The sequence below is a fragment of the Plecotus auritus genome (assembly GCF_963455305.1).
Source record: "Plecotus auritus genome assembly, chromosome: 7".
Classification (NCBI taxonomy): domain Eukaryota; kingdom Metazoa; phylum Chordata; class Mammalia; order Chiroptera; family Vespertilionidae; genus Plecotus; species Plecotus auritus.
In genome coordinates, this window is record NC_137774.1 from 39,827,322 (window position 1) to 40,115,679 (window position 288,358).

Here is a 288,358-nt window from a genome sequence, read left to right on the forward strand (position 1 = left end):
ATATTGAAACCAAAACAACAATACAACAGATCCACAAAATCAAGAGCTGGTTCTTTGAAAGGATAAACAAGATTGATGAACCTCTAGCCAGGCTCACCAAGAAGCAAAGAGAGAGGACCCAAATAAACAAAATCAGAAATGAAAGAGGTGAAATAACAACAGACCCCACCGAAATACAAAGGATTGTTAAAAAATACTATGAACAACTCTATTGACAATCTGGAGGAAATGGACATATTCCTAGAAAAATATAACCTTCCAAAACTCAATCAGAAAGAAACTAAACATCTCAATAGGCCAATAACTATGGAAGAAATTGAAGCCGTCAATAAAAAGCTTCCAGCAAACAAAAGCCTGGGGCCAGATGGTTTCACAGGGCAGTTTTACCAAACATTCAAGGAAGAACTAAAACCTATCCTTCTCAGACTATTCCAAAAAATTCAAGAGGAAGGAACACTTCCAAGCTCCTTCTATGAAGCTAGCATCACCCTAATACCAAAACCAGATAAAGACAACACAATGAAAGAGAATTACAGGCCAATATCCCTCATGAACATAGATGCCAAAATGCTCAACGAAATTCTAGCAAATCGGATCCAGCACTACATCAGAAAGATCATACACCATGACCAAGTAGGATTTATCCCAGGATTGCAAGGATGGTACAATATCCGCAAATCAATAAACGTGATACATCACATAAACAAATTGTGAGATAAAAATCACATAGTCATATCAATTGATGCAGAAAAAGCATTTGACAAGATCCAACACCCTTTCTTGATAAAAACTCTCAACAAGGTGGGAATAGAAGGATCATACCTCAACATAATAAAAGCCATATATGATAAACCCACAGCTAACATCATACTCAATGGGCAAAAGCTAAAACCATTTCCCCTAAGAACAGGAATAAGACAGGGATGCCCACTCTCACCACTCCTGTTCGACATAGTACTGGAAGTATTAGCCATTGCAATTAGACAAGAAGAAGAAATAAAAGGCATCCAAATTGGAAAAGAAGAAGTAAAGCTGTCCTTATTTGCAGATGACATGATATTGTACATCAAAAACCCGAAAGACTCCATAAAAAAACTCTTAACAGACTTAATAAATGAATTTGGCAATGTAGCAGGGTACAAAATTAACGCCAAGAAATCTATGGCATTTCTATACACCAATAGTGAACTTACAGAAAGAGAGACTAAAAAAGCAATCCCAATTACCACCACACCAAAAAAATTAAGGTACCTAAGAATAAACTTATCTAAGGAGGTAAAAGACCTATAAGCGGAAAACTACAGGACACTGAAAAAAGCGATAGAGGAAGATGTAAACAGATAGAAGAACATACCATGTTCATGGATTGGGAGAATCAACATCATTAAAATGTCCATACTACCCAAAGCAATGTATTGATTCAATGCACTCCCCATTAAAATACCAATGGAATATTTCACAGACCTTGAAAGAACTCTCCAGAAATTCATCTGGAATAAAAAAAGACCCAGAATAGCTACATCAATCCTGAGAAAGAAGAACAAAGTAGGTGGGATCTCAATACCAGATTTCAAGCTGTATTACAAAGCCACTGTTCTCAAAACTGCCTGATACTGGCAGAAGAACAGACATATAGATCAATGGAATAGAATAGGGAACCCAGAAATCGACCCAAATCACTACGCTCAATTAATATTTGACAAAGGAGGCATGAACATACAATGGAGTCAAGACAGTCTCTTCAATAAATGGTGTTGGGACAATTGGACAGATACATGCAAAAAAATGAAACTAGACCACCAACTTACACCATATACAAAAAGTAACTCAAAATGGATACAGGACATAAACATAAGATGGGAAATCATAAAAATACTAGAGGAATCCACAGGCAGAGAAGTCTCAGACATATGCCAAAGCAATTTCTTCACCAATACAGCCCCTAGGGCAATGGAAGCTAAAGAGAAAATAAACAAATGGGACTACATCAAAATAAAAAGCTTTTGCACAGCAAAGGAGACCATCAATAAAACAACAAGAAACCCCACTGCATGGGAGAACATTTTGCCAATGATATCAACGATAAGGGTTTAATCTCCAACATTTACAGGGAACTCATGCAGCTTAACAAAAAGAAGATAAACAACCCAATCAAAAAATGGGAAACTGATCTAAATAGACACTTTACAAAAGAAGACAGAAGGAGGCCAAGAGACATGAAAACCTGATCAAAGTCACTAATCATCAGAGAGATGCAAATCAAAACAGCAATGCAGTACCATCTCACACCTGTCAGAATGCTTATTATCAACAAATCAACAAATGACAAGTGCTGGCGAGGATGCCGAGAAAAAGTAACTCTTTGCACTGCTGGTGGAATGCACACTGGTGCAGCCACTGTGGAGAACAGTATGGAGTTTCCTCAAAAAACTAAAAATGGAACTCCCATTTGACCCATTGATCCCACCTCTAGGAATACATCCCAAGAAGCTAGAAACACGAATCAGAAAGGATATATGCACCCCTATGTTCATAGCAGCACAATTCACCATAGCTAAGATTTGGAAACAGCCTAAGTGCCCATCAGCAGATGAGTGGATTGAAAAACTGTGGTGCATCTACACAATGGAATACTACGCTGAGGTAAAAAAGAAGGAGTTCTTACCATTTGCAACAACATGGATGGAGATGGAGAGCATTATGCTATGTGAAATAAGCCAGGCAGAGAAAGATAAATATCACATGATCTCACTCATTTTTGGATTATAATGAACAACATAAACTGATGAACAAAAATAGATCCAGAGACAGAGAAACATCAATCAGAATGTCAAACCTCAGGGAAGGTAGGAGAGGGAGGGGGTAAGGGGGAGAGATCAACCAAAGGACTTAAAAGCATACATGTAAGCCTAATCAATGGACACAGACAACAGGGGGGTGGGGGCATGAATGGAGGTGGGGTGTAATGGGGGAATAAGAACACATATGTAATACCTTAATCAATAAAGAAATTAAAAAAAACGCACCCACCAAAGCAACACTATTGAGGACTCAGACGTCTCCACTGTCTAGGTACCCAGAGAGCACTTTCCAGGGAGAACCCTCAAGGAGTCCCTACAATAACCCTATGATGCTGGGCCTCTGTTCTCACCATGTTCAGAGGACCAAACACTCAGAGAAATGAAGTGACCTGAATTCTCACAGCAAGCAGGTGGCTGAGTGGCCACTGAGCTGTGGAGGGGCAGGGCTGACCTGGTACATGGTTGGTCCCACCCACGTTGGTTAGTAGCAAAAGTTCTGTATTAACACAGAAGGGTGGGTGGGGACGAAGGTAGGGATGCTGCCCAGGAAGGTTAGCACTGGGTATTTGATCAATTTGATCAATGCAGTCCTGGGCGGTCTGCATCTTACAGGTCCTTTTTTTGTCTGTGAGGGTCAAGTTTATTTGGAAACCAAGTGAGTGGTGCTGGGGCCACTTTACCCTTTGGCAGCTGAGGCCAAGGGCTGGGCTGACTGGACTCCATGCTCTGCTCAGGATGCCCCCCACAGGAGGCCAGCCCTTGACCTCTGGCCGCCCTGCTGTGAGTCTGGTCACACAGTGGAGCCAGCTCCCCGGGAAAGCAGAGTCCAGGCTCCCAGGAAGGCCACATCAAGAAGGAGAGTGCAGTTCTCACAGGGAGTGTTAGGGATCCTGACGACAAAACACACCTTCCATGATTCTCTAGATCAACACTGCGGCCTGACCTCCCACCACCAGAGAGTTCTGGTTAATCAGCAGAGTAGTTGGGCGCTCCCAGTGGTGGCACCAAGTTAGTTTCCAGGCTGTGAGCACATTCACATTTCAGGCAGTTTTTCTTTGTGTTTCCAGGGTCGGTCTCTGTACTAAACTGAAACATTCACAGAAAAGCAGTTGGGCCCTCCTGTGCTTTGCATCAGCAGGGCCACAGGCAGGGCTGGAAGGTGGACTTGAATGTCTGGAGTTGCAGATGGGGAAGTGCTGGACGTGCGAGGACCCTGGGCTGCCAGCTGGAAGAACTTCAGGTCATTCCACACTACACCTTTGATGAGGACCCACTGCATGTTCTGCTGGTGCTGGCCCTGCAGACCAGGCAGCTTATGCCCTCCAGGCACTGGCTTTTGGATTTTGGACTTCACAACCTTGTCCTTGATTTTCTTGGGCAAAAACAGCACCTTCTTATTCTTCTCCTTGGTGAGCCCTGTCATGGACATGGAGGGTATGGCTGCACAGCCTGCTGACCTGGAGACAGGGGAAGGCGCACTTGAGTGTGTTCAGTGGTAGCCAGGTCTTTCTTCTCCGAGTCTCTCTTCCTGTCTGAGGGCTGGGTTGCCATCCAAAAATCTACCTTAAGCCCCATCAGTTCAGCATCTATACCCTGCCTGGGAGAGGTGGGTGGGGTGGGCAAGGCTTCTTTGTTAATTGCAGAGCTGTATGGTGGGATGGACGAAAGCACACTGAAGCCCAAGGGGACCGCATCATCTGTGTCTCCTGACATGGCCGAGGACAGTTCCACTAATCCAAGTTCTGCCACCCCCACGAAGAGAATGAAGTGGAAGGACTCTTGGTTGGGGTTCCTTGGTGAGCATGTCTTCCTTGAGGAGCACCTGGTGGACACAGTTGGCCCCCTGAATGTACAGTGTGATTCTCAACACCATGCCCTGCGTGTGCTGCATGGCTCTCTGGGCCTCCAGCTTGAGGAACAGGCCCTGCCAGGCCAGGTCATAGAAGAAGTTGTGTAGCGGTAATCAATGGAGGGCAGGTGCCTGGCGATGTGGTGTTAAACCGGTGGGATGATTAGGAAGAATATGGAGCCCTGACAGTCGGGCTTCTCATGTGACAGCAGCTCCATAAAGCCCTACAGCACAGCGTTGAAGTAGTGCTGTGCCCCTGTCACCACAATCTTCAATGGTTTCGGGGGCTGGGAATTGAGGTGACAGTATCTCTGTATCCATGATATGATGGTGCTGAAGGCCACCTGGACCTCAGCCTTGGAGCAAGTGCACACCGCAGGCAGCATGTGTTGCTGCAGGACTCAGAGGGGAACTGCCCCAGCCAGTCGGAGGCGTTGAGGAGGAGGATGTTCTGGAGCAGGTGGCTGTCAGAGATGAGGATGTCGTTCAGCTGGTCATACACCGTCTCCCTGGGGATCTGCAGCTGGCTCAGTGGGTCTGGGCAGTGCATTGTCGTCCAGGCTGTTGTCCTGCTTGTTCCTGGCTGTGCCACCTGCCGCTCCTTCAGGGAAATGCCTGCCTTCTCCCCCTGGGATCTGGTGGAGGGGATGAGGAGAGACTCAATCTTGGTGATAAGCCCACTGGGTGGCAGCTTCTCAGTGAACATGTCCAGGGCAGAGGTCTCTGCCTCTTGATAGTACCAGGGTTGTGCCAGCTGCTCCCGGAGGCGGGTGTGTGATAGACCACCGAGTATGAGACACTGTTCCTTGGTTGCTTGGGGCTCATCTTCTCAGGCACATGGGTTGGACCTGGAGGCCCCTTCTGGCGCTAGCACTGTGGATGCTCTAGCTCTCCATCTGAGAGCTGGGCTGGGATACGTATTCCAAATATGGCCTGAGCCAGGGCTTCAGGGTCCTGAGCACACTCTTATGGGCAACTGTCACTAGGGTTCCCTAGTGAGTCATACAGCAGATCCAGGTCTTCCCCCACCTCGGGGACATTCTCTGAAGACTCCTGCTGCAGGTCCAGGTCTTCCTCCCATTCTTGGACCCAGCGAAGCCACGCCCCAACTTTCTTCTTGGCAGCTATTTGCCTCGTCATGAATGGCGATCTTACTACTCCTTCGAGCTGCTTCTTGGCTTTTCCCACGTCCAGGTCCTCCTGCTCCGCCTGGTCCTGCCCGAGCCCGGGATCATGGCTGGCCTGCTGCTCAGAGATTTCAGGAACCCTGGACTTGGCCTGCTCGGTGCTGTCCCTGGGGTCCATGGGCTGGCTGGACAAGGAGGAGATGCTCACCTCGGCCACGTGGGAGGATGCCTCCCTGCTGGTGGTGTAGAGGCTCAAAACCTGCTCATCTTCAGGGCCTCGCTGCATCACCTCAGCCATGTCGATGGTGCCAACGGCCAGTGTCTGATAACCCAGGATGGTCTGGTTTTTAAGACGCTGCTTCTTCTGCAGCATGATCTGTAGCTTGTTGCCTTCCCTCTTGATGGAGTGGGGGTACTGCAGGGAGAAGGTCAGTGCCAGCTCGGTCTTCACTGGTCCCCTGGGGGGCAGCACAATCTCATCAGACCTCAGGACGCACTTTGAGTCCTTAATCCTTACAGCAATGACTAAGGAGGTGAGCTCCTTGGCAAGCACCTTGAAAATCAGCAGCTTGGTCAAGGTGAGGCTGCATAGCCTGGGCACGCAAGTGGGGCTGGAGTAGTCCTCCTCCGATGTTGCAAAGAGGTTCATGGGCACCTGTGTGTTGCAGGCAGCTGGCATGCTCTCTAGGCCAGCGGGTGGTGATGAAGCTGTAGCTGCAGGCTCCATAGAGGTCTTATTTCTACCCTGTGTTGGGACAGAGTGGGGACATGCCATCAGAGGCATCTCATAAACTTCCAGGTTGGTTGGGGCCTGCAGCTCAGACTGAAACCCCAGGCACTCAGTGATTGGTGGCAAGAGGTGGGGCAGGAGTGACCACAGGGGCCACATGCTAACCTGGCAGCCTTGCAAAGTCAGAGACCACAAAGGATAGTCTGAAATTAAAACTTTTAACTAAATGCGGTTTATCGTGGGCAGTCATAACCTAAGCCTGTGTCTTCCCTGATAAGGGTCAATCTTTACCTTAATTGAGCCTATTGTCTTTTTGCATATAGAATAACATATCCTTGTAATGTCAAAGTAATTTTCCTTTATTCAGACCCCTGAAAGCATAGGCACCACTCTGCTCTCTGCAGAGACCACAAATCCCCACATTGTTATTCGCTTCATTGTTGACTCTTAACTAACCTGCACACACCCAAATGAAAGAAGTACGTGTCACCATTTTACCTTTTATCCAACCTCAGAATTTTCCCCACTTTGCTTTCTCCTGGCTCCCTAGTCTATCACCAATGGATTTCATGGGACCCACGTAGGTCTTCTGTTTGAATTTTAATGTATAAAATAAGGTGCAAAGCTGCCATTCTCCAGAGCATTATCTATATCTGTTGAGATTTTATTTCCCAGCTATTGGTGACACCTTGGCTCAAATAAACTCACAAAAATTCTTCACAGGTTTGAAAATTTCTTACATTGACATGAGAAAAGGTACTTAACAGGAAAAGTAGAATTGTAGGTGAGGAATGATGAAACACATTAGTACCCTAGGGCATTTCTTCGCAGAGGATGGAAAGCACCTCCCTGTATTAACAGCATCAGTCCTGAGATTTCTGACAAAACATATCATTCTAAGATGGGAACACAGAGGCTTTTCCTGGGGTGGGAGGGTCTGGATATTAGGACAAGTGAGGTGATCAGGGCACCACCGCTGACATGGCAACAGGAGGGGATCATATCCAGGTCCCACAGCAGTGAAGGGATGGATCGCCAGCCCTGATAACAGGTCCCCCTCCTGGTATGTTGTGCAGCCCCCGAGGACCCAGCTCCTGACAGGGAGGGACCACGGGGATGTGGTCCTCATGGCAGCAAATGGCAAAGCAACAGACTTGGTACCCTGAGCCCCATGTCCTTTTGGGAAAAGCATCCCTACTAATCACGACGATGTGTAAGAGTGGGAGAAGGTGTGTAAGGATTGTCAGGACAACATGGACACGTGGAGATGGGCATTAAACATGGAAAGTCTGTACAAAAATGCAAAAATACTCATGACTGAGCATAACGTGAAATGGTACAAAGTCTCCCTTCTCATATTCCTAACACTTTGTGGGCAGTGACTTTACATCTCTTCTGAAGGGGATGGACAGTGAGAGTGGGTTGGGAGGAGGAGATGGAAATTGGAATCTGGGAGGGATCTCAAGGGAAAAACAGGGCAGCTTCTGGAACCCAGGGCTCTCTTCAACTACATGGGATCCTGGATTCTGGGTCAACTTAGCACCTGCACTCGCCCTCAGCACCTGCACTCGCCCTCACCACCTCCACTCACCCTGTGGCCATGCTGCACACTGGAGGATGGATGGGGCACCTGCGCCTCCTGCAGGGGCATGGAGTTGAGGACCCCATCTGTCAGCTCCTCTCTGTTCTCCTGTGCTGAGCTCTGTAAAGACAGTTCCCAGTCACCAGGGGGAAAGCCTGAGAGCCCTGTTTTGCCAGTTCTCTGCCCATGTGACCCTCCACACTAGACACACACACACACACACACACACACACACACACACACACACACACAGTGTGATCTGCTCAGACTTCCACTGGAGAGGAAAAGGTGTGACAGCCTGAGGACCTAGGATTTCCCATTGGCATAGATAAAGGACTCCTCTGAAAGCCGATCTACATCTGCCTGCCCTGTCCTGGGTGTGATCATGACAGGACTGCTAGGTTACCGAGACCCAGCAACCTCTTTCTGTCCCGGGGGTATGTGGGTTACACAGGGATGGCTCACAGAGGTGGCCTATTCACGATTGGTCTGACCCAGGCCACCTTGTGTTACCTGAGGCCATATTCTAGAAAATGGCCAGCACCATCGGTGATGAGGGTTGAACCAATATCTGCACCGTCTGGAAAAGCTCTCACTGTGGGGTCTCTGGAAGCAAGACCACCAATCACTGGGAACACAGCAAGAGAACATCTTGCACTGGCAAATGCCTCTTGGCAAGTGAGCTGCCTGTGGGGCTAGATGTCGGTGCCTGGTTAAGGGGGTACCAAGTTCTATTGGTTAGTGATCTCAGTACCTGGGATTGTCTTCCCTGAGTCCCCTCATCTCATAACAGCTTTGCATATAGTCCTGTGCGTGCTGTCTGCAGACCCCTCTTCAACATGAAACACCTTATCTGTACACAGTGGCACCAACACACCCCTCTCCCTAGCACCTTAGAACTTCTGGTTTCAGCCACGATCCAGGATTTGAGGAGACAGATCTTGGCTCAGACTCATCCCCTCATTCTTACCTCTTCTTGATCCTGGATAAGTCATTGTGCCTGTCAGGGCCCATATCTCTCCTGCCTGCACAATGGGTTATTCAGCAAGTGCTTCTTATGGCTGTTCAGGCTCATGTGGGGGTAGCTGGAAATTAGGAGGAGGACCGTCACATGTAGGTAGTGCCTCAACCTCTTTTTCCTTCCTGTTGTCACCTCCACTGAGTCTGCTTTTCATCTAATCCTACCCAAGATCTTAACTGAGAGAAAGAGGGGATTAATTTATACTGGATTACAGAAAAATCCCCCCAAATTTCCAAAGCATGTCACTATATATTTCCCACATACCAGTGCTAATGTGGGGGGAGGATGCTCAGATTAGAGATGTATCCTTCTGTGGTCACTCAGAAACCCAGAGTTCTTCCATCATGGGCCATCTTCATCCCTAGCACCTCACCCCCATGTACTTCTATCAGCCTGAGGGGACAGGTCACAAAGCAGTGCATGCTGGGGAATTGTATCCAACAGGTCTGCCATGGCTTTCATCAGTCCCGGTCCTCTCCCACTGACAACGGCAGCTCACAGGGCAGCAAGGTGGGCTGGGATGTTCCATCCAGCTGTGCACCCCAAGTTGGGAGAATGGATTTGATGAACAACTAAAGTTCTCTGCCGTGAGTAACTCTTAGAATTAAGGTGCTGTTCACGTCTTTACTGAGGGTTCACCGTATGCCAAGCGCTGTGCTAAGAGCTGGAGGGAGATCTGATTGAGCAGCATTTTGGCCTAGAATGAGCTTCTGATCTAAAGAAGGAAGTAAGACACGATGTGCCGGCATTTTAAGGGAAAATAATACAGTGCGTGTGCTCTGGAAGGTTAGTGAATAGTCCACATGTGGAAGCTACCTGGATCTCATAGCAGTTGATCTGCCCTTTCAGAGGCAAACAAGATGTGGTTGGCCAAGAGGTGGGAAGCAAGTCAGTTACGCACGGTGTATCATAGGAGGTGCTATGCAGCCATGCAATCATAGGTCAAAATTATTAAAGTGCAGGGATAATATTCATGTTAAATGAACTGGGAGTGGGAATATAGGGTGACCCCATATTTGGAATAACTTTTTGTTTAAATATAGATGAAAGTTGACAAATAGGTTGAGGGTAGTGTTCTAATCTTCTAAACTGTTTATTGTTTAATCAGAAAGCTTCTATCAACATGCTTTGGTTTATGTACTATTTTTTTCAACCAGACATATGGCACTGTGATGTAGGCCCATTATGCCTAAACTTCCCTGCCCCTGCCCTGGAGTCCAAGGGCTGGGACCTTGTCTGGCTTTTCTGTCCTGGAACCCTGGGCCTGACTCAGGAGCTCAATGCAGGCTCCTTGAAATACCAGACCTGGGACCAAGCCTGTGTCTTCCTAGTGTGAAATGACAGGACAATGACTTCTACTAGAAGGCACCCCAAAATATCGTCTCTGACCGATTTTATTTTGGTCTAAAGGCAAGCCAGGCAATGGCTCAGTTTGGTGTCTGCTTCCATTGCTGACAGAACCATGAGCTCCACACACGTGTGCCATGTCTCACTCGTCCACTGGAGGGCAGTGCATTTGCAGCTTATGACAATGACCTTGACCCATTTCCAACTTTGACAAGTTCGCCTTCTTCAGAAGGTGCTTCATGAACTTCAAGGATTTCTCTAAGGAATATTCATTTGATTTTTTTTCTTCAATTTAATTTGGAAGTTAATGTAAATTCCCTCTAAGTAACAAAAATAAGATGATACACTGCCTGGCAGATGTCACTTGTGACAGAGACATGTAAAATCATGTGTCCCACCTTATGTGTGCACCTCTGTCACTACCTCTCTCCCTCCAGCCATATATAATATCTTTCTCTGTAAAGTGTCTTTGACCTTACATGTGATGTATTAGAGACATCTGTCAATCGTGTACCCCCATCTTGGTGATAGGGGTCTTTGGGCAGCAAGTGGTTCACCCGTAAGAACATGGAACAGACTCAGAAACCTAGGAGACCTGAGGACGGTGACCGGAAGGAGATCTCAGCAGAACCAGGCTGGCTGCTTGCACATCTCTGGTTAGAGGTGTGTGATTGTGGGAGGTCTATAGCCCCTATAAGTGTGACTTCTGAGATAGGAACCTTCAGGTCAGGTTGTTTTTTTTACCGGTGCAACGCCCAAGGCCTTGCAGGGGCACAGCAGGCATCTTAGTATTTATGGGAAGAAAAACTTGTGTGATTGAAGGGGCTTCACCACCAGTCTCAGCAACTGTCTGGTAACTGCATCTGACAGTCATCATCGCCCCGCCCACCCACCCTCAGCTCAGCTCCTGCTCTGTGCACAGAGAAACGAGGAGGCTGTTCGGACTTGGCCCCTCTCTCTCCCTATTGGAACCTGAAATTCTGCTCACTGTCAACTGCTCTGTTTGCCCGTTTCATGACCCAGAGGAACTGGGCCCATTCACCCTGTCACCTTAAGCTTAGATGTGGGGCTGTTCTGAGAAAATGACTTGTCCCATATCTTTGAGGAAAGGGACAAGAGTGAAGACATGTTCAGTGTTCTGAGTTTCTGTCCATGGTGGGGAACAGCCATGGATTGCCATAATCAGAGCCACGGGGCAGCACCCTTTTGGAAAAGCCAGTGAGGCCAGCTCACCCCGTGGCCTCCCGAGACCCCGAGTATCAATAAAGTGTCTCCGCTCCCAGATATGGCCTCTTTGCTGCTTTTCTTTGCCGACATATGCTGTCAAAACTGCCACTTCTTGTTTAATCTAATTGTGGGATTTGCAGCGGGGATTTACCCAGGAAGGTGCCAGCAGGGTACCATCCCTCTGGCCTCCAGCATAAGTGACCCTCTCTCTAAGCAGGACCTTTTGTTCACAGCTGCCCTCGCTCCCTAGTACAGCCAAAGTGCCAGGTCCCAGGGGTGGGCAGGACAAAGCATTCTGCTGGCCCCAGCCATGCTTTTCCTTCTCAAGTCTGGATCCGCATCTGAGAATCAAGGGACTTCAGTGAGTGAGCAGGAGCCCAGGTATCAACACGGCGCCTCACGCCTGCCCCGAACTTCTGCCCCAGCATGACGCGGAGGACAGAGGGGAGAGAGCACCAGTGAAGCAGGGGCTCCGTGGAGGTCACTGGGGACATGTGGGCACTGGGAATGAGACACTCAATTGTGCTGAGAGGCCTGGATCCCTAGTCCTGTGTCCTGGGCTCCTGAGCTGTGTGCTCTCAGTGTGCATCTATGTGTATTTAAGACTGTATGGCTGTCCCTCTGATGGTGAGACAGTCGCCCTGTTAGCTGAGCTGATCCTCACAATGGTTTGTTAAAAACCAGCAGCTGGTGGTCTGGGGAAACCACTTGGTGATGGTGCTCCAGGTGTGAGGAGTAAAGCTAGGCCTGGATTCCAGACAACCTCAGGGTTCCCAGTGAGCAGACAAGACTGAAAGGGTGCAGGGAGGAGAGGGCACTCAGGAAGAGTGGAGAGCTAATGCTGAGCATCCTAAGATCATAAAGGGTGCTTGCAGCTGAGGATATCAGAAACAAGAAGGGCACAGGGGCTACCTGAGCAGCACTGGCTCTCCCCACAGGTGGGGGTGTCTCTGTGGTGTCAGCAGGCCAGTCAGCACTCACCTGTATACACAGGGCCACCTCCAGACATGCTTCAGTTGCTTCAGGAGCCCCCCTCCTTGAGATCCCATCATCCCGGTGGGTCACTCCTACCTCCTGCCACAGTCTCCTACTAACCCCTCAATCAGGCCACATTCTTTAGGGACAAATTAGGCAACTGTCTCCAAAATCTCCTTCTGTTCCACCTGCAGGAAACTCGGTACTTGTCCATGAGGTTGCCTCCTCCACCTCCTACTCTCACCATTTCATTAGCACCTCAGTGCTGAGACCATCACCTCCCTCCACTTCAGGGACATCCTGTCCTCATCATACTCCGCAGCTTGTCATCATTTAGGACATGTCTGACTTCTCCCCGCCTATGCCTCACTCTCCCCTTACTATTGTCCATTCCCTTCCCCTTCTCATTCCACCCACTCTCAAACTCAGGAACATCTGCTTCCCCTCTCTCCTCCTCACCAGGACTGCTCAGGAACTATCATGCCTGGAACCATCATGCCAGGGCTCCCAGAGCTGGTGTCTGACTTGCTCTCTGCTCAGCCATCCCTGTTCCTGTCCTGGGAACCAACCTCCTGATGATCCCAGTAATTGCAACCCCATCCCCACATCCCTGACTGTATCCTGACTCAATTCTGTTTTTCTAATTCTTCCCTCTGCCTGAAATGTCTCTCAATGCCTGGCTTACCTGGTTAATATCCTATATCTCCACAGACTAGAAATGGCAAGTTTTCTTTAGGGACTCTCTTTGGAAGTGGACACACAATACTTCTCCATAAAGAAATGTCCTCTTCCTGTCACCCTAAGCCCACTTGTGCTATGGGAACCACATGGCATCATTGTCCTCATATATCTGTATTCCAATGAGAATGGTGATGGAAAAGACGTTAGCATCACTGGTCTCTAGTACTTAGCAGTTCCAGCACACAGGACTTACTCTAAAACCATTTTATGTTAAAATGTATTTGTGCAAATTCTGGTCCATCCCATCTACTGTTACCAGCAATCCTAAATGTAAAAAGGCCCATGGCCTCTAAGGTAGACCTAGCCTCCCTTTACTTCTCCAGCCTTTGTTTAATCTCACAATGCTTCCCTCAGTTGTCATGGCGCATGAAAAAGCAGGATACAGTAGGTAGACAAATCCTTATTCATCTTCTGATTTGCTTTAGGAATCCCATCCTAAGGAGCCTTGTGTGTGATCCCCAGACGGGCTCGTGTTCTCAATGCTTGTGGTACCAGGTCAACCGTAGGACTCATCACACCCCACTAGAATTTCCTTAATATCCCTGTCAGCCCAGAGAGGTGCTCACCTTGAGGGCATGGACTGTGTGCCTGGTCCAAAGCTTATTCCCATTTGTCCTGAGACATTGCAGCTTTTTCCAGGCAAGGAGCCCAAAAGGGTGTTAGTGCCTTCTCTACATGGTGGTTTGGAGCACTGAAGAGGGTTTGTGTAAAGGGAGAAGCCAGGCTGTCTCCACAACCTTGTTCAGCCTTGGGGCGTGAGAAATAATTGCCGCTGGGCTCTGGTGAGATGCAAGAGCATCAGGAAAAAGCCCAGCTGAACCAGAGCTCAGGGGCTGAGGGCGGAGAGAGGCTCTGACCCCAGAAGAGATTTGGAAGCGGTGCCTGGGGAGTAGATGAGTGTGGACCCCGGGTCCTGGGACATTCCCTGTCGCCTCTTCAGTGTTATGGGCCAACAGAGGAGATGCTCAGAATGTTGTTCAGTGCCAGTGGAGCAGGGTGGAGTTTCTGTCCAGGTGTAGGTTGCAGTCAATGTTCAGGAACAGTTTGCTGCTGGTTAAACCCTAGAGCATTCTGCAACCTGGATGCCAGTGGGCATTTAAGACGAGGCTTTGCCCATGTACCAGTGGGAGATGAAGTCAAACATAATGTGGGTTCCCAGGGGCAGCCCTGACATAAAGGGTCCCTGCCCCAATGCTCATCAGTCAATTTCCCCCAAAGTCCCATTGTCCTGGGCCTCAAGAACGTCACATTTGTAGAGCAGATGGTTCCTGAGAGACTAATTATTCCCAACCTATAAGTCATAGTAACACGCTGGAGGCCCAGAAGAAACAGACTTGCTCAAGGCTATGAAGGTTTATAGAGTTAAATTTTATAGAATTTAAATTAAATTTATGTTTAGGAATATTTCATTACATTTTCATTAAAATAGACTGTAGTTACCGAATAGTATGAGAAAAATACAGTAACATTGTTAGCATATATAAAATAGACACAAATATTTTAAAACTGTATCTATAGTGGTTGTAGGAGCCCCATCTGCCATTGTAGCTGACTTGCCACAGGCCTCCCAGGAGCTGAGGCGAGTTGCCCATAAGGTGCAGGTGGTTCCACATCTGGAAGTTCAGTGACAGCTATGCCTGGAGCCTGCTCTGGCTCTGGAGAGGGCACCAGAGTTGGCGTTTCCTCTTTAGGTGTTTCTTGATCTTGCTCTGAGCTGCTTCTGTAGATCCAGGAAGAGAACATGTTACCACCATGACTGCTTTTTGTGTGCCTTCCAAGGAAGGGAACCTCTCATCTCCATCACTGAAGTCTCAGTTCAAGCCCCCACCCCAGGAAGTCCTCCAGACTGCAGGCCACAGTCCCTGACCTGAGCGACTGTGTGCTACTGCCTAACCCCAGCCTCTGGGAGCTTTACCCTGTGTGGCACAGCCCCATCCCCTCCCCACTCACCCACACTTCCCAATTCCACATGCACAGCTCTCTTTGACTCCCTCCCTTTTTTCTAGCAGAAGCCCTCAGACCGCTGCCATCTTGCAGAAATCCCACCATATGTGGGAACCAGGGTGTTGCCACCTTCTCCAAGTCACAGTCCCCATACTCTCCTTAAGGCTCTGATCCAAAACCCATTCACTTTTTCTGCTGGTCCAGAGATCCACTTTCTGCTTCAAAATATGAGAAGATGCAGCGATACTCCGAGGAAGAAGTCACATTGACTGTCCTATGGACGCTACCTGCCTGTGCAGCCTAGTGTGACTGAGTCACTCCTGACAAGAAGGAAGCACTGGAGTGCAGTCCTGGGGGCAGGGCATTTGCTGAATGAATGAGTCCAAACCAGCCTCATCTCAGATAGCTGGGTGACTCTGGGGTCCCCCTACTCACCCCTGGGATTTCTAATCTGACTTCACCCAGGACAGGGACTCCTAATGGAATCTCCAATCTCTTTATCACAAGAAATAGCTTAGCCTAAGGCCTGAGGAGAATCACAAATAAGGCAGAAACTTCTTTAAGAAGATGAGAAAATGGCCAATTAGAACAACCATAGCTCCTCCAGCACACCTTTCCAGTGTCCAGGCACCCAGAGGGCCTTTTCCCAGGAGGAACCACCCCCCTACCCCCCTGAGTCCCTACAATAACCCTATGAGGCTGGGCCTAGGCTCTCCCCATGTTCAGAGAAACAAACACTCAGAAAGATGTAGTGACTTGAAGACTCACAGCAAGCAGGTGGCTGAGTGGCCACTGTGCTGTGGAGGGGCAGGGCTCACCTGGTACATGGTTGGTCCCACACACGTTGGTTAGTAGCAAATGTACTGTATTAAAACAGAAGGGTGGGTGGGGACGAAGGTGGGGACGATGCCCAGGAAGCTGGGCACCAAGTATTTGATCAGTTTGCCCAGGCTGTTCCTGGGCAGCCTGCACTGTACATCCTTTAATTTTATTTTATTTTTGCCCTGTGAGGGTCAAGTTTCTTTGGGAGCCTGAGTGAGTGGTGTTGGGGTCAACATGAAGGCCCAGGGCTGGGAACACTGGCCTTCATGTTGGGCTCAGGATGCCCCCCAGGGAGGCCAATCCTTGGCCTCTGGCCACCCAGCTCTGAATTTGGGCACAGGTTGGAGCCAGCTCCCTGGGAAGCAAAGTCCTGGCTCCAGGAAGGGCAGGTGGAGAAGGTGAGGACAGTTCTCCCTGCGGGGGTCAGGGTCCAGAAAAACAGACTTGCTCAAAGCTCTGAGGGTTTATAGGGTTAAATTTTATAGAATCTAAATTAAGGTTATGTTTAGGAATATTTCATTAAATGTTCTCTAAATACACTCTATGTTACTAAATATCATAAAAGAATACAGTAATATTGTAAGCATATGTAACATGAACACAAAATGTTTAACAGTGCATCTAAATGGGGGTGGGGGTGCCCTCTCTTCCATGGCCACTGACACTCGCTGTGCCCAGGATCTGGCACCACAGGCCTCGCAGGAACTGGGTGAGTTGCTCAAATGCTGCAGGTGGTTCTTCTGCCTCTTGAAGTTCAGTGAAAGCTGGGCCTGGATCCGGCTCTGGCTCTGGAGAGGCCACTTGGGTGGCGTTGCCTCTTGAGGGTTTTCCTGATGTTGCTCTGGAGCTGGTTCTGTAGATCCAAGAAGAGGACATGTTACCACCCTCACTGCCTTTTGTGTGCCTTCCAAAGGCACACTTACCCACACCATCCCCGGAGGCCTCCTCCTCCTCCTGTCTCGGCCTCAATGGGCTCAGGTGCTCCCGCTGTGACTGGAGGTACTGGGCCTGGTTTGGCAGGTTGAGGACTGGAAAGTTGAGCTCTATGGAGGCCAACAGCATCATCAGGCTGGGAAATTCTGGAGGTGCTGGTCCAGCCAGATGCCCAGCATGCAGGAGACGGCCCTGGGGAGAGAGAGAGGTGGACAGCAGAGTGAGGTGTGCCCTTTCCTTCCACATGGCCCTCCCAGAGGTCCTTTGCCTCCTGCTCCTGCCCATCCAGAAGCCAGACCTACTCCTTGTCCACCTTCAGTCTGGCAGTCCTGGCAGAGACGCGCCTGGTCACCCAGGAGGCGCTGGCAGAAAGCACTCCTAACTGACAGCTCTGGATCAATGAGGGAACCACCTGTCCCTTCTTCAAAGGAACCTGACATGGTCTCTCAGTGTCCCTGTTCCCTCCCATTAAGACTGAGAGGGCTGGTGTCAACCTTGTTCATGTCACTCATTGGCACAGAGTAGGTGCTTCATGAATACTGACCAATGAGCGAACAAACGAACCCCAGGGCCTTCCTATCACCTCAAACTTTGGCTCCTGCTCCTACATGCTGCATAATTCACTAGCTGTGCTGTGTGGTTCTTTGCCTCCCACTGAAACTCAACTCCCACAGGGTGGGGTACACCTGCCAAGCTGCCACTTAGAAGGTTCTACCAGATTAGTGATCAAGGTCCCGGGATAGGGGTGCAGGCAGGGCTGGGATTAGGAGCGGAAGGGTATGAATTTTCTGAGCGTCTGACTCTCTCACTGAGCTCCCACTGCTCGCCCAAACCACCCATATCCACATGCACAGCTCTCTGATTCATGTCCTTTTTCCTAGGAGAAGCCCTCAGAACTCTGCCCTCTTGCAGAATTCCCACCATGTGTGGGATCCAGGGTTCTGCCAGCACCTTGAATTCACAGTCCGCATACTCCCCTCCTGGCTCTGACCCAAAACTGACTCACGTTTTCTGCTGGAACAGAGGTTCACCTTCCTCTTCACAATATGGGAAGATGCAGCCACAGGTAGAGGAGGCCAGGAGGACGTCACTTCGGCTGTCCTGTGGACACTACGAGCCTGTGCAGCTTAGTGTGACTGAATCGCTCCCGACTAGAAGTAAGCTCTGGAGTGCAGGCTTAGGATCTGCTCTGTGCTCTGGATTATGGTCAGTGCCTAGAGATGTGTCTGTACCTGGCTGGGCTTCTAATATTTTTGCTGAATGAATGAGCCCAAACCAGCCCCATCTCAGATAGCTGGGTGACCCTGGGGCCCCACTACTCACCCCTGGCATCTCTGATCTGGATTCACCTGGGACAGGGACCCCTAATGGGATCTCCAATCTCTTTATGAAATGAGAAAAGAGCTTAGCCCAAGGCCCCAAAGACAATCACAAATTTGGCAGAGGCTTCCTGAACAGGAAGAGAAAATGACCAACTGGCTCAATCACAGCCCCTCCAGCAGACCTCTCCACTGTCTAGGCACCCAGATAAAACTTACCTAGAGGACCCCAGCCAGTCCCTACAATAACCCTATGAGCTGGATACCGGGATCACCGAGGGTTCAGAGGAATAAACACTCAGAGAGTACAGTGACCTGAAGGCAAACAGCCAACAGGTGGCCTGGTGACCATGTGCTCTGGAGGGGGAGGGGCTCACCTGGTAAATAATTGGTCCCACAGCTGTTGGGTGGTAGCAAATGTTCTATAGTAACAGACAGGAATGAAGGTGGGTTCCGACCTCGTTGTCTAGCCAGTTTGCCGGGGAGATGTGCACCATACAAGTCTTTTTTTCTCCATGTGAGGCTGAATTTCATTTGGAAGCCCGAGTATTTGGTGCTGGGGCCAGTTGTCTGGTTGGCAGCTGGATCCTAAGTTTGGGCTGACTGGCCTCCATGTTCTGCTCAGATGCCCTCAGTCAGAGACCAGCCCTTGACCTCTTGCCACCCAGCTCTGAGTCTGGGCACAGGCTGGAGCTGGCTCCCAGGGAAGCAGAGTCCTGGCTTCCAGGAAGGGCAGGTCTTCAAGGCCAGAACCTTCTCGCTGGGAATGTTGGGCGTCCTGAGGCCAAAACACATCTCCCATGATTCTCCAGCTCAACACTGCCCTCTTGACTCCACCTGCCAGAGCGTTCTGGTTATTGAACAGAGCAGTGAGGAGAGCCCAGTGAGGGGCAACCCCCTTAGGTTCCAGGCTGTGAGCGCATTCGAACCCAAAAAGGTTTCTCTTTGGTTTCCAGGGTCTGTGTCTGTAGTAAACTGAACTGTTCACAGAAAAGCAGCTGGGTCCTTCTGGGCAAGGCCAAGGCAGGGTGAAGGGCAGGGGCAGGTGCAGGGCTAGAAGTTGGAATTGCAGTGTCCGAAGATGCAGATGGGGAAGTGCTTGACGTGGGAGGACCACTGGGCTGCCAGCTCGAGGAATGTCACGTCGTTCCACTCCACATCTTCGATGATGACTGGCAGCATGTTCTGCTGGTGCTTGGCCTTGCAAACCAGGTGACGGATGCCCTTGATGCACTGGCTTTTGGACTCCACATCCTCGTCCTTGGTTTCCTTGGGCACCTTCTTTTTCTTCTCCTTGGTGACCACTGTCATGGACATGGCGGGTGTTGCTGTGGCCTCACCACTGCTGTGCAGCCTGCTGACCTGGACAGACTGGAAGAAGCACTTGAGTGTGCTTTTGGCGGTAGGCAGGTCTTTCTTCTCCGCGACTCCCTTCGTGTGTATTGGCTGGGCTGCCGTCCAGTAATCCACCTGCAGCTCCATCAGCTCTGCATGGACACTCTGGCTGCGGGAGGACAGGCCCCCACTCATTGACGGGGGGGAGAGTGTGTTGGATGAGGCCTTCCTGGCAGGGGTCGGAAACTCACTGGAGCATGAGGAGGCCGCATCACCTGAGTCTCCTGACATGGCTGAAGATGGTTCCACTCTTCCAACCTTCACTGCCCCCACAAAGGGGATGAACTTCTTTGAGGACTTTTCGTTGGGGCGCTGCTGCTTAGACATGAGCATGGCCTCTGCGATGGGCAGCAGGTAGACACAGTTGGCCCCCGCGACGTATTCTGTGATTCTCAAAACAATGTCCTGTGTGTCCTGCAAGCTGTTCAGAGACTCCAGGTTGTTGAACATGTCCCACCAGTACAGGTCCTGGAAGAAGTTGTTGTAGCGGCAATCCATGGAGCCCAGGTAGCTGGCCAAGGGGTGGGAACCCAGTGGGATGACCAGGAAGCGCATGTAGTCTAGCCATTGGGGTGGCTGGTGGGACAGCTGCTCCACGAAGACCCCCAGCACAGCGCTGAAGTAGGGCTGTGCTCCTGCCACCGCGATCTTCACAGGCGTCAGAGCCTGGGAATTGCAGTTGCAGTATCTCTGCATCCAGGAGACGATGATGCTGAAGGCCTCCTGGACGTCATCTGTGGAGCAAGTGCACACCACGGGCAGCGTGTGCCCCTGCAGGATGTCCGAAAGTAACTGGCCCTGCCATTCTGAGATGTTAACCAGGATGATGTTCTCAGGCAGCTTGTCGTGGGAAATGAGGGTGTTGTTTAGCTGGTCACACACGGGCTTCCTGGGGATCTGCCGCCGGCTCTGTGGTTCTGGGTCCTCGTTGTCTTGTCTGTTGCACCACTCATTCAGGGATGTGCTGCAGCCCCGGTGGCCAGACTGGTTCCTCTTGGACCTCCTGGAGGGGATGACTAGAGACTTGGTGAAGCGCACTATCGATGGCAGCTTCCTGGTGAACCAACCCCGGGCGGAGGACTCTGCCTCCCGGCTGTCCTCCAGCTGTGCCAGCTGCTCCCAGGGGAACGAATTCTATGGGCCATTGAGTCAGAGCCACTATCACTTGACGTGCTGTCAAAGTATCGCCTGAGCTTGGGCTTTGGGGTGCTGGGGACGCTGATATCGTTCTCCATGTCCAGGCTACTCTCGCTTGAGCTCTCCACAATGTCATACCGACGGTCCAGGGCCTTCTCCACTTTGGGGACATGTCTCACAAGGGCCTGTCCTGAGGAAACGACCTCCTTCGACACTTGGGCCATGAGCATAGATGCCATGGCTTTCTGGCGGTAATTCTGTTGCCAGGTCATGCACCTCCTCCTTACTATCAGGTTCCCTTCCTCAAAGTTCTTCTCCTGGGGCTGCCTGTGGGCAGCACTGCAGCTGGCCGCCTGCTGAAAGAATCTCTGAGACTGGCCGGCAGAGTCGTTAGGCGAGGTCTGGGCCAAGGTGCTGGCCTGCCTGGCACTAGCCTCATGATCGATGGGCTGGCTGGACAGGGAGGCCATCCGGATCTTGTCCACCTTAGTGGTGGGTGTGCTGTAGGCCCCAAATTTGGAGTCACTGTGGCTTGGCTGCTTGCCTCCCTTGGAGCACGTGTTCTCAGGCAGGTGTGCCAGACTCAGAGGTTCCTTTCCGATCCTGGCGCTGTGGAGGCCCCACATCTCCATCTGCAAGCTGGAGTCTGACAGGCCTTCGATGCATGGCCTGAGCTTGGGATTGGGGCTGCTGAGGACACTGTGTTTGTCCTTCATGTCTGGGCCGCTACACAGGCCTTTGAAGTATGGCCTGAGCTTAGGTGTGGGGGTGCTGAGGACGCTGTCATCGTCCTCAGTGTCTGGGCCACTGTCACTGGGGTTCTCCAGCATGTCATACAGGAGGTCCAGGTCCTCTTCCACCTCCAGGACATGCTCCCCGTGGTCCTGCTCGGGTTCCAGGACCTCCTCCGACACTTGGACTGTGTGCAGCCATAACAGGACTTTCTGGTGGTAGTTCTGTTGCCCAGTCATGGTCCTCCTTCTGACTGCCAGATTCCCCTCGTTGAAGTCATCCTCCTCCTGATCCTGCCTGTGGCCGTCATTGGAGCTGGCCTCCAGCTTTGAGAAGAAGTCCTCACACTTGCACTCAGAGTAGTTATCCGAGGACTCAGCCTTGGGACTGGCTGCCTGGCGCTGTCCCCGTGGTCGATGGGCGGCCTGGACAGGGAGGCCATCCGGATCTTGTCCACCTTGCTGGTGGGTGTGCTGTAGGCCACAAATGCATTGTCACTCTCACATGGCTGCTTGCCTCCCAGGGCCCACACATTCTCTGGCATTTGGGCCAGACTCAGAGGCTCCGTTTGGGTCGTGTCACTGTGGCTGCCCCACATCTCCGTCTGCGAGCTGGAGTCTGACAGGCCTTCAAAGTATGGCCTGAGCTTGGGCCTGGGGATGCTGAGGACGCTCTCATCATCCTCCATGTATGGGTCACTTTTCCTGGGGTTCCCCTTTGGACCTGTGAAACAGCGCCAGGAATTTTCGCTTCAAGTTTCCTTGTATTGATCGCCGCTGCTTCTTTGGCTTCCCCTTCTCAAAGTCATCCTTGTGCAGGTCCTGTCTGTGCTTTCTACTGCAGCTGGCCTCCCGCTCAGAAAAGGAGCTCTCACCCTGCCCCTCGGTGTAGTTACCTGTGGACTTGGCCTTCGGGCTGGCCTGCATGGCACCATCCTCATGTTCGATGGGCTGACTGCACAGGGAGGAGATCCAGATCTGGGCCACCTTGGTGGAGGACTCCTGAATGCTGCTGTAGAGGCTCAGCATCTGGCCACCCTTGGTGTTTCGCTGCATGACCTCAGCCATGTGGATGGCGCCTGTGGCCAGTGTCTTGTAGCGCACGACGGTCCTGTTTTTATAGCGCTTCCTCTGCTCCAGCATGACATGTAGCTTGTTGCCTTCTCCCTTAAGGAAGTGGGAGTACTGCAGGGAGAAGGTCAGCACCAGGTCGGTCTCCACTGGTCCACTGGGAGGCAGCACAATCTCTTGGGACCTCAGGATGCCCTTGGAGTCCTGCATCTTCACAGAAATCACCACAGAGTTGAGGTCTTTTGCCAGCTCCTTGAAGATCACTAGCTTCTTTAAAGTGAGACTGCACCACCTGGGCACGCAGCCGGGGCTGGAGCAGTCCACCGCCCAGGTGGCGAACAGCTTCTGGGGTACCTGTGTTTTGAGCACAGTGGATGTGCTGGCCGGGCCCACAGTTCGTGAGGAAGCTACAGCTGCTGGCACCCTACGGGTCCTTTTCCTACTCAGGGTTGATGGTTTGACCTGCTGTGGTGGAACAGAGGAGGACATGATTGGTGACAAGAGGTGGGGCATAAGTGATCGAGTGTGGAGACACAAAGAGTGGCCACTCGCTAACCTGTGATTAGGTCAGGGAAGGCCTGGGTGGTGGTCTTTTAAACTCAGAGACCTAAAGTTATCACAAAGGATGTCCTAAAGTTAAAACTTTCTAACTAAAAGCAGTTTATGGTGGGTCGCCGTGTCCTAGGCTGGAATCTTCTCTAAAAAAAGTCATACTTTACCTTCACTGAACATGCCTATTGTCTCTTGGAATCTACAAGAACATAGCTTTGGAATATCAAAGGGATTTTCCTTGTTCTGGACACGCTGTGCTCTGCAGAAACCACAAATCCCCTCATTGTTATTGAGTTCATTGTTGGCTGTTCTATCCTATATCCACCTATGGAAAGAAGTATGTGTCTATCATTTTTCTTTTTATCCAATCTATCACCAATGGATTTCATGCAACCCACATACATCTCCACTTTTGACTATAATATCTAAAATAAGGTGAAAACTGCCATTCTCCAGAGCACTATTTCAATCCACTGAGATTTTGCTTCAAGGCAATTGACAGTTTGCCTCAGATAAAATCTCAACAATCATTCAGAGTTTTGACTGCTTCTTACATTGACGTTTACTTGGCACAATACAGCAGAATCTCAGAAAAGCTCGCCCAGAACCACCCTGCAGACCTACACCTGGTGCTGGGATGCAGCAAAGGGCCCATTGACCCACCAGTTCCCTGCCCGTTGGGTGAACTTGTGTGAGTTGTCTCTTGGATCCAGGACATTCCCTTGCTTGTGCTGCTGACTTTATTTGAGCCATATTTTTGAATACTCTTGGTGGAACTAAGGTTAACGCTTGACAGATCCCAGGCTAAGGAGAGACAAGAGGAAAAATGGGGCTGGTTCTGGCATTTCTATTGGAATTGCCTTTTGAGAGACTGGGGAAAACACCTTGGCTGTATAAATGAGAGCTGATCTGGTTCACCTAGGAAGATAAAGGGGCACATCCTCCCTCCCCCAGGAATCTCAGGTGTTCTTAGACAACTGAGGATCTTTGCGGATGTGTCAGAGGTCATTCCTCACAACATGCCCGAGCCCCGTAGGGAAACTCCCACACAACTGTAACTAAACCAACTCGCTCTTCACGTGGAGCACTAATCAGGTGTGGTCCACCTGCACTGGTAGCCCTTCTGGTTGTTTTACACAGCAGGGAGAGAAACCGAGGCACAGAAGAGGGTTAGATGAAACTCTAGGGGATGAGCATCGTGCAGCTCAACCCACAAAGCAACACACTTCAACCCACTACATCACACCCTCAAAAATGTGCTGAGACTCTGCAGACACCAAACAACAATAAAAATAACAGCAGCAAACAAACCGCTAGTTAACATGGGAAGTTGTGCCTCCACGGCTGGGAACTCCCAGATTCCAGCCCTCATTAATAGCCCTGATAGGGAGCCTTGACTTGCAAGTGCTTTACAGAAATAGGAAGATTTATCTAGAAAATATCAACTGAAAAATGGTCAACATACAATTGTCTTTGGTGCCTAAATTAATTTTTTCCAGACAAAAAAACAAAACAAAACAAACAAACAAACAAACAAAAAAACACCTAGAAAAATGCCCGCCTGAAAAATTAAACTGATTGAATGAATAGGACGCATATCTTGATTTGGAAATTAGAAAATTCTAAGGACAAGCACAGACAAATTCTCTTTAAAAATAGAAATTAATAAGAAATTTCAGAGATTATCTCCAAACTCTCCTGAAGCTAATAAATGCTAACACCCCATCTCCCCCTTCTATAGCACTTCCACTCCATCTTTTGCTCTCTGAGCTTCCTTGTCCAGACGTGTTCCTTCCCTTTCCTTCTTCCTTCCTCTTCTGTCTCCTCTACTACCCCTCCCTACTAACTTAAGGGAAAATGAGAATAGGAATTCTACCAGCTCCCTTTGGAGAAAAGCTGCTCTTAGCCAGAAAGGAACCAGCAATTGTTCTCGATTTTCTCGATGGCCTTGATTGGTTCACAAAGAAATTAACTGTTAGAACATGTAATCCTGGCTATTCTAACCTATCCCAATTAATATACTCCTGGTTTCTGGGAGCAAAAGCAACAGAATTACTAAATAAGGTTGTAAGTAAACTCCTATAGAGAAGTCTGTCCACTTGAAGGATTATAGGAAACTGAAATAGGATTTAGAAAAAGTAAACAAACACAAACAAGCATAGGGTTGCTCCAAGTGTGTTTCACCTTCTCACTGATACTTTGGCAGAATTTTAAATTATCATTAAAAGGGAAGCCACTGCCCTAGCCAGTTTGGCTCAGGAGATAGAGTATCGGCATGCAGACTGAAGGGTCCCAGGTTTGATTCTGGTCAAGGGCACAAGCCCAGGATGCGGGCTGTATCCCCAGTAGGAGGCGTGCAGGAGTCAGCCATTTGATGATTCTCTCTCATCATTGATGTTTCTATCTCTCTCTCCCTCTCCCTTCCTCTCTGAATTCATTAAAAATCTATTTTTAAAAGGGGGTGAGGGAAGAAGTCACCAAGTACCCTGTATATACTAAGGGTGCTTTATTTGTTCTTAACCGCGCCCAATTAATTGCTTTCACCATCAGAATAAAACTTCCCTACAAATGTCTGTTTTTCAATCAAAACCTGTTTCTTCCAACTAGGGAATGCTATGGGAATATATATATATATATATATATATATATATATATATATATATATATATGGGTTGCTTATCAAATCTTCCCCAATTCATCTGTTAAATGAGTGGGTTTTTGTCTTTTTAATGAATCAGTGATGCTTCCATATGCTTTTCCAGAATAGTTACATATACACTTCGACTAAATGAACCAGATACTGAACCAAAAGGGAAATTAAAGATTTTAAAGGAACCTTCCAGGAGGAAACTAACCTTGAGACTGACCGAACGTTTGCTAATCATCTTTTCTTCATTATTATCTTCCACGAGAGCCTGAGAGATGGCTTCACAGGGTCCCCACCCTACTCAGAATGGCCCCAAACAGCCCAAACACCTGCCTGTAACACTTGGCTTGCTCTTATGTCTCTCTATAAATGGGGAACCAGCCCATAGTGACTTGAGAGTCATCTTTTAGGGCACATCTTCACCAAATGGGAAAAACTTGACCCTGAGTCCCTCAAGAAAGAATCCAAACTTCTTTTGTTACACCACCTACCTGGTCCCAATATAAAGTGGGTGATAGAAAGGTTTCACACCATTAATTTCAAGACTACCTTGCAACTAGGACCTGTTTTGCCATTCCCAAGGGAGATGGACAGAGGTTTTATATACCTGAAAGCCTTTATACCTCTCAGAGGTATGTGCTTTCTGGAAACTAGAAAAATGTACCCAAATAGAAAGAAACATTCCAAAAGTGGGTGAATGATTTTGTCCGTCCCTTGCCAACATTCGAGTGGCAACCCAGTCCCTGAGGTATTGAAAATGGCTATCCTTGTTTTACAAATGAAATTTTCAAGGGGCCAGAGGTTTGGCTCCAGAAACAATTGAAAGCCCACCAACTCCTTTTGCCTTCCCCAAACCTCCCCTATTCATTTCAGAGGCTTGTAGATAATTGGCTTTACGCAACCAAAGTCCCAGAACCTTTGAAGGGGAAATACCTGAGTTCAACAAGAACTCTTGTATAGGCCATTTTTAAAAATACAAATCTGTGGAACATATGTCTTATCCCAATAGAAAAAAATACCTTACCCACCTACACAAATCACTTTAGCTTATTTCAACTATTTCTTTCTAACTTAATTTTAATGAAAGTTATTGAATATCTAGATATTTTGAAATAACATGAAATACTGAAACATTGGTTGCTAGACAAGTCTTACGTCCACCTGCTTTTGCGTTTTTATTACAGAAGGTCTGTGAAATGGATTTGGAGCTGCAGATGTAATGTTTTGTGCTTTGTTGAAGGTGTGTTTCTTGAACATGAGAGTGTGGTTAAAATATGTTCATTAACGTCAATGTAAGGAATGCCGGTTGTTCACTTTTGTGGTTATCGTTGGAAATTAAGGCTCCTAAGAGTTAAAAGTTCCAGTTAAGTTGGAAGAAATTATATAGTTGTGATAACAGAAGGCTTGAGGCATGGGGAGTCATATTTGAAGGAAAAGGACAAATGCAAGTTTCTCTAGGGATAGTTATTTCTGAATGGATAAGAAGGTTTGTGAAAGTTGAGGAAAGGTGTTTCAAAGGGGGTGTAGACTATAATCATTTGTGAAAGTTTTATATAATATTATTCTTGTCTTTTCTCTGCAAAAAATAGTAAATTCAAATGATGTGTATAATCTTTATGTGATATGTGTTTATGTGATATGTGTGGTGAATTTTCAGCCTCCAGATGGTGTTATTGGGATATAATCTTTTATTGACCTAAAACGACTAAGTACTTATGTAAATAAAGCAAATTCTGTAGTCTAGACAAAATGTTTAATATTAAAACTGTTTGTAAGTATGATTAATGTCTTTTAGAGTTATTACCATAAGGCTGTGTTTGCTTTACTTAGATTTACAAAATGTACATGGTATAATCTTTTGCATATGTATATTTGACAACCGTGCTAAAGTTCCCATTTTAAGAGACATTTTAAACAAAAGATGACTTTGAGTTAATTCCATTGGGCCCTGGAATACCTCAAGGATTTATTCTCTCTCCTTATTAGAGAAACATCTTTAACTAATTTAGGACTACTTAATACGATTGAAATTACCTGCGAAGCTTTGCCAAATTAAAAAATAAATACGGCTGTGCTATTTGTGTACATATATTGTTATTAAAATGGATGTTCTAAAGATTTCAACCTGCCCTAAGAAGGAACATAGAAAGATTCAAAGAAAAGTTCAAATAGGAAACTCTCAGGTGTAACAGTGTTCTTGGTGTCAGCGACACCAGGCCAGCCAAGAGGGATGGTTCCCTGTGAGGGTTTCTGGCAGTGGGACTACGGGTATTTGAGGTGCAAACATTGGAAGTTGATGAGTTATACCCAATGCTCAATACAAGAAGCCATGGACAATGTTTTAAAGTCTTTCATATTATTTATTCTTTTTATATTGAAATTCTGTATTGAATCCAAATATATACATATACTTATATATTTTCATATTATTCTCTGTCATTTTATAGTAATTATTTTCCAAAAATTATTGCCTTGAAATGTTATAGTTTACAAAAAAGCAATGTATTTTATCAATTGCATTGCAATCAAATCTATAAACACTTTGTTTTGTCATTCATAGTCATTGTTTTACTCTAATGAATTTTCAAATATGTTATATCTTTAGAAAAATCCATGAAAAGGACTCTGACTTACTCTAAATTACAGGTTTTTAAGCAGGGCACATCTTTGAACTGAATGAAGAAGTATAGAATTCTAAGGAATAACTGAATTCATGAAAATACTGGAAATAATCAGGATAAACAAAAAAAAATGGGTATGGAACTAAATGAAGTGAAGATGATTATTGTTGTTATGACTCTGTTTAAAATACTGCTGATTTTTAAATCTTTTTGTTTTCCAAATATAAGGGAAACTAAAAGCAGACATTCTATATTACTATCAATGACTCACTAAGGAGGTTATAGGCCTGATAAATTAGTGACATTCATTCCATAGTACTACCAAGAGACAAAGACTTTAAAGACCAAAACTTACAACCAGGAGATTTTTATTTATTGAAACATTAGTTAAAGACTCTCTCCAACATTGTAAAGAGGGTGTTACCTTATCAGATGCCTAAGCACAAATGGACATCTGTCTCTGACACTGGCCTCCATCCACCATGGAGACTGAAGACTTTTCAAGGGTGAGAAACCACTGGCCATGAGGGCTGACAGCTATCCCAAGAAGTCAACAAGGCCTGGATGCTCACAAATTACTGCTGCTGAAACATTGTTCTGATATCATTCATTGTTATTGATTGAATGTACATCAACTGATTTTATATTGTTATTACTCTCTTTATGGTTTCCTAATGGAAACAATATCTGTCTCCCCAGGCCCCTCCCTTATTACACATGAAAAGTTGAATTTGGATACCTGCTAATTTTTCCCATCTACTAGACAATGACATTCTGATGATCAGTTATGATAACGAAAGAGTAGAGAGTCTTAATTCATCTGGCCAAACATATCATAAGTACAAGTGACAGTGGATGAAGGAGGAAAACATATACTTAGCTTAATGAACCATTATGATAATGCATGCAAAGAGTTTTTTGGTTGGCTGTGATGCTTATTCCCCTCAGTCTAGCACTAGATATTTTCTATTCCTAAATGGTGTTACTGCTTTAATACTGTTGCTACTGTTCTTGGTATGGAAATATTATACTCGATGCAAAATACCAAAACTTAAGACAAGCAGCAAAAGGACCGTGCTCATGGTAGCTCAAAATTTAAAATTGATTCAGAATATTTTGTAATAAGGACATATAGGATCTCATGGCCTCCCATTCACCTGCCTTTTATTTTGAATAATAATAAAAATTCCACCTTGAATGCCATTTAAGGTTATTTAAGGTCTTGCCTCATCCCCAATGATCCATTGTTCAGCAAGAGAAAACACTAATACTGATCATCAATGCATAATGTGTATTGATTTATGAATAAAACGAGGATGTGTGGACGGAAAAAGGGGCCATATGCTAACCTGACTAGCTCAGGGAAGTCCTGTGTGGCGGCCTTGCAAACTCAGAGACCTTAAGTAACTACAAAGCATGGTCTGAAATTAAAACACTAACTCAAAGGAACTCATGGTGGGTAGTCATGTCGTAGTCTGGCATCTTCCCTGACAAAGGTCCATCTTTACCCTAACAGAGTCTATGTACTGCCTTTTTGCATCTATGATAACATGTCTTTGGATTATCAAAGGAATCTTCCTTATTTTGGACAACTCATGCACAGGCACCACTCTGTGCCCTGCGGAGATCACAAATCCCTTCGTTGTTCTCCAGTTCATTGTTGACTTGAAGCTATCCTACATCCACCTATGGAAGTATGTGCCTATCATTGTACCGTTGATCCAATCACAGAAGTTTCCACACTTTGCTTTCTCCTCTCTGCCTAATCTATCACCCATGGATTTCATGTGACCCACATAAGTCTGCACTTTGCTTGTAACTTATAACATAAGGTGCAAAATCGTCATTCTCCCGTGCGTTCTCTCAACCCATTGAGATTTTGCTCTCTGGCAATTATCTACACTTTAGCTCAAATAAACGCACAAAACTTTTTCACAGCTTTGAAAGTTTTTCACATTGATAAGTGAAAAGGTACTTGGCAGGAACAGTAGAATTGGAGGTGAGGAATATGAAACACATTTGTATGTTAGGTCATTTTCTTAGCAGAGGACAGACAGCACATGCTTTATTAACAGTGTCACCCATGTGATTTCTGACAAAACATCCCAATGTAAGATGAGATGTAAGGTCCTTAAAGACCCCCGGTGTGTCCTGTGACAGAACGACGACCCCAAATCAAACGCGGAACTCGAGTCTCGATGCAAAAGCAAGAGGTTTCTTTATTCAAGCGCAGCGCAGGGACTCACAGGCAGCAACTCCAACCAGAGGCTGCTGACTGGAGCCCTGAACCAGGGTTGGTTACAGGCTTTTAAAGGTAAAAAATCACAAGCAGGTGGGGGGTAAGATAGAATGTTGACTTATTCTCACGGGAATGGTATGTTTTATCTCAACAGAAAACTTTGTGAGAACAGAAATTTTAACAGAAACCAGAAGCTAGGACGTTTACTGATAAGCGCTGAGGGGGAGGTCAGCATGCTCTTCTCTGGGAACAGAGCTGTGCCTGCTTTATTTTAACTATTCCTGCGCCTGCTCTGAGAGTGCATTCTTTCATTCCCCCCTTTTCTTTTTGGGGAGTTCCAATCCTGGGACTACAGACCCTCACTTTGGGAAAGCGGTTGGTATCTCTGTTGGAGTACCATTGCCTGGACTGCACTTATTCTATCCCGAATAAAAGCTACCAATCTGTTAAGGATGTAGGGGCCAAAAGTCAGGAGTATCAAAAGAATTACTAGGGGCCCCATTAGGGTGGAAATCAGGGTGGTGAGCCAGGGGGAACGATTATACCAGCCTTCAAACCATCCCTGGTTAGCCTCCCGTTCTCGCCGCCAGGTCTCAAGCCTCTCTCTAAGTTTGGACATTGAGTCTTTTATAATCCCAGAATGGTCTGCATAGAAACAACACTGTTCCCTCAAGGCGGCACAGAGTCCCCCTTCCTTAAGGAACAGGAGGTCTAGTCCCCTCCTATCTTTAGGGCAAACACAGAAAGGAGTCCCTCTTAGCATTTCTCGCGCCCCCCGATAACTGCAATGTACCGAACCTCCAGCCTTCTTTCTACTTATGTTTTCTCTAATTTCTAACCCCGTTTTAGAGGCTTCTACTGAGGTGTCGGGAAGATCCCATTCCCGGACTCCGGCGGCCAGAGCACAGATGTCAGGGGTTAGCTGCGGCCACCAGGTCTAGAGAGGTGCTATCTTGGTCGTCTCCCAAACTATATAACTCGCCAGTTTAGTCTCTTCGGGGCATGGGGGTTGCTACTACTACTTATCAGCAGGCCCAGCAGGAGAAGGAGAACAACGGCAAACACGGATCTTGAGGGGGTTGTCAGTCCTTTCTACTGTCTTCTCATGGTCCTGCGGGGGCGCTCGTTTAGCGTGCGAAGCGTGGATCTAGGTGGCAATGCCGTCTACTTTAACAGCCGTTGGAGTCGTCAGCAGTACTAGGTAGGGTCCCTTCCACCTTGGCTCGAGATTGGCAGCGCGGTGGCGTCGGACGTAGACAAAGTCCCCAACCTGGAACTGGTGTGGCACCTGAAGCTCCCCTGGTTGATAGAGGGCAGCCAAGGGGGTCCATACTTCCTTCTGGACAGTCTCTAGCGCCTTCAACCTGGCAAGTAGGGATTGGGGGGTATGAATACCAGTTTTAACCGACCAGGGGTCTGCGGCCAGGGGCGGAGGGGCCACAAACAAGATCTCGAACGGAGTTATTCCTAGGGGGCCAGGAGTGTTTCGCACGCGAAAAAGGGCAAAGGGAAGGAGGACTGTCCAGTCTGCCACGCCAGTCTCCATGGATAATTTTGTTATGGCCTCTTTTAATGTTCTATTTATCCTTTCTACCTGACCTGAGCTCTGGGGCCTGTACGAACAATGTAATTTCCAATCCGCCCCCAGTATCCTGGCTATTCCCTGACTTACCTGGGCAACGAAGGCTGGTCCGTTGTCTGACCCAATTACCTTTGGTACTCCAAACCGGGGGAAGATGTCCTCTAAGATCTTCTTGGCCACCACGGTTGCGGTCTCCTTCTTAGTGGGGAAGGCCTCTACCCAGCCTGAAAAGGTATCTACAAAGACTAGGAGGTATTTATAGCTATATCGGTCCACCTTTACCTCTGTGAAGTCTACTTCCCAGTAGCTTCCTGGGCGGTCGCCCCTGAGTCTCTGCCCAGATGGGAGTCGGGAAGGGTGTGAGTTCACCAGTTGGCACGCTTTGCACCGGCTGACCACCCTTTCCGTGAGACGAGTGAGTCCTTTGACGAAGTATCCGGAGGCCTGACAGGTAGTGCGGAGGTGCTTTGCTCCCAGATGTGTGAGCTGGTGTAGCTGCTTAAGATAGGCTTTGGCGGCTTCCTCAGGTATTACTATCTTCCCTTCTACCGTCCTCTAAATTCCTTGCTCGTCCCTTATATATTTCTCTGGCCTTTTGACCAGTTTTTCCTCCTCTTCCTGGGAATATTTGGGAAATTCCGGCAGGCTCATTGGGGCCTCAGCTAGAGCTAGAATATTCAGTCCTAGAGCCGCTCGTTTAGCCTCTGTATCCGCCCTCCAGTTTCCTTCTGCTACATCTGAGGTCCCTCTTTGGTGGCCAGGGCAGTGGATAATAGCTACTTCCTGAGGGGCATGTATGGCCTCCAGAAGGGAAAGGATTTCTTGCTTATTCTTAATTTCCTTGCCTGCTGAGGTAAGGAGGCCTCTCTGGCGGTAGATGGCCCCATGAATATGGGCAGTGGCAAAAGCATACCTGCTGTCAGTGTAAATGTTGATTCTTTTTCCTTCTGCCAGTCTGAGGGCCTGAGTTAGAGCTATCAATTCAGCCTTTTGGGCCGAGGTCCCTTCTGGTAAGCTACTAGCCCATACTATCTGATCTTTACTGACCACGGCTGCTCCCGCCACCCTTTTACCTTCGAGGATGTAGCTGCTGCAGTCCGTGAACCAGGTGAGCTGGGCACTGGGTAAAGGTGAATCCCGGAGGTCCCTCCGGGGCCCAGTTTCCTCTGCCAGTATCTCGTGATACGAGTGGAGCACTTCCTCCCCGTCAGGGCTCATCTCAGGCAGTAGAGTCGCTGGATATGGGGCTTAATCCCTTCCCAGGCTGTCCTTGCCATGGGGTATTGCTTTACTGCTATCGGGGTAGCGGAGGACTTGAGCTCTACTACCACTGGAGGCTGCCTATCAGCTAGGCCCATCCCAGTTGTCTCTGCCCATGCTCCCGGGTACTGATGAAGCCATTCGGTTGCCATCCCCCCCGTTTGTAACCCTGTTTCAAAGAGCCGATGTTCATCCTCTAGGCGGAGGGTTAAGAGGGTAGCAGCTTCTGTCTCGCCCTGGGTTACAACAGGGCCTCGGGGAGTGAAGGTGATTTGGGCCCCCATTTTGGTCAATAAGTCTCTTCCCAACAGGGGGGCAGGGCATTCAGGTATCACGAGGAAAGAGTGGGTGACCTTCCCTGACCCCAAGTCTATAGTCCGGGTAGTAGTCCAAGGGTACTGCTTATTACCGGTGGCCCCGATTACCCAGGATGTCTTCTTAGAAATCGGCCCCAGAGGCCCCTTTAAAACTGAATATTGAGCTCCAGTATCTACCAGGAAGTCTACTGGTTTCCCCTCCACTCGAATAGTTACCCTGGGCTCAGGGAGGGGTTCCGAGCCCCGTCCCCTTCAGTCACTGTCCTCATGAAGTGCCAGTACTTGCTTTGCTGCCTTATCTGGTTTCTTAGGGCATTCCCGCTTCTGGTGCCCCTTCTCTTTGCAGTAGGCACACTGATCCTTAACCAACAGCGGTCTGTTGCCCAGGTTTCCTAACTGCCTCCTCTTTTCTCTCGTCAGTGGTCTGCTTTCTCCTACCACTGCGGCCAGGATACGCGTTAAGTTCTTCTCCTGTCTCTTTTCCCTTTTATCCTCTCTCTCTTCCCTTTCTCTTTCTTTCCTCTGTTCCTTCTCCTCTTCTGTTTCCCTCTTATGATAAACCTTTTCTGCTTCCTTAACTAGGTCCTGGAGGGTGTAATCCTGTAACCCTTCAATCCGCTGAAGTTTCTTTTTTATGTCTAGAGCGGACTGACCTATAAAAGCTATAACCACTGAAGCCCTCTGTCCTTCCGATGCAGGGTCAAACGGGGTATATCTCCTGAATGCCTCTATTAACCACTCGAGGAAGACAGAGGGGGGTTCAGCTGGTCCTTGAAGGACCTCTCTTACCTTAGCCAAATTGGTGGGCCGGCGCGCTGCCCCCCGGAGGCCAGCCACTAGAGTCTGGCGGTAGACTGTCAGTCGCTCCCTACCTTCTGCCGTGTTGAAATCCCAGTCTGGTCGGGTAAGGGGAAAGGCAGCATCCATCAGGTGGGGGAGTTGAGTAGGTCGCCCGTCGGGACCAGGTGCATTCTTCCGGGCTTCTAGGAGAATTCTTTCCCTCTCCTCAGTAGTGAAGAGGGTCTGGAGCAGCTGTTGACAATCGTCCCAGGTGGGCTGGTGAGAGAACATAAGGGACTCCACCAGCCCCGTCAACTTCTGGTGATCCTCTGAAAAAGGAGGATGGTTAGTTTTCCAGTTATAGAGGTCAGCAGAGGAGAAAGGCCAATACTGAAGGGGCTGAAACGGTGCCGGTCCCCCATCGTCCGACGGGGGAGGCAGAGTATCGAGAAGGAGGAGGTTGGCCTGAGGGTCGACCAGCGGCTTCTTGGTCGGCTCCTGTGGGGGAGACTGGACAGTTAGAACCCGCGAGGCGGTTCGGGGCAACCAGGGTCGGACCCACGGGGGAGGGTTTTGCACAAGATCCTGCCAGACGACGATGTAGGGCTGTTGGTGGGGGTGCGACCCGGGTCCGGGCTGAAAAACAGTGTCTTTTACTGTAAAAATGAGGGAAAGGTCAAAAGTGCCCTCTGGTGGCCACCCAACATTGAGCCGAGGCCATTCAGAGGAGCAGAAAGTCTGCCAAGGTCCTTTTTTAACATTTACAGAAAGATCAAAACCTCGTCCCCGCACGTCCTTCCAGTTAGTGAGAGTCAGAGACAAAGGAGTACTCTTTCCCTGTCCCATTCCGTCCGTGTCAGGATGAAAAGAGAGAAGCAAACAAAAGGAGACAATAATGAACAAGACACTTAGACAAAGGGCCCAACGAGACTGAAACAATAACCTGATATAACCAGACTGACGGACACCCGTCCTACAGATTGCCCGGCCGGACTTTGACTCGCCCGTCGCCGGACACCCGACGACGACCAATTTTACTTGGTCGTCTCCTGAATCTGGGGCGTCCCCCAGTTTGACAGTTTTTCTGACCGAACCCTAATCGGCCAGAGGAGCCCTCTCCTCACGGAGAGAACAACCTGTCTTTACCAGAACCAGAAATCCTGAAACAGTTAACAGACGAACCAGACAACAGACAACAAGACGAAATCTTTTCGGGGGCCCCCCTTACCTCCAAGGTCGGTTCTGACGCTTGAGGGGTGGTCGCTTCTTCCCGGCCAGCGCACCAAATGTAGGGCCTTGAAGACCCCCGGTGGGTCCTTTGGCAGAGCGACGACCCCAAATCAAACGCCGAACTCGAGTCTCGATGCAAAAGCAAGAGGTTTTTTTATTCAAGCGCAGCGCAGGGATTCACAGGCAACAACTCTAATAAGAGACTGCTGACTGGAGCCCTGAACCAGGGTTGGTTACAGGCTTTTAAAGGCAAAAAATCACACGCAGGTGGGGGGCAAGATAGAATGTTGACTTATTCTCACGGGAATGGTATGTTTTATCTCAACAGAAAACTTTGTGAGAACAGAAATTTTAACAGAAACCAGAAGCTAGGACGTTTACTGATAAGCGCTGAGGGGGTGGTCAGCATGCTCTTCTCTGGGAACAGAGCTGTGCCTGCTTTATTTTAACTATTCCTGTGCCTGCTCTGAGAGTGCATTCTTTCAGAATCTCAGTGGTTTGCAGCAGCAAATGTTAATTTCATAGCCATGTGACTTCAATGATCTGATGGATCTGAAAAGAGTTCCTGTCTTTTGAATTGTTCATCTTTTCTCTTCTTGTAAGGATAAGAGTAAGGACTTCCAAGCTCTTATATGTCAGAGTGGAAACCAGAAGTCAATGTTTTATTTGACAATGGCCTGTGGTGGACATGACTTCTATTTCCCCCTTTCTAATAACTGCCAATATCCGCATCCAGCTCGTTCTGGGGTGTGTGGGTCAGGGCCCCAGAGTGGAAGTATCAGCACATTTCTTTGGCCAGACCACAGTGATGATGGTTGTATGTGGACATGTGACTTCAGTGAGTTTAATAAGATTCTTTATACAAATGACCAGAAGAAAATTCTGGATGTTCTCAATTAAATTAAAGCAGCCAGCGAGTGAGAGAAAGAGACAGAGCTGTTCGCCTGTAATAGTTGGGAGCCCATGGACTGAAGGGTCTTGGGTTTGATTTCAGTCAAGTGTACGTACCTTAGTTGCAGGCTAGATCCTTGCCCTGGTCTGGGCAAGGAAGTAGGCAGCCAATCAATGTCTCTCTTTCTCACATCAATGTTTCTCTCTCTCTGTCTTCCTCCCTCCCTCCCACTCTCTCTAAAAACAAGGGAAACTTATCCTTGGGTGAGAGTTAACTAAAAAAATCTTTAGTGAGAAGAATGGCACTGCCACTTGCATTGAAACCTCAGGCATGTTAGCTGAGTTCATTAAGGCTTATTTTTTTCATGTGCAAGATGAGTTGCAAGAATAAAATTGAGTAATAAAGTGCTTAACATAAAGAGTTGGCATGTGGTGGGCACTCAATATATATTGCCCATTACTATTATAAATACAGTAGAGGCCCGATGTACAAAATTGGTGCAAGGGGCTTGGCCCTTGCAGCTGCTCACAGCCCCAACTTCATCCAGAATGTCGTCCAGACAGTCATTCGGCTGTTCGCTCTAATTAGCCTATAGCTCTTTATATAGGATATGTATGTAAACAATCATCAGGTGGAAATACAAATGTGACATTGACAAAATAATCTAAATTAGTAAGATGTTAACAGGAATTGCCCAGGGCCTTCCAATGCTCTATTTCTCCATTTAATCATAAATGCATGGACTTACTAATTTCTGGATAGAAAGATAAAATATCACAAAGGCACATGTTCTCCTGAATTAGTCTAAAATTTACTTATTTGAAGTAAAAATCATAACAGGATTTTTGGGAAACAAAAAATATTCTCAATTTTATCTAAAAATAAATATGCAAACAAATCAGGAAACAGTTGAAAAGAATATAAGAAGGGGACTTGCTCTGTTAAATAGACAGGCTTCTCAAGCAGTGCGGAATGGCTGCTGGAGTGAGCAGGCCACGGAGATGGGCAGCGACATCCAGAATAGGGCTGAGCACACGTGGGACTGAGTGGATCATTATGGGGGCCCTTTGGCAATAAATAGCACTGGGACATCTGCTCAGTTATTGAGGGGAAAACTTTATTTATTTTTTTTAAATATATTTTATTGATTTTTTACAGAGAGGAGGGGAGAGGGATAGAGAGTTAGAAACATCTATCAGCTGCCTCCTGCACACCCCCTACTGGGGATGTACCTGCAACCAAGGTACACGCCCTTGGCTGGAATCAAACCTGGGACCCTTCAGTCCGCAGGCGGACGCTCTATCCACTGAGCCAAACAATTTAGGGGGTTGAGGGGAAAACTTTAGATCAATATTTCAGATCTTACAGAAAACATTTAAATGTATTTTAAATTAATACATTTTCCTGTGCCTTTTTCCTTTTGAAAATCTAATGCAGTTGGAATGAAAATTTTAAAAATGAAAAATGAGAGAATATAAATAGACTCTATTTAATTCCATGATATAGAGCTAGAGAACACTTTCCACATGTTGATGTCTTTTTTGGGTGAGATGTAAAGGAGAAAAAAGTCAGTCCTATGAAGTCCTGAGCAAAGAGCCTTGCAGACAGAGAGGTGTGTGTGCAAAGGCCTGAGGTGGGGAAGAGCTCACTGGGTTGAAGGAATGAAATAGGGCCAGTGTGGCTGGAGTAAAGAGGAGAGTGTGAGACAGGAAGTTGTGCAGGCCAATGGGGTGCAGTGGCTGCAGAGTCTTGTTCAGGCTGTGAAATGTATTCCAAGTGCAATGAGGCCTTTTAGAGGATTTTAAGTGAAAGACATTTAGCAACTATCTTTCCCTATGTATTTGACAATAGTCCTATATAATAAAAGAGTAATATGCAAATTAACCATCTCTCCGCTACACCCACAAGCCACACCCACAATCCACACCCACCAGCCAATCAGGAGCTAATTAATTATGCAAATATACCCAACCAAGATGGCTATGGCCACAGAGAGCAGGAGGGAGGCTTGGGTTTCCCGGGGAATGGAGAAAGCCAAGCTTCCCACCTGCCCTTGCTGGCCTAGGCCTCCACTCAAGGCTACAAAGTTTCAATGATAGAAGATACATAAACCCAAACAGAAATGGCGGCAGCCACGGAGCTGGAAAGAGCAGGAGGCTAGGGTTGCCCCAGGCGATGGAGGAAGCCAAGCTTTCCGCACACCCTGGCTGGCCCAGGCTTCGCTTAAGGCTACAGAGTTTCAATTATAGAAGATACATAAACCCCCCCAAAAATGGCTGCTGCCACGGAGCAAGCAGAAGGCCTGGCTCCGCTCCAGGCTACTAAGTTTCAATTGTAGAAGATAAATAAACCCCAGATACCAGTGCCTCAGCTTGGGTCAAGAGGGGGCATGGCCAGCCTGCAAACCACCACAGGCCCCTTGCCCAAGCTGCCCCACGCCCCAAGGGAACCCCCACCCTGATCTGGGACACCCTTCAGGGAAAACCAGCTGGCCCCCACCTGTGCACCAGGCCTCTATTCTATCTAATAAAAGAGTAATATGCAGATTGACCATCACTCCAACACACAAGATGGCTGCCCCCATGTGGTCAAAAATCCTGCCTCCATGTGGACACAAGTGGGCCACCACAAGATGGCCAGCAGGGGAGGGCAGTTGGGAGGGACCAGGCCTGAAAGGGAGGGCAGTTGGGGGTGATCAAGCCTGCAGGGGAGGACAGTTAGGGGTGACCAGGCTGGCAGAGGAGGGAAGTTGGGGGCAAAAAGGCCTGCAGGGAAAGGCAGTTGGGGAGCCAGGCCTGCATGGGAGGGCAGTTGGGGGTGACCAGGCCTGCAGAAGAGGGCAGTTAGGGGCAAACAGGCTTGCAGGGGAGCAGTTAGGCATCAATCAGGCTGTCAGGGGAGCGGTTAGGGGGTGATCAGGCTGGCAGGCAGAAGTGGTTAGGGGCAATCAGGAAGGCAGGCAGGCGAGCAGTTGGGAGCCAGCAGTCCGGGATTGTGAGAGGGGTCCCGGATTGGATTGGGTGCAGGCTGGGCTGAGGGACACCTCCCAGCCCTGTTCACGAATTTCATGCAGCAGGCCTCTAGTACTTTAATAATCAGATATGGCTGTTGCATTTTTGATCAGATGCTTTTTCAGTGCCTATCACTTTTTATTAACTTTCATTAAGATATGTTTTTAAATTTTAGTATATTCATTCCTAGGTTTAATTTTCTAAAATACCTACAGCATCTGAGAAATTTACTTTTTTATTTTTAATTTAAGTATAGTTGATATACAATCTTATATGGTTACTAGTGGCCCGGTGCACAAAATTTGTGCACGGTGGTGGTGTGTCCCTCAGCCTGGCCTGCACCCTCTCCAATCTGGAACCCCTCGAGGGATGTTCGACTGCGGGATCAGGCCTATACTGGCAGTCGGACATCCCTCTCACAATCCAGGACTGCTGGCTCCTAACCACTCACCTGCCTGCCTGCTGACTTGCTCGCCCCCAATTCCCCACCCACCAGCCTGATCACCCCCAACTGCACCCCCTTGCCAGCCTGCTCACCTCCAACTGCTCCCCCCCAGCTGGCCTGCTCGCCCCCAACTGCCCTCCCCTCCTGGCCTGATCACCCCTAACCACCTCTGCCTTGGTCCTGCCACCATGGCTTTGTATGGAAGGATGTCTGGAAGGTCTCCTGGAAGGTATCCCAGTCTGATTAGTATATTACCCTTTTATTAGTATAGATACTGTTTCAGGTGTATGATATAGTAATTGGACCATTTTATCACCTCACCAATTCTTATAATGAATCTGTCATCATGCAAACTTATCACAATATTGTTGACTATATTTCCCTTCCCCTTTTCACCGATCCCCCACACCAGGGGTCCTCAAATTTTTTAAATAGGGGGCCAGTTCACTGTCACTCCAACCGTTGGAGGGCCAGACTATAGTTTAAAAAAAAAAACTCTGAACAAATACCTATGCGCACTGCGGGCCCGGGACGAGTTGGCTGCTAAGCAGGATAGGAGGTGGCACCCTGTGGGCCAGATAAATGTCCTCAGCGGGCCGCATGTGGCCCGTGGGCCGTAGTTTGAGGACGCCTGCCCCACACCATCCATTCTGGTAACTCCCTTTTTCTCTCTCTCTCTCTTTTTTTTTTAATGAGTCTGTGTTTTGTTTTGTTTTTAGAGTTCACATATAAATAAAATTCTATGGTAATTGTCTTTTGCTGCCTGAGTTAGTTCATTTAGTATAATACTCTCTAGACCCACCCATGTTGTTGCAAATGGTAAGATTTCCTTCTTCTTTATGGCCCAGTAATATTCTGTTGTACATATGCACCACATCATCTTCATCCATTCATCTGTTGATGGACACCTAGGTTACTTCCGTATCTCGGCTATTGCAAATAATGCTGCAGTGAACATAGGGGTAGAGTTTTTAGAGGCTCTCCTAATATTAAACCATACTTGTGTTCCAGTATAAGCTAAGGAAGTAGATATACTAAAGTTTTATTTAGGCTTTTGTACTTATATTTATTAATAAGTTGGTCCACAGCTGGTTTTTTGTATGTGCCAAACTTACTTTTTATTATGATATCTCTTGCATTAACATCCATATTAAATTTGCTTTCACATATGTTTATTTTCTACTATTTGGATTTTGTTGAATTTTCTTTAATATCCTTAAGTATAAAATGTAAAGGAAGTAAAAATCACTCCAGGTCCTGTTTACATTTTTGTGAGAATTCTTCCAATTTTGTTTTCTTACTAAATTATTTTTATTCACTTACTGTGCTGGTGAACATACTCTGTAAATATCTTCATCATTTTTAATGGATGAATGCTGTTATATTTTATGATTGCATAAGATATATTTTTAATCAATATTGTGATGATAATATTTAGCTTTTTTCCTGTTTTTCCTACTACAGACAATGAATCAGTAAATGTCTCTGTACATCATTTTTGGATATATTTCTAGGTACATTCAAAGGGAAGCACACTTCATTTTTATACATATTGCCAGAGGGTCGCTCTGGAGTGCCTCAGAGCAGCATGCCATTGGGTAAAGCCAGCATCCACTCTATTCTATCCACTGGGATTTTGTCTCTCAGGGCCAGACAGTGAAACAAAGGCACCAACACAGCAAACTCTTTGAACGCCAACTGACAAATGCATTTGCAGAGCATGCCATGTGCTTCTCTGGGCACTTGAAGAAAAATGTCAAGGGAAGTCTCAGGGTCCTTGCTCCCAGTCAAAGATTCAAGGGATCACTTTTGATCCACAGCCATTTATTGATACCTAATGGGTGTCTACTGCTGCCCTGGGCGCCTGGGCACAGGCTACCAGACATGGTAGAAGTTTGGTCCCCAGATCTCCTGGGACCAGGTCATAAACTTGTGCAAAGGCGAAATAACGGGACGTGTTAACCTGGATTATCTCTGATCCCAGAGATAAGACCGGGCTCCATGGAGCCCCCAGGGAAAGGAGAAATGAGGCTGGGAGGGAGCATCAGCAGCACCCACCTGGTCAGGCATGAGACTGCCTCAGTGCAACCATCTGTGTCCTCACTAATGCGGCTCCAGGGAGGTTCTGCCTCCTCCTCCCTCCAGGTTCCTTGACTCAGATGCTGCATTAATCACTAGGAAGGTCTCTGCCATCCAGGTCAACCTGCTTAGTAGGTAAAATTTGGATTATTTGGAAAGTCTCTCAGAAAACCTGTTCCCCCCCACCCCAGTCATGGGTCTCCACAGGGCGAAGGAAAATAATGGGTAGAGAGGAGGGTGGTTGCTGTTTTGATTTTTGTTTTCTTGGTTCAGGGCTCCGTAAATCATATGCCTCAATTCATGACACCTTGTCACCACCATTCCTTGCAAGATATCTTCTTAATATTATTGTCTTTTATTACATCGAATCTCCATTACCTTCTTCTCCCTCCACAAAGGTAGCCACTTAAAAATAGGTATTGCACTTGAATAATCCATGTCTTTGTATGCTTGTGTGTTTTATATACACACAGTGTTGTGCTATAAACCCCATAGTGTTTCTTACTTTCTGAGCTAACACTATAATTTTTATGATCCACTCTGCTTGCTGTGTGGATACTCAAATCCCTGCTTCTTTTATCTTTTTCCAAACCATTCTCTCTATACACAGACGAATTTTCTTAGTCTAAATCAAACCCTATCAATTTCTTGCTCAAAGCATTTAAAGACCTTCCCATTACAATTAAAAATAAAGGAAACTAGCCTATGAGGTCTACTTGTTGGCTCCTACATACATCTCCAACCTCAACCAGTGTCCTTCTCCTTCTTCTGCTCCCCACACTTCAGCCATACTGGCTTTTACTCAGTTTGTGGAATTCACAAAGCTCTTTCATCTCAGAGCCTTTGCCTTCTCCCCCTCCCCCACCTCATCTCTTGGAAGGGCTTCCTCTTTCTCAGCCTTCAAGCCTCTCCTAACTGTGGAACCTGGTGCAGCCCTTTTGGAGAGACCTTGGCAATATTAGTCATCTTGGGCCAGGCTCCCTGGAAGCAGTGACTCCTGGGAACTGGGACAGAGTTTAGTGAAGGAGTGACCTCAGAAGGAGAAGATGGAGGGAGGTGAGCAGAGATGTGGACTCAGCACATTACATTCAGCCTGGTCTTAAGAGGAAATCTGGGACAGGAATGGTACCCATTGAATGAGACCCATTGGAGGTAAGGAGCCAGGCTTGTCTACCCAGTGCCAGTCATTACTGGCCTCTGGCTGAGCCTACATCCCAGGGCAGTGGAGGGGGAGTGCCTACCCCCTCTGGACAGGGAAAGAGCCGTCAGGAGCCATGAGCAGCCAACATCCAAGCAGCTGGGAGGCGAGGATGGCTGACCCAGCCAGTGAAGTTGCACCCACTAGTAAAACCTAAGGTGTGCATGGCCTTCCTGCTAGAAGTTCATTCTTAGCAACATACTCTAGAGAACCTTCATTCACGTGCCCATGAAGGAGACAAGAAAGTCCATTTCAGCATTGTTTATGATGGTGGAAAACTAGAGATAACCTAAATGTCCTTCAACAAGAGAATAAAGTAATCATAGTAAATACCTAGTAAAGCGGTAAAAGTAGTGGACTGGAGCATGTGTAGCAAAGTGGACAAATCTCATAAAGCATGGTTTGAGTGGAAAACCAACACTAAATATAACTTGTGTCTACACAACTTTCGAGTAAAATTATAGAAACCGACTTAAGGACAAGCACAAAGTGGATGATAGTAACTAGCTCTGAGGAAGGAAAAACTGGGATGAAATCAGGAGTTCAACTGTCTCCCAACTGTCACCCTAATGTTCTATTTAAAGACACACAGGAATGGCAGCATTTTAAGATTCAGTAGTAACACAGGTGATCATAATTTATTCTACATATATTTTATTCTTTTACATTTAATCCATAATATTCACACTTTAAAATTATAAAAAATATTTATGTGGCTATATGTACACCTACAGTGATACTTTTTGTTTTTCCTGCGTTATCATTTTACTTACAAATAACAACAGAAAAAAGTACACAGATGATCCATTTTCCTTTTTTAGGCTCCATCACTGTAGGGCCTTGAAGACCCCCGGTGGGTCCTTTGGCAGAGCGACGACCCCAAATCAAACGCCGAACTCGAGTCTTGATGCAAAAGCAAGAGGTTTCTTTATTCAAGCGCGGCGCAGGGACTCACAGGCAACAACTCTAATAAGAGACTGCTGACTGGAGCCCTGAACCAGGGTTGGTTACAGGCTTTTAAAGGCAAAAAATCACACGCAGGTGGGGGGCAAGATAGAATGTTGACTTATTCTCACGGGAATGGTATGTTTTATCTCAACAGAAAACTTTGTGAGAACAGAAATTTTAACAGAAACCAGAAGCTAGGACGTTTACTGATAAGCGCTGAGGGGGAGGTCAGCATGCTCTTCTCTGGGAACAGAGCTGTGCCTGCTTTATTTTAACTATTCCTGTGCCTGCTCTGAGAGTGCATTCTTTCACGTTCTTTCAACACCTTGCTACGTTTCATCATGACACATGAGTTTGTTAGCCATGCTGTTCATATACAATATGATTAACATTGCGGAAGGATGTTTATGTCAGTGGAAAAATACTCATAAAAAGGCTAATGTTTTTGAGAGGGAATTGATAGGATAAGGTTTGGAAACCCACTTATCCAGCTGTCTCTTTGCTATCTATTCTATCAAATATTTCCAGTGGTCCATTCCCACCCAGTGATGCTGATCAGAAGAATCAGGTTCATGCTCTTAGACTCTGAGGGGCTATATTTTGACACAGAAGTCCTGTTTTTCCCCTGTGTCCCAGCCGAGGAAATGTTATTCAAAAAGTGATCAGTTCAAGCTTTAGAATGAGAGGCCTATGTTATAGGTTCTCCTACGGCAGTGGTCAGCAAACCGCGGCTCTCGAGCCACATGCAGCTCTTTGGTCCCTTGAGTGTGGCTCTTCCACAAAATACCACATGCGGGTGTGCATGTACAGTTAGATTGAAACTTCACGGCCTATGCGCAGAAGTCGGTTTTCGGCCTGGGCGAGTCTATTTTGAAGAAGTGGCATTAGAAGAAGTTTAAGTTTAAAAAATTTGGCTCTCAAAAGAAATTTCAATCATTGTACTGTTGATATTTGGCTCTGTTGACTAATGAGTTTGCCGACCACTGTCCTACGGTGATTCTTCATGTTCTTCGGACTTAGCATAATTATATATGTGAATATTCAAATATCTAAGAGCATATTTAATTTTAATTTTGCTAAGTACTTATAGATGGTCCTCCTGGGTGCCTGTACTAGTTTACAGTCCCATCAGTCCACGATGTTTGCACTTGTCCCATCACCTCACCAACACTTGGCATCATCACATTCTAATCGTCATGCAGATTGGTGTAAAGAGCGCCTCATTACTTCTCTGACTACAAGTGCAATTTAACGTCTCTTCATATCTTGTTAACGTTTTGGGTTTCCCTTTATGAAATTCCCTTTTCATATACTCTACCCATTTTTTATGTGACAGACATTTCTTAAAAACTCTAGATATTAATCCCAACAAGGGATTTCAGAGAAAGCTTGCAAGTTTTAAAATGGAGCTCCTATAGGCATTTGTGCTCAGGTTTTTGAGTGGATGAAAGTTTCCATTTCTCTGGGATAAGTGCCCAGGAGTGCAATAGCTGGGTTGTGCGGTAGTTGCATGTTTAGTTTTATAAGAAACGACCAAACTGCTTTCCCCAGTGGCTGTAATAGTCTACATTCCCACCAGACCTGTCTGAGTGACAGTTTCTCCACATCCTCACCAGCATTGATTGTTATCACCGTCTTTTATTTTAGTTAGTCTCCTTGTGGTTTAATTAACCTTTTCCTAATGGCTTATGATGTTGAACTTTTCAAGTGTGCAAGCGACATGTTATAGCCTCTTCAGTGAAGTGTCTGTTCACTTATTCCATTTAATTCTCCAGTGAAACCACCTGGGCCTGGAAGCCCCTCATTAGAATGCTTTAACTATAAATTCAATCCCTTTAATAGACTAGTCAGGGCATAACTTATTCTGAGGAAGGTTGTATAGTTTGTTACTTTACAGGAATTGGTTGGTTTACCTAACTCGTTGGAAGTATGTGCACAGCGCTTTTCTCTGTTTCTTGGTCAAGTCTGGCTAGAAATCTGTTTATTTTACCATTATTTCTAGAGAAGCAGTTGTCCAGTTTGTTGAGGGCTGTTTTGAAATTCTTTGTTTTACTGATTTCTGCCATTATGTTTTCCCCCTTCCTTGTTTCTTCAAGGTCGCTCTGTTGCTCTCTCTAATTTACTATTTGGAGACTTAGATCTCTCTTCACAGCTGTAATTCTTCCCTTAGAAGTCTATTTAAAACTAAAGCTCTCTTCTATGGCTGCTTTGATTGGCAGCTTTTCTTTATTGTTTTTTAGTTGTGAATATTCCATAATTTCAATCATGATTTCCTTTGAACTCAGGGTTTATGTAGAATATACTTCACTTCAGCTTCAGTTATACCTTCTTCAGTGTCCAGATATTTGGCAATTTTAAAACTATCCTTTATTATTAACTTCTTACCTTAGTGCTTTTTGTTAGAGAACATATATGCATCATGCATTACGGTTCATGAACATGTCAATGGAGAACAAACATATATTTCTTCTTTGGAATTTATTGAGACTTCCTATGGTGCATAGTAGATGGTAATGATTTATTTTGTTTAAAAGACTGGGTATTATCTGTTAGTCTGATATAATATGTATAACAAAGCAAACAATTACTTCCATTTGTCAAATTTTCTTCTGATTTTAAAAAATCATTTATTGCTTCTCATTTAATAGGTCCTATTTCTGGAGGCAGGTTTAAAATTAACACATTATATTTTGCAAAACAGGATGCTTTCCATTAACTTAAAACACACTCAGTTAAATGTATCCCTGTGGTTTCCTACACATGTCTATATTTTCCTCAGCAAGACATGCTCTTTAACATGCTCTCCTGTCTTATACTCCCCTATTCTCATCCACTACACAGTGTTGATACTATCTAGTATTTTAGAATTTTTTCACACTTTTTCTGTATTCTTTTAGCCAAGAATAAACTTAGCATAGAGCCGCGTTGCTCACTCCTGGGATTTTTGGTTCTGGCTTCACCCAGGACACGGACCCCTCATAGAATCTCTAATCTCTGTATCTAATAAAAAAGAGCTTACCAGGGGTGGGCAAACTTTTTGAATCGAGGGCCACAATGGGTTCTTAAACTGGACTAGAGGGCCGGAACAAAAGCATGGATGGAGTGTTTGTGTGAACTAATATAAATTCAAAGTAAAAGAGCAGAGGGGAGAGCAAGAGAACCCTCCGCTCTTTCGGCTCCGCGGGCCTGATAGAACAGCCGAACGGGCTAGATCCGGCCCGTGGGCCGTAGTTTGCCCATGGCTGGCTTAGCCCAAGGCCTCGTGGAGAATCACAAATGAGGTAGAGGCTTTGTCACGAGGAAGAGAAAATGGCCAATGAGCTCAACCACAGCCCGTCCAGCAGATCTCTACACTGTCCAGGCACCCAGACAGCACTTTCCAGGGAGGACCCCACTGAGTCTCTACAATAAACCTGTGAGCTTGATCCTAGGCTCCTCCCGTGTTTAAAGGCACAAGCACTCAGAGACACGAAGTGACCTGAAGACTCACAGCAAGCAGGTGGCCAAGTGACCACTGTGCTGTGGAGGGGCAGGGTGCTCACCTGGTAAATAGATGGTCCCACATCTGTTGGGTGGTACAAATGTTCTGTAATAACACAGAATGAAGAGGGCAAAAGCGGAGTTTCTGCTCAGGAAGCGGGCAGCTGGTGTACCACCAGTTTGTCTAGTCAGTGTTCCTGGAGGTCTGCACCACAGAGGTATTATTTTAGGGAACCACGAGTGGGTGGTGCTGGGGCCACTTGGGTGGTTGGCAGCTGGGGCCCAGGGCTGGGCTGACTGGCCTCCGTGTCCTGCTCAGGATGCCCCCATTGGGAGGCCAGCCCTTGGCATCTGACCACCAGCTCTGAGTTCTGTGGGGGCAGAGTCCTGGCTTCCAAGAAGGGCAGGTGGAGAAGGTGAGAGCCCTTCCCGCTGGGAGTGTTAAGGGTCCTGGGGCCAAACTCACCTCCCATGAGTCTCCAGCTCAGCACTGCCCAGCACTGCCCGCCTGACCTCCCACCACCAGAGAGTTCTGGGTAATCAGCAGAGCAGATGGGGGCTCCCACTGGGGGCACCACAATAGTTTCTTGGTTGTGAGCATATTTGTACATAAGAAGGTTTCTCTTTGTATTTCCAGTGTCGGTCTCTGTACTAACCTGAAACGTCCACAGAAAAGCAGTTGGGCCCCCCTGTGTTTTGCATCAGCAGGCCACAGGCAGGGCAGGAAGGTGGAGTCAGAGTGTCAGGAGATGCAGATGGGGAAGTGCTGGACGTAGGAGGACCCTGGGCTGCCAGCTGGAAGAACTTCACGTCATTCCACACCCTTGATGAGGACCCGCAGCATGTTCTGCTGGTGCTGGCCCTACAGACCAGATGGCTTATGCCTTCCAGGAACTGGCTTTTGACTTTTGGACTCCATGACCTTATCCTTGGTTTTCTTTGGCAAAAACAGCACCTTCTTTTTCTTCTCCTTGGTGAGCACTGCAGAGCACTGCAGCTTCTCCCTTGCTGTGCAGCCAGCTGACCTGGAGAGAGTGGAAGGTGCATTTGAGGGGTTTTTTTGGCGGCAGGCAGGTCTTTCTTCTTGAGTCTCTCTTCCTGTCTGTGGGCTGGGCTGCAGTCCAGTAATCCACCTGCCGCTCCATCACCTTGGTGCCATCACCCTGGCTAGAGGAGGACAAGACCCAGTCACTGATGGGGATCAGAGTGGGGTGACAAGGCCTCATTTGCTACCAGAGTTGTGGACAGAGGTATGGACAAAAGCATGCTGCAGCCCAAGGGGCCCCATCACCTGAGTCTCCTGACATGTCTGAGGACTGTTGCACTATCCCAACTTTCACCCCCTCCCCCTAAGGGAATTAACGATAAGACTGCTCATTGGGGCTCTTCTGCTTGTAGGAGAGCAGGGCTTCATCAATGGGCAGATGGTAGGCACAGTTGGCCCCGTGATGTACTGTGTGATTCTCGTCACGATGTCCAGTGTGTTCTGCATGGCGCTCTGGGCCTCCAGCTTGTGGAATAGGCCTCGCTAGGCCAGGTCCTGGAAGGAGCTGTTGTAGAGGTAATGCACGGAGCCCAGGTACCTGGCCACGGGGTGGGAACCTAGCGGGATGACCAGGAAGCACATGTAGCCCAGCCAGTCAAGTATCTTGTAGGACAGCAGCTCCAGGAAGATGCACACCTGGATCTTCGCCGGCTTCGGGGGCTTAGAATTATAGTGACAGTATCTCTGTATCCGCCAGACGATGGAGCTGAAGGCTGCCTGGACGTCAGCCGTGGAGCAGGTGCACAGCAAGGCAGTGTGTGCCCCTGCAGGGTGTCTGACGGGAACTGGCTAAGCCAGTTGGAGGTGTTAACGAGGATGATGTTCTCCGGCAGCTGGTCATCGGAGATGAGGATGTGGTTCAGATGGTTGTACGTGGTCTTCCTGGAGATCTGCAGCTGACTCCCTGTGTCCGGGCAGCACTCGTTGTCTAGGCTGTTGACCTGCATGTTCTGTGGCTGTGCCCTCTGCCGCTCCTTCAGGCACCTGCCAGGCCATGGCGGCTGGGATGCTTCCCCTTGGCCTTGGTGGAGGGGATGATGAGCGCTTCGTTCTTGGTGATGCGCCCACTGGGCAGTAGCTTCTTGGTGAGCATGTACAGGGCTGAGGTCTCTGCCTCCGGGCTGTCCTTGGGCTGTGCTGGCTGCTGCCCTGGGTGGGCATGCTCTGAGGCACTAAGTGGGAGACCCTGTCACTTGGCTATTGCTGCCCGGGCTTGATCTTCTCGGGCACTGCGGCCAGACTAGGAGGCTCCTTTGTTTTGTTAACCTTCACCGGAGGTTATTTTTCCACTGATTTTTTAGAGAGATTTGAAGGGAGGGGGAGAAACAGAGAGGGAGAGAAGCATCAATGTGAGAGAGACACATGGATTGGTTGCCTCCTGTACGTGCCATGACCAGGACTGGGGATCAAGCCTGTAATCGAGACAGGTGTGCCCTTGACCAGAATCGAATCCAGGACCCTTTAGTCCATGGGCCAACACATTAGCACTCAGTGAAACCTGCTAGGGCTCGGAAGCTCGTCCTGGAGCTGGGCACCATGGATGCTCCCCATGTCCATTTTCGAACTGAAATATGACAGGCCTTTGCAGTATGGCCTGAGCTTGGCCTTGATGGTATTGAGAAGACTGTCATCTTCCTCCCTATCTGGGCTACTGTCTCTGGTTCTTCAGCATCTTAGACAGAAGGTGCAGGTCCTCCTCCACTCGCGGACATGATCTGCAAGGTCCTGCTCTGAGTGTAGGACCTCCTCTGACACTTGGGCCCTGCTCAGCCAAGCCACAACTTTCTGATTTAAGTTTGGATGCCTTGTCATGAACATGGTTGGGACATTCAACAGTCGCTGCTTCCTGGGGTCCCCCATGTCAAAATCGTCCTGGTCTGGTTCCTACCCATGGGCGGCATCTTCACTGGCCTCCTACTCTGAGAAGCTGTCATACTGCTCCTTTGAGTAGTGATCTGTGGACTTGGCCTTGGGCCGGCCTGCATGGCACAGTCCTCATGCTAGTCATGGAGAAGGTACAGACCCAGGCGACTTTGGGGTTGGGGGTGCTGTGGGCCACTGTGTTCCAAACACTGTTGATGGGCTGTTTGATGCCTGAGGCTCATGTGTTCTCTCACGCTTTGGCCAGATTTGCAGGCTACTGTTGGCTCCGGGTCCTGTGGATGCTCCCCATCTTTGTCTGTGAGCTGGAGTGTGCCAAGCCTTCAAAGAATAGCCTGAGCTTGGGCTTGGGGGTGCTGAGGGTGCTGTTATCATCCTCCATGTCTGGGTCACTGTCAGTGGAGTTTTCCACTGTGTCAAATAGAAGGTCTAGATCCTCCTCCAACTGGGGACATGCTCGAGTCCACAACCTCCTCTGACACTTTGAACTTGCCCAGCCATGACACGACTTTTTCCTTGATATTTTGTGGCCTGGTAATGGACGTCTTTCCTAATATCCATGGCCTCTGCTTCTTGGGCATCCCCATGTCAATGCCCTCCTCAGCCAGGTCTAACCCATGGGTGGATTTGTTGCTGGCCTGTTGTTCAGAGGAGAAGCTCTGATATACCCCCTTGGAGTAGTTAACCCTTGACTTGGCCTTGCATCTGGCCTGTATAGCACTGTCCTCTTGGAGGATGAGCTGGCTGACAGGCAGCAGATTCAGATCTCAGCCACTTTGGCAGAAGCCTCCTTGATGCTGCTGCAGAGGCACAGCCCCTGGCCACCCTTGAGGGGTCACTGCCTGACCTCGACCATGTGGATGGCACCAACAGGTAGTGTCTTATAGCTCCAGATGATCTGGTTCTTAAACGCTTCCTCCAGTGCACAGGACCTGTAGATTGTTGCCTTTTTTCTTGAGGAAGTGAGGTTCTGCAGTGAGGTCAGCCCCAGGTCTATTTCCACTTGTCCACTGTGGAACAGCATACTCTCATAGGATGTGCTTGTAGTCCTGCATTTTCATGGTGATCACCATTGATATGAGGTTGGAGCCCTGCATCTTCATGGCAATCACCATGGAGATGAGGTCCTTCTCCAGCTCTTTGAAGACCACCATCTTCACTAAGGTCAGGTTGCACAACCTGGGCACGAATCTGAGGCTGGGGCTGTCCAACTCCTCGGTAGCAAACAGGTTCTTGGGCATTGGTGTGTTGAGCCTGGGCACGGGGCTGGGGGTGTAGGGGGTTGTGGAGACCAGGGCTGTCGGCATCAAGGAAGCTGCAGCTGCTTGCCCCATGCAGGTCCTTTCTGTATTCTGGGGTGATGGTTTCTCTTCCTGTGTTGGGACAGAAGAGAGACATTCCATCAGGGGCAGCTCATGACCTGCCAGATGGGTTGGGGGCTGTAGTTCAGACTGAACCCCTAAGCACTCAGTGATTATTGTCAGGAGGTGGGACACAAGTGATCCAAGGACAGTGTGTGTGAAAAGGTACCACATGCTCACTGACTAGCTCAGGGAAGACCTGGTGGTGTTCTTGCAAACTCAGAGACCTAAAGTTATTGCAAAGGATGTTCTGAAATGAAAACTTTTAAACTAAATGCAGTTTGTGGTGGGTAGTCATGTCCTAGGCTGGCATCTTCCCTGACAAAGGTCAATCTTTACCTTAACTGAGCCTGTCTATTGTCTTTTGGCATCTACAATAACATATTTTGGGAATGTCAAAGGAATTTCCCTTTTTCCGGCCCTCTCAAAGCATAGGCAATGCACTGTGGAGACCACAAATGCCCTCATTGGACCCGAGTTAATTGTTGACTTGTAACTCTCCTATATCCACCTATGTAAAAGTATGTCTGTGTCATTTTAATGTTTATCCAGTCACATAGGATTCCCCACTTTGATTTCTCTGGGACCCTAATGTATCACCACTGGATTTCATGTTACCAACATACATCTCCTGATTTGATTGTAATGTTTAAAATAAGATGCACAACCGCCATTCTCCAGAGCATTATCTCAATCCACTGAGATTTTCTTCCCACCAATTGTTGACAGCTGGGCTTAAATAAACTCACAAAAATTCTTTCAAGTCTGAGTGTTTCTTACTTTGACACTTACTTGGCATAGTGGGTCAGGATTCCAAAGAATTGCCCCCACCCCCCCTGCTTCCCGGACCAAACTGTGGACCTGGTGCTAGGATTCAACAAAAGACCCATTGAACCCACTGGTTCCCCACCCATCAGGTGAACCTGGGTGAATTGTGCCTTAGATCTAGGACTTTCCCTTACTGGTGGTAGAGGGTTTGATTTATTTGAGCTGTAATTTTAAATATTCCAGGTGTAAGTAAGATTAAGCGTTGAGGGAACTTAGGCTAAGACAAGACAGAAGTCACAATGGGTGGCTGGTTTTATGTTGTGGCTTTCCAATTGGAATTGCTTTCTGAGAATCTGAGAAAAATTAAGCTTTGCTGTATAAATAAAATTTGAACTCGATCAGCTCCAAAAATACAGGAGCATGTCCTCCCTCCAGCCTGAATATCGAGTATTCTCAGGTGACTAAGAATCTCTGTGGAGGTGTCAGGTCATTCCTCATGATGTGCAGGGGCCCCAAAGCAAAGATTTCAACTGAACTGTAATTGAAGTGACTGGTTCTTGTGGGGGAGCACCCATAAGTTTTGGTCAATTAGTTAACTGAACCCTCTGGTTGTTTTAGACAGGAGGGAGATAAACCGAGGCAAATAAGAGGGTTGAATGTGACTTAAGGGGTGAGAGCCTCATGGTGCTCAATGCATAAGCAACACACGTTGACCAACTACATTATATAACAATCCTAGAAAATTTGCTCAGATTCTGAAGATTTTAGAAAACACACACACACACACACACACACACACACACACACTCCCCTACAAAACAACAACAAAACACACCTAAAATTAACATGGGATTGTGCCTCCAAGCCAGGAGATGCCAGATCCCAGCCCTCATTAATAGTTCTGATAGGAAGCTTTTACTTGCAAGTGCTTTACAGAAATGGGAAGATTTAACTAGAAAATATCCTCCTAAAAATGGCCAAAATGCCGTTTCATTTGTGTGCCTAAATTAATTTTTTGGCATGCAATAAAAATTTGAAAAATGTCAGGCCTAACATTAAACTGAATGAATGAATGGAAGCATATCTTGATTTGTAAATGAGAAGATTCTGAGAAGCACATATAATTCTTTTTAAAAATAATTAAGAAATTAGAAATTTTAGAGACTGTGCTGAACTCTTCTGAAGTTAATAAATGCCATCACCCTATTCTTTTACCTTCTCTAGCTCCACCACTACATCCTTCGCCCTTTCCCTCCCTTCTTCCTTCCCCTTCAGTCCCCTCCACTACCACTCCCCACTGACTTAAGGAATAATTCCTTCTCTATAGGAATTCCAACAGCTTCCTTTGGAGAAAAACTTGTCTCAGCAAGAGAGGAACCAGCAATGAATATAGCTAATGGTTTCTGCCAGCAAATGCAATACAATTTCTAAATAATGTTTGCAAGAAAATTCCTGTAGAGAAGTCTGTCCACTGTTAGAATCATAGGAAACTAAATGAGATGTATAAAAAGGGGGGGGGACCCCACAAAAACAACCATAGGGTTGATCCAAGGGTGTTTCCCCTTCTCACTGATAGTTTGGGAGAAGTTGAAATTATCATAGAAAGAGAAGCCACTAAAACACCTGTAGATACTGGGGCTACTTTATTTGTTCCTAACCACATGCAACTAATTGTCTTCTCCTTCAGAGGAAAGCTTCTGTGCAAATGGCAGGAATATTTAACCAATGTCTGTTTTTAATCAAAACCTGTTTCCAACTAGGAAACTGGGAAATGTTATACCAATATTAGCAAATACATATCTTTGCTAATAAAATCTGCCCCAGTTCAACTGATAGGGAGAAGTGTTTTGTTTGTTGGTTTATTTGTTTTATGAAATCAGTGATACTCACACATGCTTTTTCCAGAAGGGTAATATGTATTTAGAAATAAATGAACAAGATGCCGAACCCAACAGAGCCTCAGATGAATCCAGCGGTGTGTCCTTAAAGTTGGGGTCCTGGCTGCACCCAGGTTTCCTCAGGGGCTCTGGAAAAGGATCTGCTGGTGGAGTCATGCACAGACATGGAGAGGCATGGGGGAGATGGTGAGCATTCAGCAGGCAAGATGGGCATTTGGCCAACATTTGTATGAAAAGGAGCCCAGAGTTGGAACCACATACATGCACCTCTGTCCAGTACCCACCCAGGGTGGAGGGAGCTGGGCCCCTTTGTTCTGAGCTCAGGCTTATGCAGTTCTGCACCCAACCCTCAATGGAAAATGGGGAAACTGATGTCCATAGAGTGGCAGATGTTACCCAATGTCCATGACATTCAGAGCCCATAGTTCAGTAGTGTTCAGACCTTCCAGGCCAAGGATCCCACCTCTCCAACAGAGTTGGTCTGGACATTAGAAATCCTGACATACTGGGAAGCTCCTGCCTATTCTTCTGTATCTAGGGGCTAGGTGGGAGGGAGGGGGTGCTTTGTTCTGGGATCCAGAAAGAGCACTAGCTCTCTCTCTCTCTCTCTCTCTCGCTCTCTCTCTCTCTCTCTCTCCTAAGAGGAATTTTTATTTTATTTTATTTTATTTTATTTTATTTTATTTTATTTTATTTTATTTTATTTTATTTTATTTTATTGTTTAAAGTAGTACGTATGTTTCCTTTTCCCCCCATGGACCCCTCCCCGGCCACTTCCACCCCCCAGCAAATGCCCCCACCCTCTCAGTGTCCGTGTCCATTGGTTCTGCTTATATGCATGCATACAAGTCCTTTGTTTGAACTCTTATTCTCCCCCCACTCTCCCCTGCCTCCCCGCTGAGATTTGAGGATCGGTTCGATGCTTCTGTCTCTGAATCTATTTTTGTTCATCAGTTTATGTTATTCATTATATTCCACAAATGAGTGAGATCATGTGATATTTATCTTTCTCCGACTGGCTTATTTTGCTTACCATAATGCTCTCCATGTCCATCCAAGCTGTTGTGAATGATAAGAGTTCTTTCTTTTTTACAGCAGCATAGTATTCCATTGTGCATATGTGCCACAGTTTTTTATCCACTCATCTGCTGATGGGCACTTAGGCTGTTTCCAAAGCTTAGGTTTTGTGCTGCTATGAACATATGGGTGCATATATGCTTTCTGATTGGTGTTTCTGATTTCTTAGGATATATTCCTGGAAGTGGAATTACTGGGTCAACTAGGAGTTCCATTTTTAATTTTTTAAACAAACTCCATACTGTTTTCCACATGGCTGCACCAGTCTGTGTTCCCACCAGCAGTGCACAAGGGTTCCTTTTCCTCCACATCCTCACCAGCATTTGTCCTTTCTTGATTTGTTGATGATAGCCATTCTGACAGGTGTGAGAGATGGTATCTCATTGTGTTTTTTTAAAATATATTTTTATTGATTTCAGAGAGGAATAGAAACATCAATGATGAGAGAATCATTGATTGGCTGCCTCCTGCATTCCTCCTTTGGGGATCAATCCCCCAACCTCGGCATGTTCCCTTGACTGGAATTGAACCCGGGACCTTACTGTAGTCCGCAGGCTGAAACTCTATCCACTGAGCCAATCGGGCTAGAGCCCTCATTGTTGTTTTGATTTGCATCTCTCGGATGATTACTGATTTTGAGTATGTTTTCATAAGGCCAAGAGACATATACAAACAAAATTCTTTTTCTTGTGACTAATAAAAAAATTTTTATTGAACTCACTGAAGTCACATGTCTACATGCAACCATCATCATTGTGGCCAGGCCTCTTACATGTGCTGATACCTCCACTCTGGGGCCCTGACCCACACTCCCCAGAACCACCTGGATGTGGAAATTGGCAGCTGTTAGAAAGGGGGAAATAAAAGTCATGTCCACCACAGGTCATTGTCAAATAAAACGTCAACTTTTGATTTCAACTCTGACATATAAGAGCTTGGAAGTCCTTACTCTCATCCTTACAAGAAGAAAAAAGATGAACAATCCAAAAGACAGGAACTCTTTTTAGATCCATCAGATCATTGAAGTCACCTGGCTATGAAATTAACCTTTACTGCTTTAAAACACTGAGATTCAGGGCTCTGTTAACAAAATACAACCTAGCACTAGCGCATACACACACACACACACACACACACACACACACACACACACACACACACACTAGATCAAATGATTTTGGGTGGAATTAGAAGAAAAGCAGACACCGAGGAGGTGACAATAGGAAGAAAAAGAGTTTGGAGGCACATTTGCCTGTGACAGTCCTCCTCCTACTTGATAGCTACTCCCCCTCATGAGCCTGAACATCACTAAGAAGCACTTGCTGCAATAACCCATTGTGCAGGCAGGGGAGAGACAGGCCCTGACAGGTACAGTGACTTATCCAGGATTAAGAAGAGGTAAGAATGAGGGGTTGAGTCTGAGCCCAGTCTGTCTCCTCAAATCTGGGACCCTTGCTGTAGCCAGACCTTCTAGGGGCTATGGAGAGGGTTGTGTTGGTGTCACTGTGTACACTGTTGGTATTCCATGGAGAAGGTGGGTGAGCAGTCAGCAGCCCACAGGACTATCTATATCTGTTATTAGGTGAGGGGAGTCAGGGGGGTGGCAATCCTAGGAAGTGAGGTCACTTCCTAATAGAACTTGGAACCCCCGTAACCAGGCACCCACTTTCTAGCAACTGCCCAACCGCCACTCACTTGGCAAGAGACGGTTGACAGTTCAAGATGTTCTCTTGTTGTGTTCCCAGTTATCAGGGCTCTGGTTCCCGGAGACCCTGCAGTGAGAGTTGTTCCAGACTCTGTAGACGGTTCAACACTCGTGCCCGACACCTCTGGCCGTTTTCAAGAAGATCCCGTCAGGTAAGAGAAGGTGGCCTGGGTCAGACCCATTCACGCCAGGCCAGCCTCCTCTGTGGGCCATCCCTGTGCAGCCCACATGCCTTCCCTTCATGTGGTGGGAAGAGCAACCTGAAGGGAGAACCCCGGGACAGGAACAGTTTTGGGGGCAGCGGATCACCTAGAGGTCCTGCTGTGATCACACCCCAGGGCAGGGCAGGGCAGTCAGTTGTAGATCGGCTTCCAGAGGTGTCTCTATCTGTGCCAATGGGAGTCCTAGCCCTCAGGCTGTCACTCCTTTTCCTCACCAGTGGCGGTCTCAGCAGATCACAGTGTGTGTGTGTCTGGAGTGGAGGGTCACAGGGGTCACAGAACCAGCAAAACAGGGCTCTGAGGCTTTCCCCCTGGTGACTGGGAACTGTCTTTACAGAACTCCACACAGGAGAACAGAGAGGATCTGAAAGATGGGGTCCTCAACTCCATGCCCCTGCAGGAGACACAGGTGCCCCATCCATCCTCCAGTGTGCAGCACGGCAGCAGGGTGAGTATAGGTGCTGAGGTGACCCAGACTCCTGAACACCTGGGAGTCAACAAGACCTGGGTTCCAGAAGGCACCCTGCTCCTCCCCTAAGATCCCTCCTAGGGTTTAGTTTCCAAAGGGATCTGGGTCCCTGTATCCTCCAGGTCAGGAGCTGGAACCTCCCTGGGCTGTACATTGTACCAGGACGGAGTCTGTTTATCACGGTGATCCATGTCTTCAGTGCTGTGGGACCTGGACCTTATAACCTTCTGTTGCCATGACAACGGTGCCACCCTGAACACTCCACATGTCCTAATATCCAGACCTTTTACCCCAGGAAAAGTCTCTGTGTCTCATCTTACATTGGGATGTTTTGTCAGAAATCACATGGGTGACACTGTTAATAAAGCATGTGCTGTCTGTACTCTGCTAAGAAAATGACCTAACATACAAATGTGTTTCATATTCCTCACCTCCAATTCTACTGTTCCTGCCAAGAACCTTTTCACTTATCAATGTGAAAAACTTTCAAAGCTGTGAAAAAGTTTTGTGCGTTTATTTGAGCTAAAGTGTAGATAATTGCCAGAGAGCAAAATCTCAATGGGTTGAGAGAACGCACGGGAGAATGACGATTTTGCACCTTATGTTATAAGTTACAAGCAAAGTGCAGACTTATGTGGGTCACATGAAATCCATGGGTGATAGATTAGGCAGAGAGGAGAAAGCAAAGTGTGGAAACTTCTGTGATTGGATCAACGGTACAATGATAGGCACATACTTCCATAGGTGGATGTAGGATAGCTTCAAGTCAACAATGAACTGGAGAACAACGAAGGGATTTGTGATCTCCGCAGGGCACAGAGTGGTGCCTGTGCATGAGTTGTCCAAAATAAGGAAGATTCCTTTGATAATCCAAAGACATGTTATCATAGATGCAAAAAGGCAGTACATAGACTCTGTTAGGGTAAAGATGGACCTTTGTCAGGGAAGATGCCAGACTACGACATGACTACCCACCATGAGTTCCTTTGAGTTAGTGTTTTAATTTCAGACCATGCTTTGTAGTTACTTAAGGTCTCTGAGTTTGCAAGGCCGCCACACAGGACTTCCCTGAGCTAGTCAGGTTAGCATATGGCCCCTTTTTCCGTCCACACATCCTCGTTTTATTCATAAATCAATACACATTATGCATTGATGATCAGTATTAGTGTTTTCTCTTGCTGAACAATGGATCATTGGGGATGAGGCAAGACCTTAAATAACCTTAAATGGCATTCAAGGTGGAATTTTTATTATTATTCAAAATAAAAGGCAGGTGAATGGGAGGCCATGAGATCCTCTATGTCCTTGTTACAAAATATTCTGAATCAATTTTAAATTTTGAGCTACCATGAGCACGGTCCTTTTGCTGCTTGTCTTAAGTTTTGGTATTTTGCATCGAGTATAATATTTCCATACCAAGAACAGTAGCAACAGTATTAAAGCAGTAACACCATTTAGGAATAGAAAATATCTAGTGCTAGACTGAGGGGAATAAGCATCACAGCCAACCAAAACACTCTTTGCATGCATTATCATAATGGTTCATTAAGCTAAGTATATGTTTTCCTCCTTCATCCACTGTCACTTGTACTTATGATATGTTTGGCCAGATGAATTAAGACTCTCTACTCTTTCGTTATCATAACTGATCATCAGAATGTCATTGTCTAGTAGATGGGAAAAATTAGCAGGTATCCAAATTCAACTTTTCATGTGTAATAAGGGAGGGGCCTGGGGAGACAGATATTGTTTCCATTAGGAAACCATAAAGAGAGTAATAACAATATAAAATCAGTTGATGTACATTCAATCAATAACAATGAATGATATCAGAACAATGTTTCAGCAGCAGTAATTTGTGAGCATCCAGGCCTTGTTGACTTCTTGGGATAGCTGTCAGCCCTCATGGCCAGTGGTTTCTCACCCTTGAAAAGTCTTCAGTCTCCATGGTGGATGGAGGCCAGTGTCAGAGACAGATGTCCATTTGTGCTTAGGCATCTGATAAGGTAACACCCTCTTTACAATGTTGGAGAGAGTCTTTAACTAATGTTTCAATAAATAAAAATCTCCTGGTTGTAAGTTTTGGTCTTTAAAGTCTTTGTCTCTTGGTAGTACTATGAAATGAATGTCACTAATTTATCAGGCCTATAACCTCCTTAGTGAGTCATTGATAGTAATATAGAATGTCTGCTTTTAGTTTCCCTTATATTTGGAAAACAAAAAGATTTAAAAATCAGCAGTATTTTAAACAGAGTCATAACAACAATAATCATCTTCACTTCATTTAGTTCCATACCCATTTTTTTTTTGTTTATCCTGATTATTTCCAGTATTTTCATGAATTCAGTTATTCCTTAGAATTCTACACTTCTTCATTCAGTTCAAAGATGTGCCCTGCTTAAAAACCTGTAATTTAGAGTAAGTCAGAGTCCTTTTCATGGATTTTTCTAAAGATATAACATATTTGAAAATTCATTAGAGTAAAACAATGACTATGAATGACAAAACAAAGTGTTTATAGATTTGATTGCCATGCAATTGATAAAATACATTGCTTTTTTGTAAACTATAACATTTCAAGGCAATAATTTTTGGAAAATAATTACTATAAAATGACAGAGAATAATATGAAAATATATAAGTATATGTATATATTTGGATTCAATACAGAATTTCAATATAAAAAGAATAAATAATATGAAAGACTTTAAAACATTGTCCATGGCTTCTTGTATTGAGCATTGGGTATAACTCATCAACTTCCAATGTTTGCACCTCAAATACCCGTAGTCCCACTGCCAGAAACCCTCACAGGGAACCATCCCTCTTGGCTGGCCTGGTGTCGCTGACACCAAGAACACTGTTACACCTGAGAGTTTCCTATTTGAACTTTTCTTTGAATCTTTCTATGTTCCTTCTTAGGGCAGGTTGAAATCTTTAGAACATCCATTTTAATAACAATATATGTACACAAATAGCACAGCCGTATTTATTTTTTAATTTGGCAAAGCTTCGCAGGTAATTTCAATCGTATTAAGTAGTCCTAAATTAGTTAAAGATGTTTCTCTAATAAGGAGAGAGAATAAATCCTTGAGGTATTCCAGGGCCCAATGGAATTAACTCAAAGTCATCTTTTGTTTAAAATGTCTCTTAAAATGGGAACTTTAGCACGGTTGTCAAATATACATATGCAAAAGATTATACCATGTACATTTTGTAAATCTAAGTAAAGCAAACACAGCCTTATGGTAATAACTCTAAAAGACATTAATCATACTTACAAACAGTTTTAATATTAAACATTTTGTCTAGACTACAGAATTTGCTTTATTTACATAAGTACTTAGTCGTTTTAGGTCAATAAAAGATTATATCCCAATAACACCATCTGGAGGCTGAAAATTCACCACACATATCACATAAACACATATCACATAAAGATTATACACATCATTTGAATTTACTATTTTTTGCAGAGAAAAGACAAGAATAATATTATATAAAACTTTCACAAATGATTATAGTCTACACCCCCTTTGAAACACCTTTCCTCAACTTTCACAAACCTTCTTATCCATTCAGAAATAACTATCCCTAGAGAAACTTGCATTTGTCCTTTTCCTTCAAATATGACTCCCCATGCCTCAAGCCTTCTGTTATCACAACTATATAATTTCTTCCAACTTAACTGGAACTTTTAACTCTTAGGAGCCTTAATTTCCAACGATAACCACAAAAGTGAACAACCGGCATTCCTTACATTGACGTTAATGAACATATTTTAACCACACTCTCACGTTCAAGAAACACACCTTCAACAAAGCACAAAACATTACATCTGCAGCTCCAAATCCATTTCACAGACCTTCTGTAATAAAAACGCAAAAGCAGGTGGACTTAAGACTTGTCTAGCAACCAATGTTTCAGTATTTCATGTTATTTCAAAATATCTAGATATTCAATAACTTTCATTAAAATTAAGTTAGAAAGAAATAGTTGAAATAAGCTAAAGTGATTTGTGTAGGTGGGTAAGGTATTTTTTTCTATTGGGATAAGACATATGTTCCACAGATTTGTATTTTTAAAAATGGCCTAGACAAGAGTTCTTGGTGAACTCAGGTATTTCCCCTTCAAAGGTTCTGGGACTTTGGTTGCTTAAAGCCAATTATCTACAAGCCTCTGAAATGAATAGGGGAGGTTTGGGGAAGGCAAAAGGAGTTGGTGGGCTTTCAATTGTTTCTGGAGCCAAACCTCTGGCCCCTTGAAAATTTCATTTGTAAAACAAGGATAGCCATTTTCAATACCTCAGGGACTGGGTTGCCACTCGAATGCTGGCAAGAGACGGACAAAATCATTCACCCACTTTTGGAATGTTTCTTTCTATTTGGGTACATTTTTCTAGTTTCCAGAAAGCACATACCTCTGAGAGGTATAAAGGCTTTCAGGTATATAAAACCTCTGTCCATCTCCCTTGGGAATGGCAAAACAGGTCCTAGTTGCAAGGTAGTCTTGAAATTAATGGTGTGAAACCTTTCTTTTTTTTTTTTTTTTTTTTTTTTTAAATATATTTTATTGATATTTTACAGAGAGGAAGGGAGAGGGATAGAGAGCTAGAAACATCGATGAGAGAGAAACATCGATCAGCTGCCTCCTGCACACCCCCCACTGGGGATGTGCCCGCAACCACAGTACATGCCCTTGACCGGAATCGAACCTGGGACCCCTGAGTCCGCAGGCCGACGCTCTATCCACTGAGCCAAACCGGTTTCGGCTGGTGTGAAACCTTTCTATCACCCACTTTATATTGGGACCAGGTAGGTGGTGTAACAAAAGAAGTTTGGATTCTTTCTTGAGGGACTCAGGGTCAAGTTTTTCCCATTTGGTGAAGATGTGCCCTAAAAGATGACTCTCAAGTCACTATGGGCTGGTTCCCCATTTATAGAGAGACATAAGAGCAAGCCAAGTGTTACAGGCAGGTGTTTGGGCTGTTTGGGGCCATTCTGAGTAGGGTGGGGACCCTGTGAAGCCATCTCTCAGGCTCTCGTGGAAGATAATAATGAAGAAAAGATGATTAGCAAACGTTCGGTCAGTCTCAAGGTTAGTTTCCTCCTGGAAGGTTCCTTTAAAATCTTTAATTTCCCTTTTGGTTCAGTATCTGGTTCATTTAGTCGAAGTGTATATGTAACTATTCTGGAAAAGCATATGGAAGCATCACTGATTCATTAAAAAGACAAAAACCCACTCATTTAACAGATGAATTGGGGAAGATTTGATAAGCAACCCATATATATATATATATATATATATATATATATATATATATATATATATATATATTCCCATAGCATTCCCTAGTTGGAAGAAACAGGTTTTGATTGAAAAACAGACATTTGTAGGGAAGTTTTATTCTGATGGTGAAAGCAATTAATTGGGCGCGGTTAAGAACAAATAAAGCACCCTTAGTATATACAGGGTACTTGGTGACTTCTTCCCTCACCCCCTTTTAAAAATAGATTTTTAATGAATTCAGAGAGGAAGGGAGAGGGAGAGAGAGATAGAAACATCAATGATGAGAGAGAATCATCAAATGGCTGACTCCTGCACGCCTCCTACTGGGGATACAGCCCGCATCCTGGGCTTGTGCCCTTGACCAGAATCAAACCTGGGACCCTTCAGTCTGCATGCCGATACTCTATCTCCTGAGCCAAACTGGCTAGGGCAGTGGCTTCCCTTTTAATGATAATTTAAAATTCTGCCAAAGTATCAGTGAGAAGGTGAAACACACTTGGAGCAACCCTATGCTTGTTTGTGTTTGTTTACTTTTTCTAAATCCTATTTCAGTTTCCTATAATCCTTCAAGTGGACAGACTTCTCTATAGGAGTTTACTTACAACCTTATTTAGTAATTCTGTTGCTTTTGCTCCCAGAAACCAGGAGTATATTAATTGGGATAGGTTAGAATAGCCAGGATTACATGTTCTAACAGTTAATTTCTTTGTGAACCAATCAAGGCCATCGAGAAAATCGAGAACAATTGCTGGTTCCTTTCTGGCTAAGAGCAGCTTTTCTCCAAAGGGAGCTGGTAGAATTCCTATTCTCATTTTCCCTTAAGTTAGTAGGGAGGGGTAGTAGAGGAGACAGAAGAGGAAGGAAGAAGGAAAGGGAAGGAACACGTCTGGACAAGGAAGCTCAGAGAGCAAAAGATGGAGTGGAAGTGCTATAGAAGGGGGAGATGGGGTGTTAGCATTTATTAGCTTCAGGAGAGTTTGGAGATAATCTCTGAAATTTCTTATTAATTTCTATTTTTAAAGAGAATTTGTCTGTGCTTGTCCTTAGAATTTTCTAATTTCCAAATCAAGATATGCGTCCTATTCATTCAATCAGTTTAATTTTTCAGGCGGGCATTTTTCTAGGTGTTTTTTTGTTTGTTTGTTTGTTTGTTTTGTTTTGTTTTTTTGTCTGGAAAAAATTAATTTAGGCACCAAAGACAATTGTATGTTGACCATTTTTCAGTTGATATTTTCTAGATAAATCTTCCTATTTCTGTAAAGCACTTGCAAGTCAAGGCTCCCTATCAGGGCTATTAATGAGGGCTGGAATCTGGGAGTTCCCAGCCGTGGAGGCACAACTTCCCATGTTAACTAGCGGTTTGTTTGCTGCTGTTATTTTTATTGTTGTTTGGTGTCTGCAGAGTCTCAGCACATTTTTGAGGGTGTGATGTAGTGGGTTGAAGTGTGTTGCTTTGTGGGTTGAGCTGCACGATGCTCATCCCCTAGAGTTTCATCTAACCCTCTTCTGTGCCTCGGTTTCTCTCCCTGCTGTGTAAAACAACCAGAAGGGCTACCAGTGCAGGTGGACCACACCTGATTAGTGCTCCACGTGAAGAGCGAGTTGGTTTAGTTACAGTTGTGTGGGAGTTTCCCTACGGGGCTCGGGCATGTTGTGAGGAATGACCTCTGACACATCCGCAAAGATCCTCAGTTGTCTAAGAACACCTGAGATTCCTGGGGGAGGGAGGATGTGCCCCTTTATCTTCCTAGGTGAACCAGATCAGCTCTCATTTATACAGCCAAGGTGTTTTCCCCAGTCTCTCAAAAGGCAATTCCAATAGAAATGCCAGAACCAGCCCCATTTTTCCTCTTGTCTCTCCTTAGCCTGGGATCTGTCAAGCGTTAACCTTAGTTCCACCAAGAGTATTCAAAAATATGGCTCAAATAAAGTCAGCAGCACAAGCAAGGGAATGTCCTGGATCCAAGAGACAACTCACACAAGTTCACCCAACGGGCAGGGAACTGGTGGGTCAATGGGCCCTTTGCTGCATCCCAGCACCAGGTGTAGGTCTGCAGGGTGGTTCTGGGCGAGCTTTTCTGAGATTCTGCTGTATTGTGCCAAGTAAACGTCAATGTAAGAAGCAGTCAAAACTCTGAATGATTGTTGAGATTTTATCTGAGGCAAACTGTCAATTGCCTTGAAGCAAAATCTCAGTGGATTGAAATAGTGCTCTGGAGAATGGCAGTTTTCACCTTATTTTAGATATTACAGTCAAAAGTGGAGATGTATGTGGGTTGCATGAAATCCATTGGTGATAGATTGGATAAAAAGAAAAATGATAGACACATACTTCTTTCCATAGGTGGATATAGGATAGAACAGCCAACAATGAACTCAATAACAATGAGGGGATTTGTGGTTTCTGCAGAGCACAGCGTGTCCAGAACAAGGAAAATCCCTTTGATATTCCAAAGCTATGTTCTTGTAGATTCCAAGAGACAATAGGCATGTTCAGTGAAGGTAAAGTATGACTTTTTTTAGAGAAGATTCCAGCCTAGGACACGGCGACCCACCATAAACTGCTTTTAGTTAGAAAGTTTTAACTTTAGGACATCCTTTGTGATAACTTTAGGTCTCTGAGTTTAAAAGACCACAACCCAGGCCTTCCCTGACCTAATCACAGGTTAGCGAGTGGCCACTCTTTGTGTCTCCACACTCGATCACTTATGCCCCACCTCTTGTCACCAATCATGTCCCTCCTCTGTTCCACCACAGCAGGTCAAACCATCAACCCTGAGTAGGAAAAGGACCCGTAGGGTGCCAGCAGCTGTAGCTTCCTCACGAACTGTGGGCCCGGCCAGCACATCCACTGTGCTCAAAACACAGGTACCCCAGAAGCTGTTCGCCACCTGGGCGGTGGACTGCTCCAGCCCCGGCTGCGTGCCCAGGTGGTGCAGTCTCACTTTAAAGAAGCTAGTGATCTTCAAGGAGCTGGCAAAAGACCTCAACTCTGTGGTGATTTCTGTGAAGATGCAGGACTCCAAGGGCATCCTGAGGTCCCAAGAGATTGTGCTGCCTCCCAGTGGACCAGTGGAGACCGACCTGGCGCTGACCTTCTCCCTGCAGTACTCCCACTTCCTTAAGGGAGAAGGCAACAAGCTACAGGTCATGCTGGAGCAGAGGAAGCGCTATAAAAACAGGACCGTCGTGCGCTACAAGACACTGGCCACGGGCGCCATCCACATGGCTGAGGTCATGCAGCGAAACCCCAAGGGTGGCCAGATGCTGAGCCTCTACAGCAGCATTCAGGAGTCCTCCACCAAGGTGGCCCAGATCTGGATCTCCTCCCTGTGCAGTCAGCCCATCGAACATGAGGACGGTGCCATGCAGGCCAGCCCGAAGGCCAAGTCCACAGGTAACTACACCGAGGGGCAGGGTGAGAGCTCCTTTTCTGAGCGGGAGGCCAGCTGCAGTAGAAAGCACAGACAGGACCTGCACAAGGATGACTTTGAGAAGGGGAAGCCAAAGAAGCAGCGGCGATCAATACGAGGAAACTTGAAGCGAAAATTCCTGGCGCTGTTTCACAGGTCCAAAGTGTCAGAGAGGGACCGTTGGTCTGACATGATGGGGAACCCCAGGAAAAGTGACCCATACATGGAGGATGATGAGAGCGTCCTCAGCATCCCCAGGCCCAAGCTCAGGCCATACTTTGAAGGCCTGTCAGACTCCAGCTCGCAGACGGAGATGTGGGGCAGCCACAGTGACACGACCCAAACGGAGCCTCTGAGTCTGGCCCAAATGCCAGAGAATGCGTGGGCCCTGGGAGGCAAGCAGCCATGTGAGAGTGACAATGCATTTGTGGCCTACAGCACACCCACCAGCAAGGTGGACAAGATCCGGATGGCCTCCCTGTCCAGGCCGCCCATCGACCACGGGGACAGCGCCAGGCAAGCCAGTCCCAAGGCTGAGTCCTCGGATAACTACTCTGAGTGCAAGTGTGAGGACTTCTTCTCAAAGCTGGAGGCCAGCTCCAATGACGGCCACAGGCAGGATCAGGAGGAGGATGACTTCAACGAGGGGAATCTGGCAGTCAGAAGGAGGACCATGACTGGGCAACAGAACTACCACCAGAAAGTCCTGTTATGGCTGCACACAGTCCAAGTGTCGGAGGAGGTCCTGGAACCCGAGCAGGACCACGGGGAGCATGTCCTGGAGGTGGAAGAGGACCTGGACCTCCTGTATGACATGCTGGAGAACCCCAGTGACAGTGGCCCAGACACTGAGGACGATGACAGCGTCCTCAGCACCCCCACACCTAAGCTCAGGCCATACTTCAAAGGCCTGTGTAGCGGCCCAGACATGAAGGACAAACACAGTGTCCTCAGCAGCCCCAATCCCAAGCTCAGGCCATGCATCAAAGGCCTGTCAGACTCCAGCTTGCAGATGGAGATGTGGGGCCTCCACAGCGCCAGGATCGGAAAGGAACCTCTGAGTCTGGCACACCTGCCTGAGAACACGTGCTCCAAGGGAGGCAAGCAGCCAAGCCACAGTGACTCCAAATTTGGGGCCTACAGCACACCCACCACTAAGGTGGACAAGATCCGGATGGCCTCCCTGTCCAGCCAGCCCATCGATCATGAGGCCAGTGCCAGGCAGGCCAGCACCTTGGCCCAGACCTCGCCTAACGACTCTGCCGGCCAGTCTCAGAGATTCTTTGAGCAGGCGGCCAGCTGCAGTGCTGCCCACAGGCAGCCCCAGGAGAAGAACTTTGAGGAAGGGAACCTGATAGTAAGGAGGAGGTGCATGACCTGGCAACAGAATTACCACCAGAAAGCCGTGGCATCTATGCTCATGGCCCAAGTGTCGAAGGAGGTCGTTTCCTCAGAACAGGCCCTTGTGAGACATGTCCCCAAAGTGGAGAAGGCCCTGGACCGTCGGTATGACATTGTGGAGAGCTCAAGCGAGAGTAGCCTGGACATGGAGAACGATATCAGCATCCCCAGCACCCCAAAGCCCAAGCTCAGGCGATACTTTGACAGCACGTCAAGTGATAGTGGCTCTGACTCAATGGCCCATAGAATTCGCTCCCCTGGGGAGCAGCTGGCACAGCTGGAGGACAGCCGGGAGGCAGAGTCCTCCGCCCGGGGTTGGTTCACCAGGAAGCTGCCATCCATAGTGTGCTTCACCAAGTCTCTAGTCATCCCCTCCAGGAGGTCCAAGAGGAAGCAGTCTGGCCACCGGGGCTGCAGCACATCCCTGAATGAGTGGTGCAACAGACAAGACAACGAGGACCCAGAACCACAGAGCCGGCGGCAGATCCCCAGGAAGCCCATGTGTGACCAGCTAAACAACACCCTCATTTCGCACGACAAGCTGCCTGAGAACATCATCCTGGTTAACATCTCAGAATGGCAGGGCCAGTTACTTTCGGACATCCTGCAGGGGCACACGCTGCCCGTGGTGTGCACTTGCTCCACAGATGACGTCCAGGAGGCCTTCAGCATCATCGTCTCCTGGATGCAGAGATACTGCAACTGCAATTCCCAGGCTCTGACGCCTGTGAAGATCGCGGTGGCAGGAGCACAGCCCTACTTCAGCGCTGTGCTGGGGGTCTTCGTGGAGCAGCTGTCCCACCAGCCACCCCAATGGCTAGACTACATGCGCTTCCTGGTCATCCCACTGGGTTCCCACCCCTTGGCCAGCTACCTGGGCTCCATGGATTGCCGCTACAACAACTTCTTCCAGGACCTGTACTGGTGGGACATGTTCAACAACCTGGAGTCTCTGAACACCTTGCAGGACACACAGGACGTTGTGTCGAGAATCACAGAATACGTCGCGGGGGCCAACTGTGTCTACCTGCTGCCCATCGCAGAGGCCATGCTCATGTCTAAGCAGCAGCGCCCCAATGAGAAGTCCTCAAAGAAGTTCATCCCCTTTGTGGGGGCAGTGAAGGTTGGAAAAGTGGAACCATCTTCAGCCATGTCAGGAGACTCAGATGATGCAGCCCCCTCATGCTCCAGTGAGCTTCCGACCCCTGCCAGGAAGGCCTCATCCAACACACTCTCCCCCCCGTCAATGAGTGGGGGCCTGTCCTCCCGCAGCCAGAGTGTCCGTGCAGAGATGGTGAAGCTGCAGGTGGATTACTGGACGGCAGCCCAGCCAATACACACGAAGGGAGTCGCGGAGAAGAAAGACCTGCCTACCGCCAAAAGCACACTCAAGTGCTTCTTCCAGTCTGTCCAGGTCAGCAGGCTGCACAGCAGTGGTGAGGCCACAGCAACACCCGCCATGTCCATGACAGTGGTCACCAAGGAGAAGAAAAAGAAGGTGCCCAAGGAAACCAAGGACGAGGATGTGGAGTCCAAAAGCCAGTGCATCAAGGGCATCCGTCGCCTGGTTTGCAAGGCCAAGCACCAGCAGAACATGCTGCCAGTCATCATCGACGATGTGGAGTGGAACGACGTGACATTCCTCCAGCTGGCAGCCCAGTGGTCCTCCCGCGTCAAGCACTTCCCCATCTGCATCTTCGGACACTGCAATTCCACCTTCTAGCCCTGCCCCTGCCCCTGCCCTTCATCCTGCCTTGGCCTTGCCCAGAAGGACCCAGCTGCTTTTCTGTGAACAGTTCAGTTTACTACAGACACAGACCCTGGAAACCAAAAAGAAACCTTTTTGGGTTCGAAAGCGCTCACAGCCTGGAACCTAAGGGGGATGCCCCTCACTGGGCTCTCCTCACTGCTCTGTTCAATAACCAGAACGCTCTGGCAGGTGGAGTCAAGAGGGCAGTGTTGAGCTGGAGAATCATGGGAGATGTGTTTTGGCCTCAGGACGCCCAACAATCCCAGCGAGAAGGTTCTGGCCTTGAATACCTGCCCTTCCTGGAAGCCAGGACTCTGCTTCGCTGGGAGCCAGCTCCAGCCTGTGCCCAGACAAAGAGCTGGGTGGCAAGAGGTCAAGGGCTGGTATCTGATTGCGGGCATCTGAGCAGAACATGGAGGCCAGTCAGCCCAAACTTAGGATCCAGCTGCCAACCAGACAACTGGCCCCAGCACCAAATACTCGGGATTCCAAATGAAATTCAGCCTCACATGGAGAAAAAAAGACTTGTATGGTGCACATCTCCCCGGCAAACTGGCTAGACAACGAGGTCGGAACCCACCTTCATTCCTGTCTGTTACTATAGAACATTTGCTACCACCCAACAGCTGTGGGACCAATTATTTACCAGGTGAGCCCCTCCCCCTCCAGAGCACATGGTCACCAGGCCACCTGTTGGCTGTTTGCCTTCAGGTCACTGCACTCTCTGAGTGTTTGTTCCTCTGAACTCTCGGTGATCCCGGGAGCCAGCTCATAGGGTTATTGTAGGGACTGGCTGGGGTCCTCTAGGTAAGTTTTATCTGGGTGCCTAGACAGTGGAGAGGTCTGCTGGAGGGGCTGTGATTGAGCCAGTTGGTCATTTTCTCTTCCTGTTGAGGAAGCCTCTGCCAAATTTGTGATTGTCTTTGGGGCCTTGGGCTAAGCTCTTTTCTCATTTCATAAAGAGATTGGAGATCCCATTAGGGGTCCCTGTCCCAGGTGAATCCAGATCAGAGATGCCAGGGGTGAGTAGTGGGGCCCCAGGGTCACCCAGCTATCTGAGATGGGGCTGGTTTGGGCTCATTCATTCAGCAAAAATATTAGAAGCCCAGCCAGGTACAGACACATCTCTAGGCACTGACCATAATCCAGCGCACAGAGCAGATCCTAAGCCTGCACTCCAGAGCTTACTTCTAGTCGGGAGCGATTCAGTCACACTAAGCTGCACAGGCTCGTAGTGTCCACAGGACAGCCGAAGTGACGTCCTCCTGGCCTCCTCTACCTGTGGCTGCATCTTCCCATATTGTGAAGAGGAAGGTGAACCTCTGTTCCAGCAGAAAACGTGAGTCAGTTTTGGGTCAGAGCCAGGAGGGGAGTATGCGGACTGTGAATTCAAGGTGCTGGCAGAACCCTGGATCCCACACATGGTGGGATTTCTGCAAGAGGGCAGAGTTCTGAGGGCTTCTCCTAGGAAAAAGGACATGAATCAGAGAGCTGTGCATGTGGATATGGGTGGTTTGGGCGAGCAGTGGGAGCTCAGTGAGAGAGTCAGACGCTCAGAAAATTCATACCCTTCCGCTCCTAATCCCAGCCCTGCCTGCACCCCTATCCCGGGACCTTGATCACTAATCTGGTAGAACCTTCTAAGTGGCAGCTTGGCAGGTGTACCCCACCCTGTGGGAGTTGAGTTTCAGTGGGAGGCAAAGAACCACACAGCACAGCTAGTGAATTATGCAGCATGTAGGAGCAGGAGCCAAAGTTTGAGGTGATAGGAAGGCCCTGGGGTTCGTTTGTTCGCTCATTGGTCAGTATTCATGAAGCACCTACTCTGTGCCAATGAGTGACATGAACAAGGTGGACACCAGCCCTCTCAGTCTTAATGGGAGGGAACAGGGACACTGAGAGACCATGTCAGGTTCCTTTCAAGAAGGGACAGGTGGTTCCCTCATTGATCCAGAGCTGTCAGTTAGGAGTGCTTTCTGCCAGCGCCTCCTGGGTGACCAGGCGCGTTTCTGCCAGGACTGCCAGACTGAAGGTGGACAAGGAGTAGGTCTGGCTTCTGGATGGGCAGGAGCAGGAGGCAAAGGACCTCTGGGAGGGCCATGTGGAAGGAAAGGGCACACCTCACTCTGCTGTCCACCTCTCTCTCTCCCCAGGGCCATCTCCTGCATGCTGGGCATCTGGCTGGACCAGCACCTCCAGAATTTCCCAGCCTGATGATGCTGTTGGCCTCCATAGAGCTCAACTTTCCAGTCCTCAACCTGCCAAACCAGGCCCAGTACCTCCAGTCACAGCGGGAGCAGCTGAGCCCATTGAGGCCGAGACAGGAGGAGGAGGAGGCCTCCGGGGATGGTGTGGGTAAGTGTGCCTTTGGAAGGCACACAAAAGGCAGTGAGGGTGGTAACATGTCCTCTTCTTGGATCTACAGAACCAGCTCCAGAGCAACATCAGGAAAACCCTCAAGTGGCCTCTCCAGAGCCAGAGCCGGATCCAGGCCCAGCTTTCAATGAACTTCAAGAGGCAGAAGAACCACCTGCAGCATTTGAGCAACTCCCCCAGTTCCTGCGAGGCCTGTGGTGCCAGATCCTGGGCACAGCGAGTGTCAGTGGCCATGGAAGAGAGGGCACCCCACCCCCATTTAGATGCACTGTTAAACATTTTGTGTTCATGTTACATATGCTTACAATATTACTGTATTTTTTTATGATATTTAGTAACATAGAGTGTATAGAGAACATTTAATGAAATACTCCTAAACATAAACTTAATTTAGATTCTATAAAATTTAACCCTATAAACCCTCAGAGCTTTGAGCAAGTCTGTTTTTCTGGACCCTGACCCCCGCAGGGAGAACTGTCCTCACCTTCTCCACCTGCCCTTCCTGGAGCCAGGACTTTGCTTCCCAGGGAGCTGGCTCCAACCTGTGCCCAGATTCAGACCTGGGTGGCCAGAGGCCAAGGATTGGCCTCCCTGGGGGGCATCCTGAGCCCAACATGGAGGCCAGTGATCCCAGCCCTGAGCCTTCATGTTGACCCCAACACCACTCACTCAGGCTCCCAAAGAAACTTGACCCTCACAGGGCAAAAATAAAATAAAATAAAAGGATGTACAGTGCAGGCTGCCCAGGAACAGCCTGGGCAAACTGATCAAATACTTGGTGCCCAGCTTCCTGGGCATCGTCCCCACCTTCGTCCCCACCCACCCTTCTGTTTTAATACAGTACATTTGCTACTAACCAACGTGTGTGGGACCAACCATGTACCAGGTGAGCCCTGCCCCTCCACAGCACAGTGGCCACTCAGCCACCTGCTTGCTGTGAGTCTTCAAGTCACTACATATTTCTGAGTGTTTGTTTCTCCGAACATGGGGAGCGCCTAGGCCCAGCCTCATAGGGTTATTGTAGAGACTCAGGGGGGTAGGGGGGTGGTTCCTCCTGGGAAAAGGCCCTCTGGGTGCCTGGACACTGGAGAGGTGTGCTGGAGGGGCTATGGTTGTTCTAATTGGCCATTTTCTCATCTTCTTAAAGAAGTTTCTGCCTTATTTGTGATTCTCCTCAGGCCTTAGGCTAAGCTATTTCTCTTGTGATAAAGAGATTGGAGATTCCATTAGGCATCCCTGTAGTGAGTCAAGAGGATTAGAAATCCCAGGGGTGAGTAGGAGGACCCCAGGCTCACCCAGCTATCTGAGATGAGGCTGGTTTGGACTCATTCATTCAGCAAATGCCCTGCCCCCAGGACTGCACTCCAGTGCTTCCTTCTTGTCAGGAGTGACTCAGTCACACTAGGCTGCACAGGCAGGTAGTGTCCATAGGACAGTCAATGTGACTTCTTCCTCGGAGTATCGCTGCATCTTCTCATATTTTGAAGCAGAAAGTGGATCTCTGGACCAGCAGAAAAAGTGAATGGGCTTTGGATCAGAGCCTTAAGGAGAGTATGGGGACTGTGACTTGGAGAAGGTGGCAACACCCTGGTTCCCACATATGGTGGGATTTCTGCAAGATGGCAGCGGTGTGAGGGCTTCTCCAGAAAAAAGGGAGGGAGTCAAAGAGAGCTGTGCATGTGGATTTGGGAAGTGTGGGTGAGTGGGGAGGGGATGGGGCTGTGCCACACAGGGTAAAGCTCCCAGAGGCTGTGGTTAGGCAGTAGCACACAGTCGCTCAGGTCAGGGACTGTGGCCTGCAGTCTGGAGGACTTCCTGGGGTGGGGGCTTGAACTGGGACTTCAGTGATGGAGATGGGAGGTTCCCTTCCTTGGAAGGCACACAAAAAGCAGTCATGGTGGTAACATGTTCTCTTCCTGGATCTACAGAAGCAGCTCAGAGCAAGATCAAGAAACACCTAAAGAGGAAACGCCAACTCTGGTGCCCTCTCCAGAGCCAGAGCAGGCTCCAGGCATAGCTGTCACTGAACTTCCAGATGTGGAACCACCTGCACCTTATGGGCAACTCGCCTCAGCTCCTGGGAGGCCTGTGGCAAGTCAGCTACCATGGCATATGGGGCTCCTACAACCCCTATAGATACAGTTTTAAAATATTTGTGTCTATTTTATATATGCTAACAATGTTACTGTATTTTTCTCATACTATTCGGTAACTACAGTCTATTTTAAAGAAAATGTAATGAAATATTCCTAAACATAAATTTAACTTAAATTCTATAAAATTTAACTCTATAAACCTTCATAGCCTTGAGCAAGTCTGTTTCTTCTGGGCCTCCAGCGTGTTACTATGAGTTCTAGGTTGGGAATAATTAGTCTCTCAGCCGCCATCTGCTCTACAAATGTGACGTTCTTGAGGCCCAGGACAATGGGACTTTGGGGGAAATTGACTGATGAGCATTGGGGCAGGGACCCTTTATGTCAGGGCTGCCCCTGGGAACCCACATTATGTTTGACTTCATCTCCCACTTGCACATGGGCAAAGCCTCGTCTTAAGTGCCCCCTGGCATCCACATTGCAGAATGCTCTAGGGTTTAACCAGCAGCAAACTGTTCCTGAACACTGACTGCCACCTGCACCTGGACAGAAACTCCACCCTGCTCCACTGGCACTGAACAGCATTCTGAGCATCTCCTCTGTTGGCCCATAGCACTGAAGAGGCGACAGGGAATGTCCCAGGACCCGGGGTCCACACTCATCTACTCCCCAGGCACCGCTTCCAAATCTCTTCTGGGGTCAGAGCCTCTCTCCGCCCTCAGCCCCTGAGCTCTGGTTCAGCTGGGCTTTTTCCTGATGCTCTTGCATCTCACCAGAGCCCAGCGGCAATTATTTCTCACGCCCCAAGGCTGAACAAGGTTGTGGAGACAGCCTGGCTTCTCCCTTTACACAAATCCTCTTCAGTGCTCCAAACCACCCTGTAGAGATGGCACTAACACCCTTTGGGCTCCTTGCCCTGGAAAAAGCTGCAATGTCTCAGGACAAATGGGAATAAGCTTTGGACCAGGCACACAGTCCATGCCCTCAAGGTGAGCACCTCTCTGGGCTGACAGGGATATTAAGGAAATTCTAGTGGGGTGTGATGAGTCCTACGGTTGACCTGGTACCAAAAGCATTGAGAACACGAGCCCGTCTGGGGATCACACACAAGGCTCCTTAGGATGGGATTCCTAAAGCAAATCAGAAGATGAATAAGGATTTGTCTACCTACTGTATCCTGCTTTTTCATGCGCCATGGCAACTGAGGGAAGCATTGTGAGATTAAACAAAGGCTGGAGAAGTAAAGGGAGGCTAGGTCTACCTTAGAGGCCATGGGCCTTTTTACATTTAGGATTGCTGGTAACAGTAGATGGGATGGACCAGAATTTGCACAAATACATTTTAACATAAAATGGTTTTAGAGTAAGTCCTGTGTGCTGGAACTGCTAAGTACTAGAGACCAGTGATGCTAACGTCTTTTCCATCACCATTCTCATTGGAATACAGATATATGAGGACAATGATGCCATGTGGTTCCCATAGCACAAGTGGGCTTAGGGTGACAGGAAGAGGACATTTCTTTATGGAGAAGTATTGTGTGTCCACTTCCAAAGAGAGTCCCTAAAGAAAACTTGCCATTTCTAGTCTATGGAGATATAGGATATTAACCAGGTAAGCCAGGCATTGAGAGACATTTCAGGCAGAGGGAAGAATTAGAAAAACAGAATTGAGTCAGGATACAGTCAGGGATGTGGGGGTGGGGTTGCAATTACTGGGATCATCAGGAGGTTGGTTCCCAGGACAGGAACAGGGATGGCTGAGCAGAGAGCAAGTCAGACACCAGCTCTGGGAGCCCTGGCATGATGGTTCCAGGCATGATAGTTCCTGAGCAGTCCTGGTGAGGAGGAGAGAGGGGAAGCAGATGTTCCTGAGTTTGAGAGCGGGTGGAATGAGAAGGGGAAGGGAATGGACAATAGTAAGGGGAGAGTGAGGCATAGGCAGGGAGAAGTCAGACATGTCCTAAATGATGACAAGCTGCGGAGTATGATGAGGACAGGATGTCCCTGAAGTGGAGGGAGGTGATGGTCTCAGCACTGAGGTGCTAATGAAATGGTGAGAGTAGGAGGTGGAGGAGGCAACCTCATGGACAAGTACCGAGTTTCCTGCAGGTGGAACAGAAGGAGATTTTGGAGACAGTTGCCTAATTTGTCCCTAAAGAATGTGGCCTGATTGAGGGGTTAGTAGGAGACTGTGGCAGGAGGTAGGAGTGACCCACTGGGATGATGGGATCTCAAGGAGGGGGGCTCCTGAAGCAACTGAAGCATGTCTGGAGGTGGCCCTGTATATACAGGTGAGTGCTGACTGGCCTGCTGGCACCACGGAGACACCCCCACCTGTGGGGAGAGCCAGTGCTGCTCAGGTAGCCCCTGTGCCCTTCTTGTTTCTGATATCCTCAGCTGCAAGCACCCTTTATGATCTTAGGATGCTCAGCATTAGCTCTCCACTCTTCCTGAGTGCCCTCTCCTCCCTGCACCCTTTCAGTCTTGTCTGCTCACTGGGAACCCTGAGGTTGTCTGGAATCCAGGCCTAGCTTTATTCCTCACACCTGGAGCACCATCACCAAGTGGTTTCCCAGACCACCAGCTGCTGGTTTTTAACAAACCATTGTGAGGATCAGCTCAGCTAACAGGGCGACTCTCTCACCATCAGAGGGACAGCCATACAGTCTTAAATACACATAGATGCACACTGAGAGCACACAGCTCAGGAGCCCAGGACACAGGACTAGGGATCCAGGCCTCTCAGCACAACTGAGTGTCTCATTCCCAGTGCCCACGTGTCCCCAGTGACCTCCACGGAGCCCCTGCTTCACTGGTGCTCTCTCCCCTCTGTCCTCCGCGTCATGCTGGGGCAGAAGCTGGGGGCAGGCGTGAGGCGCCGTGTTGATACCTGGGCTCCGGCTCACTCACTGAAGTCCCTTGATTCTCAGATGCGGATCCAGACTTGAGAAGGAAAAGCATGGCTGGGGCCAGCAGAATGCTTTGTCCTGCTCACCCTTGGGACCTGGTACGTTGGCTGTACTAGGGAGCAGGGGCAGCTGTGGACAAAAGGTCCTGCTTAGAGAGAGGGTCACTTATGCTGGAGGCCAGAGGGATGGTACCCTGCTGGCACCTTCCTGGGTAAATCCCTGCTGCAAATCCCACAATTAGATTAACCAAGAAGTGGCAGTTTTGACAGCATATGTCGTCAAAGAAAAGCAGCAAAGAGGCCATATCTGGGAGCGGAGACACTTTATTGATACTCGGGGTCTCGGGAGGCCACGGGGTGAGCTGGCCTCACTGGCTTTTCCAAAAGGGTGCTGCCATGTAGCTCTGATTATGGCAATCCATGGCTGAGCCCCACCAAGGACAGAAACTCAGAACACTGAACATGTCTTCACTCTTGTCCCTTTCCTCAAAGATATGGGACAAGTCATTTTCTCAGAACAGCCCCACATCTAAGCTTAAGGTGACAGGGTGAATGGGCCCAGTTCCTCTGGGTCATGAAACGGGCAAACAGAGCAGTTGACAGTGAGCAGAATTTCAGGTTCCAATAGGGAGGGAGAGGGGCCAAGTCCAAACAGCCTCCTCATTTCTCTGTGCACAGAGCAGGCGCTGAGCTGAGGGTGGGTGGGCGGGATGATGGTGACTGTCAGATTCAGTTACCGGACAGTTGCTGAGACTGGTGGTGAAGCCCCTTCAATCACACAAGTTTTTCTTCCCATAAATACTAAGATGCCTGCTGTGCCCCTGCAAGGCCTTGGGCGTTGCACCGGTAAAAAAAAAAAAAAAAAAAAAAAAAACTTGACCTGAAGGTTCCTATCTCAGAAGACACACTTATAGAGGGTACAGACCTCCCACAATCACACACCTCTAACCAGAGATGTGCAAGCAGCCAGCCTGGTTCTGCTGAGATCTCCTGCCGGTCACGGTTCTCAGGTCTCCCAGGTTTCTGAGTCTGTTTCATGTTCTTACGGGTGAACCACTTGCTGTCCAAAGATCCCTATCACCAAGATGGGGTACACAATTGACAGATGTCTCTAATACATCACATGTAAGGTCAAAGACACTTCAAGAGAAAGATATTATACATGGCTGGAGGGAGAGAGATAGGGACAGAGGTGCACACATAAGGTGGGAGACATGATTTTACATTTCTGTGTCACAAGTGACAGCTGCCAGGCAGTGGATCATCTTATTTTTGTTACTTAGAGGGTATTTACATTAACTTCCAAATTAAATTGAAGAAAAAAATCAAATGAATATTCCTTAGAGAAATCCTTAAAATTCATGAAGCACCTTCTGAAGAAGGCGAACTTGTCAAAGTTGGAAGTGGGTCAAGGTCATTGTCATAAGCTGCAAATGCACTGCCCTCCAGTGGACGAGTGAGACATGGCACATGTGTGTGGAGCTCATGGTTCTGTCAGCAATGGAAGCAGACACCAAACTGAGCCTTTGCCTGGGCTTGCCTTTAGACCAAAATAAAATCGGTGAGAGTCAATATTTTGGGGTGCCTTCTAGTAGAAGTCATTGTCCTGTCATTTCACACTAGGAAGACACAGGCTTGGTCCCAGGTCTGGTATTTCAAGGAGCCTGCATTGAGCTCCTGAGTCAGGCCCTGGGTTCCAGGACAGAAAAGCCAGACAAGGTCCCAGCCCTTGGACTCCAGGGCAGGGGCAGGGAAGTTTGGGGATAATGGGCCTACATCACAGTGCCATATGTCTGGTTGAAAAAAAATAGTACATAAACCAAAGCATGTTGTGGAAGCCTTCTGATTAAACAATAAACACTTTAGAAGATTAGAACACTACCCTCAACCTATTTGTAAACTTTCATCTATATTTAAACAAAAAGTTATGCCAAATATGGTGTCACCCTGTATTCCCACTCCCCGTTCATTTAACATGAATATTATCCCTGCACTTTAATAATTTTGACCTATGATTGCATGGCTGCATAGCACCTCCTATGATACACCGTGCGTAACTGACTTGCTGCCCACCTCTTGGCCAACCACATCTTGTTTGCCTCTGAAAGGGCAGATCAACTGCTATGAGATCCAGGTAGCTTCCACATGTGGACTATTCACTAACCTTCCAGAGCACACGCACTGTATTATTTTCCCTTAAAATGCCGGCACATCGTGTCTTACTTCCTTCTTTAGATCAGAAGCCCATTCTAGGCCAAGATGCTGCTCAATCAGATCTCCCTCCAGCTCTTAGCACAGCGCTTGGCATACGGTGAACCCTCAGTAAAGACGTGAACAGCACCTTAATTCTAAAAGAGTTACTCACGGCAGAGAACTTTAGTTGTTCATCAAATCCATTCTCCCAACTTGGGGTGCACAGCTAAATGGAACATCCCAGCCCACCTTGCTGCCCTGTGAGCTGCCGTTGTCAGTGGGAGAGGACTGGGACTGATGAAGCCATGGCAGACCTGTTGGATACAATTCCCCAGCATGCACTGCTCTGTGACCTGTCCCCTCAGGCTGATGGAAGTACATGGGGGTGAGGTGCTAGGGATGAAGATGGCCCATGATGGAAGAACTCTGGGTTTCTGAGTGACCACAGAAGGATACATCTCCAATCTGAGCATCCTCCCCCCACATTAGCACTGGTATGTGGGAAATATATAGTGACATGCTTTGGAAATTTGGGGGGATTTTTCTGTAATCCAGCATAAATTAATCCCCTCTTTCTCTCAGTAAAGATCATGGGTAGGATTAGATGAAAAGCAGACTCAGAGCAGGTGAAAACAGGAAGGGAAAAGAGGTTGAGGCACTACCTACACGTGACAGTCCTCCTCCTAATTTCCAGCTATTCCCCACATGAGCCTGAACAGCCATAAGAAGCACTTGCTGCATAACCCATTGTGCAGACAGGAGAGATATGGGCCCTGACAGGCACAATGACTTATCCAGGATCAAGAAGAAGTAAGAATGAGGGGTTGAGTCTGAGCCCAGGTCTGTCTCCTCATATCCTGGATCTTGCCTGAAACCAGAAGTTCTAAGGTCCTAGCGAGAGGGGTGTGTTGGTGCCACTGTGTACAGATAAGGTGTTTCATGTCGAAGAGGGGTCTTCAGACAGCGCCCACAGGACTATTTGCAAAGCTGTTATGAGATGAGGGGACTCAGGGAAGACAATCCCAGGTACTGAGGTCACTAACCAATAGAACTTGGCACCCCCGTAACCAGGCACCGACATCTAGCCCCACAGGCAGCTCACTTGCCAAGAGGCATTTGCCAGTGCAAGATGTTCTCTTGCTGTGTTCTCAGTGATTGGTGGTCTTGCTTCTGGAGACCCTACAGTGAGAACTTTTCCAGACGGTGCAGATATTGGTTCAACCCTCATACCCGACGGTGCTGGCCATTTTCTAGAATATGGCCTCTGGTAACACAAGGTGGCCTGGGTAAGACCAATCCTGGATAGGCCACCTCTGTGAGCCATCCCTGTGTAACCCACATACCCCCGGGACAGAAAGAGGTTGCTGGGTCTCGGTAACCTAGCAGTCCTGTCATGGTCACACCCCAGGAGAGGGCAGGCAGATGGAGATCAGCTTCCAGAGGGGTTCCTTATCTATGCCAATGGGAAATCCTAGGTCCTCAGGCTGTCACGCCTTTTCCTCTCCAGTGGAAGTCTGAGCAGATCACACTGTGTGTGTGTGTGTGTGTGTCTGCAGTGGAGGGTCACATGGGCAGAGAACTGGCAAAACAGGGCTCTCAGGCTTTCCCCCTGGTGACTGGGAACTGTCTTTACAGAGCTCCGCACAGGAGAACAGAGAGGAGCTGACAGATGGGGTCCTCAACTCCATGCCCCTGCAGGAGGCGCAGGTGCCATATCCATCCTCCAGTGTGCAGCATGGCCACAGGGTGAGTGGAGGTGGTGAGGGCGAGTGCAGGTGCTGAGGGCGAGTGCAGGTGCTGAGGTGACCCAGACTCCAGGATCCCATGTAGTTGAAGAGACCCCTGGGTTCCAGAAGCTGCCCTGTTATTCCCTCAAAATCACTCCCAGATTCCAATTTCCATCTCCTCCTCCCAACCCACTCTCACTGTCCATCCCCTTTCAGAAGAGATGTAAAGTCACTGCGCACAAAGTGTTAGGAATATGAGAAGGGAGACTTTGTACCATTTCAAGTCATGCTCAGTCATGAATATTTTTGCATTTTTCTACAGACTTTCCCTTTTTAATGCCCATCTCCACATGTCCATGTTGTCCTGACAATCCTTACACATCTTCTCCCACTCTTACACATCATCGTGATTAGTAGGGATGCTTTTCCCCAAAGGACATGGGGCTCTAGGTACCAAGTCTGTTGCTTTGCCATTTGCTGCCCTGAGGACCACATCTCCATGGTCCCTCCCCGTCAGGAGCTGGGTTCTCATGGGCTGAACAACATACCAGGAGAGGGACCTGTTATCAGGGCTCGCGATCCATCCCTTCACTGCTGTGGGACCTGGATATGATCCCGTCCTATTGCCATGTCAGCGGTGGTGCCCTGAACACCCCACTTGTCCTAATATCCAGACCCTCCCACCCCAGGAAAACCCTCTGTGTTCCCACCTAAGAATGAGATGTTTTGTCAGAAATCCCAGGACTGATGCTGTTAATACAGGGAGGTGCTGTCCATCCTCTGCTAAGAAATGCCCTAGGGTACTAATGTGTTTCATCATTCCTCACCTACAATTCTACTTTCCCTGTCAAGTATCATTTCTCATGTCAATGTAAGAAATTTTCAAACCTGTGAAGAATTTTTGTGAGTTTATTTGAGACAAAGTGTCACCAGTTAATGGGAAATAAAATCTCAACAGATGGAGATAATGCTCTGGAGAATGGCGGCTTTGCAACTTATTTTATACATTAAAATTCAAACAGGAGACCTGCGTGGGTCCCATGAAATCCATTGGTGATAGACTAGGGAGCCAGGAGAAAGCAAAGTGGGGAAAACTCTGAGGTTGGATAAAAGGTAAAATGGTGACACGTACTTTTTTCATTTGGGTGTATGCAGGGTAGTTAAGAGTCAACAACGAACTGAATAACAATGTGGGGATGTGTGATCTCTGCAGAGAGCAGAGCAGTGCCTGTGCTTTGAGGGGTCTGAATAAAGGAAAATTACTTTGACATTACAAGGATATGTTATTCTAGATGCAAAAAGACAATAGGCTCAATTAAGGTAAAGATTAACCCTTGCCAGGGAAGATGCAGGCCTAGGATGTGACTGCCCACCATAAACTGCATTTAGTTAAAAGTTTTAATTTCAGACCATCCTTTGTGTTCACTTTAGGTCTCTGACTTTGCGAGGCTGCCAGGTTAGCATGTGGCCCCTGTGGTCACTCCTGCCCCACCTCTTGCCACCAATCACTGAGTGCCTGGGGTTTCAGTTTGAGCTGCAGGCCCCAACCCACCTGGAAGTTTATGAGATGCATCTGACGGCAGGTCCCCTCTCTGACCCCAACACAGGGTAGAAATAAGACCTCTATGGGGCCTTCAGCTACAGCTTCATCACCACCCGCTGTCCTAGACAGCATGCCAGCTGCCTGCAACACACAGGTGCCCATGAACCTCTTTGCAACTTCGGAGGGGGACTACTCCAGCCCCACCTGCGTGCCCTGGCTATGCAGCCTCACCTTGACCAAGCTGCTGATTTTCAAGGTGCTGGCCCAGGAGCTCACCTTCTTAGTCATTGCTGTAAGGATTAAGGACTCAAAGTGGGTCCTGAGGTCTGATGAGATTGTGCTGCCCCCCAGGGGACCAGTGAAGACCGAGCTGGCACTGACCTTCTCCCTGCAGTACCCCCACTCCATCAAGAGGGAAGGCAACAAGTTGCAGATCATGCTGCAGAAGAAGCAGCGTCTTGAAAACCAAACCATCCTGGGTTACCAGACGCTGGCCATGGGCACCATCGACATGGCTGAGGTGATGCAGCAAGCCCCTGAAGATGAGCAGGTTTTGAGTGACTACAGCACCATCAGGGAGGCATCTGCCCACGTGGCCGAGGTGAGCATCTCCTCCCTGTCCAGCCAGCCCATGGACCCCAGGGACAGCACCCGGCAGGCCAAGTCCAGTGTTCATGAAATCTCTGAGCAGCAGGCCAGCCATGATCCCGGGCTCAGGCAGGACCAGGAGGAGCAGGAGGACTTGAACGTGGGAGAAGCCAAGAAGCAGCACGAAGGAGTAGTAAGATCGCTATTCATGACCACGCAAATAGCTGCCAACAAGAAAGTTGGGGCATGGATTCGCAGGGTCCAAGAGTTGGAGGAAGACCTGACCTGCAGCAGGAGTCTTCAGAGAATGTCCCTGAGGTGGGGGAAGACCTGGATCTGCTGTATGACTCACTAGGGAACCCTAGTGACAGTTGCCCATGAGAGTGTGCGCAGGACCCTGAAGCCTTGGCTCAGGCCATATTTGGAATACGTATCCCAGCCCAGCTCCCAAATGGAGAGCTATAGCATTCACAGTGCTAGCGCCAGAAGGGGCCTCCAGGTCCAACACATGTGCCTGAGAAGACGAGCCCCAGGCAACCAAGGAAGAGTGTCTCAGACTCGGTTGTCGATCACACACCCGCCTCAGGGAGCAGCTGGCACAACCATGGGACTGTGAAGAGGCAGAGACCTTTGCCCTGCACATGTTCACTGAGAAGCTGCCATCCAGTGGGCTTATCACCAAGATTGAGTCTCTCCTCATCCCCTCCACCAGATCCCAGGGGGAGAAGGCGGGCCTCTGGGACTAGAGCATGTCCCTGAAGGAGCGGCAGGTGGCACAGCCAGGAAGAAGCAGGACAACAGCCTGGACGACAATGCACTGCCCAGACCCACTGAGCCAGCTGCAGATCCCCAGGGAGACGGTGTACGACCAGCTGAACGACATCCTCATCTCTGACAGCCAGCTGCTCCAGAACATCCTCCTCCTCAACGCCTCCGACTGGCTGGGGCAGTTCCCCTCTGAGTCCTGCAGCAACACATGCTGCCCGCGGTGTGCACCTGCTCCAAGGCTGAGGTCCAGGCAGCCTTCAGCACCATCATCTTATGGATACAGAGATACTGTCACCTAATTCCCAGCCCCCAAATCCATTGAAGATCGCGGTGGCAGCGGCACAGCACTACTTCAGCGCTGTGCTGTGGGTCTTTATGGAGCTGCTGTCACATGAGAAGCCTGACTGTCAGGGCTCCATATTCTTCCTAATCATCCCACCGGTTTAACACCCCATCGCCAGGCACCTGCCCTCCATCGATTACCACTCCACAACTTCTTCTACGACCTGGCCTGGCAGGGCCTCTTCCTCAAGCTGGAGGCCCAGAACGCCATGCAGCACACGCAGGGCATGGTGTTGAGAATCACACTGTACATTCAGGGGGCCAACTGTGTTCACCAGCTGCTCCTCAAGGAAGCCATGCTCACCAAGGAACCCCAACCAGGAGTCCTTCACTTCATTCTCTTCGTGGGGGTGGCGGAACTTGGATTAGTGGAACTGTCCTCGGCCATGTCAGGAGACACAGATTATGTGGTCCCCTTGGGCTTCGGTGTGCTTTTGTCCATCTCACCATACAGCTCTGCGACCAACAAAGAGGCCTTGCCCACCCCACCCACCTCTCCCAGGCAGGGCATTGATGCTGAACTGATGGGGTTTAGGGTAGATTTTTGGATGGCAACCCAGCCCTCAGACAGGAAGAGAGACTCGGAGAAGAAAGACCTGGCTACCACTGAACACACTCAAGTGCGCCTTCCCCTGTCTCCAGGTCAGCAGGCTGTGCAGCCATACCCTCCATGTCCATGACAGGGCTCACCAAGGAGAAGAATAAGAAGGTGCTGTTTTTGCCCAAGAAAACCAAGGACAAGGTCGTGAAGTCCAAAATCCAAAAGCCAGTGCCTGGAGGGCATAAGCTGCCTGGTCTGCAGGGCTAGCACCAGCAGAACATGCTGTGGTTCTTCATCAAGGTGTGGTGTGGAATGACCTGAAGTTCTTCCACCTGGCAGCCCAGGGTCCTCCCACGTCCAGCACTTCCCCATCTGCAACTCCAGACACTCAAGTCCACCTTCCAGCCCTGCCTGTGGCCCTGCTGATGCCAAGCACAGGAGGGCCCAACTGCTTTTCTCTGAATGTTTCAGTTTAGTACAGAGACCGACCCTGGAAACACAAAGAAAAACTGTCTGAAGTGTGAATGTGCTCACAGCCTGGAAACTAACTTGATGCCACCAAGGGAGCGCCCAACTACTCTGCTGATTAACCAGAACTCTCTGGTGGTGGGAGGTCAGGCAGGCAGTGCTGATCTAGAGAATCATGGAAGGTGTGTTTTGTCGTCAGGATCCCTAACACTCCCTGTGAGAACTGCACTCTCCTCCTTGACGTGGCCTTTCTGGGAGCCTGGACTCTGCTTTCCAGGGGAGCTGGCTCCACTGTGTGACCAGACTCACAGCAGGGAGGCCAGCGGTCAAGGGCTGGCCTCCCGTGGGGGCATCCTGAGCAGAGCATGGAGTCCAGTCAGCCCAGCCCTTGGCCTCAGCTGCCAAACAGCAAAGTGGCCCCAGCACCACTCACTTGGATTCCAAATAAACTTGACCCTCAGAGTCAAAAAAAGGACCTGTAAGATGCAGACTGCCCAGGACTGCATTGATCAAATTGATCAAATACCCAGTGCTAACCTTCCTGGGCAGCATCCCTACCTTCGTCCCCACCCACCCTTCTGTGTTAATACAGAACTTTTGCTACTAACCAACGTGGGTGGGACCAACCATGTACCAGGTCAGCCCTGCCCCTCTGCAGAACGGTGGCCACTCAGCCACCTGCTTGCTGTGAGAATTCAGGTCACTGCATCTCTCTGAGTGTTTGGTCCTCTGAACATGGGGAGAACAGAGGCCCAGCATCATAGGGTTATTGTAGGGACTCCTTGGGGGTTCTCCCAGGAAAGTGCTCTCTGAGTACCTGGACAGTGGAGAGGTCTGAGTCCTCAATAGTGTTGCTTTGGTGGGTGCGTTTTTTTTTAATTTCTTTATTGATTAAGGTATTACATATGTGTCCTTATTCCCCCATTACAACCCACCTCCATTCATGCCCCCACCCCCCTGTTGTCTGTGTCCATTGATTAGGCTTACATGCATGCTTATAAGTCCTTTGGTTGATCTCTCCCCCTTACCCCCTTTCTCCCTTACCTTGCCTGAGGTTTGACATTCTGATTGATGTTTCTCTGTCTCTGGATCTATTTTTGTTCATCAGTTTATGTTGTTCATTATAATCCAAAAATGAGTGAGATCATGTGATATTTATCTTTCTCTGCCTGGCTTATTTCACATAGCATAATGCTCTCCATCTCCATCCATGTTGTTGCAAATGGTAAGAACTCCTTCTTTTTTACCGCAGCGTAGTATTCCATTGTGTAGATGTACCACAGTTTTTCAATCCACTCATCTGCTGATGGGCACTTAGGCTGTTTCCAAATCTTAGCTATGGTGAATTGTGCTGCTATGAACATAGGAGTGCATATATCCTTTCTGATTCGTGTTTCTAGTTTCTTGGGATGTATTCCTAGAGGTGGGATCACTGGGTCAAATGGGAGTTCCATTTTTAGTTTTTTGAGGAAACTCCATACTGTTCTCCACAGTGGCTGCACCAGTGTGCATTCCACCAGCAGTGCAAAGAGTTACTTTTTCTCCGCATCCTCGCCAGCACTTGTCATTTGTTGATTTGTTGATAATAAGCATTCTGACAGGTGTGAGATGGTACCTCATTGTTGTTTTGATTTGCATCTCTCTGATGATTAGTGACTTTGATCAGGTTTTCATATGTCTCTTGGCCTCCTTCTGTCTTCTTTCGTAAAGTGTCTATTTAGATCAGTTGCCCATTTTTTGATTGGGTTGTTTATCTTCTTTTTGTTAAGCTGCATGAGTTCCCTGTAAATGTTAGAGATTAAAGCCTTATCGTTGATATCATTGGCAAAATGTTCTCCCATGCAGTCGGGTGTCTTATTGTTTTATTGATGGTCTCCTTTGCTGTGCAAAAGCTTTTTATTTTGATGTAGTCCCATTTGTTTATTTTCTCTTTAGCTTCCATTGCCCTAGGAGCTGTATTGGTGAAGAAATTGCTTTGGCATATGTCTGAGACTTCTCTGCCTGTGGATTCCTCTAGCATTTTTATGATTTCCCATCTTATATTTATGTCCTGTATCCATTTTGAGTTACTTTTTGTGTATGGTGTAAGTTGGTGGTCTAGTTTCATTTTTTTGCATGTATCTGTCCAATTGTCCCAACACCATTTATTGAAGAGACTGTCTTGACTCCATTGTATGTTCATGCCTCCTTTGTCAAATATTAATTGAGCGTAGTGATTTGGGTCGATTTCTGGGTTCTCTATTCTATTCCATTAACCTATATGTCTGTTCTTGTGCCAGTACCAGGCAGTTTTGAGAACAGTGGCTTTGTAATACAGCTTGAAATCTGATATTGAGATCCCACCTACTTTGTTCTTCTTTCTCAGGATTGATGTGGCTATTCTGGGTCTTTTTTTATTCCAGATGAATTTCTGGAGAGTTCTTTCAAGGTCTGTGATATATTCCGTTGGTATTTTTATGGGGAGTGCATTGAATCTATAGATTGCTTTGGGTAGTATGGACATTTTAATGATGTTGATTCTCCCAATCCATGAACATGGTATGTTCTTCCATCTGTTTACATCTTCCTCTATCTCTTTTTTCAGTGTCCTATAGTTTTCCGCATATAGGTCTTTTACCTCCTTGGTTAGGTTTATTCCTAAGTATCTTAATTTTTTTGATGCGATGGTAAATGGGATTGCCTTTTTAGTCTCTCTTTCTGTAAGTTCACTATTGGTGTATGAAATGCCATAGATTTCTTGGCGTTAATTTTGTTCCCTGCTACATTGCCAAATTCATTTATTAAGTCTGTTAGTTTTTTTATAGAGTCTTTCTGGTTTTTTATGTACAATATCATGTCATCTGCAAATAAGGACAGCTTTACTTCTTCTTTTCCAATTTGGATGCCTTTTATTTCTTCTTCTTGTCTGATTGCAATGGCTAATACTTCCAGTACTATGTCAAACAGGAGTGATGAGAGTGGGCATCCCTGTCTTATTCCTGTTCTTAGGGGAAATGGTTTTAGTTTTTGCCCATTGATTATGATGTTAGCTGTGGGTTTATCATATATGGCTTTTATTATGTTGAGGTATGATCCTTCTATTCCCACCTTGTTGAGAGTTTTTATCAAGAAGGGGTGTTGGATTTTATCAAATGCTTTTTCTGCATCAATTGATATGACTATGTGATTTTTATCTCTCAATTCGTTTATGTGATGTATCACGTTTATTGATTTGTGGATATTATACCATCCTTGCATTCCTGGGATAAATCCTACTTGGTCATGGTGTATGATCTTTCTGATGTAGTGCTGGATCGGATTTTTAGAATATTGTTGAGCATTTTGTCATCTATGTTCATGAGGGATATTGGCCTGTAATTCTCCTTCATTGTGTTGTCTTTATCTGGTTTTGGTATTAGGGTGATGCTGGCTTCATAGAAGGAGCTTGGAAGTGTTCCTTCCTCTTGAATTTTTTGGAATAGTCTGGGGAGGATAGGTTTTAGTTCTTCCTTGAATGTTTGGTAAAACTGCCCTGTGAAACCATCTGGCACCAGGCTTTTGTTTGCTGGAAGCTTTTTGATGACTGCTTCAATTTCTTCCATAGTTATTGGCCTATTGAGATGTTTAGTTTCTTCCTGATTGAGTTTTGGAAGATTATATTTTTCTAGGAATATGTCCATTTCCTCCAGATTGTCAATAGAGTTGTTCATAGTATTTTTTAACAATCCTTTGTATTTCGGTGGGGTCTGTTGTTATTTCACCTCTTTCATTTCTGATTTTGTTTATTTGGGTCCTCTCTCTTTGCTTCTTGGTGAGCCTGGCTAGAGGTTCATCAATCTTGTTTATCCTTTCAAAGAACCAGCTCTTGGTTTTGTTGATCTTTTGTATTGTTTCTTTGGTCTCTATGTCGTTTATCTCTGTTCTGATCTTTATTATCTCCTTCCTTCTGCTTACACTGGGCTTTTCTTGTTGCTCTTTTTCTAACTCTTTGAGTTGTTGGGTTAGGTAATTTATTACCATTGTTTCTTGTTTTTTGCAGTAGGCTTGTAGAGCTATGAACTTCCCTCTCAAGACTGCTTTCGCTGTGTCCCATAGATTTTGGATTGTAGTGTTTTCATTGTCATTTGTTGCCATGATGTTTTTTATTTCTTCCTTGATCTCTCTGGTAACCCAGTCATTGTTTAATAGCATGCTGTTTAGTCTCCATGTGTTTGATTTTTTTGGATTGTTTTTATTGTAGTTGATTTCCAGTTTTATGCCACTGTGATCTGAGAAGATGCTTAATATGATTTCTATCTTCTTGAATTTGAAGAGTTAGTTTCTTAAGTAAAAGATGAAAAAGAAAAAAATAATAAAAACAATTAAAAAATTCAAATTTTTTTTAAAAAATAAAATATGCATTAGTGAAGGTCATTCACTTCCTCTATTGTTCTGTTTGGCACACCTGTTTCCATGTCAGGACAGTATTGCAGTTCCCTGCGTTCCACTGCTCCTCAGTGTTGTAAACCAGTCCTGATATTTGAGCAGGCAGTGTGTCTTACTTTCTTGTATTCCTTAATTTGTGATTACACAAGAGTCAATTTGTGATTCAACCCCTGGGTGGCAGTGTTTCTGGGTTGACTTCCAGGTCTATAGGTCCTCTTTAGCCTGTGCTTAGATCCTGCTTTCCCTGTGGCACTCAATACCGGTTTGTGGGAGTGGGCTGCCCCAGAGCTGGTTCTCTGATGGTCACTCCCCGCTCTGATCCCCAAGTTCCAGAAAAACAACTTTCCCCTGCAGTCTCCTAGGGTGTCCCCAACTGGGTGATTCTATGTATTGGGCTCAGTAATCAGAAGCAAGGATTCAAAGAGGAGAAAGCACGAGTGTGCGCACTCCGGGTCTGCGTGTAAGCCTGTGCAATCCTCTTTTTCCCCTTGTGTCCAAGCAGGCGGCACACTCCCAAAATTTTTAGGCTGTCCTTCCATGTCAGATCAAAATGGGTTTTTAAGAGAACTCCTCTGTTAGCAGCTCTGAGGACCCCCTTCCATATTCATGGATCACTCCAGCCCCAACAGCCACAGATTTTTCTAGGTGCAGACTTCCCCTGGTCCTCCAGCTCCCGTAGTGCGCACATTTCTCTGTCGTGCCTGGACCAGAGACCTCAACTTATCCCAGGCGAGATCTGACCTTTCCGTGGTGGAATGTACAGCTCCTCTGAATCCATGTGTTTGCGCAAATTGGGGACCAGTGCTCTGGGATTCGCAGCTGTTCGGTGGGTGCCACAGTTAAAGATTTTCAGGTTTCCAATAGCATCCACTTTCCCCTTCAAGATGACGTGGTCTCCACGTCCAAGCCGGTGGCTCCGGGAGAGAACCTGGCAGCAGTGGGGGAAGCCCAGTCAGGGGACCCCTGTCCAGCAGTCCCCCACCTTCTCCTGGAGTATCGCTGTCCCTTAACTCTCCAACAGACACTCCCTGTGTGACCCTCAGCTGTACTTTCTATCTGCTCTGGGACAAGGCTCGGGACACGTCTGTCTATTCCGCCACCATTTTTCCACTATCTACCAGTGGGTGGTTTTTTTCAAATTGTTTTGGTAACCTGTTAATCTTTGCTATTGAGTGAGGAAATGCTAAATTTACTCTAGACATAGTTTCAGACATAGTCTTCCTTGCCCCTCATTGTGTAGCAACACAATGTCCATAATCATTAGAATCTACAACTCTAACTCCTTTTTTTCTCAATGGACCACAGAGGAATGCTACAATTTGGTTAAACAATAGCAACATAATATTAACATGGTCTGAATATTTGTGTCCTTCCACCTCAATTCGAATGGTCAAATCTCCATGCCCAATGTATTAGGAGGTGGGGCCTCACAAATAAGACTACTGCTCTTATAAAAGAGATCCTACAGAGGTCTCTCCCTGCATCTGCCAAGAGAGGACACAGGAACCAAGAAGCCTGCACCATGATTCTGGATTTCTCAAGCCTCCAGAACCGTGAAAAATAAATTTGTATTTTTCATAAGCTACCTAGTCTGTGGCATTTTTTTTTTATATAAGCCCAAATAGATTAAGGCGGTTCCTGAATTCTTCCCTGAACATTATTAACTTCTTTTCTGAAATGTCAATTCTGCCTAAAAAGCCAGTTAAATTAATTTTATGTTCCTTATTCACTTCTGCCTGCTGTTTCTATATGAATTTCATTTTCATCTAAATTTTCTTTTGTTTATACTCTCTTATTTTAAATGTCTTAAGAATGTGGAAAAAAATTGGTTAAAGTATTACAGATGTCTGCTTTTTCTCCCATGGGTCCCTCCCCAGCCACTCCCACCCCCAGGACAAGACCCCACCGCCCCAGTGTTCAAGTCCATTGCATGCATATAAGTCCTTTGGTTGATCTCTTCTCCGTCCCCTCACCCTCCCTTACCTTCTCTCTGAGGTTTGATGGTCTGTTCAGTGTTTCTCTGTCTCTGGATCTATTTTTGTTCATCAGATTATGTTGTTCATTATATTCCACAAATGAGTGAGATCATGTAATATTTATCTTTCCCCAACTGGCTTATTTTGCTTGGCATAATGCTCTCCAGGTCCATCCATGCTGCTGCAAATGGTAAAAGTTCCTTCTTTTTTACAGCAGCGAAGTATTCCATTGCGTAGATGACCACAGTTTTCTAATCCACTCATCTGCTGATGGGCACTTAGGCTATTTCCAAATCTTAGCTATGGTGAATTTTGCTACTATGAACATAGGGGTACATATATCCTTTCTGATTGGTCTTTCTGATTTCTTGAGCAAAATATTTTTAAACATTCTGTTTTCTTCTTTTTTTAATTTTTTTAAAATTGTTTGAAGTATTACAAATAGTAGTACATATGTCTCTTTTTTTTTTCCCCTATTGACCTCTCCCCGGCCTCCCGTTCCCCCCAGTACATGCCTTTACCTGCCCCGCACCCAGTGTCTTGTTTTCTTCTTTAATTGCTTTCAAATATAGGTTTTCCTTCCAAGTGCTTAAGGTGTTACTCATCTTCTCTTACTCTGCAAATAGATTTCATAGATCATTCTTCTTTAAGTGTCTTTATATTAGAAGAAATTTATCAAAGCCTGGAATTTTCTAGCAATTCGATTTAGCCTCTCTCACCATACACAGAATTTTTCCCTTTAGGACTCGGAAGGTCAGAGATTCCTTTCATAAGCTAATGAAAGATGTAGTCACTCACTATACACGGAAATATTTGCAATGTTTAGGTTTAAAACATCATTTTGTTCATAGTTCTCTTTGATGTCATTGCACAATTCCTTGACCCTAATGGTACCCAGAAAATAAAACATGGAAGGGAGTGGTCAGAGATTCCGAGCAGAACATAAAGAGCAAAATGTGATCGCTAGGAAGAAAATATTCTCATGAGATGTCACTTTACCCATGTCGGGGGAGCCCATGCCCTGACCCCTGCAGCATGATCTTAACACAGGAGCAAACAGGAGGTGCAACTTGAAAGACATCTAAAGGAAAATGTAATTCAACAAGTATTTCAACATCTGAAGAATATTTTAGAGCGTTGTTCAACCATTACATGACTCAGAGTAAAATTGGCAGTTAATAGGCGTATTATCTATAATAATTAAAACATAATATGCTAATTAGACCAGACAGCTGAATGACCTTCTGGAAGTCTTTCCAGATGAAGCCCTTGTGGCTGGGGCGAGGCTTAGGTGATTAGGGGTGATCAGGCAGGCAGGCAGTTAGGGGAGATCAAGCAGGCAGGCAGACTTGTTGGGAGCGATCAGGCAGACAGGCAGGTGAGCAGTTAGGAGCCAGAGGTCCCAGATTGTGAGCAGGATGTCCAATCAAGCCTAAACTGGAAGTCGGACATCCCCCAATGGGTCCCAGATTGTGAGAGGATTCAGGCCAAGCTGAGGGCCAACCCTCCAGCCTCCCCCCACCGCCCCCGTGCGAGAATTTTGTGCACCAGGCCTCTCGCAGGTAATAAAGAAGTAGTAAAATAGTTATACTTTTCTGTTATTCTAAGTGCTAACTATGTACCAGGCTCTGGTTTCAGAACTTTTCATATATTAATTCATTTTATCCTCAGAACAACTTTATGACGATGTTGTTGCTGCCATGCAGTTGTTATTCCCATTATAAAGATGAGTGAGCACATGTTGTCCAAACTCAGTTACAGCCAGTAAGCTACAAAGCCTGGACTGAAACCCAGCCAGCACCCACACTTTTTACTGTGGTCCTCTACAGAGAAGTGGCTAAGTCACAGTACAGTGAGCATCAATCAGGACTGTCATAAAGGTGATACATACACAAAGCGAGCTAGATAACATCTAAGCCCTTTGGCATCTCTAAGAATCTAAAAATTTGGAGCACTGCTATCAAAATATTAGATAAAAGAAAGTTTACTAGTAAATAGGTCTCTTATCCATAACACTTCTCAAGACAAATCCTAGACAAAGGTGGAATACAATTCTTCTTCTTTGCACATTTAATACCAGAAAGGCTTGAAATAAAGACCAGGAGCTCAGTCGTACCACAATCCTTGTATCCCAAGAGATGGTTCCAAGTGTGTCCTGAACAGCAGAGGACAGGGGCCCATATTCCAACAAAGAGGTTAGAATTGGGCAGCCTAGTGCTTGGACCCTGGAGACATACTATCTCAAAAATCCAATTGCCCCTTCTTCCTTCTAGAAGAACTCTGGGAAAGATTACTCTTGAGAGCATGATGTCCCCTCAGGCACAGCTGCAGGAGTGTCTAATGAGTCTCAACAATTACTCTAACTACAGCTTGAATGAACATGGGAGACCTGTTTCAAGAGAATTTATAACCTGGTGCATAAGTCACAGTTTTCTCTATCCTATGAGCCTTCCTGCTGCCTAGAGGAGGAAAGTCATCTTCCGGCTCCATCCAGGACAGCTGCGGCCACCCCTTCTGCTCCATGGTCAGAAAACCTGGGACTCCCCTTCTAAACCATCCAAGCCTTATCTCTTCTGCCTCAGGGACAGAGGACTCCTGCTCCACACCCGGCCTCCAAAAAGGAACGATAACAGGTGTTGGACCAGCTGGCTGTAAACTTCCCATTTGTGAGAGAGGATTGAAGGCCACAGGGCCAGGGCCCTTTGTGAGAGCATCTGAGCTACACCCTAGGTAGGGCCTGTGGACATCAGAGAACAGATTCTCTATGACAGTGACATCAAAGGATAGGTAGTCAGTAACTGCACTACATAGATCGTCCCCCTTGGACCCTTACAACACCTAAAAGAGGTGAGTAGAATTGTTTTGTCTTTTTTTTATAAGATGAACAAATTGGTGAATTGAATTGCCTGAAGTCACACAGAGAAGGACTGGCCAAACTAAGACTCACACTTTGGCTCCAGAACCCAAGGTCTCAAGAAAGACTAAGAAAGAGAGAGAGAGAGGAAATGTTCTCATCTGAAAATGGTTATTTTGGAACCTCATTCATAAAAACAGGATGAGGAAGGGGTAGTTTGTTTATTTGTTTTAACCTTTTTTATTTATCCTTTTATTGATCATTGTTTATATTTACCAGCACAGTGTTGTTCCATGTTTAAAGCTCACTGACACCATTTAATTTTTAACATTTTAATGTCCGTTTGAATTCTGCAACCAGCAGACATCTGCACAGCACAACATTGTTATCAATGTTTTGCTTGTTTCATCTTATCCAATAATTTAGAAGTTTAAAATTTTGTACCATATTTTTTGTCCCAAAACACTTATAACTCTATGTATTAATAATTTTCTAACCCAATCTTTCTCTTGGATCCCCTTTTGTTTCAAAAAAGCAAGACATAGGAAGGGGTAGTTTTGATTTGGGTTCTTCAGTCCTGAGCTCTCCGCCTCCTGAAGGAATGGTGTGTGTGTATGTGTGTGTGTGTGTGTGTGTGTGTTTCTGTTACCCATGATGCCAAGGGGAAGTATTTGGCCTCTGTGTCCCTGAAAACCTATCCTCAGCACTGTCACACTCAGAGCACAAATACTTTCCGGGAAAAAGGATTTCAGTGGCTCACCACTACCTGGAACTTTGGTTCATTCCAGTGAACTCAGGGCTCTCACTCTGTCTCTGGCATTCATGCTGATGCTTCTCCTGACTCCTCTCCCTGTAGGCATATGGTCCTTCCACCTCTCTCCTCAGTCTTTCAGCAGAAATCACCTCTCTCATGATGACACTGCAGAACATGAAGTCCCTGTGCTCAGAAAATTCTCTTCTCTGTTTCCCTGTGTGTTTAGTTCTCATATTGATTATACCAACCACATCTTGTCTGGTGCAGCTTTTTCTTACATTTATTAACTCTCTTTTTAATCAGCTTATGATCATCATTGCACCAGATTGTCATTCAAATGTTGACTTACCCATCAGTCATCTTATATTGCCAAAATATCTAAGTTTGTATTAAACAAACAGTTGCATATTTCTATTACCAAAAAAGTGTAGTTCAATTTACATCCACTATCCTAATTTTCAGTATGCAAGGAATCCAATCCATACTAAAAATTCCCCACCGTATAACCACAAACTTATTTTCTAGGCTGATTTCCCACTGTGCGTGTTTTCTCCATTATTCTTTGTTAAGTTTTGTTGTCATTTCACATTTTTCTTTTGTTTATTGGCTGTACCCTTTTCCTCTCCTGACTTTTCTGTTCTAACCTTTTGCCCATTATTTCCTACTGCATTTTTGGTCCCCTTCTTTTTTTTTTTTTTTCCAAATTTTTATTAAGGTATTATATGTGTACATATCTTACCATTGCCCCCCCCACCCCACTCCCATACATGCCCTCACCCCCCAATGTTTTGCATCCATTGGTTACTCTTATATGCATGCATACAAGTCCTTCAGTTGATCTCTTATTTCCCCCACCTCTCCCTAACCTTAACGCTGTAATTAGACAGTCTGTTTGATGCTTTACTGCCTCTGTAACTATCTTTTGGTTCATCAGTTTATAATGTTTTTCATTATCCCCAAATGAGTGAGATCATGTGGTATTTTTCTTTCATTGACTGGCTTATTTCACTTAGCATAATGTTCTCTAATTCCATCCAGGTGCCTACAAATGGTAGTAATTCCTTCTTTTTTATGGCAGCAGAGTATTCCATTGTGTAGATGTACCATAGTTTTCTGATCCAGTCATCTGCTGACGGGCACCTAGGCTGTTTCCAAATCTTAGCTATTGTAAATTGTGCTGCTATGAACATAGGGGTGCATATATCCTTTCTGATTGGTGTTTCTGGTTTCTTAGGATATATTCCTAGGAGTGGGATTACTGGGTCAAATGGGAGTTCCATTTTCAGTTTTTTGAGGAAACTCCATACTGTTCTCCACAGTGGCTGCACCAGTCTGCATTCCCACCAGCAGTGCACGAGGGTTCCTTTTTCTCCGCATCCTCGCCAACACTTGTCGTTTGTTGATTTGTTGATGACAGCCATTCTGACAGGTGTGAGATGGTATCGCATTGTCATTTTAATTTGCATCTCTCGGATAATTAGTGACTTTGAGCATGTTTTCATGTGTCTCTTGGCCTTCCTTCTGTCTTCTTTCGAAAATATTCTATTTAGGTCCTTTGCCCATTTTTTTATTGGATCATTTATCTTCCTTTTATTAAGTTGTATAAGCTGCCTGTAGATGTTGGAAATTAAACCTTTATCAGTGATACCATTTGCAAATATGTTCTCCCATACAGTGGGGTTTCTTGTTGTTTTGTTGATGGTTTCTTTTGCTGTGCAAAAGCTTTTTATTTTCATGTAGTCCCATTTGTTTATTTTCTCTTTGGCTTCCATTGCCCTAAGGGCAGTATCGCTGAAAAAGTTCTTTTGGCATATGTCGGAGATTTTGCTGCCTGTGGATTCCTCTAGTATTTTTATGGTTTCCCGTCTTATATTTAAGTCCTGTATCCATTTTGAGTTTCTTTTTGTGTATGGTGTAAGTTGATGATCTAGTTTCATTTTTTTGCATGTATCTGTCGAATTTTCCCAACACCATTTATTGAAGAGACTGTCTTGACTCCATTGTATACTCATGCCTCTTTTGTCAAATATTAATTGCGCATATTGGTTTGGGTCGATATCTGGATTCTCTATTCTATTCCATTGATCTATATGTCTGTTCTTGTGCCAGTACCAGGCTGTTTTGAGGACAGTGGCTTTGTAATACAGCTTGAAATCAGGTATTGAGATCCCTCTTACTTTATTCTTCTTTCTCAGGATTGCTGTGGCTATTCGGGGTCTTTTTTTATTCCAGATGAATTTCTGGAGAGTTCTTTCTAGGTCTGTGAAATATGCTGTAGGTATTTTAATGGGGAGTGCATTGAAATGTATAGATTGCTTTGGGTAGTATGGACATTTTGATGATGTTGATTCTACCAATCCATGAACATGGTATGTTCTTCCATCTGTTTACATCTTCCTCAATCTCTTTTTTCAGTGTCCTGTAGTTTTCCGCATATAGGTCTTTTACCTCCTTGGTTAGGTTTATTCCTAAGTATCTTAATTTTTTTGGTGCGATGGAAAATGGGATTGCTTTTTTAGTCTCTCTTTCTGTAAGTTCACTGTTCGTGTATAGAAATGCCATAGATTTCTTGGCATTAATTTTGTATCCTGCTACATTGCCAAATTCATTTATTAAGTCTGTTAGTTTTTTGATGGAGTCTTTCAGGTTTTTTATGTACAATATCATGTCATCTGCAAATAAGGACAGCTTTACTTCTTCTTTTCCAATTTGGTTGCCTTTTATTTCTTCTTGTTGTCTAATTGCAATGGCTAATACTTCCAGTACTATGTCAAACAGGAGTGGTGAGAGTGGGCATCCCTGTCTTGTTCCTGTTCTTAGGGGAAATGGTTTTAGTTTTTGCCCATTGAGTATGATGTTAGCTGTGGGTTTATCATATATAGCTTTTATTATGTTGAGGTATGATCCTTCTATTCCCACCTTGTTGAGAGTTTTTATCAAGAAAGGGTGTTGAATTTTGTCAAATGCTTTTTCTGCATCAATTGATATGACTATGTGATTTTTATCTTTCAATTTGTTTATGTGATGTATCACATTTATTGATTTTCAGATATTGTACCATCCTTGCATTCCTGGGATAAACCCTACTTGGTCATGGTGTATGATCTTTCTGATGTACTGCTGGATCTGATTTGCTAGAATTTTCATGATGGATATTGGCCTGTAATTCTCCTTCATTGTGTTGTCTTTATCTGGTTTTGGTATTAGGGTGATGCTGGCTTCATAGCAGGAGCATGGAAGTGTTCCTTCCTCTTGAATTTTTTGGAATAGTCTGAGAAGGATAGGTTTTAGTTCTTCCTTGAATGTTTGGTAAAACTGTCCTGTGAAGCCGTCTGGCCCCGGGCTTTTGTTTGCCGGAAGCTCTTTGATGACTGCTTCAATTTCTTCCATAGTTACTGGCATATTGAGCTGTTTAGATTCTTCTTGATTGAGTTTTGGAAGGTTATATTTTTCTAGGAATATGTCCATTTCCTCCAGGTTGTCCAGTTTGTTAGAATAGAGTTGTTCATAGTATTTTTTAACAATCCTTTGTATTTCGGTGGGGTCTGTTGTTATTTCACCTCTTTCATTTCTGATTTTGTTTATTTGGGTCCTCTCTCTTTGCTTCTTGGTGAGCCTGGCTAGAGGTTCATCAATCTTGTTTATCCTTTCAAAGAACCAGCTCTTGGTTTTGTTGATCTTTTGTATTGTTTCTTTGGTCTCTATGTCGTTTATCTCTGTTCTGATCTTTATTATCTCCTTCCTTCTGCTTACACTGGGCTTTTCTTGTTGCTCTTTTTCTAACTCTTTGAGTTGTTGGGTTAGGTAATTTATTACCATTGTTTCTTGTTTTTTGCAGTAGGCTTGTAGAGCTATGAACTTCCCTCTCAAGACTGCTTTCGCTGTGTCCCATAGATTTTGGATTGTAGTGTTTTCATTGTCATTTGTTGCCATGATGTTTTTTATTTCTTCCTTGATCTCTCTGGTAACCCAGTCATGGTTTAATAGCATGCGGTTTAGCCTCCATGTGTTTGATTTCTTTGGGTTGTTTTTATTGTAGTTGATTTCCAGTTTTATGCCACTGTGGTCTGAGAAGATGCTTGATATGATTTCTATCTTTTTGAATTTGAAGAGACTTTGCCTATGTCCCAACATATGGTCTATCTTTGAAAATGACCCATGTGCACTTGAGAAGAATGTATATTCTGTGGCTTTGGGGTGAAATGTTCTGAAGATGTCAATTAATTTCATCTGGTCTAGTGAGTCATTTAGGATTGATGTTTCTTTGCTGATTTTTTGTTTAGAGGATTTGTCCAATGGTGATAGTGGGGTATTAAAGTCTCCTACTATGATTGTATTGCTGTCAATCTCTCCCTTGATATCCTCCAGGAGTTTTTTTATGTATTTGGGTGCTCCTGTATTGGGTGCATATATGTTTACCAGAGTTATTTCTTCTTGTTGGATTGCTCCCTTTAGTATTATGAAGTGGCCTTCCTTATCTCTTGTTATGTCCTTCAGTTTGAGATCTAATTTGTCAGATATAAGTATTGCTACCCCAGCTTTTTTTTCAGTTCCATTTGCCTGGAAAACCTTTTTCCATCCCTTCACCTTCAGTCTGTGTGCGTCTTTTTTTCTGAGGTGGGTTTCTTGTAGACAGCAGATATATGAGTCATGTTTTCTTATCCAGTCCATTACCCTATGTCTTTTGATTGGGGCATTTAATCCGTTTACATTTAAAGGTATTATTGATAGGTACTTATTTGTCGCCATTCCTATTCTTTACACCTGTGTTCCTTCTTCGCTTCCTATTTCTTTTCTTTTTTTTTTTTTTTTTTTACAGCAGACCCTTTAGCATTTCTTGCATTGCTGGTTTGGTGGTAATAAATTCCCTTAGTCCTTTTTTGTCTATGAAGCTCCTGATTTCACCTTCAATTTTGATTGATAGCCTTGCTGGGTACAGTATTCTTGGATTCAGACCCTTCCTTTGCATGACTTTGTATATGTCATTCCATTCCCTTCCGGCCTGATGAGTTTCTGTTGAGAAATCAGTTGCTAGTCTGATGGGGGTTCCTTTGTATGTAACTTTCTGTCTCTCTCTTGCCGCTTTTAAGATTCTTACTTTGTTGTTGGTGTTTGCCAATTTAAATATAATGTGCTTTGGCATTGGTCTTTTGGGGTTCATTTTGCTTGGGACTCTGTGAGCTTCTTGGATTTGTGTGGGTTTTTTCTTCTCTATATCAGGGAAATTTTCTGTCATTATTTCTTCAAACAGGTTTTCTATTCCTTGCTCAGCTTTTTTTCCTTCTGGAACCCCTATTATGCGGATGTTGTTTTGTTTCGTGTTGTCCCAAAGTTCCCTTAGGCTCTCTTCCTGCCTTTTAATTTTTTTTTCTAGAAGTTGCTCTACTTGGGTATTTTTTCCCATCTTGTCTTCTAGCTCACTGATGCGGTCCTCTGCTTCTTCTAGTCTACTCTTGATGCTTTCTATTGAGTTCTTTACAGCAGCAATGTCATTTTTCATTTCTTCTTGGTTCTTCTTCATTTCCTCTTGGTTCTTGCTCATATTGTCGAATTTGTCTTCCATTCTTTTCAGCCACCTTATGACCATTTCTCTGAATTCTTTTTCTGGAAGGTTGCTTGCCTCCATTTCGTTTACTTCCTTTTCTGGTGATGCCTGCTTTTCTTTCATATGCAAGCTGTGTCTTTGTCTCCCCATGGTCTCTCTTCTCTGGGTGTCTGGTTATGTAGTTCTCTCTCTCCTGCGTTGATTTAAAGGCACAGAATACAGCACTACCAGGTACAACACACAAGGCACTGAACAGAAATGTATTCACGATATTAATAACCTCCAATAAAGGTGACCACCAGAGAAAGGCAAATTAGGGGATAGGAGAGAAAGAAGAAGAGGAAAAAGAAAGAAAGAAGAAGAAGAAAAAAAAGGAGTGTCAAAATGAAATTGGGAAAAGGGAAAAAAGAAGGAAAAAAAGTAAGAGAGACAAGAAAGAGACTAAGAGAGAAAGGGAAACAGACTATATATATTGGGGATAAAACTCCAATAGAACAATCACTTATCCCAACAAATGCCAGCAACAAGTACCTGGGGATTAATACAAACTACAACACCAACTAATATTGAGTGAGGCAAGGGAAAACAGAAGCACTAAACAAACAAAAAAATAAACAAAAGAAGAATAAGCAAAACAATCTCACAAAAAAGCATAAAAATTCGATATAATCTACCTTCAAGTGAACAACTACAAAAGGACAGAGAGAAAAACAATTTTTGGATAGTCAAGACAGCGAAGAGAGAGGTGTGTATGGATTTGGAGCAGGGGATTGGAGATTGGATATATAAGTAGGGTGAAATTTTAACGGGGGTAAACAGAAAGAATAGGGAAAATCTAAAGCAGGAAAGGGGTAAGATAAACAGGACACCAAAAAGGGAAAAGTGAGGAAGAGAGTGATGGCATAAAGGTAGAGTTGAGATAGAGTAAAATGATGCTAAAGGAAAGATAAAAATAGAATGTAGAACATTAATCCCAAAACAAAATGAAGAGAAAATAAAATGACACTTAAAAAAAAAAAGATAAAATAGCAGTAGTAATAATACGAATTGAAAATAAAAATGTAATAATTAAAAAGGTAAAATCAAGTGAGGAAAAAAGAAAAAAAATAGTTTCTTGAGTAAAAGATGCAAAACATGAAAATAAAAAAATAAAAAATAAAAATAAAATGTGGAGTAGTGAAGGTCACTCACTTCCTCTGTTGTTCTGTTTGGCACGCCTGTTTCTCAGTCTGGACAGTATTGCAGTTCCCTGCGTTCCACTGCTCTTCAGTGATGTAAGCCAGTCCTGATTTTAAGCAGGCGGTGTGTCTTAATTCGTATTCCTTTATTTTTGATTACACAAGAGTCAATTTGTGATTCAGCCCCTGGGTGGCAGTGTTTCTGGGTTGACTTCCCGGTTTATCTATGGCCTCTCTAGGGAGTGTTAGAGCCTTCTTTCCCTGTGGCACTCAATACCGGTTTGTGGGAGTGGGCTGCCTCAGAGCTGGCTCTCCGATGGTCACTCCCTGCTCCAATCCCCAGGTTCCAGAAAAACAACTTTCCCCTGCAGTCTCCCAGGGTGACCCCAACTGGGTGATCCTATGTATTGGGCTTAGTAATCAGAAGCAAGAATTTCAAGAGGAAAAAGCCCAAGTGTGCGCACTCCGTGGCTGCGCGTAAGTCTAGCACACCCCTAAAATTCTTAGGGTGTCCCTGCACGTCAGATCAAAATGGGTTGCTTTTTAGAGAGCCCTTCTGTTAGCAGCTCTGAGGACCCCCTTCCACATTCACAGATCACACCAGCCCCAACAGCCACGGATTTTTCTAGGCACAGACTTCCCTGGTCCTCCAGCTCCCGCAAAACGCGCGTTCCTCTCTCGCGCTGGGACCAGAGACCTCACCTTATCCCAGGGGAAATCTGACCTTTCCGTGGTGGAGTGTAGAGCTCCTCTGAACCCGTGTGTTTGCGCCAATTGGGGAGCGTTGTTCTGGGGCTCGCAGCTGTTCCATGGGTGCCGCAGTTGTGGATTCTCAGGCTTCCGATAAGCTCCACTTTTTGGTTCCAGATGGCACAGACTCCGAGTCCAAGCCCGCAGCTCCGGGAGGGGACCCAGCCGCAGTCGGTCCCCTTCTTTTTTAAAAATATATTTTATTAATCTTTTACAGAGAGAAAGGGAGAGGGATAGAAAGTTAGAAATATCGATGAGAGAGAAACATCAATCAGCTGCCTCCTGCACACTCCCCACTGGGTATGTGCCCGCAACCAAGGTACATGCCCTTGACCAGAATAAAACCTGGGACCCTTGAGGCCGCAAGCTGATGCTCTATCCACTGAGCCAAACTGGTTAGGGCTTTGGTCCCTTTCTTATCAGTGTGTGAGACTCATAGGTATTCTGAATACTAGTGCTTCGTTGATTATGTGTATAGCAAACACCTCTTTCCAGACCAAGACTTACCTTTCCCCTTTCTTTTCTTTTTTTTTAAATATATTTTATTGATATTTTACAGAGAGGAAGGGAGAGGGATAGAGGGCTAGAAACATCGATGAGAGAGAAACATCGATCAGCTGCCTCTTGCACACCTCCCACTGGGGATGTGCCTGCAACCAAGGTACATGCCCTTGACCAGAATCTAACCCGGGACCCCTCAGTCCGCAGGCGGACGCTCTATCCACTGAGCCAAACCGGTTTTGGCTCCCCTTTCTTTATAGTGTCTTTTTCATATAAATGTTTTCAATTTCATTTAAAGTAGTCAATGTGTGAGAATTTTTTTCTTACATATTGTGTGCTTTGTGTTGGTTTAAGAAATTAATTACATTTTTTGTATCATAAACATATTGTCCTCTAAAATTATTTCAGTGTAATTGAGATATAATTGACATATAACATTGTATAAATGTGAGGAGAACAATGTCTTGATTTGATATGCTTACATGTTCCTCTACATTTTTTGAAGTTTTGCTTTTCACAATTGATCCTTTAAGGATTATTTTTCATAGATAGGTACCCCATTGTTCCAACACTCTTTACTTCATGGTCAGTCCCTCCTTTCCCTGCCCATTTCTAAACCAAGCCATGTCATATGCCCTCTGCTAATAAATGCTTGATCTGGGTATGACTCTATCATCTGTTAATAGGTCTATTTTTCATTCCCAACATCAGCACTACTCCACTGTTTGAATTTCCATAGCAAATCATCTTGAATCCTAATGGGACCATTACTCCCTCCTTATTCTAACCCGTCTTAGCTCTTTATAGCTCCTCATTCTTCTGCCTGCTAAATTTCATGTTTAAAAGAAACCAGTAAGATTTTGATTGAGATTGCATCCAATTCATAGGTTAATTGGAAGAGAACTGACAATTTTACCACATTGAGTCTTGCTATTAACATTGCTTGTCTCTTCATTTTTTTTTTTAGGTATTCTTATATTTTTTTGTCCTTCAGTAAAATTTTGTAATTTTTGAAACCAGTTGGACCTCTTTTGTTACAATGATTTCTAAATTCCTTAGTATTTTCTATTGCTGTTGTGAGGAGTCTTTATAAAAATTGTATTTTCTGATTTATTATTATTTAAGTATATGAACAGTGTTGATTGTTTCTAATATTGGTCTACATGAAACAAACTTGCTGATATCTCTTGAGATTCCCTTGGGAATTCTCCCCCACGCAATGAATTCTTCCACCCTACCCCTACCTTGCTCCCCACCACAAACACACTAACATCTGCCAGCCTGCTCTCTATCAATGAGTCTGTTATTATTTTGCTTGTTCATTTATTTTGTTCATTAGATTCCACATATGAGTGAAATCATATGATACTTGTCTTTCTTGGGAATTATTGACTTATATAGAGATTATTTTGGGTTTTCTTTGTGGACAATCATATTTTCTGTGAATTTTGTTCTTTTGTACTTTCCTTTCCAATTCTAACATAGAAAAATAACCTAGTGTTATTTTACAAATAGGGTAGGACTTGTATGTTTTAAACAGAGGACTCAAATTAGCTCACTACTTCATGTAGATCTGTGGGCACATTTCCTGTACCGAAGAGAAATTACAAGCCAGACCCCTGCGTTTAGGGCCTTGTTAATAGTTGAGAACCTCAAGGGCCATAACACAATCAGCTCTGGCTTGCTGAGTATTCACATTTCTTTCTTTCAGATTTGTTTATATGGATATTTCATTATTTTTTAAATTTATTTATAATTTCTATGTATAATACTTGGAATGGGCTCTGTCCACATCAGCTTACTTTGCCATATTGCAAAAAAATCACAGCCCTAAAAACCTTTTACTTCCACACCAAAGGAATTACCATGATCTCTGAGCCCTTTAGCTTTATTGAACCCTCTTAACCCTAAGATATTATGATTCTGTGCAAAGATAAGAAAAGGCACTTCAGGAAATAATTCCAATTTTTTTTAGGTTCAGAGATAGACAATCTGGAAATTTTAGGTTCATTATATTTGGGGAAAATATACTTAGATCTGTATCCCCTGTGCCTAGCTCATAATTCACACATGTTGAGAATAATGTTTTAATTAATTACTGAGTAGAGTTCTTTTTGGAAAAAATAGTGAATTATTCAGGATACCCTGGGGAAAGGACATTAAATAGTACAATATAAGATAATAAAGGCTAAAGTTAAAAAATAGATCTCAATTGTTTAAACAGAATGAAAGGGTATGTCCCTCCTATGCAACAGTTCCAGTGAGTATCTTTGGTGGTGGGTGGCTCTGGTATGTGGAGAACTGGAGACACAAGCTCATTTCACCATGTGACTCCACCATCCCATTCAGTGCCTTGGCCATTTTATCTAGCATGCACAAGGGTAAAACAAGTATGGAGGAAGCCCAGAAATGTAACACACGGATGAACTGGCAGTTGAAAACTCAGTCACATGGCCACACCTCAGTGCAAGGGAGCCTGGGAAATCTAGTCTACTTGTGCATCCCGGAAGAAGAGAACAACATGGGTTTGGATACGTAGCTAGTAGGCTCTGCCATAGTTAGTATGCCTCAGAGTACAAGTGGATCAAAGAGGAGGGGATGTATAGTCAATAAGCTAAGGAAACATGACAGTATTTCAGGTAGAAAATGATGATTATCTAAGCTAAAGCTCTGAGACAGAAGCTGGAAAAGTTAAATTATTTGACAATTCTTTTAAATAATCAACAAGATCAGATGTAAAAGTGAAGGATAAACTGGGTGTGTATGCCTGTGAGCATCCCACATGTGGGGAACCAAAGAAATAAACCCTGATTTAACTCTAGAAATATTAAGTGCAAACTTATTGGTTCATAAAATGAACAATGTTTCACAATAACTCTCTGGGGGTGATTAAAACACACACACACACACACACACACACACACACACACAAAGTATGGATCCACGCCTGAAAAACAGCCTGCAAACTACTTAGGTTGGATGTGCAAAGTAGAGAGTTTGGACAGACATGATGGCAGAATGACTGAAGGTAAAAATATGGGAGAGAGACATCAAAGGGACAGAAACAGATCTGAGAGTTTACTGTGCTGTCTGTGAAGTGACTGTAGAATTGGATGAGTCACCATAAGAAATAAAAAAGATAAGAGAAGACCAAAGAGAAAAGCTTTGCAATTATCTATATTAGAGTTTTACAAAAAGGTAAAACGTATCAAAGGAGGTGGTGAAAGTCTTGTTTGAAAATGGGAATCTTGGGGAGGAAATTCCCTAGGCTTGTTTATCCTAGATCGTAACTCTGTGGTCCTTGTGATTTGTAATCTGTCAGTGTGAGTGCAGATACCTTTTACTCCTTGGGCCTGGGATCACTATGACTTTGGTCACTGGAGCAATTCCTAATTTCCAGGCTGGTCCTTGTACTAACACACCTTTTGCACTGGTGTATTTAGCAAAAGACTCCAAAATGCTGTCATTTCCATATCATATTTAATAAAATTGCCATGTGATTCTGGCTTCTCCATTAAGTTGGAAGGTCCCTGAAACCAGAGACTGTCTTACAGGTTGAATAAATAGATTAATAGATTGCATTTTCACATACTTTTTATTTTTCTGTAAGTCTAATGAAGTATCTAGTTCATGCAATATGAGAATCCAGTACTTGTTAATTGATTAAATACTATATGGTTGGGTAGTGGCACTGGGATGGGGGAGGTTGAGCAATTCTGATTCAAAAATTGCTCACTTATTAGACATGAGTGTCCAGGCCTCACTGTCGATTAGTCCCAATGAGCAACAATGATATTTTCCCAAAATGCTGGCTTTCTATGGATTTAGTAAACTCAGTTGCAGAGATGACTTATCATTGAGAAAAAACTGGTGGATACGGAAGATCATTATACACAGTAACTTCACTAATAATTCTGGATTCCATCCCCAATCTTAATAAAAGAATAATGAGGGAAGTTATTCAATCCTCTACCCTGGATTTTATCCTCCTGGGAGTTAGCAGTCAGCAGGGACAGGAAGATTTCTTCTTCATCCTCTTCCTGCTCATTTTCCCCATCACACAGATTGGAAACCTGCTCATCATCTTGGCCATTTGCTCTGAAATTCGCCTTCATCACCCCATGTATTTTTTCCTTGCTAACCTCTCCTTTGTTGACATTTTCTTCTCCTCTGTAACCATCCCGAAGATGCTGGCCAACCATCTCTTGAGCACCAAATCCATCTCTTTGGGGGATGCCTGACACAGCTGTATTTCATGATTGCTTTGGATAACACAGATGCTATATCCTGGCTGCAATGGCATATGATCCTGCTGTGGCCATCAGCGGCCACTTCATTACACAAAGATTATGAGCTCACAAACTTGTGTCCTGCTAGTTGTTGGGTCTTGGGTGGTTGGAAACACTAATGCCCTCCCCCGTACTCTGCTCACAGCTCGCCTGCCCTTCTGTGGCAACCAGGAAGTAGCCAACTTATATTGTGACATTACCCCTTTGCTCAAGCTGTCCTGCTCTGACATCCACTTTAACGTGAAGATGATGCACCTCGGGGTTGGTGTTTTCTCTGTGCCATTGCTATGTATCATCATCTCCTATGTTCGGGTCTTTTCCACAGTCTTACATGTTCCATCCACCAAGGGTGAGCGCAAAGCCTTCTTCACCTTGTGGTTCCCACCTCACAGTTGTTTCTTTGTATTATGGGACAGTCATGGGCACGTATTTCTGCCCTCTGACTAGCTACAGTCTAAAGGATGCTGTGATAACTGTGATGTACATGGCAGTGATTCCAATGTTAAATCCTTTCATCTACAGTCTGAGAAATCGGGACATGAAGGCTGCCCTGGGGAAACTCGTCAGCAAGAGAATCTCCATGTAACCAATGTGAGGTCATGTTGGAGACTGTAGTCACCAATTAAAATGCATGTGGCAACCCATCCCCAATGTCCTCACTCTTCAAGAAGCAACCTTTGCCCTTTCCAGCCGAAAATTATTCTTCTCCAATATTTGTAACAATTTATGATTCCTCTTATTGACATTGTCACTTTGAACACACTATTATCCTTTGGCAGAGTTGCAGTACAGGAATATTGGGTTCAGTTCCAGCTACTGTCTTGTCTCTCCGAGTAAAGTGGAAAAGGCATGAAGCTTAGCTTCCACATCCACATTAGTAACATCTGCCTGCCACTCGCACAAGATGTGAGTATAGTGATCATTCTTTATTTGAAGGATATAAACCATTCATCAAATGGCCAAATTTTATTGCGCTATTATGTTTATCCATCTCCGCTCAGCTTACCACCTTCTGAGAGCAGGTCTTAACACATCACTCTACCTTTCATAATCTTGGTCATAGAAACTATATCCAATAATTCTTGGTGGAAAGTGGGATGAACAAATGAAAAATATCAGCCCCTGAAATGTAATGTGCCAATGATCAGGCATAATCATCCTAGAATGTTACTTACCCATCCAGGAAATCTTTAAATACACTGACCTGGGAAAGCAGTCTTGTTCTTGCTGTATTGTAAAGCAAACTAGGCTGTTTCTAAAGAGTAGACCACTCTCCCTCAAATGACACTCATCAATAGTAATTGCATTCTAAACTAACAAATATTCTAATTCAAGTATTGATTTAATTACTTATAAAATTAAATAAAGCTATACTGAAAAAAAATCGGGGTGCCAAATAAGTGAAGTATTGAGGATTAAGTTGCTTTGCTTGTCCAGAATGGCCCAGCAAGGATGAGCATGTATTCTGGATGGCCAGACCTGGTTATATAGGTGATAGTGCCCAGAGGTAGTTAACCCAGCAAGTCACTAAGTAACCACTAATGAATTCCACTACTATGATTTGATTCTGTTCATGAGAAAATTTTTTCTCAAAATATGAATAAGATATAAATGATTGTCCTTAAATATCATATTCCCAAACAAGACAACATTTTGAAGAGGTAGACTGACATGTCTTAGAACAGTGTGCAATTTGATTTAGTATATACTATTTTACACTGCCAGTAAAAATAGAAAATTATCTCTTATAGCTAATTCACAATGCCAAGAATTGTCCATGAATGTTAGAAGATGGTGTTATTGATCTTTTAATGCTTTCTACGCCTCTAAAATACCAAGGATGAGAACTAGACCAATTATTTTTTTAACTAAAAAGATTTTCATTACAAATGCATATGAACCTGTGTTAATGAATGACCAAATTCAAGAGGGGAGAGTTAGAAGAATGCAGCAGAAGCTACAATGTAGTTAGATGTAAGTTATTACTAAAGACCTAACTTTCAGATTGCATGGTGTGCCTAGGGGTATTTGTGACATTATTCAGATAGATGAATAGATAAGTAGACAGATGATAGATGGTAGATAGATACCTAGATACATAGATGATAGATGCATAGATGATAGATGACAACAGCTCTACATGAAGCAATGATGAGAGTTTGTCTTGAAGTAAGATTGGATAGAGAGAAGTAAGGGAGCAGAAAAAGGTGGTGACATCAGGAGTTTAATTAGGCAGCTCTGAAGAATCTAAAGAGCTCTACAGAATTGAGAGCAATCTAAACAAATAGTGAACATATAGATAAAGGACCTGGAAGCCAAGGTAATGTGGAAAGGGAAATAACATGGGGTGGCAATTTGTATGAAAGTTGTAAGTAAGAGGATGTCTTACAGGTTTTAAGCTTGAGCTGCTGAGAAAAAAAAATACGGTTGAGCCTTTAATGAAAATAGGGAACATGGCTCTGATCCTTTTGGGCGTATTTTCAAGAGATATCCAAATGAATAGTAGAATGAGAGGTAAAACAAAGCATGGATCAGAGTTGGTAAGTGGAGTTATAGAAACAGATGAAATCATCTAGGAGTAGGAGAGTCAAGCCTGGGATTCTTGCAGAATGACTAAATGTTTACACAGAATGAGGATCCTAGTGGGGGAGAAAGGCATCTGTACAATCTAGAATTGATATCAGGCTCTTTGTTTGTCTCCTTTTTGTATCAGCCAAAGAGCACAGCAGAGTGTATTTAACAGTAATTTGGAGTGGGCATGCAATTGAACTGCAATATATAGTTATACAGTATAAAACACGTGAACTAAAATATAATATATGCACATACAATACAAAGACATAAATGAGAAAGGAGCTTTATTGTATCTTTCTCTATGTTTGAAATATTGTATAATAATTATTATTTTAAATATTAAATGATGGTCTTTCAGAATAACCAGTGAAGTTACTCTTGGACTTTAGGTATTAACCTTGACACTACTAGCTCTCCCTCACCATAACCATCCAATAAGCCACCAGTTTCCGTGGATAAACTGCCTTTATCATTTCTGTATATTTCCCTCTCTCTTCTCTTCCCAGAGCTGCAATCTTCTTCTGGACCCTCAGCATATACACCCGTTTATCAGCCACATGGTCGCCGCCCAATCTTTCCAAAATGCAAACCTGATCCTATCTCTCTGCTGCTTGAAATCCATCAAGATCACCTCCTGGGCCTTCAGAATTACGTTCTGCCTCCTGCAAGCATATGTACTGAAAGAATTGCATCTCCCTGACCAAAGCACTGACTGCCCTGGGCCTTCATTCATTTTGCCCCCATCCCCACGGGTTAGAATTCCCTTTTGTCCCCTTTCTCTTGCTCCCATCTGCACCCAACTCATTTACCTCCACAAATCAGTTTGGGCATCATCTCCTCCAGAAAGTCACCCCTGCCAACCAGAGTGTTGGGGGTTTCATTTCCATACCATGTCTCATGCTCTATAGCAACAGTCCTCCAAGCATGGTCCAGGGCTCCCTCAGGACCCTTCCCAAGGTCCTGCGAGGTCAAAACTATTTTCTGAGTAATAACAAGGCATTATTTGCTTTTTTCACTGTGTTCTGTTTGCACCAATGGTGCCAAAGCATCAGTGGGTAAAACGGCTAGTGCCGTTTCATGAAGCAAGGCAGTGGCACCCAACCACACTGGTACCCATTGCTTTCTTCACCATCACACACTTGCAGTAAATTTAAAAAGTTTTAAAGCCCAGATTCCTTTAAAAAGCTCTGTGATGAAGCAGTAAGAATTTTTATTTTTACTAACTTAAATACCCATCCTTTTAAATATCGATGTAATGAGGAAAAGCATCTGTGAGACTGCTTGAATTGAGAGCTAAATAGACATTTTTTTTCCTGGAATACCATCTTACTTAAAGGACAAACTGACATACTATGGTTATAGAGACTTGGTTATTTGGCAGATATTTATTTAAAATGAATGTAGCACCCTAGCTGGTTTAGCTCAGTGGATAGAGCATCAGCCTGTGGACTGAAGGGTCCTGGGTTTGATTCTGGACAAGGGCACATACCTCGGTTTCAGGGTCCTTCCCAGTCCAGGCCCTAGTTGGGGCTCATGCAGGAGGCAACCAATCAATGTGTTTCTCTCACATTGATGTTTCTCTCTGTCTTTCCCTCTCTCTTCTACTCTCCCTAAAAATCAATGGGAAAATATCCTTGTGTGAGAATGAACCAAAAAATGAAATAAAATGAATGAAGTGAACCTGCTATTTCAAGGAAAACAACTGACAGTATTTGTTGCCAATAATAAAATTCAAGCACTCAAGAAAATGATTTTTTCATTAATTTTTACTGAATTTATTGGGGTGACATTGGTTAATAAAATTATATATACTTCAAGTGTACAATTCTATAACACATCATGTGTATATTGTGTTCACCATCCAAAGACATGTTGGCTTCCATCACCATTTATGCTCCCCTTAACCCTTTTCTGTCTCCCCACCCCCTTTCCCTTTTGTAATCACTATACTGTTTTCTGTGTCTATGAGGTTTTTTTAAAATTAATCCCTTTACCTTTTTCACCCAACCCCTCAACTCCCTGTGTTATGACAGCTGTCAGTCTGTTTTCTGTATCCATGTGTCCCTTTCTATTTGTTTGTTTATTTTATTCGTTTAGTTCCACATATAGATGAAATCATATGGTATTTGTCTTTCTCTGACTGGCTTGTTTCACTTAGCATAATACTCTCCAGGTCCATCCCTGCTGTCACAAAAGACTTCCTTCTTTTTATGGCCAAGTAGTATTTCATTGTGTAAATGTACCACAGCTTTTTTATCCACTCATCTACTGATGGACAATGAGGTAAAAACAGATTTTATGTTTAAAAATGTATACATAGAAATATCACCTATTTTCTAGGAAAAAATAGTAAAGATAACTTAATATGCCAAAATTACTAGGGGTGTAGTTTTGCTTTATATAAAATTCCCTCAACTTTAAATGTAATTCCCATGTAGCAATAAAGTCCATATGTCTGGATTATCTATTACTTGCATGTTGGGTTCCAAGAAACCATATTCACTTCCCAGAGTAGTGATTCTTGCTTTAAATGTGCGCTTGTGGAATATTAGTTTTGATGTAAACCTCACCATTTAACATTTAAATTTGAAAGTAGGTTACCATTTTGAACACCACCAAAACATAATGACCCTATATAGGAAGTTGGATCAGCATTAGAAATAAAGATTCACAGTTTGCCTTTCCAAATTTGTCATTAGCCTTTCACACTTATGCTCTTGGCTTCCTTTGTGTGCCTCACAGGTGAATTCAAATTCAAGCATAATTCCACTATGGGGTCATGTTAATTAGGCAGGTTCCCCACATCTGAGAACATCAGTGCTAACCTAGCTGTATTATTTTGAGGCTTCACAGCTTAAATCCACTATAACATTATGGAATCTATAGCTCAGGATTGTGAAAAAGGGCTTCAGAGAAGAGTTCTTTGTTGTTACAATAATCTAATTAAGGGACCAATTCGGCAAAATGTGGAGTGGGTCAATCATTAAAATACATAAATACCAAAAATAAGGCATAAGCCGGAGTGGTACCTCTGGGGCAAGAGTTGATGTGACTAGGAAGAAAAGTTTGAGTCGGATAAAGGGTCTTACTAGACCGATAATGGGAAAGCAGAGTGGAGAAGTACATTTGGTGAAAGGAACAGCCGGTCAGCAGAACGGAGGTGAAGCTTTTTGTGACCTTGTGGAAAGTGCTGGAATAGAGGGTGTAAGACCAGGGGAGCAGAAGATCCACTGGGGATGGGGCATCCTGAGGCCTTGACCACCTGGCCACAAACCTGGGCTGTTCTGGAGGAGATGGGGAGCTCAGCTGTTTTAGGGAAGACAGGTGATCAGATCTGTAATCTAGAAAGCACACCTTGTGCAGCAAGGAGCGTGCTCAGCCAGTGCCGCATACTTTGCATGAATTTGCTCCTTTCCTTCTCACAGGGACAGCGAGGAATAGGTCCTACTAGTATTGCAGAAGCATAATTGGCATTTTTTTCTATTTTACTAGGTGAGAAGAAATTGTTTTTAACATAACAATGATCATGAACACACATATAAGTGGAATACATACTGACTTAGAATGGCTTCACTGTGTGCCCTTAATCAAATGGAGTGTGCACTTTCCTTGTATCTCTAATGGAGGGAGTTTAAGTTGCTGAGTGAGTGTGTGTGAGTGTGTGTGTGTGTGTGTGTGTGTGTGTGTTAACCAGGCCCTGATAAACGTCTTATACACACACACATCATGTTTCTGTCTTCTTAGCATTTAAGATAAATCCCCAAACTGGGATTGCTTTCCTTCTGCAGTGCTCATTATCCAGTGCTTGACTATACTTGCTGCTCTGTCCTTTGAGAGTCACAGAAAGAACACAGGTCAGAGTGATCAAGTGCATGGGCAGTGACTTCTTTAAAAAACTTTTTAAAAAATGGTTGAGAGAGAGAGAGATAGAGAAACACCAATGTGAGAGAGAAGCATTGGCTGGTTGCCTCATATACATACCCTGTCTGGGGGTATCAAAACCACAACCTAGGTATGTGCCCTGACCAAGAATCAAACCAGTAATCTTCCAGTGCAAATGACAATGCCTGAGCCACTCTGTCTGGGTTAGGCACTAACATTTTGTAACCATATCATGAGAGTTGGATCCCTTTGCCGTCTTCTATGGAGTCACCCACACTTAAGAGGAGGGCACACATTCACACCACACGAGGAAGGAGAAGACCATGGGGAGTCACTGAGGAGAGAACCGGTGACCCGAGAGGTCCATGCCTTGCCCAGGATCACAGATGGTCAGAATGCAAAGCCTGAGATAAGCCCAGCTGTGTGTCCTCAAAGTTGGGGTCCTAGGTGCACCCAGGTTTGCTCAGGGGCTATGGAAAAGGCTCTGCTGGTGGATAGTGTACAGACATGGAGATGGTATGGGGAGAAGGTGAGCATTCGGCAGCCTAGACAGGCATTGGCCAGAATTTGTCTGAAAAGGAGGCCAGATTTGGAACCTCAGATGTGCACCTCTGTCCACAGCCTACCCAGGGTGGAGAGAACTGGGCTCCCTTTATACTGAGCTCACATTTAAGCAGTTTGAATCACACCCTCATTGGATAATTGGGAAGCTGGGGCCCATAGACAGGCAGATGCTGCTCAATGTACATGACATTCAGAGTCCAGAGTTCAGAAATGTTCAGACCTTCTCGGCCGAGGCTCCCCCCAGCCCCTCCACAGAGTTAGTTTGCAAATTAGAAATCCTGACAGATTAGGAATCTCCTGCCTGTTCCTCCCTATGTGGGGCCTGTTATGTACTGGGACCTAGGAAGTGAGTACTGGCATGCTTACACACACACACAGAAACACACACACACACGCAAACACACACATACACACAGAGTTAGATGTGATGACCTTGGGTGGGATTAAAAGAAAAGCATACACAGAGGAGGTGACAACTAGAAAGAAAAAGAGGTTGGAGGCATGACCTACACAAGACAGTCCACCTCCTACTTTACAGCTACTCCCCACATGAGCCTGAACAGCCCTAAGAAGCACTTGCTGCATAACCCATTGTGCAGGCAGGAGAGAGACGGACCCTGACAGGCACAATGACTTATCCAGGATCCAGAAGAGGTAAGAATGAGGGGTTGAGTCTGAGCCCAGGTCTGACTCCTCAAATCTGGGACCCTGGCTGCAACCAGGCCTTCTAAGGTTCTCGGGAGAGGGGTGTGTTGCTGCCACTGTGTACAGATAAGGTGTTTCCTGAAGAAGAAGGGTCCGCAGACAGCAGCCCACAGGACTATTTGCATAGCTGATGAGGGGACTCAGAGAAGACAATCCCAGGTACTGAGGTCACTATCCTTAGAACTTGGCACCCCCATAACCAGGCACCCACATCTAGCCCCACAGGCAGCTCACTTGCCAAGAGGCATTTGCCAGTGCAAGATGTTCTCTTGCTGTGTTCCCAGTGATTGGTGCTCTTGCTTCTGGAGACCCCGCAATGAGAGCTTTTCCAGACGGTGCAGACGATGGTTCAACCCTCGTCCCCGACGTTTTTGGCCATTTTCAAAAATATGGCCTCAGGTAACACAAGGTGGCCCAGGTCAGACCAATGCTGGCTAGGCCACCTCTGTGAGCCATCCCTGTGCAGCCCACATACTCCCGGGACAGAAAGAGTTTGCTGTGTCTGCGATAACCTAGCAGTCCTGTCATGGTCACACCCCAGCACAGGGTTGGCAGGTGGAGATGGGCTTCCAGAGGGGTCCCTTATCTGTGTCAATGGGAATCCTAGGCCCTCAGGCTGTCACCAGTAGAGGTGTCAGTAGATCACACTGTGTGTGTGTGTGTGTGTGTGTGTGTGTGTGTGTGTGTGTGTGTGTCTGGAGTGGAGGGTCACAGTGGCAGAGAACCAGCAAAACAGGGTTCTGAGGCTTCCCCCTGGTGACTGGGAACTGTCTTTACAGAGCTCTGCACAGGAGAACAGAGAGGAGCCGACAGATGGAGTCATCAACTCCATGCCCCTGCAGGAGGCGCAGGTGCCCCATCCATCCTCCAGTGTGCAGCATGGCCGCAGGGTGAGTGTAGGTGCTGGGTTAACCCAGACTCCAGGACCCCTTGCAGTCAAAGAGGACCTCAGGTTTGAGAAGGCTCTCTGCTACTCCCCAGAGATCCCTCCCAGATTCCAATTTCCAAAGGAATCTGGGTCCACATCTACTCCTTCCAACCTACTCTCAATGTCTACCCCTTTTAGATAAGATGAAAGTCACTGTCCACAAAGTTTTGGGAATATCAGAAGGGAGACTGTATCATTTCACTTTATGCTCAGTCAGCAGTATTTTTGCATTTTTCTACAGACTTTCCTTTTTTTTTCAATATACTTTTTTATGTCAGAGAGAGGAAGGGAAAGGGAGAAAGATAGAAACATCAATGATGAGAGAAAATCTTTCCTTGGCTGTCTCCTGCACTCCCCCTCGTGGGGATCAAGCCCGCAACCCAAGCATGTGACCTTGACCGGAATTGAATACAAGACACTTCCGTCCACAGGCCAATATGCTATCCACTGAGCCAAACCAGCTAGAGCCAGCCTTTCCCTTTCTAATGCCCATCTCCACATGTCCATGATGTCCTGACAATCCTTACATACTTTCTCCTACTCTTACACATTATCATGATTAATGGGGATGCTTTTCCCAAAAGGACATGGGGCTCAAGGTACCAAGTCTGTTGCTTTGCCATTTGCTGCCCCAAGAACCACATCCCCATATACCCTCCCGGTCAGGAGCTGGGTCCTCGTGGGCTGCACAACATACCAGGAGTGGGACCTGTTATCAGGGCTGGCGATCCATCTCTTCACTGCTGTGGGACCTGGATATGATCCCGTCCTGTTGCCATGTCAGCAGTGCTGCCCTGAACACCCCACTTGTCCTAATATCCAGACCCTCCCACCCCAGGAAAAGCCTCTGTGTTCTCATCTTAGAATGAGATGTTTTGTCAGAAATCCCAGGACTGATGCTGTTAATACAGGGAGGTGCTGTCCGTCCTCTGCTAAGAAATGACCTAAGGTACTAATGTGTTTCACCATTCCTTACCTATAATTCCTGCGAGTATCTTTTCTCATGTCAATGTAAGAAATTTTCAAACCTGTGAAGAATTTTTGTGAGTTTATTTGAGCCAAAGTGTCACCAATTACTGGGAAACAAAATCTCAACGGATGGAGATAATGCTCTGGAGAATGGCAGCTTTGCACCTAATTTTATACGTAAAATTCAAACAGGAGACCTACGTGGTTCTCATGAAATCCATTGGTGATAGACTAGGGAGCCAGGAGAAAGCAAAGTGGGGAAAACTCTGAGGTTGGATGAACAGTGAAATGGTAGACGCGTAATTCTTTCACTTGAGTGTGTGCAGGGTAGTTAACAGTCAACAACGAACCAAATAACAATGAGGGGATGTGTGGTCACTGCAGAGAGCAGAGAGGTGCCTGTGCTTTCAGGGTCTGAAAAAGGAAAATTACGTTGACATTCCAAAGATATATTATTCTAGATGGAAAAAGAAAATAGACAAACTCAGTTAAGGTAAAGATTAACCCTTGTCAGGGAAGATGCAGGCCTAGGACATGACTGACCACCATAAACAGCTTTTAATTTAAAAGTTTTAATTTCAGACCATCCTTTGTGGTCACTTTAGGTCTCAGAGTTTGTGAGACCGCCAGGTTAGCATGTGGCCCCTGTGGTCACTCCTGTCCCACCCCTTGCTACCAATCAGTGAGTGCCTGGGAGTTTAGTCTGAGCTGCGGCCCCCAAACCACCTGAAAGTTTATGAGCTGCTTCTGATGGCATGTGCCCACTCTGTCCCAACACAGGGTAGAAATAAGACCTCTATGGGGCCTGCAGCTACAGCTTCATCACCACCTGCCGGCCTAGACAGCATGCCAGCTGCCTGCAAAAAACTGGTGCCTATGAACCTCTTTGGAACCTGGGAGGTGGGCTGTTCCAGCCCCACTTGTGTGCCCAGGCTATGCAGCCTCACCTTGACTAAGCTGCTGATTCTCAAGGCACTGGCCAAGGAGCTCACCTCCTTAGTGATTGCTGTGAGGATTAATGACTCAAAGTGTGTCCTGAGGTCAGATGAGATTGTGCTGCCCACCAGGGGACCAGTGAAGACCGAGCTGGCACTGACCTTCTCCCTGCAGTACCCCCATTCCATCAAGAGGGAAGGAAACAAGCTACAGATCATGCTGCAGAAGAAGCTGCGTCTTGAAAACCAAACCATCCTGGGTTACCAGACGCTGGCCATGGGCACCATCGACATGGCTGAGGTGATGCAGCGACCCCCAGAAGATGAGCAGGTTTTGAGCCTCTACACCACCAGCAGGGAGGCATCTATCCATGTAGCCAAAGTCAGCATCTCTTCACTGTCCAGCCAGCCCATTGATCTCATTCACAGCATCCAGGAGGCCAAGTCCAGGGTTCATAACTCTGAAATAGAATATGAAATCATCTCTGAGCAGCAGGCCAGCCATGATCCTGGGCACAGGCAGGACCAGGATGAGGAGGACTTCAAAGTGGAAGAACCCAAGAAGCAGCACAAAGAAATAGTAAGACCATCATTCATGACCAGGAAACAAGATGCCAACAAGAAAGTTGGGGCGTGGCTGCGCAAAGTCCAAATGTGGGAGAAAGACCCGGACCTGGAGGAGGAGTCTTTGGAGAATGTCCCTGAGGTGAAGGAGGACATGGATCTGCTGTATGACTCACTAGAAAAGTTCAATGACAGTGGGCCTTGAGCGTGTCCTGAGCACCATCCTCTCATGGATACAGTTACTCTCACTACAATTCCCAGCCCCTGATGCCAGTGAAGATCGTGGTGGCAGGGGCACAGCATTACTTCAGCGCTGTGCTGTGGGTCTTCATGGAGCTGCTGTCACACGAGAAGCCCGACTGGCTGGGCAACTGGGTTCCCACCCTATGACTAGGTACCTGTGCTCTATGGGTTACCGCTACAACTTCTTCTAAGCCCTGGTCTGGTGGGACCTGTTCCCCAAGCTGGAGGCCTGGAAGGCATGCAGGACATGCTGGGCATGTTTTGAGAAATACACAGTATTTCCAGGGGGTCAACTGTGTCCACCAGTTTCCCATCAAGAAAGCCACGATCTCCTACCAGCAGAAGCGCTCCAATGAAGAAGAGTCCTTCCACTTCATTCCCTTCATGGGGATAGTGGAATTTGAAATAGTGGGACTGTCCTGGGCCACATGAGGAGACACACACCATACAGTCCCCTTGGGTCAGCATGCTTTTATCCACCCCGTCATACAGGTTTCACCACCAAAGACGCCATACTACCCACCTCCCCAAGGCAGAAAGAATATCAGCACCAAGCTGATGGGGCTTCAGGTGGATTACTGGATGACAGCCCAGCCCACAGACAGGAAGAGACACTCAGAGAAAAAAGACTAGCCTGGAACCAAAAACATGCTCAAGTGCCCCTTCCAGTCTCTCCTGGTCAGCAGGCTGCCCAGCAGTGGTGAGGATGCAGCCACGCCCTCCATGGAGCTGCTGTCGTCACCAAAGTGAAGAATTAGAAGGTGATGCTTTTGCCCAACAAAACCAAGTACAGGGGTCGAGGGGACACTGCCAGGGAGGACGGAAGGGTTGGGCTTGCTACCTTTGCATGCTGGTGAGCCCGGGCTCCTTCTCTCAGAGTGATTGTGACTATTACGAAAGATGGTGTGAGGAGGAGATAAAATGGCGGCAGGATAGACAGACGTGTCCCTAGTCTTGTCCCAGAGCAGATAGAATGAACAGCTGAAACAAATAACATCCAACACGAATTGGCGAAGGAGACTCAGTGGCCCAGGGCACTGCAACCTTGCCAGCATCAGACACGTGAGCAGCCTGCTCCTATCCAATGAGCAGCAGCGCCGTGAGTAGCCCACCCCAGGCCTAAGAGCAGCAGCCTCACATGGCCTGCCCCTGTCCAAGGAGCAGCAGCTGTGTGAGTGGCCCACTCCCCCGTCCGAAGAGCAGCCCTGCAAGCAGCCTGCCCCATCCCAGGAGCAGCAGCCTCAAGAGCAGCCTGCCCACAAATGACCAGCAGCAGCTCAGCACAGCCCTCCCCATTCCGAGGAGCAACAGCTGCATGCAGACCACACCCTGCACCTGACTGAGGAGCAGCAGCCGTCCGAGCAGCCCTCCCTGGACCAAGGAGCAGCAGCCACACAAGCAGATCACACATGTCAGAAGAGCAGCAGCCCTGCCCAGCCCGCACTGGTCTGAGGGGCAGCAGCAACACGCAGCCTACACCTGTCGGATGAGCAGCAGCTGGGTGAGCAGCCTGCCCCTATCCCAGGAGCAGAATCCGCACGTATAGCTCACTCTCCCCCAAGGATCAGCAGCCACACGTACAGCTCACTCCTGCCTGAGGAGCAGCAGCTGCGCAAGCAGCCCATCCCCTGTCCAAAGAGCAGCAGCTTTGTGAGCAGCCCACCCCCATACAAGGAACAGCAGTGCCGCAAGCAGCCCGCCCCCATTCAAGGAGCAGCAGCCACCCTAGAAGCCTGCCCTGGAGAGAGGAGCAGGAGCCAAATGAGTAGATGGCCCACATCTGAGGAGCGGCAATCCTGCACATCAGGCACTGGTCCGTGGAGCAGCAGCCACATGCAGCCTGCACCTAACTGACGAACAGCAGCTGGGTAAGTGGCCTGCACCCATCGGAGGTGTAGCAGCTGCAGGTACAGCTCACTGCCCTCAAAAGGAACAGAAGCCCTGCAAACAGCCCATCCCCTGTCCTAGTAGTAGCAGCTGTATGAGCAGCCCTCCCCTGTAGGAGGAACATAAGCACTGCGAGCAGCCCACACTGGTCTGAGGAGCAGCACCCACATGAACAGACCACCCATGTCCAAAGAGTGTCAGCCCTGCACAGCCCTCACTGGTCCAAGAAGCAGCAGCCACACGAGCAGACCACCCATGTCCTAAGAGCGGCAGCCCTGTGCAGCCCTCACTGGTCTGAGGAGCAGCAGCCACATGCAGCTGACACCTGTCCGACAAAGAGCAGCTGGGTGAGCAGCCTGCCCCCATCTGAGGAGCAGCAGCCTCAGGTCCAGCTCAATTCCGCCTGAGGAGCAGCAGGTGTGCAAGCAGCCCATCCCCTGTCCAAGAAACAGCAGATTTGTGAGCAGCCCACCCCTGTAGGAGGAACAGCAGTGCTGCAAGCAGCCTGCCCCCATTCAAGGAGTAGTAGCAGCTCGAGAAGCCGGTGCTGGACTGAGGAGCAGCAGCCACATGAGCAGAACGCCCATATCTGAGGAGCAGCAATCCTGTGCAGCCTGCACTGATCCGACGAGCCGCAGCTGGGTCGGTGCCCACCCCCGTCTGAGGAGCAGCATCTGCACATACAGCTCCCTTCAGCCTGAGGAGCAGCAGCTGCGCAAGCAGCCCATTTCCCTGTCCAAGTAGCAGCAGCTGTATGAGCAGCCCGCCCCTGTAGGAGGAACTGCAGCACTGAGAGCAGCTCGCACTGGTCCGAGGAGCAGCAGCCCCACACAGCCTGCATCTGTTCCAGGAGCAGCAGTTGGGTGAGTTGCCCGCCCTCATCTGAGGAGCACAACATGACACTCTTCCAGCTGGCAGTCCACGGGTCCTCCCACATCAAGCACTTCCCCATTTGCTTTTCTGGGCACTCCCTGTCCACCTTCTAGCCTATGGCCCTGCTGAAGCCAAGCAGGGGACATTTCCGTTTAGTACAGAGACAGACCATTGAAACACAAAGAGAAATGGTACTGTGTGAATGGGCTCACAACCTGGAAACTAACTTGGTGCACCCTCTGGGAGCCCCCAACTACTCTGTTTATTAAACAGAACTCTCTGGTGGGTGGGAGATCAGGCGGGCAGTACTGAGCTGGAGAATCATGGAAGGCATGGCCTCAGGATCCCTAACACTCCCAACGAGAACTGTACTCACCTTCTCCACCTGCCCTTTCCGGAAGCCAGGACTCTGCTGCCTCTGAGCCATTCAGCCTAGGCCTGGGCTCCAGCTGCCAAACAGTCAAGTGGCCCCAGCACCAGTCACTCGGGGTTCCAAATAAGCTTCACCCTCGCAGGGAAAAAATAAAAAGGACCTGTATGGTGCAGACTTCCCAGGTACAAGGACTAGAAAAACTGATCAAATACCTGGTGCTGCCTTCCTGGGCAGCGACCCCACCTTTGTCCCCACCCACCCTTCTGTGTTAATACAGAACATTTGCTACTAACCAATGTGGGTGGGACCAACCATGTACCAGGTGAGCCCTGCCCCTCCACAGCACAGTGGTCACTCAGCCACCTGCTTGCTGTGAGAATTCAGTCACTGCATCTCTCTGAGTGTTTGGTCCTCTGAACATGGGGAGAGCCTAGGCCCAGCTTCATAGGGTTATTGTAGGGACTCGGGTGGAGGGAGAGGTGAGTCCTCCCTAGAAAGTGTTGTCTGGCTGCCTGGACAGTGGAGAGGTGTGCTGGAGGGGCTGTGGTTGTGCTAACTGGTCATTTTCTCTTCCTCTTGATGAAGTCTCTGCCTCATTTGTGATTTTCATCTGGGCCTTGGGCTAAGCTTTTTTCTCATTTGATAAAGAGATTGGAGAGTCCATTAGGGGTTCCTGTCCTGGGTGAAGACAGGTTAGAAATCCTAGGTGTGAGCATTGGGGCCCCAAGGTCACCCAGCTATCTGATGTGGGCTCATTCATTCAGCAAATATGAGCAGCCCTGCCAGGTACAGTCCTGTCTCTAGGTACTGACCATAATCCAGTGCACAGAGCAGACCCCAAGCCTGCACTGCAGAGCTTCCTTCTAGTCGGGAACGATTCAGTCACACTAGGCTGCACAGGCAGGTAGTGTCCACAGGACAGTTGATGTGACATCCTTCTGACCTCCTTGATGTATCCTTGCATCTTCCCATGTTTTGAAGAGTAAGGTGGACTTCTGGACCAGCACAAAACGTGAGTGGGCTTGGAATCAGGGCCGTGAGGGAAGTATGGGGCTGTGATTTGGAGAAGCTGGCATAACCTGGATCCCACATATGGTGGAATTTCTGCAAGAGGACAGAGGTCTAAGGACTGCTAGAAGAAATGGAAAGAGTCAAAGAGAGCTGTACATGTAGATTTGGTGGTGTGGGTGAGTGGGGATGGGATCGGGCTGGACCACACAGAGAAGAGCTCCCAGAGGCTGGGGTTAGGCAGGAGCACAGAGCTGCTCAGGTCAGTGCCCCATGGCCTGCATTCTGGAGGACTTCCTGGGTTGGGGGTTGAACTAGGACTTTAGTGATAGAGATAGGAGGTTCCCTTGCTTGGAAGGCACACAAAGGCAGTCATAGTGTAACATGTTCTCTTCCTGGATCTACAGAAGCAGCTCAAAGCAAGATCAAGAAACACCTAAAGAGGAAACGCCAACTCTGGTGCCCTCTCCTGAGCTCCAGGCACAGCTGTCACTGAACTTCCAGATGTGGAACCACCTGCAGCTCATGAGCTATTCGCCTCAGCTCCTGTGAGGCCTGTGGTCCCAGGTCCTGGGTGGCAGCCTGTGTCAGCTGCCATGGCAGAGGGGGCTTCCCCTCCCCAATAATAGCAGTTTTCAAAATGTTTGTGTTCATCTTACATATACTTTGAATTTTACTGTGTTTTTCTTATACTACTGAGTAAAATAAAATGTATTTTCAATAAAACTTAATAAATAGTATTAAAAATAAAGTTAATTTAAATTATATAACGTTTAACTCTGTGATCCTTCAAAGTGTCAATTTCAACATCATTAAGCAGATTCACCAGTTTTGGCAACCATGACATCACATCACAATCCCTCTCCAGAATATTTCATCCAGACCAGTCCAGGTGGTAGCCAGTCCTTGCTCACCCTCCCCTCTCAGCCCCTGAAAGTCCCTCATCTCTCTGTGTGTCTATGGATTTACGTACTTTGGGTTTTCATTGAACTGTAATCATTGCACATGCCGCCTTTCATGTCTGACTTCATAATTGATGAGAAGACAAGACTGAATTTGATTTGGTTTGAATAAAATTAAGTTTTATTAAGAGGGAAAATCCCTAAGAGTCAAAGATTATATGTAAAAAAAGAGGCCCCAATATTAAATATTTCCATTACCTTGGGGTATTGAGCACTTTGAGAATCATGATATGAGTGTTCAGAAACCATAGGGAAACGCCTGGGTGTCTGAGACACCTTTGAAATCTTTCTTTTCTTGGACAGGCAGCGTTTAACCATTTCTAGTGTGCGTAGTATAAAAATATAAAGTCAGATGTTTCCCTTAGTTACTATGTATTAAGTATTAAAAATGTGTTTTTAAAGTTTTTGATAAATGAATTTTGGGTTTTTTTTAAATATGTTTTTATTGATTTTAGAGAGAGAGGAAGGGGAAGGGATAGAGAGATGGAAACATTGATGAGAGAGACATGGATCAGCTGCCTCCTGCACACCGCCTACTGGGAATCGAGTTAGTAACCTGGGCATGTGTCCTGACCTGGAATGGAATCAGCAAACTCAGTGCACAGGATGATGCCCAACCAACTGAGTCACACCGACCAGGGCTTCCTTCGCCTTTTTTGTACTCAGTTCTTCAGCCCCACCTCCCCACCCTTCTGACACCTGCCATTCTGTTCTCTATCTAGGAGTCTGTTTCTATTTTGTTAGTTTTATACTGTCCATTCGATTCCACATATGAATGAAATCATATAATACTTGTGTTTATCTAACTGGCTTATTTCACTTAGCATAATGCTCTTCTGGTCCAAACATGCTATTGCAAAAGGTAAGATTTCCTTCTTTTTTACAACCACATAGTGTCCCATTGTGTCAATGTACCACAGCTTTTTATCCACTCATCTACCGATGGACCCTTGGGATGCTTCCAAATCACGGCTCTTGCAAATAACACTGCAATGAAGATACAGGTGCATATATTCTTTTGAATCAGCGTTTCAGGTTTCTTTGGATATATTCCCAGAGGTAAAATCGCTGGGTCATAAGGCAGTTCCATTTTTAATATTTTAAGGTAACTCCACACTGTTTTCTGCACCTATCTGCATTCACACCAACAGTGCACAAGGGTTCCATTTTCTCCACACCCTCACCAGCAGTGTTTGTTGATTTATTGATGGTAGTCATTTTGACAGGTGTTAGGTAATACCACATTGTGGTTTTAATTTGCATTTCTCTGATGATTAGTGAGTCTGAGGATGTTTTCATATGTCTATTGGCCATTTTTACGTTCTCTTTGGAGAAGTGTCCATTCAGTTCTTGTGCCCATTTTTAAATCGGATTGTTGTGTGTGTTTTTGTTTGTTGTTGTTTTTTTGTTTTGTTTGTTTTTGTTTGTTTGTTTTGGTGTTGAGTTGGATAAGTTCTTTATAAAGTTTGGATATTAACCCTTTATCAGCTGTATCATTGGTGAATTTTTTCTCCCATTCAGTAGGGTGTGTTTTTTGTTTTTCATTTTGTTGATGGTTTCCTCTGTTGTGCATAAATTTTTTTAGTATGATGTAGTTCCATTTGTCTATTTTTTACTTTGTTTCCCTTGCCTGAGGAGATAGATCAGAAAAAAATATTGCTAAGGCAAATATTAGTGTGCTTACTGCTTATGTTTTCTTAAATATATGTTTTTATTGATTTTTAGAAACAGAGGGAGAGAGAGATATATAAACATCAATGAGAGAGAAACAGATCAGCTGCCTCTTGTACCCCCTTACTTGGGATTAAGCCCACAACTCAGGCATGTGATCTGACCTGGAATCGACCTCTTGATGCCTGGGCAACCCTCAATCCACTCAGCCAAGTGGCCAGGCTGCTTACAGCTTCTTCTACAGGTTTTGTAGTTTCACCTCTTACATTTATGTCTTTAATTCATTTTTAGTTTATTCTAGTATATGGTTTAAGAAGGTGGTCTAGTTCCACTTTTTTAAATGTATTTGTCCAGTTTTCCCAATACCATTTATTAAATGGACTGTCTCTACCCCATTCTTGCCTTTGTTATATTTTAATTGACCATATAGGTGTGGGTTTGTTTCTGGATTCTCTATTCTGTTCCACCGATTGAGGTTTTTGTTTTTATGCCAGTGCCATGCTCTTTTGATGAACATAGCCTTGTAGAATAGTTTGCTATCAGGTAGCCTGATACCTCTAACTTTGTTCTTCTTTCTCAAGACTGTGGTGGCTATTTGGCATCTTTTGTGCTTCCATATACATTTTTGGATTCTTTGTTTTAGTTCTGTGAAAAATGCAATGGATAGGCATTACACTGAATCTATAGATTGGTTTGGGTAATATGACAATTGTAATGGTGTTAATTTCTTTCTATCTATGACTACCATATATGCTTTTTTTATCTTCTTCAATTTCTCTATTCAATGTCTAATAAATTTCTGATTATTGGTCCTTTATCTCCTTCATAGCCTTGCTACTCAAAGTGTGGTTTTCACACCACCACCATCAACATCATTTGTGAGCCTCTTAGCTGTGCAAGGGATAGGGAAGATATTGGTGAAAGGCTGCAAAATTTAGTTCTGCAAGATGAATAATTTCTGAAGATTGAACATCACTATGCCTATAGTTAACAAAACTGTTTGTATACTTGTTATCTCACACACTCACATACACTCACAGGGGAAAATGGTAACTGTGCTTTATTTTAATGGTTGCCAAAATTTTTGCTTCACAACTTTAAGGCAATAAGTGTTTATAATTTCACATTTTTGTAGAAAAAATATGCTGGATTACTTAACATTGTAAGCTCTTTGCCATCCATTATTGATCTTACTTGCTAATATTTTTATAATTAATCCACTTTCTATGACCACATGATCGAGTTTTGATGAGCTAGTATAAAAGGCTGCACAGACTTTTCAAATTATTAATATTGGAAAAGACATTCATCTTTGAGAAGTTATTTTATAACTCGTACATTTTTCTTTACTTCATGGAGGAAAACTGTTTTATCTTTATTTTTGATATATTTTTATATTTGAATGTATTTTAATTTATTTCAGAGAGGAAGAGAGAGGAAAAGAGAAATAGAAACATCAGTGATGAGAAAAAGTCATTGATCAGCTGCCTCTTGTGCACCCCACACTGGGGATCAAGCCCACAACCCAGCCATTGTTATGCCCAGATTTCATGATCCCCAAAGACCACCAGGGAGCCGAGTCCGATGCAAAAGCAAAGAGACTTTAATCGAGCTAGCTCGAGCCCAGTCCCCCACACACACACACACCGGCGCAGCGGCGAGGTGGAGAGAGAGAGAGAGCCCAAGACCCCAAACTCGCTGATTTATAGGGGGCCTGGGAGAGGTAGGAGGGGTGAGGTAGTGTGGCCTCTGCTGATTGGTTGGGGTCAGGTTGCACATGGGGGCAGGGCGCGGCTTACTTTCCCTTGCATTTCTATTGGCTAATTCAAAGGTGTGGGTTGGGCTCTTGGAGAGGTTCTAGGGCGGGAACCTGACTCCACGAGGTGGAAGACATGGAACAAAAGGAACATGGAGTCTCCCCGCCCTTTCACCATGTGCTTTGACCGGGAATTGAACCTTGACCTCCTAGTTCATAGGTCGATGTTCAACCACTGAGCCATGCCAGCCAGGCGATAATAGCTGTTTTGAAAGCCTTCTCTGGTAAGTCTAACATCTGAGTCCCCTCATGGGGGTCTCCATTGAATGTCTTTTCTCTTGAGAATGGCTCCTGTTTCCTAGTTTCTTTATATGTCTAATAACTTTTATTGATTCCTGGACATTGTGGATATTGTATTATGGAAACTGGACTATGTTATATTTTTCATCAAATGTTAGGGTTTTGTTTGTTTACTTGTTTGTTTCAAAAGGCATATAACTTGGCTGAAATCAAACTAGAAACTCTTTCCCTTAGTCAACAGCTCAAATCTCAGTTTAATTCTGTATCCTTTGCTGGAACCTGTTCCACACATGAAGGATTAATTCGGGGGTCATTAAAATGAGAAAACTCGGGCTTGGAGAATTAAAAAAACTTGTGCAGGTCCACATAGCTCGAATTCAGTCCCAGGCTATCTGAGTCCAATCTTTAAATAACTTGCTATCTTTTGTCACCATGCTATACCTCTCTAGATCAGGACTGTGCAAAAAAAGATAAAGGGGTCTTTGTGAAGCATAGTAACCTCCATCTTGTATAAAACTGCTGTTTGAATTCTCTACTATTGTTAGATAGTCCCTTGTTCTGCAAACTCTGTCATTTTTAGACAGTCTCTTATTCTATAAAATAATGTTTTAGTTTGAATAACAGAAAAAGATAAATTTAACTGTCTGACCTTGCAAGCTAGCCACCTAACATAATGAACTAATACTGATAATAATTTCCATATTCTTATGCCAAATGTTTGTCTTTATGTATCCAAGATTACAAACTGTCTGTAACAACAACTCACACAGAGCCCTTTGTAAAATGTGCAGACAAAGAAGCTCGAAAGGTATAAATACAAAAAACTTCCTGTACTTGTTGCTCAGAGATTTGGAAGAGACACCTCCCTCTGGGCCTTGTGCAATAAACGACTCCTAATTGATTGGCTCATAAAGGCATCTTGTATCTCACTCGATGGTTTATGATACAGTTGGAGATGCTAATATGGTCACACTGAGGAAACATGAGTTGGATTCGAGCTCTCTTCATGTTGTACCTCTCCAGTACTAAGAAAAAAGGAAGTGATATAGAAAGAAGGACTCAGCACAGATAATATTTCTAGTTCCAGCACCTGTATTTGCTTTCTTCCCTACTTCTGTCCCTTCGGCTGTGCCCGTTGCCATTCCACTTTGTCAGTAAATTCTGAGTATCAGATACCAATGTTCCAAGTCAGGTTACATGTTGTTCTTATAAAATCAGCTCACTCTATTCTGTTTGCTCATGGAAGAAAAAAAATTAAACTAGATTTTTTAAAACATGGAGCTATGTGGTTATTTTGTTTAATAAAATGGAATAATCTATTGAAAACATTAGATTACTGATTTAAGTGTATCTCATGCCAGCACTTCTAGAACACACAAGAAATTGGCCACTGTCCCAAGGAGACCCAAGAATAACCGGCATGCCCAAGTCATCCACATTCTGTGCTGCTTTATTCTCTGCATCCTTTGAGTAGATGACCTTAAGGCAGAGGGGTAATTATGTGACCATTTCTCCAGTAGAAAAGAAGAGATTTCTTTTACTGGTGTCATTTTAGCTTCCACCTGCAGATCTGTTCTTGAAACATCTGCAAGGATAGGATTCAGGTTGCAGGCACCTGCCTTGATAATGCCCAGTTTCTTACCTCTGTTCTCCCTAGCCCAAAAGAGGTATATATAGTACAAGTGGGGCTGCACCAACAGAGCCTCAACCTGGGCTAGGATTATCATGTCAAGAAGAAGACAAGATGGTAAGGTTCTCTCTGAGCCAACAGTGGCTCACCTCATCTGGCCCTGTTAGTGTGCTGAAGGCCTCCACTTAAGCCCCCCTGAAAATACCAAGAAAATATCACAAGGCTAAATTAATTGACCAAAACACCTTAGCTGTTTTTCGGGTGAATAGATTGCTAGGATCCCATGGGACCACAGAGGTATCTTAGACAGGTCCCTAATGTATTAGCCTCTCTTGGACCAGCTCACAGCAGGGACACCACATTGTGTTCGCAATCCTCTAGGGCAGTGGTGGGCAAACTCATTAGTCAACAGAGCCAAATATCAACAGTACAACGATTGAAATTTCTTTTGAGAGCCAAATTTTTTAAAATTAAACTTCTTCTAATACCACTTCTTCAAAATAGACTCGCCCAGGCTGTGGTATTTTGTGGAAGAGCCACACACAAGGGGCCAAAGAGCCGCATGTGGCTTGCGAACCGCAGTTTGCCGACCAGGGCTCTAGGGTTTGGGGTACTCCACAGAATTAATTATCTCTAATTTGCCAAGTCTTAAGATTGGCCCACCCCAAGAACGCCTGAGAACGTCTTTCTTGCCATGCTAGCAGTCATCAGCTGTACGGTAATATTACCTGGGGCAAATAGGGAAGTATTTTGGACTTATGTTCCTGACCCTTCATGGGTAAGAGCCCTTATGTGGGCTGATCCCCCGCCTAATGTAGTCACCAATAATACCAAACACCTTGGTCATCCAGGAGGACCATGGGTGGGGCAAGGAAGTATAATTACACAGGGGTGGCCACCCAGCTTCCCTTTTGTATGACACAAAATCAAACCACTTCTCCTTTGTGTGTAAAATTAAAGGGAGGTTTCTGGCTTGCGTGGATACCAAAGGAAGGGACTATCACTACTTGCTCCTGGGAGAGGTGCAGAAAATGTAACTAAGACCTTGTCTATACAAAAAGAAATTGACAGCCAGTTTGAAATGGAATTGCCATGGCCTACAGAGCAAAGAATATCCTTACATGATATTATTCTACAATGTCATTATAATTTTTCCCAGAATTGTATTACCCCCATTACCTATAATAGTACCTCGCACCCTTGGGAATCAATAAAAAATCATATTTTTGGTGCTTGGAGAGAAAGGTAACACATCTCTTAATATTTTAGAATTATAACAGCATAATGTACAATTATCCCAAACAAACTTACAAACTAATTCTTTGAATGTCTGGCAGCAATTTAAAAAGGACATGAAAGGACTTAATGCCTTCCATTGTGTAGAGGGCCTCTGGGAAGGCACCTGAGCATTCTATATTTGCCCCTCTTGCCCTTTTGGCCAAGAGGGACCCTCTTCTCACAATCCAATTGCCCACAGCTGTTGCCTGAGCTTTCTGTTCATGCTGAGGTTGAAGCCTTGTGGTGGCTGGTACCATGGATCTGTCTCGCCCAATGGTGTGAGCTGGGACCTCCCTGGAGAAGAAACCTGGGTTCTCCAAGATATGTGATCAGTGCCATGTGCCGTGCCAGCACAGCCAAGGGTTCGGCGAGCCTGAGGGAGGGCTGGTGAAGGATGAAGAAAAAGACTAGAGAATAAACTGGGTTTAGGTGGATCTTCTGTGCCTTGCTGAGGCCACAGAACAGATCCAGACTGCAAAGCTGATGCTTTATTTATAGTCAGGAGCAAACAAGGTAATTTACAATGTTCTTGTAAGTTTCACTTGTTTTGGCAGCACTTGCTGTCCCTCCCACAGCCCATTAGCTGAAAGATCTAGGGAGCAGTCACAAGATCAAGCTTAATTATGCTTAAAGGACTGTGCCCTCCAAGCTGGGACTTGTTTGCGACTTTGCCAGCATGTCAGTCTGAGGCTTAACCCTATAACCGCTCCCTACAGTGCCGGGCCCCGCCAGCAGGTGAGGGGATCCCAAGGCAGGTGCTGGGCGTGGAGGCCACGGGGGCATAGGCTACCAAGGAGACGGAACTGAACCTCACATCAACCTGCTTGGCACCGGAGGATGGCTGGTTAGCCAGAGATGGGTAAGATTCCTCAGGAAAGGAACAACCTAAGACAGGCACAGTCGCAGAGGGGCCATCAGGAGAGAATCTGGAGGTCAACAGAGGTATGGCACAGACCCTCACCCCCCCAACTTTGCAGGGGCCTGAATCCTCACCCCTTCTGAAGGAGGTCTCCTGCCCCCATGGCTGCTTCGCTTCCCATGCCCAGCTCAAATCGGGACCCAGGTATCAGACAGAGACTTGGCTGATAGCAGCTGCCCTCTCACTGCAACAAGACTTGTTTGAGTTGTCTTGTACCCATGGTGTGAGGAAGAGGGTTTTTGATATCTAAATCCAGCCTAGCACCAGGAATGCTCAGGGCCTACTCAAGAAGGCAAATAATCCTTGCCACTAATATTTACAGGGTAAAATAAGATTGTTGTTAGAATATTAAATTTGACAGTAAAATAGTAGTCAAGTTCTCAGACTAATTTAAATTGGCTAATTGAAATAAGCGAATATTCTAGAAAAATTAATGGTACTGGACAAAAAGCTGTTCCCAAAGTGTTAACTAAAATTTTTATTGGTAGTTCATCTCATGGTAAAATTGCGTAACATGTAATGAACCTAAAGCAGTCATACCTTAGTGCAAAAAATTAAAATTTAAAAGCTATGTAGACTACATTATAAAATTTCCAAAAGCCTCCTAATATTTAAATCAAAATGGGGGGATAGTAGAAGAATATCATGTAAGGAAAAATATCCTGTAAGTAAATTATATCTAGAAAATTTTTACTTTGAAAATTAACTTTCATTTGTAATGCTAACAGCAAGACACCCATGAAAAACACCCATGGTGTCAAAACAAGCCAAAGGAAAACGGTTTGGGCAAAAAATGAAAAAGGATCCCAAGTCAAATTTATAGAAAAGATTCCTTTATTAACTTTTGGTCAAGAATATGTTTGTATATTTTCAGAAAACAACTCCAAGACCATGTGGATTCCTGCAACAGAGAGGAATTGACAGGACTGCTCCAGCCATGAAGACAGAAGAGAAACAGTCCAGAGATGGAAGACGCTGACGATGCCTTGCCATACTAGCAGTCAGCAGCTGTGCGTCGCTGCAGGTTGCCCAGAACCAAACCAGAGAGGGTTGGACCTGCATTACCACCATTTGTCCACCATCCAGAACTGAAATATCATTGCTGACATGTACACATAAGGAACTGTTTGACATTGAAATTGGGACTCAAAAGAACTGTTGGCCCAGAAAGAAACTCACTACAGACTGATTAATTTGCCTCTCAGCATAACCATTATTGCTTGTCTCATTTTCGGTTCTTTTAAGTGTATTTCTAGTATCACATGATCTCACTCATCTAGGGGAAATAATGAACAACATAAACTAATGAACAAAAACAGACCCGGAGACAGGGAAGCATCGATCAGACTGTCAAACCTCAGAGGGAAGGTAGGGGAGGGTGGGGGTAAGGGGGAGAGATCAACCAAAGGACTTGTATGCATGCATATAAGCCTAACCAGTGGTCATGGACAACAGGGGGGTGGGGGCATGCGTGGGGAGGGGTTTGGGATGGGAATGGGGGCATGAGGACAAATATGTGATACCTTAATCAATAAAGAAATTCAAAAGTAAAAAAAAAAAAAAAAAAGATTGGCCCAACCTATAACTAAGAATAGAAGGATCTCAATTCCAAGAGTATTGGTGGAATTAGAAGAATGCATTTCTCATGGGGTCTCTGAACAGGTACAAGGGGCAGGCATTAGCAGTAAATTCTGAAAGAAACAGGGATGCTCTGTGGCTGCTCTTAGGCTCTGTGTGGTGTTCTGTGAATGCAGTTGCCCAGGATGATATATGCTGGCATGATCATAATCTTAACCAGAGCTCTTGTCCTTCTTCCCTCAGAATGGACAAAAATAAGAACCCCTCTAATACTGAGAGGCTAAAGGAGAAATTTGAATAGGTGCAGTGAATCATTATTCAACATATTCAGAGCATGAAGCAAATTTCCTTTTGGTGTCTTTAAATGGAGTTCCTGTCACCTTCTTCTGACCATCCACTGCGTGAGAGATGTATGTGAGGCAAACAGAAGCCTTCCAGTAACAACCTCAGCGATTGGCAAGAACAAGCAGGTAAGGACTAAGAGAAAAAACACATGACTCCATTTTGCTTATTTTTTCTCCCTTCTTTTCCTTTGCCCATCCTACCCTGTGGACACTTGGGAGCCCATCTTGCACAAGTAGTCCTATACCAACAATGGGCTACTTCAGTGACCTAAAGAGGCAGAGTCCCCTGTCCATAAAATCTTATAGGCAATGAGAGTCATGTGCTGTAAAGAGACCAGGGCACAGGAATCAACAGTGACTTCTCTTCAGATAATTCCACGCTGAACCCTGTCACTCAAACACCAGCCTTTTCAGGAGACACACATGACCTCACACACTCACACAAATGCACAAACATGTGAACAGACACACTCAGGCCCCCACACCACATGAAGAGATTCAAAGGATGTGGCTTCAATCAAGCAAATGTGTCTGCTATTATGGAATCTCTAGAAAAGAGAGGCTGCATTATTCTTCACTGTTTTGCATTTTATACATTTTATGAGCCCATGGTTTGTTTGGGGGCAATGGTTTCCATAATTCATTTTTCAATAAGTAGTATGTTCACATGGCTTAAACTTCTTACTATAGTTTATACCTAAAACTAATATAATCAATATAAAATTGTTTACCAAACTATTTAAAAACAACAACAAAAAATGAGAGGAAAAAAATGTACTACGGGTACACATGAAAATCTCCCTCCTTCTTCTGTGTCTCATCCACCCAGTCCCCAAACCTCTCACAAGTAATCACTGCGACTGGCTTTCTGTTTAATTTTTCAGAGATTTGTATCAAACATGCTAGTCAACAAAATATATATTATTTGAGGAGGTGGGATTAAAATCTTTATATTTGTACAAATTATAGGAATAGAAGCTTCAGATATCTTCTGATCACTCAGTCTCCTCCCTCCACACACACACCTTATTCCCTCTGTTTTTAACCCTATAACTTTCACTTCTTTCCTCTGGATGTTTCTTTCTTCAAAGTGAGAAACATGAGTTCTCTGTATTTCATTTCCATTTTCAAACATGAACCTGAGTCCAAAAAGTATACTAGCTAAATTCACCAAAAATTATAAGCAAACACAGAAAATTTGTGTGTTAAAACAGCAGAGCTAATATAAAATGTAAGAATAATTTTTTTTGAGAGGTTAAGAGAGTTTTCATTTATAACAAGCCTGGAAAATGCCCACTGACCCCATTCGAAAAGGAAGGGCACTGCATTGAATGAGTTTTATGTTTTGATGAAGTACTTGATATTCATGAGGCAAGAGCTGGCCTAAAAGTTGGGACTAAACTTTAGCAAATGGAGAAAGACAAAGGAAGTAAGGTCTCTCTGTGACTCAGGGAGCTAAGAGAAAAGCTAGTGGGTGTGTTAGGGCTGAGGTTCCTGTGTCTGCTGAGCCAGAAATGGTCAAGAGATGAGATTTAGGGGAGTGGAGATTATGAAGCCTTTTTATCTGCCCTAGTCAGTAGACCTTCTGTCCTGAGTGAGGGAGAGGTAAGGGTGGGCTCTGGGCAGTGGAAAAGGCAACAGCTGTTGGGCCACGAAACCACAGAAGTGATTATACTCATAAGGGGGTTTGGGGAAAGGTCAACCAATGCAGCCATATACTGAACCCCCTAATCCATCCACTAACACCTAGAGCTATGTCTATGGGGTATGGAGAATGCAAAGTTTAATAAACAGAGGACCTGAGTAGTGTGGGGACCCTTGGGAGAAAGTGGTGGAAAAGTCTTCTATTATAATCACATTTTGGCTAATTGCACACAATCTGGTGATCTTGGGTACTCTATCTGCTAGCAGATAAGGTGTGGTGATTATGGAGACCATGAGGAAGGTGGAGAGCAAAAGTCTTGGAATTAAACAATTGAGACTAGATCCAGTTCTGCCCCTGCTGGCTGTGACTTAGCATTATTTATTCATTTTTTATTGGGTGGGGTGTCCTTTACTTATTAATTAAATTATTAATTACTCGTAAGAATATTAATTCTTTCTATAATGTATGTTGAAAGCATCTTCCCACATTTTTGTTTGCCTTTTACTTTGTGTATGATGTTTTCCTTTAAAATGAGAAAATTTTAATTTAATTTGATGAAACCAATTTTTCCACCTTTATTGTTATATCCTTTTTTTTTTTTTGTCATTAGAAAGGACACGCTTGTCCTGAGATCAAATAGCTATTGTACTATAATTTCTTCTGCTTACTTTATAGTTATATCTGTAGATACAATGCTTTAGATACCTCAAATTTTCCAGTAAACACTGTGGGGGATGAATCTAAATTAATTTTCCCCAAAGTGTTAACTAGCTTGTCTCAGCACCATTTGTTCAATCCCTCTTCCTTTTTCTACCAAGTGGCAATGCCACCTTCAGCAAACCAAAATCTGTTGTATATTGTGTTCTATTCCTGGGCTTCCTATTTTTGCCTTTGGTGGGTTTTTTAATAAGAGGGGAGCAGCATGCAACAGGCCCTGGTGTGTCCACATACAAGAGGAAACCAGTTTGGTGAGAGATATCCATGGTCAGTAAGGGAATAAGACACCAGATGCCATTATTATCTGGTAACTAGTGATTTTACTGGATGCAACTGGGGCTGACAGATTCATAGGACATGTTCTTTGGAGGAAAAAAGGTAGCACAGGGAAAACTAATTATGTGGGTTAATCCCTCAGCTGAAACACTCTTCCATTCCCAGAATGTCACCTGGAAAGACTGCATTTGCTTTGTTTGACATCTTTGTGTCTCTGTAACCAGGTTTTCAACATATTCCCATGGCCAGGACTCCATTAACTCAAAGCTACTAGTATGTGAGAAACTAGTAACAAAAAAGTGCAGGCTGTTTTGACTTGCATCTCTCAGATGATTATTGACTTTGAGCATTTTTTCATATGTCCTTTGGCCTTCTGTATGTCCACTTTGGAGAAGTGTCTATTTAAGTCTTTTGCCCATTTTTTAATTGGATTGTTTGGCTTCCTTTTGTTAAGTTGTATGAGTTCCCTATAAATTTTGGAAGCAGGGGGAAAAGATCAACCAGTGAACTCATATGCGTATGTACATAACCCATAGACACAGACAATAGGGTGATGAAGGCCTAGGGATAGGAAGGGGATGGGAGAGGACAGTGTGGAAACAAGGGGACATGTGTAATACTTTCAACAATAAAGATTTTTAAAAAAGGTTCAGCTGTTTCCTCTGCCTGGTATTACCTCTACCCAATTTTACTTTCTATTCTTTGGGTTTATTTATTCACAAGCTGGATACTCACAGAGTATCTATGTAGCACCAGGCTCAGGGCTAATGCTACATTCCAAAGATGAATAAGATAGGCATTTTCTCTGCCTACCCTCAGTGGTGCTCGCACCAGTGAGAGTGTGAAGGACACAGACAAGTTGATGATCACAATGCAGAGTGGCACATGCTCTGATGGGGAAGGCGCAGGGGTTGGGGGTGGAGGGGCATGAACCTGAGTTTGCGGTAAGAGTTTAAACAGGGAAGGATTCCTAGAAGAAGTGACATCTAAGCTGAGATCTGATGTTTACCTAGATAGATGAATGCGAGAGGGAGGACTATTTCAGCCTGAGGAAATAATATGGGTAGAGACTTAGGATGGACTAATGTCATAATGGCCACATGAATACCACAACAGTTATGCCAACAAACCTCCAGGTTAGCCACAAAACATATGTATTGGATTAATGCTTATATAATGAAGTTTAAAGACAACACCTCTTTCCCATTACAAACAAATCTTTTCTTTTCATTGGCACCGAGTACAGGCATTTGCAAAACTTTCATTGAAGTACATGAAATTTCCATTGTTGTAGGTCCCAACCAGTTAAACATTGGAGATTTCATATGGTTCCATCTCAGATTAGAAGATCAACATTGGCATATTGCATAATTTTCAGAGTTCATGATGCAGGACTTGTCAACCTCATTCAATTGTCCCAACTTTCTGCTTACAGACAAATGGGATGGGAAAACCTGACCAGCGTCTCAGAATTTTTCCTCCTGGGGCTCTCTGCACAGCAAGAGCAACAAGAGGTCCTCTTTGGGCTGTTCCTGTCCATGTACCTGATCACAGTGGCAGGCAACCTCCTCATCATTCTGGCCATCATCGCTGATGCTTAACTCCACACTCCTATGTATTTCTTCCTGATCAACCTCTCCCTTGCTGACACCTGCTTTGTGTCCACCACAGTCCCCAAGATGCTGGCAAACATGGATCCAGAATCAGGTCATCTCATATGCGGGGTGTCTATCACAACTATATTTTTTATGCTGTTTGGGATGCTGGAGGCATTCCTCTTAGCAGTCATGGCCTATGACTGCTATGTGGCCATATGCTACCCACTCCATTACATCATGGTCATGAGCCCTGGGCTCTGTGTCTTCCTTGTGTGTGTGCATCTTGGATCATGACCGCCCTCAGCTCCCTCTTACACACACTCATGATGAACAGCCTGTCCTTCTGTGCAGACCACGAGATCCCACACTTCTTTTGTGACATCAACCCCCCTCTGAGTCTGTCCTGCACTGACCCCTTCATCAACGAGCTGGTGATCTTCACCATCAGCAGCTTCACAGGCCTGGTTTGCGTGCTTTGCCTGGTTATCTCTTGCACGTACGTTTTCTCCACCATCCTGAAGATCCCCTCAGCTCAGGGGAAGAGGAAAGCCTTTTCTACCTGCAGTTCTCACCTGTCTGTGCTCTCTCTATTCTTTGGGACTTCCTTTTGTGTTTATTTCAGTTCCCCCTCAACCCGCTCAGCACAGAAGGGAGCTGTTGCTTCTGTGATGTACACAGTGGTCACCCGATGCTAAATCCCTTTGTCTACAGTTTGAGGAACAGAGACATCAAGTCTTCCCTGAGAAAGGTAATCTGGTTTAGGAAAATGCACTCCCCTCAGTGGTAGTGCCTTCACCTCCAACATGGGGGTCTCCACCCAATTGCACTCCCCACAAGGAAGCAGTGAGGAGCAAGAGAGGGAGAGAAGGTGCAGACCTCACTTCTAGGACCTGTGTTTTGAATTGGAAATATTTATGCCTAAGCTATAGGAGTGCATCAGAACAAACCCATTATCTTTAGCTTAAGTTCTTAAAATCGTAATGTTCTAAAATCAAAGCCACCCAGATTTATAATATAATAAATGGCGTGCTTGAATACTTTGAAACAACATGGGACCACTCAGGACAAAAATAAGGGATTGTCTTGTTGTGCTATTGTATGTGGCCAAGATAACTTTCCCATCAGTGTGACCTTGATGACTTGGGTCCCACCAACAGTGTTTTGCACTGGGACTCCCCGTGTCTGTGCCCGGATGCTGAAAGAATAGAAACTGGGACTTGGAAGGACTTGATGAGTATTTAGATAGACCTACTGCAATATTTTGCTAAGCATCCAAGACCCCACTCCTCTTAACATCTTCAATTTCATGTGAAAACTTAATTTTTATTTTTGGGAAAACTTTCCCAAATCAATTTCATCTTTGCAGTCCTGATGCTTACCACCTGGCATGATGTCTGACATTGTTAATATGTGCTGTACACCTCTGGCATGATTGCAATCATAAAGCTATGGGCCAGGAAAGAGTGATTTTATGGACACTTCATCATTTCTTACCTGAATGATTGACACCCCTCCTAGAAGTTCTCAGTCTCCAGTCTCTCCCCATTCCGTCTGTTCTGCACACGGTTTCATCACCATGACGCCCACCCTGTTGGAGGTCTCCAGTAGCCTCATACTGCCGGGAGAATAAAGTGCACACTACTCTTCCTGGCAGTCAGGTCCACCTTCACATGTGGTCCACAGTTACCTGGCTCTGTCCTGTGTTTCTCCCAAGATCATCTCAGGCAAACATCTTCATCATACGCTGATTGATGTTGATGGTTACCAAAAAGCTATGTCAGTAAAAGTTGGGGAAAATATATGTACAAGAAAGTACACCATAGCCAATTAGATTCTGTAAGAAAATAAAAAGCTACTACTGGGTGCTATTTTTCACTCGTGTCTATTTCCCTTTAAGTATCCGGTTGCAAGCTGCAGTGACATAGGCTGCGATTACTGCAGATAATCTCTCTCCAGTGGAAATCAGTTGTTGATAGCCAGCTCACCTGCTCCCTATTTACCTTAAAGTAAGCTCACCTGCTACCTTCTGACAATGAAAGGTAACAGAGTGGTAGACAGCTTGGCTCTAGAGTTAGACTGAAGCATGTTCATTTCTTGGCTTTGCCACTTGTAAGCTGTGTGACCCTGGGATATTACTTAACCTTTCAAAGCAAGTACAACCTACCTTATTGTGTTGTCAAGACATTTGAGTAATATACGTAAAGTATTCTCTGTGATGAATTAGATATGCATGGAAGCATGTAAAGGGTTAATTCCTAGTATGTGGTATCTTTTCAATAAATTAGCTATTGTGGTGGAAGTCCTTGTTAAAATTAAAGCTGAGCAGCGGCAGATAATGCGAATTCACTCGAAAAGTTGCTGATAAGAAATTGCCTCTAACCTGCATTGTGAAACTAGAAGGGAACCTGGACTTTAATCATTCTTTTGGAGAACATTGTGGGAGTTAATGCTGGATTGTCCACTTACCAGGATTCAGATGCTGGGAAGATTTCAGTCTACCTTTGAAACCATGCCTACTGGGTGCTTAAGTTTAAAGTAAAAATGTACCTACTTCACTTGACATACCTCTTGGCACTACTCCATATTCCCTCCTCATTAATTGACAGATGTGTATATTTCCCTGTTTAAATTAATATTCACCAATATTTTTAGTTACCTTTTAAGTTAAGTTACATGTTACTCTTTCATATTTATATTTTGTATATGAATGCCCCTGTAACAACACAGTTTACATATTTGTCATAATTATATTTTTGAGGTGTGTCAATAACCTTTACACCATAGTTTTGTCAAAGAGTGCCCTACTGTACTGCTTGAGGATTAATTCAAATTTTTGAATATTAAAAAGTAACATTTTGACAAGCATTATTTTTGCATGGACTTATTCCCCTAGCCTACTTTCTTAAAAACAAGTATGTCACATATAGTTATGGATAGTTTTAAAGCTCATGTTCTGAGTACCTCTGGAAATAATTTCTTATTGTCATTCATTTTACAAGCAGCAAATTCACTAGCATTTTATTATATTTACTTAATAAACATATTATAACATAATATAATTATTGGTAAGAGTGATTATATTCCAGAAGCATTGAAAACTGAAAATTATTTCTATCATCTAGGGTTACAGCAAGTTTTCTATATTGTTAATACCCACCAGAGCATTTAAAAATAGAAATACTTGTAAATGAAGTATATGGTGACCTCATCACAAGTTTGAAAAAGCATTTTTTCTTTTTTATAAAAATTATATATACAGGGTGTCTCAAAAAAGTATACACACTTTAACAACTGATAGATCAATTTTGAAAATGAAATGTATTTTAATAAGCACTGCTTTTATAGTTAAAGTGTATTTATACATTTTTGAGGACACCCTATATTTAAGGTATAAAACATAATTGAAATATATACATATGCAAAGTAAAATCATAACCAGCCAAATTAATGAACATATCAATCTCTCACATAATTACCTTTTTTTCTGGTGAGTGCACATGAAATCTACTCCTTTAGCAAATTGTCAGTATTCAACACTATTATTTTCTGCAGGCACCCTGCTGTACATTAGATCCCTAGAACTTATTTATCCTACATAATTGGAATTTTGAAACCTTTGACTAACATCTCTCTATTACCCTCCCCTCCCTGTCCTGGTGACCACCATTCTATCCCCTGCTTCTATGCATTTAACGTTTTTAGATTCCACATGTAAATAAGATCATGCAGTCTGGCTTATTTTACTTAGCATACTATCCTCAAGATTTATCCATATTGTCACAAATCACAAAATTTCCTTCTTTTTAAAAGCTGAAATACCTTCTAAAGTACATATATACTACACTTTCTTTATCCATTCAGACACTTGGGTTCTTTCCATATCTTGGCTCTTGTGAACAATGTTGCAATGAACATGGGAGTGTCTTGAGGCACTGATTTTATTTCCTTGGAATATATACCCAGAAAAGGGATTGCTGGATCATATGGGAGTCCAATTTTTAAATTTTTGAGAAACCCCCATACTATTTTCCATAATGACTAGACCACCAACAGAGAATGAGGTTTTCTTTTCTTCCAGATTCTTGCCAACATTTGTTATTTTTCTCTTTTTTATAATAGCCATCCTAACGTGTAAAGTGATATCTCATAGAAGTTTTTATTTGCATTTCCATGATGATTAGTGATTTTTAGCATCTTTTATATACCTAATGGCTGTTCGTATATTTTTCATTGGAAAAATGGCTATTCTGGTCCTTTATCTGGTTTATGTTTTTTTTTTTTAATCCTTATCTGAGGATATGCTTTGAGGGAGAAAGGGAGATAGAGAGATAGAGATAGAGGTAGAGGTAGAGGTAGAGGTAGAGGTAGAGGTAGAGGTAGAGGTAGAGGTAGAGGTAGAGGTAGAGGCAGAGGCGGGGATGGGGATGGGGATGGAGATAGGGATAGGGATAGGGATAGGGTTGGGGATAGGGATACGGGTAGGGGTAAAGACAGGGACAGAGAGAGAGAGAGAGAGATAACATCAATGTGAGAGAGAAACATCGATTGGTTGCCTTCTGTATACTCCCTGACTAGGAATCAAACCCGCAAGCCAGGTATGTGCCCAGACCAGGAATCAAGCTGTCAATCAAACCTGCAACCCTTCTATGCACAGGACGACACTCAACCAACTGAGCCATCCAGCCAGGCCCTTTTCCTGTTTTTATAACTGGGTTGTTTATTTTTTACTATTAGATGAGGCTCCCCTGTGGTCCCTGGACAGGCTTCCTGGTGGAGTTTGCAATGCAGTTAATAAGATCCAAATCCCTTCACTGCCCTCCAAGAGTCCTAGCTGCTGCTCTCCTAACCTCTTCCCATCCCCTGTCATGCAGCTCATGCATGACTCAGTACTCCAGATGGGGTGAGAGAGAAATGGACTTGTGTGGCAGCTTCCCACAAAGCTGGGGAAGCCAGTCACTCATTCATACACTCTCACTCTCCAGCCCCACTCCCTGACACCACAGGAGAAATCATGAGCCTAGAAGGTCTCTCTTGGCACTGAGCTGTGCTGCTTTGAAGAAGGGTTGATGTGGGCGAAGTCAGACTGTTCCTCTTACCCTCTCTAATGCACTTGTTGTTTTTGGTTCCAATAGTGTGCTAGAACTTTTCCACTGAAACCTGAACTTCCAAAAATGATTTCTCATCAATGATGACTGTCCAAGACACTGACCTCCAAGGCTCCCAGACCATGGCCCAGAGGGGCCACTGGTGAGAGGGATTTACAGACCATGGCATGGCCCACAACCAGGACCAAGGTCTGTATGCCTATTACCTGGAGCAAGGACAGGTATTGGCCCATGATGCTGGATCCCACAGCTTGCACAAAGGTCTTTGTTTGTGAATGGATGCCAAATTGTGTTGTAGAAAGAGGTATGAGCAAAGGATATATTTTTTAGCCATTTTGTTGAAGTCATCTGATAGAAAAATAGGGAAAAGTGTTAATTGAAATTACATAAGAGGATATACTTATGGAGAATAACTTTATGAAAAGATGATTGGTTCATTGGTCATCATGGAAATGAAAAGTAAAACCACAATAAGGTATTACTATACATTCAATAAAAAGTTCAAATGAAAAGAATGAAAAAAATAGAAAATACAGTAAGAATATGGAGCAACTGGAATTCTTATAAAATGCTAGAGGTTGGGCCAGTAAGTACCTCTGGAAATAATCCTATATAATAAAAGCCTAATATGCTGTGTCCAGTCAACTGGTCAGCCATTCAACCTATCAAAGCATAATATACTAATGATATGCTAAGGCCACTCAACCGCTCACTATGATGTGCACTGACCACCAGGGGGCAGATGCTCCGACCAGTAGGTCAGCTTGCTGCTGGGGTCCAGCCGATCTGGACTGAGCGAAATGGGCCAGACACGCCCTGGAGCCCTCCCACAGTCTCTACTGGCCCCAATCGTGCACCAGTGGGGTCCCTCAGCCTAACCTGCACTCTCTTGCAATCCAGGACCCCCCAGGGATATCAGAGAGCCAGTTTCGGCCCGATCCCACAGGCCAGGCCAAGGGACCCCACTGGTGCACAAATTCGTGCACCTGGCCTCTAGTTAAATATAATTATTTTATGCATGAAAAAGTATTATGAAAAAATTGTTTAGCAGTATCTACTAAAACTAGATATGGACTTGCCCTATTATCCAGAAATTCCCCTCTTACAGATAGATGCCCAACAGCAATGTGTAGTGCACTATGCATAACAGCCAATAATGGAAACCAGACATGCCCATCAATGGTAGCATGGACTTTCAATGTTATAGTCACACAACAGAACACTGTATAGCAATGAAAACGAACAATCTACAACCCCATACAACAATATAGATGAAAAATCACATATATACAGGGAGTGAAAGAAGCAAACGATAAAAAAGTTCAAAGGTAAACTCCCATTTAAATAAAGTTAGGAAGTGGGTTAAACTAATTGATGCTATTGGGAGTCAGGGGAGCGATTGCCTTGCAGGAGCCATGTCCAGAGGAGAACCTGAGAGGATCTGTGCAGGGCTGGGATGTGTTTCTCATCTGACTGCTGGCGACTCATGTTTGTTTTGTTTCTAAAAAGTCCTTCCCAAATTTTCGGACTTGGCTCTATATCCAAAAACAATGTGAGCATCATTGTTTTTCAATCTGTCTGATTATTATATGATTCAGAGTTCCTGTATGCTTTCCTCTGCTGTTTTTGCTTTTAGAATCCTATTTTCCATGTCTGCTTCACTGGGTTGGGGCTGAATACTGTGCTTAAAAGCTATTAAGAAAACAGTTGGAGGTCTAAGATGGCACTATTTTCCTCCAAATATGATTTGTTTCCAATTGCTTTGACTTAGTACTCAGGGTTGCTAGCAATCGGGAATCATCCTAACCCAGATTTAGTGCTTGAGATTTTCCCAGTCCCCCACAGACGCAAAGCCAGGAGGCAGCATTTCTGTGAAGTCTTCTTTAATTACAGCTCGCTCTTATTCCTACGGCACCTCCAGGATGGCTGCTCAACGTGGAATTGGTTCACTTCTTATAAACAACTCATTTCCCAAGACTTTTGTTAATAGATACTAACATTGGAGCAATTCTCCAGGTTCATCTTAACAAGCTGCCTTGGGACTGCCTCCCCAAGGCCTCTCCAAAACTGACTAATAGGCCTGATGTGGCTCCAGCTCAGCCCCTTTCTCATGAACCTGGTTTCAAGGGCTCAGTTCTCAGAGTCCCTGGGACACTCAGAGCTTCCACAGCCTTGCATTCTCCTTTTTCTATGCAGGCACTGAAGATCCAGGCACTAATCCCTCCTTCCCAATATCAGCCAACAGGATGAATCACCAAATCCTATTCAGAAACAATGCCTTGCAATCCTTGGTGTCCTGACAATTTTCATCCTGTGCAGAAGGAAAGGGGAGCAGCAGAGCTAGGCAACTTTGAGGCCAGCACAGATTGGGTAAGGTCTGGACATCTCAGACATTCACCTCTGTCCTCCTGTCCCCGCCCCTCACTTCCCTTCCATCTCTCCCACTCCCTCTCCCTCTCCATCTCCACTTCCTTATCTTCTCTCTTCTTCATTTTCCCTATCTCACAAAGATACATACTTTAAAAATCTTCATATAATCTACCTTCTGAGTGTTTAAAGGTAATATAACAATCCCTCCAATCTTTTTAATATTCTATAGTTTTTATTCTGCTATCAAACACAAATGGCTTTAAGGGTGAGATGAGGAGGCTCCAGAAGGTTGTGGGCCCTCCCCAAGGTCATGCATGGGGAGCAACCCAGGAGGTAAGGAAGGAAAGTTGTCTAATGCTGGGTTTGAAGCCCTTTCCCATATCATCCCAGACTTTTGCCTCTCCACCCAGCCACAATGTAGAGAGCTTTGTGTCTCCAAAGACAACTGACCACACAAATGCACAGAACCCACTGACTCTTACAGACTAGGAACAGCGGTTCCCAAAATGTACCTTCAGAATCAACAGCTGATTTAAAAAAACAGAAAACTTCCTTCTCAAAACTGAAGTAAAGAGACCAGAAAATGGGCTTTTTATATATGATTCTGACGTATACTAAAGTGTGGGTGATGCCTGGCTGAGGACTAGAAAGTAGAGATATCCATTCCTTTGGACATCTTCTGACTATCCCCAGCCCTCTTACCTGTCTCCCACCTTCTCTCCTGTCAGGCAGATGTCCCACAGGGCCCTGCATCCAGGCAACAGGCTGTGGAAGGAAGTTGTTGCTGATGAGGTCTAAGGGGGTGGACAACCTTTGTCTCCATGGCAGAAACAAGGTGGTGGCTGGGTGTGCTCAGGAATGGGGTCACTCAGAGAGTCACTGGATGCTCTTTTCCATCCTCAGGCCAATGTGGGGTCTTGGAGTGGTCTCTGGAATGAACCCATCAGTTCTCCTTTCTCATTAAAACTATTTGCTTTTCTAACAAATCTCTTTATCTTAACATGTCACTTAAGTACTGTGAGTAATAAATGAGCTCATTCGTGGTGGAGAACATAGGAGAATTAGGTAACAAAACCAGATTTGGGAAACTGTATATGTCAAAAGTCTCTAGAGCCTGTCCAAAGGGTTACTCCTGTTTTAACTCAAATGCAACGGACCACCACATGGTCGCTCTGTCATTTGGAATCTCAATGTTAAAAGTGAAATGAAGCAACACCTACCTCCACTAAATGCTTGAATCCAGTCTGCAGTGAACACTCACACAGTTATTTCCTACAGCCTGTTCTAATGCCTTCTGTCATGGGGAACTCACTTCCCCATTCCTGGGAAATAGTGTGGCTCCTTTTCTCTCTCTCTTTTATTTTCCAGCTCCTGACCTGGCCACTCCACATCTCTTTGTGTGGGAAGTCCATAATGATAAGTTTCCTCACTCCTCTCTCTCCTGTAGATAGCACCGAGGGGGGCAGGCGACCACAAGCAGTCTCCACCTGGCCATTCTGGCTCATTCCCTGCAGACACAGGAGGGCTGAGGCTGCTTCTGTCTGAGTGGGAGGCAGAGCCAGGCCCAGGATGGAGACAAGACTGGGCCCCTTGTTCCTTCCTTGTCCTCAAAGCAGGGTTTCCTACTTGAGGGGTTTGGGAGGTAGAAACTTTGAGAAATGATAAATAATAGGACTCATTAAATCCCCATCACAGCTCCTCCCACTTACAAGATCAATGGAGTTTCTCACACTGTCGTGCCAAAAATCAGTTGTGATTCCACTATATTCCTTTATTTCACAATCTTATTTTTCACCAACAAGCAAAATTTCATGATAGTGGATCACTCTTTTCTGACAAGTGCAATATCCTCCTGCCATGAATATCATGAATTAATTTTTAAGTTTTCTCTTTTTTTCATATAATATTTTGCATAAATGTATTATTCACCTGAATATTAGGAATGATACTCTTCTTTTAGACTGTTGAGTCTGTTTAAACAATATTTTAATCTATTTATTTTCAAAGAGGCATGTTGGGTTTAGTGCAGGTTGAGATGGAGTAGAGTCACCAAAATGAAATGTTAATGATATCCAGTATAGTAATCATATAATTCTAAGACATATAACAGAAATAAAGAATGAAACTGGCCAGTGTGATTAATTGGTTGAATGTCAACCTATGAACCAGGAGGTCAGGGCACATGCCTAGGTTGTGGGCTTGATCCCCAGTAGGGTTCATGCAAGAGGCAGGCAATTGATTCTCTCTCATCGTTGATGTTTCTATCCCTCTCTCCCTCTCCCTTCCTCTCTGAAATCAATAAAAATATATTTGAAAAAAAAAGAATTAAAGAAGATTCACCTAAAATGAGAGCAGGCATATTTTTATTTATTTATTTTCAGGGGGGCATAATTTTATTTTATTTTTTGAGGAGGCATAAGTTTTAGATTAGAAAACACATTCTAAGTCAGATTAATCAATGAAGGAGAAACACCACTGAATGAAACTTGGTAAATTTTTTTAATTTTAAGATTAAAGAAAAATCATGCAGGATGAAATATAAGGTTATTCAAGAAGAAATAATAGGTAATAAATGACAATATTGACTTGGAGAAAGTTGCCATCACGTATTGAGTGCGTCAAGATGACTGAGAGCACAAAACTGAGTGTTCAACACAATGTTGTCAGTGCCTGCATGACAGAACTTGAAATAACTTTTACTTTCTTTCTATTCCAATTTCTTGTATTGCTTGAATTATTCACATTGGAATTTTTGTTCATAATCAATAGATTGCAATGTATTAAAAGCTATTTTGTGAAAATGGATTCCATGGGATTTCTATAAACATTACATCATAAGTTATTGAAGAAGAGTCAACAAATTTCAAATGGTGCAAGTTGACAATAAGTGAATACAAGCTTCAGACAGACTCTAATGCAAACAAATCATATTAGAAAGGTAATAGGGATGGCACATAAAAAAGGAACTAGAAATAAGCCTCATTTATAAATATGATTACAAAAGTCTAAATAAAATAATTAAAAATCAATTTTAAATTTTATACTGGGAATGTGAGTGTGGTTCAATATTACCAAAATGATTCATGCAAAAGGCACTGAAAAAGTATCTAATTAAAAAGAAAAAGACAGAGCTAATTATTAAAATACTACTGTAAAATGCAAATAAAAGGACAGTTACTAAATATATATACACTCTTAAACATTTTAATGCTCCTCATGACACTCAAAATACAAAATTTTAAAAACTTAGCAAGGGTCTACATGGTCTGACCCTTTCTTACCCACACAAGGCCATATTCCTCCACTCTCCTCTTCACTCCAGCCATACTGACCCATATTTAATTCCATAAATACATCAAAGACCCAGCTCAGGGCCTTTGCACATGCAGCTCTCTTTCTGCAATGTTCTCTGATTGAGACTTCATAGTGTGGCTTTTTTCATCCTTCACATCTCAAATGATAAGACATTAAAATATGAGTTGTTATCTATGTTCATGTAGCCAGATTCAATGTAACTTATTTATAGGTGCTCCATTTTATTTTTCTGAATTTATTTTTTTTATTTCTTATATATTATATTGTTAAAAGGAAAATGGCACATTAAGTTATTTTAATCTTTGGTATGTTTGAAACATGTTTGGTAAGAAACAAAATATTGATCTTGCATTTCCTCCCAAATAATTATACAGTTATCTCAATGCCATTTATTGAATACTAGAGGCCCGATGAATGAAGATTTGTGCAAGAATGGGCCTTCCTTCCCCTGGCTGTCAGAGTGAAGGCTGCTCAGCGCCTGTGTATGCAAATTAACCTTCCATCTTTGTTGGGTTAATTTGCATATTCACTCCTGATTGGCCGGTGGGTGTTGCGTAGGTACAGCCAATTTGCATCTTACTCTTCTATTAGTGTAGATTACAAAATGTATCTCCTGATGAAAGTGCTACCGTAATAATCAACTAAACCCTACATGTTATTTGGTCTGCATCTGAAGCTTCTACCCAACTCTATTCGTCTGTTTCCTTCAGCTCCAGTACCACACCGCTTCAGAGTTCTTTCTATTTGGCAGAGAAAGTGTCCCCTTGTTCTCCTAGCCTATTTTCATTTATTTTTTTACTAGAGGCCCAGTGCATGAAATTCGTTCAGGGGCGGGGGTGGTGTCTCTCAGCCCAGCCTGCACACTCTCGTAATCCAGGACCCCTCAGGTAGGGTTTCTAGGCCTGGCCAGTGATCAGGGCCTAGTGGGGCTTTCCTTCCCCTGGCTGCCAGTAGCTGGCCACACCCCCCACCACTGCTACTGCTTGCCATCTGTGCAGCACTATCCCCACCCCTCTCCTGCCACTTGTTGCCTTCCTCTGCAGGCAATAGGCATGGGATGTGATTGCTTGGATGGCCTGGGAATCCCTCTTTGGGGCAATCATGGGGAGATGGCAGGGTCCCCCCAATCAATCGCATCACACCCGCCTTGGCTGGTCTGGTGTCAGTCTGTGTCATATTGTGGTCGTCTGGAAGATGTCCTGCTATTTGGTCATTTGGTCAATTTGTATATTATGCTTTTATTATTATAGATTTTTTAATTACAGTTGACATTCAATATTTTATTAATTTCAGGTGTACAGCATAGTGGATAGACATGTATATATCTTAGGAAGTGATCCCCCCAATAAGTCTAGTACCCACCTGACACCTGACACGTGTATAGTTACTACAATATTATTGTCTGTATTCCCTCAGCTGTGCTTTATATTCATGTTACTGTTTCGTAACTGTCAATAATCCCTTTTCCTTTTCGACCCAGACTTCCAATCCCCTCCCATCTGGCAACCATCATTTTGTTCTCTGTATTTATGAGTTTTCTTCTATCTTGCTTGTACATTTATTTTGTGTTGTAGATTTCACATATAAGTGAATTCATATGGCATTTTTCTTTCTCTGCCTGACTTATTTCACTTAGCATAATGCCCTCTAGGTCCATCCAATCCATGTTGTTTCAAATAGTAAAACTTTATTCTTTCTTATAAACAAGTAATATTCCATCGTGTGTATGCACCACATCTGCTTTATCCATATGTCTTGTGTTTGGAGCATTTAAACCATTTACATTTAAAGTAATTATTGATAGGTATGCAGTAATTGCCATTTTATCCATTTTTTCTTATTGCTTTTGCAGTCTCTGTTTATTTATGTTCTTGCTCTCTTCTCTTCTATGTTGATGACTTTCTGTAGTGTTGTGTCTTTAATTTTTTTCTGTATGTCGCTTGTAGGTTTTTGGTTTGTGGTTATTATGTGCTTCACATATACCAAGCTATGTTTATATCAGTCTAGTTTAAGTTGACGATTGCTTTAGTTCAAACACATTCTATAATCACTACCGGTTTTATTCACCTCCTCCACATTTATGTTTTTGTCATCATTACTTCTTTTCTGTGTGTGTTTGCATATCTCTTAATTTACTGTAATGATTACATATAACCTTCCTGCTTTTGCTTTTTAACCTTTGTTCTAGATTTAGTATTGGTTGATTCACTGTTTTTATTATCTGTGTACCTTCATCAGTGATTTTTTTTTCTTAATGATATTTTGTTTTTTCATATTTTTATTTATTTCTTCTTCTTAAAAATGAACCTTTAATGTTTCTTGTAATGCTGGTTTGCTGGTGATAAACTCCAGCATTTTCTTGTCTCAGAAGTTCTTTCCTTTGATTCTAAATAATAGCCTTGCTGGATAGAGTCATCTTGGTTGTATGACCTTGCTTTCCATCACCTTGAATTCTTTGTGTCAATTCCTCTGGCCTGCAACGTTTCTGTTGAAAAATCAGATGATGGTCTTATGGGCGCTACCTTGTAAGTAACTAGCTGCTTTTCTCTCATTGCTATAAGATTTTCTCTTTTTTTTAATCTTCGAGTTTTAATTATGATGTGTCTTTGAGTTCATTTTATTTCAGACTCTCTGACAGTCTCCCTGTTCACCTGAGCTGGGTGTTCCAGGGGTGTCCCTTGTGCATGTTGTGTGTGCTCTTTTGTTTTAGTTGAGCCTTGATTGTTGTTGGCATGTCAGTGGGTGGGACTGATCCTCAGGCTGACTGGCTGTGAGAACTGGCCATGGCTACCACATACAAGCTGCTGTGTGGGAGCAAACCCCATGGAGGGGGATTCACTCTAGCAGGGCTTTGGTGCCCGTTGAGTCCGCCATTTGGGTGTGTCATTTGTGGTGCTAATTAGGGGTGCTCTGGTGTGATCTGTAGCCCAGTTGTGTTTGGTTCCGGGCCTCTTGGTACAGGCCAAGGTCCTCTGCTGCTTGTGTCCTGGTAGGAGCTCCAAAGGGATCTGTGGTTGGTAGCTACCTGTGCTGGTTTGGGAGAAACCTGGGAGTGGTGATGCTGTGAAAGGAGGCTGGCTGTCACTAGTGCCAAGATTGGTGCTGCTTAGAGGTACAGGGCACGCAGAGGCACTTGCTGCTTGTTTGGGGACCTTTCGGAAATTTTCGGAAGGTCCGCAGCAGTAGTGCAGGCTGGCTGCCTTTGTGGATTAGCCTCAGAAAGGGGTTCAGGCCTGGCAGGTGAATTGGCTGAGGTGGGGTCTCAGAGGATCACCATGGTGAGTTGAGAGCAGTGTTAGCCAGGTGAATGGAGACTCAGATTTGGTGCCAGCCTGGGCCTGCTGGCTAGATGGGGAAGAGCTCAACAAAGGAACAAAGGCACCTGCTAGCATTTCCACCTGCATGTAGGGGCTGTGTTGGGGGAGACCCTTTAATCCCAGAGAGAGTTGCCCCTTTAGCCCTCACCTTAAATTCAGTTCCTCCCCATATGTCCCTGGTGCTTTTGAGCTGCTGTCCCTTTTCTGGATGTGGTTGTTGAAAGAGACGTGCAGTGTTTAACTTCTCCACCATCTTAACCAGGAGACCTCATGCTTATTTTTATATTAAATTTGGATGAGCTTTGCTTTCTTAAAAACAGTTAGAATTTTGACTTTGAATACGACAAAGTTTACATTATTTTGGTAGAATATGTACCTTTGTAATAGTTCATCTTCCTATCTGGAATCTTATTATGTGTATCTATTTAAGAAAGCAGAGGAGAGCCCTAACAGGTTTGGCTCAGTGGATAGATCGTCGGCCTGAGAACTCGAGGGTCCCAGGTTCAATTCTGGACAAGGGCATGTACGTTGGTTGCGGGCACATCCCCAGTGGGAGGTGTGCAGGAGGCAGCTGATTGATGTTTCTCTCTCATCAATGTTTCTAACTCTCTCCCTCTCCCTTTCTCTCTGTAAAAAGTAAATAAAATATATTTTTTTAAAAAAGAAAGAAAGCAGAGGAGGGTGGGTGAGAAGAGATCAACTTGTACACATATATGCATAACCCATGGACACAGACAATGGGGTGGGGGACGGGTCTGGCTGGAAGAGGTCAATAGGGGGAAACGGGGACTTCTGTAATTCTTTCAACAATAAAGATTTTTTTTTAAGATTTTACTTTATTCCTCTCTGAAGAATTTGAAGACCCTGCCTGCTTCTTGTGAACATCTTCATGCATAGTTTTGTTTGTTGATAATGTCAATGGAATGTTGTACATCATATTTTAATCTTATTATTCCGGATTATTATGTACATATATTAATAACTAGAGGCCTGGTGCATGAAATTAGTGCATGGGTAGGGTCCCTGGCCTGGCTAGTGATCAGGGCCAATCAGGGCCTTCTGGCTCCCGGCCGGGCCCTTCCTTCCCCAGCTGCTGGCTGTCAGCCGTGGCCTTCCTTTGTTCCACGCCACCCCCTGGTAGTCAGCACATGTCATAGCAAGTGATTGAACTCCTGGTCCCCTGGTTGAACTCCCGAGGGGACACTTTGCATATTCGTCGTGTGTGTGTGTGTGTGTGTGTGTGTGTGTGTGTGTGTGTGTGTGTGTAATTCTATCTCTCTATCCCTCTCCCTCCCATTCTCTGTAAAAAAAATCAAAATATATTTCAAAAATTTACCCTTCAAAAGTGTGCAATTCAGTATTTTTAATATATTCACAAAGTTGTGCAACTATTGTTACTAATTCAGAATATTTTCATTACCCAAAAAATAAATCCTGTTTCTGTTAGTAGTCATTTTCCATCTTTGAAGTTGTAACATTTCCTCCCTAAAGCACACTTATCCCCTTTCCTTTGCCCATCCTTTCCATTCTCCAATCAGAGTTAGATCAGAATTCATTGTTATGACTTAGTATTGTTTGCAACTGAGCCTTCTGATATTGTGACCACATTTCCTTTCTTTAGATTTTTTTGTGTTAAAAATTGCTATTTTATTTTTTCCCTTTTCTCTCCATTTGTCTATCATTATTATCCTTAATTTTTTGTTGTTAGCCTCTCATAATCTCTCTCTAAACAGTTAAACATTGGTGATTCATCAGTTCAAATTTCGCCTCAAGCCCTCAGGCCCTGCTCTACTTTGAAATGGTTTCTTTCTAGGCCTGCAGTGTAGGTGACATCTGGAGACCATTTTTTTAACTATCATCCTGTGGGATTAATCAGATATTTAACTCTGGGTTGATCTAAATTTCTTATCTTTTTTTCTCTTGCCCTTTTAACATCTCTGTTCCTTCTCTTAGATCTGGAAGATTTTCTCAACTTTATCTTCCAACTCTTCAATTTTTGCTTTTCTAAATAAAAAAATGACTATTTCCAGAATACTTTCTTATTCTTTAAATATTTCTTTAATATTTTTCATGGGTACAATAGCTTTTATATTTCTAAGGATATTAGCGATAATGTCCTTGGCCTTTCAAGTTCTGTTTTTCTCTTTTCCAGCCACTTGTCTTTTATATTAGTTTTCCTTCTTTATTGTTCACATTTAAGAGGAGGATGACTGTACAAAGCTGTTTGGAAGCTCTGTGCATATACAAAGGGTGGTTGCTAACATTTGAGAATTTTCTGAAAGGCAGGCTGAGCTAAGCACTTTTCTTACATTATCTTAACTGATTTTTACATTGGTTCTATGAGGTTCTAATTTCACAGATGAGGAACCTTGAGTCTTAGATAATATAACCAGAAAAAGGGGAACCAGATTCAAACTTGGATCTGTCTGCCTTCATGATTCTTTTATTCATCATATTCTCTTTCCCACCTCCCTCCCAGTAAATGCTTCACAAATACCAGGAAATCTCTTGAGAACTTATAAGTCAGGTAGAAGCAAGATAGACAATTTAATCATTCAAACATACGATTGAAGCCATTACAGAAATGTGCTGAGAAGAAATGATGAAAATGATTATTGAGGAAGGCTGGGGAATGGTTTAAGAGGATGTATTTTTTTTTTAGCTTTTACTAACTTCAGTTTCAGGGAACCAAGTACATAACTTGGAAATACTAATATTTATGTGAGTAACATGTGAGTTTTATTACAACAGATAATAATGAATATTTCTTGAACACTCACTGAAGGTTAGCTCCTTATGGTAAGCACTTTATAATTTAATATTATTCTCACACTGAACCATTTTTCACATAAAAAAATGGAGTCAAAGAGTTCATGTAACTTCCTAAGGTTTCACAACCAGAAAATGTCAGAGCTCAGACTTAATTTCAAGTGTTCTGAAAGTTCTTCTTATTTCTAATGGCATTTCAACAGACTGTCTTGTTTCCCAGGTAGATAATCCTATTAGCAAATAATGATATTTTTTCATTTTCTTTTCAATATTTTTACATTCCCCTTTGTCCAATTACATACCATCAATTTCTTATACTGAATGTACCTGTATTATATATCACACTAGAAGTCCGATGCACAAAATTCGTGCAAGGGACTCGGCCTGCACAGCCCCAGCTTTGTCCAGAAGGTTGTCCGGAAGGATGTCCGGAAGGTCGTTTGGCTGTCCAGTCTAGTTAGCATATTAGCTCTTTATTATATAGGATAAGTGTATACACTATCATAATATAACATACTAATATTTAAGCACTTCCAAAAGAATTGTAAGATGATTATATTTAAAATAATACAATTGGTGTTATTCCTATTATATTGAATATGCCAGATTTGATTTGGGTGGAATTACTAAATTTCATGAAGATTTTTCATGCCCTGTTTTTGTGTCTATTATTACATTGTTTCTATGCAAAAAAAAAAGATAAAATTTAGCCTAAGATACTTTTAATGCTTAAAAAGAGTTGGTTTTAATTATTTGAATGTCTTTATTTGATTGAGGGCAAATAGTAAATGTCTGTTGATGCTGATATTACAGAAAGTTGGGAGAATGGGTGGAGGCAACCAGAGTGGAGCCACTGAGTTCCTGCTCCTGGGGATCTCAGAGCGTCCTGAAGACCAGCAGGTCCTGTTTTGGATGTTCCTGTCCATGTACCTGGTCTCTGTGGTGGGAAATGTGCTCATCATCTTGGCCATCAGTTTCGATTCCCGCCTGCACACTCCCATGTACTTCTTTCTGGCCAATCTCTCCTTCACTGACCTCTTCTTTGTCACCAACACAGTCCCCAAGATGCTGGTGAACCTTCAGTCCCAAAACAAAGCCATCTCCTACGTGGGATGTCTGACACAGCTCTACTTCCTGGTCTCCTTGGTGGCCCTGGACAACCTCATCCTGGCCACAATGGCATATGACCGCTATGTGGCTATCTGCTGCCCTCTCCACTATGCCACAGCCATGAGCCCTAGCCTCTGTATTTTGTTCCTGACCTTATGTTGGGTGTTCTCTGTCCTCTATGGCCTCATCCACACCCTCCTTATGACCAAAGTAACCTTCTGTGGGTCCCGGAAGATCCACTACATCTTCTGTGAGATGTATGTCCTGCTGAGGCTCGCGTGTTCCAACACTCAGATCAATCACACAGTGCTGATTGCCACAGGCTCCTTCATCTTCCTTATCCCCTTTGGGTTCATGATCATGTCCTATGTCTGGATTGTCAGAGCCATCCTTCAAATACCATCAGCCTCCAGCAAGTACAAAGCCTTCTCCACCTGTGCTTCCCATTTGGCTGTAGTCAGCCTCTTCTATGGGACACTTTGTATGGTATATTTGAAGCCCCTGCACACCTATTCTATGAAAGACTCAGTGGCCACAGTGATGTATGCTGTGGTCACCCCCATGATGAACCCTTTTATCTACAGCCTGAGGAACAAGGACATGCATGGGGCTCTGGGAAAACTCTTCCTAGGGAAAGCCTTTCAGAGGTTCACATGAGGGTAACTTTGGACAGGACATTACAATAAAGACTAGAAATTTCCTCCACTGTGTGCAAAGCTTTATCCTATGGGGGATACAGGAGGGATTAGGACATAGCTCCATCTTAGAAGGAGGTCATATATCTTCGATGAAGAAAACACATGTATGTGTAACCCAAGGTCCCACAGACCTCATCAGCTCTGGCAATAAATAAGGTCACATAATGCTAATACTAGAAGAATTAAAGCCTTCTGCTTGCCTGATACAGGACCACAGTCCCAGCCTTAGCCAGATATATCCAGTTATGCCCTAGTGGGGCTCTCATGCTCTTTAGCAATTCCAGCATTTAATAATTACAAGAGTTCCATCAAAATGGGACTTGGGAGATTCAACAATGGCTGAGTCACATATGTAGTTTTCCTGTTGGAAAAGGCTAAATGGCACTTCCTCCAAACCTGAATATTATTGTTTGCTGCCAGACAGCTCAGGGCATTTTATTGCCTCCTGTTGGCCAAACACCTGAACAGCTGTAGGCTATTCCCCAAACTGACAATGCTTCTGTACCCTTTGAAACCCTACCCTTTGAAGTGTATATCTCCACCTTGCCTCAGGACAAATTGTGTTAAATAGCACGGGGTCCTAGACAAGGGTGAGTCTTCAGTTCCTTTAGCTCAGTGGTTCTCAACCTTTCTAATGCCGCGACCCTTTAATACATACAGTTCCTCATGTTGTGGTGACCCCCAACCATAAAATTATTTTTGTTGCTAGTTCATAACTGTAATTTTCCTACTGTTACGAATCGTAATGTAAATATCTGTGTTTTCCGATGGTCTTAGGAGACCCTGCTAGTGGTTCTCAACCTGTGGGTCACTGCTTTACCTGAAGATCCTTTGATCCCAATGCCTTTCAAAATTATCTTTCATCTCCGGATTCTTTAATCATCTACAGGCAGCCCCTTTCTCCAGAATGCTGAACCCTTTGTAATGCTGGGAAAAGAACCCCGGCAACACCCCTCATATTCTTCTGAACTCTGAACTTCTCTTAGGGGCCTGCTGCCTGAAAGCCATTTATAAAAGATACCTTGCACTTCTCCCACAGAAGACTTATTGGGTGAAACTGCCCCTTTCCTAATGCTCTTTTGGGCTCAGCTCCCACTGCTTTAATTCTGACCCACAGTCCCTCTGGACACAGCCCCTGATGTTCAGACAGAATGGCAAGAGATGTCTCTCCTTTGCTCTGGGAAGATTTTTGTCCTTTGGTCCTCAAAATAATATTATCTCCCTTGCCTTTTTTCCTGAATTTCTTTTCTCAGAGAGAAGTTAGATTTTATCTTTGAGTGCTCCCCCTTTCCTTTACGTCTGTGGCTCCTCATTTCCCATCTCTTCTTCATTTCTTTTAAAAAGAACTCTCAAACATATCAACACATGCTTATGAACAGGAATGGTAGTGGAGGCAATAGAGGGAGAGAAGGTAATTTTGAAGACCAATCTCTACTTAGGTTATATGGTTCTGACACCAATTCTGATATGTGTGCTTTTTCCACACCACCTACCACTTTTCCAATGCCAACTGAGTGTCCTACAATTCAACTCCATATATTACTTACCTGGATATAAAATCAGATCCCACAGGTTAGGGGCTCAGTCCTACATGACTTCCCTGTCTCACAAACACACTTCAGACACAAATCACAAGACCAGGTTGTCATCTGTGCTTCTGATTGACTAACTGTGGATGGAAGGTTCCAATAATCCTCTCCATGGGTTTAATTAATTTGCTAAAACAGCTCTCATATCTCAGAGAAACATTTTTACTTACTAGGTTAGCAGTTTATTATAAAAAGATATAACTCAGGAACAGCCAGATGGAGAAGATGCATAAAGCAAGGTGTGTGGGAAAGAGCATGGAGCGTCCATGCCCTCCCTGGGTATGTCACTCTCTGGAAATCTCCATGTGTCACCAACGCAGAAGCTTTCCAACCGCTGGCCTTTCATGTTTTTATTCAGGCTTCATTACATAGGCATGACTGATTAAACCATTGGCTATCAGTGGTTAATTCAATCCAGCTCTTTATCTCTCTCAAGAGGTTGGTTGGTTCTTCTAGCAATAAGCACCAACCTTAGGTACTTTCCCAAGGTCACCTCATAAACACAAACTCAGGTCTGGTTGAAAGGGGGTTGTAATCAGTAAGACACCATTACACTCTTCTCAGGAAATTCCAAAAGTTGGTTTTAGGAGCTCTGTGCCAGAAATGGGAGGAAGCTATAATAAATCACAATATCATTGCCATGTTAATAGATAGAAAGGTTCAATATTGTCAAGATCTCAGTTCTTCCCACTTTGATCTATAATTTAAGTGTAATCCCAATCAAAAGTCCAGCAACTTATATTTTTTGGATAGCAATAAATAGATTCTAATGTTTAGAGAGACAGGCAAATGACTCAAAAGAGTCAACATAATATTTAATTTTTAAAAATTTGATTGACACTATGCAACTTCAAGACTTACTATAAAGTTACAGTGATCAAACTGTAGTACTGGAGAAAGAATGGACAAAAATATTAATTGAACAGAACACAGAGCCCAGAAATAGACCCACATAAATGTGGTCAACTGATCTGTAATAAAGGAGCACAGGCAATACAATGAAGCAAAGATAATATTTTCAACAAATGGTTGTGGAACAACTGACTATCCACATTTTTAATAAAAGAAACTAGACACAGACCTTACATCCTTCACAAAAATTAACTGAAAATATATCAGAGATCTAAACGTTAAATGTAAAACTATAAAACGCCTAGAAGATAGCATACGAGAAAACCTAAATGACCTTGGGTGTGGTGATAACTTTTTAGATACATCACCAAAAGCATAATCTAAGAAAAAAATAATCGATAAGCTGGACTTCATTGAAATTAAAAATGTTTGCTCCATGAAAGGCAATGTCAAGAGAATGAGAAGACAAGCCACAGACTGGGAGAAAATATTTGCAAAAGACCCACTTGATAAGGGGCTGTTACTCAAAATATACAAATAAAACTTAAAACTCAACAATAAAAAAAGAAACTGATTAAAAAGAGGGCCAAAGATACTCACATAATATGTCATCAGGAAAATGCAAATTAAAAAACAATGAGATATTACTACACATTTATTAGATTGGCCAAAAACTAGAACACTGAAAACCCCAAATGCTGGTGAAGACTTGAAGCAACAAGAAATCTCATTCATTGCTGATGAGAATGCAAAATGGCACAGCCACTTTGGAAGACAGTTTGTGGTTTTGTACAAAACAAATATAGTTTCACCATTTGATCCAGCATTCATTCCCCTTGGTATTTACTTAAAGGAGTTGAAAACTTGTGTCCAAAAAGAAACATGCACACAGATGTTTATAACACCTATGTTCATAACTGCCAAACATTGAAGCAATCAAAATCTCCTTCAGATAAATGAATAAATAAAATTTGGTACATCTAGGCAATAGAATGTTATCTGGCACAAAAAAGAAATGAGCTATTACTCATAAAAATACATGGAGGAATCTTAACTAACTGGAAGAAACCAATCTGAAAAATCTATACACTGTATGATTCCAACTATATAATATTCTGAAAAAGACAAACTATAGAGATAGTAAAAATACTAGTGGTTTTAAGGAGTTTGGACACGGAAGGTATGAATAGGTGGAACACTGAGGATTTTTTGAGCAGTGATACCATAATGATGGATAACTGTCATTCATTATACATTGTCCAACCCCATATAATGTACAACATCAAATGAATTATAATGTAAATTATGGACTTTGGGTTATAGTGATGTGACCATATGGATTTACCACTTACAATGAATTTACCACTCTGGTTGAGGATGCTGATATTGGGAGATGCTATGCATGTGTAGAGCCCAGGGGTATATGGGAAATCTCTGTACCTTCTCCTAAGTTTGCTGTAAATCTGAAACTGCTCCAAAAAAATAGTCATTTAACTTTTTAAAATTCCAATAGACATTTTTAGAAAAATAGAAATAGAAAAAAGAATCCTAAAATTCATATGGAACCACAAAAGACCCTGAGTGGCTTAACAAACTGAAGCGAGAAGAACAAAGCTGGAGGCATTACGCATCCTGATTTCAGATTATATTGCAAAGCTACAGTAATCAAAATAATATACTACTGGCATAAAAACAGATATGGAGACCAGTGGAACAGAACAGAGACCCCAGAAATAAATCTATAAATATATAATCAACTACTCTTCGACAAAGGCACCAAGCATACAAAAAGGGGAAAGGATCACCTCTTCAATTTCTGATGTTAGGGCAAATTGGATGTCTACACACAGACACAAAATGAAATTTTACCCATATCGCACACTATATTAAAAATTAACTCAAAATCAATGAGTATCTAAATATAAGACTTCAAACCATAAACTTGTAAGAAAACATAGGGTAAAAGCTCCTTGGCATGACTTCTTGGGTATGACACCAAAAGCACAAGAAAAAAAAAATGTGGAATTACATAAAAATAAAAGCTTCTGCACAACAAAAGAAACCATTAACAAAATGAAGAGGCAACCTATGGAATGGGAGAAAATATTTGCAGACCTTATTTAAAAGGTTAATATCCAAAATATAAAAGGAATTCCTGCAACTCAACAGCACAAAAAAAGGGAACCCAATTAAAAAATGAGATTTAGCAATCTCACTTCTGGGTGTACCAGTACATCCAAAGGAACTGAAATCACAATTGTGAAGTGATACCTGCACTACTATGCACTTTGCAGCACTAGTCACAGTATTAAAAATATAGGAACAACCTCGATGTCCATCCACAGACATATGGAGGAAGTATGATGTATACCCATAATGAAATATTATGGACCCTTAAAAAAGAAGGAAATTCTGCCATTTGAAACAGCATGGATGGGCCTGAAGAACATTTTGCCAGGTGAAATAAGCCAAACATGCCAAGACAAATACAGAAAAATCTCACTTATATGTGGGATCTAGAAGAGTCAAACTCATCAAAGCAGAGACCAGAACAGTGGTTACCAGGTTACCAGAGTGGAGGCAGCAGAACCAGGGACCTCTGAGACCAGCACAGAGCAGAGTCTGGACATTTCTGGCTAGTGCTCTCCCTTTCCTCCCTTTCTTTTCTTCTCTCCTCTATTTACTCTCCCTCACATACAAACATGTAATCTAACTCCTCATTATTTAAAGGCAACATAACAAGCCCTCCAATCGTCTGAACACTCTGTAGTTTTCAAAGTGCAGCCACATACCCTGTTGCACGCCTTTATCAAACCTGCAAGAAAGGCCTTGATCTCTCCCTCACCTGAGACAAAAGTCAATTCTAGGTTGCTATCAAATCTAAATGTGACAGGTTAAGCAATATATTCTTTAGAAGAAAATATAGAAGAATATTGGCAAAAATTCTTAAACAAAATGTAAAAAGCCATAATTTTAAAATGAAGATTGATAAACCTGTATGCCTATAGCTATTGGTTCTTGTTTTTGGAATCTTATTTCCTTACGCATCTGTTATCTTTGGATATTGCATTTGAAAATATGATAAAGAGAAATAATTTGAGGTCTAAATTGTTGTTATGTCTTCTTCCACTTAGTATTTGGAGTCACTAGCAATCTGGGGATCCTCTTAATCCAAGCTTCATGCTTGAGATTTCCCAGATCTTGATGACTCAGAGCTAGGCTGCGCAATAGGAGGTCTTCATTATTTCTGGCTGACTCAGACCTCTAGGGCATCTTTTAGGATTGCTAATGATGTGGAGTTGGTTTATGCCTTGTAAACAGATTCATTTCTCAAGAACTTTGCAATGTAATATTGGAGCAATAACCCAGGTTCATTTCAACCAGCTGTCTTGGGATTTCTCCCCCACCCCCACACAGCCTCTCCAAAACTGCTAATTAGGCCTGATGTGGTCCCAGGACACCTTCTTTCTTTATGAGCTTGGGAGCCAACCAGCAGCTCTCCGTCCTTATCGGAGCATAAACAGCCTTCGCTTCTGCTTCCATCTTACAAGGACTGGTTATCCAGGCATCAATTGCCCTGTTTCCTACCTTTAGCCAGAAGGACAAGTCATCAAGTCCTACTCAGAAAGTGATGTCTAGGGTTCTTTATATCCTGACTGAAATTTCATCCTTTAGGAGTGAGAGTGGAGGCAGCAGAACCAGGGACCTCTGAGACGAGCACAGAGCAGAGGGTAAGGTCTGGACATTTCTGGCTAATGCTCTGTCTTTCCTCCTTCCCTTCCCTTCCCTTCCCTTTCCTTCCCTTCCCTTCCCTTCCCTTCCCTTCCCTTCCCTTCCCTTCCCTTCCCTTCCTTTCCCTTCCCTTCCCTTCCCATCCCTTCTCATTCACCCTCTCTCGCATACAAAGATACTCACATACTTTGAAAAGTCTTCCTGTAATCTAATTTCTTATTATTTAAAGGCAACATGACAAGCCCTCCAATCATTTTAACACTGTAGTTTTCAAAGTGCAGTCACACACCCATTGCATGCCCTTATCAAACCTGCAAGAAAGGCTTCATGGGTGAGAGGAGGATGTCCAGAGAGATTGCTCGCCCTCCTCAAGGTCACACAGCTAGGGAGCCACAGACAAGGTACAAAAAGACCAGTTTTCTAATGCTGAGTTTGGAACTCTTTTCCATTCTGCCCCACATGCTTTCCCTCTCCAGCCTGCCACACTTACAGGAGTTTTTGTCTGTCTCTAAGGCCATCTCACACCAATGTTCAGACGCACTGACTTTTACAGACTCAGAGAAGTGGTTCCCAAAGTCTACCATTGGTGTCAGAGTGCTTGCTGAAAATGACATGGTTTTCAGAACATAACCAGTATTTCAGGAAAGAGGGGGAAATACCCAGAAGATTCTGATGTGCATGGAGAGTGGGAGATGCCTGGTTTAAGGACTAGAAAGCAGAGGTACTCATTCCTGTGGGCGTCCTCTGATTTTCCCAGCCCTCTTAGCTATCTCCCATCTTCTCTCCTGTCAGGCAGATGTCCCACAAGGCCCTGCATCCAGGCAACAGGCTTGGAAGGAAGTCATTGCTGATGAGGTCTAAGGGGGTGGAAGACCTTTGTCTCCAGGGCAGAAACGAGGTGGTGGCTGGGTGTGCTCAGGGATGGGGTCATTCAGGGAGTCACTGGGTGCTCTTTTCCATCCTCAGGCCAATTAGGGGGTTCTGGAATGGAATGAGGCCATCAATTCCCCTTTATCAGTCAACTCTTTTTTTTCAACCTAAATATTTTAATTTTTTTCATTTTAAAATATATTTCTTATTGTTGATAGTATTACAGATATCTCCTATCCCTTCCTTTCCCTTCCTCCTCCAATCCCCTCCCCACCAGGTCTTCACCATCCTATTGCCCATGTCCATAGGCTATGCATATAAATATATAACTTCTTAGGTTTATCTCTTCTCATCCCTCCAACCCCACATCGAGGTATGTCTTCTCTTTTTCTAAGAGGCAAACAGCCCTCCTTTTGCCAGATTCAGGTTTGCATGTGTTCTGTGTTCTGTCAGTGCTGGGCTAACACAAAGCAAACACCTCACTCACACCTCCTGGTCTAAGCCTTCTTGCTGCCACCAAATTGCTTGGTGACATTGGGCAGATCCCTTCAGTTGAGATCCTCAGTTAAGTACTGAGAGAAATAGATAACCTCATTCATGGTGTAGAACCATAGGAGAATAATATGGGTAACTAATAATAGATATAGAAGCTGTATCCACAAAAAAGTCTCTTGAGTCTGTGCTGAGAGATACTCCCATTTTTCACTCAAATATCAAAAGACCACCATGTGGTTACTGTCTAATTTGAAATCTCCAGGTCAGCTCACCATATCATAATGTCTTCTGTGATGGGGACTTTATTTTCTCTACTCCACCACCCCCTTCACTGGCACAGCACTTACGTATTTAGGAAAACAGTGTGGCTCTTCCTTCTCTCTCTCTCTTTTATTTTCCAGCTCCTGACCTGGCCACTCCACATCTCTTTGTGTGGGAAGTCTATGATGATAACTTTCCTCACTCTTCTCTCGCTCCTGTAGACAGCAACAGGTGGCCAACCACAAGCAGTCTCCACCAGGCCATTCTTGATCATTCCCTGCAGACACAGGAGGGCTGAGGCTGCTTCTGTCTGAGTGGGAGGCAGAGCCAGGCCCAGGATGGAGAAAAGACTGGGCCCCCTGGTCCCTCTTTGTCCTCAAAGCAGGGTTTTCTACTTGAGGGGTTTGGGAGGTAGAAACTTTGAGAAATTATAAATAATAAGACTCCTTTACTCTCCCAGTCACAGCTCCTCCCACTTACATGGGACTTCAAAGTTGGAGAAGGGCTTCCACACCCAGCATTTCAGCTCCTCTCTAGGCCCACAGGAGGTGGCAGCCACACCCTTGTTTCATGTGTGCCAGAGCCTTTAGGATGTGTATCTTAGAGGCAGAAAAGGGGGTCGCATCCCAGCTTCATGAGTTACTGGGTGAGCAGCAATGGGAAGCTCATTAACCTCCTAGTTCTCAATGGCTTTATCTATGAAATGGAAAAATTAGGAACAAATAGTGCTGTTGTGTGGAATAAGTATTACATCTTAATATATATAAGAGCTCTTAACACATTGTCTAACCAAGTATTCAATACAGGGTAGTTGTTTGATCAAAAAATGGTTTTGTGTGTTAAGCTGAGACATGGACCTGAAGTTCTGATGCAAAATTTCCTTCCACTATCTGACCAGCACTGAACACCTGGGAATTCCACTCTGCTCATTGGCATAATGAATCCACTCATTCACTGAAGTCTAGGCTGGCATCTCACCGAAAACCTAGAGCTTCACAATACCTTACTCTCCTAGATTCTCACAGTTCCCACAGCTACACTAGGAAATCTTGCTGCTACTTCAAATTAATCATGTTCATAATTGAATTTCAGAACAGGCTCCACACCTCCATGGCACACTGGCTGATTCTCTAAACTGCATTTTCATTGTACTATCGCTTATTCATGTAGGTTCTTGGGCTTGTGACTCTTCCCCATTCCTTCATCTTGTATGCATGGAATGCATGGCATTCTATACAGTTCACTTCCTCCCTCATTTCTTGATCACTATGCTGTGCCTGGCTCTGTGCCAGGTCCTGGGATACAGGATTGAAAATGATATTGTGCCTGCTCTCAAGGCTCTCACACTCTTGAAGTGTGTGTTGCGGGGTGGGGGGGGGGGGGCGGGGGGAGAGGTTACTTGACTTTTAAGCAAAATGTGGAGGGGATCAATCACTAAAATACATAAAGACCAAAATAAGGACAAAGGCTGAAGTGGTACCTCGGGGCACAGTTGATGTGACCAGGAGGAAATGCTTGAGCCAGATAAGGGGTCTTACCAGACTGATAATAGGAAAGCAGAGTGGAGAAAGTACATTTGGTGAAAGGAGCAGCTGGTCAGAGGAACGGAGGTGAAACATTTTGTGACCTTGTGGAAAGTGTTGGAGTAAAGAGTGTAAGACCAGGGGAGCAGGAGATCCACGGGGGATGAGGCATCCTGAGGCCTTGACCACCTGGCCACAAACCTGGGCTGCTCTGGAGGAGATGGGGAGCTCAGCTGCTGTAGGGAAGACAGGTGATCAGATCTGTAATCTAGAAAGCACACTTTGTGCAGCAAGGAGCGTGCTCAGCCAGTGCCGCATACTTTGCATGAATTTGCTCCTTTCCTTCTCACAGTGACATCAAGGAGTAGGTCCTACTAGTATCGCAGAAGCATAATTGGTATTTGTTTCTATTTTACTAGGTAAGAAGAAATTGTTTTTAACATAACAATGATCATGAACACACATATAAGTGGAATACATACTTACTTATAATGGCTTCACTGTGTGCCCTTAATCAAATGGAGTGTGCACTTTCCTTGTATCTCTAATGGAGGGAGTTTAAGTTGCTTCGTGTGTGTGTGTGTGTGTGTGTGTGTGTGTGTGTGTGTGTGTGTGTGTTAACAAGACCCTGATAAACATCTTATACATACACACATCCATGTTTCTGTCTTATTATAGTTTAAGATAAATCCCAAAACTGTGTTTGCTTTCTCTCTGTGATGCTCTTTACCCAGGGCTTGACAAGACTGGCTGTTTTGTCCTTTGAGTCTCAACTAAAAAGACACCAAAATATATCCAGTGGTTACCTATCTATGAATTTAAGATCAGCTGTATTTCCTTTTTTAAATTAAAAGTTTTTTTATTACATATGCCTTGTTTTCCAAAGAAAAGAGGAACAAGTTATTTTTTCATATTTTATTTCAGCTTTATTGAGGTATAATTGACATAAAATTATAAGATATTTAAACTGCCATCAAATTAAGTTACTTTAATCTCTAGTACATTTGAAATGTGTTTGGTAAGATACAAAAATTAAACTGTTTCCCAAAATAATTAGACAGTTTGTCCCAAAGCCATTCAGCACATAATGCAACCTTTACCTGTGATCATAATAATCCACTAACTTCCACATGTAGTTGGCTCTGTTGCTGATGTTTCTGTCCAGTTCTATGAAACTGTTTGCTCCAGCACCAGGGCCACACTGTTGTAGAGTCCTTAACATTTGGCAGAGAAAGTGTCTCCTTGATAGTCTTTCTCGTTTTCCTAGTTTACTTTCATGCTTACTTTTCAATGAAATTTATATTATCTTTTGTTTCTTAACAAGCCTCTAAGAACATCAACTTTGCATAGGTTAATAGTTGAACATGCACCTTTGCAATGTTTCATCCTTCTATTTGGAATCTTGGAATGTCTATCCATTTATTAAAATTTCACTTTATGCTTCTCTGGAGACTTTGAAGATCCTGCCTGATTCTTGTTAACATTGTAATGCATAGATTTGTTTGGTAATGATGTAGATGGGATTGCTTCACATTGTATTTTGACCTTATTATTCCTGATTATTGTTTACATGTAATAAGAACAGCCAATATTTATTAAGTGCTCACTGCATGCAACCTCTTTGTGTTAACCCTTTATTGCTTATTTTAGTCACACTTGACCCATTTTTTTTCAAGTGAATAAATGCAGTCTTAAAGAGCTTAGGTAACTTGAGTAAGATATCACAACTAGTCAATGGCAGCATTCACACTTGATTCCAGAGTTCCAATTGCATGCTCTTTTGTTTCTTTAATTACTTGTTTATTTAGTTTTTAGTTTTTTAAATTACAGGTTATATTCAATATTATTCTGTATTAGTTTCAATATGCAGCACAGTGGCTAGAAAAGTATGTACTTTACAGAGTGGTCCCTCCAATGTTTCAAGTACCCATCTGGCCCCATACATAGTTATTACAAAACTAGAGGCCCGATGCATGAATTCGTGCACAGGTGGGGTCCCTCAGCCTGACCAGCTATCAACACCTATGTGGGGGCCAGCTGGACGGAGGGGCCACAGGAGATTGGCCAGCTGCGGGAGGTTGGCTGTGGGAGCGCACTGACCACCAGGGGGCAGCTCCTGCATTGAGCATCTGCCCCCTGGTGGTCAGTGCATGTCATAGCAACTGGTCAACTGGTCATTTGGTCCTAACAGTCGCTTATGCATATATATATTTGACTATATTCCCTATGCTGTAATCTATATTTCTGTGACTATTCTGTAAGTGCTAATGTGCACTTCTTTTTTTAAGATCCTTTTATTGATTTTCAGAGACAGGAAGGAAGAGTGTAAGTGAGAAACATTGATTGGCTGCCTCCTGCACACCCCTTCCTAGGGATCAAGGCTGGAATGTGCCCTGATCAGCAATTGAACTGGCCTCCTTTCAGTGCATGGGAGGATTCCCTGCCTGAGCCATCTGTAATCTAGAAAGCACACCTTGAAATCCGATACCCTCTTGTTGACTTCTCTTAAATTACCTGCCAGGGCTAATTTGTACTTCATAATCCCTTCACCTTTTCTTAATCACTACACTATACAACTTACTGTGAGCACCATTCCTTTTGGATCTATTCATTGTGGGAATCGCCACATTACTGGAATCCCTTTTCATTTCAAACAAGAGGCCCAGTGCACAAAATTCATGCATGGGTAGGGTCCTTAGGCCTGGCCGGTGATCAGGGCCAATCAGGGCCTTCCAGCTGCCGATCCAGGCCTCCCTTCCCCAACTGCTGCTGTCGACTGGGGCCTTCCTTTGTTCCCCACCACCCCCTGATGGTCAGTGCATGTCCTGCCCCCTGGTGGTCAGTGCACATCATAATGAGCTATCAGTCTCCTGGTCTAACTCCCACGGGGACAATTTGAATATTAGGCTTTTATATATATGTAGATAGCATTTCAGTTGATTGTCTTAAGTTTACCAGATATATCATTCTATCAGCAAATAAGGATAATTTTTCTTTTCCCACCCAATATTTTTACTGTTTCCCTTTTGTCCAATTGCATAATATCCATTGCCCATAATATTCATTTAAAAATCTATATACTACCATACTTTAACATACAAATCTTTAAGCACTTCAAAAGTATTATTAGATGATAGGATTTTAAACAAGACAAGGCATTATTTCTATACTGAGTATGCTGGAATGATTACGTTGCAGAAAGCTTTCTTTGTTATTACTTTGCTACTTATGTTTTATTTTTATTTTTTTATTGTTTGAAGTATTACAAATAGTAGTACATATGTCTCTTTTTTTCCCCCCATTGACCTCCCCCCTGGCCTCCCCTACCCCCCAGTACATGCCTTTACCTGCCCCCTCCCAGTGTCTTGTATCCATTGGTTATGCTTATATGCATGCGTACAAGTCCTTCAGTTGATCTCTTACAGCGCCCCCCGCAACCTCCCCTGCCTTCCCGCTGTAGTTTGACAGTCTGTTCAATGCTTCTTTGCCTCTGTATCTATTTTTTCCCATTTCTTTCCTTTAAAAAATCTTGCCTCTGCAGACTAGAAATAAACATATAATAACAAAAATGTCTGAGTCCCAATTTCCATGTCCAACAGTTCTGAGTCCCTGTTTCAATGTCAAACAGTTCCTTATGTGTGCATGTCAGCAATGATATCTGGATGGTGGGCACATGGTGGCAATGCAGGTCCGACCCTCTCTGGTTTGGTCCTAGGCAACCTGCTGCGATGCACAGCTGCTAACTGCTAGCATGGCAAGGCGTCATCAGCATCTTCCATCTCTGGACTTTTCTCCTCTTGTCTTTGTGGTTGGAGCAGACCTGTCAATTCCTCTCTGTTGCAGGAATCCACATGGTCTTGGAGTTGTTTTCTGAAAATATACAAACATATTCTTTGCTTCCCACACCCAGCTCAGATCGGGACACAGGTGACAGACAGTGACTTGGCCCAGCTCAGATTGGGACCCAAGTAACAGACAGAGACTTGGCCGACAGCAGCTGCCCTATATCTAAATCCAGCCTAGCACCAGGAATGCTCAGGGCCTACTCAAATTGCAAATAATCCTTTCCACTAATATTTACAGGGTAAACTAAGATTGTTGGTAGAGTATTAAACTTGACAGTAAAATAATAATCAAGTTTTCAGATTAATTTAAATAGGCTAATTGAAATAAGTGAATATTCAAGAAAATTTAATTGTACTGGACAAAAAGCTGTTTCTAAAGTAGTAACTAAAATTTCTATTGGTAGTTCATCTCATGGTAAAATTCCTGAACATGCAATGAACCTAAAGCAGTCATATTTTTGTGCAAAAAATTAAAATTTAAAGTTATCAAGACTACATTATAAAATTTACAAAAGCCTCCATTAATCAAAAAAAAGGGGGGGATAGTAGAAGAATATCATGTAAGGAAAAATATCCTATAAGTAAATTACATCTAGAAAATTTTTATTTTACAAAATTAATTTTCATTTGTAATGCTAACAGCAAGACACCCATGAAAAACACACATGGTGTCTAAATAAGACAAAGAAAAATCATTTTGGCAAAAATAAAAAGGATCCCAAATCAATTATATAGAAAAGATTCCTTTATTAACTTTTGGTCAAGAATATGTTTGTATATTTTCAGCTACTTACGTTTTAAAAATTTAGTCTAAGACATTTTTAATGCTAAAAACATAGATGATTTTGCTTATCTGAATGTTCTTAATCAACTGAGTACACTTAGTAATGTTGTGGAGCGATCGTGACCAAATGACCACTGGAGTCCTAGCCAATTGAAATTTAGGGAGCCTTTATTAGCCGGCCAGTGACTGCTCAGCCTTCCTCCACACAGGGAGTCCAGAGAGCAGCCCCTACCTCAGGTGCAAGGTAGCTTTTAAGCACTAAAACCACATCCTTGTTGGCAGGCTAAGTGGAACAATGGCAACCTCAAACAAAGCAGTTTTCTCAGCTATATCGGCATACTGTAAAGCAGGGGTGGGCAACTTTTTGACTCGAGGGCCACATTGGGTTCTTAAACTGGACCGGAGGGCCGGAACAAAAGCATGGATGGAGTGTTTGTGTGAACTAATATAAATTCAAAGTAAAGGAGTGGAGGGGAGAGCAAGAGAACCCTCCGCTCTTTCGGCTCCGCGGGCCGGATAGAACAGCCGAACGGGCCGGATCCGGCCCGCGGGCTGTAGTTTGCCCACGGCTGCTGTAAAGGTATTAAGCCCACATCCTAGGCACTCAGGCTAGCAATATCCTGTTCAGCTAAGCTACTGGCATCCTGTTCTGCAAGGTGCAGCTGGGTTTCATGGTCAGGGCAGTCATAGGGAAGTGCAGTTACAATTTTTCCACTCTCTAACATTCCCCACTGGTTTTATGGGAGGATCAAATCGTTGTTTCTTCATCACTGGTACAGATATGTTGATAGTGGGTACATAAGACCATGCGTTTTACTGCCTGTATTTGCCTTTGAACATAGTCAGTGAGACCATTTATGAGGCAGGTTCCAAATGTTAAGGCTAACAGTAATACTATTCCTGCTACAGCTATTAAAAGTGCTGTTAGCCACGGAGACCATGAGAATAAATTTTTATACCAGTTTCCCTCCGTCTTTCGCCTTGGAGCCTTTTTCTGAGTTGACTTAGACTTTCCCTGATGACTCCAGAATGGTTGGGCTAGAAACAGCAAGTCTCTCCTAAGGCCATACAGAGTCCTCCTTGCTTCAGGAATAGTAAGTCTAAACCCCTTCTATTTTGTAGGACTACCTCAGCTAGTGAGCTGAGGGAGTCTTCTAGGTGGTTTACATTTTCTTCTAGGCTGCTTAAATCTAAATCTACTTGGCTGCTGAGCTCTTTAAAGATTTTGTCCCCTGTGACTAGTGCTGCGGTGCCTCCCGCAGCTGCCCCGGCTATTCCCAGGCTGACAATCAGGGGAACAATCACCGGGGCTCTACGAGCTCACCCAGGGGCTAGACCTAGGTGCTCCTAGCCTCCCTCCCCGGAATAGTAATATACCTGGGGCAGGATATGAGCTAGGATGCATAAGGAAGGCTCGCAGGGGTTCATCAGTGCCAGAGGAGAAATGCAAGGGGTAATACCTGTTGTGCATGCAAACCAGGTACCTTCAGGGGCCACCAGGTACCGGTCTGCCTCCTCCTCATTGTCCTTGCTGACGCTCGTGACAGAGGAACAAGACTCTGCATAGGGGGACCCTGATAAATCAAATCCTGAGGACATAACACAGGTCCCTGTTCCTTGGATATCTCCAAGGGTTAGCTTGGGGATGTGTCCTCACCTGCACATCCCTTGTGGGGGGTCTGCAATTAAAACATTTCTAATGTCTGATGAATCTGAACCAACAGTGGCATTTGGGGAGGTCTGATTTAAAAGGTAATGACTGCATCCAGAGTGTCCAGGATAGGTCTCCGGCCTGGTTTGGTAGTATGAGTCTCAGGAACAAGGGTCACCATCATCTCTGTCAAAGGAGTTAAACTCAGTATTGTTCCTGGTAGGAGGTGGTGGTGTGGGACGGGGCCTAGGTGGCTGTACTAGAGGCAGCCTCTGGTCTAAGGGTCTTAAAGGCCCCATGGGGTTTCTCCTTGGGGCCTGCTGGGTTCTCTGGAGTGTGAAGAAGACCTCTGGATCTCTTCCAGATACATACAGTCTTAGTCCCCAAGTCTTTCCCGAGTCCCAATAAGACACCCTCCAGGTGAGGGGAGTAATAATAACAGGATTGCAGTTTCCTACTGTACAGTTTTTGAAGGGAGCCCCTGAGCGGACTATTTTTGTTAACCTGAGAATTGGATCCTTGTTGGTCCATGGTGCTAGAGTCTCACAACCCCACTGGGTACAGTGGTAGTCCTCAGCAGTCCCACAGTCGGGGCTACTTTCAGCTGGGCATACGTAATATTGAGTTCGCCAGAGTCCTTGTTCTAAGGAGAGGGTGCCACACCCATAACTCGTGGTGACATGATATGCCCCATATGCTGCTGGCGAAGAGTAGGTGACCCTGGTTTCTGGCTTTCTCCAGTTTTCCCCGAATAATTTGCATAAGTCAGTCTCCATTGAGGGGGGCCCAGGGGTCATGCTACGACCTATAACAGTCCCATCCACAGTTCGGGTCAGTTCCCATGTATAATTAGCCCTCAGATGGGGATTACCCGCCACGGTGGGCCACAGGCACATCAGTATCAAGAGGACTGCTTCCGGAGTCAAATTTTCAGGGGGTCCTCGGTGCGCTGGAGGGTCCATTTTCCTGCCCGGTCCTTTGATTCCACCTTCTTGATTTGAGTTCGATGAATCCAATATCTCTTTCCTGCAACTTTTACCGCCGAGGGAGTGCTGAGGACAACGGTGATGGGTCCAGTCCACCTGGCTTCCAGCGATGATGGCTCGTGCCTCCACACCCACACTAGGTCTCCTGGCTGAAATGGAGGTGGTGCAGGTGCAGTCCCAGAGGATGGGTCTCGTGAGCCTCTCAGACCAGCTGGTGGTTAAGCCTGGAGCTTAACTGTAAAGCCTGTAAGGACTGATCCCTCTGACCATAAAGCTGCTCCCATCCATATAAGGTCTCATCAGGGTCTCGGAGGGGTTGCAGTCAGGTCCTCTAGAAGATTCTTTAGCCAGGACAGGGTTTCAGCACAGTCATGGAGGGGCCATTCAGGATTATTATCAGGTAATAAAGTTGCAAGGTTTAGAGCTGCTGTCTTAAGAAAACTAACTCATGGTGGATCAAGTAGGAGTACTTGGTACTGGGCGATAGGGACATTTGAAAGCCAACGCTCAGGTGGGCTTCGCAGAAGGGTTTCCATGGCATGGGGGGCCACCACCTGCAATTCCTGCCCAAGGGTGAGCTTTGAGGCTTCCTTGACCAATATGGCTGTGGCTGCTACCGCTTTTAGGCAGCCTGGCCACCCTGCAGCCACGGGGTCCAGTCTTTTGGATAAATAAGCCACTGGTCTTTTCCATGGTCCTAAGAGCTGGGTTAGCACTCCCTTTGCAATTCCCCGAGCCTCTGCCACATGCAACTGGAATGGCTTAGTGAGGTCTGGCAGCGCCAATGCTGGTGCACTGACTAAGGCTTGTTTAAGGTCCTGCAAAGCCTTAGTTTCATTTTTAGTCCAGTTTAGTTCTTCAGTTTTCCCCCAGTACAAGTGTATAGGGGTTTTGCCATCTCTGCAAAACCTAATATCCAAAGGCGGCAATACCCTACTGCCCCTAGGAATTCCCGCATCTGCTTCTTTGTTTTGGGAACCGGGATTTTCAAAATAGCCTGTATTCAGCTAGCAGACAAAGTCCTCCTTCCTCCGCTGAGTTCATACCCCAGGTAAGTGGCTTTCGGGGTGCAAACTTGGGCCTTCTTAGCAGACACCCGGTATCTTAATTTGTCTAGAGTCCTCAACAGGGTCTCAGTGGCCTCCCGGCACTCCCTCTGGGTTGCAGTGGCAAGGAGGAGGTCGTCTACATACTGGAGTAGGGTGACCTCTGGATGTTCTTTCCAGAACGTGCCTACATCCTGGCTGAGAGCCTCATCAAACAGAGTAGGAGAGTTTTTGAATCCCTGGGGCAACCGTGTCCAGGTCAGCTGTCCCGATTCCCCTTCTTCGGGGTCTGTCCATTCAAATGCAAAAATGGGTGGGCTGGACGGGGCCAGAGGCAAGGAGAAAAAGGCATCCTTTAAATCAGGACTGTATATACTTGATGACTCGGAGGTAACAGGCTCAGGAGGGTATGGGTTGGGTACTGTTGGGTGTATAGGCTCTACCGTCTTGTTGACTTCTCTTAAATCCTGTGCTGGCCTGAAATCCTCCGTCCCAGGTTTTTGTACAGGGAGCAAAGGGCTGTTCCACGGGAAATGACAAGGCACCAAGATCCCCGCTTCCCTCTTCTTCCTGTCAAATTTCCCTTTTTCTCCTCTTGCATGGCAGTCAACAGGAGCTTTGCCATTTTTCGGGTCTGTGCACTTCCCAGGCCTTCTGCGCTACCTCTACCCATTCTGACAGCACTTTTCCTTCAAAGCCTTCTAACTTCTGTAATTTTCCTTATGTCTGGGGCCGACTGGGACAGGAAAGCAATGTTAACTGCCCGCCTAATTTCTGGCGCCTCTGGGTCTATGGGGATGTAGAGCCTGTAGGCTTCACACAAGCGCTCTAGAAAAGCGGTCGGGGATTCATTCGGTCCCTGTACAGTTTCAGACAGATTGGTGGGCTTCCGCACGGCTGCTCGGATTCCCCTCAGCAGAGTCTGATGATACCAATCAAGAGCCACCTTACCTTGGTCCACGTTGGGGTCCCACAGGAGTCGGGAAAGCAGAAAAACGGCCTCCAGCCACGCAGGGTCCGAGACGGACTGGCCATCTGGTCTGAGGACCAGTTTTTCCCCTTCTCACACTCTCTCTTCTGAAGTGAAAAGAGTCTGGAGGAGCTGCTGACAGTCGTCCCAGGTGGGCTGGTGGGTGAAAAAAGACAGACTCCAAAAGGGAAATGAGTCCCTGGGGATTCTGAGAGAACGAGGGATTCTGATTCTTCCAGTTATACAAGTCACTGGTCGAGAAAGGGACATAAACCATGAATGGCCTGCTGTCCTCCCCAGTTGGAGAGGCCATCTGGCGCAAGGGCAACATCGGGACCCCTGAGGAGTCAGGAGAGGGGTCCGAAGGATGGAGTCTATATTCAGCCCCACTGCGGGTGTGGGGCGGATTCAGAGGGTCCTCCGAGGGACCCACAATTGGAGCAGATGGATACGGAGGGGGTTCCACCAAAAGGGGGTCCGCCAAAAGGGGGTCCTCCGGGGGTGGTGGAAGAACAGGAGGCTGTTTCTCAGTCTCTCTGGGAGGCTTAGTGAGGAGGACAGTCTGTCTCTGTCCCAACTTCTTTTTTTTTTCTGGGGGCTTTTGGCAATCCCTGAGCCATTAAGGACTGTCAGTCAGAATATCTATCCAAATTTGGATGTAAGGTATTTGATCCGGGTGTCCGGGCTTGCCAAAAATCACATGTTGGACATGATAGGCCAATCCTAGGTCTGTTGACCCCTCTGGGAGCCACTCTGTTTGTGGGAACGTCAGCCACTCTTGCTCACAGAATTTCTGTAAATCAAAAGCGTTAACAAGAGCCCGGTAATCATCCGCTCGCTGCTTGAAGTCCTGAAAATTCTTCAAAAAACATTGCAGGGGAGTACAGACAGTACATGAAGCAGACTGACCCATTTGACAATGAAGACAAACTGGACACAAAAACACACACAAAAAAAATTAATGACAACCAAACCAAGGATCGCCGGGCACTGTCGTGCACCGGGATCTGGCCTCGGAAGTTGTGCCGCGTCCAGCCTTCCAGAGACCCTAGATGGGCACCCACAGAACCAGAAAGAAGTTTCTTACCGGTAAGAACCAAATCCAAACGGCTCTGATCAGAGTCAATCACGAAATTTAGCAGGCGGGGTCTCCTACCTCTACCAGTCCCAGGGCTGAGGAACGTCTCTCAGAGATCTCCCACTGGGTCGGAGAGTTTGGGGACCCCGGTGGGCTCTGGTCTCAGGACCAGTCAAAAGCTGGTCATCTCGCTGGGACCTCCAAATGTTGTGGAGCGATCATGACCAAATGACAGCTGGAGTCCTAGCCAATTGAAATTTAGGGAGCCTTTATTAGCCGGCCAGTGACTGCTCAGCCTTCCTCCACACAGGGAGTCCAGAGAGCAGCCACGACCTCAGGTACAAGGTAGCTTTTAAGCACTTAAACCACATCCTTGTTGGCAGGCTAAGTGGAACAACGGCAACCTCAAACAAAGCAGTTTTCTCAGCTATATCAGCATACTGTAAAGGTATTAAGCCCACATCCTAGGCACTTGGGCTAGCAATATCCTGTTCAGCTAAGCTACTGGCATCCTGTTCTGCAAGGTGCAGCTGGGTTTCATGGTCAGGGCAGTCATAGGGAAGTGCAGTTACAATTTTTCCACTCTCTATCAGTAAATGTTTGTTGGTGCTAATGTTGCAGACAATTGGGGAAATGCATGGAGGCAACCAGAGTATGGTCTCAGATTTCATACTCCTGGGGATCTCAGAGAGTCCTGAAGACCAGCGGGTCCTGTTTTGGATGTTCCTGCCCATGTACCTGGTCACTGTGGTAGGAAATGGGCTCATCATCCTAGCCATTGGTTCTGATGTGCACCTGCACACTCCCATGTACTTATTTTGGGCCAACCTCTCCTTCACCGACCTCTTCTTTGTCACTAACACAGTCCCCAAGATCCTGGTGAACCTTCAGTCCCTGAACAAAGCCATTTCCTACACAGGATGTCTGACACAACTCCACTTCCTGGTCTCCTTGGTGACCCTGGATAACTTCATCCTAGCGACAATGGCATATGATCGCTACATGGCCATCTGCTGTCCCCTTCACTATGTCACAGCCATGAGCCCTAGGCTCTGTATTTTGCTCTTCTCTTCCTTTGTGTGATCTCTTTTCTTTATAATTTCTTCCTCACCCTCCTCATGAGCAGGGTGACCTTCTGTGGATCTCGAAAAATCCACTACATCTTCTGTGAGATGTATGTCTTGCTGAGGCTCGCATGTTCCAACACCCAAGTCATTCACACAGGGCAGATGGTCTTGGGCTGCTTCTTCTTCTTCACCTCCTTAGGGATCATAATTATGTCCTATGTCTGGATTGTCAGAGCCATCCTCTAAATACCATAAGCCTCTAGCAAGTACAAAGCCTTCTCCACATGTGCCTTCCATCTAGCTGTGGTCACCCTCTTCTGTGGGACACTTTGTATGGTATATCTAAAGCCCCTGAACACCTACTCTATAAAGGACTCAGTGGCCACAGTGATGTATGCTGTGGTCACCCCCATGATGAACCCTTCCATCTACAGCCTAAGGAACAAGGACATGCATGCAGCTCTGCAAAGACTCCTCCTAGTCAAAGCCTACCGGATGTTGACATAAGGATAATTTTTAACAGGACATTAAAGTGAAGACTTGGAATATCCTCTGCCATGTGCAGGGCATTATCCTATGTGGGTTACAGGAGTGATTAAGACATAGTTTTAGCTCAGAATGATCTCATATATCTGTGATGGGAAAAAAAAGACATGTATGTGTAACCCAAAGTACCCCAGACCTCACCAGCATTGGCAATAAGTAAAGTCTCACCAGCACTAATGTTAGAAGTTTCAGGATCAAATCCTTCAATTTGCCTGACCAAATGACCACAATCTCATCTGCATATAACTGGATATATCCAGTTATTGCCTAGGGAGATCACTTGTGTCCTCTAACACCCATACACTCATGCTCCTGAGCTCTGATTGGCCTTCTCTACGGTGCCCACTGCTTGTAAGCCATTTGGAGGAGACACCTGGCACTACCCTCATTGTAAGTGTTCTGAGCGAGGCTGCCCAGCTCCTGACACTCTGGTGGGCAAAGCTCCCAGTACTTCAATCTGACCCAGAGTCTCTCTGGACAAAGACCCTCCAATTCAGGCAAAATGCAGAAAAGTTCTCTCCTTTGTTCTGGGTTGATTTTTGTTTCTTGGGCCTTAAACAATACTGACTGCGCCTTTCTCCTTCTTATAGTTTCCTGTTGAAGACCCTATCCCTGGGCAGCCCATCCTGTTTTCTGTAACTGTGGCTCCTCACTCCACTGCCCTTGCAAGCACTCCATTCTTCACTCAAAACAAAACTCTCAAGAATAGCAACACACATTCCTGAACAGGAGTGGTGGTGAGTGTAAGGACAGAAAAAAAAAAGGGGGGGGGGCTTTATTTTTCTTTGCTGTGGCCTTCCACAATTTATGAGAAGCACCTGGTAATTAAACCCTATGATTATTAGCTCCTCTGATTCAAATAACCCCTCTGTTCAAACTGCAGGGCAAGGTAAGCTATTCTCAAGGCTACATTCCTGCATACCCCTCCTTTCTGCTGTTTTTACAACTCAGGGATAATTCCCACCAAGGAGTCTCTAGTTAGTAGAAAGTTCCCTTCCTTCCTCTCTTTCAAACAAGCCTCTTTTGAACTCTTCATAACTTTTACTCTAGGCATCTTCCTAGGACGTTTGACAAGACTGTCTCCTGAAAAACAAACAAACTCAACTTTAACCCCAAATACTCCTCCCTTCCTTGTCACCTAGCATCACCTAGCCATTACCCTTTAAAAGGGGAAGCTGCTTTTTGTTTCTTGCCTTGTGTTAATTATCAGTACTTTGCCCTTTCCCTTTGTGAAATGTAAAATAAACTTCATCTCTTTGTTTAAAAAATAGACATTCTTTTAGCTGTGAATTCTTTCACAGCCTGTGTCACTGGCCAAAACCCTAACAGTGAATGGAGTAGGCAGGGAGAAGGTAAATGGGAGACTCAATCTCTATTTAGGTTCAACCTTCTCTGTAATATGCAATGGCTAGAAAGGGGATAGATGAGTCATTGGGTGATGGAGATTTGGAAGAGAGCAATTCTTTACAAATGAGTCTGGGGAGGCAGCACTGACCTAGACTTTGAGACAGTTGAATTGATCAGAGGTTCATATCATTCCATTGATAATGACTGAATGCCTATTAAGGGCCTCTAATTGGGTTACAAATGTGAATTATATCACTATGGACGGGAAGAAGACCACTTTAATGCAATATCTGAAAGGTTATGGTCTGGGCAGGATGTTTGGGGGCATAAAGTAGGAAAGCCAAGCCTGCCTTGTCAGTGATGGAGGATTCGGGGAAGGCTTCCTTAAGGTGGTGCCAGCTGAGCTAAGACTAAGGAATGCTGATGAGTCACGCAGGAAAAGTGGCCAGGGGAAATAAGATCACTCTCAGAGGGGAGGAGGCATGGTGTAGAGGGGATACTCCCATTGGCTGTGGACAGCTCTCCCCATCCTAGGATGTTTGTGGAAGTCACCTCACCAGTCTACGCATCCTTTTCTTCTCTGTAAACTTTGAACAATAGCAATAAATAAATTAATAAAAAAAATAGCATTGTGTAAATTGGGAGGGGGGGGTAGCTGTGAGGATTAAATGAGACAAAGTACAAGAGCAGAGGGCATGAACCATAGTCAGTGTAGTTGTTATTAAGCAGAACAGCTGGACAAAAAGGCAATGAGGGTAGGAACACCCGAGGCGAGTAGAGACTGTCCCAGCTGAGTGTAACTGGTGACCAAGCCGCAGCAAGCCTGTGGCTGAGGAGGACATAGTGGGGGACAGGCCACCAATGCCTTGTTGAAGAGCTTGGTATATACTGTGTAGGCCAGGTAGATACCATTGAATGTTTACTATTTTTAACTTTTATTGTTTTTATTAAACCAACAATATGGATTACTGTAGAAATATTCAAGTAAAAATAAGCCAAAAACAATTCGCTGTATTTAAATTTTAAACTTTGATCTTGGCTAAGTATATATTTTTTCAGAATGAATTCAAATTGTTTTAAAACTTGTTTGTTTTTTTTACACAATAATATCTACGTTGGTAAATACCCAGCTATCATACTACTTAATGCCTATGCAGTATTTCAGTGTGCAATTCAATAAATATATCAGAATTCATTTAATACGCTTCCCAATATTCAGTAGTTAGTTGCTTACAGTTTTTTCCCATTGTTTGCAACAGTGTGGAAATTAATGTCTTTGTTTTGTTAGATTACATGATTGTTTCCTTCAGCGAAATTGATGAAGTGGACTTGTTGGACCAAAAGTTTTTATTATTCAGAGCTTTGGTACATTTTTCAAAAACAAACTTCTACAAATCCAGCCCTACACTTTCACCAGGAGAGAGACACAAGCTGTGGTTTTTGTTTTGTTTGGGTTTATTTGCCTGTTGAGGTTCAGAAAGGAGAGAAAGCTGCAGGAACTCTCAAGTGCAATAAACAAAAGCAAAAGTAACATTATTCATTTTTAGTAACATAGTGCTGGTTAACATTCTACTAAAAATAGGGGTATTTTTTCTCTCTTTCAGATCATCAGGAAAATAGCCTCCTGGAAGTTAATTCAAAGTTCCAACCTATACTCAGAAATGGGAGCAGTCCTTTGTGAGCTGTCTCCCTGCTATTATAGGCAAACTGCTCTGTCTCTTTCTCTCACTCTCCCGCTGCTCTAATTTAATTGAGAACATCCAGAATTTTTTCCTTGTCACTTGTATAAAGAATCTTATTAAACTCACTGAAGTCACATGTCCACATACAACCATCATCACTGTGGTCTGGCCAGTGAGATGTGCTGATTCCTCCACTCTGGGGCCCTGAACCACACACCCCAGAACGAGCTGGATGTGGAAATTGGCAGCTGTTAGAAAGGGGGAAATGGAAGTCATGTCCACCACAGGCCATTGTCAAATAAAACATTGACTTCTGGATTCCACTCTGACATATAAGAGCTTGGAAGTCCTTACTCCCATTCTTACAATAAGAAAAAAGATGAGCAATCCAAAAAACAGAAATTCTTTAGATCCATCAGATGATTGAAGTCACATGACTGTGAAATTAACCTTTGCTGCTGCAAACCATGGAGATTTAGGGCTTTGTTAGCACAATACAACCTAGCCTATCTTCCTGACAAGGTGGAAAACATCTTTTCCACTCAAAGTGAGACACAAGATCAAAGAGCATGATGAGAGAAGACAGATTTGACCACATCAAAATGTAACACCTCTATTTGGCAAAACACAGATCACATTGAAAAAAATGGCAAGCTAGAGAAACCATTTGCAAGTGTCATGGCAAAAAACTGATATTCATAACAATTGAAATTTTCTAACAAAAAATCCAATGAAAAAGAGTACAAAAGCTCTCAAACTGCAATTCCAAAAGAAGAAATTTGCTTACAAATGGTTGAAAAGTGTGCCTCAGTTGTGTGAAGCATCTCTCTCTCTCTCTCTCTCTATCTATCTATCTATCTATCTCTTTCTCCTATTCCCTCTCTACATGTCCTCAGGTGAGGATTTAAAAACATTTTTAAGTATATATAGCCATTTCTCAACCTTCTGATCATAAAAATTAAAGACATTTATTTATAGCAACCGTTAACGGTACTATCATAACTTAGTGGATGTACAAATTAGTGCAAACGTTTTGTTAAGAGAACAATATATAGGTGTGTTCAAAGTTTATATTTGCATTTTAAAAAAATCTCTCAAAGTGTTTCATAGGAATGAATCCTAGGTAAATAATTATAGAAATTTGGAAAGATCTCTTTGTAAAGACAGTCATCACAGCACGTTTGTTATTACAAGATAATTGGAAACTCACATTATAGCAACAGAAGTTGGATTAAGTGAATAAGGTTTATGCTTACAATGCTGTATTGGGCTACCATTAAAACAGAAAAAGGATGATTTTATCTTTGTCATGTAAAAGGTTATATTCCATAATGTGTGGGAAAAATAAAAAGCAGATCACAGAACAGTAATGGTTCTCAGGATGTGAAATATGCATGCCATATATGTGCAAAATCTCTGGAGGAATAAACATAAAGTTCTTAAAAGAGTTAACTCTGAATAATGGCCTTTGTGGTACAGTGACACTTGGATCCAAATGTCAAAAGACACTTGTCTTTTTACTTCCTACTTGACCAAATTTTATAGTCTGAATGTTTCCACTATCAGATATAACATTTCTAAATACTAGTTAACTAGAGATATTTACAATTGGGGGATGCAAAGAGTGAAATGCAGAGGAAATATACTTGTTAACGAAACCTCTTTGGTCTTGAAGGAGAGGTAGAACATAGGAAACAATTTCCAAGGAAAGCACCCTTAAGAGTTTGAGATGAATGTTCAGGGGTAAGCATGCCAAGGCCTGGGGGTAAGAGATTACCCTCCGGGCTAATGGATGAGATGAGTTGGGGCAGTGCTAAATGCTCAGAGGCTAATGAAGTGGTGAAAATAGTAGTGGTAATGCTCCCGAAATATTTTCTGGGTTCCGTCCTAGGAAACAGTTCATCCAGAATATTGTAACCAAAGGTAGTTAAATGTGAAGAACCATGGAGAGATGATCTGCTCCCGGGTCCTTATGGAGTAAGTAGAAACAAGCTCGCCCACAGAAAGGAATTCTCCAAGGTCACAGAGCAGCGGTTGCAGCCCATATGCCTAGTTTTCCTTCAGGAGAATTCTGCCTGTGAGTGAGCTCATTCTCTCCAACCCCACAGTGTCTTCAGAACCAAGAGTCAGGAAGGCGACACACTTCCCCTCTGCTGATTAGACTGTATGGGTAGGCACTGCCCGCAAAGGCAGGAGGCTGGTGACTTGGATGGCCCAGGGGGGCTGTGGAGGATAAGCCCTCACCAGACACATCTTCCCTCTCTCTCCCCATCTGTCAGTCCTCCCCTGACCTTCTAAGGTTGTCAGCTAGCCAGAGGAAGGACTTCCCAGACAACTTTGCATCATTATTCCTTTGGTAAAACTTAAACATTTTTTTTTCCTTCTGAGAAGGGAAAAACAATAACAATAGCATCAAAGGTGTTATTTATTACATGGCCACAGTATGAATTTTGTCCTTATCTCCCATCCCTGCTCACTCTGCATTTTCTCCATGTCCATCTTTGACCTCAACATTTCTTAGTCATCTTGCTTGATGCTCCTAATTCTCCCATCTTTTCTCATCTCCCATTTGCTCATGTCCTTTCCCTATTTTCTATCCTTCTTTCTGGGTTCTGCCCTATGAAACAGTTCAGCCCTTTTGCTCACCATCCTGTCCCATCCCTCCTTATGTCCTCACATCTCATCTTCATGCCTCCACACCCAATTCTGTCCCACTGCTCACTCTCATGTCTTTTCCCCATCCCATTTCAGCTCATTCTTCCAGTTCCTTGGCTCCAAGAAGAGATCACAGAGCAGACGAGTTCCAGGTGTAGCCATGGGACAGTTTTAGGAGTGATACAGCTGAGAGACATCACAGTAGAACTGCCAGGACAGGGTAAGTAGCCTTTGAATGGAGGCTGGAGAAGAGACCCAAATCAGGAATGGATGAGCTGAGGCTGGATGAACACCAAGAAGGGGAAATTCTCTGGGCTGGAGCTGCACTTTTGTACTAATCCTGAAAGTAAATTCAGAAAGACGCATCACTCCCTGGGACTATATTGTGTATATTTTCTGAACTAGGAGGTTTGGGAGAGAAAAGTAAGACTTTGGAGGAGAAGGTTATGTTGGACTTTCTACATTGAAAATTCTAAGGATTTGGTTGGAGCATAAATGCTTACTCTTTCAAAGGCTTTACTATATATGTGAGGAAGATGACTCAATAAGAGAGAAAAATATGGCAGAGGGTGGAAATGAAGCATACCTTTTTGACCTGAAGATATGTCATTTATGTGTTAATGTAGCTTTTATTTAATAGGCGATTTTCCTCTCTAGACTCTACCTGTCCCCTAGATATCATACAGGTGAAAGGTGAACAGAATAGAATATACCTTGGCACTGGTTTAAAACAGCTTTCTGCACCCTGATCTAGAAGGAATCTCACATTTCCCATGAAAAGAAAACTTCACAGTTCTATTCTTGGAAATTAGGGCTGTGATTAAGCAAATAATTCTTCATTGCTGCCCAGAACTACCTGGCTTCCAAAGTGTCAACTCTACATGGAAAGTGAGCATAGCCAAAAACAAGGTAGAAACTTGTCAGGGGGACATGCTGTCCATATCATAACCTCATATCCCCTTATCTACTTGTCTTTCTCTATAGCACGAATCACGACGTGATCTATCATATATGCTGCTTATTTATTTCATTTCTTTGCTTTTCCTTCATTAGAAAGTGAACTGCAAGATTAAAATAAAGGGGGGGAAAGAATGTGAGTTGCATGAGTGTAGAGACTTTAGTCTATTTTGTTCACCTGTGCCCTAGAGGAGCATTTGTATCATAGAAGCAATTCAATAAATATTATTGCATGAATAAATTATGAAGGGTTTCTATACAGGAAAAACATGGCACACAAAATTTTCCAACAAGAGGATCTATAAATGAATCATTCATAATCATATCCCCAGGTTCCTGACTTCATGGGAAATTTTCCTCAACCCAAAAAAAAGCAGAAAAGGAGAGGCCCGATCACCCCTCACGTCAGCAACCACTTCCCCACAAATACCCGCCACAGGGCACCCTGCACATCAGGGTTCCTGAGGCTGTAGATAAGTAGGTTCAGCATGGGGTTGATAACTGTGTTGAAAATCCCAAACCCTTTATCCTTGTCTGAAGACTCTTCTTTAGCCAGATACATGTAGTTGAAGCTACCAGTTCCATAGAAGAGGCAAACCACAGTGAGATGGGAGCCACATGTGAAGAAGGCTTTCTTCCTGCCCTCCACTGAGTGGATTCATAGAACTGCAGCTGCTACATGGACATAGGAGGTGACAATGAGAGTCAAGGGTGTACCTGCCATTATGAAACCAATAGCAAAGAGCAGCAGTTCATTGAGTTGGGTACTAGAGCAAGAGAGCAGGAAGAGCTGTGGCAGGTCACAGTAGAAGTTATTGACCTCATTGGGACCACAGAAGTTGAGTGTAGTTAGGGCAATAGTGTGGATCAGCGCATTGGTGAGGGCACAGGCCCAGGACACAGCCACCAATATCCACTGGACTGAATGGCTCATGAGGGCGCTGTAGGTGAGGGGCTGGCAGATGGCCAGGAATCGGTCATAGGCCATGGCTGTCAACAAGAAGCAGTCCACACCAACCAGAAGGTAGAACAAAAATAGTTGGGAGAGGCAGGCTCCATAGGAAATTGTACGCTTGTGGGACAAGAGGCGACCCAACATTGCAGAAACAGTGACGGTGATACATCCAACATCTAGAACCGATATGTTCCCCAGGAGGAAGTACATGGGGGTGTGGAGTTTAGGCTCCACGAAGATGGCAGCCAGGATGCTGAGGTTGCCCCCAACTGTGAACAGGTAAGCAAAGAGGAAAAGTACAAAGACCAGAGAATGCAACTTCTCTGTTTCAACGAGGCCCAGCAGAATGAACTCAGTAACAGCAGTCCCATTGGTTGCAGCTTCTGGATTCATGAGTCCTGTGAGGAAATGTCCCAGGCATGGAAGCATCAGTCCACCTAACATAAATATTTTTAATCACCTATGTTCACAACTCCCTGATAAGTTCCCAGTGCTCGAGCTGATGGTTTCCCACTCCCCACTATCTCACTCTCTGACCTCCCACCACCTCAAAGCCTCTATCCTACTCTCAGCTGAGATGCCCCAAACCCCCATCACCTGTCCCTCCCATACTCTCTTTATTGAAAGGGCCAGAATACTTGGGAAAATACATTAAGAAAAAAGCAGGCTTTCTCTTTGGTGTACTAAGATTAAGATGGAATTTCCCCATTTTACTCTGAGTGATTAGCCCAAACCAATAAGCATATTTCAAAATAAAAATTAATCATATTTTTAGTAAAACTATAGGGCATTTTATAATATAATCTAGGTTTTCCAGGCTTTTATAAATAGTGAAGATGAAGCAAAGATATGGCAAGAATCAGGGAGATGAACCCCATGATTGTGGATATCAGACACTCTAGCCAAGTATATTTCCCCAAGTTAAGGGACATACTTTGAAATATAAATTCAAAATCCCCCAGCCAATAAATTGCCAGTATTCTTGTTGGTAATTAAGACCATACTCTAGACTTTGAATAACAGCTTAATTTTACACTATTTGTTCTTTTTATGGTATCTGCTTCCTGCCTCTGAAATAAAAATTGCAACATGACCTATGGGTGGCTGCTGCTAGGGGCAGTTAGTTTTCTGCATTGCAAAGCCACTCCCCTCCACTTGTCCTTGCCTTGGGCATGGTCCTTTGACCAATAGCTCTAAGGAGAGGTCCCCACATGAAGCAAGCACATATGTAGAGCCAGATGGAGCTAAGTTATTCAGGCTCGTATAATAAACTCCTGGTCAAAATATATTTATGTGCTTTTTTTTAAATAAATCTTTATTCAGATTATTACAATTATTTCTCCTTTTTCCCCCCATAGCTCCCCTCCACCCAGTTCCCACCCCACCTTCTGCCCTTACCTCCCCCCCACTGTCCTCATCCATAGGTGTATGATTTTTGTCCAGTCTCTTCCTGAACCTCCCCATATCCTTTTCCCCCTGAGAATTATCAGTCCACTCCCTTTCTATGCCCCTGATTCTATTATATTCACCAGATTATTCTGTTCCTCAGGTTGTTAATTCACTTGATTTTTAGGTTCACTTCTTGATAGATATGTATTTGTTGTTCATAATTTTTCTCTTTACTTTTTTCTTCTTCCTCTTCTTTAAGAATACCTTTCAGCATTTCATATAATACTGGTTTGGTGGTGATGAACTCCTTCAGCTTTTTCTTATCTGTGAAGCTCTTTATTTGCCCTTAAATTCTGAATGATAGCTTTGCTGGGTAGAGTAATCTTGGTTGTAGGTTCTTGCTATTCATCACATTGAAAATTTCTTGCCACTCCCATCTGGCCTGCATAGTTTGTGTTGAGAAGTCAGCTGACAGTCATATGGGTGCTCCCTTGTAGGTAACTAACTGTTTTTCTCTTGCTGCTTTTAATATTCTCTCTTTGTCTTTTGCTCTTGGCATTTTAATTATGATGTGTCTTGGTGTGGTCCTCTTTGGATTCCTTTTGTTTGGGGTTCTGTGCGCTTCCTGGACTTGTAAGTCTATTTCTTTCACCAGGTGGGGGAAGTTTTCGGTCATTATTTCTTCAAATAGGTTTTCAGTATCTTGCCCTCTCTCTTCTTCTGGCACCCTCATAATTCTGATGTTGGTACGCTTGAAGTTGTCCCAGAGTCTTCTTACACTATCTTCAACTTTTTGGATTTTTTTTTTTTTTTTGCTTTTTGCTTTTTCAGTTGAGTGTTTTTTGCTTCTTTGTATTTCAATTTCAATTCTTTGACTTGATTTTTGTGTTCCTCTTGTCTGTTTTTGGGTCTCTGTATAATATTTTTTATTTCAGTCAGTGTATGTTTAATTTCTAGTTGGTCCTTTTTCATATCTTCGAGGGTCTCGTTATATTTATCGGCCTTTTCTAGGATATTCTTAAAAAGCCTTATAACCGTGGTTTTGAATTCTATATCCAGTCGTTTGTTTTCCTCCATTTCTTTCGTTTGTGATCTGATTCTTTGACGCCGCATTTTCACTGCTTCCCTGAGTTGGTAAGGTAGATTTGTGTGCTAGGTTTCCAATATGGCCCAGTGGGTCTGCCTCCCCAGTTAACCTGAGGTGGACACTCTTGGTGCACCCCTTTGTGGACTGTGTGTACAGCCCTGTTGTAATTAAGTCTTTATTGTTGTTGGTATCACTGGGAAGAATTAACCTCCAGGCCAGTTGGCTGTATGGATCAGCTGTGTCTATGCTGGGAGAAGTTCGGTGCTGGAGACAGCCTTATAGGATTAGACTTGCCAAATTGCAATAGCCTCTGTGCTCAGCTTGGATGGGGTGGAGTCTCAGTCTTGGCTTCCCGTCAGCCTTTCCCTTGCACGCACATGCGCGCCTTCAGACCTCTGCCTTCCCAGCTCCCGGGTCTCCGCCCGAGAGTCCAGACTCCCCCCACAAGAGAGTGGGTCCCCAGGGGCTCGCCTGGAACTGGGGTTCACTGCAGTCAGAACTGGGGATCAGTGCAGTCAGGATCCTCTGACTCCCTTCCACTAGGGAAAGCCTGTGGCAACCTCCGCAGCCTTTGTGCGCACTGGCACGCGCACGCCTTCAGACTTCTGCCTTTCCCAGCTCCCGAGTTTCCGCCCGAGAGTCCAGACTCCCCCCACAAGAGCGTGGGTTCCCAGGGGCTCGCCTGGAACTGGGGTTCAGTGCAGTCAGAACTGGGGTTCAGTGTGGTCGGGGGCTTCCTTCCCTCTTCCACCAGAGAAAGTCAGCCAGGCTCTCAGCCGCCCTTCCTCTCTGCATGCACAAAGACCCTTTGCCGTACCTCCAATTCTCTGTGAGCTTTTCTCTTTCCTTCTAGTTGTAGAATTTTCACTCAGCCAGCTTTCCTGTGGTTCTGGATGGTGTCCGTTCTGTCTTTTAGTTGTAGTTTTGAAATTGTTGTGCGAGGCAGCAGTGTAGGTGCTTACCTATGCCACCATCTTGGTTTTTCTCTTTATGTGCTTTTACTGCCCATGGAATAAGCAGAGCTGAGCTTCACTAAGAATAATGTTATTCCCTTGCAGAGAACACACTGGCATCAGAGGATGGAGTCTGGTGACTCTAACCAAAGGGAAAGTGTGATGAGGGCCTGAGCTCACATGGCTAAAAAGTTGGATGCGGTGAACTCTAAAATAGTCTTAAAATTCCAAGCGCACATACTTGGTGAGATTGGGAGGGGGTCATCCTCAGGGTTAATCACCATTTATAAAACTGATAATTAATAAATGCTTTACAAATTGACAAATCAATAGATGGATAACAGCTCATTACATATATTATATTAAAGAGTAATTAACTACTCTCCATTTTCCTTTTTGGATCCATTTTAACACAAGAATTAGATAATGACCCTGTGATTTGTTACCTCTTTACTCATGCTGTTTTTTCTACCTGCAAGGGCTTCCCTCCAACTCCACATGGCCAAGTGTATGAAGACTTAACTCAAATACTGGCTGCTGAATGAATTCTTTTTTAAAAAAAGACTCTCCATCTCAAAAGGATCCCTTTCTCTCTCCCTCTCTCTTTCCTCTCTCTCTCTCTCTCTCTCTCTCTCTCTCTCTCTCTCTCTCTCTCTCTCTCTCTCTCTCTCCCCTCTTCCCTCTCCATCTCGCTGTCTCAGCTACCACTATACATTATTTCACAGAACTTATTGCAGTTTACCTTATAGCTAAGTCACTTCTCTAAAAAGCCCTACTTCTCTGGAGACTGATTCATTTTTCCAATAGCAGTACTTACCACAATACTTCACACATAGTAGGTACTCAATATTTCTTAAGTAAATAAATGATGGTTCAAGTGTTTATAGGATTTTCGAGAAGGAGGGCTCTAAAATGAGCTGGAGTTGTCATGGAACACTTTGTAACATACTGGATTTGCTAGAGACTTTTATGCATTAGTCTGATGGAGGTGGGGGGACAAGAGCAGGGTGCAAGGTTGCTGCAGGGACTAACTACTGCTTTCCTAAGTTTTGATGGAACAGGTAGGAAATGTAGCAATCCACACACTAATAAGTTTATTTTCATGTAAATCACCCAAAAGAATAAGGCCCTTAGGAGGGTGAAACCTTCCAGACAAGTAAGTTATAGTCAGGGATAGAAGAACAACAAAACAGCTGCTGCCAACCCTCAGGTGGCCAGAGGTACAACTTACCTGAAATCAGTGGGATTCTGAGATGACCTCCAATCATCCAGTGACATCCAGAGGGTCTGACAGGGTCACCATGATGCCCAACATGAGGAGCCCTCCTATATGACCACTCTTGGGGCCTTGTAATGAGCCCCAGGCTCTCCTCACTGCACTAAGACAGCTCCCTACTCTGGACCTCCACCAGTTCCTCCCAGTGATGAAAAGGCTCAACAAGGCCTGCGACTGGAGTGAAGGTTCTGGCTGCCTGAGGAAGTCGTCCTGGGTAGTGAACTAGACTCGGGGAGTCCCTTCACACTGACCCCTAAGAGTAACAGAGAGCAGGTGGCTTCATCCAGGAAAGGGGGCATGGGCAAAGGGGCCAGAGAGGAACCAGGACCTCCGTGTTATCATCCCAGATCTTTCCCTAAAAAGGCTTCCCTTTTTTAGGGGCATCAGTTGCACTACATAGAGTTGGGTTTGAGCTGATGCCAACAGAAGAGCAGAGGAAGGATCCCTGGGAATACTCACCCTGACATGGGCATAGAAGCCAGTGGGTTTCCTTCAGGGAAGAAACTACCAGGTGTGCAGACTCAGTTATCTACTCAGAAAATGAGGAGCTGTCAGCATATAAAAGAAAATGAGGAAAAACAAGCTGACAGCTTCTCTATCCAAGGTCTATTTTCACTGGGTGTTATCCTCTGGGGAGACCTCAGAAATTAGCCCTCCCAGGAAAGAGGGGACATCTTGGGAGAGATACAAGTTGTTTTGTAAACAACTCAAGCCCTTCATAAATATAGCAACAATGCCTTACACTTCTGGTAGTGAGATTTTCTTTAAAAAGTCCTTATCTCTGCCCTGGCCCTATGGCAGGGAGTTGGGACAGGTGACATAAATTCCACTTAATGGTGGGTTGCTGAGGCCTACAGGACTTGCCCATGTCCTTAAAGTCACCCAGCAAACTAGAGGTGTAATTGAGACTAAATACAGGTTTTATTTCCCAGAGGGGTTTTCTTTGCCAGAGGCCAGCCCCAAGCAGGTGCCTTTGAGCAGAGACAAGCTCATTCCCAAACTTGCCTTAGCCCTGGGATGAGGAGGAGGCCCCAGAAGAGAGGCAAGAAGGAGAGGCTTTCTTCAAACCCATTGGGGCATAGTCCCAGTAGTCCCCCCTCAGTGCCTTTTTAGTGGGGGCTACTGGAACTATGCCTTGGGGCACTTGTAATGGTTCTGGAAGTGGTGATAAAGAGCTTTACCTACTAGAAGGATCCCAGGGATGCTGCCTACCAATATGATTATCTAGGCCAGGCCCTTGAAAATAGAAAGCCCTGGTGAAGGTCATAGATTAGCAAACAGAAGATGTGTGAGGTGGAAACATGTGTTCCCCCGACCCCTATACCCACCAGTAACTACTCACCCAACACCCATCCCCCAAGAGAGAGTGCTGTCTCTTCTCCCAGCAGAGAAGCCTGCTGCAGGAAGAAAAGCACTGTAGACAGACCTGCTCCCCTGGTTACTAGTTGTTTGACTGTGTGCAAGCTGTTGCACCTTTCAGGGACTCAGTTTCCTCATCTGTGAAATGAGCATATCTCCTATCACAGGTTATTAGTGAAGAATATTAATGAACTAAGACTCATTAAGTTGCTAGTAGAAGTTCAACAGTACATGAAACATAGAAATTGATAACATTTATGAGTGCTTGTTACAGACACGGAAGTATGTCAGAACCTTACATACTTGGAGTCTGTATCTGTCCTCACAATTCTATGAAGGAGATTAGAGCAGACAGAACCAATGTTCTGACTCAGTTCTTGCTCGCCCCTTCTGATTTCAGCCCTGGCTGGACTGGAGAGTTCCCTGTAGGTTTCTGCTTAATGTCAGCTGACAGAGTGTAGCCTCTTCCTTGGAATCCGCTAATATCATGAACAATGGGACGGGAAGGCTCACTATGTCTGAGCACATGTGGAGCTCAGAGGGCAGAGGACAACTTGAAAGTAGGAGACAGGAGACAGTGGATAATGCCCCACTGCCTCTTCACCAGGCAACTCTGAGGGGCATTGTATATGCTCTGGCACAATCCAGTCTCTGCTGTCCACAGCAGGGACCTTGGTAATGACCCTCAGTCAGGGGTACTTCTTCTTTCTTTGTGTCACTCTCTTCATAGCCTCAGTCTTGCTCCCTGGGACCACCTCCCAAATAAATAAACTTGCTCTTGCTCCCTGAGATGACTTCCCATTTAAACTGCACATGCATCTTTTCTTGGTCTGTGCTTTGGTGGGAGCCCAAGTCTGACAGTTGGCCATGGGATAGCCCTAGGAAGCACATTCTCCAGCTGAAATTCTGGAACTGGACCATTCATGACTGCTTGGGGTAAGTGGAGCTGGTGATAACCCCTAGCATAATTACTGAGACTCTCTTGTGGTAGGTTGTGATGAGGTACAGGTGGAAGGTGAAACACTAGGTTATGTGTTAGCTCTAGCACACTATTGTTATGAGAACCACTTGTGGCCCAGTGTACGGGTTTGTGCACATTGAAAGGAAATTAATTAGAAGGTGGCAGGCAGGGTGGGACTGGGAAAGAAGGGCTGGACATGCCTTGGAGCCAACCTCCTGCAGTTCCCCAGCTGGCCGCACCTGGGGTAATGCAACTCAAAGGGCATCTGTGGAGTGAGTGGGCTCCCTGGTCCTGGCCTGCAGGGATTAGGCCAAAACTGGCTCTTCAACATCCCCTGAGGGTTTCCAGAGTGCGAGAGAGCACTGTAAAGTTGCTGTCACTCAGCATCTTCTGCACTGAGTGTCTGCCCCCTGGTGGTAAGTACGCGTCATACCTACCGGCCGGTCAGATGGACGGTCAGTTGGAGAGTTGCTTAGCCTTTTATATATATAGACTAGAGGCCTGGTGCACAAATTCATACATGGGTGGGGTCTCTTGGCCTGGCCTACGATTGGGGCCAATTGGGGCCACCTCGCCCAGTCCTATCTGAACCGATCAGGGCCAGCCGGGGGGAGGGACTGCAAGAGGTTGGCCGGCCACAGGAGGTTGACTGTGGCAGCACATTGACCACCAGGGGACTGCTCCTGTGTTGAGCATCTGCCCCCTGGTGGTCAGTGTGCGTCATGGTGACCAGTCGACTGGTCGTTCGATCACTTAGGCTTTTATATATAGACTAGAGGCCCGGTGCATGAAATTTGTGAACTGGGCGGGGGGGGGGGGGTGTCCCTCAGCCCAGCCTGCACCCTCTCCAATCTGGGACATCCCTCTCACAATCCAGGACTGTTGGCTCCCAACTGCTCGCCTGACTGCCTGCCTGATTGCCCCTAACCACTTCTGCCTGACAGCCTGATCACCCCCTAACCATTGCCCTGCCAGCCCGATTGACACCTAACTGCCCTCCCCTGCCAGCCTGGTCACCCTTAACTGTACTCCCCTGCAGGCCTGGTCGCCCCCAACTGCCCTCCACTGCTGGCCCAGTCACCCCTAACTGCCCGCCCTTGCCAGTCTGGTTGCCCCTAACTGCCCTCCCCTACAGGCCTGATCCCCCCCAACTGCCCTCCCCTCCAGGCTTGGTCACCTCTAAATGCCCTTCCCTGCAGACCTAGTCCCCCCCAGTGCCCTCCCCTGCAGTCCTGGTCCCCCCAACTGCCCTCCCCTGCAGGCCTAATTGCCCCCAACTGCCCTCCCCTGAAGGCCTGGTCTCTACTAACTGCCCTTCCCCTGCTGGCCTAATTGCCCACAACTGCCCTCCCCTGCTGGCCATCTTGTGTCCATATGGGGGCAGCCATCTTTGAACACATGGGGGTGGCCATCTTGTGTGTTGGAGTGATGGTCAATTTGCATATTACCTCTTTATTATATAGGATAGATAGATAGTAATTATAAGAATAGTGGAGTTTTAAAAATAAAGGGTGGTTTTTGTTAACTTTCTTAGAAGTCTTGAAAAAACATAATGATGGACCCAGGTCAGCCAGCTATCAATTCAAGGTATGTTGTGAAAGCCAGGATACTTCCACGGCAACACTTAATGAGACATTAATCTTCTGCAGCCACAAGGCAGACAGTGCAGAAAATCTAAACTTGGACCTAATTGTAAGGGTGGTAGAGCTATAGTGGATGATGAATGTGTAGCTTAGTTGCATCTCCTATGCTAAATCCAGAGCCCTGATAGGGAAAGGGTGAGACCTTGAGTCCTGGATGGGGAAGTTTGAGAAGGTGAGCATAAGCATTTGGAACCCTCCAAATGCTCCTGAACTTGACTGGTAAAAGTATCCTTGCTCCCTTGCTAGAGTGAGTCAATCTTTTTTTTTGCTGAAGACCATGCAAAGGAGGTGATTCTCATCCTCCTCAAGAAGTTCTCCCATTTCTCCTCAGTGCCTCCAGAAAAATTAGGGTTAGATCTAGGCATAAGAAAATCCCATCTATAATCCAAGAGGAAATATTTATCTCCTGAAAAGAATTCCCATAGCTGGCTGTGTCAGGCTGAATATGGCCCCCAAAGATATCCAGGCCCTAATTCCTAAAATCAACTTTTGATATGGTAAAAAAGTCTGTAGATTGTTATGGATCTTCAGCTAGGGAGCTTGTCCTAGATTATCCAAGAGAGCCCAAAAAGCAAGAGTCCTTATAATAGACAAGTAGAGTTATTTTATTACAGAAGGGAAAAAGGCAATATGATGATGGAAGCAGAGACTGGAGTGATGTGGCCACAAGCCAAAGGATGGATTCTCCCCTAGACCCCCCAGGAAGAACTTTCCCTGCTGACACCTTGAAGTTGGCCCTGTAGGACTCATTTTGGATTGGCCTCCAGACCATAAGCGAATACATTTCTATTGGTTTAAGTCACCAACTTTATGGTAATTTGGTAAAAGAGTAATAAGAAACTAATACACTGGCTATTAAATCATGGCATAAACTGGATGTTCCTACAGTTCATAGAGGAGCAATATGGGAATGGATCATGAGGAATGAAGGAGTAGGTACAATGTAAGGCTGAATAGGAAGAGTTCTTTGACCTGGGAGCACTTTTCAGGATTTAGGGTTTAATCTTCTGGCAGGGATGCCTGGATCTGGTCCCAATAAACTGCTGAGATGTCTCTTTGAAATTGGATATTGGTTATAGGGCTTCTACAAGAACCACAGTCAGACCAAGTTTGGCAGGCCTACCTGTGTGACTGTTTTCCTCCATGTCACAGGGTGGGCAGAAGTGTTCCTAGTCTATGCTTCAAAGTGTAGGAGCTGGATGATGGGGTCAATCAAGATCTGCAGTTGGGCCTACCTCTGAGGACACAGAAGAAGAATGTGTCTTCTGACATTCTTCAGGATTGTGTGTTCAATTCCCAATCACAGCATATATCTAGGTTGCATCTTTGATCCCCAGCGGGGCACCTGTAGGAGGCAAAGGATCAATGTTTCTCTCTCACATCAATATTTTTCTCTCTCCCTTTTCCTCTCTCTAAAATCATTAAACATATCCTAGGATGAGGATTTTTTTTTTTTTAATTTGGACACAGGAATCATGCTCTCCAGAGTTACTAGAGAACACATGACCTTTCAGCTCCCATTTGTTCCCTCTATGTTCCAGGGCATCTTTGTGTGATAGAAAGAGATGAGCTGCATTTTCAGACTTGTAGAAGCCTGATGAGATAAATAAAATAATTCTGATCTCTAGGCATATGTTTTATTAACAGACCAAGTATACCTGAACTCCAGGGAATCAGATGACTCCCTGGTGGGGAAAATTTGCAGGAATATTTGGGAAAACCAGGCTATAACTAACCAAAGAGTAATTTCCTATGGGACTTGAACCTGTAAGCATTCAGGGCTCCCTAGGTTTCACTTCTCCCCAGAAAAGGGAGCACACAGTGATTGAAGTTGTAATTTGTCAAGGGAACTGACAGCATTAATTTACATATTTATTGTCTATAACTGGCCAGAGGTTCTTTGGGATGCAATAACTACTATCCCCTACCAAGAAAAAAAAAATTTATGCTTAGAGAGATAGAAGAAGTTCTGAATCATTTGTTCTAGTTACTGGCCCCAGAGGATTTCTCCTTTAGTCCAAAAAGATAATAGGAGGAAGTGAAACTGGAAACCTATGTCAGTGACTGCTTTCCTGTGATTACCCACCAGAGGGCACCCTGCACATCAGGGTTTCTAAGGCTGTAGATAATTGGATTCAGCATAGGGTTGAAGACAGTGTTAAAAATTCCAACAGCTTTATCTTTGTCTGAAGCATCCTCTGAACCCATACAAATGTAGTTGAAGATACCAGTTCCATAGAAGAGGCAAACCACAGTGAGGTGGGAGCCACATGTCAAGAAGGCTTTCTTCCTGCCTTCCACTGAGCGGATTTGTAGAACTGCAGCTGCCACGTGGATGTAGGAGGTGATGATGAGAACCACAGCTATACCTGCCATTACAAAACTCATAACAAAGAGCAGCAGCTCATTGAGATGGGTACTAGAGCAAGAGAGCAGGAAGAGCTATGGCAGGTCACAGTAGAAGTGATTGACCTCATTGGGACCACAGAAGTTGAGCGTAGTTAGGACAATAGTGTGGATCAGTGCATTGGTGAGGGCACAGGCCCAGGACACAGCCACCAATATCTACTGCACTGAACGGCTCATGCACGTGCTGTAGGTGAGGGGCCGGCAGATGGCCAGGAATCGGTCATAGGCCATGGCTGTCAACAGGAAGCAGTCCACACCAGACAACTGATGGAAGAAGAAAAGCTGTGTGAGGCAGGCTCCATAGGGAACTGCACACTTGTGGAACAAGAGGCAACCCAACGTTGAGGGAACAGTTACGGTGATGCACCCAATGTCTAGCATGGATAGGTTCCCCAGGAAGAAGTAAATGGGGGTGTGGAGTTTGGGCTCCATCAAGATGGCAGCCAGGATGCTGAGGTTGCCCCCAACTGTGACTAGGTAGGCAAAGAGGAAGAGAACAAAGACAAGAGGCCACAGCTCCAGTGTCTCCACCAAGCCCAATAGAAGCAACTCAGTAATAGTTGTTCCATTGGCCCCAGATTTTGGCTGCATTAGTTCCTGCAGGAAAACATCCAAGGAGATAAAGAATCATTCCTCTCGATATATTTATTCAAAAAGAATAAATTTTTTTCTATATGCTGAGCCTTTTACTAAGTACCCGCTCGCTCTCCAAGTAAGGACTTTCCTACTCCCAAAGACACACCACAATTACCTCAATGACTTTCTTCATTCTCAGGTATATGGACAGGTGGCATCATCATTCTGGACTTCTCTCCCTGTCTTAGCTGAAAGAATCTATTAGTAGAGATTATGAAGGGCAAAACCCTTGGGAAAAATAAATAAGTAGAAAGTGTATTTCTGATTTAAACATAGCAGAGCAAATCTGGAACTTTCTCTTCTCAAATCTCTTCCCAATACAGACAAAACAAAAATATAAATATAGATTCTATCTTCAAAGAAACTAGCAAATATCCAAAACTCTTAATGCACAAACTAGATCAGAGGACTTCAAGTACAGTGGAGGTTAAATAGGAGAGTGGCAGAAAGAGAAAAATCCATGACCGTAGGAAAATCTAGACAAGTATAATTCTCCATAAAAAGGGGCACTCACTAGGGAATAAAACCAAAAGCCCTTCTTTGCAATAATGGGAGTAGGGTGCATAGTATGGCATCATTACCTCTGTGATCCTGAGTTGGATTCAAGAAGCAGGGGAGAGCTAAATGACAAATCTCACAGGTAGGCTGTATTTGCAGGCTGTAGACAAAACATAAAGTTGGGATGAGAGATAAAGAAAACAGTTCTAGTTACCTATCTACATTGATTACAGACAAGGAAATGCTAAAATAACTCACCCCTAATTTTGAATCATAAGGGTGCCAGAAGACATAATATTTATGCAAATGAATGCTCCCAATATCTGGTATTGATATATACAGCCAAAAGTGCAGGATTTCAAGCAGAAATAGAATAATAGCTAGTGGATTTTAGTGACTTTTATAATAGAGTTAATTTGACAGAAAAGTAAGGCTATAAAAGACTTCAATATAATTAATTATTCAAGAGGTAGAACTGATATGCTCACCTTTTTCTTTTTTCCTCTTATACTCAACTTTTTCAAATGCCCACAAAACATTCACCCTCCCCAAAGAGCACATATAAACCAGAAATTCAGCAAATTCTTAAAGCATAAATAATTCAGACAATAATATTTAATCACAATCCAATTTAAAACAAAACAATTTTTACCAAAAAATCCCAATATTTTTAAAAATCTTTAAGAAATAGTTGGACCAAAGATGGAATCAAAACTAAAAATAAATAATGTCTGTGGGAGGAAAAGGGGAGATAATGAAATTAATACACACTAAAGCATTATCACTAAATCAATGTTCAGAAGAAAATGTATAACCTTAAGTAACTATATTAAGAAAAAGAAAGAACATTGATTAAAAAATCAAATCAAAAAATTAGAAAAGAACTATAATAAATGGGGAGAGGTTGGAAAAAGGGTTCATTTAGTTAAAAGAAGAATGAAGTTTAAGGATCAAATGTATAAGATGGTTACTATTTATATATATAAAAGCCTAATATGCTAAGTGTCCGACCGATGGGTCAACTGTTCAGTTGACCACTCGACCAGTTGCTATGATGCACCCTGACCACGAGGGGGCAGATGCTCCGACCAGTAGATTAGCTTGCTGCTGGGGTCTGGCTGATCAAGACTGGGCGAGATGGCCCCAATCGTCCTCAATCACTGGCCAGGCCAAGGGACCCCACCCATGCACTAATTCGTGCACCGAGCCTCTAGTTGTTAATAATACTGCATTGCATCATTGAAATTTGCTAAGAGAACTTAAATATTCTCACCAAAATATATATATATATATATATATATATATATATATATATATATATATATATATATATATAACTAGGTGAGGTGATAGATGTGCTCATTAACTTGATTGTAGGAATCCTTTCACATTGTAAATGTATGTAATCATTATGTTGTACATTTCAAACATATTTCAATTTTATTTGTCAGTCACACTTCAAAAAAGCTGAGAATAAATGAAAATAAAACGACATTTTAAAAGCTTTAAAAAAATGACAAGTCCAGGAATAGACCTAAGGTAATGTAGGAATTTAACATATGATGTAAGTGGAATCTTAAATGAATGGGAAAATGTGCTATGCAATAAGTACTATGAGTAGAAGCAATAACAGAGCTATCTTGGAAAAACATAAGTTGTATATGTACCTCATATAGTTTGCAAAAATAAAATTCTAAACGGATCAAAATATTTAAATGCAAAATTAAAATTATTGGGGGGAAATGTGGAATTTTAATAGTATAAGGATGACTCAAAATATAGGAAAAAACTTAAAATAACCATAATTGACTAATCTATAAAAATTTAAAACTTCCAGCAAATTAGCTAAGCTGGAACTACATTCCCAAATTTCATTCTCTGTATGATTCCAGGTTAGAGTTGGCCACAAGGGGAATTTGCATGGTAGTTGTAAGGTAGAATCAAAAAGGAAAAAGGGAAATTTGGCAATATATTTCAAAATTACTAGTGTGCTTTTCCTTCCACCCAGAAATCCCACTTCTGAGAATTTATCCAAAAGATATATGGGTACATTTAAAAAGTGACATATGCATGAGGCTGTTTGTTGCAGCACTGTTTGTAATCCTATCTAATAAAAGAGTAATATGCAAATTAAGCATCACTCCGCTACACCCACAAGCCACGCCCACCAGCCATGCCCACCAGCCAATCAGAGCAAATATGCAAATAAACCCAACCAAGATAGCTACAGCCACAGAGAGCAGGAGGGAGGCTTGCTTGGGTTTCCCCGGCAATGGAGGAAGCCAAGCTTTCCACCTGCCCTTGCCAGCCTAGGCCTCCACTCAAGGCTACAAAGTTTCAATGATAGAAGATACATAAAACCAAACAGAAATGGTGGCAGCCACAGAGCTGGAAAGAGCAGGAGGCTAGGGTTTCCCCGGGCGATGGAGGAAGCCAAGCTTTCGGCACACCCTGGCCGGCCCAGGCCTCCACTTAAAGCTACAAAGTTTCAATTATAGAAGATAAATAAATCCCAACAGAAATGGCTGCCGCCACGGAGCAAGCAGAAGGCTTGGCTCTGCTCCAGGCTACAAAGTTTCAATTGTAGAAGATAAATAAACCCCAGATACCAGGGCCTCCGCTTGGGTAGCCAGGGGGCGTGGCTGGCCTGCAAACCACCACAGGCTCCTCACCCAGGCCACCCCACACCCCAAGGGAACCCCCACCCTGATACGGGACATCCTTCAGGGCAAACCAGCTGGCCCCCACCCGTGCACCAGGCCTCTATCCTATGTAATAAAAGAGTAATATGCAGATTGACCATCACTCCAACACACAAGATGGCTGCCCCCATGTGGTCAAAGATCCTGCCCCCATGTGGACACTAGATGGCCACCACAAGATGGCCAGCAGGGGAGGGCAGTTGGGAGGGACTAGGCATGCAAGGGAGGGCAGTTGGGGGCGATCAAGCCTGCAGAGGAGGGCAGTTAGGGGTGACCAAGCCGGCAGAAGAGGGAAGTTGGGGGCGACCAGGCCTGCAGGGAAAGGCAGTTGGGAGGGACCCAGGCCTGCAGGGGAGAGCAGTTAGGGGTGACCAGGCCTGCAGGGGAGGGCAGTTAGGGGTGACCAGGCCTGCAGGGGAGGGCAGTTAGGGGAAAACAGGCTGGCAGGGGAGCAGTTAGGCATCAATCAGGCTGGCAGGGGAGTGGTTAGGGGGTGATCAGGCTGGCAGGCAGAAATGGTTAGGGGCAATCAGGCAGGCAGGCAGGCGAGCAGTTGGGAGCCAGCAGTCCTGGATTGTGAGAGGGATGTATGACATTGGAGAGGGTGCAGGCTGGGCTGAGGGCCCCCCCTCACAGTGCACAAATTTTGTGCACCGGGCCTCTAGTAGCAAATAATTGAAAATAACCTAACTGTTCTTTATCAGAGGACTGGCTAAATTCATAATGGTATATCCTTACGAAGGAATACTATGCAGCTATAGAAAACAGCTTTGTCTGTAGTAATTTGAAAGATATCAAAGCCATATTATTAAATGTAAAATACAACTTGTAGGATGCTTTGGTTTACATTGAAAAGGAGCAAAAGAACACACACAGGCACACTGATTAATATAATTAATATAACATAAATAATATAAGTTTTTATATCCAGAAGAATACTCAAGATTGGAAGTATTGGTCTTCTCTGGGGAAGAAGATTGAGTTAGTGGGAGGCAGAGTGATAAAATGAATGAGTAAATAATATATTAGAAAAACAAAAGTAAATCCATTTAAATAAGCCAATAAACTGATATCTAGGCAAGTAACTCTAAGCAAGAAAAAAAAATGGGTAAATGCAAACAATTACAAATAGAAAATATTACAGCCAGAGATACACAAGAAAAAAATAAATTTTAAGAGAATACTCCCTATAACTCTATATTACTTAAATAAAAAAATTAAGTAAAATAGGCACAATTATAGGAAAATGTAAATTAAAATATATTTTAAATAGTCGTAAAAGCCAAATAAAACAGAGAGGAAAAATGAAAAAGAATGTCAAATAATTACTCTAGTAGCAAGCTCTAGGCTCATAACACTGTTGAAAGAAATTTTGTTTAAACTTTAATGACTAGAATATCACATGGTATATAAACTTCCCTGCAGCAGAAAATGTTAAGCACCCCAATACTGCAAAAACTATGCAACAGAATATTATTTTAATACTAACACAAAAACACTCAACACTCACACTCTCACACACAGAGAAACAAGACTTGAAGGAAATACCAAAATGTATCTGTGATTTGAGTTATAATACAGGTGATTTTTATTATCTTTCTTCTAATCTTCTCTACTTTCTGATGTGTCTAAATTAATACAGTTTATTCTAATAATATTTTACAAAGTACCACCTTGTGGGCATGATCAAGACATACCTATTAAGTGCCACATCACAGTAAACTAACTGAACAAAAGAGAAACCAGAAACCACTTCCCCTGTGATTTACACTGCACAGGCTGCCCCAATATCTTTAATACTGACAGGATTTCCTGGGAGCATTCCCTGATAATAATCATAGCTAACCGTTACCAAGACACTTACTCGGGACTTGGCACCCTGTACAGGTCTAAGTGCTTTGCATGTATCAACTCACTTCTCACTTTTTCCTCACAACCTCCCTATTAGATGGATACCGTTTTTAATCCCTGTTAAGGCGGGGGGTGGGGGAGGGGGCGGGCATGAGTCACATAAAGCAAATGGCAGAGGCAGGATTTTAACCCATGTAGTCTGACTCCAGAGCCTGCTCTTAACTTTTACACACACCACTGCTCTAAGAAACCCAAGGTATTTCAAGGATCATAAAGTCATGTCCATCTCCTGCAATTCTCTCTAAGTCTATTTCTGACTCATTCTTATGACTCAAAGACCCAGTCCCACAATCACTGTAGCTGTACCCTTGTAGACCCCAGGTTTCAGTAGCTGAAGTCCAAGTGAGTGCCTTGAGTGAGTCATGGTCACAGTCAGCAGACTGCATGTCATCAGATTGCAAACTTTGTGACTTTCTATATCCCCATTTTACTCATGCTATTTCCTCTATATAGAATTTCCTTCTCTCAGCTCAAATTCTCCCTCCTCCAGAAATACCTCCCTGATCTGTGCACCTCTTATAAGTACCGCATGCTAACCGATTGCGCCACTGGAGCTCCTGTGCCCATCTTAAAGTGATATTTACATCTTCAACATTGCAGCTGCACTTTGTCTTCTACATGGCACTCACCACTTCACCTTCTGACCCAATCAGTTAGTCATTCAGTCCACCTTCTGACCCAATCAGTTAGTCATTCACTTCCTACAGTCCATTTTAAGATAAGATTCAAGTCTGATTCAACTTTAAGAACTATATACATAAATTCATTTTAATAATGTTCCATTCATAGATAAATTAATATATCCTGACAAAGAGGGCATCATTGTGGCCTACAGGAGTGATGAAAGGGCTTCTGGACAGGTTGGGATTTGTGCTGGACTTTGAAGAATTGATATGATTTGGAGGCGGTAGACACAAGGTTAGTGCTGTAGAGATGGCTCCTTTGTTTGTCTAGATGGGGCATGCAGTTGTAGCAATCCACACACTGACATGGTTTTATATAAATTTTCCATATATTTTCTATAATGAGAAGAAATCATCCTTAAAAATAAGTAATTCATGAGCTGCTGACTAGTCTTCAGTCAATAAAGGTTGAAGCTTACATGAGAACTTCTAAATTCTGGGTTGTCTACTGGACTATCCATCCAGGACATCCATGCTGATGAAATCACAAGAGTGATCGGAGTCAAGGGGTCCCTTCTAGACCACTACTCTTAGAGTCCTACAATTCTATTCTTCAGGCTATCTATTATGCTGTGACCACTTCCTGCTCTGCAGTTCCACTAGGTCCTTCATGCACTAAGGTTGGTCTTAGTGACCTGGTCAGGCTGCCCAATAAGGATTGGGTTCCCAATAAGGGAAGTGGAAAACTGAATCTCATCCTGTTCACCCATAACAGAATAAAAATTAATAAATTTTTTTAAAATAAACAAGCTTTCATCTAAAAGAGAGGGAACTGATAAAGATGCCTGGAGGAGGAGCTCCAATCTCTGCATCATAGTCCCAGCTATTCTAGTCACCTGATATGTCATCCTGAACAAGCCTCTGATTTCTGCTTCTGAGACCTTGGTTGCTGCATCTATAAAACCAGGCGGTTTTACTACTCAGTAACAACTAAAGTCCCTTCCCTGTTACATGGGAGCAGAGGGAGGGCCACGAAAGAACTCACCTTGTGTTGGTGCAGAGGCCAGCAAGGTTTGATGGAAAGGGATGTAAAAGGGGGAACACCTGCCCAAGCTCCGTCAGCTACTCAGGAGGAAAGAATATGTGGGCTATATATATGGTAATGAGATAAAGAGAGGCTGAGATCATCTCTGACATGGACTTCTCCACCATAGTGCTATCCCCGTGGGGCCTCAAAATTAGCCCAAGAAGGGGGAGGAGAAAAGAGAGAGAGCTAAGCACAGGTTGATAATACAAGCCCTAATTAATACTACAGCGGTCAAGCAGTGGGGCCTTATACCTCTGTAATGGTTTAGAAATTTTCCAAACATTCCTACCCCCCTTTCCATATTAATCTGCAGGAATCATTTGGGCAGTTACTATAATAACTCCACTTAACACCTAGAACATAGGGGAGTTGTTTGTCATCCAGGGAACTTTGCTCTATCAGATGTCTAGTCCAAATAGGACCTGCGGGCAGAGACAAGCTGACTTCTAAAGCTGGAGATGAGGGAGAAACCCAACAAAGGAGGCAAAAACTGGAGAAACCTTTTCAAATGTCAAATTCTTAATGAAATCTCAAGAACAACGTACATTCTCACCTGGGGTCTTGTTAGTGAGGGCCACAGAGACTGTGCTGTGGGAGTCCATAATGATTCTGAGAGGTGGCGGAAGCACTGTACTGTGCTGGGAGGGCCCAGGGGCCTCTGGAAAGATGCACCCTACCACTAGTTTCTGGGCCAGGACCTTAGAAGATGACAGCCTAGTGGTAGAGAGGAGGAAAGACAGGAATTTGGAGAGGTTGTGTAGTGCATGTCCTCCTCAATGAATTACTCCCATTGCCCTTGTGAGAGCCTACCTTCTTCTGGACTTGGTAGAAGAATAGACCTGCTCTCCAGTTACCAGCAGCTACTGAAACCCTTTGCACCCCAGTATTCTTGCCTTTGGAATGAGAGTAATATCCCCTCTTCAGGTTGCTGGGAGGATTAAATGAAGTAATACACAAAGTTCCTAGTAGGAGACCACAAATGTTGTTAACTAAGATAACAATTGGTAACATTTATCATGTGCTTGCCATGTATGTTACATCACACCATGAGCTTTATATGCATTGAATCCCAATCAACCCTTTAAACAATTCCCTGAAGTAGACCCCTTTATTATTTCCGTTTTACAGATAAATAAATTGAGGTTCAGAGTGATTCAGTAACTTGCCTAAGGCCACAGAGTTAGAACTTTGAGGAATTGGGATGCAAACTTGTATTCGTCTGATTCCAAGGTACATGATCTCAACAAATATGCGGTGTGACTTACTCTCCCACCCTCTTCCAATCAATCCCTCTTCCCCAAACAATATACTTTTAGCTCCTGTTGTTTGTGATAAATACTGTTTCAAATATACCACAGACTGTGCTCTAGGATTAAGCCTGAAGCACTCAACCCTCAGTAATAGCAGCCTCAGCTCCACTCCAATAGCTCCGTCTGTAGCACTGAGATCCACATGCTCCTGCTACCTCCAGTGTCACTCTCTTGCTCTCCCACTGTATCTGCTACTTAGTCTCACTGCAAAGAATTACAGACATGGTGGTCTTACTAGAAGTTGACACTCCATTGTTAGGCTTGCATTGTTGGCTCAGGATGTAATGTGTGAAGGTTAAGACTCTTCATCATTCAGTAACATTCTTCTAAACATAAAACTTATAAATGATAGTAGAAGCTTAAACATCAATAAAAATATACAGAAAAATTAAATATACTTTAAAAATAATCCTGAACTAAAAAGGAAAACTACTAATGCAGTATCATATTCATGCAAGAACCAGCCTCCATATTAATTTTCAGCCTAGGCGCACATGATCTTGGTGGTCAGAAATCTTTAAGCCTTGAGCCAGTTTAAATTTGTGTTGGACAGGTAGTGTTACTGTTATGGGCTGAATTTTTGTGTCTCCACCAAAGTTCAAATGTCTTATTGTGATGGTATTCAGAGGTGGGGCCTTTGGCAGGTGACTAGCTCATGAGGGTAGAGGCCTCATGAATGGGATCAGTGCCATTTAAAAGTGACCCCAGAGCCCTGGCCAGCATTGCTCAGTGGTTAGAGCATTGGCCTGCACACTGGAGGGTCGCAGGTTCAATTCCGGTTCAAGGGCACATACCAGGGGTGCAGATCTGGTCCTACCCCCCAGTCTGGGAGCGTGTGGGAGGCAACCGATTGATATGTCTCTATCACACGGATATTTCTCTCTTCCCTATCTCTCTCTCCTCCCTTCCCCCTCCCGTCCTCTCTCTCTCTAAATCAATGGAAAAAAATGTTGACCCCAACACCACTCACTCAGGCTTCCTAATAAACTTGAGGCCCGGTGTATAAAATTCGTGCACGGTGGGGGGGGTGGGGCGGGTATCCCTAAGCCCAGCCTGCACCCTCTCCAATCTGGGACCCCTTGAGGGATGTCTGACTGCCCATTTAGGCCCAATCCTAAACGGGCAGTCGGACATCCCTCTCACAATCCAGGACTGCTGGTTCCCAACTGCTCGCCTGCCTGCCTGCCTGATTGCCCCTAACCGCTTCTGCCTGCCAGCCTGATCACCCCCTAACCACTCCCCTGCCAGCCTAATTGACACCTAACTGCTCCCCTGCCAGGCCAATTGCCCCTAACTGCCCTCCCCTGCAGGCCTGGTAACTCTAACTGCCCTCCCCTGCAGGCCTGGACACCCCTAACTGCCCTCCCCTGCAGGCCTGGGTCCCCCCCAACTGCCATTCCCTGCAGGCCCGGTCACCCCCAACATCCCTTATCTGCCAGCCTGGTCACCCCAAACTGCCCTCCCTTGCAGGCCTGGTCCCTCCAAACTGCCCTCATCTGCTGGCCTGATCACCCACAATTGCCCTCCCTTGCAGACCTGTTGCCCCCCCTGCAGGCCACCTTGTGGTGGCCATCTTGTGTCCACATGGGGGCAGCCATCTTGTGTGTTGGAGTGACAGTCAATTTGCATATTACTCTTTTATTAGAATATATATATATATATATATATATATATATATATATATATATATATGCTAGAGGCCCGGTGCACAAAATTCATGCACAGGGCAGAGGTGTCCCTCAGCCCAGCCTTCACCCTCTCCAAACTGGGACCCCTTGAGGGATGTCCGACTGCCCACCAGGATTGGGCCTAAACGGGCAGTCGGACATCCCTCTCACAATCCAAGACTGCTGGCTCCCAACTGCTTGCCTGCCTGCTTTCTTGATTGCCCCTAACCACTTCTGCCTGCCAGCCTGATCACCCCCTAACCATTCCCCTGCCAGCCTGATTGATGCCTAACTGCTCCCCTGCCAGCCCGTTTACCCCCAACTACTCTCCCCTGCAGGCCTGGGTTCCCCCCAACTGCCCTGGCCTGCAGGCCCGGTCACCCCCAACTTCCCTCCTCTGCTGGCCTGGTCACCCCTAACTGCCCTCCCCTGCAGGCTTGATCGCCCCCAACTGCCCTCCCTTGCAGGCCTGGTACCCCACCAACTGACCTCCCCTGTTGGCCTGATCACCCACAACTGCCCTCCCGCAGGCCTTGTCCCTCCCAACTGCCCTCCCCTGCTGGCCATCTTGTGGTGGCCATCTTGTGCCCACTTGGGGGCAGGATCTTTGACCACATGGGAGCAGCCATCTTGTGTGTTGGAGTGATGGTCAATCTGCATATTACTCTTTTATTAGATAGGATAGAGGCCTGGTACATGGGCGGGGGCCAGCTGCTTTGCCCAGAAGGGTGTCCTGGATCACGGTGGGGGTTCCCTTGGGGTGTGGGGTGGCCTGGGCGAGAGGCCTGTGGTCGTTTGCAGGCCGGCGACGCCCCCCGGCGACCCAAGCAGAAGCCCTGGTATCTGGGATTTATTTATCTTCTAAAATTAAAACTTTGTAGCCTGGAGTGGAGCCTAGCCTTCTGCTCAATTCATGGAGGCAGCCATTTCTGTTGGGATTTATTTATCTTCTATAATTGAAACTTTGTAGGCTTAAGTGGAGGCCAAGGCAGGTCAGGGCTGCAGAAGCTTGGCTTCCTACATCGCCGGGGGCAACCTTAGCCTCCTGCTCTCTCCAGCTCCGTGGATGCCGCCATTTTTGTTGGGATTTATTTATCTTCTACATTGAAACTTTGTAGCCTGGAGTGGAGGCCTGGGCCGGCCAGGGTGTGCGGAAAGCTTGGCTTCCTTCATCGTCAGGGAAACCCAAGCCTCCCTCCTGCTCTCTCCATGGCCGCAGCCATCTTGGTTGGGTTAATTTGCATACTTGCTCTTGATTGGCTGGTGGGCTTCGCTTGTGGGCTTGGCTTGTGGGTGTAACAGAGTGATGGTTAATTTTGCATATTACTATTTTATTAGATAGGATATATACCCTGCTGGATTCTGATTGGTTCTTCCAAAGAAGCTCTCTAAGAGTAGAGGAAGCTCTCTGTCGGGGGTGGAGGAAGCTCTCTGTCTGGGGGTGGAGGAAGCTCTCTGTCTGGGGGTGGAGGAAGCTCTCTGTCTGGGGGTGGAGTAAGCTCTCTGTTTAGGAGTAGAGGAAGCTCTCTGTCTAGGGGTGGAGGAAGCTCTCTGTCTAGGGGTGGAGGAAGCTCTCTGTCTAGGGGTGGAGGAAGCTCTCTGTCTAGGGGTGGAGGAAGCTCTCTGTCTGGGGGTGGAGGAAGCTCTCTGTCTGGGGGTGGAGGAAGCTCTCTGTCTGGGGGTGGAGGAAGCTCTCTGTCTGGGGGTGGAGGAAGCTCTCTGTCTGGGGGTGGAGGAAGCTCTCTGTCTGGGGGTGAAGGAAGCTCTCTGTCTGGGGGTGGAGGAAGCTCTCTGTCTAGGGGTGGAGGAAGCTCTCTGTCTGGGGGTGGAGGAAGCTCTCTGTCTGGGGGTGGAGGAAGCTCTATGAATAGGGGTAGAGGAAGCTCTCTGTCAAGGGGTGTTGGTCTTCCCTGCCCAGTTGTGTTGCCCCAGCAACTCTCTCCTAGCTGGGTTTCACCCAGCTGGGCTGCCTTAGCAACTAGTCAGCAAGCTGTATCCTGTTATTCTTGGATTTCCCTATTTTCCTTTCCTCCCATGATCCTGTCCTTAACTACCAATCCCTCTTCTATCTCCTCAGTATCACTTGTATGTGGAATCTTTTTTTTTTAAGCCAATGTCATAGAAATGGAGAGTAGAATTGTGGTTGCCAGCAACTAACTGGGGGGGGACTGGGGGGAAGGCGGAAGGGGGGAAATGGGGAGATCTAGGTCAAAGGGTACACCTTTCAGCTATAAGATGAATAAGTTCTGAAAATCTAATGTATAGCATAGTGACTACAGTTAATAATACCTGAAGGAATATTTGTTGGTTATTCCTCGAAAATCTTGAAGGAAAAATAGTTTCCAATGAGGAAATACTAATGGATTGTATTAGTCAGCTCAGGCCTTTATAAAAAAAATATCAATTCCCAGTCAGGGCACATGCTGGGTTGCCCAGGTAGTTTAAACCACGGAAATGTATTTCATTACAGTTTTGGAAGCTGGAAGTCTGAGATCTGGGTGCCAGTGAGGTCAGGTTATGGTGAGAGCTCTCCTCCTGGCTTGCAGAGAGCTGCCTTCCCACTGTGTCCTCACATGGCAGGAGAGAGAGCGTTCCTCTCTATTTCTTCCTCCAGTCTAATGCCATATTCCTATCGATTAGGGCCCCATCCTAATTAAACCTTAACTCCTTCATAACCTTAAGATTATTATGGAATATTTTTTAGTCTATGCACCAATCAGTTTGAGTCAATAATCCTTGAAGTACATCCAGGTTTATTTTATGGGTTCCCCACATGTGGGATGCTCACAGGCACACTCACCCTGTTTATTCCTCACCTCTACATCTGATCATTGGTTCTTTATTTAAAATTATTCACATAACTTTTCTAATCATTGTCCCAATGTCTTACTTTTGACCACCATCATTTTCCACCTGAAATATTGTAATGCTTTCTTAACTTCTTGACTACTGGTTCCCTCCTCATTGGACCATTTTGAGGCACTCCAGGCCAGGCAAATTATTAGTTTTAAGAGGAATTTTTCACAACTCAAAATCTATACACAGGTTATTTCTATGGTAAGTATATTTACAAAATTAAATGAAAATTGTAAAAGCATTTTTCACTACCATTTTATCAGCACAAATATGAATATAGCTTCTTAGATCTCTGGATACTTTAGCAAAGACCATAAATTTGAAGACAGGAAAGGAATGCAAGGAAGAAAACACATTCTAATCCTTGTGTTTCATAAAGGGAACTCAAGTTACTGTTTTGTTCATGACTCTATAAATAGAGAAATGAAGGGTTAAGTATGTCATTCTACTATTTAACTAGGTATCCACTAACAAAATTTTAAAAAGTAGAAGTCACTATATCAAATCAAATCAACTGTAGTCTATTATAGAAAGAGAGGTAGACCCTCCAATTTTTAGTTTAAAATAAATCTACCAGGGTCAAATACCTAATTTAACTTTAATTAGAAGGGGAAAACAAGTGAAATTCCAAGGCACTTGCAACTATCAAAGGAAGAGAACAGTCTGAAAGCTGTCAGGGGAGCAGGAGTCTGCAGAACAGAATGAAAAGGTGAAGGAAGCCCTGGGTGGTGTGGCTCAATTGTTTGGGCATCGCAGATGCACCTGAAGGCTGCTGGATGGATTCCAGGTCAGGGCACATAAAGGGGTTGCTAGACCAGTCCCTGGTAGGGTGTGTGCAGGAGGCAGCCTCTGGATATTTAACTCACATCTCATTGATTTCTCTCTCTCTCTCTCTCTCTCTCTCTCTCTCTCTCTCTCTCTCTCTCTCTCTCTGTCTTGTTGTTCTCTCTGTCTCTGAAAATCAGTAAAAAATATTTTTTTAAAGGTGAAGGGATCAAGAAAAAGGGAAACAAACAAACAAAAAAGATCACATAGACAACAGCATGTTGATTACCAGAAGGGAAGGGGTATGGGAAAGGCAGTAGATGATATAGTGGGGATAAATGATGTTGGAAGGACACTGAATTAAGGTGGAGAACACAAAATGCATATACAAATGATATATAATAGAATTATACCCCTAAAAGCTATATAATTTTATTAAGCAAGGCCACTCCAATAAATTCAATAAAAAATCTATAAAATGTCTCTTTAAAAAAAGAAGTTTGCCTTCTTATAAATGTATTTGATAAAGCCGAAATATTTAAAAGGAATATTTTATTTTATTTTCTATTTAATTTTGGAGCTAATAAAACCCCCTCCAAGTAACAAATATAAGGTGATCCATGGATTGGAAGATGTCCTTTGTGACACAGATGTGTAAAACGGTGGATCCAAGTTTCTGTGTCCACCTCCAGCCCCTCCTGTCTCCCTCCATTCATGTATAAATGTTTATCTTTACAAAGTATCTTTTGACCTTAGATGTGATGTACTGGAGACATCTGTCTATCATGTTGAGCCACCTTGGTGATATGAATCTTTGGGCAGCAAGTGGTCTGCTCATAAGACTGTGGAAATTCACTACAATCTGAGAGACCTGATGACAGGGACTGTCAGGAGATCAAAGCAGAACCAGTCCGGCTGTCTTTGCACATCTCTCCTTAGAGGTGTGTGTCTGTCAGAGGTTTGTATCCCCTCCCCGCACAGTGTGTCTCCCAAGATAGAGGCCCTGCATGCCTCTTTTGTTTTATACTGCACCCTCGGGTTGTTTAAGTTCAGGGTGAAAAAGTTAACTTAAAATTCTGAAAAGCATTGTTTGGTCTGAGCCCTTGGGTTTGATGAGGCTACCAGCTCTACAGTGTATGCCTCTGGTCTTAAGATACTGTGAGAGTGTGTGCGGTGGCATTTAAATGAGTCCTTTGCATACACTTGTGTATACAGAGCTAAGATATGGTTATTCACTCCCTGTCACTACCCCAAACAAAAACATCCACTGTTGCACTCCCCCCCCCCCCAGAGGCGGCCCACTCAGTGATTAAAATGGAACAACTTAGCCATGAACTCCACAAGTCAAGGAGTCTGTGTTGGTCAATGAAAATGAATGAGGGGAACAGGACTGTGCTATGGCCACCTGTGGAGATGTCAGCTTACACAAGAGCACAGCCCTGGGGGGGGGGGGGGGGGGAGAAAAATGGAGGCGGAATAGACAGACCTGTTCTGAGCCTTGTTCAGGAGCAGAAAGAAAGAACAGCTGAGGGTCGCACTAGGAGTGTTTGTTGGCAAGTTGGGGGACAGCTGAACTCCAGAAGAAGCTGGGAGACTGCTAGACGGGGTTCCCCTGACCTGGCAGCTCCCACTGCGGCTGGGTCCCCTGCCGGAGTTGCGGGCTTGGACTCGGACTGGCCGCCATCTGGAACGGGAAAGTGGAGCTTATCAGAAGCCTGAGAATCCACAACTGCGGCACCCATGGAACAGCTGCGAGCCCCAGAACAACGCTCCCCAATTGGCGCAAACACACGGGTTCAGAGGAGCTCTACACTCCACCACGGAAAGGTCAGATTTCGTCTAGGATAAGGTGAGGTCTCTGGTCCCAGCGCGAGAGAGGAACGCGCGTTTTGCGGGAGCTGGAGGACCAGGGAAGTCTGTGCCTAGAAAAATCGGTGGCTGCTGGGGCTGGCGTGATCTGTGAATGTGGAAGGGGGTCCTCAGAGCTGCTAACAGAAGGGCTCTCTAAAAAGCAACCCATTTTGATCTGAAGTGCAGGGACACCCTAAGAATTTCAGGGGTGTGCTAGACTTACGCGCAGCCACGGAGTGCGCACACTTGGGCTTTTTCCTCTTGAAATTCTTGCTTCTGATTACTAAGCCCAATTCATAGGTTCACCCAGTTGGGGACACCCTGGAAGACTGCAGGGGAAAGTTGTTTTTCTGGAACCTGGGGATCGGAGCGGGGAGAGACCATCCGAGAGCCAGCTCTGAGGCAGCCCACTCCCACAAACCGGTAGTGAGTGCCACAGGGAAAGAAGGCTCTAACACTCCCTAGAGAGGCCATAGATAAACCCGGAAGTCAATCCAGAAACACTGCCACCCAGGGGCTGAATCACAAATTGACTCTTGTGTAATCAAAAATAAAGGAATATGAATTAAGACACACCGCCTGCTTAAAATCAGGACTGGCTTACATCACTGAAGAGCAGTGGAACGCAGGAAACTGCAATACTGTCCGGACTGAGAAACAGGCGTGCCAAACAGAACAACTGAGGAAGTGAATGACCTTCACTACTCCACATTTTATTTTTATTTTTTATTTTTTATTTTCATTTTTTGCATCTTTTACTCAAGAAACTAATTTTTTTCCTCACTTGATTTTACCTTTTTAATTATTACATTTTTATTTTCAATCTGTATTATTACTACTGCTATTTTATCTTTTTTTTTTTTTTAAGTGTCATTTTATTTTCTCTTCATTTTGTTTTGGGATTAATGTTCTACATTCTATTTTTATCTTTCCTTTAGCATCATTTTACTCTATCTCAAATCTACCTTTATGCCATCACTCTCTTCCTCACTTTTCCCTTTTCAGTGTCCTGTTTATCTTACCCCTTTCCTGCTTTAGATTTTCCCTATTCTTTCTGTTTACCCCCTTTTAAAATTTCACCCTACTTATATATCTAATCTCCAATCCCCTGCTCCAAGTCCATACACACCTCTCTCTTCGCTGTCTTAACTATCCAAAAAATTGTTCTTCTCTCTGTCCTTTTGTTGTTGTTCGTTTGAATGTAGATTATATCGAATTTTTATGCTTTTTTGTGAGATTGTTTTGCTTATTCTTCTTTTGTTTATTTTTTTGTTTGTTTAGTGCTTCTGTTTTCCCTTGCCTCACTCAATATTAGTGGGTGTTGTAGTTTGTATTAATCCCCAGGTACTTGTTGCTGGCATTTGCTGGGATAAGTGATTGTTCTATTGGAGTTTTATCCCCAATATGCATAGTCTGTTTCCCTTTCTCTCTTAGTCTCTTTCTTGTGTCTCTTACTTTTTTTTCTTCTTTTTTCCCTTTTCCCAATTTCATTTTGACACCCCCTTTTTTCTTCTTCTTCTTCTTTCTTTCTTTTTCCTCTTCTTCTTTCTCTACTATCCCCTGATTTGCCTTTCTCTGGTGGTCACCTTTATTGGAGGTTGTTAATATCGTGAATACATTTCTGTTCAGTGCCTTGTGTGTTGTACCTGGTAGTGCTGTATTTTGTACCTTTAAATCGACGCAGGAGAGAGAGAACTACATAACCAGACACCCAGAGAAGAGAGACCATGGGGAGACAAAGACACAGCTTGCATATGAAAGAAAAGCAGGCATCACCAGAAAAGGAAGTAAACGAAATGGAAGCAAGCAACCTTCCAGAAAAAGAATTCAGAGAAATGGTCATAAGGTGGCTGAAAAGAATGGAAGACAAATTCGACAATATGAGCAAGAACCAAGAGGAAATGAAGAAGAACCAAGAAGAAATGAAAAATGACATCGCTGCTGTAAAGAACTCAATAGAAAGCATCAAGAGTAGACTAGAAGAAGCAGAGGACCGCATCAGTGAGCTAGAAGACAAGATGGGAAAAAATACCCAAGTAGAGCAACTTCTAGAAAAAAAAATTAAAAGGCAGGAGGAGAGCCTAAGGGAACTTTGGGACAACACGAAACAAAACAACATCCGCATAATAGGGGTTCCAGAAGGAAAGGAAGCTGAGCAAGGAATAGAAAACATATTTGAAGAAATAATGACAGAAAATTTTCCTGATATAGAGAAGAAAAAACCCACACAAATCCAAGAAGCTCACAGAGTCCCAAGCAAAATGAACCCCAAAAGAACGACGCCAAGGCACATTATAATTAAATTGGCAAACACCAACGACAAAGTAAGAATCTTAAAAGCCGCCAGAGAGAGACAGAAAGTTACATACAAAGGAACCCCCATCAGACTAGCAACTGATTTCTCAACAGAAACTCATCAGGCCAGAAGGGAATGGAATGAAATATACAAAGTCATGCAAAGGAAGGGTCTGAATCCAAGAATACTGTACCCAGCAAGGCTGTCAATCAAAATTGAAGGTGAAATCAGGAGCTTCACAGACAAAAAAGGACTAAGGGAATTTATTACCACAAAACCAGCAATGCAAGAAATGCTAAAGGGTCTGCTGTAAAAAAAAAAAAGAAATAGGAAGCGAAGAAGGAACACAGGTGTAAAGAATAGGAATGGCGACAAATAAGTACCTATCAATAATAACTTTAAATGTAAACGGATTAAATGCCCCAAGCAAAAGACATAGGGTAATGGATTGGATAAGAAAACATGACCCATATATCTGCTGTCTACAAGAAACCCACCTCAGAAAAAAAGACGCACACAGACTGAAGGTGAAGGGATGGAAAAAGGTTTTCCAGGCAAATGGAACTGAAAAAAAAGCTGGGGTAGCAATACTTATATCTGACAAATTAGATCTCAAAGTGAAGGACATAACAAGAGATAAGGAAGGCCACTTCATAATACTAAAGGGAGCAATCCAACAAGAAGAAATAACTCTGGTAAACATATATGCACCCAATACAGGAGCACCCAAATACATAAAAAACTCCTGGAGGATATCAAGGGAGAGATTGAAAGCAATACAATCATAGTAGGAGACTTTAATACCCCACTATCACCATTGGACAAATCCTCTAAACAAAAAATCAGCAAAGAAACATCAATCCTAAATGACTCACTAGACCAGATGGAATTAATTGACATCTTCAGAACATTTCACCCCAAAGCCACAGAATATACATTCTTCTCAAGTGCACATGGGTCATTTTCAAAGATAGACCATATGTTGGGACATAGGCAAAGTCTCTTCAAATTCAAGAAGATAGAAATCATATCAAGCATCTTCTCAGACCACAGTGGCATAAAACTGGAAATCAACTACAATAAAAACAACCCAAAGAAATCAAACACATGGAGACTAAACAGCATGCTATTAAACCATGACTGGGTTACCAGAGAGATCAAAGAAGAAATAAAAAACATCATGACAACAAATGACAATGAAAACACTAAATCCAAAATCTATGGGACACAGCGAAAGCAGTCCTGAGAGGGAAGTTCATAGCTCTACAAGCCTACTGCAAAAAACAAGAAACAGGGGTAATAAATTACCTAACCCAACAACTCAAAGAGTTAGAAAAAGAGCAACAAGAAAAGCCCAGTGTAAGCAGAAGGAAGGAGATAATAAAGATCAGAGCACAGATAAACGACATAGAGACCAAAGAAACAATACAAAAGATCAACAAAACCAAGAGCTGGTTCTTTGAAAGGATAAACAAGATTGATGAACCTCTAGCCAGGCTCACCAAGAAGCAAAGAGAGAGGACCCAAATAAACAAAATCAGAAATGAAAGAGGTGAAATAACAACAGATCCCGCCGAAATACAAAGGATTGTTAAAAAATACTACAAACAACTCTATTCCAACAAACTGGACAACCTGGAGGAAATGGACATATTCCTAGAAAAATATAACCTTCCAAAACTCAATCAGGAAGAATCTAAACAGCTCAATATGCCAGTAACTATGGAAGAAATTGAAGCAGTCATCAAAGAGCTTCCGGCAAACAAAAGCCCGGGGCCAGACGGCTTCACAGGAGAGTTTTACCAAACATTCAAGGAAGAACTAAAACCTATCCTCCTCAGACTATTCCAAAAAATTCAAGAGGAAGGAACACTTCCAAGCTCCTTCTATGAAGCCAGCATCACCCTAATACCAAAACCAGATAAAGACAACACAATGAAAGATATTACAGGCCAATATCCCTCATGAATGTAGATGCCAAAATCCTCAACAAAATTCTAGCAAATCGGATCCAGCAGTACATCAGAAAGATCATACACCATGACCAAGTAGGGTTTATCCCAGGAATGCAAGGATGGTTCAATATCCGAAAATCAATAAATGTGATACATCACATAAACAAATTGAAAGATAAAAATCACATAGTCATATCAATTGATGCAGAAAAAGCATTTGACAAAATCCAACACCCTTTCTTGATAAAAACTCTCAACAAGGTGGGAATAGAAAGATCATATCTCAACATAATAAAAGCTATATATGATAAACCCACAGCTAACATCATACTCAATGGGCAAAAACTAAAACCATTTCCCCTAAGAACAGGAACAAGACAAGGATGCCCACTCTCACCACTCCTGTTTGACATAGTACTGGAAGTATTAGCCATTACAATTAGACAAGAAGAAGAAATAAAAGGCATCCAAATTGGAAAAGAAGAAGTAAAGCTGTCCTTATTTGCAGATGACATGATATTGTACATAAAAAACCCGAAAGACTCTATCAAAAAACTAACAGACTTAATAAATGAATTCGGCAAGGTAGCAGGATACAAAATTAACGCCAAAAAATCTATGGCATTTCTATACACCAACAGTGAACTTACAGAAAGAGAGACTAAAAAAGCAATCCCATTTTCCATCGCACCAAAAAAATTAAGATACTTAGGAATAAACCTAACCAAGGAGGTAAAAGACCTATATGCGGAAAACTACAGGACACTGAAAAAAGAGATAGAGGAAGATGTAAACAGATGAAAGAACATACCATGTTCATGGATTGGTAGAATCAACATCATCAAAATGTCCATACTACCCAAAGCAATCTATAGATTCAATGCACTCCCCATTAAAATACCAACAGCATATTTCACAGACCTAGAAAGAACTCTCCAAAAATTCATCTGGAATAAAAAAAGACCCCGAATAGCCACAGCAATCCTGAGAAAGAAGAATAAAGTAGGAGGGATCTCAATACCAGATTTTAAGCTGTATTACAAAGCCACTGTCCTCAAAACAGCCTGGTACTGGCACAAGAACAGACATATAGATCAATGGAATAGAATAGAGAATCCAGATATCGACCCAAACCAATATGCGCAATTAATATTTGACAAAGGAGGCATGAGCATACAATGGAGTCAAGACAGTCTCTTCAATAAATGGTGTTGGGAAAATTGGACAGATACATGCAAAAAAATGAAACTAGATCACCAACTTACACCATACACAAAAATAAACTCAAAATGGATACAGGACTTAAATATAAGACGGGAAACCATAAAAATACTAGAGGAATCCTCAGGCAGCAAAATCTCAGACATATGCCAAAAGAACTTTTTCAGTGATACTGCCCCCAGGGCAATAGAAGCCAAAGAGAAAATAAACAAATGGGACTACATCAAAATAAAAAGCTTTTGCACAGCAAAAGAAACCATCAACAAAACAACAAGAAACCCCACTGTATGGGAGAACATATTTGCAAATGGTATCACTGATAAAGGTTTAATTTCCAACATCTACAGGCAGCTTATACAACTTAATAAAAGGAAGATAAATGATCCAATAAAAAAATGGGCAAAGGACCTAAATAGAATATTTTCGAAAGAAGACAGAAGGAAGGCCAAGAGACACATGAAAACATGCTCAAAGTCACTAATTATCCGAGAGATGCAAATCAAAACGACAATGCGATACCATCTCACACCTGTCAGAATGGCTATCATCAACAAATCAACAAACGACAAGTGTTGGCGAGGATGCGGAGAAAAAGGAACCCTCGTGCACTGCTGGTGGGAATGCAGACTGGTGCAGCCATTGGGGAGAACAGTCTGGAGTTTCCTCAAAAAACTGAAAATGGAACTCCCATTTGACCCAGTAATCCCACTCCTAGGAATATATCCTAAGAAACCAGAAACACCAATCAGAAAGGATATATGCACCCCTATGTTCATAGCAGCACAATTTACAATAGCTAAGATTTGGAAACAGCCTAGGTGCCCGTCAGCAGATGACTGGATCAGAAAACTATGGTACATCTACACAATGGAATACTATGCTGCCATAAAAAAGAAGGAATTACTACCATTTGTAGACACCTGGATGGAATTAGAGAACATTATGCTAAGTGAAATAAGCCAGTCAATGAAAGAAAAATACCACATGATCTCACTCATTTAGGGATAATGAAAAACATTATAAACTGATGAACCAAAAGATAGTTACAGAGGCAGTAAAGCATCAAACAGAATGTCTAATTACAGCGGTAAGGTTAGGGAGAGGTGGGGGAAATAAGAGATCAACTGAAGGACTTGGATGCATGCATATAAGAGTAACCAACGGATGCAAAACATTGGGGGGTGAGGGCAGGTATGGGAGTGGGGTGGGGGGGGGGGCAATGGTAAGATATGTACACATATAATACCTTAATAAAAAATTTGAAAAAAAAAAAAAAAGAGCACAGCCCTGATACCCTCTCCCAGCAACACCCCACACTGCAGCACTGAGCTGGAAAGATGGAAAGCTCTTTCATGGCAATTATTTCTTGGTAGAAGGAGTGAGTCTATCTTCTTTTGGTCCCATTTAAATCCTTATTTAACTAATAAACATTATTCTTTCTGCCCAGCCCATGTGACTCAGTGGTTTTGTGTTGCCCTATGAATCAAAAAGTTCCCGGTTTGACTCCTGGTTAGGGCACATGCTCAGGTTGCTGGCTGGATCCCCATAGGGGGCACGCAGGAGGCAGCCATAGAATGGTTTTCTCTCATCTATGTTTCTATCTCTCCATCCTTCTCCCTTTCTCTGTTTCTAAAATCAATAAAATGATATTTTAAAAAACATTTTTCTAAAACCTTAAAAAACCATACATTTTATTACTTAATATATGATGATAAAGAGAAACATCTGCCTTTCATATCTTTATACTATGCATAGTAGAACAAAATACTACCCACAGATAAACACTGCCAGTCCAAGAAAAGAAAGATTTTATAGGTGTCTCAGAGACCCAGACATTTCCCTATGGTTTCCAACTCTCATGCCATATTTCTCAAAGTGGTCTACACCCCAAAGTAGTACAAATATTTAATATTGAGGCTTCGTTTTACACATAATGTTTGCCTCTTAGGGATTTTCCCTCTTAATAAAAATTGTTTTCATTCCCACCAAATCACAATCAGTCTTCTCATCTGATTCATTACATATTCAGACAGGAAAGGCCACATGTGCTTCTGTGAAAACCCACAAAAGGTAAATCCATGGGGACACTTAGAGATGAGGGACTGTCAGGGGCTGACAGGGAGGGTGAGCAATGACTGGCTACCACCTGGATTGATCTGGATGAAATATTCTGGAGAGGGATTGTGATGTGATGTCATGGTTGCCAAAAATTTTGAATGTACTTATTAATGTTTAAATTGGCACTTAGAAGGATCATAGAATTAAATTTTATATAATTTAAGTTAAATTTATTTTTAATAGTATTTTATTAAATTTTATTCAAAATACATTTGATTTTATTCAATAGCATAAGAAAAAACAAATTTAAAGCATATGTAAGATAAACAGAAACATTTTGAAAACTGTTATTATTGGGGAGGGGAAGCCCTCTCTGCCATGGCAACTGAAACAGGCTGCGACCAGGACCTGGGACTACAGGCCTTGCAGGAGCTGAGGTGAGTTGCTCACAAGCAGCAGGTGGGTCCACATCTGGAAGTTCAGTGACAGCTGTGCCTGGAGCCTGCTCTGGCTCTGGAGAGGGCATCAGAGTTGACGTTTTCTCCTTAGGTGTTTCTTGATCTTGCTTTGGAGCTGCATCTGTAGATCCAGGAAGAGAACATGTTACACCATGACTGCCTTTGTGTGCCTTCCAAAGAAGGGAACCTCGCATCTCCATCACTGAATTCCCAGTTCAAGACCCCACCCCAGAAAGGTGTCCAGACTGCAGGCCATGGGCACTGACTTGAGTGGCTCTGTGCTCCTGCCTAACCCCAGCCTCTGGGAGCTCTTCTCTGTGTGGTCCAGCCACACCCCTTCCCATTCACCCACACTTCCCAAATCCACATGCACAGCTCTCTTTGACTCCCTCCCTTTTTTCTAGCAGAAGCCCTCAAACCTCTGCCATCTTGCAGAAATCCCAACGTATGTGGGATCCAGGATGTTGCCACTTTCTCCAAGCCTCAGTCCCCATACTCTCCTTAAGGCTCTGAATCAAAGCCCGTTCACTTTTTCTGCTGATCCAGAGATCCACTTTCTGCTTCAAAATATGAGAAGATGCGGCGATACTTCGAGGAAGAAGTCACATTGACTGTCCTATGGACGCTACCTTCCTGTGCAGCCTAGTGTGACTGAGTCAATCCTGACTAGAAAGAAGCACTGGAGTGCAGTCCTGGGGGCAGGGCATTTGCTGAATGAATGAGTCCAAACCAGCCTCATCTCAGATAGATGGGTGAGCCTGGTGTCCTCCTACTCACCCCTGGGATTTCTAATCCTCTTGACTCACTACAGGGATGCCTAATGGAATCTCCAATCTCTTTATCACAAGAGAAATAGCTTAGCCTAAGGCCTGAGGAGAATCACAAATAAGGCAGAAACTTCTTTAAGAAGATGAGAAAATGGCCAATTAGAATAACCATAGCCCCTCCAGCACACCTCTCCAGTGTCCAGGAACCCAGAGGGCCTTTTCTCAGGAGAAACCCCTCCTCCGGAGTCCCTATAATAACCCTATGAGGCTGGGCCTAGGCTCTCCCCATGTTCAGAGAACCAAATACTCAGAGAGATGCAGTGACTTGAAGACTCACAGCAAGCAGGTGGCTGAGTGACCACTGTGCTGTGGAGGGGCAGTGCTCACCTGGTACATGGTTGGTCCCACCCACGTTGGTTAGTAGCGAATGTTCTTTTTAACACAGAAGAGTGGGTGGGGATAAATATTGGGACGCTGCCCAGGAAGCTGGGCACCAAGTATTTGATCAGTTTGTCAAGTCACAGTTCCTGGGCAGCCTGCACTGTACATCATTTTATTTTATTTTATTTTATTATTTTATTGTATTTTATTTTATTTCATTTTCTTTTATTTCATTTCATTTTATTTTTGCCCTAAGATGGTCAAGTTTATTAGGAAGCCTGAGTGAGTGGTGTTGGGGTCAACATGAAGGCCCAGGGCTGGGATAACTGTCCTCCATGTTGGGCTCAGGATGCCCCCCAGGGAGGCCTGCCTTTGGCCTCTGGCCACCCAGCTCTGAGTCTGGGCACAGGGGGGCGCCAGCTCCCTGGGAAGCAGAGTCCTGGCTCCAGGGAGGGCAGGTGGAGAAGGTGAGGACAGTTCTCCCTGCGTGGGTCAGGGTCCAGAAAAACAGACGTGCTCAAAGCTCTGAGGGTTTATAGGGTTAAATTTTATAGAATCTAAATTAAGGTTATGTTTAGGAATATTTCATTAAATGTTCTCTACAATACACTCTATGTTACTAAATATCCTAAAAAATACAGTAATATTGTAAGCATATATAATATGAACACAAAAATTTTAATACAGCATCTAAATAGGGGTGGGGTGCCCTCTCTTCCATGGCAGCTGACACTTGCTGTGGCCCGGGATCTGGCACCACAGGCCTCGCAGGAACTGGGTGAGTTGCTCAAATGCTGCAGGTGGTTCTTCTGCCTCTTGAAGTTCAGTGAAAGCTGGGCCTGGATCCGGCTCTGGCTCTGGAGAGGCCACTAGGGTGGCATTGTCTCTTGAGGGTTTTCCTGATGTTACTCTGGAGCTGGTTCTGTAGATCCAAGAAGAGGACATGTTACCACCCTCACTGCCTTTTGTGTGCCTTCCAAAGGCACACTCACCCACACCACCCCCGGAGGCCTCCTCTTCCTCCTCCTGTCTCAGCCTCAGTGGGCTCAGGTGCTCCCGCCGTGAATGGAGGCACTGGGCCTGGTTTGGCAGGTCAGGGACTGGTAAGTTGAGCTCTATGGAGGCCAACAGGAGCATCAGGCTGGGAAATTCTGGAGGTGCTGGTCCAGCCAGATGCCCAGCGTGCAGGAGACGGCCCTGGGGAGAGAGAGAGGTGGGCAGCAGAGTCTGAGGCGTGCCCTTTCCTTCCACACGGCCCTCACAGAGGTCCTTTGCCTCCTGCTCCTACCCATCCAGAAGCCAGACCTACTCCTTGTCCACCTTCAGTCTGGCAGTCCTGGCAGAGACGCACCTGGTCACCCAGGAGGGGCTGGCACAAAGCCCTCCTAACTGACAGCTCTGGATCAAGAGGGAACCACCTGTCCCTTCTTCAAGGGAACTTGACATGCTCTTTCAATGTCCCTGTTCCCTCCCATTAGGACTGAGAGGGCTGGTGTCCACCTTGTTCATGTCACTCATTGGCACAGAGTAGGTGCTTCAGGAATACTGAACAATGAGCGAACAAACGAACCCCAGGGCCTTCCTATCACCTCAAACTTTGGCTCCTGCTCCTACATCCTGCATAATTCACTAGCTGTCCCATGTGATTATTTGCCTCCCACTGAAATTCAACTCCCACAGGGTGGGGTACACCTGCCAAACTGCCACTGTGGAGGTCTACCAGATTAGTGAGCAAGGTCCCGGGATAGGGGTGCAGGCATGGCTGGGATTTGGAGCGGAAGGGTATGAATTTTCTGAGAGGCTGACTCTCACTGAGCTCCCACTGCTCGCCCACACCACCCATATCCACATGCACAGCTCTCTGACTCGTGTCCTTTTTTCTAGGAGGAGCCCTCAGACCTCTTCCCTCTTGCAGAAATTCCACCATATGGGGGTCCAGGGTTTTGCCAGCTTCTCCAAATCACACCCCTATACTTCCCTCACGGTCCTGATTCCAAGCCCACTCACGTTTTGTGCTGGTCCAAAGGTCCACCCTCCTCTTCAAAACATGGGAAGATGCAGCGATACATCAGGGAGGCCAGAAGGATGTCACGTCAACTGTCCTGTGGACACTATGAGCCTGTGCAGCCTAGTGTGACTGAATCGCTCCCGACTAGAAGGAAGCTCTGCAGTGCAGGCTTGGGGTCTGCTCTGTGCACTGGATTATGGTCAGTGCCTAGAGATGTGTCTGTACCTGGCAGGGCTGCTCATATTTGCTGAATGAATGAGCCCAAATCAGATAGCTGAGTGACCTTGGGGCCCTAATGCTCACACCTAGGAATTCTAACCTGTCTTCACCCAGGACAGGAACCCCTAATGGACTCTCCAATCTCTTTATCAAATGAGAAAAGTGCTTAGCCCAAGGCCCGGATGAAAATCACAAATGAGGCAGAGGCTTCATCAAGAGGAAGAGAAAATGACCAGTTAGCACAACCACAGCCCCTCCAGCACACCTCTCCACTGTCCAGGCAGGCAGACAACACTTTCTAGGGAGGACTCACCTCTCCCTCCACCTCAGTCGCTACAATAACCCTATGAAGCTGGGCCTAGGCTCTCCCCATGTTCAGAGGACCAAACACTCAGAGAGATGCAGTGACTGAATTCTCACAGCAAGCAGGTGGCTGAGTGACCACTGTACTGTGGAGGGGCAGGGCTCACCTGGTACATGGTTGGTCCCACCCACATTGGTTAGTAGCAAATGTTCTGTATTAACACAGAAGGGTGGGTGGGGACAAAGGTGGGGTCGCTGCCCAGGAAGGCAGCACCAGGTATTTGATCAGTTTTTCTAGTCCTTGTACCTGGGCAGTCCGCACCATACAGGTCCTTTTCATTTTTTCCCTGTTAGGGTGAAGCTTATTTGGAACCCCGAGTGACTGGTGCTGGGGCCACTTGACTGGCAGCTGGAGCCCAGGGCTGGGCTGAATGGCTCAGGGGCAGCAAAGTCCTGGCTTCCGGAAAGGGCCGGTGGAGAAGGTGAGTACAGTTCTCATTGGGAGAGATAGGGATCCTAAGGCCATGCCTTCCATGATTCTCCAGCTCAGTACTGCCTGCCTGATCTCCCACCCACCAGAGAGTTCTGTTTAATGAACAGAGCAGTTGGGGGCTCCCATTGGGTGCACCAAGTTATTTTCCAGGTTATGAGCACATTCACACAGTACCATTTCTCTTTGTGTTTCAATGGTCTGTCTCTGTACTAAACGGAAATGTCCCCTGCTTGGCTTCAGCAGGGCCATAGGCAGGGCTAGAAGGTGGACAGGGAGTGCCCAGAAAAGCAAATGGGGAAGTGCTTGATGTGGGAGGACCCGTGGACTGCCAGCTGGAAGAGTGTCATGTTGTGCTCCTCAAATGAGGGCAGGCAACTCACCCAACTGCTGCTCCTGGAACAGATGCAGGCTGTGTGGGGCTGCTGCTCCTCGGACCAGTGAGGGCTGCGCAGGGCTGCTGCTCTTCGGACATGGGTGGTCTGCCCGTGTGGCTGCTGCTCCTCGGTCCCGGGCGGGCTTCTCAGGCAGCTGCTGCTTCTTGAATGGAGACGGGCTGCTTGCGGCACTGCTGTTCCTTGTACGGGGCTGGGCTGCTCACATAGCTGCTGCTCCTTGGACAGGGGATGGGCTGCTTGTGCAGCTGCTGCTCCTTGAGCTGAAGGGAGCTGTATGTGTGGATGCTGCTCCTCAGACAGAGGCAGGCACCGACCCAGCTGCTGCTTGTCGGACAGATGCAGGCTGCTTGTTGCTGCTGCTCCTCAGACCAGTGCAGGCTGTGCAGGGCTGCCACTCTTCAACATGGGTGGTCTGCTCAGGCAGCAGCTGCTCCTCGGACCTTTGCGAGCTGCTAGGACAGCCGCTTCTCCTCAGACCAGTGTGGGCTGCACGCGGCACTGTTTTTCCTCATACAGGGGTGGGCTTCTCACACAGCTGCTGCTCCTTGGACAGGGGATGTGCTGCTTGCACGACTGCTACTCCTCAGGCATGCGTGAGCTGTACCTGAAGCTGCTGCTCCTCAGATGGGGGCGGGCCGCTCACCCAGCTGCTGTTCGTCAGACAGGTGCAGGCTGAGTGTGACTGCTGCTCCTTGGACCAGTGTGGCTGCTCTGGGTTGCCACTCTTCAACATAGGCGGTTTGCTCAGGCAGCTGCTGCTCCTCGGACCAGTGAGGGCTGCTCATGGCGCTGCTGTTCCTCATATGGGGGCGGGCTGCTCACACAGCTACTGCTCTTTGGACAGGGCATGGGCTGCTTGTGCGGCTACTGTACCTCGGGCAGGAGTGAGCCGTACCTGTGGCTGCTGCTCCTTGGATGAGGGCGGGCAGCTCACCCAGCTGCTGCTCCTCGAATAGGTGCAGGCTGCATGTGGCTGCTGCTCCTCGGACCAGTGTGGGCTGCACGCAGTGCTGCTGTTCCTCCTACTGGGGTGGGCTGCTCACAAAGCTGCTGTTCCTTTTACAGGGGCGGGCTGCTCATACAGCTGCTGCTACTTGGACAGGGAATGGGCTGCTTGCATGGCTGCTGCTCCTTGTGGGGGAGTGAGCTGCTACATCTCAGATGAGGGCAGGCTGTTCAAGTAGCTGCTGCTTGTTGGACAGGTGCAGGCTGCATGTGGCTGCTGCTCCTTGGACCAGTGTGGGCTGCTCGCAGTGCTGCTGTTCCTCCTACAGGGGTGGGCTGCTCACAAAGCTGCTGTTCCTTGGACAGGGGATGGGCTGTTTACACAGCTGCTGCTCCTCAGGTGGGAGTGAGCTGGACCTGCGGCTGCTGCTCCTCAGATGGGGATGGGCTGCTCACCCAGCTGCTCTTCGTCGGACACGTGCCGGCTGTGTGTGGCTGCTGCTCCTCGGACCAGTGTGGGCTGTGCAGGACTACCACTCTTCTCCAGGGGTGGTCTGCTCAGGCAGCTGCTGCTACTCAGACTAGTGAGGGCTGCACAGGGCTGATGCTCTTTGGACATGAGCAGTCTGCTCATGTGGCTGATGCTACTCAGACCAGTGTGGGCTGCTCGCAGTGCTTATGTTCCTCGTACGGGGGCAGGCTGCTCATACAGCTGCTGCTACTTGGACAGGGAATGGGCTGCTTGCATGGCTGCTGCTCCTTGCGGGGGAGTGAACTGCTACATCTCAGATGAGGGCAGGCTGCTCAAGTAGCTGCTGCTCGTTGGACAGGTGCAGGCTGCATGTGGCTGCTGCTCCTTGGACCAGTGCGGGCTGTGCAGGGCTGCCACTCTTCAAACATGGACTGTCTGCTCAAGTGGCTGCTGCTCCTCACACCAGTGCGGGCTGCTTGCAGTGCTGCTGTTCCTCCAACAGGGGCGGGCTGCTCATACAGCTGCTGCTACTTGGACAAGGGATGGGCTGCTTGCACGGCTGCTGGTCCTTGAGGGGAGAGTGAGCTGTATGTGAGGCTGCTGCTCCTCAGATGGGTGTGGGCCGCTCACCCAGCTACTGCTCGTCAGTCAGGTGCAGGCTGCATGTGGCTGCTGCTCCTCGGACCAGCGCGGGCTACACAGAATTGCCGCTCCTTGGATGTGGGTGTTCTGCTCATGTGGGTGCTGCTCCTCGGTCCAGGGCAGGCTTCTCAAGTGGCTGCGGCTCCTTGAATGGGGGCGGGCTGCTTGCGGCACTGTTGTTCCTTGTATGGGGGTGGGCTGCTCACAAAGCTGCTGTTCCTTGGGTAGGGGATGGGCTGTTTGCATGGCTGCTGCTCCTCAGGCAGGAGTGAGCTCTACCTGCAGCTGCTGCTACTCAGACAGGGGCGGGCCACTCACCCAACTGCTATTCGTCAGACAGGTGCTGGCTGGGTGTGGCTGCTGCTCCTCAAACTGGTGTGGGCTGCACAGGGCTGCCACTCTTCAACATGGGTGGTCTGCTCAGGCAGCTGCTGCTACTCAGACCAGTGAGGGCTGCGCAGGGCTGATGCTCTTTGGACATGGGCGGTCTACTGTGTGGCTGCTGCTCCTCACACCAGTGCAGGCTGCTCACAGTGCTTATGTTCCTCGTACAGGGGCGGGCTGCTCATACAGCTGCTGCTACTGGACAGGGAATGGGCTGCTTGCATGGCTGCTGCTCCTTGGTGGGGAGTGAGCTATACGTGCGGCTGCTACACCTCACATGGGGCAGGCTGCTCACCCAGCTGCTGCTCCTCAGACCAGTGCGGGCTGCACATGCCTGTCACTCTTCAAAAATGGGCGGTCTACTAGTGTGGCTGTTGCTCCTCAGTCTGGGGCAGGCTGCTTGGGCAGCCGCTGCTCCTCGGACCAGTGAGGGCTGCTTATGGCGCTGTTGTTCCTCGTATGGGGGCAGGCTGCTCACACAGCTGCTGCTCTTTGTACAGGGCATGGGCTGCTTACGAGGCTGCTGCTCCTCAGGCAGGAATGAGCTGTACGTGTGGCTGCTGCTCTTTGGGGGAGAGTGAGCTATACTTGTGGATGCTGCTCCTGGGATGGGGGCAGGACGCTCACCCAGCTGCTGCTCGTTGGACAGGTGCAAGCTACATGTGGTTGTTGCTCCTAGGACCAGTGTGGGCTATGAAGGGCTGCCACTCCTCAAACGTGGGCGTTCTGCTCTTGTGGCTGCTGCTCCTTGGTCTGGGGCAGGATGCTCAGGCAGCTGCTGCTCCTTGAATGGGGGCGGACTGCTTGCTGCACTGCTGTTCCTCTTATGGGTGAGGGCTGCTCACACAGCTGCTGCTCCTTGGACAGGGGATGGGCTGCTTGCGCGGCTGCTGCTCCTCAGGCGGGATTGAGCTGTACCTATGGTTGCTGCTGCTCAGACGGGGGCAGAGCACACAACCAGCTGCTACTCATTGGACAGGTGCAGGCTGTGTGTGACTGCTACTCTTCGAAGCAGTGCGTGCTCGCTGGGCTGCCACTCTTCAAACATGGGCGGTCAGCTCGGGGGCTGCTGCTCCTCGGACCAGTGCAGCCTGCTCACAGCGCTGCTGTTCCTGGTAAGGTGGCTGTCTGCTTACACAGCTGCCGCTCTTTGGACAGGGGATGGGCTGCTTATGCGGCTGCTGCTCCTCGGAATGGGGAGGGCTGTGCGGAGCTGCTGCTGGTCATTCGTGGGCAGGCTGCTCTTGAGTCTGCTGCTCCTGGTTTGGGGCAGGCTGCTTGTGGGGCTGCTCTTCGGACGTGGGAGTGGGCCGCTCACACAGCTGCTGCTCCTTGGACAGGGGCAGGCCATGTGAGGCTGCTGCTCTTAGGCCTGGGGTGGGCTACTCGCAGGGCTGCTGCTCATTGGATAGGAGCAGGCTGCTCACGTGTCTGATGCTTGCAAGGTTGCAGTGCCCTGGGCCACTGAGTCTCCTTCGCCAATTTGGGTTCGATGTTATTTTTTTCAGCTGTTCATTCTATCTGCTCTGGGACAAGACTCGGAACATGTCTGTCTATCCTGCCGCCATTTTATCTCCTCCTTACACCATCTTTCTTAACAGTCACAATCACTCTGAGAGAAGGAGCCCGGGCTCACCAGCAGGCAAAGGTAGCAAGCCCAACCCTTCCGTCCTCCCTGGCAGTGTCCCCTCGACCCCTGTACTTGGTTTTGTTGGGCAAAAGCATCACCTTCTAATTCTTCGCTTTGGTGATGACAGCAGCTCCATGGAGGGCGTGGCTGCATCCTCACCACTGCTGGGCAGCCTGCTGACCAGGAGAGACTGGAAGGGGCACTTAACCATGTTTTTGGTTCCAGGCTACTCTTTGTTCTCTGCGTGTCTCTTCCTGTCTGTGGGCTGGGCTGTCATCCAGTAATCCACCTGAAGCCCCATCAGCTTGGTGCTGATGTTCTGCCTTGGGGAGGTGGGTAGCGTGGCGTCTTTGGTGGTAAAACCTGTATGGCGGGGTGGATGAAAGTGTGCTGACACCCAAGGGGACTGCATGGTCTGTGTCTCCTCATGTGGCCCAAGACAATCCCACTATTTCAAATTCTACCATCCCCACAAAGGGAATGAAGTGGAAGGACTCTTCTTCATTGGAGTGCTTCTGTTGGTAGGAGAGGTTGGCTTTCTTGATGGGAAACTGGTGGACACAGTTGACCCCCTGGAAATACTGTGTATTTCTCAAAACATGCCCAGCATGTCCTGCATGCCTTCCCGGCCTCCAGCTTGGGGAACAGGTCTCACCAGACCAGGTCTTAGAAGAAGTTGTAGCGGTAACCCACAGAGCGCAGGTCATAGGGTGGGAACCCAGTTGCCCAGCCAGTCGGGCTTCTCGTGTGACAGCAGCTCCATGAAGACCCACAGCACAGCGCTGAAGTAGTGCTGAGCCCTGCCACCAAGATCTTCACTAGCATCGGGGGCTGGGAAATTGTAGTGAGAGTAACTGTATCCTTGAGAGTATGGTGCTCAGGACACGCTCATGGCCCACTCTCATTGAACTTTTCTAGTGAGTCGTACAGCAGATCCATGTCCTCCTCCACCTCAGGGACATTCTCCAAAGACTCCTCCTCCAGGTCCAGGTCTTTCTCCCACATTTGGACCTTGCACAGCCACGCCCCAACTTTCTTGTTGGCCTCTTGTTTCCTGGTCAGGAATGACGGTCTTACTATTTCTTTGTGCTGCTTCTTGGGTTCTTCCACTTTGAAGTCCTTCTCATCCTGGTCCTGCCTGTGCCCGGGATCATGGCTGGCCTGCTGCTCAGAGATGATTTCATATTCTATTTCAGAGTAATGAACCCTGGACTTGGCCTGCCGGGTGCTGTCCTTGGGGTCCATGGGCTGGCTGGACAGTGAAGAGATGCTCACCTCGGCCACGTGGGCAGATGCCTCCCTGCTGGTGCTGTAGAGGCTCAAAACATGTTCATCTCCAGGGGCTCGCTGCATCACCTCAGCCATGTCGATGGTGCCCACGGCCAGCGTCTGGTAACCCAGGATGGTCTGGTTTTCAAGACGTAGCTTCTTCTGCAGCATGATCTGCAACTTGTTGCCTTCCCTCTTGATGGAGTGGGGGTACTGCAAGGAGAAGGTCAGTGCCAGGTCGGTCTTCACAGGTCCCTTGGGGGGCAGCACAATCTCGTCAGACCTCAGGATGCACTTTGAGTCATTAATCCTCACAGCAATGACTAAGGAGGTGAGCTCCTTGGCCAGCGCCTTGAGAATCAGCAGCTTGGTCAAGGTGAGGCTGCATAGCCTGGGCACGCAGGTGGGGCTGGAGCAGTCCACCTCCCAGGTTCCAAAGAGGTTCATAGGCACCAGTTTTTTGCAGGCAGCTGGCATGCTGTCTAGACCAGCGGGTGGTGATGAAGCTGTAGCTGCAGGCCCCATAGAGGTCTTCTTTCTACGCTGTGTTGGGACAGAGGGGGCACATGCCATCAGAAGCAGCTCATAAACTGCCAGGTGGGTTGGGGACCGCAGCTCAGACTAAACACCCAGCCACTCAGTGATTGGTAGCAAGAGGTGAGGCAGGAGTGACCACAGGGGCCACATACTAACCTGGCGGTCTCACAAACTCAGAGACCTAAAGTGACCACAAAGGATGGTCTGAAATTAAAGGTTTTAAACTAAAAGCTGTTTATGGTGGTCAGTCACGTCCTAGGCCTACATCTTTCCTGACAAGGGTCAATCTTGACCTTAACTAAGTCTGTCTATATTCTTTTTGCATCTAGAATAACATACCCTTGTAATGTCAATGTAATTTTCCTTTATTCAGATCCCTCAAAGCACAGGCACCTCTCTGCTCTCTGCAGAGACCACACATCCCCTCATAGTTATTCGGTTCGTTGTTGACTGTTAACTACCCTGCACACACCCAAATGAAAGAAGTACGTGTCACCATTTCACTGTTCATCCAACCTCAGAGTTTTCCCCACTTTGCTTTCTCCTGGCACCCTAGTCTATCACCAATGGATTTCATGGGACCCACAGAGGTCTCCTGTTTGAATTTTAATGTATAAATAAGGTGCAAAGCTGCCTTTCTCCAGAGCATTATCTCCATGTGTTGAGATTTTGTTTCCCAGCAATTGGTGACACTTTGACTCATAAACTCACAAAAATTCTTCACAGGTTTGAAAATTTCTTACATTGCCATGAGAAAAGATACTTGCAGGAACTATAGGTGAGGAATGATGAAACACATTAGTACCTTAGGATATTTCTTAGCAGAGAATGGACAGTACCTCCCTGTATTAACAGCATCAGTCCAGGGATTTCTGACAAAACATCTCATTCTAAGATTGGAACACGGAGGCTTTTCCTGGGGTGGGAGGGTCTGGATATTAGGATAAGTGGGGTGTTCAGGGCAGCACTGCTGACAGGACAACAGGCGGGATCATTCTAGGTCCCACAGCAGTGAAGGGATGGATCGCCAGCCCTGATAACAGGTCTCCCTCCTGACCGGGAGGGTATTTGGGAATGTGGTCCTCGGGGCAGCAAATGGCAAAGCAACAGACTTGGTACCTTGAGCTCCAACTCCTTTTGGGAAAAGCATCACCACTAATCACAATGATGTGTAAGAATGGAGGAAGGTGTGTAAGGATTGTCAGGACAACATGGACACGTGGAGATGGGCATTAGAAAGGGAAAGTCTGGCTCTAGCTGGTTTGGCTAAGTGGATAGCACATCGGCCTGCGGACGGAAGTGTCTTGTATTCAATTCCGGCCAAGGGCACATTCTTGGGTTGCAGGCCTGATCCCCAGGAGGGGGAGTGCAGGAGACAGCCAAGGAAAGATTCTCTATCATCATTGATGTTTCTATCTTCCTCCATCTCCCTTCCTCTCTCTGAAATAAAAAAAATATATTGAAAAGAAAAAGAAAGTCTGTAGAAAAATGCAAAAATACTCACGACTGAGCATAAGGTGAAATAGTACAAAGTCTCCCTTCTGATATTCCCAAAACTTTGTGGACAGTGATTTCATCTTATCTAAAAGGGGATAGACATTGAGAGTGGGTTGGAAGGAGTAGATGTGGACCCAGATTCCTTTGGAAATTGGAATCTGGGAGGGATCTCTGGGGAGTAGCAGGGAGCCTTCTCAAACCTGAGGTCCTCTTTGACTGCAAGGGGTCCTGGAGTCTGGGTCAACCCAGCACCTACACTCACCCTGCGGCCTTGCTGCACGCTGGAGGATGGATGGGGCACCTGCGCCTCCTGCAGGGGCATGGAGTTGAGGACCCCATCTGTCGGCTCCTCTCTGTTCTCCTGTGCAGAGCTCTGTAAAGACAGTTCCCAGTCACCAGGGGAAAGCCTCAGAGCCCTGTTTTGCTGGTTCTCAGCCCCTTGACCCTCCACTCCAGACACACACACACACACACACACACACACACACACACACACACACAGTGTGATCTGCTGACACCACTACTGGTGAGGAAAAGGCATGAGAGCCTGAGGGCCTAGGATTCCCATTGGCACAGATAAGGGACCCCTCTGGAAGCCCATCTCCACCTGCCTGCCCTCTGCTGGGGTTTGACCATGACAGGACTGCTAGGTTATCTGAGACCCAGCATCACCTTTCTATCCCTGGGGTATGTGGGCTGCACAGGGATGGCTCACAGAGGTGGCCTAGCCAGGATTGGTCTGACCTGGGCCACCTTGTGTTACCTGAGGCCATATTTTTGAAAATGGCCAAAAATGTTGGGGACGAGGGATGAACCAACGTCTGCACCGTCTGGAAAAGCTCTCACTGCGGGGTTTCCGGAAGCAAGAGCACCAATCACTGGGAACACAGCAAGAGAACATCTTGCACTGGCAAATGCCTCTTGGCAAGTGAGCTGCCTGTGGGGCTAGATGTGGGTGCCTGGTTACCGGGGTGCCAAGTTCTATTGGATAGTGACCTCAGTACCTGGGATTGTCTTGCCTGAGTCCCCTCATCAGCTATGCAAATAGTCCTGTGGGCTGCTGTCTGCGGACGCCTCTTCTCCATGAAACACCTGATCTGTACACAGTGGCAGCAACACACCCCTCTCTTGAGAACCTTAGAAGGCCTGGTTGCAGCCAGGGTCCCAGATTTGAGGAGTCAGACCTGGGCTCAGACTCAACCCCTCATTCTTACCTCTTCTGGATCCTGGATAAGTCATTGTGCCTGTCAGGGTCCGTCTCTCTCCTGCCTGCACAATGGGTTATGCAGCAAGTGCTTCTTAGGGCTCTTCAGGCTCATGTGGGGGAGTAGCTGTAAGGTAGGAGGAGGACTGTCTTGTGTAGGTCATGCCTCCAACCTCTTTTTCTTTCTAGTTGTCACCTCCTCTGTGTATGCTTTTCTTTTAATCCCACCCAAGGTCATCACATCTACACTATGTGTGTGTGTGTGTTTTGTGTGTGTGTGTGTGTGTGTGTGTGTGTGTGTGTGTGTGTGTGTGTGTAAGCATGCCAGTGCTCACTTCCTAGGTCCCAGTACATAACAGGCCCCACATAGGGAGGAACAGGCAGGAGCTTCCTAATCTGTCAGGATTTCTAATTTTCAAACCAACTCTGTGGAGGGGCTGGGGGGAGCCTCGGCCGAGAAGGTCTGAACATTTCTGAACTCTGGACTCTGAATGTCATGTACATTGAGCAGCATCTGCCTGTCTAGGGGCCAGCTTCCCAATTATCCAATGAGGGTGTGATTCAGAACTGCTTAAATGTGAGCTCAGTATAAAGGGAGCCCAGTTCTCTCCACCCTGGGTGGGCTGTGGACAGAGGTGCACATCTGTGGTTCCAAATCTGGCCTCCTTATCAGACAAATTCTGGCCAATGCCTGTCTAGGCTGCTGAATGCTCACCTTTTCCCCATACCATCTCCATGTCTATACACGATTCCACCAGAACAGCCTTTTCCAGAGCCCCTGAGCAAACCTGGGTGCACCTAGGACCCCAACTTTGAGGACACACAGCTGGGTTTATCTCAGGCTCTGCATTCTGACCATCTGTGATCCTGGGCAAGGCATGGACCTCTCAGGTCACCGGTTCTCTCCTCAGTGACTCCCAATGGTCTTCTCCTTCCTTGTGTGGTGTGAATGTGTGCCCTTCTCTTAAGTGTGGGTGTCATTAGTGACTCCATAGAAGATGGCAAAGGGATCCAACTCTCATGATTTGGTCATAAAATGTTAGTGCCTAACCCAGACAGAGTGGCTCAGGCATCGTCCTGTGCACTGGAAGATTACTGGTTTGATTCTTGGTCAGGGCACATACCTAGGTTGTAGTCTTGATGGCCCCAGGCAGGGTGTGTACATGAGGCAACCAACCAATGCTTCTCTCTCACATTGGTGTTTCTCTATCTCTCTCTCTCTCAACCATTTTTTAAAAAGTTTTTTAAAGAAGTCACTGCCCATGCACTTTATCACTCTGACCTGTGTTCTCTCTGTGACTCTCAAAGGACAGAGCAGCCAGTCTAGTCAAGCACTGGATAATGAGCACTGCGGAAGGAAAGCAATCCCAGTTTGGGGATTTATCTTAAACTCTAACAAGACAGAAACATTATGTGTGTATGTATAAGATGTTTATCAGGGCCTGGTTAACACACACACACACACACACACACACACACACACACACACACAGCAACTTAAACTCCCTCCATTAGAGATAAAAGGAAAGTGCACACTCCATTTGATTAAGGGCACACAGTGAAGCCATTCTAAGTAAGTATGTATTCCACTTATATGTGTGTTCATGATCATTGTTATGTTAAAAACAATTTCTTCTTACCTACTAAAATAGAAAAAAATACCAATTATGCTTCTGCGATACTAGTAAGACCTACTCCTCTCTGTCCCTGTGAGAAGGAGAGGAGCAAATTCATGCAAAGTATGCGGCACTGGCTGAGCACGCTCCTTGCTGCACAAGGTGTGCTTTCTAGATTACAGATCTGATCACCTGTCTTCCCTACAGCAGCTGAGCTCCCCATCCCCTCCAGAATAGCCCAGGTTTGTGGCCAGGTGGTCAAGGGCTCAGGATTCCCCATCCCCAGTGGATCTCCTGCTCCCCTGGTCTTACACCCTCTATTCCAGCACTTTCCACAAGGTCACAAAATGCTTCACCTCCGTTCTGCTGACCGGCTGTTCCTTTCACCAAATGTACTTCTCCACTCTGCTTTCTCATTATCGGTCTGGTAAGACCCCTTATCCGACTCAAACTTTTCCTCCTGGTCACATCAACCCTTGCCCCAGAGGTACCACTCTGGCTTATGCCTTATTTTTGATCTTTATGTATTTTAATGATTGACCCATTCCACATTTTGTAGAATTGGTCCCTTAATTAGATTATTGTAACAACAAAGAACTCTTCTCTGAAGCCCTTCTTCACAATCCTGAGCTATGGATTCCATAATGTTATAGTGGATTTAAGCTGTGAAGCCTCAAAATAATACAGCTAGATTAGCACTGATGTTCTCAGATGTGGGGAAACTGCCTAATTAACATGACCCCATAGTGGGATTATGCTTGAATTTGAATTCACCTGTGAGGCACACAAAGAACGCCAAGAGCATAAATGTGAAATGCTAATGACAAATTTGGAAAGGCAAACTGAATCTTTATTTCTAATGCCGATCCAACTTCCTATATAGGGTCAATATGTTTTGGTAGTGTTCAAAATGGTAACCTACTTTCAAATTTAAATGTTAAATGGTGAGGTTTACATCAAAACTAATATTCCACAAGCCCACATTTAAAGCAAGAATCACTGCTCTAGGCAGTGAATATGGTTTCTTGGCACCCAACATGCAAGTAATAGATAATCCAGACATATGGACTTTATTGCTACATGGGAATTACATTTAAAGTTGAGGGAATTTTATATAAAGCAAAACTACACCCCTAGTAATTTTGGCATATTAAGTTATCTTTACTATTTTTTCCTAGAAAATAGGTGATATTTCTATCTATACATTTTTAAACATAAAATCTGTTTTTACCTCATTGTCCATCAGTACATGAGTGGATAAAAAAGCTGTGGTACATTTACACAATGAAATACTACTTGGTCATAAAAAGAAGGAAGTCTTTTGTGACAGCAGGGATGGACCTGGAGAGTATTATGCTAAGTGAAACAAGCCAGTCAGAGAAAGACTAATACCATATGATTTCATCTATATGTGGACCTAAACAAATAAAATAAACAAACAAATAGAAAGGGACACATAGATACAGAAAACAGACTGACAGCTGTCATAACACAAGGGAGTTGAGGGGTTGGGTGAAAAAGGTAAAGGGATTAATTTAAAAAAAAAACCTCATAGACACAGAAAACAGTATAGTGATTACAAAAGGGAAAGGGGGTGGGGAGGCAGAAGAGGGTTAAGGGGAAGATAAATGGTGATGGAAGGCAACTTGTCTTTGGATGGTGAACACAATATGCAGATGATATGTTATAGAATTGTACACTTGAAGCATATATAATTTTATTAACCAATGTCACCCCAATAAATTCAGTAAAAATTAATGAAAAAATCATTTTCTTGAGTGCTTCAATTTTATTATTGGCAACAAATACTGTCAGTTGTTTTCCTTGAAATAGCAGGTTCACTTCATTCATTTTATTTCATTTTTTGGTTCATTCTCACACAAGGATATTTTCCCATTGATTTTTAGGGAGAGTAGAAGAGAGAGGGAAAGACAGAGAGAAACATCAATGTGAGAGAAACACATTGATTGGTTGCCTCCTGCATGAGCCCCAACCAGGGCCTGGACTGGGGAGGACCCTGAAACTGAAACCGAGGAATGTGCCCTTGTCCGGAATCAAACCCAGGACCCTGCAGTCCACAGGCTGATGCTCTATCCACTGAGCAAAACTGGCTAGGGTGCTTCATTCATTTTAAATAAATATCTGCCAAAAACCCAAGTCTCTATAACCATAGTATGTCAGTTTGTCCTTTAAGTAAGATGGTATTCCAGGGGAAAAAAGTGCCTATTTAGCTCTCAATTCAAACCATCTCATAGATGCTTTTTCTCATGACATCGATATTTAAAAGGATGGGTACTTAAGTTAGTAAAAATAAAAATTCTTACTGCTTCATCACGGAGCTTTTTAAGGGAATCTGGGCTTTAAAACTTTTTAAATTTACTGCAAGTGTGTGATGGTGAAGAAAGCAATGGGTACCAGTGTGGTTGGGTACCACTGCCTTGCTTCATGAAAAGGTACTAGCCGTTTACCCACTGATGCTTTGGCACCATTGGGGCAAACAGAACACAGTGAAAAAAGCAAATAATGCCTTGTTATTACTCAGAAGATACTTTTGACCTCGCAGGACCTTGGGAAGGGTCCTGAGGGAGCCCTGGACCATGCTTGGAGGACTATTGCTATAGAGCATGAGGCATGGTATGGAAATAAAACCCCCAACACTCTGGTCGGCAGGGGTGACTTTCTGGAGGAGACGATGCCCAAACTGATTTGTGGAGGTAAATGAGTTGGGTGCAGATGGGAGCAAGAGAAAGGGGACAAAAGGGAATTCTTACCCGTGGGGATGGGGGCAAAATGAATGAAGGCCCAGGGCAGTCAGTGCTTTGGTCAGGGAGATGCAATTCTTTCAGTACAGATGCCTGCAGGAGGCAGAACATAACGCTGAAGGCCCAGGAGGTGATCTTGATGGATTTCAAGCAGCAGAGAGATAGGATCAGATTTGCATGTTGGAAAGATTGGGCTGCGACCCTGTGGCTGATAAACGGGTGTATGTGCGGAGGGTCCAAAAGAAGACTGCAGCTCTGGGAAGAGAAGAGAGAGGGAAAGATACAGAAATGATAAAGGCAGTTTATCCATGGAAACTGGTGGCTTATTGGATGGTTATGGGTGAGGGAGAGCTAGTAGTGTCAAGGTTAATACCTAAAGTCCAAGAGTAACTTCACTGGTTATTCTGAAAGACCATCATTTAATATTTGAAAAAATTATTATTATGCAACATTTCAAATATATAAAAATAGAAAGATACAATAAAGCTCCTTTCTTATTTATGTCTTTGTATTGTGTGTGCATATATTATATTTTAGTTCACGTGTTTTATACTGTATAACTATATATTGCAGTTCAATTGCATGCCTACTCCAAATTACTGTTAAATACACTCTGCTGTGCTCTTTGGCTGATACAAAAAGGAGACAAACAAAGAGCCTGATATCAATTCTAGATTGTACAGATGCCTTTCTCCCCCACTAGGATCCTCATTCTGTGTAAACATTTAGTCATTCTGCAAGAATCCCAGGCTTGACTCTCCTACTCCTGGATGATTTCATCTGTTTCTATAACTGCACTTACCAACTCTGATCCATGCTTTGTTTTACCTCTCATTCTACTATTCATTTGGATATCTCTTGAAAATACGCCCAAAAGGATCAGAGCCATGTTCCCTATTTTCATTAAAGCTCAACCGTATTTTTTTTTTCAGCAGCTCAAGCTTAAAACCTAGAAGACATCCTCTTACTTACAACTTTCATACAAATTGCTACCCCTTGTTCTTCCCCTTTCCACATTACCTTGGCTTCCAGGTCCTTTATCTATACGTGCACTATTTGTTTAGATTGCTCTCAATTCTTTAGAGCTCTTTAGATTCTTCAGAGCTGCCTAATTAAACTCCTGATGTCACCACCCTTTTCTGCTCCCTTACTTCTCTCTATCCAATCTTACTTCAAGACAAAATCTCATCATTGCTTCATGTAGAGCTGTTGTCATCTATCATCTATGTATCTATCATCTATGTATCTATGTATCTATTTACCATCTATCATCTGTCTACTTATCTATTCATCTATCTGAATAATGTCACAAATACCCCTAGGCCCACCATGCAATCTGAAAGTTAGGTCTCTAGTAATAACTTACATATAACTACATTGTAGCTTCTGCTGCATTCTTCTAACTCTCCCCTCTTGAATTTGGTCATTCATTCACACAGGTTCATATGCATTTGTAATCAAACTCTGTTTAGTTAAAAAAAATAATTGGTCTAGTTCTCATCCTTGGTATTTTAGAGGCGTAGAAAGCATTAGAAGATCAATAACACCATCTTCTAACATTCATGGACAATTCTTGGCATTGTGAATTAGTTATAAGAGGTAACTTTCTATTTTTACTGCAGTTTAAAATACTAGATACTAAAACAAATTGCATACTGTTCTAAGACATGTCAGACTACCTCTTCAAAATGTTGTCCTATTTGGAAATATGATATTTAAGGACAATCATTTATATGTTATTCATATTTTGAGAAAAAATTTTCTCATGAACAGAATCAAATCATTGGTAGTGGAATTCATTAGTGGTTACTTAGTGACCTGCTGAGTTAACTACCTCTGTTTGGGGACTATCACCTACATAACCAGGGCTGGCCATCCACAATAAAAGTTCATCTTTGTTGGGCCATTCTGGAGAAGCAAGGCCACTTAATCCTCAATACCTCACTTATTTGGCACCCCGATTTTTTTTCAGTGTAGCTTTATTTAATTTTATAAGTAATTAAATCAGTACTTTATTATATGAATTGAATTAGAATATTTATTAGTTTAGAATGCAACTACTATTGATGAGTGTCATTTGAGGGAGAGTGGTCTGCTCTTTAGAAACAGCCAGGTTGCTTTACAATACAGCAAGAACAAGATTGCTTCCCCAGGTCAGTGTATTTAAAGATTTCCTGGATGGGTGAGTAACATTCTAGGATGATTATGCCTGATCATTGGCACATTACATTTCAGAGGCTGATATTTTTTATTTGTTCATCCCACTTTCCACCGAGAATTATTGGATATAGTTTCTATGACCAAGATTATGAAAGGTAGAGTGATGTGTTAAGACCTGCTCTCAGAAGGTGGTAAGCTGAGCGGAGATGGATAAACATAATAGCGCAATAAAATTTGGCCATTTGATGAATGGTTTATATCCTTCAAATAAAGAACGGCACTATACTCACATCCTGTGAGAGTGGCAGGCAGATGTTACTAAATGTGGATGTGGAAGCTGAGCTTCATGCCTTTTACACTTTACTCTGAGAGATAAGACAGTAGCTGGAAATGAACCCAATATTCCTGTGCTGCAACTCTGCCAAAGGATAATAGTGTGTTCAAAGCGACAATGTCAATAAGAGGAATCATAAATTGTTACAAATATTGGAGAAGAATAATTTTCAGCTAGAAGGGCAAAGGTTGCTTCTTGAAGAGTGAGGACATTGGGGATGGGTTGCCACATGCATTTTAATTGGTGACTACAGTCTCCAACATGACCTCACATTGGTTACATGGAGATTCTCTTGCTGACGAGTTTCCCCAGGGCAGCCTTCATGTCCCGATTTCTCAGACTGTAGATGAAAGGATTTAACATTGGAGTCACTGCCATGTACATCACAGTTATCACAGCATCCTTTAGACTGTAGCTAGTCAGAGGGCGGAAATACATGCCCATGACTGTCCCATAATACAAAGAAACAACTGTGAGGTGGGAACCACAGGTGGAGAAGGCTTTGCGCACACCCTTCGTAGATGGAACATGTAAGACTGTGGAAAAGACCCGAACATAGGAGATGATGATACATAGCAATGGCACAGAGAAAACACCAACCCCGAGGTACATCATCTTCACATTAAAGTGGATGTCAGAGCAGGACAGCTTGAGCAAAGGGGTAATGTCACAGTAGAAGTTGGCCACTTCCTGGTTGCCACAGAAGGACAGGCCAGCTGTGAGCAGAGTATGGGGGAGGGCATTAGTGTTTCCAACCACCCAAGACCCAACAACTAGCAGGACACAAGTTCGTGGGCTCATAATAGTTTTGTAATGAAGTGGCCGGCTGATGGCCACAGCACGATCATATGCCATTGCAGCCAGGATATAGCTATCTGTGTTACCCAAAGCAATCATGAAATACATCTGTGTCAGGCATCCCCCAAAGGAGATGGTTTTGGTGTTCAAGAGATGGTTGGCTAGCATCTTCGGGATGGTTACACAGGAGAAGAAGATGTCAACGAAGGAGAGGTTAGCAAGGAGAAAATACATGGGGTGGTGAAGGCGAATGTCAGAGCAAATGGCCAAGATGATGAGCAGGTTTCCAATCAGTGTGATGGGGAAAATGAGCAGGAAAAGGATGAAGAAGAAATCTTCCTGTTCCTGCTGACTGCTAACTCCCAGGAGGATAAAATCCAGGGTAGAGGATTGATTATCTTCCCTCATTATTCTTTTATTAAGATTGGGGAGAGAAATCCAGAATTATTAGTGAAGTTACTGTGTATAATGATCTTCCGTATCCACCAGTTTTGTCTCAATGATAAGTCATCTCTGCAACTGAGTTTACTAAATCCATAGAGCCAGCATTTTGGGAAAATATCCTTGTTGCTCAGTGGGACTAATTGACAGTTAGGCCTGGACACTCATTTCTAAGAAGTGAGCAATTTTTGAATCAGAATTGCCCAACCTCCCCCATCCCAGTGCCACTACCCAACCATATTGTATTTAATCAATTAACAAGTACTGGATTCTCATATTGCATGAACTAGATACTTTGTTAGGCTTACGGAAAAATAAAAAATATGTGAAAATGCAATCTACTAATCTATTTATTCAACCTGTAAGACAGTCTCTGGTTTCAGGGACCTTCCAACTTAATGGAGAAGCCAGAATCACATGGCAATTTTATTAAATATGATATGGAAATGACAGCATTTTGGAGTCTGGCTAAATACACCAGTGCAAAAGGTGTGTTAGTACAAGGACCAGCCTGGAAATTAGGAATTGCTCCAGTGACCAAAGTCATAGTGATCCAGGCCCAAGGAGTAAAAGGTATCTGCACTCACACTGACAGATTATAAATCACAAGGACCACAGAGTTACGATCTAGGAAAAACAAGCCTAGTGAATTTCCTCCCCAAGATTCCCATTTTCAAATAAGACTTTCACCACCTCCTTTGATACGTTTTACCTTTTTGTAAAACTCTAATATAGATCATTGCAAAGCTTTTCTCTTTGGTCTTCTCTCTTTTTTTTTTTTTTTCTTGTGGTGACTCATCCAATTCTACAGTCACTTCATGGACAGCACAGTAAACTCTCAGATCTGTTTCTGTCCCTTTGATGTCTCTCTCCCATATTTTTACCTTCAGTCATTCTGCCATCATGTCTGTCCAAACTCTCTACTTTGCACATCCAACCTAAGTAGTTTGCAGGCTGTTTTTCAGGCGTGGAACCATACTTTGTGTGTGTGTGTGTGTGTGTGTGTGTGTGTGTGTGTGTGTGAGTGTGTGTGTATTTAATCACCCCCAGAGAGTTCATTGTGAAACGTTCATTTTATGAACCAATAAGTTTGCACTTAATATTTCTAGAGTTAAATCAGGGTTTATTTCTTTGGTTCCCCACATGTGGGATGCTCACAGGCACACACACCCAGTTTATCCTTCACTTTTACATCTGATCTTGTTGATTATTTAAAAGAATTGTCACATAATTTAACTTTTCTAGCTACTGGCTCAGAGCTTTATCTTAGACTAGAGGCCTGGTACACGAAATTCGTGCATGGGGGAGGGAGGTGTCCCTTAGCCCAGCCTGCACCCTCTCCAATCTGGGACCCCTCGAGGGATGTCCGACTGTCCGGATGCCCGACAGTCGGACATCCCTCTCACAATCCAGGAATGCGGGTTCCCAATTGCTCGCCTGCCTGCCTTCCTGATTGCCCCTAATCGCTTCTGCCTGCCAGCCTGATCACCCCCTAACCACTCCCCTGCCAGCCTGATTGATGCCTAACTGCTCTCCCCTGCCAGCCTGTTTGCCCCTAACTGCCCTCCCCTGCAGGCCTGGTCACCCCTAACTGCCCTCTTCTGCAGGCCTGGTCACCCCTAACTGCCCTCCCATGCAGGCCTGGTCCCCCCCCCCCAACTGCCCTCCCCTGCAGGCCTGGTCCATCCCAACTGCCCTCCCCTGCTGTCCATCTTGTGGTGGCCATCTTGTGTCCACATGGGGGCAGGATCTTTGACCACATGGGGGCAGCCATCTTGGGTGTTGGAGTGATGGTCAATCTGCATATTACGCTTTCATTAGATAGGATAGAGGCCTGGTGCATGGGTGGGGGCCAGCCGATTTGCTCTGAAGGGTGTCCCGGATTAAGGTGGGGGTTCCCTTGGGGCGTGAGGCGGCCTGGGCGAGGGGCCTGTGGTGGTTTTCAGGCCGGCCACGCCCCCTGGTGACCCAAGCAGAGGCCCTGGTATCTGGGGTTTATTTATCTTCTGCAATTGAAACTTTGCAGCCTGGAGCAGAGCCATGCCTTCTGCTTGCTCCATGGCTGCAGTGAATTTTTGGGGGGATTTATGTATCTTCTATAATTGAAACTTTGTAGCCTTAAGCAGAAGCCTGGCCTGGCCAGGGTGTGCAGAAAGCTTGGCTTCCTCCATCACCGGGGCAACCTTAGCCTCCTGCTCTTTCCAGCTCGGTGGCTGCTGCCATTTCTGCTTGGATTTATGTATCTTCTATCATTGAAACTTTGTAGCCTTGAGTGGAGGCCTAGGCCAGCAAGGGCCGGCGGGAAGCTTGGCTTCCTCCACCGCCGGGAAAACCCAAGCCTCCCTCCTGCTCTCTGTGACCGTAACCATCTTGGTTGGGTTTATTTGCATATTCGCTCCTGATTGGCTTGTGGGCGTGGCTTGTGGATGTAACGGAGTGATGGTTAATTTGCATATTACTCTTTTATTAGATAGGATAATCATCATTTCTACCTGAAATACTGTCATGTTTCCTTAGCTTATTGACTATACATCCCCTCCTCTTTGATCCACTTGTACTCTGAGGCATACTAACTATGGCAGAGCCTACTAGCTACTTATCCAAACTCATGTTGTTCTCTTCTTCCAGGATGCACAAGTAGACTAGATTTTCCAGGCTCCCTTGCACTGAGGTGTGGCCATGTGACTGAGTTTTCAACTGCCAGTTCATCCATGTGTTCCATTTCTGGGCTTCCTCCATACTTGTTTTCCCCTTGTGCACGCTAGATAAAATGGCCAAGGCGCTGAATGGGATGGTGGAGTCACATGGTGAAATGAGCTTGTGCCTCCAGTTCTCTACATACCAGAGCCACCCACCACCACAGATACCCACTGGGACTGTTGCATAGGAGGGACATACCCTTTCATTCTGTTTAAACAATTATAGTTTGAGATCTATTTCTTAACTTTAGCATTTATTACTTTATATTGTACTATTTAATATCCTTTCCCCAGGGTATCCTGAATAATTCACTAATTTTTCCAAAAAGAACTCTACTCAGTAATTAATTAAAACATTATTCTCAACATGTGTGAGTTATGTGCTAGGCACAGGGGATACAGATCTAAGTATATTTTCCCCAAATATAATGAACCTAAAATTTCCAGATTGTCTATCTCTGAACCTAAAAGAATTTGGAATTATTTCCTGAAATGCCTTTTCTTATCTTTGCATAGAATCATAATATCTTAGGGTTGAGAGGGTTCAATAAAGCTGAAGGGCTAGAGAGCATGGTAATTCCTTTGGTGTGGAAGTATAAGGTTTTCAGGGCTGTGATTCTTGGCAATATGGCAAAGTAAGCTGATGTGGACAGAGCCCATTCCAAGTAAAGTACATAGAAATTATAAATAAATTTAAAAAATAATGAAATATACATAGAAACAAATCTGAAAGAAAGAAATGTGAATACGTAGGTATGAGAAACAAAAAGAATGCTCAGCAAGCCAGAGCTGATTGTGTTATGGCCCTTGAGGTTTCCAACTATTAACAAGGCCCTAAAGGCAGGGGTCTGGCTTGTAATGTCTCTTTGGTACAGGAGATGTGCCCACAGATCTACATGAAGTAGTGAGCTAATTTGAGTCCTCTGTGTAAAACATACAAGTCCTGCCCTATTTGTAAAATAACACTAGAATTTTTTTTTTTTTTTGCTATGTCAGAATTGGAAAGTACAAAAGAACAAAATTCACAGAAAATATGATTGTCCACAAAGAAAACCCAAAATAATCTCTATATAAGTCAATAATTCCCAAGGAAGACAAGTATCATATGATTGCATTAATATGTGGAATCTAATGAACAAAATAAACTAACAAGCAAAATAATAAAAGACTCATAGATAGAGAGCAGGCTGACAGATGTTGGTGTGTGTGGGAGAGCCTAGTAGGGAGTAGGGTGGAAGAAATGAGTGGTGGGGGGAGAGAATTCCCAAGAGAATCTCTAGAGATATCAGCAAGTTTGTTTCATGTAGATCAATATTAGAAACAATCAACACTGTTCATATACTTAAATAATAATAAATCAGAAAATACAATTTTTATAAAGACTCCTCACAACAGCAATAGAAAATACTAAGGAATTTAGAAATCTTTCTAACACAAGAGGTACAACAGGTTTCAAAAATTACAAAATTTTACTGAAGGACAAAAAAAATATAAAAGAATACCTAAAAAATGAAGAGATAAGCAATGTTAATGGCAAGACTCAAAGTGGTAAAATTGTCAGTTCTCTTCCAATTAATCTATGAATTGGATGCAATCTCAATCAAAATCTCACTGGTTTCTTTTAAACATGAAATTTAGCATGCAGAAGAATGAGGAGCCATAAAGAGCTAAGACAGGTTAGAACAAGGAGGGAGTAATGGTCCCATTAGGATTCAAGATGATTTGCTATGGAAATTCAAACAGTGGAGTAGTGCTGATGTTGGGAATGAAAATAGACCTATTAACAGATGATCGAGTCAGACCCAGATCAAGCATTTATTAGCAGAGGGCATATGACATGGCTTGGGTTAGAAATGGGCAGGGAAAGGAGGGACTGACCATTAAGTAAAGAGTGCTGGAACAATGGGATACCTATCTATGAAAAATAATCCTTAAAGGATCAATTGTGAAAAGGAAAACTTCAAAAATGTAGAGGAATATGTAAGCATATCAAATCAAGACATTGTTCTCCTCACACTTATACAATGTTATATGTCAATTATATCTCAATTACACTGAAATAATTTTAGAGGACAATATGTTTATGATACAAGAAATGTAATTAATTTCTTAAACCAGCACAAAGCACACAGAATATAAGAAAAAATTCTTACACATTGACTACTTTAAAAGAAATTGAAAACATTTATATGAAAAAGACACTATAAAGGAAGGGGAAAGATAAGTCTTGGCCTGGAAAGAGGTGTCTGCTATACACATAATCAACGAAGCACTAGTATTCAGAATACCTATGAGTCTCACACACTGATAAGAAGGGGACCAAAGCCCTAACCAGTTTGGCTCAGTGGATAGAGCGTCGGCCTGCGGCCTCAAGGGTCCCAGGTTTGATTCTGGTCAAGGGCATGTACCTTGGTTGTGGGCACATACCCAGTGGGGAGTGTACAGGAGGCAGCTGATTGATGTTTCTGTCTCATCGATGTTTCTAACTCTCTATCCCTCTCCCTTTCTCTCTGTAAAAGATTAATAAACTATATTTTAAAAAAAGAAGGAGACCAAAAATGCAGTAGGAAATAATGGGCAAAAGGTTAGAACAGACAAGTCAGGAGAGGAAAAGGGTACAGCCAATAAACAAAAGAAAAATGTGAAATGACAACAAAACTTAACAAAGAATAATGGAGAAAACACGCACAGTGGGAAATCAGCCTAGAAAATAAGTCTGTGGTTATACTGTGGGGAATTTTTAGTATGGACTGGATTCCTTACATACTAAAAATTCGGGTAGTGGATGTAATTGAACTACACTTTTTTTGGTAATAGAAATATGTAACCGTTTGTTTAATACAAACTTAGATATTTTGGCAATATAAGATGACTAATGAGTAAGTCAACATTTGAATGACAATCTGGTGCAATGATGATCATAAGTTGATTAAAAAGAGAGTTAATAGATGTAAGAAAAAGCAGCACCAGATAAGAAGTGGTTGGTATAATCAATACGAGAACTAAACACACAGGGAAACTGAGAAGAGAAGTTTCTGAGCACAGGGACTTCATGTTCTGCAGTGTCAACATGGGAAAAGTGATTTCTGCTGAAAGACTGAGGAGAGAGGTGGAAGGACCATATGCCTACAGGGAGAGGAGTCAGGAGAAGCATCAGCATGAATGCCAGAGACAGAGTGAGAGCCCTGAGTTCACTGGAATGAACCAAAGTTCCAGGTAGTGGTGAGCCACTGAAATCCTTTTTCCTGGAAAGTATTTGTGCTCTGAGTGTGACAGTGCTGAGGATAGGTTTTCAGGGACACAGAGGCCAAATACTTCCCCTTGGCATCATGGGTAACAGAAACACACACACACACACACACACACACACACACACACACACACACACACACACACCATTCCTTCAGGAGGCGGAGAGCTCAGGACTGAAGTACCCAAATCAAAACTACCCCTTCCTATGTCTTGCTTTTTTGAAACAAAAGGGGATCCAAGAGAAAGATTGGGTTAGAAAATTATTAATACATAGAGTTATAAGTGTTTTGGGACAAAAAATATGGTACAAAATTTTAAACTTCTAAATTATTGGATAAGATGAAACAAGCAAAACGTTGATAGCAATGTTGTGCTGTGCAGATGTCTGCTGGTTGCAGAATTCAAAATGACACTAAAATGTTAAAAATTAAGTGGTGGCAGTGAGCTTTAAACACGGAATAATACAGTGCTGGTAAATATAAACAATAATCAATAAAATGATAAAACAAAAAGGTAAAAACAAACAAACAAACTACCCCTTCCTCATCCTGTTTTTATGAATGAGGCCCCAAAATAACCATTTTCAGATGAGAAGGGTTCCTCTCTCTCTCTTTCTCTCTCTCTTTCTTAGTCTTTCTTGAGACCTTCGGTTCTGGAGCCAAAGTGTGGGTCTTAGTTTTGCCAGTCCTTCTCTGTGTGACTTCAGGCAATTCAATTCACCAATTTGTTCATCTTATTTTAAAAAAAGACAAGACAATTCTACTCACCTCTTGGAGGTGTTGTAAGGGTCCAAGGGGGACGATCTATGTAGTGCAGTTACTGACTACCTATTCTTTGATGTCACTGTCATAGAGAATCTGTTCTCTGATGTCCACAGGCCCTACCAAGGGAGTAGCTCAGATGCTCTCACAAAGGGCCCTGGCCCTGTGGCCTTCACTCCTCTCACAAATGGGAAGTTTACAGCCAGCTGGTCCAACACCTGTTATCGTTCCTTTTTGGAGGCCGGGTGTGGAGCAGGAGTCCTCTGTCCCTGAGGCAGAAGAGATAAGGCTTGGATGGTTTAGAAGGGGAGCCCCAGGTTTTCTGACCATGGAGCAGAAGGGGTGGCCGCAGCTGTCCTGGATGGAGCCGGAAGATGACTTTCCTCCTCTAGGCAGCAGGAAGGCTCATAGGATAGAGAAAACTGTGACTTATGCACCAGGTTATAAAGTCTCTTGAAACAGGTCTCCCATGTTCATTCAAGCTGTAGTTAGAGTAATTGTTGAGACTCATTAGACACTCCTGCAGCTGTGCCTGAGGGGACATCGTGCTCTCAAGAGTAATCTTTCCCAGAGTTCTTCTAGAAGGAAGAAGGGGCAATGGGTTTTTTGAGATAGTATGTCTCCAGGGTCCAAGCACTAGGCTGCCCAATTCTAACCTCTTTGTTGGAATATGGGCCCCTGTCTTCTGCTGTTCAGGACACACTTGGAACCATCTCTTGGGATACAAGGATTGTGGTACGACTGAGCTCCTGGTCTTTATTTCAAGCCTTTCTGGTATTAAATGTGCAAAGAAGAAGAATTGTATTCCACCTTTGTCTAGGATTTGTCTTGAGAAGTGTTATGGGCAAGGGACCTATTTACTAGTAAACTTTCTTTTATCTAATATTTTGATAGCAGGGCTCCAAATTTTTTAGATTTGTAGAGATGCCAAAGGGCTTAGATGTTATCTAGCTCGCTTTGTGTATGTATCACCTTTATGACAGCCCTCATTGATGGTCACTGTGCTGTGACTTAGCCCCTTCTCTGTAGAGGACCACAGTAAAGAATGTGAGTGCTGGCTGGGTTTCAGTCCAGGCTTTGTAGCTTACTGGCTATAACTGAGTTTGGACAGTATGTGCTCACTCATCTTTATAATGAGAATAACAACTGCATGGCAGCAACAACATTGTCATAAAGTTGTTCTGAGGATCAAATGAATTAATATATGAAAAGTTCTGAAACCAGAGCCTGGTACATAGTTAGCACTTAGAAAACAGAAAAGTATAACTATTTTACTGCTTCTTTATTACCTGCTAGAGGCCTGGTGCACAAAATTCTCGCATGGGGGTGGTGGGGGGAGGCTGGAGGGGAGCCTTCAGCTTGGCCTGCATCCTCTCACAATCTGGGACCCCTTGGGGGATGTCCGACTTCCAGTTTAGGCTTGATTAGACATTCCTCTCGCAATCCGGGACCTCTGGCTCCTAACTGCTCACCTGCCTGCCTACCTGATCACCCCTTACCACCTCTGCCTTGCCCCCGCCACAACGGCTTCCTCTGGAAAGATGTCCGGAAGGTCATTCGGCTGTCAGGTCTAATTAGCATATTATGTTTTAATTATTATAGATAATATGCCTATTAACTGCCAATTTTACTCTGAGTCATGTAATGGTTGAACAACACTCCAAAATCTTCTTCAGATTTTCACACGGTAGATGTTAAAATACTTGTTGAATTACATTTTCCTTTAGACATCTTTCAAGTTGCACCGCCAGTTCGCTCCTGTGTTAAGATCATGCTGCAGGGGTCAGGGCATGGGCTCCCCCGACATGGGTAAAATGACATCTCATGAGAATATTTTCTTCCTAGCGATCACATTTTGCTCTTTATGTTCTGCTCGGAATCTCTGACCACTTCCTTCCATGTTTTATTTTCTGGGTACCATTAGGGTCAAGGAATTGTGCAATGACTTCAAAGAGAACTATGAACAAAATGATGTTTTAAACCTAAACATTGCAAATATTTCCGTGTATAGTGAGTGACTACATCTTTCATTAGCTTATGAAAGGAATCTCTGACCTTCCATGTCCTAAAGGGAAAAATTCTGTGTATGGTGAGAGAGGCTAAATCGAATTGCTAGAAAATCCCAGGCTTTGTTAAATTTCTTCTAATATAAAGACACTTAAAGAAGAATGATCTATGAAATCTATTTGCAGAGTAAGAGAAGAGGAGTTAACACCTTAAGCACTTGGAAGGAAAACCTATATTTGAAAGCAATTAAAGAAGAAAACAAGACACTGGGTGCGGGGCAGGTAAAGGCATGTACTGGGGGGAAGGAGAGGCCGGGGAGAGGTCAATGGGGGGAAAAAAAGGAGACATATGTACTACTATTTGTAATACTTCAAACATTTTTTTAAAAAATAAAAAAGGAAGAAAACAGAATGTTTAAAAAATATTTTCCTCAAGAAATCAGAAACACCAATCAGAAAGGATATATGCACCCCTATGTTCATAGCAGCACAATTCACCATAGCTAAGATTTGGAAATAGCCTAGGTGCCCATCAGCAGGTGAGTGGATTAGAAAACTGTGGTCATCTACGCAATGGAATACTCCGCTGCTGTAAAAAAGAAGGAACTTTTACCATTTGCAGCAGCATGGATGGACCTGGAGAGCATTATGCTAAGCAAAATAAGCCAGTTAGGGAAAGATAAATATTACATGATCTCACTCATTTGTGGAATATAATGAACAACATAAACTGATGAACAAAAATAGATCCAGAGACAGAGAAACACTGAACAGACCGTCAAACCTCAGAGAGAAGGTAAGGGAGGGTGAGGGGATGTGGAAGAGATCAACCAAAGGACTTATATGCATGCAATGGACTTGAACACTGGGGCGGTGGGGTCTTGTCCTGGGGGGTGGGAGTGACCCATGGGGGAAAAAGGAGACATTTGTAATACTTTAAACAAATTTTTTCCATATTCTTAAGACATTTAAAATAAGAGAGTACAAACAAAAGAAAATTTAGATGAAAATGAAATTCATATAGAAACAGCAGACAGAAGTGAATAAGGAACATAAAATTAATTTTAACTGGCTTTTTAGGCAGAATTGACATTTCAGAAAAAAAAGTTAATAATGTTCAGGGAAGAATTCAGGAACTGCCTTAGTCTATTTGGGCTTATATAAAAAAAATACCACAGACTAGGTAGCTTATGAACAACAGAAATTTATTTTTCACGGTTCTGGAGGCTTGAGAAATCCAGAATCATGGTGCAGGCTTCTTGGTTCCTGTGTCCTCTCTTGGCAGACGCAGGGAGAGACCTCTGTAGGATCTCTTTTATAAGAGCACTAGTCTTGTTTGTGAGGCCCCACCTCCTAATATTGGGCATGAAGATTTGACCATATGTATTGAGGTGGGAGGACACAAAAATTCAGACCATGTTAATATTATGTTGCTATTATTTAACCAAATTGTAGCATGCCTCTGTGGTCCATTCAGGAAAAAAGGAGTTAGAGTTGTAGATTCTAATGATCACGGACACTGTGTTGTTGCTATACGATGAGGGGCAAGGAAAACTACGTCTGAAACTATGTCTAGAGTGAATGTAGCATTTCCTCACTCAATAGCAAATATTAACAGGTTATCAAAACAATTTAAAAAAAACCACCCACCGAAGCAACACTATTGAGGACTCAAACTCCCTAGGAATGAAATTGTGGGTAACATCAGTAAATGAAGACCAATGCCAGTTATTTGACACTCTCATCTGAGATCTGAGCATCAGCCACATGGTCAGCCCTTTCTTAGCTCCTATGTTGTGGAAATACCACCTTTTGCTTTTTTTGTTACAGGACACACCTATGTATGTAATTCCCTGTGTTCAGTATTCTTGGTGTAAACATATCTAGTGTCATTTGTCTTTCCAGAATGGATCTTAATGGAGATGCCAGGTATATAATGGATAGCTAAGGTCCAGTGTAATTACATATAATCATTGTCATATTACATTTCCAAGACTAATATTTTCATACATTCATTCTGTTTTCTACCAATATTCATTGGATACACTTATTTGACCAAGATTATAAAAAGTAAAGAGATATGTTAAGACAGCTCATGTTAAGTGGCGTTTAAGCATAGTAGAGGTGAGAACATAATAGTACAATTAAAATAACAATTGAATAATGATTTATACCCTTCAGCATGAACTATTGTGACCTTATGACAGTGGTGAGGCAGATAATTAGTATTCTTAATATGTAGATAGAGACACTTAGCCTCAGTCTTTTCTCAACTTTACTTCGATAGAGCCATAGCTGAGGCATGAACCCAATATTCTGTGCTGCAACACTGACAAGGGACAATAATGTGTACAAAGTGATAAATTCAATAAGATGTATCATAAATTGTTACAAGATTTCAGAGAATTCCTTCCCCGCCCCCCTTTTTGTATTCTGTTCCATTGTTCTTTTTTCTAATTTATCTTTATTGTCAAAAGTATTACAGATGTCCTCCATTCCCCCCCACCCCCGCCCGCCGCATTGACCCCTTCTACCCACTCCCTTCCCTCTCCAGGCCTTTACCCCACTGTTGTCTATGCCCATCGGTTACACACATATGTATATAAGGCCTTTGGCTCATCTCTTCCCTCCTCCCCTTCTCTCTGAGAATCCTCAGTCTGCTGCATGCTTCCAAATCTCTGGGTCTATTTGGTTTGTCAAATTATTTTGTTCATTAAATTCCACATATAAGTGAGATCATGTGATACTTGTCTATCTCTGAGTGGCTTATTTCACTTAGCACAATACTCTCAGCAGAGAAGAATTTCAAACTAGAAAGATGAAAGGCAGTTTCTTAGAGGGGAAGACATTGGAGATGGATTTCCAGGTGCCTGCTAATGGTGACTACAGTCTCCAATACAACCTCACATTGGTTACATGGAGATTCTCTTGCTGACGAGTTTCCCCAGGGCAGCCTTCATGTCCCGATTTCTCAGACTGTAGATGAAAGGATTTAACATTGGAGTCACTGCCATGTACATCACAGTTATCACAGCATCCTTTAGACTGTAGCTAGTCAGAGGGCGGAAATACATGCCCATGACTGTCCCATAATACAAAGAAACAACTGTGAGGTGGGAACCACAGGTGGAGAAGGCTTTGCGCACACCCTTCGTAGATGGAACATGTAAGACTGTGGAAAAGACCCGAACATAGGAGATGATGATACATAGCAATGGCACAGAGAAAACACCAACCCCGAGGTACATCATCTTCACATTAAAGTGGATGTCAGAGCAGGACAGCTTGAGCAAAGGTACAATGTCACAGTAGAAGTTGGCCACTTCCTGGTTGCCACAGAAGGACAGGCCAGCTGTGAGCAGAGTATGGGGGAGGGCATTAGTGTTTCCAACCACCCAAGACCCAACAACTAACAGGACACAAGTTCGTGAGCTCATAATCTTTGTGTAATGAAGTGGCCGGCTGATGGCCGCAGCACGATCATATGCCATTGCAGCCAGGATATAGCTATCTGTGTTAGCCAAAGCAATCATGAAATACATCTGTGTCAGGCATCCCCCAAAGGAGATGGTTTTGGTGCTCAAGAGATGGTTGGCTAGCATCTTCGGGATGGTTACAGAGGAGAAGAAGATGTCAACAAAGGAGAGGTTAGCAAGGAGAAAATACATGGGGTGGTGAAGGCGAATGTCAAGGCGAATGTCAGAGCAAATGGCCAAGATGATGAGCAGGTTTCCAATCAGTGTGATGGGGTAAATGAGCAGGAAGAGGATGAAGAAGAAATCTTCCTGTCCCTGCTGACTTCTAACTCCCAGGAGGATAAAATCCAGGGTAGAGGATTGATTACCTTCCCTCATGTCTCTTTTATTAAGAAAGGGAGAAGAATCAGAATTATTAGTGAAGTTACTGTTTTAATAACTTTTTTACTCACCACCTTTGATTACCTGTATTTATGCTTGGGTATACTACATCCAGAGATAATCACCAGTTCTTGGAGAATAAATTCCTCTTCATCAGTTGGACTAATTTTCAGATAGCCATTGCCATTTATGTCTAAGAAGTTAGCAATGTGGATCAAAGGTGACCACCCCGCCCCCCCCCCCCCCATCCCAGTACCATCTCTCAAGCACATTGAATTTAATCGTTTAACAGATACTCAAATCATATTGCATGTGCTATCTTCTTGGTTAGGTCTCATGGGGAAATTATGAACATGTGAAAAGTACATTTTGTTTTATCCATTTTTTCAACCAAAGTAACAAAGTCTTTGCTCTCAGCGGCAAAACAACGTTCACACACTAATTTTGCTATGCGTGCTAAGTAAAAGATAGCATTTGGGAGTATTTGAAGGAAGCACTTCAGTACAATGTGTGTCATACAAAGAGGATCCTGGACAATTAGAAATTGTTCCACCAAACAATATCGGAGTGGTCTCAGAGTCCAGGTGGTATCAGGTGTCTACACTTGTGTTAAAAGATATTAAATCAGATAGACAACTGGGAAAAGGTCTAGCAAAGCAAGCCAGTAAATTCCATTATCAAAGTGTATTTTTGCTATCTCTTTGGTAAGTTTTATCTCTTTTCCAACCCCTTAAAGACATATAAGCAAAATGTTTCTCTTTGGTTTTTCCTTCCTTTGCTTTGTTATTTATTTATTTATTTATTTATTTATTTATTTTTAATTCACTTTTTTGATGATTTATGCAACACCTTAGTGGCTTCAGCTACTCCTTCATAGACTCTTAGGAACAGGTTTGACCTGTAGACTTGATATCTCTTTCCTATATTTCCATATTTGCCATGCTGTTAACATGTCAAACCAAACCCCATACTCTGCATATACAATCTAATTGGTTTGCAAGCTTTTTTAAGGAGGAAAACCATATCTTGCTTATTTGTGTCTCCTCTGGAGAGATTATTGTGGAATATTGTTCATTTTATGCACCAATAAGTTTGCACTTGATATTTCTTGAGTCATACTTAGGTTTATTTTACAGGCTTCCCAGATGTGAAGTACTCACAGGCACAGTCATCCAGTTATCCCTCACTTCTACACCTGATCTTGGTAATTCTTCATTTAAAATAATTCTCACATAGTTCAAATTTTGTACCTATTGTTTCAGTGCTTTAATTTAGACTTATCATAATTTTCTACTTAAGAATATTGTACTAATACCCTAGCTGGTTTGGCTCACTGGGTAGAATGTCAGTCTGTGGACCAAAGGGTCCCAGGTTCACTTCTGGTCAAGGCCACATACCACAGTTGCAGGCTCCTCCCCAGCCTGGGCTCTGGTCGGGGCTTGTGCAAGAGGCAATCAAGCAATGTGTTTCTCTCACATCAATGTTTCTCTCTGTCTTTCCTTCCCTCCTCCACTCTCCCTAAAAATTAATGGGAAAATATCCTCAGGTGAGGATTGATAAAAACAAACGAACAACACAAATATGTATATTGCAATGCTCCCTTCCCTGCTTGATTATAGATTCCTTCCTCTTTTGTGTCTCTGGCACTTGTGACCATCGTACTTGTGGCAGAGACTATTAGCTGCTCAGCCAATTCTAAATTGTGCACTTCTTTGTCACTCAGCTAGAATATGCTTCCCAGCTTCCCTTGCATTGAAGTGTGGACTCGTGACTGAGTTCTAACCAATGCATCCTTGTGCTCCCGTTCTGAACTTCCTCCAAATTCTCTTTCGTCTTGTGCCAGTTGCTTACAAATGGCCAGGAGGCTGAATGGGATGGTGGTGTCACATGGTGGAAAGAGTGTGTCTCTAGATTTCCACATCCCGCAGAACCACCATCCACCAAAAAGACACCCACTGGGACTGTAACATAGGAGATAAATAAATTGTGTTTCATTTAAACTATTACCTATTTCATGACCAATTTGTTACTGGGGTCCAGGATATCCTAAGTAATTCACTAACTTTCTAAAGAACCTCTACTCAATAATTAATGAAATATAAAATTAATTAAATCATCAATTCTATTGTATACATGTAAATTATCTGCTCGGATTGGTTGGTGGGAAGATGCTGACTAATTCTCCAAATGTGATGTGCTTTCTCATATCTGCACCTGAAGGAATTCAGTTTTCTCTCTTGAAATGCCCTCTCCTATCTCCACACGGCATCATAATATGTCAGAGTTAGAAGTGTTTAGTAAGTTGGAGGGCTCAGAAACTATGACTAGGTAAGACTTTGGAGGAGGGCTTTCAGTAATACGGCAGTTTAAGTGCTGTTGAAACACGCCTTGTTTGTATTAAAGAAATTCTTGATAACACACAAATGGTAAAAAAAAAATAAATAAATAAATAAAATAAAATAAAATAAAAATCAACCCTCTGGCCAAGCTTTAAAAAAAAAAAAAAAAAAAAAGGAATACCTAGGCATGAGAAACAAAAAGAAAACCAGAGCAAAGGCTATAAGCAACAACTGTTGCTTGGGTTGCCCTAATAGCATTTTCAACTAGGAATTAAGCTCCAAGGGTCAGAGTCCAGGGACTTAGTGCCTCTTTAGTGCAGGAAATGTAGCCACAGATCCATAGGAAGTAGAAGGGTAACTTGAGCTCCCCACTTACAGCACTTGAACTGTGATCTATTTGGGAAAAGAGCACTACATTTTTATTTTATTTTGCAATGTAGTAATTGAAAAGAAAAGAGCAAAATAGAGCAAATGCACAGAAATCATGATTTTCTACAATGAAAATTTAAGGCAATCCATAGATAAGCTAATAGAATTCAGGGAGTTTGTTGGATATAAATCAATAATAAAAGCAATACAGCTCCTATTGTTAAGTAACAATAAATTAGAAATTATAATTTTAAAAATTCCCCATTCAGAGCAGCAAGAGAAACTTTAGATAATCTCAAATAATTCTACCAAGAGAACTTCAAGCCTGGTAATAGAAATATACAGCCTTTGGTTTAATATAAATAAGCATAAGTATTTGGGCATATAGGTTAAATGAGTGGTCAGTAAAACACTATTTTAAAAGATAATCTGGTGCAAGGACAACCACATGTAATAAAATGATAAAGAACTGAAAGTGTAAAAAAGAACAGCATTGGAGAAGAAGTGGTTGGTACAATCAATGTGGAGACTGAACAGGAACCAGAGCAGAGAGGCTTCTGAGCACAGGGAGTGAGGATAGAGATCCTCAGTGCAGGATGTCAAGGGTCACAGTGTCATTCCAGGGAGGAAGGATTTCTGCAGAAACCCTAAAGAAAGTGGTAAAGAACCACAGGCCCACAGGGGGAGAGCCAGGAGATGCATCAGCGTGAACGCTAGAGGCAGAGTAAGAGCATCAGCCAATGTTGAGCCGCTGAAACCCCTCTCCTGGAGAGTGTGTGATGAGATATCCCTCACTGAGTGTGACGATGCTGAGGACAGTTTGGAAGGGGCAGAAGAACCAGGTGCATTTCCTTGTCATCTGGGGCAGCAAACAAGCCAGAGGGGAATCGCTGAGCGCTGAGACCCCCGGATAGTTCAGCTCATTCATCAGTGCTTTGACAATGAAATAACATAATTTCCGGAAGAGGGCTATTAGCACGCACCCTTGACTGTGGGAACAGAGGCAGAGTTTGTGGCTCCTCTCTAAGATAATGCACTAGGGTGAGTGTTAGTGCATTCATGCACAATTACTTCAGGATGTGGAAAAAGATGATCTTCCTCATCCTGTTTTCTTGGACAAATCCCAGGGAGAAGCATTTTCAGGAGGGGAAAATTCATATTCTTTTTCTCTCTCACTCCCTTCCTTCCTTTCTCACTCTCTCCTTTCTTTTATCCATCCAACTGTGAGAACATGGGTTCTGGAGCCAGGGTTTGAGATTTGAGTCCTGATTTTGCAACTATCACTCTATGTGACTTTAGGCAATTCCGTTCATCATTTTTCATCTGATAAAAGTGACAAAATAATTCTACTCACCTCTTGAGGGTTTGTGAGGTTAAAGGAAGTAATGTACAGAGTGCACTTACTGGCTATCTATCCCTTGATGTCACTGTCATAGAAACTCTATTCTCCAATGTCCACAGCCTCTACCTGGGGAGCCCCTTAGATGCTGTCAGAAAGGGTCTTGGTCCTGCAGCCTTTACGTCTCCTCCACAAATGAGGAGTTTCCAGCCAGCTGTCTAGCACCTGTTAGCATTCCTCTTGGGTAGCAGGCATGCTGGAGAAAGTTCCAGTAGTAGACTTGGAGCTTGGGTCCTTTGATCCTGTGGCAAAGGAGATAAGACTAGGATGATTAGGAAAGAGGAGCCCCAAGTTTCCCAACCCCACATTAGGGTGGAGCAGCGGAGGGGCTGTCATGGATAGAGCCTGACATTATGGATTCTAGTTTCCTCCTTAAGGAACCGAGGTGGTCACAGCATAGAGGAAATTTGGAATTATTCACCAGGTTATAAAGCCTCCTGAAACATGACTCCCACAGGTCTTTATTCTGGCCACAGTCAGAGTAATTGTTGAAGCTCATTATATACTCCTATAGCTGTCCCCTGAGGGCACACAGTGCTTCTCAAGAATAATAGTTTCCAGAGTTATTTTCTAGAAGGAAGAATAGGCAAGAGGGTTTCTAAGGTGTGTATCTCCAGGGTTCAAGCTCTGAGCTGCCCTATTCAAGCCTTTTTGTTGGAATGTGGGCCACTCACCTCTGCTGTTTGGCACAAACTGGAACCACCCATGGGATACAAGGACTGTGGAACAATTTGGCTCCTGGTCATGCTTGCAGCCTACACTGCAGCCTGAGTAGTGTTAAGTGTGGAAAGAAAAATAACTTTATTTCATCTTCCTTAGGATTCTACCTGGTAAGTTTAGCTACAAGTTATTTGGGACACCCTAAAATGATCCACAGACACCCCCAGAGCTCTTTACCTCATTCACTCCTCATTGGCCCAACTCCTTGCATGCCATCCAATAAGTGATGAATCCTGTGCAGAAAGCTTGTGAGCATGTGCAAAAAGCCAGCCCAGTTCTGCAAGATTTCACACATTTTAGGGTATCACCTAAGGAAAACAAACAGGATATCCTCAGCTCCTGGCCAGACTTGGTAGGACTGAGAGAAAACATAGAATCTTACGAATTCACTCCCCACAATGGAACAAGAAGCATGGAGTGCGTGTATCCATAGAAAATGTCTGAGAGAGCTTTGGAGTTTCTAGGGGACTGGGTGAGGAATGTATTTCTCTCCCAAAGCCAGTCAGTAAAAACTGGAGAGAGTGACTGCTTTTTCAAATGTGAAGACAGAGGGGTGGGGGGCTGCAGAACAGGGTGGAAAGGTGAAGGAAGCCCTGGGTGCTGTGGCTCAGTTGTTTGGGCATCGCAGATGCACCTGAAGGTAGCTGGATGGATCCAGGTCAGGGCACATAAAGGGGTTGCTAGACTGGTCCCCAGTAGGGTGTGTAGGAGGTGCCCTCTCATACTTGAATCTCACATCACACTGATGTCTCTCTCTCTCTCTCTCTCTCTCAAAATCAGTAAAAATATTTTTAAAAAGGTGAAGGGATCCAGAAACAAACCAGCCAACCAACAAACAAAAAAAGACCTCATAGACACAGACAATAGGATGGTGATTACTAGAAGGGAAGGGGAATGGGGAAAGGCGGTAGAGAATATAGTGGGGATAAATGGTGATGGAAGGACACTTGACTTAAGGTGGAGAACACAAAATACATATATAAATGATATATTATAGAACTATACCCCCTAAAAGCTATATAATCTTATTAAGCAAGGCCACTCCAGTAAATTCAATAAAAAAATCTATAAAATTTCTCTTATAAATGTATTTGATAAACTTTAAGGATTTTAAAAGGAATATGTATTTGATTTTCGCTTCTATTTAATTTGGGAGCTAATAAAACCCCTTCCAAGTAACAAATATAAGGTGATCCATGGATTGGAAGATGTCCTTTGTGACACAGATGTGTAAAATGGTGGATCCAAGTTTCTGCGTCCACCTCCAGCCCCTCCTCTCTCCCTCCATTCATGTATAAATGTTTATCTTTGCAAAGTATCTTTTGACCTTAGATGTGATGTATTGGAGACATCTATCATGTTGAGCCATCTTGGTGATATGAATCTTTGGGCAGCAAATGGTCTGCTCATAAGACTGTGGAAATTCACTACAATCTGGGAGGCTTGATGACAGGGACTGTCAGGAGATCAAAGCAGTACCAGTCTGACTGTCTTTGCACATCTCTCCTTAGAGGTGTGTGTCTGTTGGAGATTTGTATCCCCTCCCCGCACAGTGTGTCTCCCAAGATAGAAGCCCTGCATGCCTCTTTTGTTTTATACTGCACCCTTGGGTTGTTTAAGATCAGGGTGAAAAAGTTAACTTCAAATTCTGAAAGCATTGTTTGGTCTGAGCCCTTGGGTTTGATGAGGTTGCCAGCTCTAGAGTGGATGTCTCTGTCTCTGGTCTGAGATTTGGTGAGAGTGTGTGGGAGCATTTAAATGAGTCCTTTGCATACACTTGTGTATACAGAGCTAAGATATGGTTATTCACTGCCTGTCACTGCCCCAAACAAAAACATCCACTGTCCCACTGTCTACCCTCCTGGAGGCAGACCTCTCAGTGATTACAATGGAACAACTTAACCATGAACTTGACAAGTCAAGGAGTCTGTGTTGGTCACTGAGAATGAATGAGGGGAACAAGACTGTGCTATGGCCACCTGTGGAGATGTCAGCTTACACAAGAGCACAGCCCTGATACCCTCTCCCAGCAACAGCCCACACACTGCAGCACTGAGCTGGAAAGATGGAAAGCTCTTTTTCATGGCAATTATTTCTTGGTAGAAGGAGTGAGTCTATCTTCTTTTGGTCCCATTTAAATCCTTATTTAACTAATAAACATTATTCTTTCTGCCCAGCCCATGTGACTCAGTGGTTTTATGTTGCCCTATGAACCGAAAAGTTCCCAGTTTGACTTCTGGTGAGGGCACATGCTCAGGTTGCTGGCTGGATCCCCATAGGGGGCACGCAGGAGGCAGCCATGGAATGGTTTTCTCTCATCTATGTTTCTATCTCTCCATCCCTCTCCCTTTCTCTGTCTCTAAAGTCAATAAAACCATATTTTAAACAACATTTTTCTAAAACCTTAAAAAAAACATACATTTTATTACTTAATATATGATGATAAAGAGAAACATCTGCCTTTCATATCTTTATACTATGCATAGTAGAACAAAATACTACCCACAGATAAACACTGCCAGTCCAGGAAAAGAAAGATTTTATAGGTGTCTCAGAGACCCAGACATTTCCCTATGGTTTCCAACTCTCATGTCACATTTCTCAAAGTGGTCTATACCCCAAAGTAGTACAAATATTTTATATTGAGGCTTCTTTTTACACATAATGTTTGCCTCTTAGGGATTTTCCCTCTTAATAAAAATTGTTTTAATTCCACCAATTCACAATCAGTCTTCTCATCTGATTCATTACATATTCAGACAGGAAAGGCCACATGTGCTTCTGTGAAAACCCACAAAAGGTAAATCCATTGGGACACTTAGAGATGAGGGACTGTCAGGGGCTGACAGGGAGGGTGAGCAATGACTGGCTACCACCTAGATTGATCTGAATGAAATATTTTGGAGAGGGATTGTGATATGATGTGATGGTTGCCAAAAATTGTGAATGTACTTAATGATGTTGAAATTGGCACTTAAAAGGATCATAGAATTAAATTTTATATAATTTAAGTTAAATTTATTTTTAATAGTATTTTATTAAATTTTATCCAAAATACATTTGATTTTATTCAATAGCATAAGAAAAAAACAAATTCAAAGCATATGTAAGATAAACAGAAACATTTTGAAAACTGCTATTATTGGGGAGGGGAAGTCCCCTCTGCCATGGCAGCTGACACAGGCTGCCGACCAGGACCTGGGACCACAGGCCTCACAGGAGCTGAGGCGAGTGGCTCACAAGCTGCAGGTGGTTCCACATCTGGAAGTTCAGTGACAGCTGTGCCTGGAGCTCAGGAGAGGGCACCAGAGTTGGCGTTGCCACTTTAGGTGTTTCTTCATCTTGTTCTGAGCTGCTTCTGAAGATCCAACAAGAGAACATGTTACATCACAACTGCCTTTGTGTGCCTTCCAAGGAAGGGAACCTCCCATCTCCATCACTGAAGTCCCAGTTCAAGACCCCACCTTAGGAAGTCCTCCAGACTGCAGGCCATGGGCACTGACCTGAGCTACTCTGTGCTCCTGAAAAACCCAGCCTCTGGAAGCTCTTCTCTGTGTGGTCCAGCCACATGCCCTCCCCGTCACACACTTCCCAAATCCACATGCACAGCTCTATTTGACTCTTCCCCATTTTTCTAGAAGCCCTCACACCTCAGTCCTCTTGCAGAAATCCCACCATATGTGGGATCCAGGGTTTTGCCAGCTTCTCCAAATCACAGCCCCATACTTCCCTCACAGCTCTGATTCAAAGCCCACTCACGTTTTGTGCTGGTCCAGAGTTACACCCTCCTCTTCAAAACGTGAGAAGATGCAGCAATACATCAAGGAGGTCAGGAGGACGTCACATCAACTGTCCTGTGGACACTACGAGCCTTTGTAGCCTGGTGTAACTGAATCGCTCCCGACTAGAAGGAAGCTCTGCAGTGCAGGCTTGGGGTCTGCTCTGTGCACTAGATTATGGTCAGTGCTTAGAGATGTGTCTGTACCTGGCAGGGCTGCTCACTTATTTCCTGAATGAATGAGCCCAAACCAGCCCCCTCTCAGCTGGTTGAGCCTGCGAAACCATTGCACACCTCTGGAATTTCTAATCTGGCTTAACCCAGGCCACGGACCCCTAATGGAATCTCTATCCTCTTTATCAAAAGAGAAAATAGCCTAGCCCAAAGTTCAGAGGAGTATCCCAAATGATGTTGAGGCTTTGTTAGGGGGAAGAGAAAATGGCGAATTAGCACAGCCACACCCCCTCCAGCAGACCTCTCCACTGTCCAGGTACCCAGAGAGCACTTTCCAGGGAGAACCTCCAAGGAGTCCCTACAATAACCCTATGAGGCTGGGCCTCTGTTCTCCCCATGTTCAGAGGACCAAACACTCAGAGAGATGCAGTGACCTGAATTCTCACAGCAAGCAGGTGGCTGAGCGACCACTGTGCTGTGGAGGGGCAGGGATCACCTGGTACATGGTTGGTCCCACCCACGTTGGTTAGTAGCAAAAGTTCTGTATTAACACAGAAGGGCGTGTGGGGACGAAGGTGGGAATGCTGCCCACGAAAATTGGCCCCGGGTATTTGATCAATTTGTCCAGGTGATGTGTCTGAGCGGTCTGCAACTTACAGGTCCTTTTTTTGTCTGTGAGGGTCAAGTTTATTTGGAAACCAAGTGAGTGGTGCTCGGGCCACTTTGCTGTTTGGCAGCTGAGGCCCAGGGCTGGGCTGACTGCACTCCATGCTCTGCTCAGGATGCCCCCCACGGAGGCCAGCCCTTGACCTCTGGCCGCCCTGCTGTGAGTCTGGTCACACAGTGGAGCCAGCTCCCCTGGAAAGCAGAGTCCAGGCTCCCAGGAAGGCCACGTCAAGAAGGAGAGTGCAGTTCTCACTGGGAGTGTTAGGCATCCTGAGGACAAAACACACTTTCCATGATTCTCCAGATCAACACTGCGCGCCTGACCTCCCACCACCAGAGAGTTCTGGTTAATCAGCAGAGCATTTGGGTGCTCCCAGTGGTGGCACCACGTTAGTTTCCAGGCTGTGAGCACATTCACACTTCAGACAGTTTTTCTTTGTGTTTCCAGGGTCGGTCTCTGTACTAAACAGAAACGTTAACAGAAAAGCATTTGGGCCCTACCGTGCTTGGCGTCAGCAGGGCCACAGGCAGGGCTAGAAGGTGGACTTGAGTATGTGGAATTGCAGATGGGTAAGTGCTGGCCGTGGGAGGACCCTGGGCTGCCAGCTGGAAGAACTTCAGGTCATTCCGCACCACAACTTTCATGAGGACCTACAGCATGTTCTGCTGGTGCTCGCTCTGCAGACCAGGCAGCTTATGCCCTCCAGGCACTGGCTTTTGGATTTGGGACTTCACGACCTTGTCCTTGGTTTGCTTGGGCAAAAACAGCAACTTCTTATTCTTCTCCTTGGTGAGCCCTGTCATGGACATGGAGGGTATGGCTGCACAGCCTGCTGACCTGGAGACAGGGGAAGGCGCACTTGAGTGTGTTCAGTGGTAGCCAGGTCTTTCTTCTCCGAGTCTCTCTTCCTGTCTGAGGGCTGGGTTGCCATCCAAAAATCTACCCTAAGCCCCATCAGTTCAGCATCAATGCCCTGCCTGGGGGAGGTGGGTGAGGTGGGCAAGGCCTCTTTGTTGGTCGCAGAGCTGTATGGTGGGATGGACGAAAGCACACTGAAGCCCAAGGGGACCGCATCATCTGTGTCTCCTGACATGGCCGAGGACAGTTCCACTCTTCCAAGTTCTACCACCCCCACAAAGAGAATGAAGTGAAAGGACTCCTGGTTGGGGTTCCTTGGGTGAGCATGGCTTCCTTGAGGAGCAGCTGGTGGACACAGTTGGCCCCCTGAATGTACAGTGTGATTCTCAACACCATGCCTAGCGTGTCCTCCATGGCGCTCTGGGCCTCCAGCTTGAGGAACAGGCCCTGCCAGGCCAGGTCGTAGAAGAAGTTGTGGAGCGATAATTGATGGAGCGCACGTGCCTGGCGATGGGGTGTTAAACCGGTGGGATGATCAGGAAGCATATGGAGCCCTGCCAGTCAGGCTTCTCATGTGACAGCAGCTCCATGAAGACCCACAGCACAGCGCTGAAGTAGTGCTGTGCCCCTGTCACCACGATCTTCAATGGCTTTGGGGGCTGGGAATTGAGGTGACAGTATCTCTGTATTTATGAGATGATGGTGCTGAAGGCCGCCTGCACCTCAGCCTTGGAGCAGGTGCACACCGCGGGCAGCATGTGTTGCTGCAGGACTCAGACGGGAACTGCCCCAGCCAGTCGGAGATGTTGAGGAGGAGGATGTTCTGAGGCAGCTGGCTGTCAGAAATGAGGATGTCGTTCAGCTGGTCATACACCGTCTCCCTGGGGATCTGCAGCTGGCTCAGCGGGTCTGGGCAGTGCGTTGTCGTCCAGGCTGTTGTCCTGCTTGTTCCTGGATGTGCCACCTGCCACTCTTTCAGGGACATGCTCTAGTCCCAGAGGCCCGCCTTCTCCCCCTGGGATCTGGTGGAGGGGATGAGGAGAGACTCAATCTTGGTGATAAGCCCACTGGATGGCAGCTTCTCAGTGAACATGTCCAGGGCAGAGGTTTCTGCCTCTTGACAGTCCCAGGGTTGTGCCAGCTGCTCCCTGAGGCAGGTGTGTGATCGACCACCAAGTATGAAACACTGTTCTTTGGTTGCTTGGGGCTCGTCTTCTCAGGCATGTGGGTTGGACCTGGAGGCTCCTTCTGGCGCTAGCACTGTGGATGCTCTAGCTCTCCATCTGAGAGCTGGGCTGGGACAGGTCTTCCAAGTATGGCCTGAGCCAGGGCTTCAGGATCCTGAGCACACTCTCATGGGCAACTGTCACTAGGGTTCTCTAGTGAGTCATACAGCAGATCCAGGTCTTCCTCCACCTCAGGGACATTCTCTGAAGACTCCTGCTGCAGGTCCAGGTCTTCCTCCCACTCTTGGACCCTGCGAAGCCACGCCCCAACTTTCTTGTTGGCAGCTATTTGCCTGGTCATGAATGGCGATCTTACTACTCCTTCGTGCTGCTTCTTGGCTTCTCCCACGTCCAAGTTTTCCTGCTCCGCCTGGTCCTGCCCGTGCCCGGGATCATGGCTGGCCTGCTGCTCAGAGATTTCATGAACACTGGACTTGGTCTGCTGGGTGCTGTCCTTGGGGTCCATTGGCTGGCTGGACAAGGAGGAGATGCTCACCTCGGCCACGTGGGCAGATGCCTCCCTGATGGTGCTGTAGAGGCTCAAAACCTGCTCATCTTCAGGGGCTCGCTGCATCACCTCAGCCATGTCGATGGTGCCCACGGCCAGCGTCTGATAACCCAGGATGATATGGTTTTCAAGATGCTGCTTCTTCTGCAGCATGATCTGCAGCTTGTTGCCTTCCCTCTTGATGGAGTGGGGGTACTGCAAGGAGAAGGTCAGTGCCAGCTCAGTCTTCACTGGTCCCCTGGGGGGCAGCACAATTTCATTAGACCTCAGGACGCACTTTGAGTCCTTAATCCTTACAGCAATGACTAAGGAGGTGAGCTCCTTGGCCAGCGCCTTGAGAATCAGCAGCTTGGTCAAGGTGAGGCTGCATAGCCTGGGCACGCAGGTGGGGCTGGAGTAGTCCCCCTCCGATGTTGCAAAGAGGTTCAGGGGCACCTCTGTGTTGCAGGCAGCTGGCATGCTGTCTAGGCCAGCGGGTGGTGATGAAGCTGTAGCTGCAGGCCGCATAGAGGTCTTATTTCTACCCTGTGTTGTGACAGAGGGGGCACATGCCATCAGAGGTAGCTCATAAACTGCCTGGTGGGTTGGGGGCTGCATCTCAGACTGAAACCCCAGGCACTCAGTGATTGGTGGCAAGAGGTGGGGCAGGAGTGACCACAGGGGCCACATGCTAACCTTGTGGCCTCGCAAAGTCAGAGACCTAAAGTGAGCACAAAGGATGGTCTGAAATTAAAACTTTTAACTAAATGCAGTTTATGGTGGGCAGTCACATCCTAAGCATGCATCTTCCATGAAAAAAGGTCTATCTTTATCTTAACTGAGTCTGTCTATTGTCTTTTTGCATCTAGAATAACATATCCTTGTAATGTCAAAGTAATTTTCCTTTATTCAGACCCCTCAAAGCACAGGCACTGCTCTGCTCTCTGCAGAGATCACACATCCCCACATTGTTATTCGGTTCGTTGTTGACTCTTAACTACCCTGCACACACCCAAATGAAAGAAGTACGTGTCACCATTTTACCTTTTATCCAACCTCAGAGTTTTCCCCACTTTGCTTTCTCCTGGCTCCATAGTCTATCACCAATGGATTTCATGGGACCCACAGAGGTCTCCTGTTTGAATTTTAATGTATAAAATAAGGTGCAAAGCTGCCATTCTCCAGAGCATTATCTCCATCTGTTGAGATTTTATTTCCTGGCAATTGGTGACACTTTGGCTCAAATAAACTCACAAAAAGTCTTCACAGGTTTGAAAATTTCTTACATTGACATGAGAAAAGATACTTGACAGGCAAAGTAGAATTGTAGGGGAGGAATGGTGAAACACATTAGTACCTTAGGGCATTTCTTAGCAGAGGATGGACAGCAACTCGCTGTATTAACAGCATCAGTCCTGGGATTTCCGACAAAACATCTCATTCTAAGATGGGAACACAGAGGCTTTTCCTGGGTGGGAGGGTCTGGATATTAGGACAAGTGGGGTGTTCAGGGCAGCACCGCTGACATGGCAACAGGAGGGGATCATATCCAGGTCCCACAGCAGTGAAGGAATGGATCGCCAGCCCTGATAACAGGTCCCTCTCCTGTTTTGTTGTGCAGCCCACGAGGCCCCAGCTCCTGACGGGGAGGGACCACGAATATGTGGTCCTCAGGGCAGCAAATGGCAAAGCAACAGACTTGGTACCTAGAGCCCAATGTCCTTTGGGGAAAAGCATCCCTACTAATCACGATGATGCGTAAGAGTGGGAGAAGATGTGTAAGGATTGTCAGGACAACATGAACACGTGGAGATGGGCATTAAACATGGAAAGTCTGTAGAAAAATGCAAAAATACTCATGACTGAGCATGACGTGAAATGGTACAAAGTCTCCCTTCTCATATTCCTAACACTTTGTGGGCAGTGACTTTACATCTCTTCTGAAAGGGGATGGACAGTGAGAGTGGGTTGAGAGGAGGAGATGGAAATAGGAATCTGGGAGTGATCACGAGGGAATAACAGGGCAGCTTCTGGAACCCAGGGCTCTCTTCAACTACATGGGATCCTGTAGTCTGGGTCACCTCAACACCTGCACTCATCCTCAGCACCTGCACTCACCCTCAGCACCTCCACTCACCCTGTGGCCATGCTGCACGCTGGAGGATGGATGGGGCACCTGCGCCTCCTGCAGGGGCATGGAGTTGAGGACCCCATCTGTCAGCTCCTCTCTGTTCTGTGCGGAGCTCTGTAAAGACAGTTCCCAGTCACCAGGGGGAAAGCTTCAGAGCCCTGTTTTGCCAGTTCTCTGCCCATGTGACCCTCCACTCCAGACACACACACACACACACACACACACACAGTGTGATCTGCTCAGACTTCCACTGGAGAGGAAAAGGCGTGACAGCCTGAGGGCCTAGGATTTCCCATTGGCATAGATAAGGGACCCCTCTGGAAGCAGATCTCCATTTGCCTACCCTGTCCTGGGGTGTGACCATGATAGGACTGCTAGGTTATCTGAGACCCAGCAACCTCTTTCTGTCCCAGGGGTATGTGGGTTACACAGGGATGGCTCACAGAGGTGGCCTATCCAGGATTGGTCTGACCCAGGCCACCTTGTGTTACCAGAGGCCATATTCTAGAAAATGGCCAGCACCGTCGGGGATGAGGGTTGAACCAATATCTGCACCGTCTGGAAAAGCTCTCACTGTGGGGTCTCCGGAAGCAAGACCACCAATCACTGAGAACACAGCAAGAGAACATCTTGCACTGGCAAATGCCTCTTGGCAAGTGAGCTGCCTGATGGCTTCTAATCGTACCCAAGATGTGGGTGCCTGGTTACGGGGGTGCCAAGTTCTATTGGATAGTGACCTCAGTACCTGGCATTGTCTTCCCTGAGTCCCCTCATCTCATGACAGCTATGAAAATAGTCCTGTGGGCGCTGTCTGCAGACCTCTCTTCCCCATGAAATACTTTATCTGTACACAGTGGCACCAACACACCCCTCTCCCTAGCACCTTAGAACTTCTGGTTTCAGCCAAGATCCAGGATTTGAGGAGACAGACCTGGGCTCAGACTCAACCCCTCATTCTTACTTCTTCTTGATCCTGGATAAGTCATTGTGCCTGTCAGGGCCCGTATCTCTCCTGCCTGCAAAATGGGTTATGCAGCAGGTGCTTCTTAGGGCTGTTCAGGCTCATGTGGGGAATAGCTGGAAATTAGGAGGAGGACTGTCACGTGTAGGTAGTGCCTCAACCTCTCTTTCCTTCCTGTTGTCACCTCCTCTGAGTCTGCTTTTCATCTAATCCTACCCAAGATCTTTACTGAGAGAAAGAGGGGATTAATTTATGCTGGATTACAGAAAAATCCCCCCAAATTTCCATAGCATGTCATATATATTTCCCACATACCAGTGCTAATGTGGGGGAAGGATGCTCAGATTGGAGAGATGTATCCTTCTGTGGTCACTCAGAAACCCAGAGTTTTTCCAACATGGGCCTTCTTCATCCCTAGCACCTCACCCCCATGTACTTCCATCAGCCTGAGGGAACAGGTCATAGAGAAGTGCATGCTGGAGAATTGTATCCAACAGGTCTGCCATGGCTTTCATCAGTCCCTGTCCTCCCCCACTGACAACGGCAGCTCACAGGGCAGCAAGGTGGGCTAGGATGTGCCATCCAGCTGTGCACCCCGAGTTGGGCGAATGGATTTGATGAACAATTAAAGTTCTCTGCCTTGAGTAACTCTTTTAGAATTAAGGTGCTGTTCACATCTTTACTGAGGGTTCACCGTATGCCAAGCGCTGTGCTAAGAGCTGGAGGGAGATCTGATTGAGCAGCATCTTGGCCTAGAATGGGCTTCTGATCTAAAGAAGGAAGTAAGACACGATGTGCCTGCATTTTAAGGGAAAATAATACAGTGCGTGTGCTCTGGAAGGTTAGTGAATAGTCCACATGTGGAAGCCACCTGGATCTCATAGCAGTTGAGCTGCCCTTTCAGAGGCAAACAAGATGTGGTTGGCCAAGAGGTGGGCAGCAGGTCAGTTACGCACGGTGTATCATAGGAAGTGCTATGCAGCAATGCAATCATAGGTCAAAATTATTAAAGTGCAGGGATAATATTCATGTTAAATGAACAGGGAGTGGGAATATAGGGTGACCCCATATTTGGAATAACTTTTTGTTTAAATATAGATGAAAGTTGACAAATAGGTTGAGGGTAGTGTTCTAATCTTCTAAACTGTTTATTGTTTAATCAGAAGGCTTCCATCAACATGCTTTGGTTTATGTACTATTTTTTTCAACCAGACATATGGCACTGTGATGTAGGCCCATTATCCCCAAACTTCCCTGCCCCTTCCCTGGAGTCCAAGGGCTGGGACCTTGTCTGGCTCTTCTGTCCTGGAACCCAGGGCCTGACTCAGGAGCTCAATGCAGGCTCCTTGAAATACCAGACCTGGGACCAAGCCTGTGTCTTCCTAGTGTGAAGTGACAGGACAATGACTTCTACTAGAAGGCACCCCAAAATATTGTCTCTGACCGATTTTATTTTGGTCTGAAGGCAAGCCCAGGCAAAGGCTCAGTTTGATATCTGTTTCTATTGCTGACAGAACCATGAGCTCCACACACGTGTGCCATGTCTCACTCGTCCACTGGAGGGCAGTGCATTTGCAGCTTATGACAATGACCTTGACCCACTTTCAACTTTGACAAGTTCGCCTTCTTCAGAAGGTGCTTCATGAATTTCAAGGATTTCTCTAAGGAATATTCATTTCATTTTTTTTTCTTCAATTTAATTTGGAAGTTAATGTAAATCCCCTCTAAGTAACAAAAATAAAATGATCCACTGCCTGGCAGCTGTCACTTGTGACACAGACATGTAAAATCACGTGTCCCACCTTATGTGTGCACCTCTGTCCCTACCTCTCTCCCTCCAGCCATGTATAATATCTTTCTCTTGAAGTGTCTTTGACCTTACATGTGATGTATTAGAGACATCTGTCAATCGTGTACCCCCATCTTGGTGATAGGGGTCTTTGGGCAGCAAGTGGTTCACCCATAAGAACATGGAACAGACTCTGAAACCTGGGAGACCTGAGGACGGTGATCGGAAGGAGATCTCAGCAGAACCAGGCTGGCTGCTTGCACATCTCTGGTTAGAGGTGTGTGATTGTGGGAGGTCTGTACCCCCTATAAGTGTGTCTTCTGAGATAGGAACCTGCAGGTCAGTTTTTCACCGGTGCAACCCCCAAGGCCTTGCAGGGGCACAGCAGGCATCTTAGTATTTATGTGAAGAAAAACTTGTGTGATTGAAGGGGCTTCACCACCAGTCTCAGCAACTGTCCGGTAACTGAATCTGACAGTCATCATTGTCCCACCCACCCACCCTCAGCTCAGCGCCTGCTCTGTGCACAGAGAAACGAGGCTGTTTGGACTTGGCCCCTCTCCCTCCCTATTGGAACCTGAAATTCTGCTCACTGTCAACTGCTCTGTTTGCCCGTTTCATGACCCAGAGGAACTGGGCCCATTCACCCTGTCACTTTAAGCTTAGATGTGGGGCTGTTCTGAGAAAATGACTTGTCCCATATTTTTGAGGAAAGGAACAAGAGTGAAGACATGTTCAGTGTTCTGAGTTTCTGTCCTTGGTGGGGGCACACCATGGATTGCCACAATCAGAGCCACGGGCAGCACCCTTTTGGAAAAGCCAGTGAGCCCAGCTCAACCTGAGGCCTCCTGAGACCCCGAGTATCAATAAAGTGTCTCCGCTCCCAGATATGGCCTCTTTGCTGCTTTTCTTTGCCGACATATGCTGTCAAAACTGCCACTTCTTGGTTAATCTAATTGTGGGATTTGCAGCGGGGATTTACCCAGGGAGGTGCCAGCAGGGTACCCTCCCTCTGGCCTCCAGCATAAGTGACCCTCTCTCTCAGCAGGGCCTTTTGTCCACAGCTGCCCCTGCTCCCTAGTACAGCCAATGTGCCAGGTCCCAGGGGTGAGCAGGACAAAGCATTCTGCTGGCCCCAGCCATGCTTTTCCTTCTCAAGTCTGGATCCGCATCTGAGAATCAAGGGACTTCAGTGAGTGAGCCGGAGCCCAGGTATCAACACGGCGCCTCACGCCTGCCCCCAGCTTCTGCCCCAGCATGACGCGGAGGACAGAGAGAAGAGGGCACCAGTGAAGCAGAGGCTCCGTGGAGGTCACTGGGGACACGTGGGCACTGGGAATGAGACACTCATTTGTGCTGAGAGGCCTGGATCCCTAGTCCTGTGTCCTAGGCTCCTGAGCTGTGTTCTCTCAGTGTGCATCTGTGTATATTTAAGACTGTGTGGGTGTCCCTCTGGTGGTGAGAGAGTCGCCCTGTTAGCTAAGCTGATCCTTACAATGGTTTGTTAAAAACCAGCAGCTGGTGGTCTGGGGAAGCCACTTGGTGATGGTGCTCCAGGTGTGAGGAGTAAAGCTAGGCCTGGATTCCAGACAACCTCGGGGTTCCCAGTGAGCAGACAAGACTGAAGGGGTGCAGGGAGGAGAGGGCACTCAGGAAGAGTGGAGAGCTCATGCTGAGCATCCTAAATGACCGGTCCCTTTATCTCTCATCAGAAGGGTCATGTCATTGCCCTTGGGCTTTTCAAGATCATAAAGGGTGCTTGCACCTGAAGATTTCAGAAACAAGCAGGACACAGGGGCTACCTGAGCAGCACTGGCTCTCCCCACAGGTGGGGGTGTCTCCGTGGTGCCAGAAGGCCAGTCAGCACTCACCTGTATACACAGGGCCACCTCCAGACATGCTTCTGTTGCTTCAGGAGCTCCCCTCCTTGAGATCCCATCATCCCAGTGGGTCACTCCTACCTCCTGCCACAGTCTCCTACTAACCCCTCAATCAGGCCACATTCTTTAGGGACAAATTAGGCAACTGTCTCCAAAATCTCCTTCTGTTCCACCTGCAGGAAACTCAGTACTTGTCCATGAGGTTGCCTCCTCCACCTCCTACTCTCACCATTTCATTAGCACCTCAGTGCTGAGACCATCACCTCCCTCCACTTCAGGGACATCCTGTCCTCACCATACTCCGCAGCTTGTCATCATTTAGGACATGTCTGACTTCTCCCCGCCTATGCCTCACTCTCCCCTTACTATTGTCCATTCCCTTCCCCTTCTCATTCCACCCGCTCTCAAACTCAGGAACATCTGCTTCCCCTCTCTCCTCCTCACCAGGACTGCTCAGGAACTATCATGCCTGGAACCATCATGCCAGGGCTCCCAGAGCTGGTGTCTGACTTGCTCTCTGCTCAGCCATCCCTGTTCCTGTCCTGGGAACCAACCTCCTGATGATCCCGGTAATTGCAACCCCACCCCCACATCCCTGATTGTATCCTGACTCAATTCTGTTTTTCTAATTCTTCCCTTTGCCTGAAATGTCTCTCAATGCCTGGCTTACCTGGTTAATATCCTATATCTCCATAGACTAGAAATGGCAAGTTTTCTTTAGGGACTCTCTTTGGAAGTGGACACACAATACTTCTCCATAAAGAAATGTCCTCTTCCTGTCACCCTAAGCCCACTTGTGCTATGGGAACCACATGGCATCATTGTCCTCATATATCTGTATTCCAATGAGAATGGTGATGGAAAAGACTTCAGCATCACTGGTCTCTAGTACTTAGCAGTTCCAGCACACTGGACTTACTCTAAAACCATTTTTTGTTAAAATGTATTTGTGCAAATTCCGGTCCATCCCATCTACTGTTACCAGCAATCCTAAATGTAGAAGGGACCATGGCCTCTAAGGTAGACCTAGCCTCCCTGTAATTCTCCATCCTTTGTTTAATCTCACAATGCTTCCCTCAATTGCCATGGTGCATGAAAAAGCAGGATACAGTGGGTAGACAAATTCTTATTCATCTTCTGGTTTGCTTTAGGAATCCCATCCTAAGGAGCCTTGTGTGTGATCCCCAGACGGGCTCGTGTTCTCAATGCTTGTGGTACCAGGTCAACCGTAGGACTCATCACACCCCACTAGAATTTCCTTAATATCCCTGTCAGCCCAGAGAGGTGCTCACCTTGAGGGCATGGACTGTGTGCCTGGTCCAAAGCTTGTTCCCATTTGTCCTAAGACATTGCAGTTTTACCAGGGCAAGGAGCCTAAAGGGGTGTTAGTGCCTTCTCTACAAGGTGGTTTGCAGCACTGAAGAGGATTGGTGTAAAGGGAGAAGCCAAGCTGTCTCCACAACCTTGTTCGGCATTAAGGCGTGAGAAATAATTGCCGCTGGGCTCTGGTGAGATGCAAGAGCCTCAGGAAAAAGCCCAGCTGAACCAGATCTCAGGGGCTGAGGTCGGAGAGAGGCTCTGACCCCAGAAGAGATTTGGAAGCGGTACCTGTGGAGAAGATGAGTGTGGACCCCGGGTCCTGGGACATTCCCTGTCCCCTCTTCAGTGCTATGGGCCAATAGCGGAGATGCTCAGAATGCTGTTCAGTGCGAGTGGAGCAGGGTGGAGTTTCTGTCCAGGTGCAGGTGGCAGTCAGTGTTCAGGAACAGCTTGCTGCTGGTTAAACCCTACAGCATTCTGCAACGTGGACGCCAGGGGGCACTTAAGACCATGCTTTGCCCATGTGCCAGTGGGAGATGATGTCAAACATAATGTGGGTTCCCAGGGGCAGCCCTGACATAAAGGGTTCCTGCCCCAATGCTCATCAGTCAATTTCCCCCAAAGTACCATTGTCCTAGGCCTCAAGAACGTCACATTCGTAGAGCAGATGGTTCCTGAGAGACTAATTATTCCCAACCTATAAGTCATACTAACACGCTGGAGGCCCAGAAGAAACAGACTTGCTCAAGGCTATGAAGGTGTATAGAGTTAAATTTTGTAGAATCTAAATGAAATTTATGTTTAAGAATATTTCATTACATTTTCTTTAAAATAGACTATAGGTTACGGAATAGTATGAGAAAAATAGAGTAACATTGTTAGCATATATAAAATAAACACAAATATTTTAAAACTGTATCTATAGGGCTTGTAGGAGCCCCATCTGCCATGGCAGCTGACATGCGCTCTGGCCCAGGACCTGGGACCACAGGCTTCCCAGGAGCTGAGGTGAGTTGCCCACAAGCTGAAGGTGGTTCCACATCTGGAAGTTCAGTGACGGCTGTGGCTGGAGCCTGCTATGGCTCTGGAGAGGGCACTAGAGTTGGCATTTCCTCTTTAGGTGTTTCTTCATCTTGTTCTGAGCTGCTTCTGTAGATACAAGAAGAGAACATGTTACCACCATAACTGCCTTTTTTGTGCCTTTCTCGGAAGGGAACATCCCATCTCCATCACTGAAGTCCCAGTTCAAGCCCCCACCCCAGGAAGTCCTCCAGACTGCAGGCCACAGTCCCTGACCTGAGCGACTCTGTGCTCCTGCCTAACCCAGCCTCTGGGAGCTCTTCCCTGTGTGGCCCAGCCCCATCCCCTCCCCATTCACCCACACTTCCCAAATCCACATGCACAGCTCTCTTTGACTCCCTCCCTTTTTCCTAGGAGAAGCACTCAGACCTCTGGCATCTTGCAGAAATCCCACCATATGTGGGAACCAGGGTGTTGCCACCTTCTCCAAGTCACAGTCCCCATACTCTTCTTAAGGCTCTGAATCAAAGCCCATTCTGCTGGTCCAGAGATCCACTTTCTGCTTCAAAATATGAGAAGATGCGGCAATACTCCAAGGAAGAATTCACATTGACTGTCCTATGGACGCTACCTGCCTGTGCGGCCTAGTGTGACTGAATCACTCCTGACTAGAAGGAAGCGCTGGAGTGCAGTCTGGGGACAGGGCATTTGCTGAATGAATGAGTCCAAACCAGCCTCATCTCAGATAGCTGGGTGAGCCTGGGGTCCTCCTACTCACCCCTGGGATTTCTAATCCTCTTGACTCACTACAGGGATGCCTAATGGAATCTCCAATCTCTTTATCACAAGAGAAAATAGCTTAGCCTAAGGCCTGAGGAGAATCACAAATAAGGCAGAAACTTCTTTAAGAAGATGAGAAAATGGCCAATTAGAACAACCATAGCCCCTCCAGCACACCTCTCCAGTGTCCAGGCACCCAGAGGGCCTTTTCCCAGGAGGAACCACCCCCCTACCCCCCTGAGTCCCTACAATAACCCTATGAGGCTGGGCCTAGGTGCTCCCCATGTTCGGAGAAACAAACACTCAGAAAGATGTAGTGACTTGAAGACTCACAGCAAGCAGGTGGCTGAGTGGCCACTGTGCTATGGAGGGGCAGTGCTCACCTGGTACCTGGTTGGTCCCACACACGTTGGTTAGTAGCAAATGTTCTGTATTAACACAGAAGGGTGGGTGGGGACGAAGGTGGGGCCACTGCCCAGGAAGCTGGGCACCAAGTATTTGATCAGTTTGCCCAGACTGTTCCTGGGCAGCCTGCACTGTACTTCCTTTTATTTTATTTTATTTTTGCCCTGTGAGGGTCAAGTTTCTTTGGGAGCCTGAGTGAGTGGTGTTGGGGTCAACATGAAGGCCCAGGGCTGGGATCACTGGCCTCCATGTTGGGCTCAGGATGCCCCCCAGGGAGGCCAGTCCTTGGCCTCTGGCCACCCAGCTCTGAGTCTGGGCACAGGATGGAGCCAGCTTCCTGGGAAGCAGAGTCCTGGCTCCAGGAAGGGCAGGTGGAGAAGGTGAGGACAGATCTCCCTGCGTGGGTCAGGGTCCAGAAAAACAGACTTGCTCAAAGCTCTGAGGGTTTATAGGGTTAAATTTTATAGAATCTAAATTAAGGTTATGTTTAGGAATATTTCATTAAATGTTCTCTACAATACACTCTATGTTACTAAATATCCTAAAAAATACAGCAATATTGTAAGCATATGTAACATCAACACAAAATGTTTAACACTGCATCTAAATGGGGGTGGGGGTGCCCTCTCTTCCATGGCAGCTGACACTCGCTGTGGCCCGGGATCTGGCACCACAGGCCTCGCAGGAACTGGGTGAGTTACTCAAATGCTGCAGGTGGTTCTTCTGCCTCTTGAAGTTCAGTGAAAGCTGGGCCTGGATCCGGCTCTGGCTCTGGAGTGGCCACTTGGGTGGCGTTGTCTCTTGAGGGTTTTCCTGATGTTACTCTGGAGCTAGTTCTGTAGATCCAAGAAGAGAACATGTTACCACCCTCACTGCCTTTTGTGTGCCTTCCAAAGGCACACTCACCCACACCATCCCCGGAGGCCTCCTCCTCCTCCTCCTGTCTCTGCCTCAGTGGGCTCAGGTGCTCCCGCTGTGACTGGAGGTACTGGGCCTGGTTTGGCAGGTCGGGGACTGGAAGGTTGAGCTCTATGGAGGCCAACAGCATCATCAGGCTGGGAAATTCTGGAGGTGCTTGTCCAGCCAGATGCCCAGGGTGCAGGAGACGGCCCTGGGGAGAGAGAGAGGTGGGCAGCAGAGTCTGAGGTGTGCCCTTTCCTTCCACACAGCCCTCCCAGAGGTCCTGTGCCTCCTGCTCCTGCCCATCCAGATGCCAGACCTACTCCTTGTCCACCTTCAGTCTGGCAGTCCTGGCAGAGACGCGCCTGGTCACCCAGGAGGCACTGGCAGAAAGCAGTCATAACTGACAGCTCTGAATCAATGAGGGAACCACCTGTCCCCTTCTTCAAGGGAACCTGACATGCTCTCTCAGTGTCCCTGATACCTGCCATTAGGACTGAGAGGGCTGGTGTCCACCCTGTACATGTCACTCATTGGTACAGAGTAGGTCCTTCAGGAATACTGACCAATGAGTAAACAAACGAATCCCAGGGCCTTCCTATCACCTCAAACTTTGGCTCCTGCACCTACATGCTGCATAATTCACTAGCTGTGCTGTGTGGTTCTTTGCCTCCCACTGAAACTGAACTCCCACAGGGTGGGGTACACCTGCCAAACTGCCAATGAGAAGGTTCTACCAGATTAGTGAGTAAGGTCCCAAAATAGGGGTGCAGGCATGGCTGGGATTAGGAGCGGAAGGGTATGAATTTTCTGAAAGTCTGACTCTCTCACTGAGCTCCCACTGCTTGCCCACACCACCCATATCCACATGCACAGCTCTCTGACTCATGTTCTTTATCCTAGGAGAAGCCCTCAGACCACTGCCCTCTTGCAGAAATCCCACCATGTGTGGGATCCAGGGTTCTGCCAGCACCTTAAATTCACACTCCCCATACTCCCCTCCTGGCTCTTACCCAAAACTGACTCACGTTTTCTGCTGGAACAGAGGTTCACCTTCCTCTTCACAATACGGGAAGATGAAGCCACAGGTAGAGGAGGCCAGGAGGACGTCACATCCGCTGTCCTGTGGACACTACGAGCCTGTGCAGCTTAGTGTGACTGAATCACTCCTGACTAGAAGGAAGCTCTGGAGTGCAGGCTTAAGATCTACTCTGTGTGCTGGATTATGGTCAGTGCCTAGAGATGTCTCTGTACCTGGCTGGGATTCTAATATTTTTGCTGAATGAATGAGCCCAAACCAGCCCCATCTCAGATAGCTGGGTGACCCTGGGGCCCCACTGCTCACCCCTGGCATCTCTGATCTGGATTCTCCTGGGACAGGGACCCATAATGGGATCTCCAATCTCTTTATGAAATGAGAAAAGAGCTTGGCCCAAGGCCCCAAAGAGAATCACAAATTTGGCAGAGGCTTCCTCAACAGGAAGAGAAAATGACCAACTGGCTCAATCACAGCCCCTCCAGCAGACCTCTCCACTATCTAGGCACCCAGAGAAAACTTACCTGGAGGACCCCAGCCAGTTCCTACAATAACCCTATGAGCTGGCTCCCAGGTTCACCGAGGCTTCAGAGGTACAAACACTCAGAGTGTGCAGTGACCTGAAGGCAAACAGCCAACAGGTGGCCTGGTGACCATGTGCTCTGGAGGGGGAGGGGCTCACCTGGTAAATAATTGGTCCCACAGATGTTGAGTGGTAGCAAATGTTCTATAGTAACAGACAGGAACGAAGGTGGGTTACGACCACTTTATCTAGCCAGTGTGCCAGGGAGATGTGCACCATACAAGTCTTTTTTTCTCCATGTGAGGCTGAAGTTCATTGGGAACCCCTAGTATGTGGTGCTGGGGCCAGTTGTCTGGTTGGCAGCTGGATCCAAAGTTTGGGCTGACTGGCCTCGGTGTTCTGCTCAGATGCCCGCAATCAGATACCAGCCCTTGACCTCTTGCCACCCAGCTCTGAGTCTGGGCACAGGCTGGAGCTGGATCCCAAGGAAGCAGAGTCCTGGCTTCCAGGAAGGGCAGGTCTTCAAGGCCAGAACCTTCTCGCTGGGAATGTTGGGCATCCTGAGGCCAAAACACATCTCCCATGATTCTCCAGCTCAACACTGCCCTCCTGACTCCCACCTGCCAGAAAGTTCTGGTTATTGAACAGAGCAGTGAGGAGCTCCCAGTGAGGAGCAACCCCCTTAGGTTCCAGGCTGTGAGCGCATTCGAACCCAAAAAGGTTTCCCTTTGGTTTCCAGGCCGTCTGTAGTAAATGGAACTATTCACAGAAAAGCAGCTGGGTCCTTCTGGGCAAGGCCAAGGCAGGGTGAAGGGCAGGGGGAGGGGCAGGGCTAGAAGGTGGAATTGGAGTGTCCGAAGATGCAGATGGGGAAGTGCTTGACCTGAGAGGACCACTGGGCTGCCAGCTGGAGAAATGTCACGTCGTTCCACTCCACATCGTCGATGATGATCGGCAGCATGTTCTGCTGGTGCTTGGCCTTGCAAACCAGGCGACGGATGCCCTTGATGCACTGGCTATTGGACTCCACATCCTCGTCCTTGGTTTTCTTGGGCGCCTTCTTTTTCTTCTCCTTGGTGACCACTGTCATGGACATGGCAGGTGTTGCTGTGGCCTTGCCACTGCTGTGCAGCCTGCTGACCTGGACAGACTGGAAGAAGCACTTGAGTGTGCTTTTGGCGGTAGGCAGGTCTTTCTTCTCCGCGACTCTCTTCGTGTGTATTGGCTGGGCTGCCATCCAGTAATCCACCTGCAGCTCCATCATCTCTGCATGGACACTCTGGCTGTGGGAGGACAGGCCCCCACTCATTGACGTGGGGGGAGAGTGTGTTGGATGAGGCCTTCCTGGCAGGGGATGGAAGCTCACTGGAGCATGAGGGGGCCGCATCATCTGAGTCTCCTGACATGGCTGAAGATGGTTCCACTCTTCCAACCTTCACTGCCCCCACAAAGGGGATGAACTTCTTTGAGGACTTGTCGTTGGGGCGCTGCTGCTTAGACATGAGCATGGCCTCTGCGATGGGCAGCAGGTAGACACAGTTGGCCCCTGTGACGTATTCTGTGATTCTTGACACAACGTCCTGTGTGTCCTGAAAGGTGTTCAGAGATTCCAGGTTGTTGAACATGTCCCACCAGTACAGGTCCTAGAAGAAGTTGTTGTAGCGGCAATCCATGGAGCCCAGGTAGCTGGCCAAGGGGTGGGAACCCAGTGGGATGACCAGGAAGCGCATGTAGTCTAGCCATTGGGGTGGCTGGTAGGACAGCTGCTCCACGAAGACCCCCAGCACAGCGCTGAAGTAGGGCTGTGCTCCTGCCACCGCGATCTTCACAGGCGTCAGAGCCTGGGAATTGCAGTTGCAGTATCTCTGCATCCAGGAGACGATGATGCTGAAGGCCTCCTGGACGTCATCTGTGGAGCAAGTGCACACCACGGGCAGCGTGTGCCCCTGCAGGATGTCCGAAAGTAACTGGCCCTGCCATTCTGAGATGTTAACCAGGATGATGTTCTCAGGCAGCTTGTTGTGGGAAATGAGGATGTTGTTTAGCTGGTCACACACAGGCTTCCTGGGGATCTGCTGCTGGCTCTGTGGTTCTGGGTCCTCGTTGTCCAGTCTGTTGCACCACTCATTCAGGGATGTGCTGCAGCCCCGGTGGCCAGACTGCTTCCTCTTGGACCTCCTGGAGGGGATGACTAGAGACTTGGTGAAGCGCACTATGGATGGCAGCTTCCTGGTGAACCAACCCCGGGCAGAGGACTCTGCCTCCCGGCTGTCCTCCAGCTGTGCCAGCTGCTCCCCAGGGGAGCGAATTCTATGGGCCATTGAGTCAGAGCCACTATCACTTGACGTGCTGTCAAAGTATCGCCTGAGCTTGGGCTTTGGGGTGCTGGGGACGCTGATATCGTTCTCCATGTCCAGGCTACTCTCGCTTGAGCTCTCCACAATGTCATACCGACGGTCCAGGGCCTTCTCCACTTTGGGGACATGTCTCACAAGGGCCTGTTCTGAGGACGCGACCTTCTCCGACACTTGGGCCATGAGCATAGATGCCACGGCTTTCTGGTGGTAATTCTGTTGCCAGGTCATGCACCTCCTTCTTACTATCAGGTTCCCTTCCTCAAAGTTCTTCTCCTGGGACTGCCTGTGGGCAGCACTGTAGCTGGCCACCTGCTGAAAGAAGAAGCTCTCAGACGGGCCGGCAGAGTCGTTAGGCGAGGTCTGGGCCGTGGTGCTGGCCTGCCTGGCACTGGCCTCATGATAGATGGGCTGGCTGGACAGGGAGGCCATCCGGATCTTGTCCACCTTAGTGGTGGGTGTGCTGTAGGCCCCAAATTTGGAGTCACTGTGGCTTGGCTGCTTGCCTCCCGGGGCACATGTGTTCTCAGGCAGGTGGGCCAGACTCAGAGGCTTCTTTCGGATCCTGGCTCTGTGGAGGCCCCACATCTCCATCTGCACGCTGGAGTCTGACAGGCCTTCGATGCATGGCCTGAGCTTGGGATTGGGGCTGCTAAGGACACTGTGATTGTCCTTCATGTCTGGGCCGCTAGACAGGCCTTTGAAGTATGGCCTGAGCTTAGGTGTGGGGGTGCTGAGGACACTGTCATCGTCCTCAATGTCTGGGCCACTGTCACTGGGGTTCTCCAGCATGTCATACAGGAGGTCCAGGTCCTCCTCCACGTCCAGGACATGATCCCCATGGTCCTGCTCGGGGTCCAGGACCTCCTCCGACACTTGGACTGTGTGCAGCCATAACAGGACTTTCTGGTGGTAGTTCTGTTGCCCGGTCATGGTCCTCCTTCTGACTACCGGATTCCCCTCGTTGAAGTCATCCTCCTCCTGGTCCTGCCTGTGGGCATCATTGGAGCTGGCCTCCAGCTTGGAGAAGAAGTCCTCACACTTGCACTCAGAGTAGTTATCCGAGGACTCAGCCTTGGGACTGGCTTGCCTGGCACTGTCCCCGTGGTCAATGGGCGGCCTGGACAGGGAGGCCATCCGGATCTTGTCCACGTTGCTGGTGGGTGTGCTGTAGGCCACAAATGCATTGTCACTCTCATGTAGCTGCTTGCCACCCAGGGCCCACGCATTCTCTGGCATTTGGGCCAGACTCAGAGGCTCCATTTGGGTCGTGTCACTGTGGCTGCCCCACATCTCCGTCTGCGAGCTGGAGTCTGACGGACCTTCAAAGTATGGCCTGAGCTTGGGCCTGGGGACGCTGAGGACGCTCTCATCATCCTCCATGTATGGGTCGCTTTTCCTGGGGTTCCCCATCATGTCAGACCGACGGTCCCTCTCTGACACTTTGGACCTGTGAAACAGCGCCAGGAATTTTCGCTTCAAGTTTCCTCGTATTGATCGCCGCTGCTTCTTTGGCTTCCCCTTCTCAAAGTCATCCTTGTGCAGGTCCTGTCTGTGCTTTCCACTGCAGTTGGCCTCCCGCTCAGAAAAGGAGCTCTCATCCTGCCCCTCGGTGTAGTTACCTGCGGACTTGGCCTTCGGGCTGGCCTGCATGGCACCGTCCTCATGTTCGATGGGCTGACTGCACAGGGAGGAGATCCAGATCTGGGCCACCTTGGTGAAGGACTCCTGGACGCTGCTGTAGAGGCTCAGCATCTGGCCACAGTTGGAGTTTCGCTGCATGACCTCAGCCATGTGGATGGCGCCCGTGGCCAGTGTCTTGTAGCCCAGGACGGTCCTGTTCTTATAGCGCTTCCTCTGCTCCAGCATGACCTGTAGCTTGTTGCCTTCTCCCTTGAGCAAGTGGGAGTACTGCAGGGAGAAGGTCAGTGCCACGTTGGTCTCCACTGGTCCACTGGGAGGCAGCACAATCTCTTGGGACCTCAGGATGCCCTTGGAGTCCTGCATCTTCACAGAAATCACCACAGAGTTGAGGTCTTTTGCCAGCTCCTTGAAGATCACTAGCTTCTTTAAAGTGATACTGCACCACCTGGGCACGCAGCCAGGGCTGGAGCAGTCCACCGCCCAGGTGGCGAACAGCTTCTGGGGTACATGTGTTTTGAGCACAGTGGATGTGCTGGCCGGGCCGACAGTTCGTGAGGAAGCTACAGCTGCTGGCACCCTACGGGTCCTTTTCCTACTCAGAGTTGATGGTTTGTCCTACTGTGGTGGAACAGAGGAGGGACATGATTGGTGACAAGAGGTGGGGCATAAGTGATCGAGTGTGGAGACACAAAAAGTGGCCCCTCGATAACCTGTGATTAGGTCAGGGAAGGCCTGGGTGGTGGTCTTTTAAACTCAGAGACCTAAAGTTATCACAAAGGATGTCCCTAAAGTTAAAACTTTTTAACTAAAAGCAGTTTATGGTGGGTCGCCGTGTCCTAGGCTGGAATCTTCTCTAAAAAAAGTCATACTTTACCTTCACTGAACATGCCTATTGTCTCTTGGAATCTACAAGAACATAGCTTTGGAATATCAAAGGGATTTTCCTTGTTCTGGACACGCTGTGCTCTGCAGAAACCACAAATCCCCTCATTGTTATTGAGTTCATTGTTGGCTGTTCTATCCTATATCCACCTATGGGAAAGAAGTATGTGTCTATCGTTTTACTTTTTATCCTATCTATCACCAATGGATTTCATGCAACCCACATACATCTCCACTTTTGACTGTAATATCTAAAATAAGGTGAAAACTGCCATTCTCCAGAGCATTATTTCAATCCACTGAGATTTTGCTTCAAGGCAATTGACAGTTTGGCTCAGGTAAAATCTCAACAATCATTCACAGTTTTGACTGCTTCTTACATTGATGTTTACTTGGCACAATACAGCAGGATCTCAGAAAATCTCGCCCAGCACCACCCTGCAGACCTACACCTGGTGCTGGGATGCAGCCAAGGGCCCATTGACCCACCAGTTTCCTGCTCGTTGGGTGAACTTGTGTGAGTTTTCTCTTGGATCCAGGACCTTCCCTTGCTTGTGCTGCTGACTTTATTTGAGCCATATTTTTGAATACTCTTGGTGGAACTAAAGTTAACGCTTGAAACGTCCCAGGCTAAGGAGAGACAGGAGGAAAAATGAGCCTGATTCTAGCTGTTCTATTGAAATTGCCTTTTGAGAGACTGGGGAAAACACCTTGGCTGTATAAATGAGAGCTGATCTGGTTCACCTAGGAAGATAAAGGGGCACATCCTCCTTCCCGCAGGAATCTCAGGTGTTCTTAGACAACTGAGGATCTTTGCGGATGTGTCAGAGGTCATTCCTCACGACATGCCCAAGCCCCATAGGGAAACTCCCACACAACTGTAACTAAACCAACTCGCTCTTCACGTGGAGCACTAATCAGGTGTGGTCCACCTGCACTGGTAGCCCTTCTGGTTGTTTTACACAGCAGGGAGAGAAACTGAGGCACAGAAGAGGGTTAGATGAAACTCTAGGGGATGAGCATCGTGCAGCTCAACCCACAAAGCAACACACTTCAACCCACTACATCACACCCTCAAAAATGTGCTGAGACTCTGCAGACACCAAACAACAATAAAAACAACAGCAGCAAACACACCTCTAGTTAACATGGGAAGTTGTGCCTCCACGGCTGGGAATTCCCAGACTCCAGCCCTCATTAATATCCCTGATAGGGAGCCTTGACTTGCAAGTGCTTTACAGAAATAGGAAGATTTATCTAGAAAATATCAACTATAAAGTGACCAATACACAGTTGTCTTTGCGTGCCTAAGTTAATTTTTCGCAGGGAAAAAAGAAAAACTAGAAAAATGCCGGCCTGAAAATTAAACTGATTGAATGAATGGGACGCATATCTTGATTTGGAAATTAGAAAATTCTAAGGAGAAACACAGACAAATTCTCTTTAAAAATAGAAATTAATAAGAAATTTCAGAGATTATCTCTGAACTCTCCTGAAGCTAATAAATGCTAACACCCCATCTCCCCCTTCTATAGCATTTCCACTACATCTTTTGCTCTCTGAGCTTCCTTGTCCAGACGTGTTCTTTCCCTTTCCTTCTTCCTTCCCCTTCTGTCTCCTCCACTACCCCTCCCTACTGACTTAAGGGAAAGTGAGAATAGGAACTCTACCGGCTCCCTTTGGAGAAAAGCTGCTCTCAGCCAGAGAGGAACCTGCAATCGTTCTCGATTTTCTCTATGGCCTTGATTGGTTCACAAAGAAATTTAACTGTTAGAACATGTAATCCTGGCTATTCTAACCTATCCCAATTAATATACTCCTGGTTTGTGGGAACAAAAGCAACAGAATTACTAGAAAAGGTTGTAAGAAAACTCCTATAGAGAAGTCTGTCCACTTTAAGGATTATAGGAAACTTAAATAGGATTTAGAAAAAGTAAACAAACACAAATAATCATAGGGATGCTCCAAGTGTGTTTCACCTTCTCATTGATAGTTTGGGAGTATTTTAAATTATCATAAAAAGGGAAGCCCTGCCCTAGCCAGTTTGGCTCAGGGTATAGATCGTCAGCCTGCAGATTGAAGGGTCCCAGGTTTGATTTTGGTCAAGGGCACATGCCCAGGTTGCGGGCTCTATCCCCATTAGGGGGCGTGCAGGAGGCAGCCAATTGATGATTGTCTCTCATCATGGATGTCTCTCTCTCTCTCTCTCTCTCTCTCTCCCTCTCTCTCTCTCTCCCTTCCTTTCTGAAATCAATAAAAATTTATTTTAAAAAAGCGAGGGGGAGGGTAGACACAGAAAAATGGTGGCAGAATAGACAGACGTGTTCCGAGCCTTGTCCCGGAGCAGTAAGAAAGAACAGCTGAGGGTCGCACTAGGAGTGTTTGTTGGCAAGTTGGGGGACAGCTGAACTCCAGAAGAGGGTGGGAGACTGCTAGACGGGGTTCCCCTGACCTGGCAGCTCCCACTGCGGCTGGGTCCCCTCCCGGAGTTGCGGGCTTGGACTCGGAGTCTGCGCCATCTGGAACCGGAAAGTGGAGCTTATCGGAAGCCTGAGAATCCACAACTGCGGCACCCACGGAACAGCTGCGAGCCCCAGATCAACGCTCCCCAATTGGCGCAAACACAGGGCTTCAGAGGAGCTCTACACTCCACCACGGAAAGGTCAGATTTCGCCTAGGATAAGGTGAGGTCTCTGGTCCCAGCGCTAGACAGGAACACGCGTTTTGCGGGAGCTGGAGGACAAGGGAAGTCTGTGCCTAGAAAAATCCGTGGCTGTTGGGGCTGGCGTGATCTGTGAATGTGGAAGGGGGTCCTCAGAGCTGCTAACAGAAGGGCTCTCTAAAAAGCAACCCATTTTGATCTGAAGTGCAGGGACACCCTAAGAATTTCAGGTGTGTGCTAGACTTACGCGCAGCCACGGAGTGCGCACACTTGGGCTTTTTCCTCTTGAAATTCTTGCTTCTGATTACTAAGCCCAATACATAGGATCACCCAGTTGGGGACACCCTGGGAGACTGCAGGGGAAAGTGTTTTTCTGGAACCTGGGGAACTGAGCGGGGAGTGACCATCGGAGAGCCAGCTCTGAGGCAGCCCACTCCCACAAACCTGTAGTGAGTGCCAAAGGGAAAGAAGGCTCTAACACTCCCTAGAGAGGCCATAGATAAACCCGGAAGTCAATCCAGAAACACTGCCACCCAGGGGCTGAATCACAAATTGACTCTTGTGTAATCAAAAATAAAGGAATACGAATTAAGACACACCGCCTGCTTAAAGTCAGGACTGGCTTACATCACTGAAGAGCAGTGGAACGCAGGGAACTGCAATACTGTCCGGACTGAGAAACAGGCGTGCCAAACAGAACAACAGAGGAAGTGAATACCGTCACTACTCCACATTTTATTTTTATTTTTTATTTTTTATTTTCATTTTTTGCATCTTTTACTCAAGAAACTAATTTTTTTCTTTTTTCCTCACTTGATTTTACCTTTTTAATTATTACATTTTTATTTTCAATCTGTATTATTACTACTGCTATTTTATCTCTTTTTTTTAAGTGTCATTTTGTTTTCATTTTGTTTTGGGATTAATGTTCTACATTCTATTTTTATCTTTCCTTTAGCATCATTTTACTCTATCTCAACTCTACCTTTATGCCATCACTCTCTTCCTCACTTTTCCCTTTTCGGTGTCCTGTTTATCTTACCCCTTTCCTGCTTTAGATTTTCCCTATTCTTTCTGTTTACCCCCATTAAAATTTCACCCTACTTATATATCTAATCTCCAATCCCCTGCTCCAAGTCCATACATACCTCTCTCTTCCCTGTCTTAACTATCCAAAATATTGTTTTTCTCTCTGTCCTTTTGTTGTTATTCGCTTGAATGTAGATTATATCGAATTTTTATGCTTTTTTGTGAGATTGTTTTGCTTATTCTTCTTTTGTTTATTTTTTTGTTTGTTTTGTACTTCTGTTTTCCCTTGCTTCACTCAATATTAGTTGGTGTTGTAGTTTGTATTAATCCCCAGGTACTTGTTGATGGCATTTGCTGGGA

The 288,358-nt window shown here is 45.2% G+C and overlaps 5 protein-coding genes and 5 pseudogenes across 10 annotated transcripts; 5 read left to right on the forward strand and 5 right to left on the reverse strand.

The window, feature by feature from the left end:
• Nucleotides 1-19,471: 19,471 nt before the first annotated feature.
• LOC308252570 (phosphofurin acidic cluster sorting protein 2-like) lies at nucleotides 19,472-231,218 on the reverse strand (the record flags this gene model as incomplete). Its single annotated transcript, XM_080677359.1, has 4 exons — nucleotides 19,472-20,947; nucleotides 21,031-21,935; nucleotides 22,446-23,044; nucleotides 231,133-231,218. 4 exons carry the CDS (start codon nucleotides 231,216-231,218, stop codon nucleotides 19,472-19,474), a joined length of 3,066 nt encoding a protein of 1,021 aa, XP_080533485.1.
• On the forward strand, nucleotides 58,378-70,284 carry LOC308254272 (phosphofurin acidic cluster sorting protein 2-like; the record flags this gene model as incomplete). The annotated part of the gene is made up of 2 exons (XM_080680209.1): nucleotides 58,378-58,437; nucleotides 66,616-70,284. 2 exons carry the CDS (start codon nucleotides 58,378-58,380, stop codon nucleotides 70,282-70,284), a joined length of 3,729 nt encoding a protein of 1,242 aa, XP_080536335.1.
• On the forward strand, nucleotides 107,767-108,694 carry LOC308254392 (olfactory receptor 1A1-like; annotated as a pseudogene). The gene has a single exon. The product of its transcript is annotated as an olfactory receptor 1A1-like (transcript).
• Nucleotides 138,129-139,074, forward strand: LOC308253969 (olfactory receptor 1G1-like; annotated as a pseudogene). Its single transcript has one exon. The product of its transcript is annotated as an olfactory receptor 1G1-like (transcript).
• Nucleotides 155,962-156,930, forward strand: LOC308253963 (olfactory receptor 1D2; the record flags this gene model as incomplete). The annotated part of the gene is made up of 1 exon (XM_080679757.1): nucleotides 155,962-156,930. One exon carries the CDS (start codon nucleotides 155,962-155,964, stop codon nucleotides 156,928-156,930), a length of 969 nt encoding a protein of 322 aa, XP_080535883.1.
• LOC308253964 (olfactory receptor 1D2-like) lies at nucleotides 177,266-178,227 on the forward strand (annotated as a pseudogene). The gene has a single exon. The product of its transcript is annotated as an olfactory receptor 1D2-like (transcript).
• Nucleotides 185,308-186,255, reverse strand: LOC308253968 (olfactory receptor 3A2-like; annotated as a pseudogene). The gene has a single exon. The product of its transcript is annotated as an olfactory receptor 3A2-like (transcript).
• Nucleotides 196,583-197,530, reverse strand: LOC308253966 (olfactory receptor 3A2-like; annotated as a pseudogene). The gene has a single exon. The product of its transcript is annotated as an olfactory receptor 3A2-like (transcript).
• A 9,909-nt stretch (nucleotides 231,219-241,127) lies between the features above and the next one.
• Nucleotides 241,128-242,057, reverse strand: LOC308252571 (olfactory receptor 1A1; the record flags this gene model as incomplete). Its single annotated transcript, XM_080677360.1, has 1 exon — nucleotides 241,128-242,057. The coding sequence occupies one exon, from the start codon at nucleotides 242,055-242,057 to the stop codon at nucleotides 241,128-241,130; it is 930 nt and encodes a 309-aa protein (XP_080533486.1).
• An 11,663-nt stretch (nucleotides 242,058-253,720) lies between these two features.
• LOC308252572 (olfactory receptor 1A1-like) lies at nucleotides 253,721-254,662 on the reverse strand (the record flags this gene model as incomplete). The annotated part of the gene is made up of 1 exon (XM_080677361.1): nucleotides 253,721-254,662. The coding sequence occupies one exon, from the start codon at nucleotides 254,660-254,662 to the stop codon at nucleotides 253,721-253,723; it is 942 nt and encodes a 313-aa protein (XP_080533487.1).
• Nucleotides 254,663-288,358: the final 33,696 nt, after the last annotated feature.